General features: G+C 47.7%; 4 protein-coding genes, 4 long non-coding RNA genes, 1 other non-coding gene and 1 pseudogene across 15 annotated transcripts; 6 read left to right on the top strand and 4 right to left on the bottom strand.

Annotated features, from left to right (window-relative positions):
* Positions 1 to 15,832: 15,832 nt before the first annotated feature.
* Positions 15,833 to 32,569, top strand: PSMD9 (proteasome 26S subunit, non-ATPase 9). Of its 2 annotated transcripts, XR_011249947.1 has the most exons (7): positions 15,905 to 16,103; positions 20,133 to 20,235; positions 23,100 to 23,305; positions 25,450 to 25,551; positions 30,815 to 30,903; positions 31,232 to 31,389; positions 31,477 to 32,569. XR_011249947.1 is itself a non-coding variant. In XM_069557797.1 (6 exons), exons 1-6 carry the CDS (start codon positions 15,966 to 15,968, stop codon positions 31,257 to 31,259), a joined length of 666 nt encoding a protein of 221 aa, XP_069413898.1. In that variant the 5' UTR covers positions 15,833 to 15,965; the 3' UTR covers positions 31,260 to 32,569. The 2 variants fall into 2 exon arrangements, 1 of the variants encoding a protein (XP_069413898.1); XM_069557797.1 differs by having other exon boundaries at positions 15,833 to 16,103; positions 31,232 to 32,569.
* An 877-nt stretch (positions 32,570 to 33,446) lies between these two features.
* CFAP251 (cilia and flagella associated protein 251) lies at positions 33,447 to 105,614 on the top strand. Of its 3 annotated transcripts, XM_069557795.1 has the most exons (22): positions 33,447 to 33,517; positions 34,374 to 34,933; positions 35,952 to 36,350; positions 43,905 to 44,042; positions 46,467 to 46,576; positions 53,015 to 53,126; positions 53,355 to 53,435; positions 59,748 to 59,825; positions 61,177 to 61,227; positions 63,768 to 63,982; positions 66,641 to 66,835; positions 67,962 to 68,212; positions 68,757 to 68,908; positions 70,005 to 70,178; positions 71,615 to 71,799; positions 79,928 to 80,042; positions 81,015 to 81,178; positions 86,397 to 86,487; positions 86,707 to 86,850; positions 102,725 to 102,953; positions 103,998 to 104,099; positions 105,321 to 105,614. In XM_069557795.1, the coding sequence occupies exons 2-22, from the start codon at positions 34,394 to 34,396 to the stop codon at positions 105,455 to 105,457; spliced, it is 3,663 nt and encodes a 1,220-aa protein (XP_069413896.1). In that variant the 5' UTR covers positions 33,447 to 33,517; positions 34,374 to 34,393; the 3' UTR covers positions 105,458 to 105,614. The 3 variants fall into 3 exon arrangements, with proteins under 3 accessions (XP_069413896.1, XP_069413895.1, XP_069413897.1); XM_069557794.1 differs by lacking the exon at positions 33,447 to 33,517 and having other exon boundaries at positions 34,308 to 34,933; XM_069557796.1 differs by lacking the exons at positions 33,447 to 33,517; positions 86,397 to 86,487; positions 86,707 to 86,850; ... (1 more) ...; positions 103,998 to 104,099; positions 105,321 to 105,614 and adding an exon at positions 82,431 to 82,492 and having other exon boundaries at positions 34,308 to 34,933.
* A 14,234-nt stretch (positions 105,615 to 119,848) lies between these two features.
* BCL7A (BAF chromatin remodeling complex subunit BCL7A) lies at positions 119,849 to 151,106 on the top strand. Of its 3 annotated transcripts, none has more exons than XM_069557792.1 (7): positions 119,849 to 120,067; positions 120,501 to 120,596; positions 128,078 to 128,159; positions 133,000 to 133,096; positions 138,190 to 138,357; positions 144,931 to 145,052; positions 148,097 to 151,106. In XM_069557792.1, exons 2-7 carry the CDS (start codon positions 120,505 to 120,507, stop codon positions 148,166 to 148,168), a joined length of 633 nt encoding a protein of 210 aa, XP_069413893.1. In that variant the 5' UTR covers positions 119,849 to 120,067; positions 120,501 to 120,504; the 3' UTR covers positions 148,169 to 151,106. The 3 variants fall into 3 exon arrangements, with proteins under 3 accessions (XP_069413893.1, XP_069413894.1, XP_069413892.1); XM_069557793.1 differs by having other exon boundaries at positions 119,905 to 120,067; positions 144,931 to 145,115; XM_069557791.1 differs by lacking the exon at positions 119,849 to 120,067 and having other exon boundaries at positions 120,214 to 120,596.
* On the top strand, positions 135,052 to 135,124 carry TRNAG-CCC (transfer RNA glycine (anticodon CCC)). The gene has a single exon. It is a non-coding gene; the product is annotated as a tRNA-Gly (tRNA).
* Positions 136,695 to 136,875, top strand: LOC138422986 (U2 spliceosomal RNA; annotated as a pseudogene).
* Positions 142,283 to 145,828, bottom strand: LOC138422619 (uncharacterized). The gene is made up of 2 exons (XR_011249946.1): positions 144,842 to 145,828; positions 142,283 to 142,763 (listed from the first exon to the last, which is right to left on the bottom strand). It is a non-coding gene; the product is annotated as an uncharacterized lncRNA (long non-coding RNA).
* A 6,137-nt stretch (positions 151,107 to 157,243) lies between the features above and the next one.
* Positions 157,244 to 158,086, bottom strand: LOC138422617 (uncharacterized). The gene is made up of 2 exons (XR_011249945.1): positions 158,039 to 158,086; positions 157,244 to 157,582 (listed from the first exon to the last, which is right to left on the bottom strand). It is a non-coding gene; the product is annotated as an uncharacterized lncRNA (long non-coding RNA).
* Positions 158,087 to 166,351: 8,265 nt separating this feature from the next.
* Positions 166,352 to 224,275, top strand: MLXIP (MLX interacting protein). Of its 2 annotated transcripts, none has more exons than XM_069557790.1 (17): positions 166,352 to 166,876; positions 207,823 to 207,929; positions 208,487 to 208,572; positions 210,050 to 210,139; positions 210,664 to 210,705; positions 211,011 to 211,182; positions 211,840 to 211,929; positions 212,473 to 212,564; positions 213,549 to 214,215; positions 214,664 to 214,785; positions 214,887 to 215,103; positions 216,613 to 216,740; positions 217,233 to 217,334; positions 217,442 to 217,569; positions 217,707 to 217,830; positions 218,875 to 219,004; positions 219,551 to 224,275. In XM_069557790.1, exons 1-17 carry the CDS (start codon positions 166,464 to 166,466, stop codon positions 219,670 to 219,672), a joined length of 2,832 nt encoding a protein of 943 aa, XP_069413891.1. In that variant the 5' UTR covers positions 166,352 to 166,463; the 3' UTR covers positions 219,673 to 224,275. The 2 variants fall into 2 exon arrangements, with proteins under 2 accessions (XP_069413891.1, XP_069413890.1); XM_069557789.1 differs by having other exon boundaries at positions 217,230 to 217,334.
* Positions 167,174 to 169,539, bottom strand: LOC138422615 (uncharacterized). The gene is made up of 2 exons (XR_011249943.1): positions 168,984 to 169,539; positions 167,174 to 168,647 (listed from the first exon to the last, which is right to left on the bottom strand). It is a non-coding gene; the product is annotated as an uncharacterized lncRNA (long non-coding RNA).
* LOC138422616 (uncharacterized) lies at positions 192,046 to 193,311 on the bottom strand. Its single transcript, XR_011249944.1, has 2 exons — positions 193,207 to 193,311; positions 192,046 to 192,758 (listed from the first exon to the last, which is right to left on the bottom strand). It is a non-coding gene; the product is annotated as an uncharacterized lncRNA (long non-coding RNA).
* Positions 224,276 to 226,208: the final 1,933 nt, after the last annotated feature.

The following is a 226,208-nucleotide window of genomic DNA, read 5'->3' as shown; positions in this document are numbered from 1 at the left end:
TGGGATGTGGGCTCTAGACCACAGGCTCAGTAGCTGTGCAAGGGCTTTAGTTGCCCCACAGCCCGTGGGATCTTCCTGGCCTAAGGATCGAACCTGTGTCTCCTGCACCGGCAGGCAGATTCTCTACCACTGAACCATGAGGGAAACCCCTGATTTGAAATATATATTTTTTCTTTTAACATAGTTGAGCCAGCCATTATCCTAAAGATTTGATAATCATCTATTTAAAATCTTGGCCTTTTTTTCTTTTTTCCCAGTTTTTTTTTGGCTGCACCACGAGGGCTGTGGAATCTTAGTTCCCCAACCAGGGATTGAACCTGAGCCCTCTGCATTGGAAGCACAGAATCCTAACCAATAGATGGCCAGGGAAGTCCCTTAAGCCTGCTGTTTGTAGGAAGGCTTGCTTGCAAGGTTGAGCCTTGGTTGACATTGAGGAACTTGTATTTCAGGAAGGTTCCCACCATCCCCAGAAATGGTAAGAGTCACTCACTGGGCCTAAACCATGCAAATAATATGGCTTATGCCAAACACCTGCTTCTCTCCTGGGAGCCTGGGATTTTGGTACCCACTGTGCAGTGGGTGCCTTTGAGACCAGCCTCCAATAGAAACATTGGAGTTTTAGGCTCAGGCACGCTTCCCTAGTAGACACTTCATCTCTCGCTGGAGGAAGTAAGGGCATCCAGTGAGACCTCACTGGGGAGAAGACCCTTAGTAGCTGGCCCCTGGTTTCCTCTGGACCTCACCTATATGCCTGCTTCCTGGACTGAGTTTGCGCCTTTTGTTGTAATATGCCTTTGTATTAAAAAAAAAATACTTATTTATTTGGCTGCAGCAGGTCTTAGTTGAGGCACACAGAATCTTCCATCTTCACTGTGGCATGCAGAATCTTTAGTTGCAGCATTTAAACATTCACTTGTGGCCTGTGGGATCTAGTTCCCTGACCAGGGATGGAACCAGGGCCCCTCCATTAGAAGTGTGGAGTCCTAGCCACTGGACCACCAGGGAAGTCCCTGTAATATGTCTTAGTCATAAGCATGACTATATGGTGGGTCCTGTGATTCCTCCTAGTACATAATCAAACTTGGTGTTGGTATTGGGACCCCTCCCTGACTAGGTAGGATTCAGCCTATGGATCCAGACTCACTGAAAGGTGGTGGAAACATTGTTTGGGGAAAGCAAGGATGGAGTGGCAAGGAATGTCCTTCCTAAGATGTGCATATGAGTTTCCTAGCTGTGTAAGCACTGGCTATCTTCTTCTTCAGGACCATGACCTAGGTGGCCTTGGTCCTGAGCTCCTTGTTGAAGACCTGGCTGAACACTCAGAACCTGCCCAGGGGCCTTGGGGTGGCCTGCATGGCCTCCTGGAACAGTTGACCAGCCTTTAAAGCCTGGGTGGCTGTGGAGTTACCTGTGGTGTGAGACAGTAGCTTATCTGCAGGCAAATATGTTATGAGAAGTAAAAATTACTTCTGGGATTCAACAGTAATAGATGGAGTCCCAGGAGAGTTGACTAGCTGCATCCCTGTGGTCTGTTGAGACTGCAATGGCTTGAAATGAGGTGGGGAAGCCCAGTGTGCTTTTATTTACTTATTTATTTAAAAAATAAAAATTTGGGGGTCTTACTGTGCTGCATGCAAGATCTTAGTTCCCTCACCAGGGATCAAACTCAGGTCTCCCACAGTGGAAAGGCAGATTATTAACCACTGGAAGTTCTGTTGCCTCTGGTGTTTTGTTCTCTCCTCTAGATGAGAGGAAGAAGAGGTCAAACATTCCCAAAAGAGAGCTTCAGGTGGCCCCCAAATGTTGAAAGTTTGCATTATTGTTTTCACTAAGTGGAAAGAAAATGTTAAATCTTTTCCCAGAATAGAGAAAAGCTTTAGATAAACTAGAGGGAGGAAAAGGGCAGGGGAGAGGCTCTAGCTGTTGCTGCCATAGCCTCCCTCTTCCCTCCCCACTGTAAGGGCTGAATTTACTGCTAAGAGCTTAAATAAATTTGCAATGAAAATAAAGGGGGAGGAATTTTTATTTAGGTGCACCCTCAGGTTAGGTATTTTAAAATTTTTATTATCTATTTATGTTTGGCTGTGCTGAGTCTTTGTTGCTGTGAGGGGCCCTTCTCTAGTTGTGGTGCGCGGCTTCTCACTGTGGTGACTTCTCTTGTTTTGGAGCATGAGCTCTAGGTGAATGAGCTTCAGTAGTTGCAGCACGTGGGCTCAGTAGTTGTGACATAAGGGCCTTTTTGCCCTGAGGCATGTGGGATCTTCCCGGACCAGGGATCAAACCTGTGTCCCCTGCATTGGCAGACAGATTTTTAACCGCTGGACCACCAGGGAAGACTAGGGAGAGGAATTTTTTATTAAAATTATTTATTTGACTGTTCTGGGTCTTATTTGCAGCACTCAAGATCTTTAGTCTTTATTGCGCCATGCAGGAACTTTAGTTGTCACAGTACAGTCTTATGCACTGGACCATCAGGGATGTGCCAAATGAGGAGGAATTTTTTAAGGTTTTTTTTTTTGTGTGTGTGTGTATTTTATAGCTATTACATATGAATATATGATTAAAGCAGATACAAAGTGTTATATGATTGTAATTTCATAAATACGAGAGGGATGATCACAATTAGGGAGAGCTGCAAGGAAAAAAACCATTGCTAGGACAAAACTTTCTTGCATTTCACCATATGGGCAGCTTGGAATTTGAGTTGAGTATCGAAAACAGAACAGTTCATACTATGAGTCCTTGCCTATTGGGTCCTTCTGGGAAAAAAAAAAACAACCCAAAAAACAATGTGGGACTTCCCTGGTGATCCAGTGGCTAAGACTAGGAGCACTCAATGCAGGGGGCCTGGGTTTGATTTCTGATCAGGAAGCTAGATCACACATGCTGCAAATAAGACCCAGTGCATCCAAAAAAATAAATATATATTTTTAACGGAGACAGTGTGAAAAAGAGGCAGTCTCTAAATGAAGAGGCACTTTTGAGGTTTGGAAACACAGTCTTTGGTTGCTAATGAGCTCCTGTGAAATCATATGCCTGATCTTTAGACATAATGTGCCATGACTTGCATATCTTTGTGGGACTCGGCTTGTATTCTAAGACCAACATGACAAAAAGGGTATGGGAAAGCCTTGGTTGTCTTTTGAACTTGGGATGTGGCTGTCTGGCTTGGCTGCAGCAGAAGAGATGCTGATACTCCCCCTTCCTACCCCCAACTTTATTGAGGAATAATTGACAAATTACTGATAAGAGAAACTCATCGGGTCTAAACTGGACAATGTGATTTATGCAGATCACCTGTGTGCTTCTGAGAGTCTGGAATTTTGGCACATCATACCATGCAGAGGTTTCACAAGATATCCAAAGATGTCCATGGCAAAAAAAGGGAGGGGGGAAAAAAGGCATAAGATGATATCCACACGAATCCCTACCCTCATTTAGTTAGTCCCTACCCTTGTCTTGGAGAAGGAAATGGCACCCCACTCCAGTACTCTTGCCTGGAAAATCCCATGGACAGAGAAGCCTGGTGGACTACAGTTCATAGGATCGCAAAGAGTTGGACATGACTGACTGACTTCACTTTCACTTTCACCCTTGTCTTAGTTCATCTACCATGGTGGAAAATATTGTAAACAACCTAAATGTCCTTGTATTGGTTAAATACAAGGAAACACTAAGTAACTATAAAAACAGATCAAGAGGGATTTCTCCAGCAATCCGGTGGTTAAGGTTCCATGCTTCTACTGCAAGGGATACAGATTCGATCTCTGGTTAGGGGAACTAAAATCCCACATGCTGGCAGTTTCCCACAGTGCAAAACATGCCAATGATTGTCAGCCATTGAATGGACTTTATTAATTTATTTTTTCAAGTTTAATTGGAGTACGTTGGCTTACAATGTTGTGTTAGTTTCAGGTGTACAGCAAAGTTAATCCGTTCTGAATTGGATAAAGAGAACCTGAATTTAAATAAAGAGAACCAGTTCAACAATTTCCATTTGGAATCTTCTTTTGGGATCACCCCAGGCTATTGTGACCAAAAAGTTCATTTCCTTCTCTTCAGGTCTAATTGCCATTCTGATTCTACAGCAAATAACATTTGCATGATTTACATGATTTTAGGAATTGTAAATATGGCTTTTTGAGAATCATAGTTCCTGAAATGTACTTTATAAAGACTGGCATTCACCATTTTCAGCATACAGTTCTGTGAGTTTTGAAAACATATGCAGTCACGTAACTATAACCACAATCAAGATCTAGAACAATTTCATTACCCAAAACAGACCCACCAACCCATTCACCACTGTGTACCTTTGTAGTTAAACCCTCCCCCACCCAGTCGCTGACAGCCAGGGATCTATTTTCTGTTATGTGGACAGATTGTGGGTTTTGCCTTTTCCAGCATTTTGTGTAAATGAATCAGACAGTAAGCAGCCTTGTGAGTCTGGCTTCTTGCATTCAACATAATGCATTTGAGAGTCTTCCATGTTGGTGCCTCTACATGGACTGTGTGTCTTTTTGTTGCTGAGCAGAGTTTTCTAGCACTGGTTTCGCAGAGTTTTGCTGTTGTTGTTTTTGTTTGTTTTTTGTTTTGGCCCTGCCTCATTGTGATTTTGATTTGCGTTTCCCTAGTGGCTAATGACCCACTCCAGTGTTCTTGCCTGGAGAATCCCAGGGACAGGGGAGCCTGGTGGGCTGCCGTCTATGGGATCGCACAGAGTCAGACATGACTGAAGCGACTTAGCAGCAGCAGCAGCAGCATCAGTGGCTAATGAGGAGAAGGCAATGGCACCCCACTCCAGTACTCTTGCCTGGAAAATCCCATGGACAGAGGAGCCTGGTAGGCTGCAGTCCATGGGGTCACTAAGAGTTGGACACGACTGAGGAACTTCACTTTCACTTTTCACTTTCATGCATTGGAGAAGGAAATGGCAACCCACTCCAGTGTTCTTGCTTGGGGAATCCCAGGGACGGGGGAGCCTGCTGGGCTGCCGTCTATGGGGTCGCACAGAGTCGGACATGACTGAAGTGACTTAGCAGTAGCAGCAGCAGTAGCTAATGATGTTGAAATTTTTCTGTGCTTATTGTTTTTTTTTTTTGTGTGTGTGCTTATTGTTGATTTCATACATTCTTTGGAGAAATATCTCATATCCTTTTCCTACTTTTTCATTGTATTATTTGTCTTTTTATTACTGAGTTGTTGTTGTTCAGTTGCTCGGTTGTGTCTGACTTTTTGCAACCCCAAGGACTGCAGCATGCCAGGCTTTCCTGTCCTTCACCATCTCCCAGAGCTTACTCAAACTCATGTCCATTCAGTCGGTGATGCCATCCGACCATCTCGTCCTCTGTCACTTAGTTGCAACAGTTCCTTATGTGGTCCCTTATCAGGAATCAAGTCCCTTATCAAATATATGATTTACAAATATCATAAATTTACAAATATCATTTTTCCCACTCTGTGGGTTGTGTTTTCACTTGATGAAATGACAGGCAGCACAGATTTTTAAAAATTTGATGATGTCTGACTTACTATTTTTTTCTTTGGTCACCTGTGGTTTTGGTATTGTATGTAAGAAGGGGACCTGATTTCTTAACTTAAAATACCTTCACCTGAAAGAGTGTGATCTGTCTCAAGTTGTCACCTTTGGAGGCAGAGCACTTTTTCGAAATAATTATAATAGCAGCAACAACAAAAACTTAGATTTTCTGGTCATTTTGTTTTATGAGCCAGACACTGTGCTAAACACCCTAGATGCTGTGGTCTTTTTTCTTTTTTTAAATAAAATTTTATTGGAGTGTAGTTGCTTTTATGCCCTTTAATTATTAAATCCTCTAACAACCCTAGGAGGTAGGTACTGTCATCCCCATTTTACAGATTGGAAAATGGAGGCTTAGAGAGGTGTCCAATGAACACAGCTAAAAAGTGACAGAACTGAGAATTGAGCCCAAGCCTGACTCTCTCAGGCTTCCCTGGTAGATTAGCGGTAAAGAATCTGCCTGCAATGCAGGAGACTCAGGTTCAATACCTGGGTCAGGAAAATTCCCTGGAGAAGGAAATGGCAACCCACTCCAGTATTCTTGCCTGAAAAGTCCCATGGACAGAGGAACCTGGTGAGCTACAGTCCATGAGGTCATATGAGTCAGACATGATTTAGCAGCTAAACTGCCACAACCACCTGACTCTCTCCAAAGTCTATATGCTAGCCACTTCCTGCCATGCTGTCATTGTTTTTGGAAAATGCTTTGGAAATGACCCCTGAGCCCATTTTCAAGCAGCAGAAGGAAACCAGCCTCCTGGACCCTGGAGAAGCTTCCTCTTCCTTTGGCCTGTGGCTAAGCGGGAAGGGCTGGCTTGGCAGGGGTGAAGGAGGGGAAAAGAGGGGGAAGGTAGGAGTGCTGCGAGTCTGCAGGGGGCTTTCATGGATAGGCTAGAGAGGAGCAAAGCCTTTGTGTAGGCAGAGGTGGGGGCTTCTGCTGAGCAACCTTGGGCAAGTCACTTTGTCTCTCTGAGCCTCATCTGAAAAGTGGGAATTATAGTAGCACCTCCCTCATAGGGTTGTTATGAGAATCATCTGAGCTAATCACATAGAGTGCTTTGCTTGATGCCTGGCATGGCTCAATTAATGGCTACTGATATAGTTAATTAATAGTTACCAATTATGCTTATAAGGAATGTGTGTGCTTAGTCGCTCAGTCATGTCTGACTGTTTGTAACCCCATGGACTGTAGCCCGCCAGGCTCCTCTGTAGGGGGGTTTCTCAGGCAAGAATACTGGAGTTGGGTGCCATGTCCTTCTCCAGGGGATCTTCCCAACTCAGGGGTGGAACCTGTGTCTCTTGTGTCTCCTGAGTTGGCAGGTGGATTCTTTACCACTAGCTGTACCCCAGAAGCCTATGAGGAATGTGGGAGGGTCACAAATGTCAGATTAGGGGGTTTGGGCTTTATCTTTGAGGCAATGGGGGAGCTTTTGAAGGTTTTGTAGCAGAGTTGCAACATTGTCAAGACTTTAAAGGCTTCACTGCTCAAGGTCAACTTGGGGAAAAGCTGCGGATAACTGCTGTGCTTGGCCTATTTATGATTCTTTATTGTATCTGGGGGCTTCCCTGGTGGCTCAGTGGTAAAGATTCTGCCTGCCAGTGAAGGAGATGCAAGAGACCTGGGTTTGATTCCCTGGGTTGGGAAGATCCCCTGGAGAAAAAAATGGCAACCCACTGCAGTATTCTTGCCTGGGAAATCCCATGGACAGAGGAGGCTGGAGGGCTATGGTCCATGGGGTCAAGAAAGAGTTGGACATGACTTCGTGACTAAACAGCAACATTATATCTGGGGAATGTAAATAAACTAAAAGACTTTAGTTTCATTTGAAAATTGGACTGCCAAAACAGTCAAACAGCCCTGTGTTCTGTTTTCTGGGATTTACAACTGTAGGCCTCCAAACAGAATTAAATGAGGATTCAGGGGCAAAAGCCTGTGGATAGAACCCCCCCCATCCCCTGCCAGGCTCCACAGACTCCCCAACAAGGGCTGAAATAACAGTTGGAGAACAGAGGGCATGTGGGCTGGCCAGTGTGCCCAGCTATTATCAGGGCTGGTGCAGCTGGGCAGGGCCAGCTGGGTGGGGCTGGTCTCTATCTCTTGGGGCACAGGGCCCACATGCTTGAACTTTGGGGTGATGGGCAGCTGTAGCACCAGGCATCAGTGATGGCCTGGAGGGTCCAGAGAGTTCCGAGTGGGGCCTTCTCTCCAGCTGCAGTGCACGGCTTCCAATTGTCGTGGCTTCTCTTGTTGCAGGACATGGCCTTCAGTAGTAGTTCCAGCAGATGGGCTCAGTAGCTGTGGCTCGTGTGTTTAGTTTCTACGAGGCTTGTGGAATCTTCCTGGACCAGGGATGGAACCCCGGTCCTCTGTACTGGCAGGTGGATTTTTATCCACTGTACCATCAGGGAAGTCCTGGATACTTCCATGATCTTGGGCCACTTCCAGCTCAGTGGAAGTGAGTCTCAGTGTCCCAAACCATGGGTGCCCAGGATCTGAGGTGCCCAGGACAGAACACTGTCCTCTGTTCTCGGCTTTGAAGCGTTGAGTGCTGTCCTGGATTTTGTTGGTTTGGCCTGTCCAGCATCCATTCCTCCTCTAGCCACAGCATCTCACTCTTCCTTTGGGGAACCATCCCTTTCTCCCTTTCTGCCCATGTGGTTTGGGAACAAGTCGGGGGCTACCCAGGTGTAAAGCACCTGCCTGCCAATGCAGGAGACGTAAGAAACACAGGTTCAATCCCTGGGTGGGGAAGATCCCTTTGGAGGAGGGCATGGCAATCCACTCCAGTATTCTGGCCTGGAGAATCCCATGGACAGAGGAACCTGGGGGGCTATAGTCCATAGGGTTGTGAAGAGCTGGACACAACTGAAGCAACTGAGCATGCATGAGCCAGGACTGGCCAGTGAGAATCTCTTTGATTGGTTCAGGTTTGGGTGTCTGACCAGAGCCGGCCAGTGTGGGTTTGCTCTGGGACTTTTGCTTGAGAAAGAGGCTCTCTCTGGGGTCTGAGTTTGCTGAGCCAATGGAACACTACTGCGGTGCCCATGTCTGACTCCACGGAGGGAAAACGTGCCTGTGTGTGGAGCCGGCATGGAGAAAGCAGTGATGAGAGGAGACAGATTCCTGATATCTGAGTGACCTGTTCTAGACATACTTCTGGGTAAGTGAAGAATTTTTCCTCCTTTGCTTAAGCTCCTTTGAGTTGGGTTTCTGGCATTTACAACCACTAATCCTGACACAAAGAGAATAATAGCAACAACAATAACTGTCTATGAGCACTTATTCAATATCAAGCACCAAAGTTGGTTGGCAGCTGTCTGTTCAGCAACTGGCATTGATATTGATTAGCTTTGCTGGCATTGGAGTTCCCTGGTGGTTTGGTAGTTAAGAATCCACCTGCCAAATGCAGAGGTCTGATCCCTGGTCTGAGAAGATCCCACATATCACGGGGCATCTAAGCCCGTGTTCCACAACTACTGAGCCTGCAGTCTAGAGCCCGTGCTCCCCAACAAGAGAAGCCACCACAATGAGAAGCCTGTACCCCACAACTAGAAAGTAGCCCTTGTTCACCAGCATCTAGAGAAAGCCCACATATAGCAACAAAGACCCAGCACAGCCAAAAAAAAACCTATAGATGTAGATTTGCTGGCACAAAATAATAAAGTCAACAGACTTATGGCAATTTTGATTGTTACTTTAAAATTCCCTATGGACCCTGTGGTGGGTATGGAAGGTCCTTTCAAGGAAGGACTTGGGGGGATGGGGGAAGTGGCTAGCTGTCAGCTCCTATGGGATCTCCTGCCATTGCACAGACTTTGCCCCAGGCTGCCTCTGCCCAGAGCAGCCTCCATGTGGTAGCTGAACACGGCAGGAGTAAAGGTGGCCATTTCAGCCCAGTGGGGGACAGTTCTGACCAGCAAGTCTGTCTCCAGAGTCCCTGTTTGGGACTGATCAAGTCCTCCACCAGTGACTTCTCCTTCTCCCAAGTCTGGCTTCTCCACATTCATTTCACTGGTGTGAATCCTTAAAAACATCTTGTACCCCACGCTCTGTCTCAGTCTCTCCTCTGAAGAACCTATTCTGTGACCAGCCTTACTACCTGCACCTGGAGTGGGCAGGACTCTTGCCTCTCTCCACTGGGTGTGCCACTCCCAAGCACTGGGCCTGTTTATCCTCTCAGCTCACTGTTAGTTCTCCCATTTTATGGATGAGGAAACTGAGACTCAGAAAGTTGAAGACTTGCCTAAGTGATCAATTGTCCACTGGATTAGAAAATGCTGAACCAGAAGGTAGAACCAGATCACCTGTATATCATTATGTTTGCTACTGTCAAAACCAATCCCTTTATTTCAAGGTGTCAAGAAGTTTAGCAACCATTGGAGGAACATGTATGTGAAGGCTGTGATCCAAACTTAATGATTTTTAAAGTCAAAAGGAGGTTCTGGCCAGCATTTTCTATAAAGATCCAGGTGATACATATTTCAGGCTTTGAGGGCCATATGGCCTCTGCTAAAACTATCCAACTCTGCAATTGTATCTCGAAAGCAGTGAGAGGCAGTATGTAAATGAATTGGCATCATGGTGTGCCAATAAAACTTTATTTACAAAAACTATTTGCAAAAACAGGCAATGAGCAGAAAGAGACAAGCACCCATATTTGGACTGAGAGTTAATATAGTTCGCGTGCTCCAGCCCTAGAAAATCAATAAAACAATTAACCTTTAGTTTGTAGCAGTGTTGAATTCTGTGATAAAAGGACTCCTTATGGCCAGTTACAAACTGCTAACAGAAGGTAGTTTGAACTTGAAGTTGAGAATCATATGTGCAGTAATATATCACACAGAAAAATAGACAAAAGTCTAGGTAGTAATAAAATGTAATAAAATTGGGAATCGCCTGGTGGTTCAGTGGTTAAGGCTTTGTGATGTTACTGCTGAGGGCCCTGGTTCAGTCCCTGGTTGGGGAACTAAAATCTCATAAGCTGTGTGGCAAGAAAAAAAAGATGAAAATGTAGTAAAATAAGAAATTAGGAAGTGATGAGATTTGAACATTTTTAACCTTTGTTTTCATGAGAGTTTAGTTGTAAGTGTATATTAAACTTTTTTCTGCTTTTTAATGTAATTTTTAATGTACATAATTTAATTTTAAGTACTCTGCTGTCTTAAAAAAAATCTCCCAAACTTCCTGAAGAATTCACAATGGGCTCTCCTGAGCCAGTAGGAACTGCTGTGCGAGGTGTAGGAAGCAGGAGGCCCCCATGGCCAAGGAAAGGGCAGAGGCCATCAGTGGCCCTGGAGGAGGAGAAGCTGTTATAACATCAAGGCCCAGGGCACATCAAAGAGGTTTTCTATCCCCTTCTCTGGCCAAACAACTATGATGTCAGTCACTCCATTATTTGCATAAACTGAGGGTGAAGTTACTCAAGATCAGTCACTGATCCCTTCCAGACTGAACCTGTGACCCCATCATCCAGAGTCCCTAAACTTTTGAACATCTGCCGTCCTTCAGTTCTGAAAGCTGACTTTCATTCTTCACAAGGATAACAGAAGAGTTAGCTTTGCCCTTCGATTTGCTGTGTTGCCTTCAGTATATTGCTTAACCTCTCTGAACCGCCTTTATCTATATCTGAATATTAGGGAGAGCTGTGGTGAGTCTCTGGTACCTACAGGGATAGGAGTGATTATGTGTCCAGTGCTTGGCATTTAATATAAAAGCCTTACGAAGTAGGTGTTATTTTTGTACCCATTTTACAGTTAAGGAAACTGAGGCTTAGAGAAGCTAAGTGGTTCATACTAGTAAGTGGTAGAGTTGGGATTTATTCTGTCTACTCCAAGTCCAAATTTCTCATTTATTTTTTTCTCGTGTGTCTCCCTGCATCTGGAGATCTCCAAGATTTTTATAGTGATAGGAGTCTGAGAAATCATTAGTTCTGAAACTTGAAACCCAAATGCCCTAGAAGCCAGGAGAGTGACAGAGACGAGAGAAGAGCCAGGTGGGACTGTGGAGTCATAGGGCTCATGCCTTGGCAACAAGGACAATGATTATTCAGCTCCAGCCATTTATCCCTGGCGGGAATGTGGGCCCAGTTTTGCCAGGTTTTGTTCAATAGCAGCTGAAAATGTGAATTCTTATGTGAAATCCATTGATTTAAAAATTGTTTTGTTTTGGGGAACTCCCTGGCAGTCCAGTGGTTAGAACTCCATGCTTTCACTGCCGAGGGCCTGGGTTCAATCCCTGGTCTGGGAACTAAGATCCCATAAGCCTCGCGGTACAGCCAAAAAACAAAAATGAAAAAACCAAAACACCTTGGAGTTCAGCCTGTTTAGGGTAATTGGCTTCCGGTTCCCAGTAGGCCAGGGCAGATGGAAAATATGGAAGATTTGCAGAGTCCTGGAGGCTAGCAGTATGATTGTGACCACCCAGGTATTGTAGGTAGCTCTTAGGTCTTTATCTCAATTCCATCTCTCCTGGCCTCCTCCTGAAATGAAAATGAGAAAGACATGGATGTCTGGAAGAGGCAAACAATGTAAGTTCCCCTAGATCTTGGCAGCTTTGTAAAGCAAAGGCTCTCTTATTTGCCTATGGCCACCGCAGGTAAGCTTAATCTGTAGAACAATTGGAATGGGGAAGGAGCAGATTATTCTCCCTGTTGGTTCCCTTAGAATCCTTCATTCAACACTCACTTGGACTTCCCTGCCAGACCAGTGGTTAAGGCTCCAAGCTTGCAATAAAGGGGTGCGGGTTTGATCCCTGGGCAGGAAACTAAGATCCCACATACTATGCAGTGCGGGTGGCCCCCAAGTCCCCCCTCAAACAAACAAAACCCCCCAAATGAACAAAAACCCCACTCAGTCAAACAACTGAGGCTAAGCCTCAGTCCACATCCTCTGAGTCCTAAGTACGTGGGACACACAGGTAAACATACATTAAGGATAGCAGGTGGAAATGCACTGAACAGTCCAGCTCTGAGGTAGGTTAGAGAATGAATTTCAGGAGAGGTGATATTTGAGCTAGATGGATCTCTCAAACCAGCCTGGCCTGAGACAATGTCTTAGAGAAGGAATCTGCAGGTGCTAAGACCCAGTGCTAAGAAAGACTGAGCAATAAATAAATGGGCCAGAAACTATCAATTTAGAGTGGCTGGAAATAATTTTGTCTCTATGTGTTGGAGGGGTCAAAAGGCAAGCAGGGATCAGAAGGGTCTTGAAAGATAAGAGAAGGTGCTGGAAAGCCATTAAAAGCTTTTAAGCATCAGAGTGACAGTGTTGTTCTTTGGGTTGGTTATTCTGGCTGCTGTGCAGAGAATGGATGAAAGGGACAGTGAGAAGCTGAGACAAATTCAGAGCCCTCAGAAATCTGGGGTGATGGCATGAGAGCAGAGGTGGAGGTGATGGAATGGCTTTAAGAGCTATGAAGGCAATAGAAGGGACAGGATCTACGTCATTATAGTAATAACATTGACAATAACAACATAATATAGGGACTTAAACAATAGCTCTGGTTTCTGACGGTAAAGGCGAGAATCTTTTCCCCTCCCTTTTTTTGGGAAAAATTTCAAACCTCAGAAAAGTTGCAAGATAGTTTCCGTGAACACCCAATATACCCTCACCGAGATTTACCTACTGTCACATTTTGCCCCTCTTTTTCTCTGTGTCTCTGTTTTTATACATACAGAGATGTATACATATGTGTTTGTATGCATAGCTTTTTTTCCTGAACCACTTGCAAATTTGTTTCAGAAACCAAGATACTGAACCTCTAAACACTTCAACATTCATCTCTTTTGAATAAGGAGGTTTTTCTGACACATTCACAATATCGTTAACTTCCTGAGGAAATTTAATATCCAGATACTATAATGGAGACAGAGTCGGACATGACTGAAGCGACATAGCAGCAGCAGCAGCAGCAGAAGGAAATGGCAACCCACTCCAGTGTTCTTGCCTGGGACATCTCATAGACAGAGTAGCCTGGTGGGCAACATACAGTCCATGGGGTTGCAAAGAGTCAGACATGACTGAGCACACACATACACACACACACACACACATATATACCTTAATATAAAGTCCATATTCAAATTTCACCAATTGTCCCAGAAATGTCTTCTAAAGCTTCTGTATTTTTAATTTTATTTTTAAAAATTCAAAGATTATGTGTTGCAGTTATTGTGTCTCTTTTGTCTTTTCTTTTGTTTCCTTTTTTTTTTCTTGCATCAATGTTAGAAATGTTTATTTAAAAGTGGTAATTCAGGTGAGAGTTCCCTGGTGGATGAGGGGTTTAGGATTTGGCACTTTCATTGCCGTCTGGTGCACAAAAAAGAAAAATGGTGATTAGGTAATTGAACAAAATGTAGGAGGCCTAATGTAATTGGTTCTACTTTTTTCTATGTAGAGATTATTTTAGCAACTTTTTATTTTGAAATAATTTCAAAGTTACAGAAACATTGCAACAAAATTACAAAGAATGTTCCTGTGTGTTTCACCCAGAGTCACCAATTATTTATACTTTGTCACATTTTTTTCATTTTCTTATCTACAAATATATATACAGATTTTTTTCTGAACCATTTGAAAATAAGTTGCTTCTCGTGCCCCTAAATACTACAGGGTGTATTTTCTAAGGACATTGTCTTATATAGCCCAATGCAAGTATCAAAATCAGGAAATTGAACTATATTTGGTATTAATATAGTTATATTAATATATACTACTAGATATATTAATATATGCTAATATAATAACTAAATTTGGTACTATATTACCCATATTCAAATTTCCCCAACTGTGCCAAGGATGTTTTATAGTCTTCTTTTTTTTTTTCTAGAGAACCAAGATCTAATTAGGGTTCACATATTGCATTTAATTGTTTGTCTCTTTAGTCTTTAAATATATTTATTTATTTGGCATTGCCAGGTCTTAGTTGCAGCATGTGAACTCTTAGTTACAGCATGTGGCATCTAGTTCCCTGACCAAGGATTGAACCTGGGGTCCCTGCACTGGGAGTGTGGAGTCTTAGCCACTGGACCCCCAGGAAGTCCCTTTAGTCTTTAATCTAGGTGATTGCCTAGCTTCTGTGTGGATATTTCACAATAATGACATATTTGAAGAGTTCAGCCAAGTTGTTTTGAAGAATGTCCCTCAATTTGGGTTTGTCTGTTTGTTTTTCATGACTAGATTCAGAGCAAACATGTTTGACTACTAGGTAGGTGATGGTGTGTCTTTTTCAGTGCAAAATGTCAGTGGGAACATGTTAAGAGGTTGTGTCATCTTTTGGTTAAGCTGGGTTCAAATTGGGGCTGCTTATTTTGCTAGCTGGGCAAGTGAGTCATTGATTTTTCTCACCTGTCAAATGAGAGTAATAATAATCCTGGTTTATGAGTTTGTTGAATTTTTTAAAACAATTTATTTGGCTGCGCCGAGTTTCAAATCTTTGGAGCATGCGGGATCTTTTTTTAAGTTGCCACATGTAAACTCTTGGTTGAGGCATGTGGGATCTAGTTCCTTGACCAGGGATTGAACCCTGGCCCCCTGCATTGGAAGCCCACAGTCTTAGCCACTGGACCACCAGGGGAGTCCCAAATTTGTTGAATTAATACACATAGGGCCCTTAGAACAGTGCAATGCGTTGTATTTGATAAATTATTAGTATTGATATTATTGTTGTCATCAATACTATTTTTACTGATATTTATAGAGACCTTAATATGAGACACACTGAGTCCAGTGCTCACTTCTTTGCCCTTCCAGCACCTAGGACAGTGTATGACACAAAGGAGGCATTCAATAAATACTTGTTTGCATTTTGCAAACAGGTCAACACTATGTCATATGAATATCATATGTCATATGAATGTCAACACTATGAGATAGATTGCTATCAATAGCCAACCAAGTCACGGATGAGGAAATGGAGGCTCAGTGAAGTGATTTATCTAGGCCACTACTGGCAGTAAGAGGCAAGAGCTGGGATTTCAACCCAAGCTTATAGGCTTTGTAAAACCAGGAATCTGAGTATTTTGTAAACCCTCAAGGACTGTGTAGATGCAGAGCTGAAATGGAGCGCCACGCACAGTGCGCTGCCCCATGCATACAGGAGGCGCTCAATACATAGCTGAATGAATGAGAAAAGAAAGCGAGTCAACTAGAGAGAGTTCATCATGCCCTGGTCTGGGCCAGCGCTTGGGTGGGACTGGGAATCCATCCGTCCTCATACCTCCCGCCAAGAGTTACCACAGGACCAAGTGTTCCAGCAGGGTGTGGTTTCTGGTGACCACGCCCCACAGACAAAACCACACCTTTTACTTTTCCGGGCTCCCGCGAACAGCCGAGGTGTTTTGGCCCGCGCGCGGAGCCGTAGCTACAGTTTCCTCGGGCGTCCGCGGCCGGGAAACCGGCAGTTCCAGGTCCCGGGTAGACGTGCACAATGTCGGAGAAGGCAGGGAGTCAGAGTGGGGGCTCCTCGGAGGCCAGTGGTGTAACTGTCAGCGACATTCAGGAACTGATACGGCGCAAGGAGGAGATCGAGGCCCAGATCAAAGCCAATTATGAAGTGCTGGAGAGCGTGAGTGTGGGAACTGGGCTCCCGGGCGGGCTGGGAGGCCCCGCAACGCATTCCTGACGCGGCCCCAGGCCGGGCAATGAGGCAAGTAACGTGAATAACTAGGAAGGATTCGAATCGATGTTCTAGCAAGCGTTTATGGAGCCCTCACTGGGAGCTGTGTTAAACGCTTCACATTGGTTAACGCATTTAATCCTCCCAATAATCTTTTGAGGTGAGTTCTATTATTTCACCCATTTTAGGGATGGAGAAAGAGACATTACTTAAACCTGCCTGAAGTCGCAGTTCAGTTCAGTCGCTCAGTCGTGTCCGCCTCTTTCAGGGCTAATAAATTTGCAGAGGCAGGGTGATAATCATCTCTGGCATCGGTCGTACAGTTACCAGATGTCCTGTAACCACTTTACCTTAGAGCTTCTTAAACTTTAATGTGTACGCGAATCACCTGGCTATCTTGTTAAAATTCAGATTCTGATGATGCACGGGTGTGTGGGAACAGCTACTGCATTTCTGCAAATTCCCAGCGATGCTGATGCCACTGGTGTAAGAACATAACAGGAAAGGTTTATTATCCTTACGGTATAAGGAGGAAACTGGGGCCAAGAGTGGGGCAAACCCTTGCCTAGGGTCCTGTACGTCGGAAGTGGCTGTGACGGGATTAGTTCTCAGGCCTCTCTGGCTCCAAAACGGATACAGTTTTTCTTAAGCCACCTAGCGTAAAACCACAAATCAATTTGCCGAGGAAGAGTAAATGAATTACATTCTATACAGGGTGGATGAAGTGCAATGTAGGTGATGCTTATAAGATGAAGTATCATGTGGAGGCCAGGGTACCCTTTTACTGGGTGCTGACTGTGTGCCTGAATTGAGCTGGTTTATGTGTATGCTATATCCTGGAATCCTCTTAACTGCTCTGTGAAGTTGGTATGTTACTCTGGGGCTCAGAAAGGGGAAGTCACAAGATGAGATTTAGATCTTATGCCTAGGGAATCCAGAATCTGTGCTTTCAAGTGGTTTCTCACACCTGAGTTATTTTTCTACTGCAGACAGGATGCTGTGTCTGTATACCTCCTGTACTGTTACTCCCTTGTTATTTTCCTTTAAGTTAACCCATATTTTTTTACTTAATCTTATTTTTAAAGGAAATTTTGTAACTTCACAGCATATGAAAACATAAGAATCTCTTTCCTTAAATATGAACTAATGAAAGTGATCCCCCCCAAAAGGTGATCTATCCATGTATCTGTCACCTGATGAATGGATAATGAAATGTGGTCTGTCCATACAATGGGATATTACTTAAATAAAAAACAGTGAAGTGCTACATATGCTACAAAAGATCATGAACTTTGAAAGCTAAGTGAAAGAAATTCATCACAAAAGACCACACATTTTATGATTCCATTTATATGAAAGATCTAGAATAGGCAAATTCATGGACAGAAGGTAGATTCGTGGTTGCCAGGGGCTGAGGGGAGGGGGAGATGGAAGTGGCTGCTAGTGGGTCAGAGTTTCTTTTTGGACGGTGGTGAAAGTGTTTTTAAATTGATTGTGGTGATGATTTCATAATTCTATGAATATTCTAAAAACCACTGAATGGTACATTTATTTATTTGGCTGCACCACGCAGCATGATCTTAGTTACTTGACCAATGATGGAAACTGTGCTCCCTGTAGTGGAAGCACAGAATTCTTAACCACAATGGCACCCCACTCCAGTACTCTTGCCTGGAAAATCTCATGGACAGAGGAGCCTGGTAGGCTGCAGTCCATGGGGTCGCTAAGAGTCTGACACGACCGAGTGACTTCACTTTCACTTTTCACTTTCATGCATTGGAGAAGGAAATGGCAACCCACTCCAGTGTTCTTGCTTGGAGAATCCCAGGGGCGGGGGAGCCTGATGGGCTGCCGTCTGTAGGGTCGCACAGAGTCGGACACAACTGAAGCGATTTAGCAGCAGCAGCAGACTGCCAGGGAAATTCAGAATTATACACTTTAAATGGGTGAATTGCATAGTGTATGAATTATATCTGAATAAAGCTGTTTTTAAAAATGGAGAGGCCCAGATATAACAAGTGATCTGGAGATAATATGGAGACCAACACGACTTTTTCCTTGACTACTGGAGGATTGATGATATTTGGAAAGGGAATAAGTATTTTAGATTCAGGGTTATTAAATGCCTTGTATATGAATTGCCAGTGGCCCAGGTCCCAACGTTGGAAACCAGTCTCTGATGCAGTATTGCCTTACTGCAATCAGGAAGGCCAGTCAACTCTTAATCATTGTGACCATACAGGAGGCAGATACAGATATTTAGCCCCTGGCACATTTATACCGTATCTATAGAGAGTCCTGGGTTAAGGGAGTATATGAGACCCCCTTCCCCATGAACAGAAAACAGTAAGTGTAACCCACAGGCTTTCAGAAGGAAAGGGAGAGAAGTGAATGGAATCCCTCCCCTTGGAACCTGTGTATGCTCAGCAGTTAGTCTCTGTGCTGATCATTACAGCCCTCATTTATTACTTTCTGTGTGTATTAGTTTCCTGGGGTCACCATAACAAATGATCACAAACTTGGTGGCTTAAAACAGCAGAAGTTTATCCTCTCTCAGTTTTGGAGACCAGCAGTGTGAAATCAAGGAGTTGGTAGGTTTGATTCCTTCTGGAGCTCTGAGGGAGAAGCCATTCCCTGCCTCTCTCCTAAATTCTGGTGGCTCCTGGCCATCCTTGGCTGGTGGCAGTGTCTCTCTAATCCCTGCCTCTGTCTTCGTGGCCTACTTTCTGCATCTCTCTGTCCCATTTCTCCTTCTCCTTTCTTTTATCAGGATACCCATCGTTGGATATAGGGGCCACCCGAAATCCAGGAAGATCTCTTCTTGTGATCCTTTACTTAATTATATCTGCAAAGATCATTTTTCCAAATAAGGTCACGTTCACAGGTTCTCAGGGTTAGGACTGGGACATATCTTTTTGGGGGCTGCTCTTCACCACTGTGAATGTGTGTGGCACCGTGCTAAGCACCCTACGTAGGTCAATTAGTTAATTCTCAGAACAGGTGTGAAGTGAGGCGAGTGTCATTTTTCCCATTTTATAATTGAGGAAGCTGAGGCCCAGAGAGGTGAACATATTAACCAAGGATACCCAGCTTGTATGTGGCAGAATTGAACTTGAAATCAAAGTCTGCAAAAACCCAGCTGTATGTCATATAATATGATTCATTGCTGTTGTGCACCATGCTCTGATTTAGGTAGGAAAAGACTTTAAAAATATGAAAATGGCAATTCCTTGGTGATGCAGTGGTTAGAACTCTGCTTTCACTGCTGAGGGCGTAGGTTTAGCTCCTGATCAGGGACTAAGATCCCACAAGCCATGCAGCACAGCTGAAAGAAACAAACCATTATAACAGATGTATTATTTTCAATAGGGAGTACATTGCCATGGTCAAAATTCAATGTTTACAATAGGATATAAGTTGGAAAGTCTCTCTCCCTTCCCTGTCCCCAGCCACCCCTTTCCTCTACCCCAGATGGCAACTGGTAATATCAGTGTATCCTTCCAGGGATGAAAGGCCTGTTTGAAGGTCCCTTCAGATCTCTCTTTATTTTCAGAAGAACCAAAGTCCTGCCTCAGCTGGGTGCTCTTGGGGGTTTTTACCCTCCTCTAACCTCCAAGGTCACCAGCCAGGTGTCAGCTGCCCATAGGAGGGAGGGTCTGGAGGAGTTGAGGTAGCAATTGACCTTGAGGGTGATGCTCAAAGGAGTCATTAGTTTTATCTGTACTGCTCTAATGTCAGAAAAGAGAGTGGGTCCACTCATTACTGGTGTTGTTAAAAGTCAGCTAAACAATGGTGCCCACCTGCGAGGGCAGTGGCGGGAGGGCGTGGGAGAGGGCCCGGTCTGTGCGAAGTGATCCATACATGGCCGCTGTGGTCACTGGCACCTTTGTCACGACTGCAGAGGGGCAGAGTCAGGGGAAGGAGAGCTTGAGGACTTCATACCTGTAAAATCTTCCTGACCTTGTATCTTCCCTCCAGCAAAAAGGCATCGGGATGAACGAGCCACTGGTGGACTGCGAGGGCTACCCCCGGGCAGATGTGGACCTGTACCAAGTCCGAACTGCAAGGCACAACATTATCTGTGAGTGACCCTGGCTGGGGATGTTCCCCACCTTGCAGCAGGAGGTGTACAGGGCACAAAGAAGTCACCAGTATTCCATATGCCTGCTTCCCTCTCCTCTCCCTTGATGAGATCATCTCCTTGTCCCCATGGAGAGACTGAGAACTATGGGAATGGGATAGACTCTAGGGGTCTATATTTATGGTCTCATTTTTTTTTTAAATCCCCTTTTTAAAAGTTTGTTTTATTTTTTGGCCTCACCATGTGGCATGTGGGATCTTAGCTCCCTGACTAGGGATCAAACCCATGCTCCCTGCATTGGAAGCATGGAGTCTTAACCACTGGACCTCCAGAGAAGTCCTGTGGTTTCATTTTTCATTTTGCTTTTAGGAACCTTGCTTCATTGTGGAAACTTTTATTGTAGTAACAACAGAAACCCAAGGCAGCTATGGCTTACAATCCCAATCAAATCAGTTACATGTGAGGAAGTATGTTTTGCTGTTAATGATAGTGACCCGACTATGGACATTCAAGCAGAAAATAGCTCAGTCCCTCAGTAAAGACATTTGGAGGTCGGCCGTGCAGGGCTAGTCTTCAGAAACCCAGGCTCTGCCATCCTTAGGAAATCTTGTCCATCTTCAGGGTCACCATATCCATGTGGCAGGCGGGAAGAAAGGGGAGGAAGAAGGTAGGAAGGACACAAGCTCCTGTGCCAGCTGGTACACCTCCTGTTAAGGATCTGTCCTGCAAGTCCCATGCCCACGTCCTGCATCAGTTTCTGCTTTCCTCGTATAGGCTCCCCTGCCTGCAAGAAATGTACCCACAGTGGGCATGTTGCTATCTTAAGTAAAATGTCTTATGTATATAAGTGTATATAGTGTATCCCTGGAGAAGGAAATAGCAACCCACTCCAGTATTCTTGCCTGAGAGATCCCATGGACAGAGGAGGCTGGCAGGTTACAGTCCATGGGGTTGCAAAGAGTTGAGCATGACTTAGCACCTAAACAACAGTATAGTATGTATGTATGTGTTTATTATCAAGGAACAGAGAGAGTGAATAGAGGTTGGGTAGTTTATTCGACCTCTGTTTCTGCTGTAACAAATCGTCACAGACTTAGTGGTTTAAAATGTCACAAATTGTGACTTCCCTAGTGGTCCAGTGGTTAAAACTTTGCCCTTCCAGTGCAGGGGGTGTGGGTTTGATTCCTGGTCAGGGAACTAAAATTTCACACGTCTGTGGCCAAAAAAAAAAACCAAAACATAAAACAGAAGCAATATTGTAACAAATTCAGTCAAGACTTTAAAAATGGCCCACATAAAAAAAAAAAAAAAAACCCTAAAAAAAAAGTCACAAATGTATTATCTTACATTTCTGGAAGTGAGATGTCCACGTGGGTCTCACTATGCTAAAATCAAGGTGTCAACAGAGCTGTGTTCCCTCCAGATAATTCATTTCTTTGTCTTTTCCAGCCTCTAACAGCTGCCCACCTTCCTTGACTTGTAGCCTTTCCATCTTCAAAGCCACTGGTCACTTCTCTCCGGTTTCTGAGGCTGTCAACACGTCTTTCTCTCATTCTCCTGTCTCCCTCTTTCACTGATAAAGACGCCTGTGATCACCCTGGGCTACCCCTTGAATAATCCAGGATAGCCTCCCATCTCAGGGCCCTTAACTTAATCCCACCTGTACAGCCTCCCTTGCCATGTCAAGTAGCAGATTCACAGGGTCTGGATTTAGGATGTGAACATCCTTCCTTGGGGCCACTTTTCATGCTGCCACAGCTAGGCACCCAATGATTTCTACAGCAAGGGCATATCACATAGAAGGGAGCTGATCATCTGCATTACTCCTCCCACTTTATTAGCTTTTGGGCTGCACTGTGCCTTTGTTGCCGCACTCGGGCTTTCTCTAAGGCTCCTCTTCGCCGCAGCGCGCTGGCTTCTCGCTGCAGTGGCTTCTCTTGTTGCTGAGCATGGGCTCTCGGGGCTGGGCTTCAGTAGTTGTGGCAGACGGGCTCAATTGCCCCATGTCATGTGGAATCTTCCCAGACCAGGCATCAAACCCGTGTCCCCGGCATTGGCAGGCGGGTTCTTAACCACTGGCGCACCAGGGAAGTCCTACTTTATCCCCTTGATGACTTCTGTTTTACCTGTGTGAATCTTGACTCTGTCTGCAGCATACTTTGGTATAAGTTGTCTTTAGGTAAAAAAAAAAAAAGTTACCCAGACCCCAGCCTCTCTGCTGGGCTGGCCTGCAGAGACAGCTTACTCGACTTACTTTGTTCCCGACATTTTGAGTTAACTGGCAATACTGAAAAAAATCAGAGGATTTCATCCCCAAACTCCTGGTTTCCAGCTGTTTTCACTGTTGCCTCTCCCATGCTGAGCACCACCAGTCGTGTGTTGCTAGATGGGGCATCTTCTGGAAGCATTAAGAGAAAAGTGAGGTCCTCCTTGGCTCCAGCCTGCTTCACTTGGTCGCTTGCTCATGGCGCTGCCCCTTGTGTACGCTTGAGCTTGTGGCCATGGATTCAGCTGGACGAGTCCCTCCTCCTGCTCACCTGTCAGGCCTCCACTGAACTGGTGCTACCTTTGGCAGGCCTTCCTTGATCTTCTAGACGAGCCAGGTCAGGGCCCATGGGCGGGTCAGCCCGCATCGTGGTCATCAGGTGTCATTGGAATCACTCATCCCTTGGCTGCTCTTCTTGCAGGACTGTAAGCTTCATGAGGACAGCCCCTCTGTCTTGTTTGTAGATGAGTCCTCAGTGTCTGGCTCAACCTCTGGGATAAAATAAGCACTCATTAAATATTTAGTGAATGAATGTAGGGGACATGTCTCATGTCCTCTGCTGTCTTTTCTTGGCCCCTGATACGATGCTCTCCTTCAGGCCTGCAGAATGACCACAAGGCGGTGATGAAGCAGGTGGAAGACGCCCTACACCAGCTGCATGCTCGCGACAAGGAGAAGCAGGCCCGGGACCTGGCCGAAGCCCACAGGGAGGCCCTGAGCCGCGACCAGAGCCAGGGCCTCAGCCCTGCCCAGGCCTTCGCCAAAGTGAACAGTGTCAGCCCCGGCTCCCCCGCCAGCATCGCAGTAAGCCAGGGCTGACTCCCTGAGCTCACAGCCTGAGGGTGCCTTGAGGTGGACTTGAGGCTGGGGCACTGTGGACAGACAGACCCACACTGTCTCCAGGGCAGCAGACACCAGGGAGGGCCAGCAGGAGTTAGGCCTTGCTGCCCACTCAAGGAGCCATGAGGGAAACCCTGGGCCACAAGGTGGAAGGCGATAGATGTCCCAAGAGGGAAGGAGGCTCTCTTCCTGGGCCTGATTTTCACTGGGCGTTGAGTAACAGGCAGGAGAGTGACAATAGCTGCCACTTACTGAGCCCTTGCTTTGCAACAGGTGTCCTGCCAAGTGAGCTCGCCTGGTGTGTTTTGACAAGTTTTAACAGCTTTAATTGGGATATAGGTCATATGCCGTAACTTTTATCCATTTAAGGTACATATATGATTGAGTGGCTTTTGGTGTATTAACAATTAGGAGTCAGATTTTAGAATATTTTCATTGTTCTGAAAAGAAACCAATTAGGCATTACACCTCAACCCCCGATCTCCCTTAACCCCTGGCTCCCACCAGTCTGCTTTCTGTTTCTATGAATTTGCCTGCTTTGGACATTGCATATATGAGTGAATGGAATCATACAATATGTGGTCCTCTGTGTCTGGCTTCTCCCTTTTAGTATCATGTTTTCAAGGTCTGTCCGTGTTGGAGCATGTATGTCAACTTCATTCCTTTTTCATTTTCTAAAGTTTTTTACTGGAGAATAGTTGATTTATGGTGTTGTGTTAGTTTCAGGTATATAGCAAAGTGAAGAAGTTATACATATACATATATCCACTCCTTTTTGGATTCTTTTCCCATTCAGTCCATTACAGAGTACTGAGTAGAGTTTCCTGTGCTATACAGCAGATTCTTATTAGTTATCTATTTTATACATAGTTGTATATAATCTCCCAATTTATCTCTCTCCCATGTTCATTCCTTTTTCTGAGTATAGTATGGTGTCTGGATAGATCACACTTTGTTTATGCATTCATCAGTTCGTTTCCATTTTCTGGCTATTATGAATAATGCCTCTGTGAACATGACATACAGATTTTTATATAGAGCTGCAATTTATGTTGAATCCCACAGCCACCCTCTAGAGTAGGTACCATTTCATCCATGGGGAAAAGCCTCGAACCCCTGAAGTACTTTTTGCCAGGACACATAGCTTCTAGAAGGCAGAATTGGGTCCTGCCAGTCATCTTTAGTGATCGTAAGACTGTGGGTTACATGTTTTATCCACCACTGTGCACACGACACAGAGAAGGCAATGGCACCCCACTCCAGTGTTCTTGCCTGGAAAATCCCATGGACGGCGGAGCCTGGTGGGCTGCCCTCTGTGGGGTCGCACAGAGTCGGACACGACTGAAGCGACTTAGCAGCAGCAGCAGCAGCAGTGCACACAACATCTGGTACAGAGTTGTCGTTGACCCGTGACGAGTATTTGTGGAAGGGATGGAGGAACTGTGATCTGTGTTCTGAGGGTCACTCTTGTCCTGGGTCAGCGTTGTGCCCCTGGCTGCTAGAATGAGGCCTTCTAGGGCAAATGTGTCTCAATGCTGACTCCTGAACAAAGTAAGCCAGATTGGCCTGCCACTCCTTGCCCCTGCACCTGGGTCAGGGCCAGGACCAGGACCAGAGAGCTTTGCCCCGTGTTCCTCAAGGCCTGCACCACTGCCAGCTTTCACCAGGCACTGGGCAGACCTGACCGGCCACCTTTTGCTCACTTTGTGCCTGGAGGAACCCCTGGAGGAGCTGGCCCAGTTGTGTGCTGCCCCTCCCTGCCCGATGTATCTAAATCCTAACCTCTTTGCTTTGTGCCTGCCATTCTTCTCTGTGGAAAACATGCTCATTAAAAAAAAAAAATCAGTATAATTGCTTTACAGCATTGTGTTTCTGTTGTACAGTGAAGTGAATCAGCCATACATATACATATATCCCCTCCCTCGTAAGCCTCCCTCCCACCCCAACTCCCATCCCACCCCTCTCGGCCACCACAGACCGCCGAGCTGAGCTCCCTGTGCCATACAGCAGATTCCCACTGAACATGCGTGCATTAAGTTAGGACTGTCTGAGAGGGTGAAGCACACTGAAGCTCTCTCCTGACTTCCTGTTTTCTCTTCTCTCTTTAGGGTCTGCAAGTGGATGATGAGATTCTGGAGTTTGGCTCTGTGAACACCCAGAACTTCCAGTCACTGCAGAACATCGGCAGTGTGGTCCAGCACAGTGAGGGGGTGAGCTGGAGGGCATGTGGAGTCTGACCAGTGACCCCGGAACTGCCAGGGCAGGAGCTGTGGCCGGGGTGTGGGCCAGCTGCCCTCGGGGGGCTGTTACCCAAGCACAGTCCTTCCCGCACAGGGCCTTTTGGCTGTTCCCTCCGCCTAGAATGCTTATCCCCCTGATTTCTGGCAGGCATTGGGCCCAGAAGCATTTGGCTGGTGTCGGTGCCCTGCTAGAGGTCAGGCCCTCATTTCCACACTGACTGACACCTTCATTCGGTCTGTACTTAGATGGAAGTTTATAATTTTGTTTTTTATCAAACTCATTAGTTTTGCACTTTATGGCTTGTATTTCCTTCAAGAAAGTCTTCTAGTGCTTTTATTGGTTTGTTTTTAGCTTTTCTTTAATCCATCTGGCGTGTATCTTTTATTATTATTTTTTATAACAGTTTGACTGAGGTACAATTTACATACCTTCCAGGTCACCCATTTAAAGTGCATAATTTACTCATTTTTAGTCTGTTGGTAGAGTTGGGCATACATCACCACAATCAGTTTTATTTATTTTTAAAATTTTTATTTATTTATTATTTTTTACAATCACCTCAGAAAAAAGCCTCATTCCCACTAGCAGTCACTCCCATTTTCCCCATACCTACCAACCCCTGGCAGCCACTAAACTACTCTTTGTCTCTACTGCTGCTAAGTCACTTCAGTCGTGTCCGACTCTGTGTGACCCCATAGACGGCAACCCACCAGGCTCCCCCGTCCCTGGGATTCTCCAGGCAAGAACACTGGAGTGGGTTGCCATTTCCTTCTCCAATGCATGAAAGTGAAAAGTGAAAGTGAAGTCGCTCAGTCGTGTCTGACTCTTCGCGACCCCATGGACTGCAGCCCACCAGGCTCCTCCCTCCATGGGATTTTCCAGGCAAGAGTACTGGTGTGGGTTGCCTGCCATTGCCTTCTCCACAGTCTTGCTTATTCTGGATATTTCATGTAAATAGGATCATATAGTATGTGATTTATACTGTATATATATATACACACATATATACTGTGATATATCCTGTATATATACTAAGTGATATATATGTATCATTTAGTGTAGTGTTTTCAATATTCATCCATGTTGTAGCATATGTCAATACTTCATTCCGTTTTATGACCAAATAGTATCCCATTGTATGGATAGGCCATACTTTATCCATTCATTAGTTGACGAATATTCAGGTTGTTTCCACTTTTGGGATATTATTATAGACTAATGCTTCTGTGAACATTCTATAGAAGTTTGTGTGTGCACATATGTTTTCATTTCTGTTGGATTCATAGTTCATCTGAAATTAATTTTTGTGAATGGTGTGAAGCAGGGTCTCAGACATATTTTTTTCCCCAAATGGATAGTAGTTGTTCCAGTATTGTGTATTGAAAAGTTAGTACTTTACCCACTCTTTTATATTGCCACATCTGTTATATGATTTTTATATGTGGGATTCTTTGTTTCTTTGGTCTGTTTGTTCGGCACCTTTCTGGGGTTTCCTAGAACAAATCCATTTGTCCTGCTCTGCTTCTCTTTAACCCTTTGCCAGAAAAGGTGTATTGGTGAGTGAAAAAAATCACCCCAAAACTTCAGCAACTTGAAGCTTCAAGCATCTATTAGCTCATACAGTATGGGGTCAGGCAGTGTCCAGGAGTCATGTAGCTGGGTGGTTTTGGTTCAGGGTCTCTCATGAGGTTGTGATCAAGATGAAAGCAGAGGTTGCCGTCATCTGAGGGCTTGACCGAGGTTAGAAAATCTGTGTCCGAGGTGCCTCACTCACGTGGCTGTTGGCAGGAGACTTCAGGTCCTCAGCATGTGGGCCTCCACAGTGCTGCTTGAGTGCCCCCGTAGCATGGCGGCTGGCTTCTCGCAGAGTGGGCAGTCCAAGTGAGAGCAGAGAGCTGAGAGCAGCGCCTTCTGACTCAGTCTCTGAAGATTCACACTATCAATTCCAGTCTTCTATTTGTTAGAAGCAAGTCCATTCCTCACTCAAAAGGAAAGGAATTAGGCTTTAACTCTAGAAGGAAAGAATTTCGAAGCATTTATTTATCACTGTGGCTTTACACCTTTGTCATCTCTTTACTGTCCCATCACCATTTTAGTGAGGTTTCTAGAGATGATGCATTGTGTTATTTTTACCAGAGTCTCTGTTTTTCACTCATTCTTCCCCACCCCACCTCCCCAGCTTGCTAGTGTGTTAGAATTTACTCATGTTTCTTGGGTACCTTGCTACATGTAACAATACTTTTAAACTTTGTAGTTGTCTGGGCTCATTGTTACTGGTTTGTGTTGTAAATATGTCTCTCTCTCTCTTTTTTTTTTTTTTTTTTACCCCCTGGAAGAGGTAATACTTACTAATGGCAAAAACAGGACGAGAAAACATAATGAAAAACTTCCCTCTCCTCCAGGTTCATTTCCTTTCCTCCAAAAGCAGCTGCTTTCCAACTGTGTTCTTCCAGGGACAGGTTCTTTGTGCATTAGCATACAGAGCTACTGGATGCTTTGATTAAGTTAAGGCCTGATGTACCCACAGCAGAATTCACCCTTTTCAGTGTGTAGTTCTGTGAGTTTTGACAACTGTATGTGTATGTAAATATCACCAAATGAAGATACGCCACAGTTCTGCAACCCAAAATGGCCTCATCCTTTTGTAGTTAACTTCTCCCCATGCCTCATGCCCAGGAAACCACGGATCTGTGCTCCACTCCTGTGGCTTTACCTTTTCCAAAATGTTGCATAAGTGAAACTGCGTAGTATAAAGCCCTTTAAGGGGCTTCCCTGGCAGTCTAGTGGTTAAGACTCTGTGCTTCCATTGCACGGGGTGCAGGTTCAGTCCCTGGTCAGGGAACTGAGACCCTGCATGCCATGTGGCACAGCTGAAAAAAAGTCCTGTAAGTCTGGCTACTTTCACCCAGCGTCCTGCATCTGCAGTTCTTCCAAGCGGGCATTTGCATCTGTAGTTCATCCCTTTTCACCACTGAGTAGTAATCCATTGCATAATGACCCCCAGACTCTTCATCCATTTTCCCAGCATGGGACATTTAGGTTGTTTCCAGTTTTTGGTGGTTACTCATAATAGCTACTGGTTTCTAATCTGTCTCTTCTAGTTAAATACAGTCTTAGGCTATTTATAGCTAAAAAAATCTGTTTTTGTTAACACTGAGGTGTAATTGACATATAACATTATATGAATACTATTTTCAGGTGTAAAACATAATAATTCAATGTTTCTATATTTTGCGAAATGATTGCCACAATAAGTCTAGTTAACATCTGTCACCATACATAGTAGTTACAAGGTTTTTTTTTGTGATGTGTACTTTTAAGATGAGCAACTTTCAAATATGCAAGAGAGTATTATTCCATATTGCACAGCGTGGTGACTAGTTAATAATACTGCATGAGTCCTTTTTGATAAAGGCAGTTATTGAACATTTTGTAGGAAATTTCATTCTAAAGAATATAAATTCCAATATATCAAACAGATAAGTTGAACTGCTGGGATGGGCTGGAGGTGGGGTGGGGGCAGTATCACACTCTCAGGGCCCTGGGTCCTCCTAGAACCAGAGCTCAGCTTGAGAATCATGGATCTGGGTTTCCATGGTCTGCTCTGTGAATTGGAAAAATAAAATCTTTTTTTAACCCCATAGCATTCTATTGTTAGACATTTAGGGAGTTTCCAATTTTATGGAAACTTGGAAATTAACACCCTTGTAGACAAATCTCTGTTTCTGTAGATAAGTTTTTAAAGGTGAGTTTCTGGATCACATGCATGTATTTTCAAAGGAAAAAAAAATCTTAAAACAATATTTCTTTTTAATAAAAATAGTGTGTATTCAACCATAAAAAAAGAATGGTGTACTGATATCCTATAACAGTAACAATCCTTGAAAGAATTTGTGCTAAGTGAAAGAAGCCAGACACAAAGGGCCACATATTTTAGAATTCCATTTATATGAAATGTTCAGAAGAGGCAAATCCATAGAGACAGAAAGTAGAGAGGTGGTTTCCAGGGGTTGGGGAGGAGGGACTAGAGAGTGGTTGCTAATGGGCACGGAGTTTCTTTTTGGGTGATGGAAATACTCTGAAATTAGGTGGTGATGGTTGGACCAATCTCTGAATTTACTAAAACCCACTGAATTGTATACTTTATTATTATTTTTAAAAATATGTATTTATTTGGCTGCATTGAGTCTTAGTTGTGGTTACCTGGGATCTTTGTTGTGGCATGCAGGATCTAGTTCCCTGACCAGGGATCGAACCCAGGCTCCCTGCATTGGGAACGAGGAGTCTTAACCATTGACTACCAGGGAAGTCTCAAAATTTCTATTATTTTTAATTAAAGGAGAGGTGATTTATTTTTTTTAATTATTTTATTTAGCTGCCTCGGGTCTTAGTTGGGGCACACGGGGACTTTGTTGAGCACAGGCTCTGTAGTGGCAGTGAGCAACCTTGGTTGCCATGCAGCATGTGGGAACTTGCTTTCCCAACCAGAGATTGAACCCATGTCCCCTGCATTGTAAGGCAGATTCTTAACCACTGGACCCCCAGGGAAGTCCCTGAAGAATATAGTTGATTTATAACACATGGGACCTTTTAGGACATATATTCATGGATTCATGCTTTGCTGGTTTTATTTTTACTAAACCTACTTATTCACTGTACTATATTTGAACAATACCTTATTGAGGGGTATTTTGGGTGTTTTCAGTTTTTGGAATTTTTAAATACTCCGGGATGAATGCTTTGTTTCTTTATCATCTTGTACTTTTGCAAAAGATATCTTGTATGTACCTTTTAAAGATTTTGTTGTTGTTGTTGGGGAGGTATGTTTCTCCAGGAGGATGGTACCAAATCTGTAGCCCCACTGGCTCCCCCCAGAGTGCCAAGTCCCCCCACATTCTTGCCAGTTGCAGAAATTATGTTTAGAATAAGCATCCTGGGACTTTTCTGGTGGTCTAGTGGCTAAGACTCTGTACTCCCAATACAGGGGGCCCAGGTTCGATCACTGGTCAGGCAACTACATCCCATATCTTGCAGCTAAGACCTGGCACAGCCAAATAAATAAATAAAAGCAAAAAAAATATTTTTTTAAAGCCTCCTTACCAATCTGGTTGGCAAAAAATGAAACAAACAACCGCCCCCGCCTCCCCCCCCACCAAGTATCTCAGCCTTCTAGCCTGAATCTCTTTGAATGCTAAGGAGGCTGAACATAAAATGAGCTTATTTTCCTTTCAGAAGCCCCTGAATGTGACAGTGATGCGCAGAGGGGAGAAACACCAGCTTAGACTCGTGCCAACACGCTGGGCAGGAAAAGGACTGCTGGGGTAAAGTATCTGTGTCCATTCATTCACACTGCAGTGTTTGCTGCTTGCTTGTTAGACATAAAGCTGTAGGCAGGAGGTGGGGTCGTCGGGGAAGGAAGGGAATTTCCAGATTACCTGTAGCAACTCATGATGAATCTTTTTGGCAGGATTGAGATTGCAGGTGTGGAGATGAAGGGAGCCCTGGTCACTCTTTGTCTTTCATTAACTGGGTGTTTGTGTTGAATGAATGAGAAAGCATGTAGGTGAAAAGCTCAGAAGGGATCACTTCTGATCTTCCTGAACGGAGCCACCAAACTTACATACTGTTTCTTTCCTTTTTTTCTTCCAGCTGCAACATTATTCCATTGCAAAGATGACTGTCCCTGAGGAATGGAAACAGTAAAGCATCTTCCTTTGCCCCAGACCTGGGTCTAGTGGGCTTTTCCTCCTCTTCTTTTCTGCCTGAAGCTCAAGGATCTCAAAGAGACTGGATGCCTGAACTTCTAGGTGGTGGAAATGCTGTGGCCTCTCAGTTTAATCTCTCGGGATTAAGGCATTGTTAAAAACTTAATTTGTGTTTCACATCTCTTGCAGGTTAGGCCATGACCCTAAATGAGACTCCTCTGGATGGTGAGGAAGTGGGCGGGAGTTATTCTGGCAGGTGCTGATGTGACTTTCTTCTTCTAGAAATCTTTTTTTTTTCCCCAAATAAACCCAGTTTTACAGTATTGATATATCATGTTATCACCCTCGGTGAATTTCCTATGAACCTCTCAAAGCAAAGCTCAGACAGGAGTTAGAGCCTCCTCAGAAAGTTGGGCAGAACAGATCAACAGTTGTGCTGCGTTTGACTAACAATATCTCTGGAACATGATTCTTCAGTGAATGAGGTTTCTAAGCACTCAAGCTGCACCATCTGCTTTTGCATTGCAGCACTGCTGCTCTGGCTACAGAAATTGCACCCTCAGCATTTGGATCTCTAGGGCCACAGCTCCCTCTAAGGGGAGCCAGGAAGCACGCCTGGTAGCTCAGTATGGTGTCAGCTTCCTTTCCATAACCCACCTGAAAGCAGAAAGGTCCTTTTCTGGAATAAAAGACCCTGCAAGTTAGCCTCTAATGATTTTTCATAATTGAACCTCCTAAGGTGTGCTGACATTACTGTTGAGAATCAGCAGGGTGTGCAGACCCGGCTTCTTGAAAATGCTGATTCCTCCTGCCTGCCTTTTATTTTCTTCCTTGAACATGGCATCATGAGTTTAAGTGATACTTAGTGACTCCCTGTTTTACTTTCCTTCTCTCGTCATCATATTACAATGCTGTGACTCCACAGTTTCTGCTAGACCACCTTCTGTTTCAGAGGGCATTGGCACATTCTGCTGAACACATACTCCAGTTCCTCAGGACTGGATTTGCTTGGCTTGGATACAGATACCAGGTTGTCCTGACAGGAGTCAGTACTGGGTGTGCTCCTATCCATGGGCTTTCATGCTCAACTGGAAAGACCTCCTATTGAGTACGTGCCCCAAACCATGTACCCTAGCCAAATTTCCACTTGGATTTCTCCGCCTTGTAGTCACAGATGTACTGTGTTTACCAGTGTTTGCTGTTCAAGTTGTTTTTTCTAATTCCATGTGTTTTCCAATCTCTTTTTATAAACCCTAGACTATAATAAACACGGTTTGTCCCATCCAGTAATCCCTTTTATTTTTTTGAGATGTGTGTATATGAAGATACCCTGGAGTAGAAAATGGCAACCCACTCCAGTATTCTTGCCTGGAAAATTCCATGGGCAGAGGATGGAGGCTACAGTCCATGGGGTTGCAGAGTTGGATAGGACTGAGCACACAGCCAGGCTTATCAACCAGCCTTGTGATAAGAGGGTGTGGTGGGGTCGGGAGAAGCATTCAGCCCTCCTAAGACAGAGTCTTCTGCCTCAATGCCTTTGGCTGTTTCCTTCATGCCTGCCTTCAGAAACCTCAGGATGGACATGCAGGCGGGCTGTCTTTTGTGAGGGGCTAGTGGAGGGTCGCTTTGAGGTGGAATCATCCTAATGGATTTTACCACTCTGGTTTGATAGAAACATTTTGTGATAAGAATCGCAAGATAATGTAACCTGTGTAATATTTAACCCCAGCCAGCTAAAATGATCTACACATGTAGTTCCCCGGGCGAGGGAGCCTTGGAGGACAGCTGTATGCTGCATCAACGAGATCGGAAAATTCAGTTTGCTTTTGACAAAGAGAATTTTATCAAACAGTTCGTACTTCTTCACTCAATTTTGTCAAGCCTTCAGAAAGTCAGAATTGCTAGGATTAGGCTATGCAGCTTCTCAGTGGATGGCGCCAAGGGAAAAAGTTGGGGACGGGAAGAGGAGGAAAGCCAATTTCAGGGCACCAAGTCGCGGCACCTCTCCCCACCGACCGCCAGAGGGCGTGCTCGACCCGCTCCCGCCTCTTTCTGGGCACGTGATCTCGGTCCAGCCTTCTCGCTTTACGGCGCGTCGCCTGCGGCGGCAACGGTTACCATGGAGACGAGGCTTGGTTGCCAACTGTAACTAGGGAGCCTGTGGAGAAAGCGGCCGCAGGTGGGAAGAGGGCTTTACACAGCGGAACGACCCCGGCCTTTGAGGACCAGGGTGGGTGCGCTCTGTGAGTCAGGAGCGGGGTCCCCGGCAAGGCGGGGGGCGCTCACCCCACCTGGGCCCGGCCTGAGGTAGCTCCAGGGAGACCTCCACCGTGCCTGGGCTTTATGCCCCCAAGGGCCCAGACACCTGCCCGCCCCCCCCACTCCACCCCTCCCCGCCCGCACCTTGCTGCTTACTTGCTGTTTTACCTTGAATAAGTCACTACACCTCTCAGCACCTCAGACTTAAGTTTGCTATGAGGAATAAACGAGAGAATACGTTAAAATGCTTTTAAACTTCCTAAACGACTGTTGCCATTTCTCAAGCACTCTGTGCTGCAGCTGTGTTAAGCATCTTACGTATGCCACCTCATCTTCACAAGACCCCCAGAATGTAGGCTTATCATTTTCATTTTGCCAGTGAGCAAATTTAGACTCTGAGGGGTAAAGTGACTTGCCCGAGGTCACAGAGCTACTGAGTGGTAGAACTGGGATTCAGTGCCAGCACAGGCTGACTGAAAAGACAACACTTTTAACCACCACCTGCTTCTTCCTTGATTAGAATTGTCGCCAATACCTGGGTTATCATTTTGCTGCCTGTGGGAATATGAGTATATTTAAAGTGAGTTAGAGGGCTTTAAAATTATTCCTAGAAAGGAACGGATCCCCGGGGGCAGGGGGAGAAGGGGTGTAGGGCATCAGTATTTTTAAAGATTCTGGACAAGCTTTCCCAGGAGTCTGGCATTCTTTTCATTTTCATGGAAAGGGACAGAGCTGGCATTGGCCATTTCATTGATATGTTTGTGGCCCAGGAAATCAAAGTGGGACAGAGAGGGCCCTGCTGATTATTATGTTCAAAATTTCTTTAGGGAAAACTCCAAAGAGAAGAATGTCAGATACAGAGGAAAACCCATTAGAAGAAACAGAAGAATATGGAGAAATAGAAATGCAAGAAGAAGATGATGAAGAAGAAGAATATCCAAATTTTGAAGGGCTAGAAAATATGCAACAGGAATTAAAAGAAGTTAACACATTAGCATGGATAGAGTCTCCAGAGGAGGAGGAGGAGGGAGAAGAAGAAGGGAGGGAGTTTGGGGAAGAGGCAGAAGCAGAGGATGGGGAGGAAGGAGAGGTGGAGATAAGAGAAGAGGAAGAGAAGGACAGGAAAGGGAAGGAGGAGGGAGAGGAAGAAGGGGAAGGGGAGGAGAGAGTGGAGGAGCATGAGGAGGAAGAGGCAGGGAAGGGAGAGGAAGTGGTGGAAGGATTGGGGAAGGAGGCTGTCAAAGACCAAGCACTGGAGGCAGATGAGGAGGCCTCAGAAGCACAGGAAGAAAGCACAGTGGAGCCCGAAGAAATCACCACGTCCATGATCAGCTTGGAGAGATTTATGCAGACTGATTCCCAGACAGTCTTGTCAGAAACATCCCTAGTAAGTAGGAATTGTCATTCGTTCATTCATTCCTAATCATTAATCGCATGCTTTTTACCCACTTACCTGCCCGGCTATGGGAATATAAAACCAAATAATACACAATCCATTCTCTTAAGGAGCTCTAAGGTAGGGAGGCAGACCCATAACCAAAGAGCATGTGTTAGAAAACTAAGTGGAGTGAGGGGACTTCCCTGGTGGTCCAGTGGCTAAGATCCTGAGCTCCCAATGCAGGGGGCCTGGGTTGGATCCCTGGTCAGGGAATTAGATGCCATATATGGCAACTGAGACCTGGCACAGTCAAATAAATATTAAAACAAACAACTAAGTGGAGTGATTGAGAGATGCATAAGAGATATGTATCTATATAAAGGCTGACAACCCAGCTTAGAGGATGATCAGGGAAATCTTCCTGGAGGAAGTGTGTACCAGAGCTGACTTAAAGGACAGTGGTTAGCTGGAGTGTGCTTATCTAAACAGAGTCAGCCTGTAAAACTCAGCTGTGGTCCAAGGAGAAGTGTGTGCATGCGTGCTCAGTTGCTTCAGTCGTGTCTGACTCTCTGGGACCCTGTGGTCCTCCGTCCGTGGACTTTCCCAGGCAAGAATACTGGAGTGGGTTGCCATGCCTTCCTCCATGGGATCTTCCCAACTTAGGGATCAAACCTAAGTCTCCTGCATCTGCTGCATTGCAGGTGGATTCTTTACCCACTAAGCCACCTGGGAAGCCCCAAGGAGAAGTGACTCTCTATGACTTTGTGGTGGTTTTGGAGGCCACTTAGAAGAATCATTTTGCTGTTGTGGGTCTGCTAGTAAGCTGAGAATAAACTTGACACACCCACGATTCCTGTTATTTGAGGACAAAACGTCCCAGGCTCTCTTTTAAAGCAGTTCATAGTTCTGATGTGAGGCTAACACTAAGACTGGCTGATTAGGAAAAGAAAGGAGACTAAATGAGGGCATGTGGCAGCGTGTACTGGATTTGGCATCACAGTCTCCTTTTTATTTCTTTTTTTTAAAGAACAGTGGTAGCGAGTCAAAGCATTCATTACAATCAGAGCTTTTAGAAACGTTTGAGCTTCCAAGAAGCCCTGGCTCACAATTAGAGTTTCTGGATTTGGATGTAACCACTTCTGGGGAACCACTGATTAGTTTCCCGGAAAGGCAGCCTTCAGGCGAGCTCGACCAGAGGCCCCAAGACGAATTGGAAGAAGAAGAAGGGAGAGACTTGGAACCAGAAAGGGGAGACTTGGAGCAGGAAAAGAGGAAAAGGAGAAAAGAAAAGAGGGTATCATGTATCAGCGAGAAAAGTGAAAAAGAATCACAGCCCAAAGCAAGGATCACCAAGGCATCGCTGGTCTCCACCGCCACTGAGGACGTTTTGTTCCAAAGCAGGGAGAGTGCCAACACGTACCCCTTGGTAAGTGTGGCGTCCTTTTATGTGTTTACTTTTTTAAACTTTTTATTTTTGTATTGGGGTATAGCTGATTAACAATGTGGTGAAAGTTTTAGGTGGACAGCGAAGGGACTCAGCCATTCAATCCATTCTCCCTCAAACCCTCCTCCCATCCAAGCTGCCAAATGGCCCCCAGTGCTTTGAGAGTATTTTGAAATAGGGGAATTTTATGCCTATGGAAAAAATGCCACCAGAAAGATCCATTTTAAGCTAATCATAGACTTGGGTCTTTTTAGAGTTCAGTTCAGAGCTCTGCTGGACGTGTGTGACAGAATGCACTGCATCTGGGTTCAATAGCAGTGCTGTTCTGCAGGCAAAGAAATTCCGCAAGCGGTTTGTCTGTTGCATAGGGTGTTATTTTCTTTCTTTCTTTTTTTTGGCCGCACCTCGAGGCATGTGGGGAGTTCCTTGACCAGGGATGGAACCCATGCCCTCTGCAGTGGAAGCACGCAGCCTTAACCAGTGGACCGCCAGGGAAGCCCAGGGTGTCGTTTTCTTGCAGGAGACTCAAAATCTCTCTCTCCCCTCTCTCTGTTTCTCTTCCTTCCCACTCTCTCTCTTTGATATTCTGATACTTCTCTTCCAGCCACCAATTCTTCTCTTTCTCCTCCTCTCCTCACCTCTTCTCCTGTAACTGGCTTGATCCTTTTAGCAGCTCCTCAAACCATGACAGTTTCCTAAAAACTAGCCACCCCAAGATGGATCAATAAGCAAAAGGTCTGGAAGAAATGAAAGCCACCAGGAAAAGCACCAGTTGGTCCAATGGAGTCTGCCTTTGCTGCCGCTGACAGCATTTCAGGGAGGTGCCATCTGCGAGGAATAAAAATATTATCATTTGCCAAGAGAAGGAAGAGGAGGTTTCTTTTCCCCCTTCTTCCTCCATCTGCTGCTTTCTGAAAATTGTTTCCTGGGATTCATCCTCCCCCCGCCTCTCCCCTGTAGATCCATGCCTTTGGAAGATTCGTAAGTGATGGAGTGTGTATATTTAATGCAGTTCCTAACAGAGTGAGCACTTGACAAGTGTTAACAACCAGATGATGAATGGGTGGTGGTGGTGGTGGTAATGGAAGGATGCCGAGGGGAAGTGCAGAGAAACTGACAGCCTCCTTTCTGTAGATGTGGCTGGCTTTGAGCAGTGGAGTTAAAGCTTCAAGCCTGCAGTTGCTTGGTCTGAAAGAAAGAATAACTTTGAGTTTTTTAGAGCCCATGAGGACATTGGTCTTATTTAGCCGACTAACCAGAAATCAGGTGATATCACTGATGAGAGCAAGCGATCTTTGTGCCAGGGCCCCCGCTCCCTGGACTTGACAAAAGCCACCACGCAGGTCTGGGCCCCTGTTAGCCTTGGGCTTGCTGTGGAACCAGACTTGCAGAGGCTGTCCCCCTTTACAAGTTTGCTTAGCTCTCTGAGGGTGCTTTCTTTTTCCTTTCCTTTTGCCTTTATTGTTTCTTCTTTTTGTTAAAATGAATAAGTGCTCTTTATTAAAAAAAAAAAATATATATATATACACACACACACACACAGAGGTTCAGTGGCTAAGACTCTCTGCTCCCAATTCAAGGGGTCTGGGTTCGATCCCTGGTCAGGAACTAGATCCTATAGGGTGCAACTGAAGATCCTAAGCTCAAAGATCTTGTGAGCCACAACTAAGACCTGGTGCAGCCAAATAAATAAATAAATAATCTGTATTTATTTTCTTAAAAAAAATTCACCTTTTATTCCTTTTTTCTTTAAAAAAGAAAAGCATACATATATATGGCAAAGATTCCTATTCTTTAACACACTCTCACCCAAAACCATTTTCCTGAGGTGATTACTGTTGCAGTTTGGTATAACCATGTATCTTTCCAGACTTTTTCTGGTACATGTACAAATATGTATCTATACACACAGTGCGCACGCACACACACACACACACACACACACACAGACACGAGTTTGTTTTTCAGTTTTTGTTTTTACCAGTGAGATATTCTGAATCTCTGTAAAATGCTTTTGCACTGAATATCTCTTAGAGGATTTTTTTGTATCAGTTCATGTGTAGCCACTTCTTCATTTTAAATTCAGCTATTTCCCTATTGATGGCCATTTATGCTGTTTCTAATTTCTTGCCCTCACCAAAGGTGCTTCTGTTGCAGGAATGGGGACCTCCTCCAGGGCTCGAAAACGGGCTCTTGTCTAACACTCGGAAATGAATTGTCCGAGGAGATGCACGTGCTGACACAGCAAGAGACTTTAGTGGGAAGGGGCACCCAGGTGGAGAGCAGGAGGGTGAGGGAACCCAGGACAACTGCTCTGCCACATGGCTCACAGTCTCAGGTCTTATGGTGATGGGATTAGTGTCCAGGTTGTCTCTGGCCAATCAGGGTCCTTCCCGGTGGCGCAGGCATTACTCAGCCAAGATGGGTGCCAGCGAGGAGGGTTGTGTTCCTTATTGGGACCTCCTGTTGTGAAATAATTCATGCAGCGGTTGCTTATGCTGCCTGGCCAGGATGGGTGGCTTCAGTCAGTGTGTCTCCCCTAACTCTTCAGTGCGTATACTTCTCTATGTGCCGCAGCATCCTCCTTTTCCTTTGGGGTCCCCTGCCTTATTCCAGAGGCCTGTCATAAGTTGAAGTGCTCATGGTAAATAGGCATAACTGTGGATACCATCTCCATCCAAAAAAACAAAGTATCGTGAGTTTATGAGAAGGAATCATACGACTATCAAATATAGTGAAATCTGGTTTTGACAATCAAGTTTTGTTTTCCAGATGACCATGTTTTAGAAGAAGATTAATATGAGAGGTGGCTGTCCCCATGATCACCCATCATAAACGTTGAAACTAGTATAAAATGCAATGAGTATGAGTCCTGTGTGATTTTGGTTAATGATAGGGCTGCTCAAGGAAGTTCTGTGACTACTGAGTGAGGTCCATCTAGTTTTCATCTTGGAAGAGTTGTTTTACCTGGAGGCAGGAGTCTAGTTAAGAATGTGTTCTTTTTATAACTAATTTGTTAAATTGGAAAATAAATTTCCAGGATGACTATAAGGCCTTTTAGAATTACTAGGTTTCTAAAAAAACCCTCTCACATGAAGAAATTGGCTTTTAAGAAGCTAGAGGGCACTTCCCTGATGGTCCAGTGGTTAAGGTTCCGCACTCCCAATGCAGGGGCCACTGGTTTGATCCCTGGTCAGGGAACTAGACCCCACAGGCTACAGTGAAGATCCTGTGTGCTGCAACTAAGACCCAGCACAGCCAACTAAATTAATTTAAAAAAAGATCCAGCTAGATATGGAATATTTACATTCCTAGAAGGTGCAGCTTGAGACAATTATGATTCCATAATTCTACCACTCACGCCCATGCAATAAAAGATCTAAATATAAATATAAGTTACAGCAAATGAGCAGATGGAATGAGGAGACAATGGAGAATGAAGTGTGTAGGAGAGAAATCGGCCACGTTGCCCACTCTGTCTGTCTTGGGAGAAATATATGGTCCATCATTTAACCTTAAGTATCATTCAAATATCAGAAAGGAAATGCATCAGATTTCATCTCTATGCTCCAATAGAATTCACTGATTTTTGGTAACTGATTACATAACCATTATTTTAAACACTCTACCACATCAGCCTTGGTTAATTTTTTAAATAGACTTAATGGGGGGTGGGGGTGGCAGTTTTAGGTTATAGGAAAATGGAGTGAAAAACAGAGAATCCCCGTGTAGTCCCTTGTGCCTTCTTCCCCCCGGTCTCCTCTGTTACTCTTGCATGAGTGCAGTACATCTGTCAGAGTGGATGAGCCAATAGGGAAGCATAAGTATCGCCTGAAGTCCATAGTGTACCTTTGGGTTCACTGTGTGCTGTGTAGTCTCTGGGCTTTGACAAATACATAATGACGCATATCTACCACTGTTGTTTCATGCAGAGCAGTTTCACTGCCCTAAAAATCTCCTGTGCCCCACCTGTTCATCTCCCCCTCTCCCTTAGCACCCCAGCCACTGGCAACCATTAATTTCTTTAAACTGTCTCATCGTTTTGCCTTTTCCAGAATGTCATGTAGTTGGACTCATACACTACATAGGCTTTTCAGATTGGCTTCTTTCACTTAGTTAGCATGCCTTTAAGTTTCCTCTGTGTCTCTTCTGGCTTACTAGCTAATTTCTTTCTAATTTTTAAAATTTTAATTTTGCTTAATTTTTTGACCATGTCTTGTGGCTTGTGGGATCCTCGTTCCCTGACCAGGGATCAAACCTGGGCCCTTGGCAACGAGAGTGGAAAGTCCTAACCATTGGACTGCCAGAGAATCCCTTCACTGCTTTCTTTTTGGGGGGATGTGAGCCATTTTTAGTCTTTACTGAATTTGTTACAGTGTTGTTTCGGTTTTGCATTTTGGTTTATTGGCCACGAGGTCTAAGCTTTGGGACCAGGGATCAAACCCACACCCACTGCATTGGAGGGTGAAGTCTTAACCACTGGACCACCGGGGAAATCCCCCCTCGTTTATTTTTTTATCACTGAATGACACTCCATTGTATGAATGTACCACAGCTTTTCTATAATTTTTGTAAGAGACATTGAAAACAAAAATATACATAAACAAACTGCTATTGAATTGAAAGCAATAGTCATATTTATAATACCTGTTATTTTTCATTTCAGGAAATTTTAACTTTGCTTTATTTTACTTGTTACTAGAAACATGGGGTTTTTAATCCTCCTAAGGGAATTTTATCTCTTTATATTAAATACTTTGTCCTTCCGGGGAGAATCGTGAATAAGGAACAAGTACTCAGGCTAAATAATTGCCTTCCTTAAGAAGTTACTTAGTGACTTTATTATAACTTATCCATTCTACATACTCTCATTCAGTAAACTGAATTTCACAACAATCAGTGCTCACTGTGTGGCTGATTACTGAACTGGGTTCTAGGTTCTGGGGAGTAGGTAAATAGGAAGTTGTTTCTATTTCCTGTTGAAGGCTTTCCTTTATTTTTAAAGGAAATATTTTTATTGAAATATACAAAGAGAAAGTGCACACACAAGTGTAGAACTCACTGAATTCTTACACAGTAAACATACCTGTGTTTACCTTGCATCTTTGCTTTTCTTTCTAAATGGAGTTATCAATCACATACCATAAAATCCACCCTCTTAACTGTTTCTTAAAAGATTATGGTAAGGGACTTCCCTGGCAGGCCAGTAGCTAAGACTCTCAATGCAGGGGGCCCAAGTTCTATTCCTAGTCGGGGAACTAGTTCCCACATGCCACAATTGATTTCTCATGCCACAGCTAAAGATACCACGTGCTGCAGCTAAGACCTGGTGCAGCCAAATAAATAAATAAATAGTTCTAATCAGATTGTATTAAAAGGCACATAATATAAAACTTATCGTCATAACCATTTTTACATGTGAAATGATTTTGTTAGGTTGGCCAAAAAGTTTGTTCTAGTTTTTCTGTAAGGAAAAACCATGTTAGGTGGTGGTGGTTTAGTCGCTAAGTCGTGTCTGGCTCTTTGTGACCCCATGGACTGTAGCCCACAGGTTCTTCTGTCCATGGGATTTTCCAGGCTAGAATACTGCAGTGGGTTGCCATTTCCTCCTCCAGGGGATCTTCCTGACCCAGGGATGGAACGTGGGTCTCCTGCATTGCAGGTGAATTGTTTACCAACTGAGCCACCAGGGAGAACCCCATAAGCTGTTATGGAAAAACCCGCCCGAACTTTTTGGCCAACCCAGTAAATACATTCAGAGAGTTGTGCAACTGGCATCATCGCCATCCCCATAACTCTCTTCATCTTGTGAAACATGCACTGTACCTGCAGCTGCCATTCCCCACCCCCTACCCAGTTCCTGCCAACACCCTTCTACTTTTCATCTCTATGAATTTGACTATTCCCAGTACCTCATACAAGTGGAACCATTCAGCTCATATTTGTCTTTCTGTGACTGGCATATTTTACTTACATTATGTCCTAAAGGCCCATCCATGTTGGAGCATGTGTCAGAATCTCTGTCCCTTTGGAGGCTGAATAATATTCACACATTGTTTATCCATTCATATATCCACGGACCCTGGGGTTGCCTCTGCCTTTTGACCATCGCAAAACATGCTGCTCTGCACACGGGTGTACACGTATCTTTTCGAGACTCTGACTGATGTTCTTTTGGGAATGTGCCCAGAAGTGTAATGGCTGGATCACACGGGGATTATTTCCAGTTTTTTTGAGGAACCTCTATATTGTTTTCCACAGCAGCTTCACCGTTTCACACTCCCACCCATGATGCATAAAGGTCCCAGTTTCTTCACATCCCTGTAAAGTGTACCCTTTAAGTTTATTTTAATTTTTAAAGTTATTTTTGTTGAAGTGCAGTTGATTTGCAATGTTAGTTTCAGGTGTACAGCAAAGTGATTCAGTTATATATAATATATATTTGTATATATATATATGTGTATGTATATATATATATCTTTTTCAGATTCTTTTCCCTTGTAGATTATTATAATATATTGAGCATAGTTCCCTGTGCTATACAGTAGGTCCTTGTTAGTTATCTGTTTTATATATAGTAGTGTGTATATTTTAATCTCAAATTCCTAGTTTATCCCTCCTTCCCAACCCACTTTCCCCATAAATTTGTTTTCTATGTCTATGAAAATTTACCCTTTTAAAATGTACAATTGGGTCTTCCCTGGTGATCCAGCAGTTAAGAATCCACCTGCCAATGCAGGGGTCACAGGTTTTAGTCCCTGGTGGAACTAGGATCCCACATGCCTCCGAGCAGCTAGGTCTTCAATGCTACAACTAGAGAGTTTGTGTGCTGCAATGAATGATCCTTCATAACCCAATGAAGATCCCTGCATGCCGCAACTTAGAACTGACGCAGCCAAAAAAAAAAAAAAAGTACAATTGTTTGGTTTCTTAGCCCATTCACAAGGTTATGCGATGTTTGCCACTATCTAATTTCAGAACATTTCTGTCACCCCAAAAAAAAACCATACACAGTAAGCAGTCACTGCCTACTTCCTCCCCCAGCGCCTGGAAACCATTGACCTACTTTCCATCTCTATGGATTTGCCTATTCTGGACATTTCCATATAGATGGGGTCATACACTATGTGGTCCTTCGCATCTGACTGCTTTCACTTAGCATCACATTCTTAGGGGTCATCCACGTAGTAGCATGTTCTTGAGGACTTCTCAAGGTGATGTTTCTCTCTTTAAAAAAATTTTTATTTGTTGGTAGTTTTATATTTTTGGCAGTTTTGGATCTGAGTTGCAGCCTGAGGGCTTAGTTGCCCTGTGCACACAGGATCTTAGTTCTTCGACCATGGATAGAACCCACATAGCCTGTGTTGAAAGGTGTGTTCTTAGCCACTGAACCCCCAGGGAAGTCCCAACGTGGTATCTCTTTATTGGTTGATGATGTGAACCCTTTTCCTCCAGGACTCGTGCTAGGATCGCTCCGCAGCCCAGCTCTGGGCTCACACACCATAGTGTCCTGCTGGTTTTACCTTTGTCTTACAGACTATGACCTGGTCATTCGGGTGGAACAGTACCCTTCCTGTTTACTACATTCGAGAAAACCAGAGAGTCCTTCTCTACACTAGTGGTCACACTGGGGTCATCTACAACGTCCTCAAGAACAACCAGCACCATCTTCAGGTTTGCAGCCTTCTCTTACTTCTGGTGAAAGAAGTTGTCATTAACTTGAATACAGCACTTTGTTTTTTATTTCTAGGACCAACCTTATTCTATCTCAGTCACGTGTTCCTTCCTCCCTTCTGAACCGTAGCGAATTCTGTTTGCAAACAACTTTTGCTGTTTGTTGTCTTTCTGATTCTAATCAGAATCAATTTACAAACAGCAGTTGACTTTAATTTTATAGTCACTAGAGTCTAAAGCATCTGTATTTTTTTACATTTCTGTAAAAATGGGGTCAGGAGAGACCATGTTGTCTCTATGGGACAGTGATGAACACAAAGGGAAGCTCTTCAGTGGGGATTCAGACCTCATTAACCCTTAGCCTCCTTTCCAGAGCTCTCAGGGCTTTGATCCTCCTACTCATGTTGAAAAGTGGGTGTTAATATCGCCATTTCACAGGAGAGGAGACTGAGGCTCAGGTCAATTTAGCTGACTGGCCCAAGGCTGCTCTAGCAGGTGGTGAAGCCGGGTCTTAGGCTCAGGTCTCCTAACTTGAAAGTATTAAGTAGGTCAGTTGTCCTCCTCCCTCGCCTCCCTCCAGCATCTGTTTTTATTCACACCCCCTAAGTGCCTCCCTAAATGCCCCACACACCTTCCATCCCCCACACTGCACTGCTTCCTCTGTTCCGGATGTTTTTTTGACCCCTTTCGTTTTCTTTTACCTGTCCAAATGTTTTTCCAGTGTCTGAATTTCTACTAGTTAACCTGATAAACAGTTCCACATCACCCCCTTTCAGTTCCCTATATTTTAATAAGGACCTTCCTCAGTCAATGCCTAGATCAGAAGCTTTACCAAGTATTTTTCCAAGAGGTCAACCAGTACTCAGCATCCTGCCAGGGATCCAAGACACGTGGGTGTAACTTCAGGAATTTGCTTCCTAGAAGTCCTGAAACATACACAGTCAGCATACTCTTCTTGGCGCTTAGTTGGATGTGCAGCGCCGAGCGCAGCAGGGGGAGAAGGGACGGTGTGATGGTAGGGATGTGGAGGAGGGGCAGATGGGCTGAGAAGCAGGGAGCGGCCAGGCCGGCGTCCAGCCTCCCCAGAGGGGGTGGCTGGGCGGGGCCTCGGCTAGTCATTTATTTCCATTTGTATTTGTCATAACCACTATGTTTCAGATGATGTCATGAACAAAACAGACCTAGATCCCCCCACCATGGAGAGGCAGACTATTGGGGACTTCCCCTGGTGGTCTGGTGGCTAAGACTCTGTGCTCCCAAAGCAGGGGGCCTGGGTTCCTTCCCTGGTCAGGGAATTAGTTCCCACATGCCACAGCTGAAGATCCTGTGTGCTGCAACTAAGAGTTCCCACGCCCCAACTAAAAGGTCCAGCATGCCGCCCTGAAGACTGGGGATCCCATGAGCTGCAGCTAAAGACCTGGCACAGGCAAATAAATAAACAATAAACTTGCCTACAAATAAAGATGATAATCGCTGGAATGGGTATGTGAAAGTGCTCTAAAAGAGAAAAATCAAGGTCTGAGAAGATTCCTCTGAACTGGTAGGCAGGGAATAGAAACGTGCTGTTTTTGCTGAGACCTGAAGGCTGAGCATGAGCCAACCAGGGGCAGTTTTGCAGGCAAGAGCATCCCCGACAGAGAGAGCTCCAGATTTTCAGGCCTTTTGTGTGGGGCCCAGAGAAGAGGCCAGTGAGCGAGGGGGTGACGTGGAAAGAGGGCAATAGGGGTGGTTTCCTGGCTGCCGTCTCTTGTTTGTGTTTCCAGAAGATTCCTGTTGTGTGGGGAGGATTATAGGAGGGTACAAGTGAAAGCAGGGGCCAGCAAGGAGGCTTTGGCTCCAGAGCTGCTCAGGGACCCGAGTGAGCAGTTTTAAGGGAGATGAGGCCAGCAGGGGAGTCCAAGGAGGTGGGACCTGAGAGGACCCAGACATTTATTCTCAACCAGGGTTCAGAGTCAGGTACATTCCTTGACCCCTAGGAAGCCACTGTTCTTGTGGGGAGTGTAGCTTATCCTGTGAGTGTTTTTTTTTGTTTTTTTTTTAATACTTTTTTTTCTTTTAATGTGGGCCATTTTTAAAGTCTTTGTTGAATTTGTTGCAATATTGCTTCTGTTTTATGTTTTCTTGGCCCTAAGGCGTGTAGGATCTTAGCTCCTTGACCAGGGATGGAACCCACACCCCCTGAATTGGAAGGTGAAGTCTTAACCCCTGGACCATCAGGAAAGTCCCTCCCACAAGCGTTTCAAGGGAAAGTCTGAAAACCTCTGGCTGTAGAGTAACACCAGGAAAGTGGGCAGGAGTTGGATGTTCAGAGGTGGAGACTGGACAGGGAGCTCACGTCTCTCTCTGGGGTCCCACCTTTCCTGCTGGCGCCAGGGCTGGGCTGCACCTTTCACGTCTCAGAGCATCTTCTCTCCACGTCTGCAGGGCCACCCCAACATCATTTCCTGCCTCTGCATCAGCGAAGACAGGCGCTGGGTCGCCACGGCCGACAAAGGGCCCGACTGCCTGATCATCATATGGGACTCTTTCACAGGGTAGGCACGCCAGAGCCGCCGCCTCCTCGTTTACGTACAGTAACGGGCCACTGTAACCCACAAAAAATGAGGCATGCTGGTCTGGGGATAGAGAAGCTGGTGCTGGGATGCAGGGCAAGGTGCAAGGGTCCCAGGAGAGCTTGTCTTCCTGCCTCAAGGCCCATGGGAGTGACATGACTTTGGTGAATTTCACATGGACAATTCTTGGCTCTTTAAGCCAGAAACCCTGTCGCTCAGATGGTAAAGAATCTGCCTGCAATGCAGGAGACCTGGGTTCGAGCCCTCGGTCAGAAAGATCCTCTGGAGAAGGGAATGGCTATCCACTCCAGTGTTCTTGCCTGGAGAATCCCATGGATAAGCTGGCGGGCTACAGTCCATGGGGCCACAAAGAGTCTGACACGACTGAGCAACTGACGCTACCAGGCACGCTGGCCTGAGGGGAGGCCAACTCATACTCACCCAGCTGGGGGGCCCAGAGAAGTTGTGTGACTTTCACCATCTGCAAAAAAAAAAAAAAAAAAAGGCTAATCATACCGTCTTTGTTTCCCTGGGCTGCTGTAAGAAATTACCTCTAGGGACTTTCCTGGTGATCCAGTGGCTAAGATTCTGTGCTCTCAATGAAGGGGGCCTGGGATTTGATTCCTGGTCAGGGAACTAGATCCCACATGCTGCAGCTAAAAGATTCGGCACAGTAAAATAAATATATATCAAAAAAATTACCCCCCAACTAGGTGGCATAAATTACAGAAATTTATTCTCTCATTGTTCGTAAGGCCAGACATCTTAAAGTCAGGGTGTCTGCAGGGAGCTCCTTGGGGCCCTGAGAGAGAATCTGTCCCATGCTCCCTTTCTGACTTCAAGTAGTCACTGGCATCCTTGGTGGCCCTTGACCTGTAGACATGTCCCTCCAGCCTCTGCTTCATGTGGCGTTTTCCCCTCCGTATCTCTCTGTAAGGTTTTTTCTCCTCTAAAGACACCAGTCATTGGGTTTAGGGTCCTCCCTAAGCCAGTGTGACCTCATCTTAACTAATTAGACCTGCAGAGACTCTGATTCCATGTAAGGTCACATTCTGAGGTTCTGGATGGAATAAATTTTGAGGGGTGCACCATCTGACCTACACTACTTACCTTACGGGATTGTGATGAAGATCCAGAGCACAATCCCTGGCCCAGGGCAGATGCTCACAGATGTGTGTCCTTTTGTAATTCCTGGTCCTAGAGATAGAGGGCAGTGTCAGGTTCACTGACAAGATTGTAAGGGCTTGACTGGGTGTGGGGGGTGGGGTGGGGAGAGGTGAGGTGGGTTAAACAGTCCAGGTGGAGAGGAAGGTTAGGAAGTTACACTAAATTTCTGGACACAGGAACTTCCCTCCTCCGGGTGGCCCGTGGCGTCCATAGCGCTGTGTTACCTAGCCGCAGTCCTTACCCCACTTGGCTGCTCAGTGGCTTTCAACACCCTTCACTCCTCTTGGCTCTGACACCATGTGCCCCTGGTTCTCCACCCAGTGCTGTCTGTTCCCTCTCAGATTCTTCTCAGTCTTATCCTCCTCTGGCCATTCCTTAGCTGTGGCATGAGGGGATGCGGGTGCTGGTGATGTTCTCCAGCTGGGCAGGAGCACACCCAGCGCTTGAAGCCAGACCATCTTACTCTCAGTGTTTCCTGTGTTTGCTGAGGGGGCACTGCTGGAGGGCGTTCCACCTGCCGGTCCCATGGGCCTCCTCTGCCAAAATGTCCAAAAGTCCTGTGCCTTTGCCTCCAAATAACCTCTGCCTCTGCCCATCCTCTCCTGCTTGGGCCACTGCAACAGCCTCCTGTCAGATCTCTCCTGCTCCCCTTGCAGTTTCACTCTTCAACCCACCCTTCATGGCACCGAACTACTTTTTCATTTAGTTATTTATTTTTGGCCACACTGCGCAGCATGTGGAACTTCTCCAACCACGAATCGAACCCTCGCCCCCTGCAGTGGAAGCATGGAATCTTAACCACTGGACCACCAGAGAAGCTCCTGAACTACTTTTACACAGGCACTTCCCTGGCATTAATTACATTCACAGTGTTAAGCAGTCATCACCACCGTTGCAGAACACTTGCATCACCCAACCAGAAAACCTGAAGGAATGAATTCCTCACTCTCCCTCCCCTAGCCTCTGGTAGCCTCTCATCTACTTTCTATGTCTGTAGATTTGCCTGTTCTGGGCATCTCATGTCAACAGAGTCATACAATATGTGGCTCTTGTGTCTGGCTTCTTTCACTTAGCATAATATTTTCCAAATTCTTCCATGTTGTAGCATGAATCAATATTCCATTCCTTTTTATATCTGTTTAGGATTCCATTGCATGAATATACATACTGTTTATCTATTCATCTGTTGATTTTTTTAAGTTACTTTCATACATTTTAATTGGAAGCTAGTCTCCTTGGGCCACCATCTCCAATCCTAGTCCTCTAGTCAATTTGGAGCATTTCGTTCCAGAATATTTGCTGTTGTATTAAATACACATGTGGCCAACAGCATTGTATGGTTTTCCTCTGCCACTTTTTTTTTTTTTAAGATCTTATTCAATTTATTTTTTGGCCATGTGACATGTGGGATCTTAGTTCCCTGACCAGGGATCCAACCCACACTCCCTGCTTTGGAAGTGCAGAGTCTTAACCACTGTATCACCAAGGCAGTCCCTCTCCACAACATTTTGAGCTTGATCTTTGAGCCAAATGCAAAATCCGATTGTGTTGCTCCCCTGCTGAGAACCCTCCAGGGACTACTCATTGCCAATTCAGCCCCTGTTGCAGGGGATTCGCACCTCACACACTAGCCACGCAAACACTTCTGCCACAAAGTGAAATTCCCGTCTGTGTGCCTAGCGGTCATCTGTAGCAATGACATGCTTTTCAGCTGCAGGTGATGACACAGCCGCCTGACACAGCTGTCCTGAGGCAGGAAGGGCGGGCCTCTCACTGGGTCTCTTCTCTCACCCTTTGCCCAGGCAGAGCTGGCCTCCTTTCAAACTGTGTTTATCCTTTGCTTTTTATTCGTTTATAGAACTGTCTCCCGCATTAGACTGGGGGTGACTCTGCAGTAATTTTTTTCTTTACCTGCAAAGTAAAGTGTGTCTCTGGTTAACAATGCAAATGATTCACCGATAATGAGTTTTATGATATTCAAATGATGACTTGGGGAACCCAGAAAGGATATTTGCTGTTAGAATTAATATTCATTTATTAAAGTGATAAACCGTACTTCTTCTTTTGAGATTATTAGTTCACGTGAATCCTAACTCTGCAAATCTAGCATGTTTTTGCAATTGCCTGTAAGGGGGGCTCTGATTAGTGTTTGGTCTCACAAATTTTGTTATTATCTCCTTTTAAGCATTGTAAACTGCATTTAGAATTGGAATATATTCAGTTTCACCTGTAAGTTCTTTAGTAGTCTGATTAACAAATAAATCCTTCATCAGTACTTAAGTAATTCTCATAAATCTAACAAACTAGACATAAATATGGCAATAAGCTAGACATAAATGTGGCAAGTCTTAAGTTCTCTCAAGTGTTCTAATATTGTTTATAAACCTAATACAATTTGAATTTAAAATCACAAGTCTAAATCAACTACAGACTGTAAATTAGAATCACAAATTAATCTGTTTGTTAACATATCAGAGACTCTGATATGTTAAATTCTCTTAAACATGAGTCAGTCCTTTAAAAAATAAATCTCTTATCACAAATGTTAATAGTACAGGTCCAGCTGACTTCATCTTCTCTACATTTAATTCTATCTCCAGAGATGAGATACATTTCCCCACAATGGACATCAGTATGGCACTCCTAACGACTTTAGAACTCCCTTCTCAAGGGAATTTTGGGGGCTGCTTCTCAGTGGCATAAAATTTCTCAAGTGGCAGAGAACCAGACAGGCCCTCAGCCAGCACGTGGACTTGGTTCCAGCCAATTGGTACACCAATGTGGCATACTGAGACCTGTTTACATTAAGGTCTCCATTATGAAAAACCAACTACAGGAACTTCTCCAGTGTCCAGTGGGCTTCTCCCAAAGCCGGGGGCCTGCGTTCAGTTCCTGATCGGGAAACTATATCTAGCATGCTGAGATTTAAGAATTCATGTGCTGCCACAACGAATGTCAAAAATCCCACGTGCTGCAGATAAGACCTGGTGCAGCCAAATAAGTAAGTAATAAAAAAGAAAAACCATGGATCCACACAGCCCTTGTACCTGGATTAAGTCTTCCTACCACCTGCTCTTCCAGTGGAGGTCAGGGCCTCTCCCACATCACAACTCACTTCCATCATTTCTTCAACTGTTTCTTTGGTTACTTTGACTCTCTCGGATATTCATGTATTGTCTAATTGTGCATATGTAAAGGCTTTGTCTGCTTCATACCGTTCTAAAGTGTTGTCAATGACATAATACAAACGTAGAAATTAAAAAAAAAGAAAGTCCCCCTTCACCCAAGCCTATATCCAGAGTCACCATGTAGTTTGCAGTTCATTCCTCAGGATTTTTTCTTTACTTGTAAATATACACACACATGCACTCACTCACACACACACACACTCAGGATGATGCTACGTATACGCTTTGCAATTTGCTTTTTTCACAAAATTTTAGTCATTTTCTCAAATCTACCTCATTCTTTTTGAAGGTGACGTATGTTTTTCTTTATATGGTTTTACCATGCTATTTGTTAAATAAACCCCATATCAATGGATATCTGTGTTGTTTCCAAAGTTTTGCTGTGAAAGCCATGCCACAATGAATGTGAATTGGCATTTATCTCTGTTTACTTTGGCTATTATTTCTCTAGGGAAAAAAACAAGTTGTAGAAGTGAAACTGGTGGCCTTTAGAATCTGTGCATTGAAGACTTTGACACATGCAGCTGAGCTGCTGTGGAGAAAGCCTATGCTTGTTTATTCTCCCTGTTCTGGAGGAGGTTGTGGCTTTCCTGCGAGCTGGGATGGTGTCCGAGGCAGTTTGTTTCATCCTTCACTCCTGGCCCAGAACTGGCCCTTGATAACCAAGGAGAGACTTGGGCTCAGACAGAGAACAAATAGCACATTTACATGCTGCCCTGAGCTTTTTAAAAAAATGAATTTATTTTTAATTGAAGGATGATTGCTTTACAGTATTGTGTTGGTTTCTGCTGTATATCAATATATGCATCAGCCATAAGTATACACATGTCCCTTTCCTCTTGAACCTCCCTCCCTCCCACCTCCTACCCCGTCCCACCCCTCTAGGTTGTCACAGGGCCCTGGTTTGAGTTCCCTGAGTCATATGTCAAATTCCCACTAGCTATCTATTTTATGTATGGCCGTGTATATGTTTCCATGTTAGTCTCTCCATTCATCCCACCATCTCCTTCCCACCCTCCGTGTCAGCAAGTCTGTTCTCTGTGTCTGCGTCTCCATTGCTGCCCTGCAAATGGGTTCACCAGTACCATCTTTCTAGATTCCATGTATATGTGTTAATATATGATATTTGTTTTTCTTTTTCCTGACTTACTTCACTCTGTATAATAGGCTCTAGGTTCATTCACCTCATTAGAACTGACTTAAAAGCATTCATTTTTATGGCTGAGGAATGTTAAGGGCCAGATTAGAGTGTTTTTGTTTTTTTTTTAATTAAGGCAAAATTCATGTATGGCTCAGTCAGTATAAGAATCTGCCTGCAACGCAGGAGATGGGGGTTTGATCCCTAAGTTGAAAAGATCCCTTGGAGAAAGGCATGGCAAGCCACTCCAGTATTCTTGCTTGGAGAATCCCATGGGCAGAGGAGCCTGGCAGACTATAAGTCCATGGGGTTGCAAAGAGTCGGACACAACTTAGTGACTAAACCACTAGCACCAAAATTCATGTAGCATAAAAGTAACCACTTTATTTTTTATTTATTTTTTGCCGCACCATGCAGCATGTGAGATCTTAGTTCCCCAGTTAGGGATTGAACCTGGGCCCCCTGCAGTGGAAGCGCAGAGTTTTAATCCCGGGGCCCCCAGGGAAGTCTCAAGAGTAACCGCTCAAAGTGAACAATTCAGTGGCATTGCGTGTAATTACAGTGGGGGGCAGCCATCGCCTCTATCTGGTTCCCAAACATTTCCTTCTCCCCGAAAAGAAACCCTGAAACCATCAGCAGTCACAACCCACTCCCCTACCCTCCATCCACAGCCCCCTGGAACAAGCATACATCTGTGATCGGTTTCCATGAACTTGCCTATTCCAGAGATTTGATGTAAATGGAACCATACAACGCGTAGCCTTTGGTGTCTGGCTCCCTTCCCTCAGCACCACGTCTTCAAGGTTCACCCGTGTTGTCGCCTGGGTCAGCGCTTCACTCCTTTTTGTGACGGAGTGGCATTCCGTAGTGTGGATAGACCACAGCTGTCCTGTTCCTGAAGTGGGTGTCCCCCGTCGTGTTTTGCAGCATTCCTGTGCACACGATATTCGACAGCTGCCCAGAAAACAATGGCATTAGGGCCATGGCCATCACCCGCGACGCTAAGTATCTGGCAACCATCTCAGATGCCGAAATCCAGGTACGGGGCCCACTGGGACAGCCAGCCTGTCAAACGTTCCCCAGTGCGGCATCTCTGGTTATCTGGATGGACGGATGACCGGATTCCCATCAGGGGCTCCCTGCCTGAGGCCAAGCTCACTGTGCATTGCTCAGTTAGCGGAAGTCACTGGGTTACCACGAGAGGTGTAGGTGATTTCAGCAGCATTCGGGAACCTTCTCTCTCTCCTTTGTCTGCTTTCACTCACAGAAAGTTTGCATCTGGAAGTGGACGTTAGCAGCAGAAACGCCAGCGTGCACTCTTGACCTCCCCAAGGAGTATGGTTTTCAGGTGAGTTCAATTTGAACCTGTAAAGATCCACCTGAAGTTACCCTGAAGCCAGGTCAAAACTCCTTTTTGTTTTGCTGGAGCTTAGTTATGGTGCATTAGAGCTTTTTAAAAACTCCTATTTGTGTTCTTGGGCTTCCCCGGTGGCTCAGTGGAAAAGATTTTGCTTCCAGTGCAGGAGACACAGGAGATGCAGGTTCAATCCCTAGGTCAGGAAGACCCCCTGGAGGAGGGCATGGCAACCCACTCCAGTATTCTTGCCTAGAGAATCCCATGGACAGAGGAGCCTGACAGGCTACAGTCCATGGGGGTTGCAAAGGGCTGGACACTGACTCGAGCAACTTATGCACGCATCCATGTCCTTAGTTTATTTTTGGTGATAATAGCTATTATTTTGGAGAAGGCAATGGCACCCCACTCCAGTGCTCTTGCCTGGAAAATCCCGTGGACGGAGGAGCCTGGTAGGCTACAGTCCATGGGGTCGCTAAGAGTCAGATACGACTGAGCGACTTCACTTTCTCTTTTCACCTTCATGCATTGGAGAAGGAAATGGCAACCCATTCCAGTGTTCTTGCTTGGAGAATCCCAGGGACGGGGGAGCCTGGTGGGCTGCTGTCTATGGGGTCGCACAGAGTCGGACACGACTGAAGCGACTTAGCAGCACTAGCAGCAGCTATTATTTTAAATCTCTTCTTATGCGCAGGTTCTGCTAAGTTCTTTGCATGCAGTATCTCACATAATCTATGCAACATGCTAGAAAGAGGTTACTGTGGAATTAATATTACTGCTATTAATTATCAAATAATTGGTCTACAGTCACCCAGCTTTTCTTATTCTAGAAGCATGCTCTGAACTGCTCTTCATATAGGGCACTTATCAGTATTCTTGATTTGCATGAGGCGACTTGCCAAGGGCACCAAGAGCGATGACTCTGCTGCTCTGTATCATCTCAGTCAACCTCGTAGCCTTTGTTCACCTGCGCTTATTCCACTGTGTGCCAGGCACTGTGGTAAGGAAGTATGTTGCTTGTGTGAACTAGAACCCAAGCAGGGGGTCTGGGTGACTGGACTCAGCCAGGCACACATCATTATCAGTTTTATATCCATTTTCTCTCTTTTCCCCCTCCGCCAACATTCTTCCTGCTCCCAGAAAAAAGTAATTTCTTACTTAAGAAAAAAATTTATTTGGCCGTGCCAGGTCTTAGTTGCAGCAAGCAGGATCTAGTTTCCTGATGAGGGATTGAACCCAGACTTCCCTGGATTGTGAGCTGGAGTCTTAACCACTGGACCACCAGGGAAGTCCCAAATTTCCTTATTTCTTAGAATTACCAGTCATACTTGGATATTTAGGACGAGATACCAAAAATATTTTGGGGATTTTGATAGACATTGCACTGAATCTGTAGATTCCTTTGGGTAGTATTGTCATCTTAACAATATTGCCTTCCAACCCAGGAGCACAATATGTTTTTCTATTTATTTATATTATCTTGAAGTTCTTTCAACAGTGTTTTTTTTTTAATTTCACCAGGTTTTTAGTTGTATTTTATTTTTAATTGGATAATTAAAGTATTGTGATAGTTTCTGCCATACATCAACCTGAATCAGCTATAGATATGTATATGTATGGCCCTCACTCTTGAACCCCCCACTGCCTCCCCATCCAACCCCTCTAGGTTGTCACAGAGCACCAGCTTCAGGGTCCCTGAGTCATACAGCAAATGCCCACTGGCTAACTATTTTACATATGGTAGTATATGTGTTTCAATGGTACTTTCTCAAATCATCCCACCTTCTCACACTCCTACTGTGTCAAAAAGTCTGTCTCAGCAGTGTTTTGTAATTTTCAGTATACAGATCTTTCACTTCCTTGGCTAAATTTATTCCTGAGTATTTTTTATGCTTATGTTTTTATGCTTTTTATGTGGAATTGTTTTCTTAATTTTTTTCTCAGAATGTTCATCGCTAGTGTCTAGAAATGCAACTGACTTTTATAATGCAGCTTTGCTAAATACACATGGCTATTTCAATTTAAATTGGTTAAAGTAAAAGCACACATTCATTTCCTTGGTCTCACTAGCCACACTTCAACCAATCGTCATTCACGTGGAGCCGGTGGCTACCCCTGTTGACAACACACGTGATAGAACATCTCCATCCCCTCAGGAAGTACTGTGGACAGCACTGCACAGACTCCCGGCCCCCTCCCTGCAAACCCTGGGTGCGTCCCACCGTCAGCCTCCTCTGGATCCAGGCCCCAGAGGGCTGAATGTGGCTGATGAGAACCACCCAACTGAGCAGATTCATCTTACTTAAAATTCAGTCACGACTTTCAAGAGGGCTCTCGGCCTGGCCTGGCTGCTCTGGTAGGCTGTCGTTTTCATTTCTAGAGACAACAGTTTCATACCTGCGCCTCCCATCTCCCACTGCCCTGCCTCCCATACTCAGCTGATGACCCCTACCCCTCCTGTTTCACTGAGAAAAATGGAAGCCGTCAGATACAAACACCAGCCTGTTCTCCCTCCCCAACCTGCCGTGTGTGTGTGTGTGTGTGTGTGTGTGTGTGTGTGTGTATGCATGCTAAGTTGCTTCAGTCATGTCCGACTCTTTGCAACCCCATGGAATGTAGCCTGCCTGACTCCTCCGTCCATGGGATTCTCTAGGCAAGAATACTGGAGTGGGCTGCCATGCCCTCCTCCAGGGGATCTTCCTGACCCAGGGATCGAACCAGTGTCTCCTGCATTGTAGGTGGATCCTTTAGCCGCCGAGCCACCTGGGAAGCCCTGTAAATCTGCCACACACCTTCGACCTTCTCTCTTCCCCCTCTGACTGCAGTGAAGGGCCAGTGCACTAGTTCCTGGCTGCCTGAGGCCCTTCTGCAGCTCTCACCTCCCCCTCTACTACGCATAAACAGGCTTTAGGACCACTGATCCTGAGAGAATGCTCTGACCCCACATCTCCTTCCAACTATGCCCCCTGTTCCTCTTTATAGGGAAACGTCTCAGAAGCGCCATCCACACTTGCTTTCTCTACTTCCTCATCTCATTTCCTTTTTATTTATTTTTTTTTTGCATGAAATATTTGACCTCTTTGTGTTTTATTGCTAAATAAGGCATACATGCAAAACCTATACATTTTAGAGAAGAAAATAAAACATACCTGTGTGCTCATCACAGGATCATGGAATAGAACGTTACCTTAACCCTGGAGGCCCCCTGTGTTCCCCTTCCTGATCTCATCCTCAGTCTTGCTCCCTGAAGTTAACTATTATCCCAAATTTTGTATTATTCATGCCTGTGCTTTCCTTTATACTTTTCTCCAGTGACCTATGTATCTCTCAATACTATCTGTTTTCATTTTACCTGTTTTTGACCTTTCAGTATTTGTGATTAGGTCTTCCCTGGTGGCTCAGTGGTAAAGAATCCACCTGCCAGTGCAGGAGCTGCAGGAGCTATGGGTTCAATGCCTGGGGTCAGGAAGATCCCCTGGAGTAGGAAATGGCAACCCGGCCCGTATTCTTGCCTGGAGAATCCCATGGACAGAGGAGCCTGGCAGGCAGTCTATGGGGCTGCAAAAAGTCAGACATGACTGAAATGACCAAGCATGCATGTGTTTGGAATCAGAATAATTGTTTGATCTGCTCAGCGTTGTTTCTGAGAATCGCTCACGTCAATCCTTGAGCTGTAATCCCTATTCATCTTCCCTGCTGTTTTGTTTTTTGCTCTTTGAGTGTTGCAGGACTTATTTATCCATCCTCTGTGGATGGACATTTCCCTCTTCCCATCTGTCCTCCACCCACCCACCGCTCTAACAGAGCTGTGCTGCTCACAGTCACTGGTATCCCCAATCAAATGGACATTGTTTTTTTTTTTTAACAGCTTCCCAATGGGTCTCCCCATTTTTAGTTTTTAATTTTTATAGATTTTATTTTAAAATCTGACAAAAAGTTTTTTTGGCTATACTGGATCTTTGTTGCTGCGTACAGGCTTTCTCTAGTTGTGAGCAGGGACTCCTCTCTAGTTGTGGTGTGCGAGCTTCTCATTGAGGTGGCTTCTCTTATTGCAGAGCACGGACTCTAGGGCTTAGTTGCTCCTTAGCATGTGGAATCTTCCCGGACCAGGATTGAACCCATGACCCCTGCATTGACAGGTGGATTCTTAACTACTGGACCATCAGGGAAGTCCCACAACTGTCAATCTTACTGCTAAATTTTTTTGAAAGTTATGTGTCTTTTCCCCCACCTCTGGCTGCTTTTAAGATGGATGTTTTTTGATGGATGGTGTATCTGTGTGTGTATGGACATGTTTTTTTTTTTTAAAAAAAACTTTATCCTTTGGGTTTTTTGAACTTGAGATGCCATGTTTCCCCAGTTTTGGAAAACTCTGGCCATTGTCTCTTCAAACATTACTTCTGCCACGTTCTTTCTTTCCTCTCCTTCTGGGACTCCAGCTATATGTAAGTTAGACCTTTTCAGCTTGTCCCATAGGTCTTTTATTCTCTTTTCTGTTCTTCTGTGTCTTTATGCTTCATTCTGGATCTTTTCTCCATAATTTATCTTCCTTTTTTACTGTTAATTGGGCTTCCCTGGTAGCTCCTTTTCGACTAATGAATTATTTATTTGGCTATATTTAATTTTCTGTTAAACCATATTTTGAGTTTTTAAAGCTATTTTTTTCCAGATCTAGAAGTTCCATTTGATTCTTTTTAAAAATAGAGTTATCTGGTAGCTAATCATCAGGGAAATGCCAATCAAAACCATGATGAGCTATCTCCTCAGACATATCAGAATGGCTATCATCAAAAAGGCCACATATAGCAAATACTGGTGAGGGTGTGGAGCAAAGGGAACCCTTGTACACTTGGGAATGTAAATTGGTGCAGCCACTGGAAAACATAGAGGTTTTTCAAAAAACTAATAATAGAACTTCCATATGACCCAGAAATTCCACTCCTGGGCATATATCTGAAAAAAATTACTGATTCACAAAGATACACGCACCCCAATGTTCAAAGTAGCATTATTTACAATTACCAAGATGTGGAAGCCACCTAAGTGTCCATCCACAGATGAATGGGTAAAGAAGATGTGGTCCATACATTCAGTGGAACACTCAGCCATAAAAATTACCTGGTGTTCTCTTTCTGTAGATCACTCATCTCCCTCCTTTTCAGTAATATGACTCTTTCACATGCCTGGTTATTTTTCATTGAATGCCTGATGTTGTACTTTAAAAAGAATAGGAATAATTTGAGGCTCAGAATGATAATAACTTCCTCCAAGGAAGACTTAGTTTTGCTTCTTTTGGGCCTTTGGCAAAGCAATCACCTCCATCTAATCAGAGACTGAGGTGACTTGAAGCTGATTTTCAGCCTTTGTGAAGCCTTGTCCATGTACTTCCTTTCACCAGGTCTTCACCCCACCCAGACCTTTGTCCTGTTCTGAAATTGACTCTCAGACATTAGCCATGGTAGCTTACATTCCTGAAGTGATGCAGCAAGCAAGGGGCAAGGAGTCGGTGATGGGGTGGAAGGGGCAGGAACGGAACCTAAAAAGCATTTCTTGAACCTGTCTCTCAAAGCTGCCTCCTGCGCACCCCTTCCTGTCAGATCGCAGCCACCCGCCTCCTGCACACGCACCATTTCAAGACTTGCACTTAAGTGTCCCCAGGGATTCCTCACTTGTTGTAGTTGTTCTGCGTTTTAGGTTTCCTTCACTTCTATAGTATCCACAGGGTTGGTTTTTGGGAAGAGAGCCAGGCAACCCATGCTATTCACCATCTTGGCAGGAATCAGAAAACCTTTCCAATATTTTGCATTCATTCCAAGTTCCCTTGTGGCCCCATTAAATTTAGAAATCAGTACGCCGCAGCTTTTGTCCAAAAGGACACAGAATAAAGGTTATTGGTGAATACTGGTTTACTTTTGCTTGTTCCGATTTATAGATGATGAATTACGGTAAATAAGACTAAATAAGAAAGGAAACTCAAGTTCATTAATTTTCACACTCAGTATTTCAGTTATATCCTATTGCTTATAAAATGCCATGTGTTTTCTGTTTTATATTCCTACTCAGTTATTTATTTTAATAAAAAATATTATTTAATTTAATTTTATTTTTTGACCACACCACCTGGCTTGTGGGATCTTAGTTCCTCCACCAGGGATTGAACCCATGCCCCCTACAGTGGAAGTATGGAGACCTAACCATTGGATCACCAGGGAAGTCCCCAAAATATTATTTATCTTAACATTCAGCTTAACCAGAGAGAAACAGAAAATTTTTTATAGTAATATATTTTAATATTTTATATTTCAGAACTACCTAATTTTTAATCCAACAAATAATAAAGAATTGGTGAGCAATAGTAAAACACAAGCAATATATTATACATGGGTAAGTAGAACTGTTTTCATTTGTTTTAAATATATGGACAAGTATCTGTTTATTCTTTGAGTACAGATGTTTTGGCAATATAACAATATAGTATCTACTTAAAAAGCAATAAACATATTAAAGTGTTTTGATTTAATTATAGCATTTATTTTAGTCCCACTGGAAATTAGCATATTAAGTCAGAAGCACATACTTTAAATTCTATTTAATTTTTTAAATTAACGAAATGAATATATTTTGAATGTATTTAAGGCCTAAGATATAGGAGTTTTCAAATCTTGGACTCTTTTCCCTTTTTTTTAATTAATTATTTTAATTGGAGGCTAATTACTTTACAATATTGTAGTGGTTTTTGCCACATATTGACATGAATCAGCCATGGGTGTACATGTGTCCCCCATCCTAAACCCCCGATTAGCAGACTGGTGATAATGTATACTGACACAGGGCAAAATCATGATATAAAAAAGACATCAAAATGTAAACATAAAATTACCATATGACCCACCAGTTTCCAGGTATATACCCAAAAGAATTGAAAACAGGCATTCAAACAGATTCTTATATACAGATGTTGACAGCAACAGCATTATACACAATACCCAAAAGGTAGGAGCAAATGTCCATCAACTAATGAATGGATAAATCCAGTGTGGTCTATCCATATGTGGAATATAACCTAGTCTTTAAAAGGAATGAAGTGCCAACACCTACTGCAACTTGGGAACATTATGGTGAATGATAGAAGCCAGACACAAAAAGCCAGATACTATATGATCCCATTCATAGGAAACTTTCAGAATACCTGAATCCATAGAGACAGAAAGAATGGTGGTTGTCAGGGAATGAAGGAGTAGGGGATGGGGGTGATTGCTTGATGATAGGGGGGTTCCTTTAGGGGTGATGGAAGTGTCCTGGAACCAAAGAGAGTAACAGTTGCACAGCATTGGTTATGTACTAAATGCCACTCAGTTGTACACTTTAAAATGGTTAATGGTTAATTTTATGTTATGTGAATTTTCCCTCAATAAAAAATGCAAAACAATTTAGTTGCTGATTTACAGTGATAACTCATTACTTCAGGTGTTAATGATAGCTTAAAACCTTATAAATGCAGAAGTCAGATCTGCATTAACAACCACTTAAAATCACAGTCATTTGTGGCATTATTTATTTATTTTCTTTCAGCATGTTTTTAGATGTTTCTGGAGACAGCACGTTCTCCTACCTGTAGAAATTGCAAAGCTCTGACCCTGTTTCGATGCATTTGTTTTGATTTTGCTGTTATGTTGCTTTTCTTTTGGAAATGTCTTTTTTTAAAGTAGTGATTATTTTTTTCTGTGCTTATCAGTATCCAGAGGGAGGCATACTTGCTCACAGTGCCCCAGTTTTAACAGAAAAAGTGAGTATGCCTGTTGTGCTTTTATATGCCTGACTTTGTAGGAAATGAGTATGTGTGTGTCAGCCTAGTATCTTTGGGGTGCTCTGTGTGTGTCTTGATATTGGGAAATAACTTGAAATTTTTACTTAGGTCCTTCACCATACTGAATGGTCGGCTTAAAATAATGGAAGGATTTTTCAAAATAATATAGAATACAAATAAATGGCAAAGAGATACATGTATATATATATATGGGTTAGTCCCTTAGCTGTTCACCTGAAATGGCCACAATATTGCTAATTGACTATACCCCAATACAAAATTAAAAGTTTGAAAAAATTATAAATTTATCTTGCAATATTGAAAATAAATGGCAAAGGAATTTTACTACCACAAGCAAATACCTAAGAAAGAGGTGGCTTTTATAATGTATGTGTGCCTGTGACAAAGGATGAAAGTTAATTTGGGGTGATGTAAGTGAAGTCACTGGACATGAGTGGATCCCTTAAGCTGCTTAGTTTTCAGAACAATTAAAAAATGATATGGAGGGACTTACCTGGTGGTCCAGTGGTTAAGAATCCACCTTCCAATGCAGGGGACGTGGGTTTGTTCCCTGGTCATGGAATTAAGATCCCACATGCCTTGGAGCAACCAAGCCCCACACCACAACTGAAGTGAGCCCATGTGCCATAACTGGAGAAGCCCCCGAGCCGCAACATAAGATCCTGCGTGCCACAGCTAAGACCCAGCGCAGCCAAACTAAATTTTAAAAACTGATGTTGGGTGTTTAGCTGTTTAAGGTCCAGTAGGAACGTGGCGAGCCAGGTGTTAACAGAAACATTTTATCCTGCCGGCTTTCCTTGAGCGATTGCACCAGGGGTGGACCTTGAGTCCCATCTCCTGCATCCGTTTCTGTTTCTGATACTCATGTAACCTGTTCTCAGGGTGCACCTTATGATGGCTTTTCTGTTTCCTTTCTTTTTTTTTTTTGATTCAGTCTATAAAACTTTACTTTTCAAGCAAGCATGCAGGAAGGAAAAATAAAGAGAGAGAGACAGTGGACACAAGGCAAGAAGATGATTCTGTCTGCAAACTCAGCTTTTTATACCTTGAAGTATCAAAAGCTAAATACAGTCGATTCTCATTATTTGCCATAGTTACGTTCTGTACGGTCTCTGCAGACCTGAGTTAGTGGATGCTGAATCGTTGCTCCTAGGAGAGTTGTAAGAACAGGTTCCTGCCAGCTTAGGGTCACCATACTTTCATTGGCTGATAGATCCATGACCTTGTTTTATGTATGTTTCTGTTTAAAGACAGAATATTTAATTTATAATGTTAGTTCCTTAACGTTAGACTCAAGGTTGACAGCACCAGGTAGAACTCATGCCGAATGAGGCTTATCTAATGCAGGTGAATTCTCTGGAAGGCATGTCACAGCCTTCTCGTACTCCAAGAGCACCATATGGTATTTTAATACCATGTTCAGGAGCCAATTTAAATACCAAAATCACCAATAAAAAGTACCCCCCCCCAAAAAAAGAGCAAACATCATGGCAGTAAAGACCAGGTTAAGGACACTTGCTTCCTGAGAGCTGAAACCAGACAGAGAATTGCCTTGCTTGACCTCAGCTGGGAATGTCAAGTGTTTTGCCACTTGGCACACGCACACATCTGCAAATGATTGTGAGGTGCCACGAGGATTGCTTTGGAGGTTACACATACGTTTCAGCACACAGGTAAATTCATGAAAATGGAATCCACAAAGAATGAGAATCGGCTGCAGTTTGAAATGATAAAAACGCCTCGTGTTGAACAGGGCTGCTTTTAGACAAGAATGTGCTGTTCGAGCTTGACCAGTTGTACTTCTACTGACCTCAAAGAGGTCCACCCTAGAATTTTCTCTGCCTAAGTAGAGAGCCAGACAGCAGACTTGCTGTATCATATGACAGATCACTGACATCCTTCGTGTGTTCATTCAGTAAACATTCGCCAAGGGTTCACTCGCTGCTCTGCGTTCTTTCTATACTTCATCTCTAGAACACTGTCAGAGAAAGATGGCCTGGTGCCGTATCCTACGTAGCATACATTTAGTAAGGGATCTTAGGGGCATTTCTATGCAAAGCACTTACTTTCCACTGATGGGAAGATGATTTATGATCAGAAGAAGACTGGGAGAATTGTTTTATGATTTTTTACAGCTGGAGCATGCTTTTGTTCATGACGGACATTAGTTTCCTTATCAGTTTCTGAAAACTCTGAAAGAGAAGTTGTGCAGGTATAAACAATGATTAACCACTCTTTCTTCTGCTTTAAGCAAACCATTTAATTAAGCCTGTATGTAGCCCTTCACTTGCTCTTAGCAAACCCTCAGAGGTTCAGAACTGCCTGGATCATGACAATCCTCAGGGAAGTGTTTTTTAAGTGTTTTTTTAACTTTGTTTTTTTTCCTACTATATTTAGGTGAAACATTATAAAACGTTGTGCTGATAAATGTTTTGTTTTATATTTACCATCAACGGTAACTTGTACATATAACGTGTAACCTGTCTTTTGAAATACAGACATTCAACAAGCTCGTGGGAAAATTTAGCCAGTCTGTCTTTCATTTGAATTTAACCCAAATACTGTCCGCGACGATGGAAGGGAAGCTGGTTGTCTGGGACATTTACCGCCCACCACCATCTGCCTCCTCCTCCATGGGCTTTCCCCATATCAAACCTTGCAAACTGGTTCATTTGCAGAAGGAGGGTATCACTGTACTCACTACAGTTGACAGGTAATTAGTGAATGAAAAAGTAGCTGTAGATGATTATAAACTTATCTAAAAACCCTTTTGGAGGTAGATACATATTTTGTATATGCAAAGATTGTTCCTGGGGAGAACTAATTTAACTGGGAGCACTGGCTGCCTCTGAGGAAAAGAACTGAGAACCAAGATTAAGGACAGGGGTGGATTTACTTCTTTTTATAGTCTCATTTGTACTAATTGGGTTGCTTTTATTTTTTTAAAAATTGCATGGGCATGCATTACTTTTAAACCCAACCCTTTTGGATTGGTGAAACAAAAAGTAACTGATTTTTTTTCTTCTACCCTAGTTAGACTTATTTTGCACCCTAAATTTTACATTCTTTCAGTGGAAGAAAATGGCATAAAGAGCTTTTTTTTTTTTCTGATGACAAAATAACATTTGCCAATCATGAAAAGATAAAATACAACAAAACTTTATAGAGTTCCTTAACTCCTTGATTTTGAGGGGCTGTGGGCATCCACAACTGACCTCAGCCTTATGCCTTAGCCTCAGACATAAAGGGGTTCACATGCCAAATACATTATTTCCTTGCTAAGTGATCTGAGACAAGGGACTTAAATGTGCCAAACCTCCATTCTTCCATCTGCAAAGTGGGCATCATAACACTGTCCCTCTCTGAGTGATTGTGTGAGGATGGTTTGCTGGATCTTAGTTTCCTGACCAGGGACTGAACCCATGTCTCCTGCAATGGAAGCACTGAGTCCTAACCACTGGGCTACAAGGGAACATCCCAAGGATTGTAAAACTCTTAGCACACTCTCTGGCACAGGGGAGCTCTAGGTACAACAGCCCTTGTCGGGGTGCTAGGGAAGTTCCCCAAAGTGCTGGAGACAGTTGCCTCATGACGAGGACCCTGCCCACGTGGTGGGAGTCACTGTGCCCTCTGCTCTCCAAAGGCCTGTTGCTCCCCTTCCCCTTTCTTTAATACGGGGTCTATATTAAAGGTCTTCCCTTTTCTTTAATAACAGTGAGGCCCTGGAGTGGCTTGCAAAGAGAAATACAAATCGTCATCTTCACCCAGTTGGTGGGAAAAGATAGCAGTAGAATCACACTTGATGAAGCAGTCAACTTTAATCATTGAGGAATAGGACCCAGGGAAGACCACGCCTGGGTTCCCCTCTCTCCATGTTAAGTAAAACACAGCCAGGGGATTTCCCCTGCAGTCCAGTGGTTAAGACTCTGCACTTCCAAGGGAGAGAACGAGGGTTCGGTCCCTGGTTAGGGAAGTAAGATCCTGCATGCTGAGTGGTGCGGCCAAAACAACAACAAAACAAACAAACAAAAAAACCCAGCCAGGACCAGGGAGCCCTTGCAGGAAAAAGTCTTAAGAAACACAGGAGGGAAAAAAAAAAAAAATGGCCTTGTTTTGCTGTTTCTGTCCAGCAGAGGGCAGTGAACGCCGTTCTAGCCAATTACTCTGCCCACTTGCCTTGCTTATTAATCAGAAACCACATTTAATCGCTTTTCATATATATATATATATATATATATATATGAGAAAATTCATCCCCCACCTCCCCCCCGTGATTAGAATTATGTCAGAGGCTTAAAAAAAAAACAAGCTCATTGGGATGGCTCTGAGGAAATAAAAACCATTCTGTCACACAGCACTGCCTTTGGCTCTGATGACTGGACAGGGTTTTACGATCCCTCTCACAGCACTTGTCTCCCTGCGTCCCATTGCCAGCCTGTGTGACTTCAGAGGGACGGTAGCCAGACTCTGTTGTCATCTGTAGTCTGTGGTGGAGAATGGAAATCACTGCCCACTGCCGTTGCACAGGACTGACCTTAGAGGGCAGGGCAGAGGAAAGCAGAGAGCATGGACTTTGTGTCCCATACACTTGGACCCCTGCACAGTCTGCCTAGCCATGTGGCCCTGATAGGGTTGCCAGGTTTAAGTGTATGCTGGGACTTCCCTGGTGGTCCAGTGGCTAAGACTCTGATCTTCCAATGCTGGGGGGTCTGGGTTCAATCCCTGGTCAGGAAACTAGATCCCACATTGCACAGTGAAGGATTTGAATGTGGAACTCAAGATCCCTCATGCTGCAACTAAGACCTGATGCAGAAAATAAATTTTATATATATATATATATATATATATATATATATATATATATGTCCCAAATACTGCATAAGGCAATTGCATTTGGGAGCATACACTATTAGGGACATACTTACCCTAGAAATTTACTCATGGTTCATCTGAAATTGAAATTTAACTGAGTATCCTGCATTTTTACTTGTTAAATCTGGCAATCCCAGACCTTAAACCTTAGTTTCCCAAACATGAACTGGGAATGACAGGAAAATCAGCCACGTGGGGCCATATTCAGTGAAAGTTTTTACAATGCCCAGAGTCCAGAGGCTGGCATATGTGTTCAATAGATGATACTCAGTATCATTATTTAACCTACAATGCAGGAGACCTGGCTTCGATCCCTGGGTCGGGAAGATCCCCTGGAGAAGGAAATGGCAACCCACTCCAGTACTCTTGCCTGGGAAATCCCATGGACAGAGGAGCCTGGCAGGCTACAGTCCATGGGGTCACAAAGAGTTGGACACATCTTAGCGACTAAACCACCACCACCACTATTTAACAAACTGACTTTATCCTCTGTTTTCAGCTATATTGTCACAGGTGACATTCGGGGCAACATCAAGTTCTATGATCACACCCTCTCCATTGTGAACTGGTACAGCCACTTCAAACTCAGCTGCATAAGATCCCTGTCCTTTTCAAAGACCCCCGCAGCCCCTCCGGCCGAAAATACAAACTATCCTCCAGACTGCACTCTAAAAAGTGACCATTTTGTTGTTAGGTGAGTTGTTAACTGTTGTTGTTGTTCAGTCATTAAGTGTCCGACTCTTTGCGACCCCATGGACCACAGGCAGCATGCCAGGCTTCCCTGTCCTTCACTATCTTTCGGAGTTTGCTCAAACCCATGTCCAATGAGTCGGTGATGCCATCCAACCATCTCATCCTGTGTCGTCCCCTTCTCCTCCTGTTCTCAGTCTTTGCCAAGCATCAGGGTCTTTTCCAGTGAGTCGGTTCTTCACATCAGGTGGCCGACATATTGGAGCTTCAGCTTCAGTATCAGTTTTTCCAGTGAATATTCAGAGTTATTTCCTTTAGGATGGACTGGTTTGATCTCCTTGGGACTCTCAAGAGTCTTCTCCAGCACACAGTTCCAAAGCATCGTTTCTTCAGTGCTCAGCTGAAGTTGTTCATGAACCCCATCATTGGAACGGTCAAAAAGCTGTGTCTTCTTTTAGTTTGTGTACCGTGGTATCCTCTTCCTGTTCCTGGGACGTGAAATACAGGGAACCTGGCCTTTTTAGTTAGGCCTTTCCCTGGGTCAGAGATGGATCTCCTTGGATGATTACGATCACTATTTAATCTTTTTTTTTTTTAAGTGAAACATCATTCTCCTATTAAGAATGTTTAGTGATAGGAAGCTGGAAATGGCTGTGATCTCAGTTACCTCTGGAGTCCTTCATTGTAGGTTGGTCTCCTTTCTCTGAGCTGAGTTTGTCCTAGCTCTGTGGTTAAAGGGATTTGATAGTGAATAGCCATAACATTTCAAGACAGAATTATCTGTGAGCCTGCTTAATTACCCTTGCCGTATTTGCAGGCACATCTGTATGTGTGCACCCAGCACCATATTTGCATACACAAATGAATATTTGCATGTGCAGATTAGCTAATTGTACAACTGACTGTCCATCTGCATACTTAATGACTCAATTTACATGTAGAAATGTGGGCTTTTTCACTTGCAAATAGAGGCTGTTGGGGTTTGGTGGCGTATTTTTGGAGATGCTGGGTTAATAATGTCACTAAATTACAGACGACAGAGGCGTTTCGTGTGCAATTAGAACCAGAATTGCTGGCGTGCCCTGTTCCCTGCAAGTGCTGATACGGGTTGGTCTCTCCTTGGCAAACAGGAATTTTATCATCGGAACATCAGATGCATCAGTGTACCACTTGACAGTAGATGGGACTAAACTTGAGAAGTTATTTGTCGAGCCCAGGGATGCCATTTGTGCCATCTCCTGCCACCCATACCAGCCCCTCATCGCCATCGGAAGTTTCTGCGGGATAATCAAAGTGTGGGATTATGAACAGAAAAAATACCTCTTCAGCAGGGTCTTTGAGAAGGGGCTTGGAGTTCAGAGTCTGACCTACAACCCTGAAGGTATTTTCATCTTATCCACCTATCTTGGGTTCTAAACCAAAAACAGACCCAAATGGCTCTGCCTTCAGCTGTAGCAGCTCCAGGAAGGTGACCTTGACCCACTCCCTGCACCAGGCCAGATGGGATGCCTGGTCCCCCTGGATGCTGCAGAACTCTGCACCGCCTGCTCTCATCCCATGGTGCCATGTTTTCCAGTTTGCTTCTTCCTCTCAGGACCTTGTCTATCCTGTTCGTTGCTGTCTCCTTGGCACCTAGGACAAGGCTTGGCACAGAGTTGATATTTCTTGAGTCAATGTAGTCCTTTTCTTTCTTTCTTTCTTTTTTAATGTAATTTATTTATTTAGCTGTGCGGTTCTTAGTTTCAGCATGCCGAATCTTTAGTTGCGGCATGTGAACTCTTAGCTGCAGCACATGTATCTAGTTCCCTAACCAGAGACTGAACCCAGGCCCCCTGCACTGGGAACTCAGAGTCTTAGCCCCAGGCCACCAGGAAAGTACCAGTGAAAGCGTTTTTCAACCCTTGTTCTCCAACTTGTGATTTCAGGAGCTCTGCTTGGAGCTGGCTTCACAGAGGGGACTGTTTACATTTTTGATGCAATGTCCTTAGAAAGTGCAATCTCAGAGCCTTTCAGATATTCCAGAAGCAGCGTGACTCACATCAGCTTCTCCCATGACTCCCAGTACATGGCGACGGCTGTGAGTATCATCAGTGAGTGCGGTCCAGTGACTTCGCAACCTCCTTTAAAGCCGCAAGAGGGAGGAGTTGGGACATGCAGGGGGGAAGGGGGGGAGCAGGGGCTTCAGGGTACGGGTTTCTTTGGGAGGCAGGCGATGAAAATGCTCTAAAACCGTGATGATGGACGCACAACTCTGTGAATATACTAAAGTCCATTGAATTGCACATCTCTGGCGGGTGAATTGTGTGTGGTGTGAATTATATCTCAATAAAGCTGTTATAAAAAGAGAAAGGGATGGGGGAAGTGGGGCAGTGGGTGGGTGGGGCCTCCGAACTCCCCGAACTCCCCGACTCTGGACTCTGCCACTCTGGCAGCTCACGTTGGTTTGTGAGTTTTTTGGAATCCTCTCTCTGCATCCTGGCTTTCATCTTTCCCTTTGATTTCTGATGAGATGACCTTCTCATTTATCTCAAGGCAAAGTCTTCTGCAGAGCATTTTGGATTCTGTCCCTTCCCTCTGTGAATAGGGCTCTTAATCCCAGTAAAGATTTTTTCGGGACCCTGACCTCTCCCTTCCCCCGGCTTCTCCTGGGAGAGGGGGTGGGGATGCGGGGAAGTAGCTGCTGACACCCTTGACTCCAACTCGCTTCCCATCAGCACTGCAACTCAGGTGTCCCGTGTCCCTTCAGGCTGTTCCCGCCTGCTCTCCGTTTAGCTCTCAGCCATCATGTATGTATTTTTTAATCATACCTTTTAAAATTTTGTGTAGCTGGATAAAGAGAAGGGAGGACAAAGGCAGAAAAGGTAGGGATTTCAGTTTCCAACAGAGAATGACATGGGGACCAGCAAGGATAGTAAGACCATAATGTTAGACAAATACCATCTCTGCCCACCGCACCACCCCTCTCCCCACCCCACTGCCTGCCACTACCTTATTTGAACTCTGATTTTTCTCATCTGCAAAAATGGGTATTATTTTACCACTTGTTCCAATAGACAGAGGTTTTCTTTTTGGATAAAATTCTCTAAAAGCAAAGTTAGCATGAAAAACACAGTGATAACTCTTAACTTACAAAATCGAAAACGAGTAACTTCAGCTCTTTCCCGCATACTCAGGATGTCAGTTTCACTGTGGCTGTTTATGTGGTGAGAGTCAAACATGGACAAAGGGTCTGGGAATACTTGGCAAGGCTTCGCTCTCACCGCAAGAGCATTCGAAGCGTCCTGTTCGGGGTTCATCTGGACAGCAACGAGCCCCGACTGCTGAGCCTCGGCAGAGACAGACTCCTGGTGAGCTCCTTTGCTTTCCTTTGCCTGGCCCTCAGGACCGTGTCTCATTCTTGTTATTTCCCTGGAGTCTGGCACAGAACCAGTATGTGTGTTTGTTGGAGAAGACGAATATGTGGGGACTTCCATGCTGGTCCAGTGGCTAAGACTCCACATTCCCAATGCCCAGGTTTGATCCATGGTCAGGGAACTGGAGCCCACGTGCCACAACTCAAGAGTTCGAGTTGGCAGGTGAAGATCTCATATGCTGCATCTAAGACCTGGCACAGCCAAATGAATAAATTAAATAAATAAATGTCTTTTAAAAAAGAAAGCGAATGTATGACGAAGTAGCAAAAACCATTCTGAGTTGGCACTTGGCTTTCATGCAGCTCTGACTCCACACAGGGACTCGTGTCCTGAGTGAGGAGGGCCCTGGGAAATGGCATGTTGGTGGAGCGGAGGTGGTCCTCCCCACAGCATGGACAGCTCAGCCACCTTTGCCTCTCAGTAGACATTTGGAAGCTAACACTCACGATTCCCGTGTCTCGGGGTCAGGGCCAGGCCGTTACCTCCATGTGACAACCCAGAGAGGATCAAGAGGTAAAGGCAGTGACCGTGGCAGATGTGATATTACATGACTGAGCCCAAAGGATTCAAAACCAGTTGATTTATCTGTGCATCCATCCTAACTTCCTTTCTTTCCTCCCCTTACTTCCTTTATTCTATCCATTCTTTTTAAAATATATATATTTAAAATTTTATTTATTTATTTGACTGCGCCAGGTCTTAGTTGCAGCACATGAGATTGTCAGTCTTCACTGTGGCATGTGGGATCTAGTCCCACAACCAGAGATGAAACCCGGGCCCCCTGCATTAGGACTTCAGGGTCTTAGCCAGAGGACCACCAGCGAAGTCCCTATTCTGTCCATTCTTCCATCCACCCATCATCTATCCATCCTTCCTTCCTTCCATCCATCCCGGTCTGTCCACCAAAACCTACCTATGGGTGAAATTCAGCAGGCTGCTAATGTTTGACTTTCAAGAGCTGAGATTTAGCTATGAATTAGTTCCTACTCACAGAAAGTTACCACGATAATGCTAAGCGAAGCAGGACGACAAAGTTAACAAGAGTTCAGGTTCTGGAGTTAGTCGGACCTAGATTTGAATTCTCACTCTACCACTCCTTGGCTGTGTGACCTTGGGAAAACCACGGAGTCTCTCTGAACATCTGTTTTCTCATCTGCAAAATGGGCATAGCAGGACTGCAGCACTGGGGAGTTGTATTAAATGGCATCATCTTGCTCATAATGGATACTCCATATTGGTAGTTTATTAGGTGTAGAAGTTCAGGCAATTCTCCTCTTAAAAGGCCTGATACTGTCTCCCCCGAGAAAAGGATTGTTGACTGACTTCATTCACCTCAGTCCTCATGTGTGTTCATCTGGGCTTCTCTGTAGATTGAGTATAACCTACTCAAGAGCTACAAAGACCACCTGGCCGTCCTGGACATTCACCGAACCGACCAGGGCAGCTATCCCACCTGTATGGTCTGGTATCCGCCACTCACCAAGGAGCTCTTCCTGCTCATTTGCAACAGTGGCTACAAAGTGAAGCTTTTTAATTCTGCCACAAAAATGTGCAGGTAAGCCAGGGAGCTTCCGGCAAAATGGTGCATAAATCAACTTCTCGGTCCCCAGGTTATTTCAAGTCCCACCTTAAGGACCTGCAAAGAGCTTGCCTACCATTACAACCCTTCTTACTTTGCAAAGTAGGAAACTGAGAGACAGATAAGGTTAGTTGTCCTTGCCCAAGTTCACATGGTTAGAAAGTGCCAGAGGCAGGGACTTCACTGGCCGTCCAGTGGTTAAGAATCCACCTTCCAATGCAGGGGGTGCGGGTTCAATCCCTGTTCGGGGGACTAAGATCCTACATCTGTGGGGCAACTAAGCCCACGCACTGCAACTACTGAGCCCCAGCGCTCTAGAGCCTGTGTGCTGCGACTAGGGGAGCCCGCATCCACAGCGGGCAGTCCGTGTGCAGCAGTGAAGAGCCGTGTAGCCAAAAGTAATTTTAATAAGTAAATAATAAGCTGCATTGGTAGCATCTAAAAAAGTTTTAAAAAGGAAGTGCCAGAGGCAGGATTCAAACCCAGATACATTGTTTCTGAGCCCAGCACTTCACAGGGATAAGGTACTCAGAGCTCAGAGATGGAGATTCAACAAAGGAATCAGACCCCGCGGCCCCAGAAAAGCTGCTCATGTGCAATGGAATCTCCTATTTTTCTCTCCTGGAAAAAAGAGGTTTCACCTGAATACTACCAGCTGTTTGATTTTACTTATTCTTGGTTCGTAAAGAAGTTATAAGTTCAACTTGATAGCATTCTTTCTTCTCTCAAGCCCACTATATGGACTATAGCCCACCCTGTGGACTGTAGGCCTCCAGACTCCTCTGTCCAAGGGATTTTCCAGGCAAGAATACTGGAATGGCTTGCCATTTCCTCCTCCAGGGGATCTTCCCGACCCAGGTGGGTTCTTTACCACTAGCGCTACCTGGGAAGCCCCCTTTGTTCTCTCAGTAAGTGTTTACTGAGCCCTCTACCTGAGCCAGGTGCTGTTCTAGGTGCTGAAGATGGGAATGAAGACAAAACAATGTTGCTGTCACCATGAGATTTGCATTTTTTTTTGAGATTTGCATTTTATTGGGGGAAGTGGAGTTCAAGTTAGAGGTTGGGCTGGAGATCCATATTTGAGGTCAGCACACTTGGTGGTTTAAAGCATGAGACAAGAGAAGATTCAGGAGGGGAAAGGTGGATAGAGGAGAGGTTAAAGGACCAAGCCCAGGGTATCCAAAGCTTAGCGTCTTAGAGCAGTGGTGCCTCCACCCCAAAATACGTCTACATCTGTGGTTGCCCTCTTGCGCTGCTTGTGAATCCAGGGTTTGCTCCTCCTGATCAGTGCATGACCCCTTCATCAGGGCCCTGCATTCATCATCCCATTTCATCTGCAACAGTCCTGCAAAAAGATCGTGCCACTGTGGATCAGACAGGTAACAAAACTTGCCCAAGGTCACGGAGCTGGTCAGGGCAGGACTTGCCCCTTGCCACCTGTGACTCTGTCCTCTCTTTGGCATCGTTGGTCCCTGATGCAACCCTCACAGAGGTGAAGATGCTGTGGCGACCCCACCTGGCAGGAGGAAGTCGGAAAACACCACAGCAGCTGGCCCCATGCTTGAGGAAGACCTTCCTTTGGAAATGTATCTCAGATAAGATAGGTCTTCAAAAGGCCAAGATCACTCAGGGTCTTTTGTTTTTAATTTCCCCTTTTAGAAGGGCCCATGGGAAAATGACTGAGACATGCCATGTCATGTGGCAGGGACAGGAGAGAAATCCAGCAGAATTTTTTTTTAAAGCTATTAAAACACCGGGAAGGAGACATTTGAAAGAAATATGTAAAAAGGAGTTTTAGGAAGATTTCAGAATCTTTGTACATCATCTTTAATGGACACAAGCTTTTTGGATAAAAACTATCTCATAGGGACTTCCCTGGTGGTCCAGTGGCTAAGACTCTGTGCTCCCAGTGCAGTGGCCCGAGTTCGATCCCTAGTCAGGGAACTAGATCCCACATGCTGCAACGAAGAGCTTGCATGCTGTAACTGAAGATTCCCCCATGCCACAATTAAGAACCAGCACAGCCAAATAAATAAACATTAAAAAAAAAAAGAATATCCCATAGATGTGCCCAGTTCTGAGAAGCTCTGAGTTGGCTGAGCAGGTGGCTGGGGGATGGTGCTGCCCAGACTTGGGAGTTCCTCCTCACAGTTAGTAATGAGAACTCAAAGCTGAGCGGTTAGGAGGTTCTGCCATTGAAGATCAATGGGAAATTGGCATCTTTCTTGTTTTAAAGAATGTTTCCACCTATTGCCTTTATTGTTGCTGTTATTTTTTATTCCAGTTTAATTGAGATATAATTGACATACAGCACTATATGAGTTTAAGGTGTACAGCATAATGATTTGACTTACGTACACCATGAAGTGCTGTTACAGGAAGTTTAGTGAACATCCATCCTCTCCTGTAGCTACAAAATTAAAGAAATAGTAAAACATTTTTTCCTTGTTATGAGAACTCTTAGGATTTATTCTCTTAAGAACTCTCATCTGTAACATGTAGTAGTCTTAACTATATTTATCATGTTATACATTACACCCCTAGTGCTTATTTTTCTTACAACTGAAAGTTCGTGGCTTTTGCCTGCCTTAATCCAACTCCCCCTCCCCCCGACCCCTGCCTTCTGATAACCACAAATCTGGTCCCTTTTTCTATGAGTTTCTTTGTTTGTTTTCGAAATCTAACTGACCTATGATACTATATTATTTCTTGTTACACAATATACTGATTCTATGCATTTATTCCTATTTCTATATATTTCAAGATGATCACAACAACATTTCATAACTGGGACTCATTTATTTTGTAACTGGAAGTTTGGACCGCTTTATTTCCCTCTCCTATTTCTTTCCTCCCCCCCAACCCTCCTCCCCTCTGGCAACCACCTGTTTGTTCTCTGTATCTATAACTCTGTTCCTGTTTTGTTATATTTGTTCACTTGTTTTTTTTTTTTTTTTAGCTTCCATATATAACTGAAATCATACAGTATTTACCTGTCTCTATCTGACTTATTTCACTAAGCGTAATACCTTCAGGTCCACCCATGTTATCACAAATGACAAGATTTATATTCCATTGGATATATGCACTACATCTTCTTATCCATTCATCTATTGATGGACATGTAGGTTTCCTCCACATCTTAGCTATTGTAAGTAATGCTGCAGTAAATATAGGGGTGTGTATATCTTTTCAAATTAATGCTTTCATTTAGAGCCATGAAATCAGGTGTTTCTGCCACTGAAGAGCAATTGGAAATTAGTATAAAGCATCTTTCTTAAAAAATAGTTTATTAAGGTAAAATTCACATGATGTAAAACCAACCATTGTAAAGTGAACAATTCAGTGGTATTTAGTCCTTTCACCACCTACCTCCATCTAGTTTTAAAACATTCTCATCATTCCAAAGTAAAACCCCTGGCATAAAGCATGTTTTAAGCTGTAGGAATAATAAAGCCCTGTAACCACAACTTAATTGGAAAGGAATTGCCTTTTGATGATAAATCCAAAAGAATTTTAAAATGCATTTAAAAATATTTGAAAGAACACGAAGAGGCAGTTCAGAGAAAAAGGCCAATAAACCTATGAACAGATGCTTACCAGTACATCAAAGATGCAAATGAAAAGAAGACCTCATTTTTCACAAATCAGATTAGCAAAGATAAAAATGATCGATAGCGTCAAGTGTTGGCAAAGTCGTAAGGCGCTGTAACAGGCTGCTAGCGGCCGGGTTGTGGGGTGTAGTGTAAATGGGGACAACCTTTTGGGAGAGCAATTTGTTACCCTCTATTAAATTACAGCCTGTCTTCTGACTTCTAGGAATGTAGCCCACAGAAGTACTCACACAGGATGCCAAGACATAAGTAAAAGGATGTCTTGTTTGAAAATATTTTTAAAAATGGAAACACTCCAAATGTCCATTAATAGGGGATTAGTTAAATGATGGCTTGTCAGTACGCTGAAACATGATGCTGCTTTTAGAAAAAGAAAAAAAAAAAAGAAAAAAGAGAAGATAGCTCCCTGCATAGTAACATGGAAATATCTGTAAGACATAAATGAAAGTAAATTGCCAAAGAAGCATGAATATATTTTCATATAAAATTATATTTATGTAACTTATATTTTTTCATCTAAAATTATAACTAAGTAGTCTAGAATATATATAAAATTGTATACAGCAAATTATTACCCATGATTATCTTGGAATAAAGGGTGTAGTCATGTAGAGTTATGGGTAGATTTTTCTACTTTCTGTCTAAATATTTGAAAATTTTCACAATGAATATGTAAAATGTTTTCCATCAGAAGAAAAAGACATTAATTTTATGAAATTGTTAGAAATTCAGCAGTACTATGTAGCAGTTACATAGCTCCTACTATGTGCTGCTGCTGCTGCTGCTGCTAAATTGCTTCAGTCGTGTCCAGCTGAGTCCCCTACTATCTCCTGAACTGTACTGAATGCTTTATATATATATTAACTTATTTAATGCTGACTGTAGTCTTATGGAGTAAATACTGTCATGATTCCTTTTTTACCAATGAGGAACCTGAGGCCCAGAGGGGTTGAATGGCTTAACTTTTTTCCTTTTGCTTATTTATAATTTAAGCTGGAATTCATACACTGTGATATCTACCATTTTCAGTGGCTTTTTACTGTATTCACAAGGTTGTGTAACCATCATCACTATTCCATTCAAGAGCATTGTCATTACCCGCTAAGAAGATATCCCAAACCCACTAGCCGTCATTCCCCATTCCCTTTCTTTCCCTCCAACTGCCTCCCTGCCCCCACCACAACTATCCATCCCTGGCAATTACTAGTCTACTTTCTGTCTCTATGGATTTTTCTGTTCTGGATACTTCATGTAAACAGAATCATATGATATGTGACTTCTGGGGTCTGGCTTCTTAGCATCATGCTTTCAAAGTTCAAACATGCTGTAGTCTGTGTCAGTGCTTCATCCCTTTTAACAGCTAAGTAATATTCCATTGTATAGACAGACCACATTTTGTCTATCCATCCAGAAGCTGTCAATTGGATTGTCTCTACTCTTCGGCTCTTACAAACATTTGTATACAGGTTTCTGTGTAGACATCTGTTTCATTTCTCTTGGATACAGACTTAGCAGTGGAATTGCTGAATCATATGGTAACTATGTTGAACCATTTGAGGAACCTCCCCGCTGTTTTCCACAGCAGCTGCACCACTTCACATTTCCTGCCAGCCATATATGAAGGTTCTAGTTTCTCAAGGGTCAGAGCTGGGATTCTTACCAGAGTCTGTGCTCTTAACCATCCTCTTCCTTACATCTACCCGTTGAATAATACTGGTTTTTATTTTGCTTGGCCATACCATATGGCATGCAGGATCCTAGTTCCCTGACCAGGGACTGAACCCGGGCCCCTGCATTAGGAGCATGGAGTCCTTACTACTGGACCACCAGGGAAGTCCTACTCAGTGATATCTGAGGAAGGTATTTAAACGTTTCTACTCAAATGATTAGATAAAGATGACTTAAAATTAGCTGATGCATTATCTATCATCTGGTTATTTTAGTATTTTTAACTCTTCACCTAATTCTCTGTGTATATGAGCCTGATCATGGATCATCCAGCCTGGCCCCTCCTGCATCCTGCAGCCCAGCGGTCACAGTCAAACTTCAGAGTTTGCCCGTGCTCACCATCTCGGTCTTACCTTCCTTCACCCTCCTCCCCCAACTCCTTTCCCCTTTACCGTTTCTGCAGGTTTCAAGCAATAGTCCACATCCCATATGTTTGAGCTGTTCCCACTGCCTGTTTTTCTGTTACTGCCCTATTTTTTTCTGCCTTTGCAAACTCAGATGTCTTCTGCTAGATGTCTTATCACTCCTTCCCCAGCGTAGGCTCCATGCCAGGTGTTTGCTTGTCACCTCACTTCTCCCCTTGTGGTGCTTCCACAGCTGTTGTCCCTGCAAGGCTGTGAGCTCAATGGCAGTAACTACCTCTCACTCATTTCTGAGTCCCGAGCCCCTGTCACGGTGCCTGGCACAGAGAGGTGCTCAAGAAAGTCGTACAAGGAGCGTCTCCTGTCCCTGCCAGATACGGGCTGGGTACAGGAGATACAGGGAGAAAACACATCCAAACAACAAGGGGCTTAAAATATAAGATGAAAAACTTGCTGGCCTTATTCAGGGGCAGACTCAGGTTTTGTGGGATGTGAAGTGTATTTAATTTGTGGGTCCTTTTTTTTTTTTAATTAAAAAAGAGATGTAAAGACTTCCCTGGTGGTCCAGTGGTTAAGAATCTGCCTTCCAATGCAGGGATGCAGGTTGGATCCCTGGTCAGGAAACTAAGATCTCACATGCTTCAGTTCAGTCACTCAGTCATGTCTGACTCTTTGCGACCCCATGAACCACAGCACGCCAGGCCTCCCTGTCCATCACCAACTCCCAGAGTTTACCCAAACTCATGTCCATTGAGTCGGTGATGCCATCCTGCCCTTAATCTTTGCCAGCATCAGGGTCTTTTCAAATGAGTCAGCTCTTCACATCAGGTGGCCAAAGTATTGGAGTTTCACCTTCAACATCAGTCCTTCCAATGAACACCCACGACTGATCTCCTTTAGGATGGACTGGTTGGATCTCCCTCCTTGCAGTCCAAGGGACTCTCAAGAGTCTTCTCCAACACCACAGTTCAAAAGCATCAATTCTTCTGCACTCAGCTTTCTTTATAGTCCAACTCTCACATCCATACATGACTACTGGAAAAACCATCGCCTTGACTAGATGGACCTTTGTTGGCAAAGTAATGTCTCTGCTTTTTAATATGCTATCTAGGTTGGTCATAACTTTCCTTCCAAGGAGTAAGCATCTTTTAATTTCATGGCTGAAATCACCATCTGCAGTGATTTTGGAGCCCCCCAAATAAAATCAGCCACTGTTTCCACTGTTTCCCCATCTATTTCCCATGAAGTGATGGGACCAGATGCCATGATCTTAGTTTTCTGAATGTTGAGCTTTAAGCCAACTTTTTCACTCTCCCCTTTCACTTCCACATGCTTGGGAGCGACTAAATACTCATTGAAACTACTGAGTCTGCATACCACAATTAGAGAGTCTGTGCGCTGCAACAAAGATTCCATTAGCTGGGACCTGATGCAGCCAGATTAACTGGTTAATATTAATTATAAACAAATATATATATAATTTTAATTTAAAAGATATATAATTAGAAATAAATTAAAAATGGCAAGGGCCCCTCCCAGGCCTCAGAAGGTGCATTTATGAGGGAGGGGTCCTGCAGCTCAGGTTTTGTCAGCTTCAGGGCAAAGCCAGGTCCAGGCTTGAGGTCACTTCTGACAGCCTAACCTCGGATCAGGTTCCTAGTTACCGTAAGAGAATCTAAATTCAGAAATCTGACTGTAAGGGTGCAATTCATTAGAGTGTGATGCACAGAGTTTTGGGGGACCCTTGAGTTGCTCTCAGACCTGCTGTCAGATGTCTGGGCACCAGACAGGGTCTCCCTCTAAGATCCTGGGCAACCCCGGGAGGATGGGGCTGTTTCCTCACATCCTGTCCATGCTCGTCTCGTCCTTGCAGCGTTTTCTGCATCCCTTGTTCGTGTACGCATTCTCGAGGCATGATGTTCCCTTCATTCAGCTGTCAAGGGGAGAGTCAGAGCCTTGGCCAAGAAGAGCATCCTTCACAAGCAAAATTTCCCTGAAACATCTAGAGCTGCTGCCCCTGATTTGCAGCCACCATTAGCAGTTGAGAGTGAGGTCTTTATGACAATGGGCTTAGTTAAGTGACAAGAAACTCAAAATTTAAAACATAGAGGGTGGACTTCCTTGATGGTCCAGTGGTTAAGACTTTGCCTTCCATTGCAGAGGATGCGGGTTCAATCCCTCCTCAAGGAGTGAAAATCCCACATGCCTCGCTGCCAAAACATAAAGCAGAAACAATAGTGTAACAAATTCAATAAAGACTTTTAAAATCATCCACATCAAAAACAAACCAAAAAAACCAAGATCTTTAAAATGTATGAGGGATCGTGAAAGGGAACAAGTCATAAAACCTGCATTCAGATTTGTGGAATTTAGAAATCGTTTCTTTTCTTTCTCTTGCAGAAAGACACTCCTCGGGCCGGTTTATGGATCTCCCATTGAGCAGATACAAATCCTCCCGGTGAAATCCACTCTGGAACTGCAGAAGCGCTATATGGTGTTTATTAACAGAGACAAGGTGCCAGTGGTTTGCCCTCTGCCCCACTAAGGTGACTGAGTGTCTGGAGTGGGAAATAGCCACAGGTATTACCAGACTTAAGAACATTGGCTTTCCCCAAGCCCAAGACTCTCATCCTGCTCCACACTGCAAACTGCCATAATTGAGTGAGGACGACTCTTAGGAGACTTCCCTTGTTTTCTCTACTCCCCAAAGTACATCAAAGGATTTTTCTTTTCCTTTCCTTTTCTTATGAAGACAAGTTAGTTACACTTAGTTGTACATTTAATGACTTAATCTAGGGACTTCCCTGGTGGTCTAGTGGCTAAGACTATGAGCTCCCAACTCAGGGGCCCTGGGTTTGATCCCCAGTGAGGGAACTTAGATCCCACTTTCCTGGCACAGCCAAATAAATAAATTGACTAAAATAAATAATTTTTTTAAAAAATCTACTAGTCCATATGGAAAAGTATAAGATCATAAAATGCCATAATTATCCTGGAAAAGCCTGGACATCTGACCATGAAGGTAGGAGGGAAGTTTCCTTTCTGTGTCCCTGGTAGAACCAGGCATCCCTCTCCCAAGGGGCCACCCTGCAGGGCGCAGTGTATGTGAAGCCCCAGCCATTTGAAATGCTTGAAATGCAGCCCTCACTGAGAAGGCAGTTCCGGACCCACAGGTCCTTCGCATAAACAGATCTGGAGCTGACACCTGACTGTGCCAAGTCTGGCCTGGGGCCTGGGTATCTTAGTCTGAATATCTAGTTACTTCTTCCTTTCTTGTCTTCCCTGGTGGCTCAGAGGTTAAAGTGTCTGCCCGCAATGCAGGAGAGCCAAGTTCAATCCCTCCCCTGGAGAAGGAAATGGCAACCCACTCCAGTATTCTATTCTTGCCTGGAGAATCCCATGGACAGAGGAGTCTGGTGGGCTACAGTCCACGGGGTTGCAAAGAGTCGAACACGACTGAGCAACTTCACTTTTCTTTTTTTTCTAGGTTGGACTTCAGATCTTACCAGTTGATGGCAATCCACATAAGACCTCTGCCCTCATATGCCACCCGAACGGGGTGGCCAGCATGGCCCTTTCCTATGACGGCTGCTATGCCTTCACAGCAGGAGGGCAGGATCGGTCAGTGGTGCAGTGGGAAATCAACTTAAGGTGCGTACTGCGGTGAGAAGCTTGGCCCCCTAAGGACGGTGAAACGTATACACCCCTTCTTTTCACTCAGCAACAGCAGACAGGTATTAAACCCCTATGACAGGACTTCCCTGGTGGTCCAGTGGCTGAGACTCCACACTCCCAATGCAGGGGGCCCGGGTTCTATCCCTGGTCAGGGAACTAGATTGATCCCACATGCTACAGCTAAGAGTTAATATGCTACAACTGAAGATCCTAAATGCTGCAACTAAAAAAAATAAAAGATCCCTTATCCCGGTACAGACAAATAAATAAATATTAGAAAAAATAAAAACAAAAACACCCTACAACATCCTGGGCACTGTGCTAGGCCTGCAGGTATAAAGACAGCCAAGACTCAGGCATGGCCTTCAGGGTGCTCCCCGAGACACTTGTTCGTATTAAGGGGCAGACAGAAGGTTACTCTTCTGTCTCAGGGACCTATGGTGTTTGCAGGCGAAGCCGTGTGATCCTACCTCGTGAACCCATGCCCATTTCCCCCAAAATACTTCTCACTGTGTCGCCTGAAAATCCACACCAGCTAGAGAGATCAAGCCCGAATCTCCAAAATGTGTGTTACAGAAATAGTAAGAGTATTATCTGAAATGTGTATTTTCAGTGTTCTCACCCTGCCCTGAGCTGCGAATTTCTGCCTAGGGTGAGGCTGAAGAGTTCCGTGATCGGGCATAGGAGAGACACAGACTTTGAGGTCAAAGACACATGGATTTGAATCTGAAGACTACTGTCTGCTGGCTGTGGGACCCTAGGTCCCAGAGATTAGCATCTCAGATCTTTAGATTCCTTGTCTGTGCAATGGAGGGGGGTGGTGGTGCAGAAGAGGACAACAATAGGGACTTTCATAGGATCCTTACGGAAAGCACACAGCACTGAGCTAAAGACAGTAAATTAATGATTTCCTTTCATCTCTTCTTCCTTATAAAGGCATTTGCTTAGGAGTGCAGGATCTTTCTTATTAAAAAAGGTTAGGAACTCCCCTGGCTGCCCAGTGGTTAGGACTGCATGCTTCCATCGCAGGGGCTGTAGGTTCAATCCCTGGCTGAGGAACGAAGATCCTACATGATGAACAGTGTGGCCAAAAAATAATATTTTTTTTTTTTTAAAAAGAAGGATTACCACTAAAGTAATTCTCTCATCTCTCCAAATTCATTGAACAGCCACAGGGCGGAGCCAGTTCCTTTCCTGACCACCTTCTCTATGCCCCTCTTCCTGGCAGGGTCCTGTGAGGAGCTGGGTAAAAACAGTCCAGAGAAAGGTACCTTCCTAAAAGAACAAACCCAATTTGTTTGTTGGGTAAAAGAATACCCCCTAGGCTTCCTTGGTGGCGCAGTGGATAAGAATCTACCAGCCAGTGCAAGGGACACAGTTTTGATCCCTGGTCCGGAAAGATTCCGCATGCCATGGAGCAACTAAGCCCCATGTGCCCCAACTGCTGAGCCCCTGCGCTGCGACTACTGAAGCCGCAGAGCTGGTGCTCCAAGAGAAGAGACGCCAACTCGCCGCAAGTAGAGAAAGCCCACGCGACGGCAACAAAGAGCCACCGCAGCCAAAGCTAAATAAAACATAAAGTGAAAGTATACCCCCACCGTCTGCCAAGTGCACATCCCTCTTCCGTGGCAGGCATCGAAGCTTCTCCCCTTCACGTGAATAGAAGCAAGACCAGCCAGGTAAATCCGCTTTGGAACCTCGAGGGGGTTTCAGATTGCAGTTGAAACTCTAACCTTCACCTCTGTTCTCACCCAGAAGGGCAGATTTGGGGGATTTAGAAGCTGAAGGTGAACTCTCCCCTTGAAAAGAACTTACTCATCACGTCTCCAGCATGAAGTGCTTAATCCTTTGACACCTATAGCCTGTTACCCGGATGGATGGGGTCAAGTGACATCCTGGTGGGAAGACAGAATCCTAGTTTTTTTTTTTCCATTTTTGTCCTCATCTCAATCATCTTGAGATCTGGAATGGCAGAGATTTAAAAAAAAAAAAAGAGCACTCGCTTTCCAGTAGCTTTCCTGAACATGGCCAGAATCCAGGCTTGCGAGAATTTCAATTTAATCTGTTGTGGGGACAAAGGATCATTATAAACTAATTAGCACTTCATCACTGCTTCTGGTGTTTTAATATGTTCAGTGCTTCACTAATGGGAAGAAATGTAAAAACCCGAAACAAGTAAACAAGTGAAATTTCCTACTAGGTCTATTCATGGCGAGTTGTAGGGTAAAATGAAGGTGATAAATCCTGTCACGCTCACATCATCTTAACCAACAAACTCCTAGGACCCTGAATTATCATTGCAGCGTCTCAGACTTCCCCAGGGAGACCCCTTCCCTTCATCTTTCCCCGAGTTGAGTCCCTGACTCGTACTCTCCCTTCCCCTATCTTGGGTGGCAGGCCACCCTTTTTCCCTCCTTGTCAGGCTTTTAAATCCCCCATTTTTGTGCTCAACCTCTCGCCCACCTGGCATCCTGCTGTCTTGCTCAGACAAGTGCCAGAAAGACCCAGATTCAAATCCCACCTCCCCTGCCACTTGCTGACCTGAGGCAAGTCCCTTCCCTTCCTTCAGCCTCAGTTTCTCCATCTGTTAAAATGGGAACATTACCACTGTGTTCAGAGCTGATTTATTTGCTTGTTTGTTTTTTATCTCTCTCTCTCTCTCTTTTTTTTTTTTGCAGTATGGGACATGCAGGATCTTAGTTCCCTTATCAGAGATCAAACAATGCAGTGGAAGTGCCAAGCCCTAATCACTGGACAGCCAGGGAATTCTCCCTCCATGATATCTTTATACAAATATAAATATATATATTCATATTGCATGCTATATGTACCCATCTGCACCTGCGTTTTGCACTTGGCAGTATATTTATTTGGCTGTACCTCAAGGCATGTGGGATCTTAGTTCCCCTACTAGGGAACTAAGTGATGGCTTCCATTGCTATCCCTGCTCCCCTTCCCCTCCCCATCTCCTCCCTCTTTCCTCTCCCCCCTCCCTTCCCCTCCCCCCTCCCTTCCCCTCCTCCTCCCTTCCCCTCCCCCTCTCCCCTAACCCCTCTCTTTCCCCTCCCCCTTTCCCCCTCCCCCTCTCCCTCCTCTCCCCTCCCCTTCCCGACACCCTCCTCTAGGGAACCTTTACTGAGCACCTGCTCTGTGTTGGTTGCCGCCTCACAGCTACTCCGGCTTTGGATCATTCCCCAAAGTACTGACTATATTCCTGGGCGCACAGTAGGAAAAGCATTCTCAGTAAATGCGCCTCCACCTTGTTCCCCAATGACCTCCTGTTTTGTGGCGAGTGTTAGAACCCAACTTAGGGAGAAATGGGAAGTTAGGACCAGTCCTGTCCTGGGATCTCAGGATCCCAGCAGCCAGGACCGCCCACCCTCGGCGTTTGCTCTCTGTTCGCCTCTGCCATAACCCGCTGTCACTCTGCCGAGGCAGGTTTCATCACTCGGTGGAAACATGGCCTCTGATGGTTCCTAGATTTCACAGCACAGCTGAGGGAAGGCTCATCCCCCAGCTCTGGTGGAACAAGCCCAGTTAGTCCCGCTGGCTCTCCCGTCAGCTGACGGTGGCAGAGCCAGGAGCATATTGCAGCTCTGACCAGTGGAGGGCTGCTCCCATAGGATCCAGAGCTCTGTGAGCCTGTTCCCTGGGGCTTTCCTGGTAGTGACAGGCTCCTCCATGTCACATCGGGCCTTTAAACTGGCCCTGCTTCAGAACCACGCGGCTAACCGTGGCCTCTCTGACCACAGTGCCTGTCGGGATTGGGCTTGAGGCTGGCCTGGGAGCCTCAGAGCAGGCACCCTCTTAGCCAGACTCCTGCCTCGATAGCTAATGTCAGAGCCAAGAGTTGGGTGAAGGTTGAGCCCAGCTGGAGACGGGCCTCAGGCCCACCTGGAGCCCAGGCCCACCTGGAGAGTACACCAGCTCCACAGACCACCAGCAGCCTGCTTGGGTGGGGCTTATGCGGGGTCCTGACTGAGAACTGAGGACTGTTTGGTGGCTGACTCCTGCAGGAACGGTGGAGGTGTTGACCCAGGTCAACAGTACTAATAACCCTGGGCCAGGCCCTGGGTCCCGTGCTTTCCATGAATTGCCTGATTTATCCTCACAGCTATCCAGTGACATAAGGACTGTTGACAACCCCGTTGTACAGGTCTGGAAACTCGCTCCAAGGGGCTCAGGGACTGCCCCAGCCATGGAGTGAGGTGGTGAGGCTGTGGATTCACATGCTATCTTCCTGATTCAATTCCACACCTCAACAAAGATTCATCATAGGAGAAAAACAAAGGGCTTCGTGTCCAATTCTTTATGTGCATTCACTTTAATTTTCACAGCTGTCTCGTGAGGCAGACCCTGTAATTATTCCCATTTTTCAGAATAGGAAACTGAGGCCCTGAGTAGTAAAGTCACTTGCCCATGATCACCCTGCTCTCTGGAGGCAGAGCCAGGGCTCACAGGCATGTCCCTTTCACTCCATATTCGGTATACTTAACCACTTCCCCACCATAGTCTCTACAAAGTGTGTCTTAATCATCCTCCAAATAAGCTAATGGTCTGATGAGCAGAAATCCAGTCAGTGGATTATTAAAATGATTTTATATTATTAGCATTTTGTATGAGACAGTCAGCCTCACATAAAAAGTAGGTTTTCTTACAACTTAAAGGGCCTATTTTTGGAAACATCTGACCCTGTGTTAGAGAGCAGAGGGTTATTTTTATCTGACCAGCGTGGGTCCCTAGTGGCCTCCTGAGTTTTTATGGAAGCAATTAGCGCTGGCCGTCCACCGGTGCCACATCCCATTCCCCTGGCTCTGGTCACACGCAGATCTAAGGTTACAGCATGGCCGCTCTGCTGGGGGCGGTCCATGGGCTCAGCACATGGGGACCCTCCTCTCCCTCCAGAGGATTTCCCCAAAGACTGCAGACAGATTGCCAGGCGCCTGTCCTGTCATCCCGAAAGAGAGTATCACCATCTTTAAGACAGGGGCCCCGAGCCACAGGGTTCCACACTTAAAATTGAATTTTCCATATGCAGCTTCATATTGGAGGGAATTTGCTTAGCAAGTTTACAGAGACCCTAGTTGTATCTGCACTGTAATACCCTTCAGAGGTCTGCAGCCTGCAGGACTTGTGGGCCATCATGTTCCCGCCTGAGTGCTCTCTAATAGAGATGTTTCTTTTATTGTTCTAGTGCCCTGGAGGCAGCGGTTTCTCTTGGGGGCGAAGACCTGACCCCGTTCTACGGTCTGGTGTCTGGTGGCAGGGAAGGAAAATTCTACAGGGTAATTGTCCTCAGAATAAACACTTCCCCGTAACATCTAGTTAAGTTTGTAAAACAAATGTGCCTGGGGTTAACCTTCTTGCTTTTTAAAATTTTTCCCAAAGCTCTTTTCCCCACTGAGCTCAAAATGTACTTTCTAGAAAATGCCCTTGAAGTCTTAATGGCTGGTTCAGACTGAAGCCAAAAATGCATGTTGTGTTTCCACTTTATTTCCACGTAGGAGCTGGAAGACTATTTTTACTATTCTCAGCTCCGTAGTCAAGGTATCGATACGATGGAGACCAGAAAGGTGTCGGAACACATCTGCCTGTCGGAGCTTCCTTTTGTCATGAGAGCAATTGGCTTTTACCCATCGGAAGGAAAGGTAGGTAGAGGGAAAACAAGCGCAGGCAGGATGTGTTATTTATAAAAAAAAACGACCTCAGGGAGCCGTCATCATAGGCCAAAGTAAAAATCTAACACCATTCTTACATAAATGGATCAGAAAGGAGGTTCTGGGCATAGCTGAGGCATTGCTTAGAAACAGACTTACCGTAAAGATACCCCTGTCAGGCGGATTCCTTGCCAGAGTTTGATGTGGTTGGTGAGAGCATGCATGCCTGCTAAGTCGCTTCAGTCGCGTCTGACTCTCTGCAACCCCATGGACTGTAGCCTGCCAGGCTTCTCTGTCCATGGGGATTCTCCAGGCAAGAATACTGGAGTGGGTTGCCATGCCCTCCTCCAGGGGATCTTACCGATCCAGGGATCCAGCTTGTGTCTCTTACCTCCTTCTGCATTGGCAGGCGGGTTCTTTACCACTAGCGCCACCTTTTTGGAATTAGACAGAAGGCCCCTCGATGCATGAGGACCAGCCTCATGGGGTTCAGGGAGGTGATGCCTGCACAGCGCTTGGCACAGCGTAGGCTGCATAGAAAGATCTCAGTAGCTGTTCACTGTTGTGATCATTTCCCTGTGTAGCTGCAGTTCACCTGGCCTGTGTGAATGGGCTGCCCTTGAGGTGGCTACTCATCCCAGGCTGGGGATGGAGCTCAGGAGATACAGCACTTCCTTTGCACCTCACAGCTCACCCCCAAATGCAAGGGGCTCCCAACAATGACCAGAGGAAGTGTTCCTCATGGAAACTGTGGCTTAAAATGCAACTGATTGGAATATCCCTGGCAGTCCAGTGGTTAAGACTCCACACTGCCACTGCAGGGGGCTTGAGTTCCATCACCCGGGGAGCTAAGATCCTGCATGCCACAAGGAACAGCCAAAAAAAAAAACAACGCAATTGACTGAGTTTTCTTTCTGACTTAAAATGCTAATACATTCTCATTGTAGAAAGTTTGGAGAAGATACACAAGTGAAATGAACATAATTCCTTGTAATTCCTCTACATGGAGACTTCAGTTATTGGTATCTTCCTGGATTGATTTATATATAATGCATGTATACATAATGTTTAAAAACAAATGGGTACCACATTGGATATATACTTTCATCCTATATTTTCACTTGGTATTGTCATACACATTTCCCATTTCATTAACAGTTCTCTGAAAACTTGATTTTTAAAGGATATAGCTTAATTTTATAACTTTGATTTAGAAAATAGAACTGTAAAGAAGAAAAGAGAAATGACTCAGAGGTAGTCATTATTAACATTTTGGTGGACTTCTATCTATTGTTTTCTGTTTGGATATAGATATATAAATTTTTAAACAAAGAATTGTTGTTGTATGGTGTATGTAGGTGTCTATCAACAAATGCATGCATGCTTAGTTACTCAGTCATGTCTGACTCTTTTCTACCCCGTGGATTGCAGCCCACCAGGCTCCTCTGTCCATGGGGATTCTCCAGGCAAGAATACCAGAGTAGGTGGCCATGCCCTCCTCCAGGGGATCTTCCCAACCCAGGGATTGAACCCAGGTCTCCCACATTGCAGGCGGGTTCTTTACCGTCTGAGCCCCCAGGGAAGCCACATGTCTCAACATTCTACAGAGTATGTGTGTACGTGTGTGTGCACCGCAGCATTCTCAGGAACTCTTGTTTTGTGAGCATGTGGTGAAAATTACTTGATAATGTGTTTTTGTACCCCTGGCTTTATGAAGATCTGATTGACATAACATTGTGTTCTTTTAAAGTATTCAGTGTAGTGATTTTATATATATATATATTATAAAATGATCACCACCACTCTCAGTTAATTAACATATCACATCCATCACCTTGCAGAGTTACAATCTTTTGTGTATGTTGAGAACTTTAAAATCTATTATTTTAGCAGCTTTCAAATATACAGCGCTGTTTTTTTTTTTTTTAATTTACTTCCCTATTTATTTGGCTTCTCTGGGTCTTAGTGGCATGTGGGATGTTTAGTTGCAGCATGTGGGATCTGGCTCCCTGACCAGGGTTGAAACCGTGTCCTCTGCATTGAAGGTGGATTCTTAACCACTCGACCACCAGGGAAGTCCTTTGTATTGTTAACTGGAGTACCTTCTAACCCCAGGACTTGTTTATACCTGGGAGTTTATATCCTTTAATCACTTTTCACCCATTTCTCCTACTCTCCACCTTCTTCCCCTGGCAACTGCCAATCTGTCTTCTGTTTCTATGAGTTTGATTTTGTTTTATTTTTTCAGATTTCACATACAATTTGAGATCATATGGTATTTGTCTTCCTCTGTTTGACATTTCACTCAGCATAATGCCCTCAAGGTCCATCCACATTGTCATAAACGGCAAGAATTCCCTCTTGTTTATGGCTGGATAATATCCCAGTAGTGTTCCATCATGCACACAGACATAGCCCATATTTTCTTTATGCATTCCCACCAACAATGCACAAGAATTCCGATTTAACTTCACATCCTTGTGAGCATTGGTTTTCTCTTTTTTTGATAAAAGCCGTTCTGACAGATACAAGGTGATAACTCGTTGTGCTTCTGATTTGCATTTTCCTAATGGTTAGTGATGTGAGCATCTTTTCATGTACTTGTTGATCATTTGAATATCTTCTTTAGAAAGATATCCCCTCGGGTCTTCTGCCTATTTTTAAAATGGGTTACTTGGTTTTTTTGCTATTGGTTGTGAGTTCCTTATGTATTTTAGGTGTCAACCCCTTATCAGATGTGTGGTTTGGAAATAGTCTCTCCCATTCCATAGGTTGCTTTTTCATTTTGTCAGTCATCTCTTCTCCTGTGCATAAGCTTTTTGGTCTGCTATAGACAACATGCTTTCTTAGGTCCATATATTCAGTTGATCTATTCCTCAGTGGATGACACATAGGTTGTGTGAAGCATTTAGGCTGTCAGAGACATGGCTATGATGAATATCTCTGCATATGGTTTCTGTACTTCTCTGATTGTTTTCCTCAGTCAAAGTCCTAGAACTAGAATTACCAGATCAGATAATATTACCAGAATTACCAGATCAGAACCTTAAGGCCCAGTTGCCAAATAGTTTTCTAGAAATGTAGCCTTTTATGGCTCACCCTCAATCACACATAACTCCTGAAACCCAGCTGAGACTTGATGTTCACCTTAGGTGTCTGAGCACAGTTTAGTGATGTGAGCTATGACCCTGGTCATTTCCCTTGGCCTCAGTGGCCTCCCCAGAGTCACCTCTTTTTAAAATTCTCCAAGTGTGACTAGAACATGGCTTTTATTCTCCACATAGAGTCTGGAGAAATGAACTTTCAGAGCCTGTAAACCTAAGTTGGGTCTTGAATGAGCACCTTAAAAATACCTGAGACTCTTTTAAGCTCCTTTAAAGTCTTTTGACCAGTGTGCGTTTTGTAAAAGTATGTGGCCAGAAATGGAAACTATCCAGAAAGTTTGTACAACCCACATAAAAGTGTTTTTTAAGAGCTGTGTTCCTAAAGCGTATTGCCTAGAACCCTATTTCTGAAGCTGGCAAATTCAATAGAATCACCTGGAGCATTTACTCAAAAATCAGAGTCCCTGGCCTCATCCCAGCTCTAGCCAATCAGAATCTCCATGGAACCTAAGGATCTGCATTTTCCTTTTCAAAAAATTTTTTTTTCTCCTCCTTCTTCTGTTTGCTTATTATTATTTTTTAAAAAACATTTATTTATGTGTTGGACTGCATAGGGTCTTAGTTGTGGCATAAGGGATCTTTATTTGCTTCATGAGAACTTTTAGTTGCAGCATGTGGGATCTAGTTCCCTGACCAGGGATCAAACCTGCAAGGCGGATTCTTTATATATATATATATATATAAATTTTAATTTATTTACTTAGTTTTGACTGTGCTGGGTCTTCGTGGCTGTGTGCAGGCTTTTATCTAGTTGCGGTGCGTACGCTTCTCTTATTGAGGAGCACGGGCCCTAGGGTACATGGGCTTCAGTATTTACCCCACGTGGGCTCAGTATTTGCAGCTCTCAAGTTCTAGAGCACTGGTGCAGTACTTGTGACATGCATGGGCTCAGATGCTCCATGGCATGTGGGATCCTCCTGGATCAGGGATCAAACCCATGTCTCCTGCATTGGCAGGTGGACTCTCTTAACTACTGGACCACCAGCGAGGTCCCTGCCACTCAGGATTCTTGATTTTAAACCCTGGGCTCAAGTAAATGTGTCCTCTGCAGTACTGTTTTGTCAAGAAGTGAATTCTGGATGTTTAACCTCTGTGACTGTCACCCACCTGCCACGCAAAGTGCTCAAGGGTGGCACAGAGTGACTGTGGTTTTTCTGCTTACTCTGGAAGTAAGAAGTGTAATCACTGAAGGCTCACTCCATTGTCCTATCTTTGGGCAAAAATAATAAAGCTTAATCACCTATCGAAATTTTTGCTGATGAGTAGTAAGCACCCAGAGGGAATTCCCGGGTGGCCTAGTTACGTTAGGACTCCTCACTTTTGCTGCTGAGAGCCCGGGCTTCTATCCGTGGTCAAGGAACTGAGTTCCCACAAGCCTCATGGTGTGCCCACCCCCCCACAAAAAAAATACCAGGAAAAAAAGGTTAGCCTGCCACAAATGTTGTAAAGTGATACTGAATATCATTTACCCACATAGAAACAAAAATAGATGAAAATGGTCACTTGTCGCTGGCTCTTGCATGAGTCCCCCACCCCGGCTGCCACAAAAGGGGTTCCGGTGCCCCAGTGTCTTCATAAATCCCCTGGACTCCAGGGTTTTTCATCCACTTAAAAAACACGTTTACTCTCTGGACATGTTCTCTGAAGGCCCCCGATCCAGATGTGTTCATTGAGGAGCACGTTTATTGCTGAAGCTCCTCGGGGAGAACTTTTTGATCTCTTGTTCTCATCAGATTTATAGCAATTTTAATAAAAAATGTTTTGGGGGCTTTGAAACTTTTAGACCCAGGCTTTACCCTGGTTCATGAAACATTTCCTACTGAGATGCAGCTGCTTTCCCTCCCCCGAGAAGTTCCATGAAGAAGTAGTCCCAGCTCATAGAATAGTGTAGCACTTGGTTACATGAAAGACTTAGAGTTTCAAACTAACCACCCCCAACCCCGCCCAAGGCTAGACATTATTTATATTTTTCTTTATGTCATTTAAACTGCCTTGGAATATGTATCTAATCAGTGTGGCAAACTGAAGCCAAATTATACAAGAATATAACCCTCCCTAAAGGATCCCTAACCCCACCCATCTTCTGCAGAACACAGCCAAAGAGGTGGGGGTGGGTTGCTCCTACAAATTTTCATTTTTCAAAAGAAAGGTCTGCAGTGTTTATGATATTGTATAAGGAGCTCAAACTTAGGTTTGGGTTCCTAAGTTAGGGTTCCTTCACAAGTCTGTATAGCTGATTTCACATACAAGAAAGTGTTTTTCTGGTTGCGTCGGCTTCTCTCTAGTTGAGGCACGTGGGCTCAGTGGTCATGCGTGCAGGCTTAGTTTGCCCAGAGGACTGCCGAGGAAGTCCCATGAGAAAGTTTTGTCTTCCATCTTTATAGGTGTATTCTTTCCTCTTCCGGGTCTTTGGAATATCTTGTTGGTCTCGGCCCGCGCTTCATGCCACGTGTGTTCCCTGGTCCCTTGTGGCTATGTTCCTATTTAGCTTTCCAAGCGTTATACATTCTTGATGTTTTCACAGTGAATTTACAGCAGTGTGACCTCTTAGGCCAATTAAGGCCAATCCTGGCAGAAAGGCATGGGCCCAACAAGAGCTCACATGGTGGATGCTCAGCAAATCTTGGTTGAATGGATAAATGAATAATTGAATGATGCTCACCAGTCATGTTTGACTGCAAAGACAAAGAGGAAGATAGAATCCCTGACTTCATGATTTGATCTCAGAGTAATTAATAAGTATTTGGTATATTCTGCAACTTTAGCCTTGTTTAGGAGAATTTGGAGACGAAATAAATAATCGCTTAGCTTTTTAAATATGCTCATTTTGGATCCAGCAATTCTACTTTGAGGAATATATCCTACAGAAAAATTCAGGCAAGGGTAACAGTGACATACAACTACTGCAATGGGTTAGTCGCTCAGTCGTGTCCGACACTGCGACCCCACGAACGGTAGCCTGTCAGGCTCCTCTATCTCTCCAGGCAAGAACACTGGAGTGGATTGCCATTCCCTTCTCCAGAGGATCTTCCTGACCCAGGGATCGAACCCAGGTCTCCTGCATTGCAGGCAGATTCTTTACCATCTGAGCTACAACTACTGCAGGATAGTTTATAATAATGAAAAATTAAAAGAACCTTAACGTCTGTTGACAGGAGATGGGATAAATCAAGCCAGACACACCTATACTTAGTAGTTACTGAACAGTGAAACTGACCTATGATTCTTTTTTTTTAAATTTATTTATTTTTGGCTGTGCTGGGTTTTCATTACTGCGTGCGGGCTTTCTCTCATTGCGGTGAGCAGGGGCTGCTCTCTAGTTGCGATGAGCAGGCGTCTCCCTTTAGCGGCTTCTCTTGTTGCAGAGCACAGGCTCAGGAGTTGTGGTGCACGGTTTCTTCCCAGAGCAAGGATGGAACCCCGGTCCCCTGTATTGGCAGGCAGATTCTTAACCACTGGACCGCCAGGGAAGCCGACCTGTGATTCTTAACTCAGAAAGAATGTGCTGGTTTTGTTACTGAAGGACAAAAGGCAAGTTGCAAAACAGTATGTAAAGCAGGGCCTCCCTTCATTAACAATAACACGTAGATCTCGTATACACCTAGAAAAACTGAAAGAACTTGTTCCAGACGCTTAGCGACACTGACTTCTGAGGCATGGAACTCATAAGGGCTTCTAAACCTTAATTTCTGTGCATCACTTTCTGTCAGCTGGGGCCTCCAGTACCAGCTGGAATCTGGCCCTGGTCCATCAGAGTTTGGGGCTGCCCTGGGGACTCTTGCTCTCCTGGGCTCGCAGCCCCTCCCTCATGTGTGTGTGCAGACTCCAGGTCATGCCAGACCCGACACTCAGCTCCTTCCTCCGTTTCCACAAAAGCAGAAAGCCCAATCCGTGCAAGACAACTTTCCTGAAAAACTGGGAATCGCCAGAAAGTTTCAAGCGTAACCACATTTCACAGCAGTTTCTCTAAAACTGCTTTTTAGTACTTCCCTGGCACTCCAGTGGTTAAGACTCTGTGCTTCCAATGCGGGTGGGTGGGGGGTGGGATGGGGGTGGTGCAAGAGTTCAATCCTTGGTCAGGGAACTAAGATCCCACATGCTGAGTGGAGCAGCCAAAAAGTAAAAAATAAACCATGCCCCCCTCCAAAACCCCTGCTAATTAGACCTTCTTCCCAGTCCTGATGACCACTTCCGGGGGGCTTCCTAGCTACCCTCTTCCCTCCCCGAGCAGCACCCTTCCTCTCCCTCTGCTGGCCATACCAGCTCAACTCTTGGCTTGTATTTCCAAATCTGCAGCATAAGCCCATATCCAGGGTCTAAAAACGACCAAACTTCCCATTTAGTTGCATCCACCCTCCTTAATAGATGGTTTGGTTGTAAATTGCCAGGGAGAGGGGAGCATCTTACATACATTTCTGAAGAATTTAATTTTTCTTAACTACAGGCAGTAGCTTGTATTGCTTTTGTATTCAGAACAAAACCCAGAAAGATAAACGAACAAATCCTCCCAAAGCCTTGTGCACTAATCTTTGTGGCTAAACCACGGTCCCAGCTGGGATGGAGGGAGCATAGCCAAGTGGTACAGTGGCCCCTCTACAGGGAGGAGAAATCTGAGCGAGGGGTCATGGGTAGTTTCTGTTCTGACGAAGACCCCAGGGGACTTTGGAAATGCGCCCTTTGAAGAGAGGTCCTTGGTGTGCTGGGTTTGCTCTGAGACATAAATACCAGGAGGCGTTTCCATCCTGAAGGCGAGAGGAACGATGCACCATCATTCCTCACCCCGCAGCAATAATCAGTGTTGTGGAGAGGCCTTCCTGGTCCACTGAGAACCCCACCCCAGGGAGCGCTGCGCCTCCCCACAGAGATCAGGACAGGACTTCTGTCTGCCGCACTCACAGCATCTAAAGAAAGAAATCCTGAAGTGCTGTGCGGCTACTGAAAGAGAACACAGCTGGTCGTAGTGTAACAACACCAACAGCGGCAGCAGCCGACCAGCTCTTCTCGCTTGAGCGCTCGCTGGGCACCAAGCACCACGCCAGCCTCCCTGGCGTCCAGTCCTCACAGCAAGGAACGCTTTCATCATCTCCGTTCACCAACAGGGAAAGTAAGGCCTCGGGGGAGGAGGAAGCCCGCACAGCCACTGAGCTACTGAGGGCAGGGCCGGGGTCTGCACCACAGCAGGCTGGCCTCAGACCCCACATTCTGTTTTGACATGTGCCTCTTACTGCAAATGAGGAAGAAATCCTGTAAGTCAGGACATCGACCATTGGTTATTGCTGCAGGATGAGGAATGACAGCGCACTTTACTTCCATCCTTTGCATCTCCAGTGTTTGAATTTTTTTACGAACATGTTGTCATCTTGACTGGTTTAAGGATGATAAAAGAATAGATCATAGTCATAGTGAAAAATATATTTTCAAAACTACTGATGTTATTTGCCTTGTTACTTGTCTTTGCCGTTGCTTCACCTCTGTATTATTTTTCTTCCTTTTATTTTTCTTTTTAAAAAAATGTTTATTTATTTATTTGGTTGCATCAGGTCTTAGTTGTGGCCCGTGTACTCAGTAGTTGGAGCACAGGCTTAGTTGTCCCAAGGCATGTGGGATCTTAGTTCCCCAAGCCACATCCAATGCAGGGATCAAACCCACATCCCCTACATTGGAAGGTGGATTCTTACTGGACCACCAGGGAGGTCCCTCCTTTTATCATTATTACTATTTTTCACCATGCCGCGTGGCTTGCATGATCTCCTCTGACCATGCAGTGAAAACACAGACTCCTAACCACTAGACCACCAGGGAACTCTGTATTTTTCCCCCTTTTAAACAACTTTATTGAGCTATAAATCACATAATCACAGATCACATAATTTGCCCTTTTAAAGTATGCAAGTCAACGGCTTTTAGTATGTTCACAGAGTCACGCAACCATCACCACTTTAGGTTCCTCTCAGGTGGGCAACTTCAGGACAAGACCCCCACAGGCCCTAGGAATGGGCCTAGGTTATCCAGGGAGGGGATCCTGGGGTTCAGCATTCTCAGAGTGGTGCCTAGAATGGAGGGGCATAGAATATAGGTGGGTAACTCCCCGTGAACATGCTACCTTACCCAGCAAAAGGGATTTCACTCATATGATTGTATCAAGGGTCTGGAGATTAGGAGATTATCCTGGATCACCCAGTGGGCCCAGTGTAACTACAAGGGTCTTTATAAGAGAGAGGCAGGGGACTTTTCTGGGGGTCCAATGGCCAAGACTCCACACGCCCAATGCAGGGGGCCAGGGTTTGATCCCTGGTGGGGGAACTAGATCTTGCATGATATAACTAAGGCCCAGAGCAGCCAAATAAATAAGAGGGGGGCAGGAGGGCCAGAGATTAAGGAGGAGCCACGATGAGAGAAGAAGAGCTTCAGAAGGGTGACGGGCTTGCAGGCTTTGAAGGTGGGAGGGGGCCACAAGCCTAGAAATGCAGGCTGTCTCCACAAGCTGGAAAAGGAAAGAAGGAAGAAGGGATGCTGCCCTACCAACAACACCTTGGTTCTGGCCCTTCAAGCCCATTTCAGACTTGTGGCCTTGAGAACTGTGAGGTCAGTCTGTGTGCTTCAAGCTGCTAGGTGTGTAATCGTTTGTTATAGCAGCAATAGGAGACACACAGAGGGTGCTTTGGAAGTGTTTCGTGGGCACCCTTCCCTTGCTTCCTGCCTCCTCACACTTGTTTCCCAGCCTAGAGTGCCTTCCCCTCCTCTCCCACTGCCTGGATCCTCAGTGGCCTACCTCTTCTGAGGCAGTCTTCCCAAGTCCCCCTTACTGAACACTCCTCCAGCCCTGGATGTCAACCTCCTGCATTCAGGCACTGAGATCTTTTAGAGCCGTGGAGTCCGACCATGTTAAAATCACTTGGGGGCACTTAAAAAGTACTGATACCTGGGCTCAGCCTCCAATCTGTTGAACTTCAGGGTGGAGCCTGGGCCTGGATAGTTTTGAAAAGCCCCCAGGAGTGGGCACAGGGCCAAGCAGCCAGTGATGGAGCCTCCCTGTTAGTTCAATCTAGCTGGAGTGAGTGTGTGTGTGTGTGTGTGTGTGTGTGTGTGTGTGTGTGTGTGTAGTCTCCCAAGTGTTTCTTCACAGGACCCAGACCAGTGCCTGGCACTTCATAGGTGCTTAACCTTTGCTGACTGATTGGCTAACTGTACAATCCTAGAATGCAGGGCCGCCTAGTAATAATTAAACGACTAGTCTTTCATTTGCCAGTGCCAATCCAAATGCTCAGTAACTTCTAGTAAATTGAACTAAATTAACTAGGGCAGTTAGTGGTTATTCTAAATAGGCCTTTTGTGAGGTTTTTTATTTATTTTTATTTTTTTGGTCGCACCATGCGGCATGTGAGGTCTTAGTTCCCTGACCAGGGATTGAACCTGCTTCCCCTGCAGTGGAAGCTCAGAGTCTTAACCACTGGACCACCAGGGAAGTCCCAGGCCTTTTGTAAGTTTTAACAGAACTTTTTACATTGTGCCCACAGTGTTTCATTCATTCATTCAGTAAACATTTCTCTGGGCCTTCTGAATGAGGAAGCTGCTGTGGAAATAGAGATGAATGCCGTTGCTACAGCTTAATGGAGGAGACAGATGTAGACCCGAAGAATTAGACCATGCATCACAGCTGCCACCCATCATTACCCTCAGTGAAAGTCACAAGAGCTGGTGCTGCTTCTTTTTGGCACAAGTATCACCTCCGCCAAGCACTGCGGTGTAAGAACCGATTCTCAAAGCTGTGGCCCCCAACACCAGCAGCACAGTCCTCACAGGGGGATTTGTAAGCAAAGCAGATTCTCAGCCCCCATCCCAGACCTGCAGAATCAGAAACCCTGGGGATGTGACCAACAGTCCGTGTTTTAACAGGGCCTCCTAGTCATCTTGATGCCTGATATAGTTTGAGTTCCCCTGCCCTAAAGCCATAACTTCTCAACCTTGGCCACACATTCATATCCCCTGGGGAGCTTTGTTAAGCTATGACTGCTCATACTCCACCCCTGACCAATTAAATCAGGATCTCTGGGAATGGGGCCTGGGCCTCAGAATGTTTAAAGCTCCCGGGTGAATCAAATGAACCCCTGCCTTAGCAGATGACGGCCCAGCATGAGAATGCCAATAAAAGACCAAGTTGAAGCCAGCCAGAGCATTTTGGGTGGCCTTGGGGGCTCCCGCTCCTCCCCTCCGCTGCCCCCCCCCCCATCGGGGCCCTGGGAAGGCTGTGGTGTTTCACTCTAGCTCCAGGGTTCCTCTCCCAAGCGTGAACCTTGTTCAGACACGTAGCAGAACCTGCCTCTTCAACTAACACTTGCAAACTAGGCTTGGGAAAGAAAGTCGTGATGCCAAAGCTGCCAGCTCTCTGCTTGTTGAGCAGTGAGTTTTGATCAGTCATTTAAGGAAAGAGGGTAAGAGGTGAATCACCTACAGAGTGATTTGTGCCAAGCATGTTCCCTGAAATCTTTGGAATGCTCTGGGTATGAATAACTCCAGGCACTTTGGGATTTCTTTCTGTCATCTTTGAGTTACTGTCCTATTTCTGAATTGAATTTAAATCACATGTTGTGTTTATAATGTACACATATCATTTACATTATAGTTTCTATGTTTATAAATGATATAATTGTGTGCATTGTAATCAGCAAGGGTGTAGAAAGTACCATAATCACAAGAACTCTAAATGGCTGTTGAGTGCTGACTGTGTCTTAAGCATTATGTCTACACTTAGATACGCTGTCACAGTAAGCTGCAGATCAGCTCTATTGCAAATTGTTCACCATATTACCAGCCTTTTCAAAAAGGGAAACTGAGGATAAGAAACATCACGTTACTCACCCAAAGTCACGTGGGAAATGGCAGCACCAGGGTTCGAATAGAGATCTGTCATCAAAGATTGTAGTTTTAGCCGCAGTCTCCTCTGGCTCATAGTAAGTGGTAGCACATGCATATGCTCATACTATTAAAATCATATGGCGCAGGGAATTCCCTGGTGGTCCAGTGGCTAAAAAGTCACCCAGCCATGCAGGGGACTCCTTATCGATCCCTGGTCGGGGAACTAAGATCCAATGGCCTGTGAGGCAAGTAAGCCTGTGCTCTGCAGTTACTGAGCCTGCATGCTCTGGAGCCCACGTGCCACAGCTGGAGAGCCCATATGCCTAAATTACTGAAGCCCGTGCTCACTTTGGAGACCCTGGGGCAGAGCTAGAGAGAACCCCACACACTGAAATGAAAGATAAGATCCCGCATGCTGCAACTAACACCCAAGGCAGCCAAATAAATAAATAGTAAAAAAAAATCTGTATGGTACAATCTGTAAATAATATGCTACCATATAGTTTTACTTATACAGAAAATTATACATAGTTTAACATCAGTTACACATAATATAACTCAATAAATGCTATACATGAAAATGTTACCAGTTAGAGCTGCTGACATAGTAATGATTAAGGTTCATTTGTATCCATAACCAATGATGTTATGTCTAAAGACCATTCCTGGGAGTGTTGCATTGAGAATATGTGGCTTCTTTGAAAATATTAGGTGATAACTAAGATACAGTGTAAAAAGCAGGATACAAAAAGAATATATACACAAACCAGATTTGCAAAAAAATAGACACATGTATTTTGTATGCATGGGAAAAAGTGTAAAGAAAGTGCCCCAGATCCTTCATAGTAATTATGATCAAGATGGGTGGACTGCAAGAGGTTTGTATTTTCTTCTTGATACTTGGGACAAGACCAAGACACTGGGATGCTCCAGACTGGCTGATATTTGACATTGCTTCCAACTGGTGCTTCTTTCAGTTTTTGCTCTACATTTATTTAGTGGACAGAAAGAAACTGGTTATCTACCAGTAAATATTGTGTACAAATACAGATTATCTTCCAAATTCATTCCTACAAACCAAGTTAGAGTTACATTCTGGGGGAAATCATTATTTCTCACTTTTCTATGGCTCTTATTCTCTCTCTCTCGTCTTTCTCTATAAAATTCAAAACCCCTCAATGTGGAGGAAGACATATTCACCAATGAAGTCATTTGGTCCTTGGTTTTTCTTCACAGAAGTTGTAAAGTTACTAATTCCATCTATTTACTTGTTATAGGTCTGTTCAGATTTTCCAGTTTTTCTTGAGTCAGTTTTGGTCATTTGTATCTTCCTAGGAATTTGTTCATTTTTCCTAAGTTGTCTGATTTATTGGCATATAGTTGCTCATACTCCTTTTAATTTCTGTAAGATTGGTGTCAATACTTGCATTCCCTCTTTCATTCATGATTTTAAAAATTGGGGTCTTTTTTCGTGGTCAGTCTCACTTAATATTTGTCAACTGTGTTGATATTTTCAATGAATGATGGCTTCCTAGGTCTTCATTTTAAAAATTATATCACATAAGTCGTGTGTATGTTACAAAATATCTTTGTGTGTATAAAAGACTGCAGGATAAACACGGAAAAGAAAGAAAGGAAAAAAGAACTACAATGCAGTTGTCATAAGTGATCAGTCCTGTCTTTGAGTTTCACACTGAATTATTTGCTTATTTATATAAACGAATGTCTAAATTATTCAGGATTCTGTGAGCTTCCCTGATGGCTCAACAGGTAAAGAATCCACCTGCAATGCAGGAGACACGTATGAGACATGGGTTTGATCCCTGGGTCAGGAAGATCCCCTCGAAGAGGAAATGGCAACCCACTCCAGTATCCTTGCTTGAAAAGTCCATGGACAGAGGAACCTGACAGGCTTCAGTCCATGGGGTCACAAAGAGTGGGACACAGCTGAGCACATGGCACAAAACAGCTTCTTCACAAAGCAGTTCAGTTCAGTTCAGTTCAGTTCAGTCGCTCAGTCGTGTCCGACTCTTTGCGACCCCATGAATCGCAGCACGCCAGGCTTCCCTGTCCATCACCAACTCCTGGAGTTCACTCAGACTCATGTCCATCGAGTCCGTGATGCCATCCAGGCATCTCATCCTCTGTCGTCCCCTTCTCCTCCTGCCCCCAATCCCTCCCAGCATCAGAGTCTTTTCCAATGAGTCAGCTCTTCTCATGAGGTGGCCAAAGTACTGGAGTTTCAGCTTTAGCATCATTCCTTCCAAAGAAATCCCAGGGCTGATCTCCTTCAGAATGGACTGGTTGGATCTCCTTGCAGTCCAAGGGACTCTCAAGAGTCTTCTCCAACACCACTGTTCAAAAGCATCAGTTCTTCGGCACTCAGCCTTCTTCACAGTCCAAGCGGGGACATAGCAAATACAGTGCAAGATTTGATGTTGTTCAGCCGCTCAGTCATGTCTGACTCTTTGCAGCTGCAAGGACTGCAACACGCCATGTTTCTCTGTTCTTCACCATTTCCTGGGGCCAGTTGGTGACGCCATCTAATCATCTCGTCCTCAGTCATCCCCTTCTCCTCCTGCCTTCAGTCTTTCCCAGAATCAGGGTCTTTTCCAATGAATCGGTTCTTCATATCAGGTAGCCAAAGTATTGAAGCTTCAGCTTCAGCATCAGTCCTTCCAGTGTATATTCAGGGTTGATTTCCTTTAGGAGTGACTGGTTTGATCTCCTTGCAGTCCAAGGGACGCTCAAGAGTCTTCTCCAATACCTCAGTTCAAAGGCATCGATTCTTTGGTGCTCAGCCATTTTTTATTGTCCAGCTCTCACATCAGTACATGACTACTGGAAAAACCATAGCTTTGACTATACAGACCTTTGATACTTAGGTGAAAAGTGATAAAATGAAACACTGTTCATGCCAGTGCTAATAGTATTGGCCAGTTGGACAGTGGATCAGAGCTGCTGTAAAAAGTACCAAAAACTGGGTGGCTTCACACAATGGGAATTTATTCTCTCGTGGAAATCCAAAATCAGGGTGTCAAGCAGGGTTAGGCTCTCTGTGAAACACATAGGGGATAAACCGTCCCTGCCTCTTCTAGTTTCTGTGGTTACCAGCAGTCCTTGTCTTTCCTTGGCTTAAGCTGTTATCATTCCAACCTCTGCCTCCACCATCATATGTCCATCTTGGCCCTGAGTGTCTCTCTCCTCTTTTAATGAGAATGTGACTGAGCCAAGCTTATTCTGCTTGCCACACGACAGGCCAATACATTGGGAGATGAGTTGTTGGAACATGGAATAACGATTTTAATCGTAAAGCTAGCAGACCAAGAAGATGGCAGACTAGCATCTCAAAAAATCATCTCCCCTCAGTCCCAGTTCGAGCTCCTTTTATACACAAGATGGGAGGGGCACACTGTGGCGCCAACCAATCGCTGAGCAGGACCACTAATTGTTTCTCGTTGACAGTTGCTCGCTAATGGTTGCTTGCTTGAGGAGGGGCCCACTGTGGCACCGACCAATGGCTGAGTAGGCCCACTACCAGCTTGCACCTGCCCCACTGCTATACAAGGACACCGGTCATATTGGATTAAAGGCCCACTTTATTCCAGTATTGACCTCATCATACTAGTTACATCTGCCATGACCCTGTTTCTAAATAAAGTCACATTCTGAGAGATGGGGAGTTAGGACTTCAACCTGTCTTTCTTGGGTTGGGGTGGCGGGAGAATACAGTCAACCCATAGCAGACATGTTCTAAGCTAACTACGAACATTTGTTACGCTCCAATTCTTAGAAATCCATCTGCTTACTGTGGTCCATTTTTCCCCCCCAAACCTCTTTTCTAGATTGAAGATATGTTTAACGAAATCAGATTTAGTGAGTATGTGGACACTGGAAAGCTCATCGACAAAATCAACTTACCAGATTTCTTCAAAGTCTACCTCAATCATAGGCCACCTTTCGGTAACACCATGAGCGGCATCCAGCAGAGCTTTGACATTCTTGGTTTCACCAATTCGAAGGGAGAGAAGGCTATTCGAAGAGAGGATTTTCTGAATCTGCTTCAAACTAAAGGTAAATGCACAAATAGGTAGATCTCGTAACACCCTTGGGCACATCCCACTGGAGAGAACTGAGCTGGGACACCCGCATCTTTGATTTGACAGAGCTTCAGCCGTGAGGATGCTGCTTACTGACTCACATGGCTGGTAAACAAGGGATAAAGGGAAGGATAGCAGGGACCTGAAGGATGGAGTATGTTTTCCAACTTCCAGGGAGTGTGCCATTCAGGGCCCTAGATGCCTTCCTCTCACCTTGGGCTTCCCAGGTGGTGCTAGGGGTAAAGAACCTGCCTGCCAATGCAGAAGACAGAAGAGACATGGGTCCAGTCCCTGGGTTGGGAAGGTCCCCTGGAGGAGGGAATGGCAACCGACTCCAGTATTCTTGCCTGGAGAATCTCATAGACAGAGGAGCCTGGCAGGTTACAGTCATGGGGTCGCAAACAGTCGGACGTGACTGAAGCAATTTAGCACAGCACTCATAAAGCAGGAATACAAGTGTCAGCCATCAACCTCACGATGAGGTACCATGAGATTGGGTTACATTTGTGAGATAAAACCACACCAAAGTAAAAAAAAAAAAATCGTTTTTAGGGACTTCCTGGGCAGTCCAGTGGTTGAGACTTCGAACTTCCAATGTGGAGGGCACGAGTTCAGTCCCTGGTCAGAGAAATAAGACGCCACGTGCTGTGTGGCACAGCCAAAAGACCAAAAAAAATTTTTTTTTTCCTTTTTCTCTGGGTGATCATTTCATCTCAGCAAAACTGGTGTTTCTAGCATGAGGGAAACTGAAATGAAGCCAAGTGCAGTCTTTATCAGAAAGCTGTTCCCCATCTGCACAAGCCCCAACACAGTCCCCCAGGTTGGAGCCCCACTTTTAGCGCCGTATAAGGAAGTCTATGTGACCGTAACACGGGACTTCCTAGGTGGCTTTTGTATCTTAAGAAAAAGAAACCCGTGGAATAATTCTCTGGAAGACTTTAGAAAGATGATGCTAAGCTCTGATATGAAGCTCAGTCCCACAAACTGAACTGCCTCCTTTTCGCTTTGCGATGCCCAGGTGAGCACATGACGGAAGAGGAGATGACGGACTGCTTTGCCACACTGTTTGGACTGAATCCCGAGGGCTGGAAATCCGAGCCTGCAGCCTCCTCTGTCAAAGGTACTACTAGCGAGTGGGCTCTGTCTGGGCACGTAACCAGGGCACGCTAATTTGTTGTCGACTTGAGTGCATTTATGTCTCCTGACTGGTGCCAGCCACTCTCCTTCATACCGCGCACACAACAAAGCAGGTCTGTGGGGAACCCAACATGAATAAGTTATGAAAGGACCAGGAAGCGGTGGTCACGGTGAAGAGATGAAAGCCTTTGTTCGCGGGCTCTGACATCCCCCGTGTCTTCTGGCCTTGTTTTTCCCTTTATTCCCCCGACGCAGTCCTCGTCTTTCCAACCAGGGTAGGCGAACACTGGCCACTAATTGAGAATACGATTTGGAAGTCGTTTCAGGGGAGGTATAGTCAGGAGAGCCTTGGAGGACAAGAGGGTCAGGGACCGGGGGCAGGCAGGAGCCCGAACCCAAGTTGCCAGAACTTGAATGTCTTTAGAAATCCTCCTAGGGACTTCCCTAGTGGACCAGTGGTTAGGACTTGGTACTTCCACTGCAGGGCTCACAGGTTCAATCCCTGGTCGGGGAACTAAGATCCCACACGCGTGCGGTGTGGCCAAAAAAAAGATCATCTTCTTCTTCTTTCCTATATGAGAATTTCCCACCTCCTTCTCTTAGTCCATTGGCCCGAGTGTGCTGGAACATGTCTGTGGACAACCCCCGAGGGCTGCCCCGCTGCACCCCCCCAAGAAGTCAGGAGCAAAGACCCCTCACTGGGCTTCCTTCTTCTTCTCCTTTTGTTGTCTTTTCCCAATTTCAAATTGAACAGGGTTCCTAACTCAGACAGTTCTAGACTCCAGTGTCTGATCTGTCATTTCCAACCTGCAAGCTCCTCCACCCCATTCCTTGCGTACTTGGTATCTCAGAATGTAATTTTCACACACACACACACACACACACACACACACACGCACACACGCACATACATGGATACAGTATTCCTAAGTGTCTCAAAACAGTAAAATCAATGATGCCATATAGTTGAGGTTTTCCAATAACGTGTGCAGAGATTTGGGTAAGAGTGCGCCAAACCCAAACCACAGAGGAGGGATTTTGACCGATTTCCACCCCAGGACTTCTCAAGGAGCCAGAGCCAAATCCCTGCACAGAGTGCCTCTCACTTCTCTTTCGTATCAGTTCCTCATATTTTTTGGAAAATGCTTCTGAGTTAGAAACCTAATCATTATGAAGGTATTTGCTTTCTTCTCTTGTTTGTTAGGTTCCGAAATTTGCTTAGAAGAAGAACTTCCAGACGAAATCACTGCAGAAATATTCACGACTGAAATTCTTGGCTTAACCGTTTCCCAAGATTCTAGACAAGATCCTAGGATCATTGAAGCCGAGCAGAGTTTCTGAAGCACAAAGGACTTTGTGTGTGTGTGTGTGTGTGTGTGTGTGTGTGTGTGTGTGTTCCCCCCCCGCCAAGAGGTACCACTATTCTGGCATTTCCCTACCCCTGCTCTAATCTTCAGAACGTTTGGACATTAAAAGCATATTTCTGTTAAGCAGCAGATTTCACAGAATTGGACATTCCACTCTGTCCAAAATAGAAAAGTGGGTGGAAACAAGAAAAACACTGGGGGTTGGATGGACGTGGTGGCTGGAAACCCCGACTGCCATCCCCATGCCTGATCCCGTGCTGCCTGGAGCAGGGTTGCCAGGATGAGGAGGTGGTGTGGTCCCCGGGGGCAGAGAGGGCCTCGGCCAGCAGCTGTCCTTCCTCGTGACATGTGTGGCCTGATTCCCATCCTCTCGAGTGGCACCTGGACCCTTAGCCTAACATGGCCAGATCCAGATCATCCCAGTCTGCTGTTAGACTGGGGTGGGCGGTGTTGGGGGCTCAGTGCTGCTGAGAGCCCTGGCTTGTGGCTTCTTATCAGTAAACCCCCTGAGCAGTTGTGTGCAGCCGTTATGAAGAGCATCATCGGCCAAGCTTAACCCTGGTAGCAGCTGCCAGAGAGAATGCAGAAAAAGCCCTGCTCCCCGCCCCCCAGAGCCCTGTGGGTGCGCACCTGGACTAGAAACCACACAGCCAGCCTCCCCGGGGCAGAGCTCGGCCCGTGTCAGCCACCCTCTCCCGTGACACACACATCAGCACGGGCCCATCTGCTTGGCTCACAGCCTTAAACTCCGCTGGGCTGCAGAGCACCTAGCAGGCAAAAACAGATCCCCAGCTCAGGGGTTGTTTCAGGAGAGTGACTAAGGCTGCAGCGCTGTTTTGACCTTGAAAAGACGGTACCCCCGCCTATAAACAGATGAAAGTTATGGTCCGATTTCATCCTCGGTTATGAAGCCTCTCTCAGGCCAGTGGGCCAAAGGTTATCCTTCACATGTATTCAGTCCAACACCCCCACCCACCCGAACCAGCGCCTTTCCCAGAGAAACCAGCCTTTGAGATGACGTTGCTGACCTCTGTAAAGGTCCTTCCTCCCCAGGGGCAGAGCTCCATGTGAGAGAAACAGGACGGCTTCAGCATCCTTCTCCTGGCACAGAGCCCCCTGTGTGGCGGCCACTCGGAAACCTGGCTCCTGGTGAGTCCTCGGAACACCCGGAACACAGGACAGAGCCAGCTCCCTAGCCAGGCTGTGTCACCGTGACCTTGGGACAGCCGGCATGGGCCATGGTCCAGCAGGCACCCCACTGGTCAGATTTTACCTTCAGGGCTTGCAAGCTGGTTTACATTGCATTCTTTTTGAAAAACCCCAAAATAAAAACAAGCTTTATGAATCAACTTTGCAGCCGCTGAGGGCTTAGGAGAGATAGATTATCAAGCTGGTTAAAAGGTTCCTGGGGACGCTTTAGGGAACAGAAAACTCTCCAATGACTTGTTTCCTTCCAAAAAAAAATAGCTCAGAGTTGGATGTCCTCTGGACACCCACAGGGAGCTTCTCTCATTGGATCTGGCTCCTCTTTTTTGGTTCTTATTAAGACATATATATTGGAGTCATTGTGTGGAACAAAATAGGCCTGTGACCAGTTGGACCTACTGTGACTGGGCCAGTAGCAGTAACCACCTTCAGGCCCAGGCTAAGCCTCAGTCCCTCTGTGCTGAGTCGGTATGTGGAGGGGAAGGTCCTGGTGGCGGCCAGGAAGGGTTAGGGAGAGGGTCAGGCATCCCAGGTGACACTAGTGGTAAAGAATCTGCTCGCCAGTGCAAGAGACGTGGGTTCAATCCCTGCATCGGGAAGATCCCCTGGAGTTGGAAATGGAAACCAGCTCCAATATTCTTTCCTGGGAAATCCCATGGACAGAGGCGCCTGGTGGGCTATACTCCATGGGGTCACAAAGAGTTAGACACGACTGAGCACACACACATAGGGTAAGGGTTAGGGTCAGGGCGGCTGTCCACCCAGGAAGGCCCAAGTAGCCAGGGGCAGCAGTATCCGTGTCAACAGCCTGGCCAGAGGAGCTCCTGCTGGTGCTTTTCTTGGGGTGTCTCTCAGCCTGTGTGACCAGGAAGAAGAGCAGCTCAGGTGTACCTTCTGGCCCCTAGAGGGCATCTGCACCTCCATCCCCCTCAGGCCCACCAGCTGGCTGCACAGGCAGTGGAGAAGCGGGCCCCAGTGCCCCAGGCCAGGGGAGGAAGCGGGGCCGCCTTCCTGCCAAAGTGAGCAGAAAGCCCAGACTCTCCCAGCCGGGTGGCTGGCACAGCAGGGACACCAGAAAAGGAGGAAGGAGCGATGGCGAACAGTTTCACTGGGCTTGTACCTCAAGACGTGGGGACACACGCTGGACACCAGAAAGCACCATGTGACGCTCTGAAAGCACCATGTGATGCACTTTTGAAAAGATAATAGCATATCACATGGGCCTCTGGCTACTGGCCTCTGCATCCTGGCCTGTTGCTTCCAGAGTTCTGGAGGTGGAAAAGGCATAGTCGTCCAGGAACCACTCAGAGCCCCCACCCCCCAGTCTCTCCTCCAGAACCCCCGGCCCCTCCGGTGCGGGGTGAGCATTCTGTTTACCCAGCACTGGCCCCACAGGCCAGGCTGGGCTGAGTCCTGCCTCTGCCACTGAGTAGCACCCTGTGTGCCCTCGGGTGTGGCTAATCTCTTAAACCTCAGTTTCCTCCTGGAACAATTCCTGGGGTGGTGGTGAGGATTAAAAGAGATATTGCAAATAAAGTGTTCCTGGCATAAGGTAGTGCTCAAAATAGGATGGCAGCTATTATTACTGCCGGCAGAAACTGTGCCTGAGACTCGGGAAGATGTCTGATAAGAATTAATCTCTTCCAGCTCCAGGGTCTTAGCACCAGTTAACACTTGCTCAAATAAGGGTCTCTGCAAGCTTTGACAAAGGGCCCTCAATAAATATTTGCAGAGCGATTGAATGAATGAGCGTGAAGCTTCAGTGCTCTTTTAATAGCTGACTTAGTTTCTGAATCAAAGTGAATCCGGCCCCCACAGGCCATCCGCATCAGGGTCAGCAGACTCTCTGGAAAGGGCCAGAGAGTAAACAGTGGGGATCTGTGGACCCGATGGGCTGTCGGACACCTCAGCTCGGCCGCTGGAACACAAATGCAGCCACACAGAACTTTGGTCCAGAGAAGAATGAGCGTGGCCCCATTCTAATCAAACTTTACTTATGGATGCTGAAATTAATGTGGATTTCATGAGAACTTCCACATATCATGAAATCATCTTCTTTTGATATTTTTTTCCAACCACTTAAAAATGTGAAAACTGGGACTTCCCTGGTGGTCCAGTGGTTAAGACTCTGAGCTTTCACTGCAGCAAGGTTGTGGTTCCATCCCTGATTGGGGCACTAAGATCCCACTTGCCTGGTGGCCCAAACAAACAAACAAACCAAAAATAAACAAATAACTGTTGAAACTATTCTTAGCTTGCAGACCACACAGACACGGCAGCCCAGATCCATCCCACAGGCTGGAGTTTGCTACACCTCATTGGCCAGGATGAATCCAACAGATTTTTACAAATATGATGAATCTATACAAAACACCTGACTAGTACTCATCAAAAATGCCCAGGTCATGGCACTTCCCATGGTGGTCCAGTGGGTAAGAATCTGCCTTCTGACACAGGGGATGCGGGTTTGATCCCCGGTTGGGGAACTAAGATGCCTTGTGTCGTGGGGAAGCTAAGCCTGCACATCCCAACTAGAGAGTCTACGTGCTACAACAAAGACGCAGCACAGCCAAAAGAGAAAGCCCAGGTCATGACGAACATGAAAAGACTCAGAAACTGTCACAGGTCAAAGGAGCCTAAAGGGAGACGATGACGAAAAGTGAAGCAGGATCCTGGTTTTCTGGATCAGAAAAAAAAAAAAGGACATTAGGAAGAACTGGTGAAACCCAGAGGAAGTCTGTGCTTTAGTTGATATTGTTTGCTCCAAACTTAATTTCTTAGTTTCAATAAACGTATCTTGGTTGCCTTAAATGTGCACACAAGGAAAGCTGGGCCAGCAGACTCGTGGAACCCTCTGACACACCAAGGCCAGACTCATTCAGTGAGCCAAAGGTTTGTATGGTCAGACCCTAGAAAGAGACATAAGCTCAAGGCGAGGTACACAGAAGTCTAGAACCATCTCTCCCTTTCCTTCAGTACCACTGTGGCGTGGTCCTTCCTCCCAAGTCTCAATAGGGATGTTTTCATGTGGGCAGGAGGGAGGGAGGGAGGGAGGGAGGCCGCATATTCAAGAGGATGATCCGGCCATTCGCACTCCTTTGCTTTCAGATATAGGATAGGCTGCCCCTCAGAGGATCCCAGGAAAGACCGCAGAGAAGTCACAGGTGGAGCCGCCCTGAAGCTGGTGTGTTATCTCACGTGACAGTAGACACATGTGCAAAAGTTCACAGTGGATGTCAGCGCCATAAACCTTAAGCCCTCAGTCAGCATCAATTCATCCTTCGTAGTTTTCCCCCAGGAATCTCAACATTTTAAAAAGACACAATTTTCTCCATGATCTCGTCCGTTCTTGCAGTCAGGTCTAACTCCACGTTCCCCCGAGTCACTGGTGGTATCCCAAAGGCATACAGTGAAGCTTCACCAGATGCTGGCCACTTACCTCTCCCTCAGTGTGCTGTGGATCCCCTCCACCTTTTCACTGTTCTAGGAAAGAGGACAGAATAGCAGAAACTGGTGCCAGATCCTCTAACAGCGACCTCAGTTTAACTGTGTGTGCCCTGCAGCATGCTAAGCCCAGAGATAAAGTGTGGCAGGAAGCACTGGCTCTTCCCCTTTGGAAGGTTACATCATAGTGAGGGAAACAGATATGTCAATAATAATTACAATGTTTTGTGATATGACATAGAGGCATCCAGAGCAGACAGGGTGGGAAGGAGGAGGAGCAGGAGGAGGCGACCAGGGAGAGGCGGAGAAGTTACATAAATGTGGCCCTCGCTCTAAGCCTATCTGAGTGGTGCCTGGGGGAAGTGGCAGGAGAGCATCTCAGGGAAGACAGTGGTCACATGGATGGCCTTGTGTGCCAAAGCAAGGAGGTTAAACTTGATGTTAAAGGGAAGGGAGAGAAGGAGATCAAACTTGCATCTCCGGGGCCTACGGTCAGGTGATGGGGAAGAGGGGTTGTCTGGGGAAAAGGACCACAGCAAGGAGACTATTACAGTACTCAGGGGAGAAGTGAAGGACTGCAATGAGAGAAAAGGCACTCAGGACAAGTAAGTATAAAGAAAAAGTTAAATGTTATCAAAGATAGTATCAATCATGACCCTTGGTTTGCAGCAATAGAAATTGGCTCTGGTTAGCTTCAGTGGAAAGTGACGTTATTTGAGGACCATAGGCTCCGTGGAGAGACTGGAGAAGCCAGCTCAGTAAATGGCCAGGAAGCAACCACAGCCAGGATGCCAGTGGCGCCACTGGGAGCTCAGTGCCTCCAATACCTCAGGCTCTCCAGTGGCCATTTCTGCTGTAAGGCATTTCTCCACTGCCCCATATGCCCTCAAAATTCCAAATCAAAACCACAATGAGATACCCTTTTACCTCCACAAGACTAAAATGAAAAAGAAATGGAAACACAATAACAAGTGTTGGTGAGGATGTGGAGAAACTGGAACCCTCCTATACTGCTGGTGGGAATGTGAAATGGTGCTTTGGAAAACAGGCTGGCAGTTTCTCAACATGTTAAACATAGAGTTACTGTATGACCCAGCAATTCCCCTCTGGTGAATTGGTATGTAGCTGGGAGAAATGAAAATACACATCTGCACAAAAACTTGTATACTAATATCATCACAGCATTATTCATAATAGCCAAAAAGTAGAAACAACCCAATGTCCATCAGTGAATGTGGCAAATCCACATAATGGAATATTACTTGGCCATAAAAAGAATGAAGTATTAATACATGCTACCACATGGATGTAAAATATGCTGAGAAAAAGAAGTCAGACCCAAAATGACACATATTATATGATTCCACTTACATGAAATGTCCAGTGGAGGCAAATCCATAGAAATAGGAAATAAACTCTCAGTCAGCTAAGGCGAGGGATAGAAAGAATGATGGCGAATGGGTAGAGGGTTTCTTTTTTGGATGACAAGAATGCTCTAAAATTGATTGTGGTGGTGGTTTCACAACTCTGTGACTATACTAAAAAAAACTTTAAAGGGTGAATTTTATGGTATGTTAATTACGTCTCAATAAAGCTATTATATAAAAAAAAATCAACAGGCAACCCACTTGAAAAATGGGCAGAAGACCTGAATAGATATTTTTCTAAAGAAGACATACAGATGGTCAACGGGCACATAAAAAGATGCTCGACCTCACCGATTATCAGGGAAATGCAAATCAAAACCACAAAGAGCTATATCACCTCACACCTGTCAGAATGGCTATCACCAAAAAGACCATAAGTAACAAATGTTGGTGCAGGTGGGGAGAAAAGGGAACCAATGTCTACACTGTACCCCTGAAACTTACATAATACTGTAATAAATCAACTATACGTCAGTAAAAAAAAAAAATCAATTGACTAGACCATCCGCCTACTAGATCAAGGTTAGGTCCCATGCCCAGGACCTAGAACTCCCAGGTGGAAGAGTGAAATGGCCCCCACCCCCCAGCTTCTGTAGTAGGGGGCAGCCTCCATCCCTAAAGGTTCACCCAGAACTAGGAAAGGTTTTCAGAGGCAGCCAAAATGACGCACGTGTGGGAGCAAGGGAGAAGACGTTTGGGCAGCCGTCTGGATTCCTGACTTAAGAGCTCACCAAGCGCATCGGTAGACGGATTCCAACTCCGCTCCGGGTCACTGGGTCATGACCAGATGTTCCGTGTTTAATCATTCATTGTTAGAAGAGCGACTGTGTTACACCATCTCACCTTTGAACACATCCGTCTTCTGAAGCACTTTATACCTACTATCTGTTTGAATATGGCCTCAAGTGGCCTAACTTTTAGTCTGGCAGCTTGCCAATCTATTAGTATTTGAGCTGGGAACCATTTTTAGAGTGGTAGTTATAGGCAAGAAAAAGTAGGCATAGAAGCAATTTGGACTATTTGGTTTATTAAAAATTTTTTTTAAATATTTATTTATTTATTCGGCTGCTCCGGGTCTTAGCTGTGGCATGCAGGATATTTAGTTGCAGCATGTAAATTCTTAGTTGTGGCATGTGGGATCTAGTTCCCTGACCAGTGATCGAATCTAGGCCCCCTGTTGGAAGTGCAGAGTCTGAGCCACTGGACCATTAGGGAAGTGCCGCTGCCCCGCAAAGTTTTACTGGCCCAATCTCTGAAATTTATCATCAGGCCCACATTGTCGGGGAGACCTTCCCTGCAATGAACTGGGACCACATAGGGCTCCACCAATGGCGTGCTGGTGAATGTTTGCCAATCCTCTCTCGGTAGGGAGGGACAGGAGGGTCCCGAGAGCACTCACAGGGGGCTGACTTACAACTGTCCACATTCTGATGCCTATGGAGTGGGGAGCACAGTCCAGAGGCACAGGAGAGAGGGGCTCTGGCTGGAACTCTGCAGACTGACTGCGGGATGGGAGTATCCTTTTCTGCACAAGGAGGGAGGCTTCCAACTCCGCAGCTCATCCGTTCTGTCTGTCTCTGAGGAAGGGGCTGTGTTTCATCCTGTGGTTAGAGTGTTCCCTTCAAAGTTCCCCCCTTGGCTGGGCCTTGCTAATGATGTTCCCCAAACACCATAGCTCCTCTGTTTATGAAAACAGTACTCGGTTGCAAGTTGCTAGGCGAGGACCAAGTCTACCCAGAAACGCCAGGGCTGGGTCTGCATCTTCCTCACAGTCACATGTCTCCATCTGTGTTCTTATCCTTCCTCCACCCCAAACTCCCACCCCTTGGTGAATGAGCCTTCATCTCAGGGGGAGGAGTGAAGTAAGAGTTGAATTTACCAGTCCTAGGAAGAGTAGTTTGACTTCAGTCCCCAGCATGGGGCGTACCGATGCGAAGATCACAGAGGGTGGTATTTAACAAATACTTTTCGGTATTTGGGGAAGATCCCCTGGAGGAGGGCTACAGCAGCTCACTCCAGTATTCTTGCCTGGAGAATCCCATGGACAGAGGAGCCTGGCAGGCTACAGTCCATAGGGTTGCAAAGAGTCGGACAAGACTGAGGTGACTTAGCATGCATTTTGGTATCTAGCACTTACAATGTGCCAAGCACTGGTCTAAATTCTTGACAAATACTGTTTATTTGTTTTTTGGTATGTTTTCCAATTGAAGTGTAGTTGACTAACAGTGTCATGTTAGGTGTACACCCCACATGATTCAGTTACATGTGTGTATGGTATATGTGTGTGTATATTCTTTTTCAGATTCTTTTTTCCTTATAGATTATTACAAAATATTGAGTGTAGTGCTCTGTGCTATACAGTAGGTACTCATTGGTTATCTACTTTATATACATAGCAGTGTGTATATGTTGGGCTTCCCAGGTGACGCAGTGGTAAAGAATCCACTTGCCAGTTCTGCAGACTGACTGCGGGATGGTAGTATCCTTTTCCACAGGTTCGATCCCTGGGTTAGGAAGATCCCATGTAGTAGGAGATGGCAACCCACCTCAATATTCTTGCCTGGAAAATTTCATAGACAGAGGAGCCTGGCAGGCTACAGTCCATGGGGTCACAAAGAGTCGGACACAAGTGAGCAGGCATGAACGCACGTGTATATGTTAATCATAAACTCCTAGTTTATCCCACCCTCCTTCCTTGACAAATACTGTTTTTAATTCACATAACTCTATGAGGCAAGTCTTATTTTCATCCCCATTTTACACATGAGGCACAGAAAGGTCAAAACACAAGTCACGGCTAAATAACTCACTTCTGGAACCTAACAGTCACTCTTTCAATGTGTCTGAAATAATCACAAACATTCAGTGAGAGCTTGACTTCCAGCCCTGATACTCAGTTATTCAGACACATACTCAAGCTGAAAGCAACTAAAAATGCTAGAAAACATATTTTAAAAACATCCTAAAAGCCACCACATGCTGACAAGATAGTAAGGACTAGGCGAAACTCCAGGAAAAAAAGAATCCTGAAAACTAATCCAGCAAGAAGGCCACTTGAAGCCTGTAGATATTTGCCAAGCGTAGCATATTTGAACTTTAGTGTGAATGGTTTTTTGAGGCAAGAGATCAGAAATCGAAGTCCAGGATCCACATAGTGGGGAGATGAGACCTTGCCCACAATCACGCAGGCTTATTAGAAGGCCCTCGATAATGGGCTTCACCAGTGGTGTGTGGCAGATGTTTATCACCAGCTCTTGGCTTGCTGGGGAAGGGTCCTGATACATTATTTTGTTGTTCAGTCGTGTCTGACACTTTGCAACCCAATGGACTGCAGCATGCCAGGCCTCCCTGTCCTTCACTGTCTCCTGGAGTTCGCTCAAATCATGTCCATTGAGTCAGTGATGCCATCCAACCATCTCATCTTCTGTCTCCACCTTCTGCTCCTGCCCTCAATCTTTCCCAGCTTCAGAGTTTTTCCCAGTGAGTCGGCTCTTCACATCAGGTGAACCGAAGTATTGGAGCTTCAGCTTCAGCATCAGTCCTTCCAGTGTATATTCAGGGTTGATTTCCTTTAGGATGGACTGGTTTGATCTCCTTGCAGTCCAAGGGACTCTCAAGAATCTTCTTTAACACCACAGTTCAAAAGAATCAATTCTTTGGTGCTCAGCTTTCTTTATGGCCCAACTCTCATATCCATACATGACTACTGGAAAAACCATAGCTTTGACTAGATGGACCTTTGTTGGCAAAGTAATGTCTCTGCTTTTTAACATACAGTCTAGGTGGGTCATAACTTTTCTTCCAAGGAGCAAGCAGCTTTTAATTTCATGGCTGCAGTCACCATTTACAGTGATTTTGGAGCCCAAGAAAATAAAGTCTGTCACTGTATCCATTCTTTCCCCATCTATTTGCCATGAAGAGATGGGACCAGATGCCATGATCTTCGTTTTTTGAATGCTGAATTTTAAGCCAGCTTTTTCACCCTCCTCTTTCACTTTCATCAAGAGGCTCTTCAGTTCCTCTTCGCTTTCTGCCATAAGGATGGTGTTATCTGCATATCTGAGGTTATTGATATTTCTCACAGCAGTCTTGATTCCAGCTTGTGCTTCATCCAGCCCAGCGTTTCTCATGATGTACTCTGCATATAAGTTAAATAAGCAGGGTGACAATATACAGCTTTGACGTACTCCTTTCCCAATTTAGAACCAGTCCATTGTTCCATGTCTGGTTCTGTTGCTTCTTGATCTGCATACAGATTTCTCAGGAGGCAGGTCAGATGGTCTGATATTCCAATCTCTTGAAGAATTTTCAACAAGTTTGTTGTGATCCACACAGTCAAAGGCCTTGGCATAGTCAATAAAGCAGAAGTAGATGTTTTTCTGGAACTCTCTAACTTTTTTGATGATCCAGAGGATGTTGGCAATTTGATCTCTGATTCCTCTGCCTTTTCTAACTCCAGCTTGAACATCTGGAAGTTCACAGTTCACTTACTGTTGAAGCCTAGCTTGGGGAATTTTCAGCATTACTTTGCTAGTGTGTGAGATTAATGCAGTTGTGTGGTAGTTTGAACATTCTTTGGCATTGCCTTTCTTTGGGATTGGAATGAAAATTGACCTTTTCTGATCCTGTGGCCACTGCTGAGTTTTCCAAATTTGCTGGTATATTGAGCGCAGCACTTTCACAGCATCATCTTTTAGGATTTGAAATAGCTCAGCTGGAATTCCATCACCTCCACTAGCTTTGTTCATAGGGATGCTTCCTAAGGCCCACTTGACATTCCAGGATGTCTGGCTCTAGGTGAGTGATCACACCATCCTGATTATCTGGGTCATAAAGATCTTTTTTGTATAGTTCTTCTGTGTATTCTTGCCACATTAATATCTTCTGCTTCTGTTAGGTCCATACCATTTCTGTCCTTTGAGCCCACTTTGCATGAAATGTTCCCTCAGTATCTCTAATTTTCTTGAAGAGATCTCTAGTCTTCCCCATTCTGTCGTTTTCCTCTATTTCTTTGCATTGATCGCTGAGGAAGGCTTTCTTATCTCTCCTTGCTATTCTTTGGAACTCTGCATTCAAATGGGTATATCTTTCCTTTTCTCCTTTGCCTTTCGCTTGTCTTCTTTTCACAGCTATTTGTGAGGCCTCCTCAGACAACCATTTTGCCTTTTTGCATTTCTTTTTCTTGGGGATAGTCTTGATCCCTGTCTCCTGTACAGTGTCACAAACCTCCATCCATAGTTCTTCAGGCAGTCTGTCTATCAGATCTAATCCCGTGAATCTATTTCTCACTTCCATTGTATAATTGTAAGGGATTTGACTTAGGTCGTACCTGAATGGTCTAGTGGTTTTCCCTACGTTCTTCAATTTAAGTCTGAATTTGGCAATGAGGAGTTTATGATCTGAGCCACGATCAGCTCCCAGTCTTGTTTTGGCTGACTGTACAGAGCTTCTCCATCTTTGGTTGCAAAGAATATAATCAATCTGATTTTGGTGTTGACCATCTGGTAATGTCCATGTGTAGAGAATTCTCTTGTGTTGTTGGAAGAGGGTGTTTGCTATGACCAGTGCATTCTCTTGGCAAAACTCTCTTAGTCTTTGCCCTGCTTCATTCTGTACTCCAAGGCCAAATTTGTCTGTTACCTCAGGTATTTCTTGACTTCATACTTTTGCATTTCAGTCCCCTATAATGAAAAGGACATCTTTTTTGGGTGTTACTTCTAGAAGGTCTTGTAGGTCTTCATAGAACCATTCAACTTTTGCTTCTTCAGCAGTACGGGCTGGGGTATAGACTTGGATTACTGTGATATTGAATGGTTTGCTTTGGAAATGAACAGAGATCATTCTGTCGTTTTTGAGATTGCATCCAAGCACTGCATTTCAGACTCTTTTGTTGACTCTGATGCCATCATAGTCAACGCTGTCTATAGCACTTGCCAATTTCTGTAAACGTGATTTCAAACTATTTACAGAGTTGGGATATGTAGGCCTGTCAGCACTGACCCCACCCTGGGTACAATAAGCAAATCAGTCTCATCACTTAGGCAACCTGTATTAGTATCACCTGGGGGTCCAGGGACCCACCAGCCCTGAATTTGGATGTCAAATATTTATTTATTTGGCCACACGAGGTCTTAGTTGAGACACACGCAATCTTCAATCTTTGTTGCAGCATGGGGGATCTTTTTTGTTAGTTGCAGCATGCTAACTCTTACTTGCGGCATGTGGGATCTAGTTCCTTTGGAGGCTTAGCCACTGGACCACCAGGGAAGCCCCCTGACCTTGGACGTTGGTCATTATGCACTAGCAGTGCCCTCAGGAGCCTGGCAGAAGCAAATATAAAGTATCTGGAGACAAAGGTAGCTTCATTCTAGGCCTCCAATTATCCCTATAAATAAATTTGGAAATACAGTGTCCAGCAAGGTCAAAGAAAATCAGGCAGATCACAAGGAAATAGGACACCATGAGTAAGAACTAGCAGAAACAGACTCTCAGAAACTTCAAATATCAATGGTCAGACACAGACTATTAAACAACTGTGCATTGTTGAAAGGAAGAAGTGTAAAAATATCTGCAGGAGACAGGAAACTATAAAAAGTGCCACACTAGATTTATAAAGAACATTTGTAGAGAGCTTTGTAGTTTAGTCGGAGATGAAAAACATACATGCCTTCAGGGGCCATGTGGTAACACAAATGAGTACAGTGACTAGGTGACACATGGGTGACCTGGGAGCTGTATCCAAAGGGTACAGGGCTCCTCAGCTCCAGCTGATTGTTGCCATGTGGACAGGGTGCCCAGTTTGCAGATCTGACATGTCTATAGAAGTTGGATATTTGGATTTCTTTTTATTGTGGTCAAATACACATAACATAAAATGGACCACTGTGGAACCTCCTTGGCAGTCCAGTGGTTACGACTCAGTGCTTTCACTGCCAGGGGCCTAGGTTTGATCCTTGGTTGGGGAATTAAGATTCTGCAAGCTGAGTGGCACAGAAAAAAAAACACCTTACCAAACACTGTAACAATTTAAAGTTCAGTGGCATAAAGCGCATTCAGTCACCATCATCTTCTTTCAGAACCTTTTTTCATCAGCCCTCCATCCCCAGAAAGGAAACTCCATACGCATTTGAAGTCACTTCCCATTCCCCACTCCCCAGTCCCTGGCAACCACAAATCTGGTTTCTGTCTCTATGGATTTGCCAAGCTTAGATAACTCATGTAAGTGGAATCATACAATATCTGTCCTTTTGTGACTGGCTTCTTTCACTTAGGATGTTTTCAAAGTTCATCCACGCTGTGGCATGTATCAGTACTTTATTCCTTTTTAATGACTGAATAATATCCCACTGTATTAAATATGCACATTTGTCCATTCATTCAGTATTTGGATTTTAAAATATATCTTCTACTTTGGACTCAAATGTATGTATTTAAATGTTATGTGTAACTTTAAGGATGTATCTGCTGGTCAGGTAAGTCAAAGCATCAGTGATATGGACCTGTGTTTTATGACCTGCTGTGACATGCTTTCCCATGTAGTCCTCACGTTAGGAACGTGGGGTTCAGGATGGTAAAAGGACATGCCTAGGAAAAGGCCTTCAGTGGAGCTTCCACTCCATAGCACCAGAAAATTTTCTCCCCCACACCAAAGCCTTGGGGCAAAGGGCTTGGTTTAAGAATGAGTGGTAGTCACACATCCAGCTCACAGCTTGTTGGGCTAGTTGATCTCCAAGGCACTGGGTTTACTGACAGGGGTCATTCTCTTTCCGGAACATCCATCTGGGCGTGAACCCGCTCTGTTCAATACCAGTTTAGCTGCAGCAGAACACAAGGATGGCTTATCCTGGTAACTGTAGATTGGTGCAGAGCTGTCTTGAGGCACCGCGGGGAAGACACCATTCCAGAAGTCCTCCTCGCAGCCGGCCAGGCTTCTTTACCTGCCAGGGTCATTTCAGCAGCTGGGCTGAGCCTGGAACTTACATCAGGTGTGGCTTAAGCTCAAATCTGGTTTAGGACAGAAACTCCAGCGTGGGCCCGCTTCCCTTATTTATGGTGAGGGCAACTTATCACTAGAGGCAATGTCTAAAAGCCCCTCTTGAAATGCTGATAAATAATCATCGAGCTTTTCCTGCGCCGAAAGCTATTTAAGAAGCAAGGTCGAATGTTTCTTGTAGTCACCCCAAGCTCCTTTCCTCCTACCCTAGTTTTCCAAAAGGACGAAAGACAGGGAAGCGACGTCCTAGCTCGCGTATTTAAACCCGGCATAAGGCCAGCAGAGGTCCGCGTTTCTCAACTCTTTCCAAGAGCACCTCGCGTCCCGAATCGGCGCCTTCAACTCTGAGAAGTCGGGAGCCCCACAGGAAACTTGCACTACTGCAGCCGCTGCCACACACCGGGGGCCGCGGACGGGCGGCCGCGTCGGCTCCCCAGGAATGCGTCCCCTCCACGGCCGGCCGGCCAGCCGGCCCGCTCTCCACGGGGAACCCCTCGGCACCTGCGGCCTCCAAGTAAGTGTCCGCGCGCACCTCCGCCCGCCAGCCCGCTTCCCCTACGACCCCGCGTGCCTGGAGCCGGGGGTAGCCAGGAGCCCTCGCCACCTCCCCCGGGGAGCGGGGGTCGCAGGCGCCTCCCCCGGGTGGGCGGAGAGGCTGCCGGCGCTGCTCCGCGGCGGCGGCGCCCGGAGGCCGCACTGGCGGCGGCCGCGGCGGCGCTGCTCCCCCTGCTTGGTGCAGCTGCCGCCCGGCGCTTGCGCACTGGGCCCTGGGCGCGCGGCGGCACCAGGCTTTGTGTGTGTGTGTGTGTATGTGTGCGAGTGTGTGTGTGTGTGTGTGTCCGTGTGTGAGTGAGTGAGCGGGCGGGCGGGCGGGCGCGAGTGTGGCCGCCGCGGAGCGCGAGCAGGACCCGGCGGGCGCGCTCCCCCAGCCTCTCTCTCCCCGCCAGAACCATGTCGGGCAGGTCGGTTCGAGCCGAGACCAGGAGCCGGGCCAAAGATGATATCAAGAGGGTCATGGCGGCTATCGAGAAAGTGCGCAAATGGTAAGCGGAGGCGCCGGCTCGTTCGCTCGCCGGCTCGGCGCCGCGGCCGCCCCGAACCCCGAAACCAGATACAAAAAGCCGGCGGGGCGCAGCGCCCCGGGCCGCCCGCGGGCCCGGGAGTTGGAGAGGGCGGGCGGCGCGCGAGCCGGGTCACCTGCGCGCGGCGGGGGCCGCGGCCGCTGCCCAGGTGCGCTCGCGCCTGTCGCCCACCTGGCGCGGCGGCGGCAGCCTGGAGGCGACAGGCGCCCCGGGCCGGGCGGTGGAGCAGCGGGCAGTCCCCGGCGCGGCGCTTGGCTCCCGGGAGGGGGGCTCGGGGCCGGCCCCAGAAGCCATTTCGTTTTGTGCAAGTCACATGAAAGCGGCTTCCCGCGCGCCGGGGCCGCGATGCCGGCGGCGGAGGGGAGAGCGCGAGCTCCATTGTGCAAGCACCGAGCGGGCCGCCGCCGTCTCCGTCTCCTCCCCGCGCGCCCCGGGCGGCGCAGCGCCGGCCCCCGCGCCCTTGCCCGCGCCGGGCCTCCCTCTCTCCCTCCCTCCCCGGCTGGCTCGCTCGCTCGCTCCCCGCCTCCCAGGCTCGGCGCCCTCGAGTCTGCGGAGTTTGTAGAGCGCGAGCCGTTTAAATTTAGCGCTTTGGGCTGCCTGGAGCGAGGGCTCTTGGCGACGAAGAAAGATGGGGGCGAGCGCGAGGAGGAAACGCTGGCTGCGGCCGCGGGGCCCGGGGCTCCTGGCGCCCCGCACCCCCCTTCCCGCCCAGCTCTGCCGGGACCCAGGCTCGGGGGCTCGGGCGAGCGAACGTTTGGGGCCAGACCCCGGTCCTGGGCCGCGTGTGCTGCTCCAAACCCGGTGGTTCGTGTTTGTTTTGCGGAGAGAGCTGTTGTTTTTGTTCTCTGCGCGGGGGGCGAGGGGGACTCGAGTGTCGGGCCGTGCGGGTTTTCTCCGGCTCACGTTAGATTCCGTCCGGCGTGGCCTGGTTGTAATTAATACGACTGAACGTTTCCCCGGCCTCGTCCGGGTCTGTCTCGGAATCGGCCCGAGGGCCAGGCCCGAGACGCCAGCCGATCGTCAGGTTGGGGCAGACTTGTTGAAAACTCCCGGCTCCCGGATTTCAACTTTATTATTTTTTTCCCACGGCCTCACCAGGGTCAGGGAGGGAGAAGAGCCGCCGCGACGTTCGAGTGTCAGTGCCCGCGGGCTCATTCTGACCCTTTATTTAAAGCCTGAAAACCCGGCAAGGCCCCGTGGCGGGCTCTGTTTATGTTTAGGGGTGTCATTTCTCAAGTAACGCCTGGGTCTCTCAGAACCACTGGGGGCGAGCCTCCAGTCTAGCCGTGTCACAAGTTAACTGTCCTTTCTGAGTCAAACCCAACAAAAAAGGCAAGAGGAAAATCAATAAAGTCCACGTGCTCCCGGGCCTCCTATGGAAAGGGCTGTCTGCAGATGGCCGGATGCCCAGCCGAGGGCTGGGTTTGGCTCCAATGGGACAAAGAATTTTCAGAACCGTGAGAAGGGGAGGCCTTCCAAAGTTGAGATCCAAGTCTTCCCTGCCGTGGGAGCTCCCCTGACGCGCAGGGCGCCGAGTGCCGGGACTGGAGCCATTTAAAAATGGCAGAAACAGCTGCAGGCCAAAACACACACAGGAAAACAAGCCCACCACCCCCTCTCCAGCGGGATTCTCAGAGGCAAGCTGGAGTTGTCCCCTGCCTGAGCGCCTAGGCAAAGAAAGAGCTGTTGTCTGGGCCTGAGTCCCTTATGTTACCAGCCTAGAGGTGAGAAAGGGGTGGGGGCACGCTGCCTTTCTGTGCTTTGGGAGGCCTGGTGGGGCCTCCTGCCCCAGGTTCCCAGCCTGGCAGAGGCTCCTGCACCCTGACAGCTGCTCCTGGAGGGCCCACCCGCCAGCTGCTCTGCTGGGAGGGCAGATGGAGCTGTGGGCTTTTCCACCCTGGGGGCCCCAGAGCAGCCAGCCTGGAAGCCTTCAGTGCTGCTGAGCAGGCTCTGGTTTGGGGAGGAGGGGAGGAGAACATGTCTCCCTCCCTTTTTGTGTTTTGGGAAACTAGGAGTCAAGTACATTAAAGACCTCAGACTTTGGGATCTTATGACTGGACTTCCAGTTCACTTCCTTGCTGTGACTTTGGGCTAACCACATAACTTCTCTAACCATAACAGCAAAGGGTCCCTGTGTGCCTTCTCCCCTCCTGGAATAATACCATGTCTCCAAAAGCACTTAATCCTTCACACGGGGAGGGGTGTGTGTGTGTGAATCTCTCAGCCATCTCCGACTCTTTGCGACCCCATGGACTATAGCCTTCCAGGCTCCTCTGTCCATGGAATTCTCCAGGCAAGAATGCTGGAGTGGGGAGCCATTTCCCTGGTCATTAAATGCTGCCTTTATTGTCAAGTAGAAGCTTGGTTTTGCTGATTTTTTTCCCCCTCCCGCCCGTTCTAAGCAAAAGGGACTTTACCAATTTCATAGGTTTCCCCAGTACCAAGAAGCCAAATCCTACCCTCACTCTGCCTTTAGAATGTGTCTTCCAGTCAGCCCTTGTGGTTTGGGGTTGTTTATTAACTCTGTGGCCACCAACCGTGTCTGGGACGTCCTACTGGCTGGGACACTGGGTTGCCAGATTTAGCAAATAAAATTACAGACACCCAGTTAAATTTGAATTTCAGATAAACAACAAAATAATATTTTTAAGTAGTTTTTTTTTTTTTTTTTTAAGTGTAAGTGTGTCCCATGCACTGTTTGGGACATACTTATACTAAAAAATATTATTCATTGTTTATCTGAAATTAACTCAACATCCCGTTTCTCTCTTTTTTAAAAAAATTCAGAATGGAGGTGCCTAGCATACCACAGCCTGTAAGCCTAGGGTGGTGTTTCTCCTCAGTTCCAGTGACCCCTAAAAATCCCCCTTCTGCCAAGCCCTACCCTTCCCCTCCTCTGGAAAAAGCCCTGTGCTGCCCTGTACATAGCTACCGGCTATTTCTCCTCTCCTTTCTGTCTGATACCCCAGCGAGGCCAGCTGGTGGAGTGCAAGGCAGCCAGATCATGGCTGAAGGAAGAACAAAATGGTGGGCTCGTTTGGGGGGAAACTGGGGCAGGGTTAGGAGGCCCGGTGTGGTGGAGAAGGAGGGAAGTGGGAGTCACTGGGCAAGTGGTAAAACGCTTGAGCCTTGAAGTAGGCTTAGGCCCAGGGACCCCCTGGGACCGCGGTCTGAAGGGTCCCTCAGTGACTCGTGGAGCTGCAGAGAGGCTTGTTCCCTGAAACCTCCCACAGTCCCTGGGGGAGGAGGGTTTGACTGTGCCTAGACCCTCGCCTCAGTACCTGCAGGGGCACCTCCTGCCAGGCACAGGGCAGGTCAAGCGGGCGTGGGCCTAGTTAGGATGAAGCCAGCCATAGCCAGACCTTCTCTGGCATCAAGGACTAGCCCCGGGAAGTGGAGAGGAAGTGACGGCTTCAGAGCTGTCTTTGCGGGGGTCAGGTCTCCCTGGCTGGCCAGCATTCGGAGCTGACCCTGAGGCAACATTAGGAATTGGCCTTGGCCTGGAGGATCTAGGGAGAAGGGTGCTCGTAGTTAACACAGGAGCTTGTGCTGGGGTAGGGCGTTTGGGGCTCTCTTCCTCCAGCTGACTTCCTTTGTTCAGGAACCCAGCCTGGTGGGGAAGAGACAGGCACTTCAGCCTGGCTGGTTACAGGAGGGCTGTGGGCGTGCCCATCAAGGCCAGGTCGGGCTGCAGCCTGGAGGTTGTGAATCCAGACCTGTGCCTAGAGGTGGTGAGACTCAGGGGTCTGAGAGACCCAACGGCCCCATCTTGAGAGAGGCACTGCTCCTTGGGGCGTGCAGGTCCCTCATGGCCATATTGTGTTTTTAAGAATGGCCAGCAATCTGGATTTGAATGTGGGGTTTGACTTGTTTGTTGGTTTTATTTTTCCAAGTCTGCCAATGGATTCCAATTTTTTAAAGTGCCATATATATAGGCCAGACAAAATGTGCCTCTTGGCCGCTTGTCTGCCACCACAAATGTAAGGTGATAAGTACAACTTAATACACTCCTTGGGGGTTGAGGGGGCTGCGAGTTCTAGGGTGATGGCTTTGGAGGTGGTGGTAGGAACGCTTCACTGCTCCTCTAGGTCTGTGTGTCGTATCCTAAGGCACTGCCGAGCCGCTGGCTTGATGACACACCCAACACTCCCTGGACTTGTCTACAAAGTACTGGGTTCTCACTCAACATCTTGCCCCTGAACTCCAGGGCCTGTCTCTCCCTGGGTGGCTGCTGGCTGGACTGCAGACTATGATCAGAATCTCAGTGCTCTTCCCTCTGACCCCTGGCCCCTCAGTGCCTACACCTAGAAATGGAACTGAAGAACAGTTTCTAATGCCTGGAGCGAGTTGGGAACTGGGGCCACCCGGCTGTGTTCCGCTCAGAACCTGTGGGGTCCATAACCTCCCTGCACCTGCAGCTTGCCACATTCATCTCGGCTCACGTGTGGCCTGCGAAGCCTAGGTCTGGCACCCTTTATACCCTGAGAGGTGTCCTGTGTATTGCAAGTCAGTTACTTTTTTTTCTGTTTTAAACACAATCAAGCCTTGGATCTGCTGACCTACCGGGGCCTGGGCAGAGGAAACCAGCTTGTGAGGAGTGAGTGCCTGTGGCTCTTTGGGTGGGATTGGAGCCGTTTGTGCCTCTTTTTCCAGCTTCTGTGGCTGATGAGCTCTGTGGAGTCATTTCTTAGTTTTTTTTCACGGGAGACAGAATACCAGGGGTACAGCCCACGTCCAGCCGCGGTTCTGCTGTAGCACTAGCTGCGTGACCATGAACTAGTGGTATAACTTCTCTGGGCCTCCCGTTTCCTCATCTGTGAAGCAGGATGACAATAGTTCCCCTCTCATAGGCCTGTGTAAATAAAGCATTTGGCATGAAGTAAGCCCTCAGCACACAATGGCTATTGTGATGGCCGCTTTGTCTCCGAGGTTGTTTCTTGGAATGTCTCTGTCCCTTCCAGGCACCTTCTGATTATTCAGAATGGAGATGGGCACAGACTGGGGTTGTGGGTCATCCATCCTGCCTCCAGGAGGTAGGGGATAGGTGGATAGTGACTTAGGTACCTTATTTAATTCTCTCAAGGCTAAAAGGGACAGGGATGGGGGCAGGGGAGCTAGTCCAGAAAGCAGCGTGGCAGGGAGGTGTGAACACTGGTGAGAACGACTCCAGCTCCCCCACCTCAGTTTCTTTATCAAACAGGAAAGGTGACTGTTTACTGTCACCAGAGATTATGGGAAAATTAAAGCAAGTGCGTATAGTGCTTATCACACAGAAGGCACTAGAAACGGTCACAGTAGAATTATTGTTGCTGTCGTTTAGTCGCCCAGTTGTGTCTAACTCTGCGACCTCATGGACTGCAGCAGGCCAGGCCTCCCCGTCCCTCACCGTCTCCCAAAGTTTGCCCAAGTTCACGTCCATTGCATCGGTGAGGTCATCCAGCCATCTCATCCTTTGACGCCCTCTTCTCCCTCTGCCCTCAGTCTTTCCCAGCATCAGGGCCATTTCCACTGAGTCGGCTGTTTGCATCAGATGACCAAACCGAAATACTGGAGCTTCAGCTTCAGAATCAGTCCTTCCAATGAGTATTCAGAGTTGATCTCCCCTAAGATTGACTGGTGTGATCTCCTTGCAGTCCAAGGGACTTTCAGAAGTCTTCTGCATAGTAGAATATATGTTGAGAAAAGCCAGGCCCCAGGCAGTCCACTGGTTAGGACTCAGTGCTTCCACTGCAGGGGGTTATGGTTTGATTCCTGGTTGGGGAACTAAAAAAAAAAAGCCAGGCCTTAGCTTCTTCCAGCAGAGGACTTTGGGAACCATGCGGGCACAGTTTGGGGCATGGAAGTGTCCGTGGTTTTGGTTAGCTGGGCCCCCAGAAGTCCCGGGGGTGGGTTGGTGCCAGCTGGTGGGAATGTGTCCCTTTAGCTCGTGAGGTTTGCTTTCCCATGGAGGGGAGGACCCAAGGCCGAGGTCTTGGCGGAGAGGCTGGACGAGGGGTCTGCGGCCGCTCGTAATTCTCAGCTCTGGTGCACCCGCTGAGGCCTCCTGGCTGCCACGCTACCTGCAGCAGGTGTGTCTGGCCCCGACATCATCTCATGGGGCCCTTGAGTCAGCTGGTTTCCTTAGCATGACCTCCCACGTCTCTGAGACGGCAGAGTCCGGTGGACTCCAGAGCCCCAGCAACCTGGTTGGAATCCCAGCCTTTCTTCTGGGGGAACCTTCCCTGAGCCTCTGTTTCCTCAGGCACATGGTGTCTGGTTGTCATACCAGTGCTAGGGGCACGAAGCTACAGGACCTGACTTACAGGCTGCGAGAGGTCAGGACCGAACTTGGGAGGCTGGGGTGATGACTAGAGGAGGAAGATGATGCTTGGAGCAGAGAGGTGGGAGGAGAGACTGGTCATTATCAGCATTACCTTTGGTGAAAACTAGTCACCCGCTTTCCTTCCCACGGCTTGTGGTTTACTTCTCGCTGTCAGCTTGCCTTTGACAGCCGTGCCCCAGGCGTTAAGGATGCAGCTGAGGGTGGGTCAGGGGCAGCGGTGTAGGCGGTCCTGAACTCAAGCCCATCTCTGAGTGTAGGGTCTCGGAGCAACCTCCCACCTGGCTCCTGCCCTCCGCCCGGCCTGTGCTTCCTGTCGCCACCCCTGATTATCAGCGTCTGGGGGCCGAGGCCGCTGAGCATCCAGGTTTGCCCCCGTGCTCTGTTCCCCTTGGCTGATCTAACTGGCACTTGCCCGGAAGAGCCTGGGATGGTTACTCATGCTGTCTGCTCTTGCCTCCCTTCCCAGGACCTCAGAGGACTTGCCAAGAGGGTGGGGCGAGCCCCTGGATGCCCTTGGTGAAGACCCTCCCACCCCTACCTTACCCCCACTGGAGGAAATGCCCTGTTGGTCTGACGGTCTCTCTGCTGCCCAGAGGGCTTGGGTGGCCCAGTTCCCTGGTTCCATGGGGGTGAAAGCTGGAGGAACCTGGGGCCCGATTCCCTTCATCCAGAGGAATCATCCCAGTGGCAGTGACCTGTCCCCACTCCCGTCTTACCAAGCACTTCTACCCAAATACAAGAAAGCTGTCCACATGCTTTGTCTCCCGTAATTCTTGTGGCCACCTGGAGAGGTTGACAACCCCATGTGGTCCAAAAGATGGGGAAACTGAGGCTCTGGTGAAGTGATTTGCCCTGGGCGGCGGGGGGCGGGGTGGGGAGATCCCAGCCAGTGCTGGGATTCAAACCCGTGTCTGTGTGATCCAGAGACGTTCTCTCAGCCCCACCTGGGGCAGTCACTGTGTCATAGCTGCTCCAAGGGCGTGTGGCCCACACCGCCCCCCCACCAGCGTGAGCAGGGGTCCACCCCGGAAGCCCCCTGGCCCACGCCCCCCCACCACCAGCGTGAGCAGGGGTCCACCCCAGAAGCCCCTGGTAACAGGTTCTTCCTTGTCCTCTGCAGGGAGAAGAAGTGGGTAACTGTGGGCGACACATCCCTGCGAATCTACAAGTGGGTCCCCGTGACGGAGCCAAAGGTTGACGATGTGAGTATGGGGGCTGGTCCCCTGGAGTGGGGCTGCCCATCCACGCTTCCCACTATGGCGACGGGACTGGCTGTCCACTGCCACCTTCCATGTGGGGACCCGGGGGCAGAGCACTTGGAAAGCAGAAGGATCCAGCTTGGGGCTGGAGAGGCTGCTGGATCTACCCCTCACCCTAGTCTACCCTTCCCCCATAGTCCAGCCCTAGTTTGATGACACCACCCTTATGGCAGAAAGTGAAGAGGAGCTAAAAAGCCTCTTGATGAAAGTGAAAGAGGAGAGTGAAAAAGTTGGCTTAAAGCTCACTATTCAGAAAACGAAGATCATGGCATCTGGTCCCATCACTTCATGGGAAATAGATGGGGAAACAGTGGAAACAGTGTCAGACTTTATTTTTTGGGCTCCAAAATCACTGCAGATGGTGACTGCAGCCGTGAAATAAAAAGACGCTTACTCCTTGGAAGAAAAGTTATGACCAACCTAGATAGCATATTGAAAAGCAGAGACATTACTTTGCCAACAAAGGTCCATCTAGTCAAGGCTATGGTTTTTCCTGTGGTCATGTATGGATGTGAGAGTTGGACTGTGAAGAAAGCTGAGCGCCGAAGAATTGATGCTTTTGAAGTGTGGTGTTGGAGAAGACTCTTGAGAGTCCCTTGGACTGCAAGGAGATCCAACCAGTCCATTCTGAAGGAGATCAACCCTGGGATTTCTTTGGAAGGAATGATGATAAAGCTGAAAGTCCAGTACTTTGGTCACCTCATGCGAAGAGTTGACTCATTGGAAAAGACTCTGATGCTGGGAGGGATTGTGGGCAGGAGGAGAAGGGGACGACAGAGGATGAAATGGCTGGATGGCATCACTGACTCGATGGACGTGAGTCTGAGTGAACTCCAGGAGTTGGTGATGGACAGGGAGGCCTGGCGTGCTGCGATTCATGGGGTCGCAAAGAGTCGGACACGACTGAGCGACTGAACTGACTGAACTGAGGCGGGGAGTGTCCCCTGCAAGTCGCCTCTTCCGACAAGAGCCCCGCGATTTGCTCCACACTTTAGTGCCAAAGTGTCCCCTCTCTTAGACTGAGCACCATGGTTTTGGGGTGGGCATGGTGGTACCTGCAGACAGGCAGGCCCTCTGCCGTCATTGTAGGGCCATTCCTGGCCCCTGACCATCTGTCAGACATTACTTTGTGGAGTTGAGCTCTGTATCCGCCCTGTACAAGGGAAGACATGAGCTCAGAGAGGTAAAGCCATTTCCCCAGAGTCACACAGCAACTGTCAGATCTGTCTGACTTCAAAGCACATATTCTCTACTCTTGGAGAGCCTTCTGGGGGTTGGAGCTGCTGGTGAAGAGTGACCCCAGAGAGTGGCGCAGAGAAGCCTGGGCTGTTGTTAAAGGGAGGGTTCCAGGTGGAGCAGTGACTATGACCACTAGGGGGAGCCCTGGTGTCTGTGCCTAATCTTCAATTCAGTCCAATTGCTCAGTTGTGCACTCTTGGCGACCCCATGGACTGCAGCATGCCAAGCTTCCCTGTCCATCACCAACTCCCAAAGCCTACTCGAATTTCATCCAACCATCTCATCCTCTGTCATCCCCTTTTCCCACCTTCATTCTTTCCCAGCATCAGGGTCTTTTCCAATGAGTCGGTTCTTTGCATCAGGTGGCCAAAGTATTATAGTTTCAGCTTCAGCACCAGTCCTTCCAATGAATATTCAGGACTGATTTCCTTTAGGATTGACTGCTTGGATCTCCTTACAGTCCAAGGGACTCTCAAGAATCTTCTCCAACGCTGCAGTTCAAAAGCATCAATTCTTTGGCGCTCAGCTTTCTTTATGGTCCAGCTCTCACATCCATACATGACTGCTGGAAAAACCATAGCTCTGACTAGATAGACCTTTGTTGCCAAAATAATGTCTCTGCTTTTTAATATGCTGTCCTAATCTTAGGGATTGGTGGCTGGCAGCTGCCCCATGTCACAGATAGTTTTGCAGCTCTGTGGCTCCCAGGCTGGTTACCTTCAAAGACCCCCAGGTCAGCTACTACCATTTCCAGTCAAAATCCAAAACGGTTCTACCAACAAGCCTCCCCGTGAGCTGTACCTTCTGCCTGGAGTGCCATGCCTACTTGTGCAAGGGTGGTTCACACTGACCTACGTGCTTCCAGTCGTGACAGTATGCATGATTGGTAGGTTACTAGGGGCCATAAGTAGGGGCAGGGAATTCCCTGGCGGTCCAGTGGTTAGGACTCAGTGCTTCCGCTACTGAGGACACAGGTTCAATCCTTTGGTCGGGACACTAAGATCCCACATGCCACGTGGCTTGGCCAAAAAACAACAAAACAGGCAGGGCAAAGCCTCCCTCCGCCATTTCCAGTGACCTACCCCACAAGTCTGGGGTCTCCAGGCAGGGCTGAGGCGCCGTTCTTGACCTTTTGATCACGTGTTAGCCCCTAGGTGAGTCGACACTGGGCTGAGATGGCGGTGGCGTGTTGTCCCCTCTGGTCCTGGCCTGGTTCATAGAGCCACCAGGGCTGCTTTACCCCAGAGGCACCAACACAGACCATCACGGCCTTTGGTGCAGACCATTCCAGAGGGAGAGCAGAGTGCGGCCAGCCTCCTGGAAGGCAGCTTCTGGCTTCTGCCCATGTCTGCGCCTTGCACATCATTAGGTGTTGTATAAACGCCGGTTGCATTTGAGAAGATGTGGTCTCTGCTCTCAAGGAATTTATAATCTCGTTGGGGGAAGATAATTATAGAATAGCATGAAACAGACATCAGGGAAGCGCCAAATGGATTGTGATCAAGGAGAAAACGTAATCGATGGGGTATCGGGAAGGACAGGGCAGTGCAGGGCTGGAGAGACCTCTAGCTGTGGAGTTGGACAGGCTAGCCTCAATTAACCTGTGATTCCAGACAGGTGACCCCACCTTGCTGGGTCTTTAGTCCCCTCTTTTGTGCACTGGAGCATTACTATCTGGCTCCTGGGGTTTTCTGCAACAGAGCAAAGGCAGTATATCATATGGGAAGAACTTAGCTCAGCGTGGCTGTGCAGACGGCGCTTAGATGCTAATTCGCTGTCATTTCTGAGCTGAGATGTACAATATTCCTGCCCGCTCCCTTTCAGGCAATGGGTCCCACGCCTAGCTGAGCACTTGATCCCCTGGGAGTCTCGACAAAATGCAGGTTCCCAGGTGCCACTCCAGACAGCTGAATCTGCATCTCTGATGGTGGTGGCCGGGAATCTGCATTGGAAAAGGACAGCTTTTCATGTTTTTAAATGCCCATTAATAGCATGGTTACATCATTTTTTTTCTTCAGAATTTTCTTGAAATTTTTATTCTCTTAAATAGGTAAAACATGTTACAAAATTCAAATGTTACTTATAAACCCTTAAAAAAAAACTATGACAATTTACCTGCATAAAATTCACACTTTTAAATTGTGCCAGCCAGTGTTGGTATGTTCACGGTGCTGCAACCATCATCACCATAATTCCAGAATGTTTTCATTACCCCATAAAGAATAAAGGAAACTCATACTCTCCTGAAGATCCTGGAGTCAACTATCTGTTTCTGTACATTTTCATATTCTTTAAATGTTACTTTATTTTTTAATAGCCTTATCTTTTTTAAAAAATATATTGTTTATATATTTGGCTGTATTGGGTCTTAGTTGCAGCATGTGGGATCTAGTTCATTAACCAGGGCTTGAACCCTGGCCCACCAACCTGGGAGCTCAGAATCCCAGCCACTGGACCACCAGGGAAGTCCCCAGTATTATCTTTTTGTAAATCTGCATCCCATCCCGATGAGTACCTCTGACCCCACGCAGCTCTCTTCCTTGGAGACAACCAGTGTTCATTGATCCTTCCAGGGAGCGTGTGCACGCACACACACACACACATGTTCCTTTATGCTCTTCCTTAACTGCCAGCGGCAGCATCCTGTTCACGTGTTCTGCGTCTTTTATACATCTCGGGGATACCAAAGTGTTTTAATATGTGGATATCTCTGCGGATCTTTCTGCGTTTGTACAGAAGAGCTTCCATGGCGTCTGTAATTGGTGTATACCCTTGCATTGAATGAATGTACTGTACTTTGTTTAACAAGTCTTTTTCCAATGGATGCAGTTAGGTTGTTTCCAACACACTCCCACATGGAACTTCCCTGGTGGTCCAGGGGCTAAGACTCCATGCTTCCAATGCAAGGGACCCAGGTTCAGTCCCTGGTCAGGGAACTAGATCCCACATGCTCAAACTAAAGATCCTGCATGCCATAACTAAGACCTGGTGCAGCCAAATAAATAAGTTAAAAAAAAATGGAACCACATGTAAGAGCATCCCCTTTACCCCTGCTTCCTCCCTGGGCTTTCCCTCCTCACCTGGTCTCCAGAGTCAGGTCAGAAGTCAGCTGACTGTTTTTAAGGACGGCAGTGTCTGGGGCCTGAAGATAGTTGAAATGCATGAGCTGGCTTTTCCATCCCTCACCTGGCATTCCTGTACCAGCTTCGGGCTGAGTAACCACAGCCTTTTCACCAGGGGAAATTCCCACCAGCCAGGGTGTTTGCAGGCCTGTGGGGTACCCCCTACAAGCAAGGTGGCGTTACCCCCAGCATCGCCAGCCCACCCCCAGAAACTTCCCCTGCACAGGGCTCCTTGATCCCAAAGCAAGGAGACCCCCTCATGGGACATGTTCAAAGCCAGGCCAGTGGAGCCCTCCAGAGACTTGGGGGCTCCAAGATGAGTCCTCGGAATAAAATACTCATCCCATTCCCCAGGGTCTTACTTGTGCGTGCACGAATGCACAATTCAGTGACTCGGTTTCTGCATCACTTTTCTCCTCCAGAAAAACAAGAACAAGAAGAAGGGCAAAGACGAGAAGTGTGGCTCAGAGGTGACCACCCCGGAGAACAGCTCCTCCCCGGGAATGATGGACATGCATGGTGAGCTTCCCGCGGCCGCCGGCCGGCCCGTCTCCTGCCCGGAGTGCTCGGCTGTGTTTTTGTTTTGCCAGCAGGTTTGTTCACATTCCAGGCCAGGGGCAGGACCGGGAGGCCTCTGTGCCAAGGAGGAGGCTCATCGGAGGAGAAGAAGCTGCTTTTCCCAGAGCAACGAGCCAAGAATCACAAAATGAGTCAGAGTGGGTCTTCCTGGTGGTCCAAGAACACCACGCTCCTGGTGTAGGGGGCCCAGGTTCAATCCCGGGTCAGGGAGCTCGATCCCACATGCCACAACTAAGACCTGGTGCAGCTAAATAAGTAAATATTTTAAAAAACTGAGCCAGAAACATTAAATAAGACCTCCTTCTCACCCAGTGACACAAACCTCACAGGAGATGTTCTGTGAGTCCCATGTGCCCAGGAAGTTTTTTGGAGTAACTATCTCTTTTTCTCCTGGGCCTGGTGTATCATATAAATGACTCTTGTTTCCCATTTCCTATTTTGCTTGGGCTACTGGGAAGCTCTCACTGGATTTCTGACTTCACATGAATCATTCTGGGACCTTGGACCTGCCTTTCTACACTGATGGCTTAATTTCCTTTGCTGTCATATTTCAAAAGTTGTAACCAGTGTCCCATTGATCAGATCCAGGCTGGAGACATGCTTTGGTCCAGCGGTCCCCAGCGTTTTTGGCACCAGGGACTGGTTTCGTGGAAGACAGTTTTTCCACAGACCAGGGGGAAGTCAAGCAATGGGGAGTGGTTGTAAATATAGAATGAAGCTTTGTTCATTCGTCTGCCCCTCCTCCCCTGCTGTGCGCCCACAGACGGGTATCCGTTCATGGCCCGGGGGTTGGGGACCCATGCTTTAACCAGTCTGTAAGTGTTTTGACACTGCTGGTATTTTTTTTTTCTTTTAACCTTTTTATCTGAGAGGAAAGGCACAAATCATAAGTGTATGGCTCCATGAAATGTTCACAGACTACATACCCTTTTGTAACTGGCCCAAATCAAGACAGAAGGTTGGGACTTCCCTGGTGGCCCAGTGGCTAAGACTCTGTGCGCCCAGTGTAAGGGACCCAGGTTCAATCCCCAGTCAGGGAACTAGATCCCATATGCTACAACTATAAGATCTAAGGAGATCTGAGTGCCATAACAAAAACCAAGCACAGCTAAATAAATACGAATTTTTTTTTTTTTTTTAAAAAGAAGGTTCCCGGCAATCCACAGGGTGTCCGTTCCTGGCTGTCCCCACCCCATCAAGGCGAACCACCACCTGACCTCTAACGGCAGAGATTTGAACTGGAAGTGGCTAAAAAATTGAGTTTCTGCTATTTATAAACTACCAGAGATCTGCTTTTCTCCCTTCCTCTGAGGAGTCGGATCTGCCTGCCCTTGGGCGTGTGGATCCTTGAGGCCACAGCCCGCTGGAGCAGAAGCAGCCGTCCCTGCGGGGAGCGCCAGCCCCACGAGGCCCACCAGGCTTACCTCCTGTTTTGTCCTGTGCCTGCCCGCCTGGTCTCAGAGCTCCCAGCGCTTGCCATTCTCCGTCTCGATCCCAGTTTCTCTGTCTTTTGTCCTTCTGACCACCCGCGTTTTCTTTTTGCACAACGTAGTGGTATTAGATAAATCAACAAATAAGTCAGAAGGGAACATTGGCTGGATCTAGTTCCTAACCTTCCGGGCTCAGGGCTGTCTTAACTGGGGGAAGGGAAGCCAGCAGACTTCCCCGTTTGCACAAACTGACTAGTCTGGAAAACAGTCACAAGAGCAAGGATTCCTGCTGGTTGCCAAACTGGCTTCAGAAAAAAGCACAGGGGGGTGTTTGCTGACGGTTAATGTGACAAGAAAGTCACACACACACACACACACACACACACAACACACACCCATACCTCAGCTGGCCATACAGTCATAATCAAGATGCATTTCATTTTCAAAAACAGCTTTTGGGGAACTTCCCTGGTGGTCCAGTGGCTAAGACTCTGCACTCCCAAAGCAGGAGGCCCAGGTTCGATCCCTGGTCAGGGAACTAGATCTCATATGACACAAGTAAGACCCGGCACAGCCAAATAAATATGAAAAAACAAAGAAATAGGTATTTGAGTTGGGGCCCCTGACTCCCTGGGGCTGGTCAGCATCCCTACTCTCTGGGTACCGAGGAGAGCCCTGGCCTGGCTTGGTTTCATTTCATTCATAGAATTACAGGTGAGAACCTTTAGAGCAGAGAGCTGGATTCTAATGTGTCTCTGCTAGGATCGCCCCTAGATGATCATGAGCTAGTTATTGAACATGTAGCCTTGGGTTTTTCTGTTTTTAACCTGTCACACAGGGATGGTAATACCTATTTCACAAGGTCGTTATGAGTATTAAATAAGAGAGTCCCTCAAAGGCCTGGGTGTGTCAGTAGCTAACATTGAAGAAGCCATCACATTGTGCCAGGCAAGCATCTTGCTAAGCCCATTTGAGGCATCACCTCATTCAGTCCTGGTAGTGAGCCCCTGTTGTACAGAAACCAAGGCTGAAGAAGTTGAAGGAACTTGCCTAGAGTTAGGAAGCTCATCACTGTCAGTGCTGGGATCTGAGGTCCTTTGGAGAATTCAAGTTTATGTCCACTAGCCCAGACTTAACTCCCCAGGAAAATCCAGAATGCCGAGCAACCCAGGTCCCTGATTCAGGAACCATGCTCACTTTCCAGTTTAGCACCTGTGCAGCCAAGAAAGACCCAAGTCTGACCACAGGTCGTGGAAGTCTGAAAGCTCAGGGAAAGTTGTGGGCCTGGTTAGAATTATCTGGAATGCTCCAGGCAGATGGATGGACCTGGGAGGAAGTGAGGGGACAGAGCTTCTGCATCCAGCTGTTTATATGTCTCCAGGATCCACCTGGGGTCAGCCCGAGCATCAGGGTCATGCCGTTACCAGGTTACCAGGCTAGGTTCAGGGCAGCTGACTCGTTAAACATGAGTGCTTACTGTCCTTAATCAGCATGACCCCATGCAAGCACCCACAGGTTGTGCCTTTGAGTTCTGTGTTTCTCGCACACACTCCTGTATATATATCTTGGCGTAGAGAGGAACTTTAGATTTTTCTCGAAAGATAAACCAGGGGGAGTTTACATCTTTTTCTTTTTTTTTAAGTCCCAGAATTCACAAGAGGGTGCCTTTGTGTAATGAGTGCCCCAGAGTACACTTAAAATAAGGTGCAATTTACCGAGTCAGGGCTGCAGGGCTGCCTGGGGCGGCCTCGCCAGGTGGAAGCAGAGGAAAGGCTCGGGGTTGGGGGCTGGGCAGGCCAGCATGAGCAAGGGCTCTGCTGCTGAGACTCAGTTTCCCCACCTAGGAGGTTTCTGAGATTAAACAAGGTGGCTGTAGATGCCCTGGCCTGGTGCCCAGCATGTAGTCGGTGCCCCAGACGTGTTGATGTGCTTGCTTCTCCTCTCTCCTCTCCCTCTCTCTTTCTCTGTGTGTCTGTTTCTCTCTCTCTCATTTTTACAAAAATGGCTTTGGTCCCAGGTGCACAGCATGGCCCAGAAAAGCAGGGTAAAGCTGTAGTAATATTTTTGAAATGATCGTGTGGGTATCTGTAGGTTAAAATGACTCTCTGATTGCTTCTCGGCCTGTTGGCTAAAACGAAGTGTGGTATCTGTTCTTATCAGGTAACTATCTCTATCCGAGGACAGTGTAGTGCATGGATCTTTGGAGGAAGGCACTGGGCTAGCAGCTTGCGCTGTCCGCTGCACACATCAGCTTGGCACTGCAGTACCTCCAGGAACGGTGCTCCCCCTTGGGGAGTAACTCAGTGTGAAAAGACAGATTGTAGGGAATTCCCTAGCAGACCAGTGACTAGGACTCTGAGCTTTCACTGCCGAGGGCCCAGGTTCAAACCCTGGTCAGGGAACTAAGATCCCACAAGCTATGTGGTGCAGCAAAATGAAGAAAGAAAAGAAAGGAAAATGACTCTTTGTGCCCAAGAGAGGGGTCCAGGGCGAGCAGGTATGTACCCCCAGGACCCCCAGCTCCACCCCTAGTGCCCTTTTTGCCCAGTGAACTTTCTTCCCCTTTTCCTTTTTAATATGAAAAAAAATATCATAATAGAGAACAGTAGAGAGAATTGTTTGGTGAACTTCATGCCCACCCACCTAGATTTTCATAATATGATGCCGCATTTGCCTCACCTATTTTTTAAATGTGTTAGGTTTTTTTTTTAATTGAAATACAATTTTCAGATTCAAAATTGCACAGCTCTTGAGTATAAAATTCAGGGAATTGTGACAATTGCATGCAGCCTGTGCTAGATTTTAAAGTACGTTTCCCCCACACCATGATACTTAAGTCTGTACCTAAACACTTCAGCATGTGTCAGTGATAAATGACATTTCTATCTACCCACTGTACCATTATCACTCCTAACAAAATTAATTCCTTACTTTGAAACTCCAGACTGTATTCAATTCCCCAGTTGTCCCCAAATGTCTCTCAGAACTGGTGCATTCAAAACAGGATCCGGATAAATCCCACACGTCATGTTTAGTTGTTAGGTCTCTTAAATTTCTTTAATCTGTAATACGACAGTGATCTTTCCCGTTTCTCTTTTTTTAAAAATACTGATTGATTGATTTGGCTGTATCAGTGGCATCATTCAGGATCTTTCAGTACAGCAGGGGGGCTTAGTTGCTCCGAGCCATGTGGGGACTTCTCCAATCAGGGATTGAACCCGATCCCCTACATTGCAAGGCAAATTCTTAACCACTGGACCCCCAGGGAAGTACCCTCTTTTTTTTTTTTTAATGGCATTGACTTGGTGAGCCTGGGACCCTTGTCCTGTAAAATATCCACTTTCTATTGTGAACTTGTTTCTCTTTCTGTCTCCCCCTTTAATTTTGTATCAAGTGCAGTTGGTCCAGGGCTGGATCAGATCCCCTGAAACAGTTTGGCGATGCTGCCTCCTGGGACCACGCCCCAGCCTCTGCATAGCTTCAGAGCCAGGCCCACGAGATACCTGGTTTCTTCACCTGGAACGAGACTCTCATGACCCCCCACCCCTCTTTTCTCAGCAGCTGTAGCATTTCACACTGTGATTCTGTTCCCTCGCCATGCAGATGATAACAGCAACCAGAGCTCCATCGCAGACGCCTCCCCCATCAAACAGGAGAACAGCAGCAACTCCAGCCCTGCTCCCGAGCCCAACTCAGCTGCGCCCGGCGATGGCACCGACACCAAGGTGGACGAGGCCCAGGCCGATGGGAAGGAGCTCCCTGGGGCCGAAGGTACGTGCCCTCAAGGGTGGGACTCAAGAGAGACCTCTCTGTAGCCAGCTTTCAGCCAGGAAGCTGGAAGGGACTTTAAGGAGGTCCTGCCAAGTGCTGGCCCCCAGAAGGTAACGGTAGAGAAAGGTAATGCCTAGAGCTCATATTCTTGTTGTTTTAGAAGCTGTCTTGTCTGACTCTTTTCGACCCCATGGGCTGTAGCCCACTAGGCTCCTCTGTCCATGGGATTTCCCAGTCAAGAATACTGGAGTGGGTTGCCACTTCCTTCTCCAAGGGATCTTCCCAACTCAGGGATTGAACCTGCATTGGCAGGCAGATTCTTTACCACTGAGCCACTAGGGAAGCCCTATACATTTGAATAGGTTTGTTTATTTTGAGATTTCTGGGTTCTCTATGTTTATTTCTTTATTTTGGGGGCCATGCTGCATGGCTTGTGGAATCTTAGTTCCCCAACCGGAGGGTCAAACCCATCCCCCCTGCGTCAGAAACATGGAGTCTTAACCACTGGACCACCAGGGAAGTCCCTAGGTTCTCTTTAAATGAAAAATTTCCAATATACAGAAAAAAATGAAAGAATAGTGTACTACTTTCCTGTATACCCACCAGTTGAATTCATCAATTGTTGATATTTAAAATTTGGGGTCTTTTGTTTTTTTGTTGGAGGCTGTTGTTGTTTGAAGGTTTTTTTTGTTTTGTTTTTGCTTTGCCTAAAAATATTTTTTTCTGGGGCCATTTGACGTAAAGTTGTAGACTTTATGACATCTTATCTCTAAACACTTCACTGTGCCTCTTTTAAAAATAAGGACATTCCCTTACATAATCACAGTGACCATTATTGCACCTCAGAAAATGAACAATACTTCCCGATTGTCTAATACCGAGGTGTGTTTTGGAGCGTGTTGATGGATGGTGCATGGGCCGTGAGAGAAGGGGCTTGAGAGTGACTCCCGGTGCCTGGAGAAACAGCCTTGCCGTCATCTGTGATGGAAGAGAGGTGGAGGGGCAGGGCCGGTGGGTCTAGGGTGCCGGCAGATGCCCGAGCACAGTCTGGGGTTGCAGGAAGAGGCTCGGGGTGATGTGATCTTACCCGGTAGGGCAAGGCTGTTGGCTTTTCGGTGCTTGGGGAGGGTGTGCATCTCCTGGGGAGAAGGCCATCCTGTGCTGGAGAGCTCCTTCACATCTGGTTCCAGTCTCTTCCACACACTTCACTCGTTAGCCCCGTGAGAGGCTCCCTACTTATCCCGAGTGACAGGCAGGGCCCAGTCCCACTCCAGACTCCCAAGAGCTCATGGGCAAGGCAGGCATTGAAGCTGAGAATTACAGTCCACAGAGGTGGCAGGCAGACTAGATCCAGCGTGTGCAGGGGTGGCCCCAAAGCCCAGTGCTGTTTTTATTTTTAATTGGAACTTGATGGCAAAATTTAAAAATTGAGCAATCTCACTTAAAATAAGATCGATCTCCAGCTTCTCTTGAAAAGAGAAGCCTGCATTCCCATAGAGCTGCAACCAGCTAGAGCAGAGATGTGGCTGCCTCTCCAGGGAGGGCCCAGAGGGCCTACATACTCCAGTTACCACACTCCTCACCACTCCCTATCGTCTCCCCACCACCGAGGCCAAAGGCAATTGTGTTTTACCCTGTGATCACTGCTTGTTTTTCTTGTTATTGATTTAAAAAGAAAGTTAATATGTTTCTTGAACCTTTTTTTCTACTAAGAGTAGAGAGTCTGGGGGGAAATGCGCATGTCTTTGAGGAAGAAGAGACTATTCCTTTAGATTTTCTGTGCAAAGGTTATCTGAGTCTGAATTAAATAGCCCACCTGACTCATTCTGGCACTGCCTGGAACATAAGGGGTCTTGACTTTGTGGTCAGATACAATAGGGAAATGGAGACTGGGGCCCTCTGGGAAGCCTCCCTGGAAGAGGTGCTGTCTGACTTGGGCTTAAAGGATGAGCAGAGATAGGAGGGAACCAAGCAATCCAGGCAGAAGGGACCACAGGGCAGTACCTGGGGAGGTCAGGGGAATGTGCCCATGTGCCAGGAGGATCTGAATTAGGAAGCAGATTAAGGTGCCCTAACAGACCACCACTGCTGGGTCTGTTGTGGGGCCTTCTAGAGGTAGTCTGTACCTAGAAGCATCTATGTGAGATGATTACCTCCCGTTTTAGAACACTCTCACTTAACAGTCACCATGGAGATAGTTCCACGTTAAGACATACGGGTCTTTCTTATTCTCTTTACCAGCTTATCATTCAGAGCTGTGACTGTACCATGATGTATTTAAATAGTCTCCGTGTTGATGGGTTATTTGAGTTGTTTCTCCTGCACCGATGGTGCTGAAAGGCATCTTGTACTCATGTCCCTTGGCACCTTTGCTCAGATGTGAATGAGTCTGGAGGATGTGGCCGTGGAGGGGGCTATGGGGGCAAAGGGCAGTGGGCATTTACAGTGTAGTGGTCTCCCCCTTTTCCACCCGTGCCATGGGCGGAATGGCTTCCCCCGGAGCAGGGCCTTTCTGCCTGGGCTCTGTAGATTTGTGGGGCCGGGTGATTCTTTGCTGTGGGGGTGTCCTGTGCATGGTGGAGTACTGAGAAACATCCCAGTCACTAGATGCCAGTAGCATCCTCCCCCATTTTAGTGACACCAAAAATGTTTCCAGGTGGGGCAGATGTCCCCTAGGGGAATGGGGGAAAACACCACCACCCGTTGAGAACTCCATCCCAGCGACTTTGGTGCAGCCTTCTCCCGTGTACAGCACTCTCCTCCTCACGGGGCCGCTGCCCGGACCTGGGGAGAGGTGCTGGGACGGGGCCATGAATGCAGGACGGGCTGGTCACATCTGGGCCAACCCGTGCTGGCTGTGTGGCCTCAGGCCGGCAGCATGACCTCCTGTGCACCTTCCTGTTTCCTCAAGACAAATTAAAGTTGCCTGTCGCGTCAGGTCACTGGGAAAGGAGGCTTCAGGTCCCTGGGAAAGGAGGTGGAGCTTGCGGGGTGGGCGGGGCAGAGGGAGGGCGGAGCGATGAGGGGCAGGGCCGGTGTGGCCATATCCCGGCTTTCTGGGCCTGCCCTCGGTTTTCCTGTGTTTCGGGTGTGCGTCTCCTTTCCCAGCGCTCAGCTGCGGGAATTCTGTCGGGTCCACGCTTTCATGGCTGTTGTGTTAGGACCCTGAAACTCCTACCCGCTGCCTCAGGTCCATGGGAACCACATGGGCGTCCCTTCCCGGCCAGGCCAGTCCTCTGGGCCGGCACAGTTGCCCAGCTTTGCCCAGGGGACACACCTACACACTGTCAGGGGCCTTCCCCAGGTGGGGGTCCACTTCCTGCAGGACAGAGCAGGTTGGTCGCCAGCTGTTGACCTTGCTTTGAACTTGTTTACTGCTAAGTGAGTTCAGGGAATGACATAATGTCCAAAGTCCCTGGACTAAATTTAGGCCCTTGGAAAATAATTTCCCCTGGGTGAGTTCCAGTGCCTTGGGCTGAGAGAACCAGGGCGCAGCAGCGGGGCCTGCCTGGAATGCTCGGCCAGCTCCAAGGCCAGTTCCCGCTGTGCTCTTGGGCCAAGCAAGGGGTCAGCGTGACTCCGTGGACCCACACTGTGGGTGACTCGCCACCTTCATGATTTCTAAGCCTGCGTCTGGGCCCCCACCTCCCTCTCCTCTCTGCAAAGCCCACCACGTAGGGCAGAAAGGGCTCTGTCGCGACTTCCCTCCTGGTCCAGTGGCTAAAACTCTGTGCTCCCAGTGCAGGGGGCTGGGGTTTGATCCCTGCTCAGAGAACTAGATCCCACATGCCACAGCTAAGACCTACACCAGCCAAAAAAATAAGTGCTTCTTTTTTTAAAAAAAGAGGTCCGTAGTCAAGAGAGAAGGAGGATAATAGTAACTGCAAAGGTTTGTTAAAGCAAACTTATAATGTGAACTAGAATATAAGGTTAACATGGATTTTTCTTTTATTTAAATTGAGGTGAAATTCCCATAGCATGCAAGGCACCATTTTAAAGCGAGCAATTCAGTACCATTTAGCACATTCATCATGTTGTACAGTCACCACCTCTGTCTAGTTCCAAACAGTTCTCGTCACTCTAACAGGAAACCCTGTGCCCTTCAGCTGTCATTTCCCATTCCTCTATCCCTGGCCTCCACCAGTCTGTGTTTTCTGTCTCTGTGGATTTGTCTTTCCTGGTCCTTTCACAGAAATGGAGTCATGCACCCTGTGTCTTTTGTTGACTGACGTCTGTCACTCAGCATCATGGTGTCACGGTTCATGCACATAGTAGCCTGGGTCAGTGCTTCGTTCCTTTTCGTGGCTGAATAATACTCTGCTGTGTGGGTGGACACATTGTGCTTATCTGCGTATCTGTTAATGGACATCTGGGCCACCGTGAGTGATGCTCCTGTGATTATTTGTCTGCAAACATGAGTTTGAAGGCTTGTTTTCAGTTCCTGTGGGGCTATAGCTAGAAGTAGAATCGCTGGGTCATATAGGAATTGTGTGTTTTTGAGGAACTGCTGTTAACATGGTCTTTAAAGGTAAAACTGGAAATACCGAAGAAATGTCAGGTTTATGGGGAGTTTGGTTCCCTGCCCTCGATGATCCCTCATCTACTCCCACATGGGATTATTTTGCCGCTTGGGTCCTTTTTCCATCTTCCCATTTAATCTTCACAGCAGCTCAACAGGACAGCTGTTGTTGTCAACCTCAACTTTATGGAGGGTGGGAGAGTCTGACACAGGGAGCCCGGCTTCATAGGAACAAGCGGCAGAGGCAGCATTAGAAACCAGGTCTGGGACTTCCCTGCTGGTCTGGTGGCTAAGACTCCATGCTCCCAGTGCTGGGTGCCCCGGGTTCGATTCCTGGTCAGGGAACTAGACCCTGCATGCCGCTACTAAAGATCTTGTGCACTGCAACCCTGACCTGGCGCAGCCAAATAAAATATATAAATATTAAATAATTTTTAAAACCCTGTCTGTGGCTGGACCCTGTGTCCCCCCCCACCCAGACACCAGGTGGTAGGAAGAGCCCAGGGGTCCCAGTGTGGGGGACCCCATGACCCTCCTGATGGCGTTAGGAGAACCCAGCTCAGACTGTGGCAGGGTGTCGGGTCTCCTGGTACTGCCCTGGGCACTCAGGGCTGCTGGTTTGGGGGGAGCAGCCGGTTTGGGGGAGCAGAGTCTGTGTTAACGGCACCTTTGCTGGGACGGATATACTAGGGCTCAGCCTCTGTGGAAGGAGGGCTGCAGCTCCTTCCTTCCGCCCTGCTCCCCATCCCTCTGTGCTCTGCCGGGCTCAAGCTCTGGAATATTGCCTGCTTCTCCCTGCCCCTTCCTCTTAATTGCTTGCTTGCTTTAAAAATTAAGCCTGGGGACTTTCCTGGTGGTTCAGTGGTTAAGACTCTGCGTTTCCAATGCAAGGGGTAAAGGTTCAATCCCCAGTCGGGGAGCTAAGATCCCACGGGCTGCACAGCATGGCCAAAAAAAAGAGAGAGAAAGAGAAAACTTAGACCTGGGAAATTTTTTCCCTCTGTTGTGCTTCTATCTCAGAAACCCCAGAACGTAAAACATTCTTGAATATTTTAGTGTTTCTTTCTTTTTTTTTTTTTTTTACAAATCAGGGTGACATATGTTGTTGGTATCTTGAATGCAAGCAGAGCAGGGCCCTGGGCGGGATGCGGCTGCTCCTTCCGTGCGCTCTGTGCCTAAGATAAGCTTCAGGTGCAACGGCTGCTCCCTCTTTCCAAAGCCGCACCACCTCCCACAGCCTGCTAACCTGCACCTTCCTTCTGCTAACGGAACATGGTAGGGGGAGCAGGGAGACCGGTGCATGAGACAGAGCCCAAGTGACCAGCAAGACAGGGGTTCATTAAATGTAAGTGACGGCCTGACGGAATGCTGTGCAGCCATCTTGTAGGCACTCGTATTTATAGAATTTTTAAAGACGTGCAGAATTCTTCCCAAATATTGTGAGATCCCTATTTGGGGAGAATGCAGAACTAGAAGTGCATGTAGGGAGAAACATCTGGAAAAATAGGGCTAGATCCCCTAAAATGTTAGTGGCATGGCAGCCGTGGGTGACATGAGGTAGTTGCTGATTTCATCCCCCTCCCTGTATTTTTTGGTTCTTAAAATAGCAATCAGAAAAATATGCATATTACTAAGAGAAATGTGTACAAAGGGGCAGTTCCCTCTGTGAATCCCAACCCCCCCCCCCACTCCCTAATGGAAGGAGGGAGGGGCCTGCAGCCATGATGGTTGGAGCACGCTGTGTCCATTAGAGGGCACCAGATGCACGCAGCATAAAGCCTGTAGTATCCTTTACCTGGCTTCTCCTGGCACTTGGCAGGTAATAGATATGCAAGGGAAAGGGTCAGAGTCCCCAGTGCCAGAGTGTGGCCTGGCTGCTTAAAATGACATCCTTAAAAAATAAGAGGCTTCCCAAGCCCCCCAGCTCCTTGCAGTCCTGACAGACCGCCTGGCCTCCCAACTTACCCAGTTCCAGGTATTTTTAGTAAGTGGTTCATCTGGCTCCGTATCGCCCGTGTCTGAAAACAGCTTCTGTCGTCTTGCCTTTCCCTCAGATGCTTCCGACGAGCAGAATTCACAGTCTTCAATGGAAAACTCGATGAACAGTTCAGAGCAAGTCGATCGGCAGCCATCTGGAGATGCGGGCCTGGCTGCAGAGACATCCACAATCTCTCAGGTACCTCGATCGAGGTCTCAGAGGGGCAGCCAGCTCGGCCAGGAGCCTGCTGGGGTGTCGGGGGTACGTTGAAAGGTGTCTTCTTGTTTTTGTTTTCTCGTTTGCTCTCTAGATGATTGGAACTGTCTGGTATTCACTGAGCAGGACCCATGAACGTCCTGTAGCTGGTCTGGTCACTGGTCCCACAGTAGAGGAGACACACAGCACCCCCTTGGGGTCAGTCCTGTATCCCAGCCTTAGCTTCATCACTTTGTTTATTCGGGTCCACAAAAGCACTGCCCAGTCTCAGTGACCCAAAGTCAACTTCCCTTAGAGCTGGGGAGACAGGTCTTCAGACTCTACATGCTAGACGAACCATCCTTTGGAGTCTTGCACCTGACCTCGCTCCCCACTACTTGGTCCCTTTCCAGGTTATCACTGTTTGCCGGAATCTAGTCTGAATCAGACAGTGCAGATGCAGGTGGCCTTGCTGACGGAAGCAAACATCCCTGGTTCGAATCCCAGCCCCTCCACTTGACACACACACGAGCCTCAGTGTCTCTTACTGGCACAGTAAGATCACAGGACTGTCCTGGGGCCAGAACATGGATGAGAGGAGAGAATATGGGCAGCACTCAACACAGAGCTGGGCACAGCAGCGGCCCCGGCGTTGCCTTGGCTTCTGTTGTGATTTTTTTTTTTACTGTCCATCCTCTGTGCTCATCAAAGAGGTCTGAGGACTCAGGGGTATCAAAACTGCAGCTAATAAGACTACTTCCACTGGAGTATTTTCACACCTGGGGAGAAACCAAAAACAAGTAGCCGCAGAGAAAGGGGACTAGCTTGATCTGTAGGGAGCCTTCAACCAGGCCTTCCTCAAAGGGAAGAGACTCTCAGACCCTTACATCCTGGCACCCTTGGCTCCGCAACCCCCTGCCAGCCTACCCAAGACTCCTCCAGGGGCCCAAAGACAGGACAGTGTTGATGAAAGAAGTGTTTGCCGTGGCAGAAAACCGGCCAAAACCTGAGTGTCTCAAAAGGATTTAATAAATCCGGAGTGGCAGATGCACAGCCCGGTATGCAGCTGTTAAAGCACGTTGACCAGGTACAGGTAGAGAATGAAGAAACATTCTCACAGCGTGAGCCGCAGTGCCAGGCCTCCAGCGGAGCGTGAGCCCATTTGATTACAATACAGATCCAACCCTCAGATAGAATTGGCAAAAGCCAGGATGGCAGCTGGCGTCTCCTGGCCTCTCAAGATGCTGAGCCATACCCCGGGAGTGTCTGGTGCTCTCCACTGGCATCTGGAAAGTCCAGGGGTCTTCCATTCTGACACACCCCCACCTCCACTCCCATGTTCAGGGACCCACACCTGAAATGGGGACCCTTCCGCAGTTTTCACACTCACATAGACGTGCCGCTTGTCTCCAGAGCTGCTCAGTTTGTGAGTAAGACAGAGGGTGTGTGCCCTGAAGCAGAGAGCTTGACATTGATGTTCAGCCTTGCCTATTTAAAAACGAAGAAATGTTCCCTATCCTCTTTTTCAGCCACTCCCTCCTGCTCCCTCTCTTTCGTGGGACATTTGTCCGCTTTCCAGAGTCCGCTGCCAAGCTCACATACTGTCCCCACCCCATGCAAATGCTCTGTGGACGCTTGGCCTGAATGGTATCCCCCTTCCTCAGAAGGCACAGTGACCCACCTGCTCCTGTTACGTTGAGACCGAGCTTTTATCACTTTCACGAGGAAAAGGCAGGGGAGAGACAGGGGCAGTTCTTTCTGCCTTCCTGTCATATCCACTCTCAGAAAACTCACTCACCTCATCCATCAAGGCCCGGGGGTCTCTGTTTAGCACCTCTTGGGCCTCCACTGTGTACTGGGCAGTAAGCTGGGTCCTAGGGGGATGGTGTGAGCCAACTGACATGGTCCCTGTCCTCAAGGAGTCAGGGAGGATGGGTTCAGGGAGGCGGAGACACAGCCAGGAGCCGGCAGATGCAAGTGGATTGCAGTTCGAGCTGTAGGAGAGCGGGAGCAGGGTGATGCAAAGAAGCCCTCCTGGATGGTGCGGGCGGGGAGGGGTGAGATGAGAGCGGGAGAGAAAAGGGCACACAGGCCAGGAGACAGAGGCCAGCCTGAGGAATGGCAGGTGAAGCCAGGGAGGCTGGAGCCAGGCGGACAGGAAAGGGGGAGGAAGGAGGGGAGGGAGAGGGGCCTTCTCGGCCTGATGAGGAGTTGGGATTTTGTTCCGAGATCAGTGTTATGCTCTGTATGATCTCTGTTTTGAAACTATCTCTTGAGCTCTGCTGAAGGCTGGGTGGGGCAGCTGTGGAGCAGGCTGCTGCTCCAGCCATACAAGGAACGGAGGCTCAGGTGTGGATGGGGTGGCTGGCAAGGGCAGCCGTGGGTGGGCTGAGGGTCTCTAGAGATGGAGTTAGGCGTGGCGAGAAGGGAGCACTCCAGGGTGCTGTCCAGCTGTATCCTAGGCAGGTGGCAGGGCCATCGCCAGCCGTGGGAGTGCTGGTTAGGATGGGCGACCTTAGGAGCTGGACTCGGGGGATGGGTTAGTTTGGAGCTGGCTGGGATGATAGAGCGAGAAAGTCGAGGGAGAAGTAGGTGAGTGAGTGTCGAAGTGTGTGTGTGTGTGTGCACGCGCACACACGCGCGCACACTGGAATTTCTTGGGAATTTGGTGGCACTACAGACCTTCCCCCAGAATAACCAACATGTATGCATTCCATAAACGTCTGTGCTGAGTCCTGGATGAGCTGTTGTCAATACAACCAGGTTGGTCTAACCTTTGATCTTGGAGAGTAAACTTAAAACTGCATACATAATTACCCTGCAGTTAGCAATTGGAAGACGCAGGTGACTTGGTGGACATAGGAGTAGCTTGGGTGTGTGGCTCCCGGTAGGTCCGTGAACCCTTTCAAGTCCATGCCAGGGCCACAGGGTCAGAACCTCAGATGCCCACCTTCGACTTGTAACTTCCCAGCTGACCCAAGTTGCTCTCCCGGGGTGTCAACCTGCATTTCTCTTTTCTTCCTCTTCCCCCACCTCCCAACCCCAAGGATCTGGAAGGAGTGCCACCCTCCAAAAAGATGAAACTGGAGGCTTCGCAACAGAACTCCGAGGAGATGTAGACGCCGAGTTCAGTCCTCTGATCCACGTCTCACGGGAGATCCATCAGCAGGCTTAGTTGTTGAACAACCTCGCCCGAGCAGATCCCTGTCGGGTGCAAAGGGAACTACTAACTTAACAAGTTTACCAAGTGCAAATCCAAGAAAACCTAGAACGGCGTAACTTCTCAGACACTGAAGAACTTTCTGCTGTGAAGCAAAACACTCGAATCTTGAAGTGACTTTCCTGGGGAAGGCGAGGTCGACAGCTCAGGAGCGTCTGGACACTGTCTCTGAAGCCAAGATTACATTTGTGTTGCTGCTGTATTTTTTTTTTCCCTCCCCACTCCTCTATTTAATGATATAAGCTATTTGAGGGTGGTACTGATCAGGAATTCGCTTTTCATCGGGGCTTTTCACTGTTCAACCGATATTCCTTCTGCTTTCTTTTTTCGTGCCTTGTGCCCTTGAGGTGACCTCTGGCATGTTTTCCTGGTTGTTTTGCGTCTCCCCTTACAAGTGCCCTCTTGGTTCAGTTCAGGCAGCCGTTGCTCCGGTCCTCGAGTCTTTCTCCTCCCTGCCCCAGGACTTCAGCTGGAGTGGACCAGGCAGGGAGAAGGAGAGCTTGAGGCCGCAGAAGAGCAGGACCTCCCCGGCCATCTGGTTTTCTAGGTGCAGCTGGGAGGCTGCAGAATACACCCTGAGCCCTGGTTGGGGACAATGCTAGCCTCCAGGGTCCGAGGAGTCTCAGATGTCTGGGCATTGTTCCCAGGCTTGCTTGAGGCATCTGAACTGGTGTTTCCAAGCCCACAGCTGCCCAGAGGGACATACAGAGCCCTTGGATTGTCCTGGCACTTCCCCCCTCAGCCCCTCCCCACCATGTGGCAACCTCCCACACCTCCGAAGATGGACTGGCTCCTGTGGCTGATGGCAGGATGGTCTCCTTAAGACGATAAAGGGCCGGAGGAGGCTGGGAGCAGATGGCAGGAATAGCTGGTGCTGAACTTTCTCTCATAGGACGTTGCTTGGATTTCAAATCCACAGTCACCTGCTACCCTAGTCTACCTCCCCAGCTCCACCTGGCCCCACCCGCGGGGGAGGTGAGGTTGCAGTCGGCCGAAATGCAGAGTCCACCGGCTTTCTGCACACTGTTCTGACTCCTGGAGCCAACAGTTGGATCGCGTCTCTTTCCCAGGATGCTCCGAGGGTCCCCACAGGGGAGCAGGCCTTAAGGGTTGGAACTTGAGGCCAGAAATGAGGCCCCCGAGAAACTGGAGAGCTTTGCACTCCTCCAGAAAGGGGGCCCTGGGGTCCCTCCCCCGCCTGCATCCCCCGCCTGCATCCCCCGCCTGCACTGGGACAGCTTCCTGTCACTAAAACGGAGAAGCACCTCTTCTCCCCACGCCCCCCACCTTGGATGAACTGCCTCACTCTTTGGTTCTGAGGCCTGGTTTGCTCTTAATTCCTATACGGACTCCTCAGACCCTTAACCCTTCTCCTGAGCTTTCTTTACTGCACTGGAGTTCCAACTCCCTTTGAGTTGTGTGAGGGGGGAGGGGGAGGGTTCCGGGTTTTGTTGGTGTTTTTTTTTCTGTTTGTTTGTTCGTTTTGTTTCTGTTTCGGCCAATTGGTGCATATATTCAAGTACCACCTTTCACGTGTGGATCTCTCTCCTGACCACCATGGGGAGTGTCTGCCAGACTCCATTTTCTAAGCGTTTCTGAGGGTGAGGCTCTTCTTTGTTTTTGAAGGGAGCCAATCTATTTCCTGCACTTCAAGAAGAATCAAAATGTTCCTGAATTTCAAATACCTCATGCAAACATGTCTCCTGAAGCAAGGGAAGGGGAAACACACACACACACAAACTTTGAAAATGGTCATGTTGAAGTTAGAGATGCCGAAAGGTTTCTGTCTTAAAAAATCCTTATCAATTTTGCCCCTCAGGCAGGCAGTTCTGCGGAGAACTGTGTTCTGTGTTACCTCTCAGCGTATCTCAAGGCGGCTTTACCTCCAGATCCTATAGAGTTAGAATTAACTTCCTTTATTTGCAGCAAAACTCCGTTTGGATGAAAGATGAATCTGGATATCTGTTCCCTCCTCTTTATTTTTTTTGGGAAATGAGAGGTGACAAGCAAGACAGCCGAAGACGAATCACAACACAGGCATCCGTGGAAACAGCAGGGTCCCCTCGACAGGCAAGGGGGGCGGACATGGTTGAGGGTGAACAAAGGAGGACGCCCGGGATACGAGGCTGTCATTAGTTTTTCTCTGAAGTGCCTGAAGGTAGGAAACGGGCCAGGGGTCCGGGCCGACTGGGCCCCGCCACGGCCATGCCAGGCAGAGCGGCCAGCGGCCCTGCGCCCCCATCCACGCCGGCCAGGAAGGCCTTCCACGCGGGATGGTGAGACTGCAAAAACCCACATGTGCTTCCTTCCCCAATGTGGCCCGCTCCTCGGGGCCGCCGCCCTTGCCCACACCGTCCTGCGCCCCTCGCCCCCTCTCCCACCACGGAATCTAAGACCTTTCAGCCGGCCGAGCCAGAGGCGGGGGTCCTAAGTGAATGCCTTCCGCCAACACCAGGCCCCGCAGCCTAAAGGGCTCCCAGGGCAAACTTAACTCCCCGCGAAACTTGAAGTTGGGGATGCTGCGGTTACACATTCCACAAAGTGCTGGCACTTAACACCCATAACCTGAAGGCGGAAGACTGACTCACAGGTGGTGACCTCCCATTACCAACGATGTCATGGTTTGGAATGTTCCATTATCAGCCAAGGACCTGCTTAGAGATATAAAGACCTTTTTATTCACCGTTACCTAATTGTTTTTTTTTTCTTACGATTTTTTTTTTTGGTGTGTTGTACAGCAGTATAATTTTTCACTTATTTATTCCATCAGTAGATATGGTTTGTACAATGTACAATGGTTCCATTTCAGAAAATAAAAATTCAAATCATGAACACCATGTGATTTTGGAGCGTCATGGTAAAGAGTAAAATCCTGTGAGATTTTACTCACAGAGTGGGCTGCTCTGGTGTCTCCAGCGTGGCCCTGACTTTGTATACAACTTGAACACCGGGACTGTGGCCTCTCACATGCTGCGGGCGGGTGTTGTTGGGAGGCTGAGTTGGTAGCCAATTAGAACCCTGGTATAAATTGCAGCCAGGCCATCTGCCCCCATCTTGCGTCCTGGCAGTGTCCCTGGTTTCAGGAGGCTCTGGCCCATGGCAGGGGCTCAGGGGTCGATTATTTGGTGACTTGAAGCTCTGTCTTGACTTGCCTTAACAGCTAGTGACTCATGGTCAGGCTGGATCCAGAACCGCCCCAGGGCCTCTCCCCCCACAACTCAGGCTCTTTCTCGCTCTCCAGCTCGGCCTCCCTCCCCCAGTGGACTTTTTCCTTTCTTCTCTGTCCAGTCTCTCTTTCTCCTCTCGCACCTGAAACCTGGCCCTAGGTGAACCACCAGCTAGGGGCGAAAGGGGTGGGACGATTGTTCTAGCTGTCCTGTGCAAAGTCACCCGTGTTGACCGACCTGGAGGCAAACGTTCTCCTTTTTTGTTTTGTCTGACTTTCCTCCCCACCCTGTTCCTTTTTAAGGTGTTCCAGTGTTTTTACCAGGATTGGTTGCTCAGTGAAATAAACTCCTGATATGGAAAGTTCATCCTGACAAAACATAAATCATAGGGACCTTGTTTGCTTAACCAAAGAAAAAAAAGTGCCTTAGCAGGCACACTTTCACTCTCTCTGGTATTCCTGAGTTCTGTTCCCTGGGTCTCCAACTCTGGCTGAAGGTCCCTTCCTTCCAGACTCATCTTCATCTCTGGATCTCTCCCCTTCCCTCTGCCATTCTTGTCTCCAGGCCCCTGGGTCTCTTGTCTCAGACATTCTGCTTTATCTTCTCTGTCTCAGCTTCCCTGTCTCTGTGGAGCTTTCTGACTTCCTCTCACCTCTCTTCATCAAGGAGCAGTCATGCCCAAGGGCTGGAAATTTGGACTTTACAGGCATCACTTGAACACCATCTGTGTCCTGAACCCTGGGCAGCATTGACTCCAGTTTGACCCTTTCTCTCTAAGCAGATAAGCTGGTATGCTAGGATGCTGGGGACAGTTTGGAATTGGGAGAGGTGCATTTTGATGGCAGGGGTCAGGGAGGCTCCTAGGATGGTGGAGGAGCCCAGGCATAGGCCTAAGGAGTCCATTTTGCCTTGTGGATGTTAACAAGTGGCTGGAGGTTTCTGAGCCAGGGCCCTGCTGGACTGAGGGCGGTGTTGCTAGTGAATGGCGTGGACTGGAAAAAGCTAGACAGGAGGTGGGGGCAGGGCAACTATGGAACTAGACTGTAGGTGAAGCAGGAGGCGAGGAGTTGGCAAGAAGGCCCGTGTGCCCCAGGTGATGTGAAGGCAACAGGCACTGCAGCCAGGTGAGGTGGGAACAAGTTTGCGGAGGGGAAGGCAGGCAGACAAAGCTCTGGTCCAGGTCCAAGTCTGAACCGCAACAAATGTCACAGAAGTCCGCGGTTGGGCTGAGGAGGGATTTGAATTCCTAACGCCCAAGTTTATCCCTCACCTGCCCCTTGAGGAATGCCTATTTTCCTCCAGAGGCTCATAGGGGACACTGGCTGCCTTTGCCAGTTGCATTCCCCTCTTCTTCCAGTAGGGGTCCCCCTCACCCACTCTCAGCCCCAAGGGTGGCTGGGCTATCTGGGTCCCTCTCCCTGGCAACAGCAATTGGCTCAAGGATGATCACGTGGCCCAATGAAAGTCAGCCCTGGAATTTTTGTGGGACCTGTTGGGAAACACTTCCCCTACAGTGTTGGCTGGAGTTAAGTGGAGCTGTTGGGGCCACCTTCACTCCAAGGCAGGGAGAAGCCTGCCTGAGAATGAAGCTGAGACAGGAGAGAGTTGAAAGATGGTGAGTGTGAGCTTCCTGAGAGCACCACTTGGACCCAAAGTGTTAGTCACTCAGTTGTGTCCAACTCTCTGTAACCTAATGGACTGTCGCCCACCAGGCTTCTCTGGAATTCCTCCTGGAATTCTCCAGGCCAGAATACTGGAGTAGGTTGCCATTTCCTTCTCCAGGGGATCTTCCCAACCCAGGGCTTGAACCCAGGTCTCCCTCATTGCAGGCAGACTCTTTACCGACCGAACCTCCAGGGAAGTCAGCAGCTGGCCCTGAAACCAGCCCTCCTGAACTTTTCAAGTTCTTGAGCCAGTAAATGCCTGTGATCGTTTAGGTTAGCTTTCCCTTGGTCTTTCCCCACCTGAGCCCCCACCCCTCCATCCAAGGGCTTGGAGGGTCTCCTGGACAAATCCAGAATGAGGGATGGTTGTTGAGATGGTTGTTGCTCTGACCCTGACTGTTTTTCTCTTGGAAGGACCGTCTCTTTCCTCCAGACTTTATTTTTTCAATGCTCCCATGTGACAGGAACTTGGAAGTTTCACAGCTGAGCACAAGGAAATAGAGGCTAACATAGACCTGATTTGGACTTTGGAAGCAGGCTTTTCTAGAATCCTCAGAGCTCCAGCACTTCAGAGCTGGGTGACCTCAAGTAAGTATCTTAACCTCTCTGGGCCCCAGCATCCTCATCTGTAAAATGGAAAGAATAATGGTGCTTCCTCAGATTGTTGTGAGGATTAATATATGTAAATTACCAAATACACGTAAAGTGCTCCAGACAAGCCCTGAACATGAACGTGTTAGTTGCTCAGTGGTGTCTGACTCTGGCCTCATGAACTGTAGCCCGCCAGGCTTCTCTGTCCATGGAGTTCTTTAGGCCAGAATACAGGAGTGGGTTGCCATTCCCTTCTCCAGGGTATCTTCCTGACCAAGGGATCAAACCCAGGTCTCCCATGTTGAAGGCAGATTCTTTACTGTCTGAGCCACCAGGGAAGCCCATGGCACATAGTAAATCTCAATAAATATCGACTGCTGTTGCTGCTGCTCTTATTGTAGTTACCATCCTCCTGCACGTCTAGACCCCAGAGCTCCAGCTGCTAGACCATGAAGCTCCAGGAAAGGCAGAATCGCCCACCCCCAGCTGCTTTCAGCTTGTCCTCTGAGTTACACTTTGCTCCCTGAAGACTCGCCTCTCCCCTAAACGAGACTAACACTGGAGTTACCCCCAGCTCGCCCCAGATGATCTAGAGCCCGAGTGGTGCCTTGTGGAATGACTAGAACCCCACCAGGAAACAGGCAAAGGGAAGACATTCCTGGTCAACGCAAGGGCTTGAGTAAAGGGCTGGAGGTGTGACGACGCATCCCCACTGTGAGCGTTGGCGGCCCTGTATGTCAGGCCCAAGAGGGACCTTCAGGCTGAGGAACAGCTCACTGGAGGCTCATTTTTCCAGCATCTCTCCTTCATCATTGCTCTACCTCTACAGGCCCTGGGGGAAAAGGCCTCTAGGAGGCAAGCACCAGGAGGTGGTACCAGGCCTTTTGTTCCTGTCTCCCTCTAGGGTACCCCTGGGACAGACACTTGTGCCCATGGATGCCCTGGGTGACCTGGAGTCAGTGGCTTTCTCTCTTTAGACTTGACCAGAGATAACAATCTGCTTTGCATCAAAGAATCTCAAGAGACTCTTAAACTCCGCTTTTCTCCCTCAGGGCTCTCTCAAAGTATGAGCTCATTTGACCTCTTTGTCACCCTAAATGGTAGTTAGAGCAGGATCAGCTGCCCCATCATACAGATGAGAAACTGTGGCCAGGGAAGTGACTGAACAGGGTCCCGCAGGTACTCAGTGAAGAAGGCTGTGGAACCTAGCCTGTCTGCCACTAGACCCGGGGTCAGCAGATCCAGCCTGCCAGCTGTTATTGTAAATAAAGTTTTATTGGCACACAGCTATGCTCATTCACTTACATATTATCCCTGACTGCTTTCACAATTGAGAGAAGGCAATGGCACCCCACTCCACTACTCTTGCCTGGAAAATCCCATAGATGGAGGAGCCTGGTGGGCTGCAGTCCATGGGAGTGCTAAGAGTCAGACACGACTGAGTGACTTCACTTTCACTTTTCACTTTTCACTTTCACGCATTGGAGAAGGAAATGGCAACCCACTCCAGTGTTCTTGCCTGGAGAATCCCAGGGACAGGGGAGCCTGGTGGGCTGTCGTCTATGGGGTCACACAGAGTCAGACACGACTGAAGCAACTTAGCAGCAGCAGCTTTCACAATACAACAGCAGAATTGAGTAGGGGACTGACTTGCAAAGTCAGAACTATTTACCACCTGGCCAACTGCTGCACTTGACCACACTTTCCTGTTGAAACTGTGTGGTTGAAAGAATATGATAAAAAATAATGACTAATGGTAATAACAACAATAATAATAATTACCTACTATGTGCCACGGGCTTCCCAGGCAGCACTAGTGTTAAAGAACTTGACTACGGAATGCAGGTAGATGTAAGAGATGTGGGTTCAATCCCTGGGTCAGGAAGATCCCCTGGAGGAGGGCACGGCAAGCCACTCCAGTATTCTCACCTGGAGAATCCAATGGACAGAGGAGCCTAGTGGGCTACAGTTCTTAGGGTCACAAAGAGTCAGACAGTACTGAAGCGACTTTGCACACATGCTCAATGTGCCAGATACCATGCAAGACTTACCTGAATTTTTCATTGATATGAAAGGGTGTTGCTCAATGAATTTTCACTGAGTACACCTGCAAGACCAGCACCTGCATCAAGAAACAGAGTATTACTTATTCTCTGGACGCCCCCCCGCCCACCCCTTGCAGTCACTACCCTCTGAAGGGTAATTACTATCCTGATGTCTCTCTGCACAGATGTTTTCTAAATGTAGCATTTTCTGAACTTTCTATTCATAGAATCGTACAGAATGTGCTCTTTTGTGTCTGGCTTCTTTCACTCAGTAAGATGTTTGTGAGATTTATCCATATTGCATGTCATTGGCATCACGACACGCTTCTGCTGGTGGGCGTTTGGTCTGTTTCCAGTCTCCATGGAGTATTATGAATATGCAAGATATTGGACCTCATTTCACCCTGGCTCCAATGAAAGGGGGACCAATTAGCCCCGCTGTACAGATGTGAAGACTGAGGTTAGATACTGTGGTGCCCACGAGGTAGCACAGCAGGTAGGAAGAGTCATGAGCGCAGGTGTCCCTGCCGTCCTGACTCTCTGACTTCCTCATTAGTTTCTGGCTTGACATACCACTGTGACTAACGACTGTTATGGCCCCATTTATACGAAGTAATTTCTAGAAAAAGCAAAAGTATGGAGACAAGGTAGAGACTGAGTTGTCTAGGGCTGGGAGCAAAAGATTGACCATAAGGAGGTCGGAGGGAATGATTTGAAGCAACCTGATTGTGGGGATAATTATACAACTGTGTGTGAACTTATTTGACTAGTTGTTTAGTTGCTAAAGTTGCAAAGTCACTTCAGCCATGTCCAACTCTTTTGCAACACTGTGAACTGTAGCCCACCAGGCTCCTCTGTCCATGGGATTTCCCAGGCACTTGCTCAGTGGTAAAGAATTTGCCTACCAATGCAGGAGATGTGGGTTCCATCCCTGGGTCCGGAAGATCCCCTGGAGAAGGAAATGGCAATCCATCCAGTATTCTTGCCTGGGAAATTGCATGGACACAGGAGCCTGGTCGGCTGCAGTCCATGGGGCCACAAAGAGTCAGACAGGACTGAGCAACTAAACAAGAACAACAGTAAACTTACTAAAATTCATTGAATTGCAAACTTAAAATTGGTGAATTTTATGAGAAGTAGGTTGCACCTCAATAAAGCTTAAAAAAACCCAAACCCACAGGCATCTATTTCTCCACCCTCTATCCACACACACCCCCATCCCCACTCCACCTCCCCCGTGCCTGAATTTCCCTTAGAGGTGTGAAGCTGGCTATGCAGACTGCCCAGAGCTGTTGAGCCATGGAACTCTGGCAGCTCCCCACCAGCCTGCCTCTCCCTGCAAAGACACGGGGGTCTCCTTGGCCAGAGGTGACATCTGAAGCAATCACAATCCTGTTTGGCTTTACTATATCCGACCTGCCGCCTGCCAGGGGCCAAAGAGCCACGCGCAGCGGATGCACCAGCCCCAAACTGTTTCTCCAAGTAGTCCCCAGAGATGGTCGCTGCCTTTCAGTTTCTGCACTTGTTTATTTTCAAAGGGACGTTGCCAGACCGCTAGGCCACCCCTGCCCTTTCATGGTTTGTTTTATGCAAAAGATTTCAGGAAGAAAGAGGAGGTAAAGCGACCTGAAACCAATTACTCTGCTGGCAAAGAACAGCCACAGGCCCCAGCTGTTAGGTTTGAGGGATGTGTGTGAGGCTGAGATGCCCCTTTGGTACCCCGCCACCCCAAGAACAGGAATCCTGAGAGTGTTAATAATCATTGCAGAGGATTTTCTGGCAGTTCAGGGGTTAGGGCTCTTCGTTTCCACTGCAGTGGGCACAGGTTCAATCCTTGGTCAGGGAACTAAGATCCCGCATGCCGTGCAGCCATAAAAAAAAAAAAAAAAAAGAAAGAAAAGGAAAAAATAATAATCATTGCAAATATTCAAGAATAAGAAAGAAAAGAAAAAAATAATAATCATTGCAAATATTCAAAGTGGACATTGGAATAGTTAGACATCTGTGTGCAAAAAGGAATGACCCTCAGCCCCTACCTCACATCTTATAACAAAATTCACTTCAAATGACTCACAGACCAAAATGTCACTCTAAAGATTCTAGGAAAACACAGGAGAAGATCTTTGTGACCTTGCGTTAGGCAATGATTTTTTAAACGTGACATCATAGCACTAACTATAGGAAAAATAATTGGTAAATTGGATTTCATGAATATTTAAAAGTCAGGCTCTGCTAAAGACACTGTTAAAAGAATGAAAAAAAAAAAAAAAGGATGGGCAGACGATCTTTGCAAAACACTTACCTGATAAAGGACTTCTATCTAGAATATATGAAGAACTCTCAAAATTCAGTGATAAAGCAGTCCCACCCCCACCCCCGCCAAAAAAGAACTAGCCAAATATTTGCATAGAAGTTTCATCAAAGAAAATATATGGAAGGCAAATGAGCACATGAAAGATGCTGAACATCATTAATTACTAGGGAAATGCAAATTAAAACCACAGTAAGATACCATTGCATTCCCACTAGAATAGATGAAAAGGCCAGAATACCAAGTGCTAGTGAAGATGCAGAGCAACACAGCCCTCCTCCACTGCAGGTGGGAAGGCAAAACAAATACAGTCATTTGGAAAATAGTTTGGCAGGTCTTTATATGGTTAAGCCTGAACTTGCCCTATAGTGGCCTTATCTGTAATCACCAAAAGCTGGAAACAACTAAATTGGCCCTAAATTGTGGTAGTCATAAGATGAGCACAGCAATGAAAGAGGAATGAACTATAGACACCCTCGGCAATAAGGAAGCCTCTCAGATGCGTCATGCTAAGCGAAAGAAGCCAGACCCAAGGCTGTTCACTGAATGATTCCATTTATTAATATGTGACATTCTGGCAAGGGCAAAACAATAGGAACACGAAGCAGATCAGTGGTTGCCAGGGGCTGGGGCGGAAAGAGGGATTGATTGCAAGGGGTTGAGAAGGAATCTGTGTTGTGAGAGAGTGCTGGGACTATTCCACATCTTTTTTTTTAGTTTGGCTGAGCAGCATGTGGGATCTTAGTTCCCCAACCAGGGATTGAACGGGTGCCCCCTGCATTGGAAGCATGGAATCTTAACCCCTGGACTGCCAGGGAAGTCCCACCACATTTGCTTGTGGTGGTGATTACATGATGGAGTATGTTCGTCCAAAATCGTGAAACAATACACTAAAAAGAGAGAACTTTAGGTAAGTTATTCCCCAACACAACAAAGCAAAAATAATAATAATAGCCAACCATGCATCACATACTATGTGCGAGGCACTCTTGAAGCACTTTCCATATAGTAACTCAGGCAGCCCTCCCGACAACCCAGAGAAGCAAGTATTGATTATCCCCAGGTTGTGAGCGTTTTGTGGCCGGAGATCTCTCACCTTCTTAATTTTCTCCCCTTCCTCAGTTAGATCCCTAGGGCCTTCCTCCTTTTCTAACCTTCACTTTATCCTGTGACTGTCTTTCTCCCATATCTACACAGAAAAGATTTCCACCTCACCGGTTCCACGAGAGACACACGACCACTAACGAGGTTTAGCGGAGCAGAGACTTCAAACTCGAATGTCTGCTGGAACCAGGCAGGTCATGGAATTAACAGAGCACACTGCGAACAGTAGGGGGTGGTGGGGACTGCGGAAAACTGGAGAGCCAGGCTGGGTCTAAAGGGCATTGTCCCTCCTCAGCTCCAGCTTCTCCCATATGGAACTAGTAAGAGCCCAGTATTGCTAGACCTTCTGATAGTTCAGGAAGATTCTAACACCCTCGCGTTTATATGAAATGTCATAATTTTTTCAATGTTAGCAAGTAAGTAAAAAAAAAACCCAAAACTTGTTTAGATATTAGTTTTTACTGTGGTAAAGGCATGTTCATCCTTTTTACCCCAAGTACAAGACACAGAAGCAGAAAAGCTGTATTTAGTGAAATAAGGCAACATCTGAAGCCTCAAACCACCATATACAAAGTAGACAAGAGAGCTCTTCCCGGGTGGCCCAGTGGCTAAGAATTCCTTGGGAGGCAGGGGCGAGGTAGGGGCTGGGCAGGAAGAATCCGCCTGCCAATGCAGGGGACACAGGCTTGATCTCTGGTCCAGGAAGATCCCGCTGCCATGGATCGAGTGAGCCAGTGCACAAGAGAAGCCGCTGCAAGCAGAAGTCCAGGTAGCCCCTGCTCCCCACAACTAGAGGAAGGCTGCACACAGCTTCAAACACCCAGTGCAAACAAAAATAAAATAAATCCATTTTTTAATTAAAAAAAAAGTATGATCAGACCTGTAGGCAGGTATTTTAATAAGAAAAGAAAATGGGGTTTGGTTTAAAAAGTCTATATATGAGATCGTTGGACCTCTACACCCCTGAATTCTGCACACACCCCCATCCTGCATAATCTCTACGGACTGCCCCTTTCTCCCTTCTGCTGCAAACAGGAGATTTAGCAGTTGGAGAAATTAAATCAGAAACTGGACCAGAGAAGCTCCAGAATCAGAGGCAGTAGGCATGGAGGCATGCAGGGAGTGAGAGGCTGGCAGAGAGTTTTTTATAAGCTATTTAACATGGTTTAACTTGCAAAATTTTATATTTTATGTTTATAAAAATCTTCAAAAATCATAATTTCAAAATTCAGTTTTAAGTTTGATTTCATTTGTTGGCTCTAAGCTGTTTCTTGTGCATCATATCTTTCTTTTCTGCACTGTGCTAAGTTGCTTCAGTCATGCCCGACTCTTTGGGACCCTATGGACTGTATAGCCCACCAGGCTCCTCTGTCTATGGGATTCTCTAGGCATGAATACTGGAGTGGGTTGCCACACCCTCCTCCAGGGGAGCTTCCTGACCTAGGGATCAAACAGCATCTCTTATGTCTCTTGCATTGGCAGGTGGGTTCTTTACCACTAGCACCACCTGGAAGCCCATCTTTCTCTTACTTGAATTTAATTTTTCTTTTGCTGGAGAATAACCTCTAGTAATTCTTTCAAACATAGCCTACGCTGGAAAAGGACATTTAACCTGTATCCTCCAAGATTTGAGGTATAATTTACACAAAGTGAAACTCACCCTTTTTAGGTATACATCTATGCTGGTGCTGCTTCCAGGTTGCTTCAGTCGTGTCCGACTCTGTACATCTATATTGATTTTTTAAAATAAATAAATATTTATTTATTTTTGGCTGTGCTGGGTCTTCGTTGCTTTTTGGTCTTTCTGTAGTTGCGGTGCCCAGGCTTCTCATTGCCATGGCTTGTCTTATTGCAAAGCATGGGCTCTTGGGCGTGAGGACTTCAGTAGTTGTGGTTCAGTTCAGTTGAGTTGCTTAGTCGTGTCCAATTCTTTGTGACCCCATGGACTGCAGCACACCAGGCTTCCCTGTCCATCACTAACTCCTGGAGCTTGCTCAAACTCATGTCCATCAAGTCGGTGATGCCATCCAACCATCTCATCCTTTGTCATCCCCTTCTCTTCCCACCTTCAGTCATTCCCAGCATCAGGGTCTATTTCAATGAGTCAGTTCTTCGAATCAGGTGGCCAAAGTATTGGAGTTTCAGCTTCAGCATCAGTCCTTCCAATGAATATATTCAGGACTAATTTCCTTTAGGATTGACTGATTGGATATTCTTGCAGTGCAAGGGACTCTCAAGAGTCTTCTCCAACACCACAGTTTAAAAGCATCAATTCTTCGGCACTCAGTTTTCTTTATGGTCCAACTCTTACATCCATATATGACTACTGGAGAGACCATAGCTTTGACCAGATGGACCTTTGTTGGCAAAGTAATGTCTCTGCTTTTTAATATGCTGTCTAGGTTGGTCATAGCTTTTCTTCCAAGGAGTAAGCGACTTTTAATTTCATGGCTGCAGTCACCATCTGCAATGATTTTGGAGCCCCCAAAAATAAAGTCTGTCACTGTTTACATTCTTTCCCCATCTATTTGCCAAGAAGTGATGGGACTGGATGCCATGATCTTAGTTTTTTGAATGTTGAGTTTTAAGCCAGCTTTTTCACTCTCCTCTTTCACTTTCATCAAGAGGCCCTTTAGTTCTTCGCTTTCTGCCATGAGGGTGGTGTCATCTGTAGTTGGGGTACTCGGGCTTAATTGCCTCATGGTATATGGGATCTTCCTGAGCCCAGGATCAAACCAGTGTCCGCTTGCTCAGCAAAGGCAGATTCTTACCACTGGACCACCAGGGAAGCCTTCTATGGATTTTGAGAAACTTACACAGTCATGTAACCACCACCCATAATCAAGAGAGATTTTCATCACTCCAGATAGTTCCCCTGTTCCTCTTTGTAGTTAGTCCCTGACCCTCTAACTCTTGGCAAGCTCTAATCTGGTTTCTGTTCCTATCATCTTGCCTTTTCCCAGATGTCATATAAATCAAATCAAACAATATATGGCTTTTAAAGTCCAACTTCTCTGACTCAGCATAATGCTTCCAAAAGCCATCTATAGTATTGCATTTTGGGAAACCTTTGAAATCCAGAGCTATAGTCATCAGTGGTGACCAGTGTGTGTGTCTGTTTTCAGTTGGTGTGTGTGTGTGTGTGTTGGTGCTCATTTGGTCACCAGTGCTGTTCACTACATATTTCTGACTGGCTGGTTTCTGGTCTTATGATCGTGTTGTACTTCCTAATTCCCTTGTGCTTGGGTGGGGCCATGTGATTAGTTCTGGCCGGTGAGTTGCGAGTACACATCCCTTCTGGGCAGCATTTGCCATAGTGGCTGCTCTGTGGCTCGAGTCTGGGAGCAACTCTGACCAGCAGAGCACACTGTCAGCCTGTAATGGATGTGTAGTCAATAGACAGGTAGCTTTCAGTAGAAGCACACCTTTGTGGTTTTAAGCCTTTGCGATTTGGGGTGTGGTTTATCACAGCACCGTTAGCCTGTTTGACCCATATGGAATGTTTGCTTCTTTAGCACTGGGAAATTTTCTTTTACTGCTGCTTTAATTATTTCCTCTCTCCAATTGTTCCTCTCTCTTTTCCTTTCTTCTTCTTCCTTTCTGGAACTATCAGGCAGGTGCTGGAACTTTCGCTGGAAGAATCCTCCATGTCACTTAATTTCCCTTTGTCCTTTTGGCAGTCTTTGGGAATAAATTCTCAGATTAGTCCTTCAGTTTACAACTGTGTTTTCCAGACAGTCATTTTGCTATTCAACTTGACTTTTCTACGAAATCATAATTTTATATTCATATTTTTTCCCCAGGACCTCTGTTTGCTTCTTTTGCATCTTGGTTGTTGCTCAATGTGTTCAGAATCTTCTGTATTCTTTCCAGGGCTATTTATTTTTTAAAGTCTTATGTTTGTTCTGTTAACGTTTCCCTTTGACTTTTTAGTTCTCAGGTAGCTTTCTTCCAGACTGCTGACTTTCCTTAATTGTTTGCTGAGCTTTGCTGGTCTGTAGCATTTCGTATTTGAGTATTTTTTTTTTTTTTTTTTGGCTGTGCTGCAAGGCTTGTGGGATCTTGTTTCCCTTACTGGGGATTGAATCCGAGACCTCGGCAATGAAAGTGTGGAGACCTGACCACTGACTGCCAGGGAATTCCCTGTATTTGGGAATTCTTATCTGCCTGTTTGCTGATTTGATTACCATGGAATGCTGCTTCTTATTTTTGGTTGAAGATGGTTATCCTATGAGGTTCTGGTAGAAGATGGTTATCCTATGAGATTGTGTGTTCTTGTGGCTTGTTGGGTGTGGAAGCTCTTTGTCCTTCCTGGAGTTGCTGGCTCCCCTGGGACACTGCCCTGCGTGTCCCCCCGTGCGCTTGCTGTTGCTGTCCACTACTCAGTAGGAGGGAGGAGGCAGTCGTCAGCCTAGATGCTTGGCAAATATTTCCACATTTTCCCAAAAACTGCCCTTGAGACTTTTTTCTAGCCAATGATTGGGAGCTTGGAGCAACCTGCAGCTCTCACTCTTGGTGGTCCTCTGCTTTTAACTGCATTTTAAACTGCTTTTCCTCAAGTTTTGCTTCTTTTCTAATGTGATCTTTAGGAAATTATGGGAAGGATTAAACAAAGCATGTTTGTATAGCAAGTAAGGCCTATAGGTTGCCAGTTTTCAACTTCAGCCTTAAGACTGTACTTCCTCTCAGGAAATTGATGGGGTTTGTTTTTTGTTTGTTTGCTTTTGTTTTTTAAAGTATATATCCTTGGGACCTCCCTGGCGATCCAGTGGTTAAGACTCTGCTTCCACTGAAGGGAGCATGGGTTCAGTCCCTGGTCAGGGAACAGTTAATAAGATCCTGCACGCCACATGGCAGGGCCTTAAAAAAAAATTTTTTTTTTTTTAAAGTAGAGACTTCCCTGGCAGTCCAGTGGTTAAGACTTCATTTTCCAGTGCCGGGGATGTAGGGTTTAAACCCTGGTTGGGGAGCTAAGATCTCACATGCCTCATGGCCAAAAAATCAGAACATAAACAACAGAAGCAATACTGTAACACATTCGATCAAGACTTTTAAAAGATGGTCAACATAAAAAAAACTATATATAAAAAATATATATATATCCTTTCACATAGATACCTTTTGTGTTAAGAAACCAAAGAGTAATAAAGAGTACACTGCAGAGAAAAAAAGTATACAAGCAATAATTGTCTCTTTTGGGAATTAGAAAATAGTTGCCCCACCCAGAGATAACCAGTGTTAACATTATGGTGCACTTCTGACATATATACATAAATATATGAATTTTTAAAAATTGACACCAAACTACTGATAACTTTTTTTTTGGCTGTGCCAATGTGGCTTGTAGGTTCCTAGTTCCCCAACCAGGAATTGAACTCTTGGGGTGAAAGTTTGGAGTCCTCCCCACCACTGAACCACCAGAGAATTCCACTAATAAATTTTTAAAAATTTATTTATGTTTAATTGGAGGATAATTGCTTTACAATATTGTGTTGGTTTCCGCCAAACATCAACATGAATCATCCATAGGTATATGTCCCCTCCCTCTTAAACTTCCCTCCCACCTCCCACCCCTTGATAACTTTTTAAAAATTGTCTTTCCACCCAACAACATATGATATCTTCCAATGTCAATAAATATACATTTGCATCATTTAAAATGTAGTCTTTCATTATATTAGGGACTATAGTATATTCAATGTATGCCCTCTCGTTAGACATCACGTTGTTTACAATGTCCACTCTTTACAAATGACGCAGAAAAGACTTTAGGATAAAATTATAGAAGTGGAATTGCCATATCAAAAGAGGCTGGGCATTTAAGTGTTTAGGATGTTTCCAACCAGAGTTGGGAGTGGTAGTTTGGGCAAGGGAGGAGACTTCAAACTCACACCAGCTGCCGGTCAGTCTGGCCTTTCCCTCCTTGAAGACATCCAGGGATGGAGTTTACACAGTTGCTTTGATAAGAGCCATTTGTCCCTTTCACTCCCAACATGCTCCCTCATCAGGAGGAAGGTGTGGTAACAAGCTGAGACCCCACCCAAATCTGGAAATGAAACTGGCTTCAAAGCAGAGCACAGGAGCAGCTGTAGAGGACCCTGGAGGCCCTACAGAGACTAGGATGGGAGCGCCTGCCCTAGGGGCCCCACTGGCCCTCTAGTTGCCCTGCCCTCCCTACATGGCCCCTGCCAGCTGGCTTTGAGCCCCTTGACAGCTTTCTATACATGTCAACTATCATGTTGGGCCATATGAAATCGTTGTTTCTATAGTCAAAAGTGGTTGAGTACTGGCAAATTCTAGATGCCTTTGGTCTGGCTGGTTCAGTCCCTTCAGTCTGTAGTCTTGTTTATTTAGTGCTCATTCTTTGCTTGGCACTGTGCAAAGCACTTTATAGTCATTTTTTAATTGTCACAACTTTCTGAGGCATAGGAATCCCCATTTGACAGAGAAGAAAATTATGGCTCAGAATTTCCCCTTTTGGAAGGGTGTAGGGGCTGATTTGCCTTCCAAGTTTAAGATCTTAACAATAATGACAGTATTTTGAGTTGTAGTTAAAGGAGCTGGTGGCTGGCTCTGCCACTGACAGATTGCGATGTCCTGGGAAAGTGCCTTAAGTAAAGCGCTAGTTTTTACCTCTGCGGAGGTGAGAAGTGTTAGTGATCTTGCTTTCGCGTTAGAAAATCCCTTTGGTATTCAGCGACTCTGTCTTCTCATCAATAAAATGGGGACGAAACCCTCAGGGCCCAGCAATATCTCTGAAGAGCCATTAGGACACAGCTCCGGGCCCTGCAGGAGAAAGCGGGGCCTGGGAGGGGGAAGGAGCGCCACCCCCACCCACCACGTGGAGCGCCCGTCCGGCCGCGGCGAGGCGGCAGAGCCATTCCCCGGAGTGTGAGGCGGGATCTGCACGACCTGCTTGGCCAACACCTCTCCTAGGCCAAGACACTGGCAAGTGACACCACCTGGCCACCATGTCCCGCAGCACCCCGAAGGGAAAGGGATGGTGAGGGGCGGGGCCTGGAGGCGTGGCCTCCGGCTCTTCCTCCCCCTCTTTTTTTTGTCCGCCCAGCTACGGAAAGGACCCCTGCGCCTTTAAGAGGCCGACGCGGGCTCCCGATTGGCCGAGACGCGCCAGTGACGTCACCCCGGGGCCGGCGCCGAGGCGGCCCTGTCGGCCCGCGCCCTCCCCCTCCCGCCCCGCCGCGCGCTCGCGGACAGTCGGCGCGCGGGCCGGCCCGGGCCGGCGCCCCGTCTAGCTCTCTCCCTAGCGTCTCCCGGCGCCCCGGGGGATGCCCCCGGCCGGGCCTCCCCGATGGCCGCCGACGTCTTCATGTGCTCCCAGAGCCGGCCCCGCAGTCGGGGCCGCGCCGTGCTGCTGAAGCCCCAGGTGCCCGAGGACGACGACGACTCTGACACGGATGAACCGTCCCCGCCGCCCGCCTCCGGCGCAGCCACCCCGGCCAGGGGCCAGGCGAGCGCCGCGCTACCGCCGCCCAAGGCCGGGTCGGGCCGCGAGGAGCCTCCGCGCCGCCAGCAGATCATTCACAGCGGCCACTTCATGGTGTCGTCGCCGCACCGGGAGCACCCGCCCAAGAAGGGCTACGATTTCGACACGGTCAACAAGCAGACGTGCCAGACCTACAGCTTCGGCAAGACCAGCTCCTGCCACCTGTCCATCGACGCCTCGCTCACCAAGCTCTTCGAGTGCATGACCCTGGCCTACAGGTAGGAACCCGGCCGGCCCCACCTCTTGAGCGGGGCTCCTTTGACAAAACAAGCGTGGAGGGCTGCCGCCGGGGGACCTCTTAGCTTCAGGCATTCCCTTTGGGTCTTCCCCCATCCGGCGGGTTTATGGGTCTGGGGTCCCGAGTGGAAACGAGAGGGGTGGAGGTCCTGGCCTCTTCCCTGTCTGCAAGGGCTTAAGTTCTTCCGGCTTCACGTTCCCCAGCTAGGCACCCCCGCGCCCAATGTCCCGAGGCCACTGATTTCAGACTAGAAAAAGGTGTAAATACAGGCTGTACCTCCTGTTACTCGACTTTATCCACCCTTCCCCCCAAAGCTTTGTGTGTTTCCGGCAATAGGGAATAGTGGTTGGGACCACCTGTCCAGCCAGGGTGGTTAAGCGCTGGTTTACTGATTGTGTAAAATCTGCGAGCCCGTTTCCTCTTTTATAAAGAGAGGGTGACAGTATTACCTGCCTCCGTTGGCTGCTGTGGGGATGGAATGAGATAGGTAAAGTGCTTATTTCAGTGCCTGGCACATATTTAGTTGCTCCCTAAGTGTGAGCTAGTTTTCTTATCGTGAGGGAGGCTGGGTTCCCTCACGCCCTCTTGATTGGGAAGCCCTCCCCCTACCCACACTTGGGAGGGGCCCTGAGTGCCTCCTAGGAAGACCTGAAGCCCTAGCCCTTGGTGGTGGAGGCTGTCCCCCTGGCAAGTTGGAGGCTCCTTGGGCTGGCCCTGAAACATTATTTGGAGATGTTTAGGGCAGGCATCCCACACGCCATCCTCACCTATGGCTCCGGCTCTAGGCGGAGATCTCTTTTTCTCCCCAAGTCACAGAAATGCCTGGGTTTAACCTCACGGCTTAAAATGCCCTTCCACTCTCCCTTTCTCGGTGTTTGTCAGGTATTTGCTTCAGATAACTTCTGCCTCGGGAACAGAACTTCTTTGGAGGAGCTGCAGTGCGGAGCAGCCCAGCCCTGCACAAAGCTCACGATAGGATCTCGGCAGAGTGGAGATTACTGCATTAGTAACTGGACTGGCTGGGGCTGTCTTAGGTGTCTGCTGCAGGCAGCGCAGACAGAGTTTCCTTGGAGACTCCAGAAACAGTATCACGAGGAATACGAACGTTTCCCTCCACCCCCCACCCTTTTTTTTGGAAAGCAGTGAGCCCCCAATATACCCAAGTTGTACATTTACCTGAAGCTGAAATGCTAGATATACATAGCTCCCAATGGCATTTTCCCCCTCTGGAATAAATGATTAGTCAACTTGTTCCTTTGTTATGTTCCTGAAATGCACCCCCACTCTGCCCGCCCCCATTTCCTCTCTTGAAGGCTCCCTGACGGTTTGTTTGCCACATGGCTGCAGTACGTTACCCAGAGCTCTCCTCCCACCCCCTTTGCGTGGCACGTTGGTTAGGCTCTGCTCTGATTCTCTGGTCTTGCCAGTTTGAGCTGGCTCCAAGCCTGTGAAGATTTTTTTTTTTAACCCAAATGGTATTAAGGTCTCAGCCCTCTGCCCGCTTTTAGCCGTGCTTCATGCATGCGTGCTTGCTCACTCGTGTCTGACTCTTGGCGACCCCATGGACTGTAACCCGCCAGGATCCTCTGTCCATGGGATTTTCCAGGCAAGAATATGGGAGCGGGTTGCCATTTCCTCCTGCAGGGTTAGCCCTGCTGACTCGGTCTCAAATTTTGAGCACTTCGTTGGAATCAAACTCAACTCGACTGTAGCATACGGTGCAGTGAGAAAGAGAGGGCTTTCAAACAAACCTGGAGGTGAAAGATAGGAATGTGTTCTGTTAAGCAAACTTAATCCTCGCCTTTATTTTAATATCAACTTCTCCACATACAAAGAGAGAATGGGCGATGGAGTGGCAGGAGGCATGGGCCGAAGTGTTCACCTAAGTTCTGCTAAAGGGTAAATAAACCAGTCTGCCCTCTGCCCTCAGTTTGAATAACCTGAAGGCGTATTATTAAATGACACCAAAGAATTTTAGTAATGGTATTTTTTTTTTCCACTTCTTTCTAAAATATTTTGGCAGCCAGCCGTTGCTCATTTAGCTTTCTTGGTTGCAGAATGCACGCTTAGTTTGGTTTGAGGCTTACCTTGTTCTTTGAGACCTCCAGCCCTGCTGGTTCTCCGTCCGGCTTTGCTGTCATTCCCTGTGCTGAGTCTCCTGCCACTGCGGGTCCCCCAGTGGGCATCCGCCTAGTAATTTCTCATGAAGATGCTCTTCGTGTCCCTCTCTGCTTGAGGCTAATCTGGGTGGCCCCAGAATTCAGTTGGCAGCGTGGAACACAGGTACAGATTGACAGGAGAAGGACTCAAAACCAGTTATCTGAGCCGCAGCCTCTGGCCCAGAAAGCAGCATGAGAACAAACGTTTCTGACCTCAGCTATCCTGTGAAGACTGCTCACTGGCTTTCAGAGAAGACGGGTTGCGATATTGGGGGCAGGGAGGAACGAAAACAACCCCAGAGGTGGCCTCACTCAGGGCCACGTTGCATCTTCAGCCCCGTTTTCCAGGCCCCCCTCTCCTGGCTGCTGGGCCGCCTCCTCTTCTGTCTGTTTCTGGCCTGGGCTCTTTCTGACTTCAGCTTCCTGTTGGTCCCCCGGCCTCTTCGTTCTAGCCACCTAACTCTCCCTGGTACACTCTGTGCCTTTTTTTTTTTTTTTTTTCTGGGTTTGGTTTCCTGTTAACTGCTGCCTCCCAGCTGTTTCCAGATGAGGTTCAGCAGCTCTTTGGGGGAGGAACTAAGGGCAGGGGAAGTCGTGGTTGTTTTTTCCCCAGTCGTGTGAAGTGGACTAGGGACTTTGATATGATCTGTCCCTGAACTTGCAAAGTTGTGAACTGCTGAAGGGTCTTTGGCAAGACTGACCTTGGCTGGGGAAAGTGTGGGGTGCCCCGTGGTCCACCTGGACAGGTAACATTGTGGACAGATTCCAGCTTCCTGTAGCTGGCCGTAAAATCCACGTCCTTCCCACACCATGATGCTGAGAAAAGCCCCCTGTAGTGAAATGTCTTGATTTGGTCCTATGGTGTGAGGTCAGTTTTGGGGATGTTTGAAGAGGAAGAAGTTGCCTCTCCCCAAGGCAGAGCTTAGAAATTCATGGCTTGCCTTCTCTAAAGCTTCCTGTCCACCACTGGGGACGTGCGGAGAGTACGGTGTCCCTGCAGGATGGAAGTGAGGATTAACTGAGATAATGTCTATAAATGGGTCTGCCTACCTTCTCAGTTGTGTCCGATTCTTTGTGGCCCCATGGACTGTAGCCTGCCAGGGTCCTTGGTCTATGGGATTTTCCCGGCAAGAGTACTGGAGTGGGTTGCCATTTCCTCCTCCATGGGATCTTCCTGGCCCAGGGACTGAACCCACGTCTCTTGTGTCTCCTACATTGCAGGCGGATTTTTACCGCTGAGCCATTGGGGAAACCCCACGAATGGGTCTAGTACCTGGCAAATAAGAAGCAACAGGAGGTTTAATGGGCTGAATCCCTTCTGCATCATCAGTCAGCTGACATTTTTTAGGAGCCCAAGTTTCTCATCCATAAACTAAGAGAAATAACATATCTCACCGGGGTCTTTAATGTGGCTTTTAAATGCCTGCTTGACAGATGCTAAATGGATGCATTCTTGGCTTGTCCATCCTCTCTGAAGCCCCACAGTGGAGCTATGTCCTCTAGAAGATAGTTCATGGTTCTTCCCCTCTTAACATTGTGAGGAATGTCACACATGTAAGTCACCCACGCAGACTCTGAACACATCTAGTAGATAGCTTTCTGGGCTTGGTTTTGGTTTCACTTCTCTACCTTTTTATGTAACTTTATTAGGGACCTTTGGGGTGAATATCTGTGGGGTGAGGGGAGAGACAATTCTTTTACGTATTTAGAGATAAACAGTTGCTTTCTGGACAGTAGATTTCTTTCTTTTTTAAAAATTATTTTTCTTTCTTTTTAAAAATTTATTTTGGCTACACGGGCTCTTAGTTGCAACATATGGACTCTTAGTTGCTAGATCATGTGGGATCTAATTCCCTGACCAGGGATCTAACCTGGGCCCCCTGCATTGGGAGTGTGGCGTATTAGCTGCTGGACCCCCAGGGAAGTCCCTGGACAGTGGATCTCTGCTCCAGTAGATAATCGAGGAAACCTTTAAATTTGGATCTGTAAGATACAAGTTTCTAAATTGTAGCCCTGCATATGTATGTATCAGTTCAGCTCAGTTGTGTCTAACTCTTTGCAGCTCCATGGACTGCAGTACACCAGGCCATCACCAACTCCCAGAGTTTGCTCAAACTCATGTCCATCGAGTCAGTGATGCCATCCAACCGTCTCATCCTCTGTCGTCCCCTTCTCCTTGTGCTTTCAATCTTTCCCAGCATCAGGGTCTTTTCCAATAAGTCAGTTCTTTACATCAGGTGGCCAAAGTGTTGGAGCTTCAGCATCAGTCCTTCCAATGAATATTCAGTACTAATTTCCTTTAGGATTGACTATACATACGTATAGTTACCCACTGTTCCTGACAGCCAAGGATTCAAGGTTTAAAGCAACTGTCCTCTAAATATTAAGTTTTCCAAGGAAGAACTTTCTAGTCTTGGGCGTGGTAACTAGTTGTAAATGAGGACCATTCACACAGATGACTAAACTGGTTTTACTCTTCCGCAGCCATGCCTAAGAGAAGCAGTTTCTCTCCTCTTGGGCTCTCTTTGGCCTTGAATCATTATATAGTGTCTATTAAAGGGCCGTGCTAGGTTGGAGTGAGGACTCCAGAGATGAGAAAGAATAGTCTCTGTCCTCCAGGAGCTCACAGACTTGGAGTGGAGGACAGATAAACAGGCAGTTGTAGAATAGTTAGCAGGGGCTGTGATAAACAACATGAACCAGGTCTAACAGCAGTAGTGAGGACGGTCCCGAAGCCAGAAGAGTGTGTGTCTGTTTGCATAATTGGGATCAGTGTGGACAGTTTCCCTTGTCATCGGGGTTTCATACATATCTCCCCTTCCCTGTGTTACCTGTCAGAAATTACGATTCACCTTCCCAGGAAGTCCAAGAATTCCTTTTACCTGTCTCTTCTCATTAGTAGTCAGGACAAATTTCCTGTTTATGTAAAGGCTGGCTGGCTGATTGCCATCCTGATGGAAGGGCAAAGAAGGGTGATCAGATTGGGAAGAGCCTGGGGAAAGGGGGTGGAAGCAAGGATGGAGGGAAGTCATTGCTAGAGGGAAGCAAATGCACACTAACTGAGCAGCTACTGTGTCCTAGAGTCTCTAGGTTATCCTAAGTCACAGTAGCCCTCTCAGGCAGGTGCTGGTGAAATTGGTATTTTTCAAACCAAAAAAAAAAGGCACAAAATTAATTTACCTTGTTGCCGGGAGGTGAGGCAGCTTATCCAGGGTGGTGTCTCTGGAGCTGAAAAGTCTCCTCCTCCTCTGCTCACAGAAGCGTGCAGCTCTGTAAGAGAGAAGGTAGACATGCTAGTTCCTATAAGATTGGAAGAGGGGGGCCAAGATGGGGAAAACAAGTGCCTTTAGGCCACCCCATGCCCTTCCTCGTGCTGCCCTTCCCCACTGGTGAAATCCTGCCCTTCCCTCAAGTCTTAGCTCAAGTGCCCATGGCCCAGTGGTCCCTCTCAAAGGGAGTGAACCCCTTGATGCCAGGCAAATCCACTACGTTATTGATTGTGCCTCATATCTTTATTTACATAGACATGATTCTCCTGCTCTCTTCACCTTTGACTTTCTCATGGAGTTTCACAGTGTCTGGAATATACTAGGCAGTTAAGATAAATATATGGAATTGAACAGGGAAACTCAGGGGCCTAGTGGCCAACATCATAAACTCTCCTCTGATGGACCTTGTTTCTCTTCAGCTGCTCAAAGAGAAACCCCCTCCGTGCAACTCTTGTCTAGGGGTGCTGGTGTGGAGTGGGACAACGGCGTGGTGTTTGTATGGGGGGGCCCGCACAACCTGAGATGGGAGGCAGATGGGTGGTGCCCCAGGATACCCACGTGCTCATTCCTGGGACCTGAGAATACGGTAGGTCACATGGCAGAGAGGAAGCAGGGTTGCTAATCAGCTGCCTCTAAAACGGGGAGATTATTTTGGATTGCCTGGGTGGGCCCCGTGTAGTCACAGGAGTCCTTAAAAGAAGAGGAAAGCAGAAGAGAGAACTAGCAGGAGAAGGAGCTGGCCTGAAGTCGCTGACTTTGAAGATGGAGGAAGGGGCCATGGGCTAAGGAACACAGGCAGCCTCTAGGAGCTAGAAAAGGCGAGGAACCAGATTCCCCCCTGGAGTCCTGGAAGCCAGCGCTGCGGATATCTTGCTTTTAGCCCCAATTCTCCAGAACTGTGAGACAGTACCTTTGCGTTGTTCTAAGCCACTAATTTTGTGGCCATTTGTTACAGCAGCAGTTTGAAACTAATACAGACTGGTTTCAATAATTGTTTGTTTTTAATTAATTAATTTTATTTTTGGCTGCACTGGATCTTCGTTACTTTGCATGGGCCTTCTCTAGTCTTCATGGGCTTCTCATTGCAGAGGCTTCTCTTGTTGCGGAGCACGGGCTCTAGGTGAGCGGGCTTCAGTAGTTGTGGCCCACAGACCTCGTTGTTCCGCAGCACGTGAAATCTTCCCGGAGCAGGGATTGAACCCATGTCCCCTGCATTGGCAGGTGAGTTCCTAACCACTCTGCCACCTGGGGATGTCCTCAACAGTTTCTCCAGTTTAAGCCCATAACCCAGGTCTAAAAGTCTTTCTTCAGGCTCCTTCCCTGCAGAAGAGCTGAGCATTCCACTCTGCCGTTGTGTCAAACTGTGCAAAGTGTATTAGTAAAGTGACTGCTTCAGGCGATCTAATGATAGGAGGGCCCTCATTATAAAAGGAAGTCTGTAAAGTGGTCTTATTCTGTTGCCCCAGCACAGTTCCTAGAATAAGGGTATTGTAGAAAGTTAACAGCACGTGTCTTTAAGGATTCATATACGGCTGATGAAAAATTCAGAGTGTGAGCTCCTATTGCCCATAATTGAGTTACTTCTTGGGTCTTATATGTGCAGTTCAGACAGCAGATATCTTAGGTGATATTTTCTATCTTGTTGGAATTCTGTCTGTGGTTAGAATTCTGGGCCAGAGGGCTTGAGTTTTAGGCAGAGCCCTTTTGGCCACCGGAATCAGGGCCCCTCTCAAGCTGGCCCTTGCAATGGGGGTTTACTGCAGGGATTCGGAAGTGTTCATGAACCTCCAGGATTCCCAGGACTGCCAGACCTCTGGATTCTGGAGGGGTCCAGGGTTGTGGTGGGCCCTCAGCAGGAAGAGCTTGCCCTTTCCTTAGGCTCACCCCCTTAAGTGACTCAGCTCCTCTCTCAGACCCTGCTTTGCTTTGGGATCTTACTTGTGCTGCTGCCAGCTGGCGCTCTCACCTGCCTCTGCTGTCCTCTGCTTCAAAGCCCCTGCCTGTGGGGGTTTCTGCGTCTGCCTGACAGGAGCTCGCGGGTGGCTGAGTTCCGCACACAGACCTGCTCAGAGCTTCCTGTTACCATCAGTGCTCTATGCCAGGTGTCTATTGAATTAGCCCATCGTCTCCAGCTTAAGCGTTGGAGAGGGAGGCCAGCAGGCCCCGCCCTCTCTGATCAGAATCTCAGGGACCCCAGAGCATGTGTCTAGCCCCAGAGCGTCCAGTGATGCCCTTTCCTTTCAAAAGTATTAATCAGGTCTCTGATGGGTGCCAGGCCCTGTTCTCGCCCTTGGGGATGCAGCAGTAAACAAGACATGGTGTGCGCATTCTTTTTGTTGTTGGAGTTTTATTGAGATGTAGGTGGCGCACAGCTATGTGAGTGTTTGAGGCGTCTGGCACAATGACCTGACTTACAGGTACTGTAAAGTCATGGAGTCTATAGTCAGTTGAGGGAATCAGTAAGCAAATCAGATTTATATTGCTCCTGCCGCAAAGAACATCAACCACACCAGAAGATGGAAAGTGATAGCGGGTGGGGGAGGGTAGGCAGACACTGTATCTCAGCGGGTTGGAGAAGTCTTCCGAGGGGCTGACATTTCAGATTGAGCTGAAACCTGAGTGGTGAGTGGGAGCCAGCCGAGGGCAGTCATTCCAGGCGGTGGACGAGCCCGAGGCAGAGGCCCAAGGTGGAAGGATCAGGCACATTCCGGGGCTGGGAAGCCCAGGGTGGCCAGCAGGTTGAGGGCAGGGCAAGTGTCGGGGAGGAGAGGGGAAGATGGGTTTGGTTGGGAGGTGGGAGGTTAGGATATTCCGTTCATTGCTTTGGGGAGCCAGCTTGTTGAGTCTGCGCAATGGGGACCAGGGGACAGGAGGGCTGGGGGAACTGATACCAGAATGGTGGCCGGGAGGTGGTGAGACGTGCATGGATGCAGGGCGCGTTTGGGCTTGCCAGTGGAAGGGATGTGGGGGTGTAAGCAAAGAATCAGCAGTGGCCCTGAGGGTTTTGGTCTCAGCTGTGGGGGCTGCGACTGAAACGAGGAAGCCAGGGAGCCCGTCAGCTGTGTGACTAATGAGAGCTGTGTCGAGGACCTGCGCTGTGCGCCTGACTTGGCTACATGGGCTATGGTTGGGGCAGCTCCCTAAGAAGGGGCTGCAAGGGGCTGTTGTCCTCATTGTCACCAGAGTACCGAGATTCTTTCTTCTGTCCTGGCTGCGCCATCTCATCTCCCTAACCTCTCTTGTGCCTCATAAGGGACCAGTTGGCCATAGGAGGTTTTGGCATTTTGAGCTTATATTTGAGATGGCAGTGGTTTTTGTTTTCTGTGAAATAGATACTCTCATATCCCGAACGGTATTTTTACTCCCTTGGGTTTGGTTGTGGTAGAAGAGTACTACCTGGTCTCGAATGCCCTACGAGGAAACATCTCCAAATTGAGCATCCCTAGTGTGTTTGGGGTTGGACTGCACCATCAGAAAAGCCTTCTAGAAGGAGGCAGGGCAGAAAGGGTTATTTGGTAGCTCTAGAAGGACGTCCAAGATCTGGAGGAATAATTCCAGAAACAGAATTCCTTGTCGATAGTTTTTGAGTCTCAGAAGTGATAGTGTGAAAATTGAAAAGAAAAGAAAACAAAGAAGAATCCAGCTGAAGAACAGTGAAGAGTGAGGCCAGGAAGTAAAAGCTCAGAAAGGGATGTCAGGGAGAACCAGGCTGCTGGTGGGAACGGCACTGGAGAGGGGACCCGCGGGGCCTCAGTTCGCTCTTCTTCACTGTTGAGGACTACTGTGTGCGTAGGAGGGCCTCTTCTGAAAGCTAGTTGCCACTCCTTCCTTCTGTGGCTTGTGGGCACAGGCCATCCGGGAAGACGATGGCCTCTTATGCTCCATCACCACGGGACAGACAGTCATCAAACAAAAAACAGCTGCTTCGGTAGAAAGTAGGAGAATTAAACTAGTTTCCAGATATTTCCCCAATATTCTGGCTTTTAAAAAACAACCTAAAGAACCGCGTCTTGTGCTCAGGTGGTCACTGGCCCGTTTGCAAATGGACTGCCTCATCTTCTGGGACCAGCCCAGAGAGCTAGACACTATGCTTTCTAGGGAAAGTGAATTTATAAATCCGTCTTATTTATTAGAATGAAACCCTTTCAATGAGTTCTTAAAACAGTGCGTGATTATATTAGCTTGCTGTTTGAAACAGCGATTTTCTGGCTGAGTAGCGGGGCCTTTTACCCAGGCTCCTCTGTTCTTTAAATAATTATTATTTTGTTGTTGTTGTTCTTCACATTATTAAACAGATCTTTCTCTGCCTTGGAATAGGACTTTCTTCCACTTGTGCAGACGAGTTTATGTTATCATTGGTGTTAACAACTTTATCAAGATGGGACTCATGTACCTTAAGATGTGGTCGTTGTACGTGTGCCGGTCATTGATTTCCTTTCCTGTTGTGTAGCCATAATTGGAATCCAGCTTTAGAACATTCCGTCACCCCACTAAGACCCCTCATGCTCTCTTATGTTTAATCCCAGGTCCTGCCTTCGCCCCAGACAACCGTTAATCTGCTTTCTGTGTCTGTAATCTGCTTGTCTGTGCCTTTTCTGGACATTTCATGTAAATGGAATCATACTGGATGTGGCCTTTTGTGTCTGGCTTTTTTCACTTGGCATGAGGTTGGCGAGGCTCATCTGTGCTTATGGTGCACGTCCTTATTTTGTTCCTTTTGATTCCTGGACAGTGTTCCGTTGTGTCATCGCACCACATTTTGTTTATCCAGTCATTGACAGGCATGTTTTTGGGGGAAGCCTGGTAGCTTCGTTACTTGGATGTTGATGTTCCATTTTCTGTAGTAAAGTTCTCTTACAGATTCAGCTAGGGACTTCCTTACAAGGTGGAACTAGGAACTACAGTGAACGTGGTGGGAAGATGATGGATCAAATACCACTAGACGTGGTGCCGCTGGTTGGTAGCATGTCACTTAGCCCTGAAAGTCAGGATGTCTTTAATTGTAAAGGAAGGAAAAAAGTGAGAGGGGACGTGGGGTTAGACTAGAATGACCAATCTTTTTCTTATTACCAATCTTATTTTTCTTCCGTGGACCTTGTGTATTTGAGAGGTACAGCCTTAGGTGTAAATTGTATTGAGCAATAAAAAGGAACAAGCTTCTGGTATGTGTCAGAAACATTACGTCGAGTGATGCAAGTCTTACTCAAGAGATTAGATATTGAGTCCCTTTATGTGAAGTTCTAGAAAAGGCAGAGCTAATCTGTGGTGGAAAAAAAATCAGCTCAGTACTTGCCTGTGAGGGAGGTTGAAAGGGGATACTGGGGAAAAGTAGGAATCTTCCAGGACGATGGTCATGTCTTATAGTATTGTGACTATACTAGAAACCAGTGAACACTTTTCAAAGGTGAATTTTTTGGTGTGTAAATCATGTCTCAATAAAGCTGTTACATTAAAAAAAACACATCATTAGGACTGACCCGGATGCATTCTTCTTTTTGTAGCTGAATAGTATTCCATTGAGAGCCTGTTATACAAAGTGAAGTAAGTCAGAAAAGAAGGACGGATACTGGACATTAACGCGTGGATATGGAACCTAGAAAGATGGCACTGATGAACCTATTTGCAGGGCAGCATTGGACACAGACTTAGAGCACAGACCTGTGGGCGCAGCGGGGGGAGGAGTGGTGGCGCGAATTGAGAGAGTGGTGCGGAAGCACGCACGCTACCGTTTGTGACGCCGGGAGCTCCGCCCGGTGCTCTGTGACAACCCTAGAGGGGTGGCTGGGGAGGGAGATGGGGGGTCCAGAATGGAGGGGACATGTGTACACTTGTGGCTGACCCATGCTGATGTGTGGCAGAGGCCAGCACAATATTGTAAAGCAGTTACTCTCCAATAAAAAACACCACCGACAGAAAACCCAAACCATTCAGGTTTTCAACATTATCTTTAGGGGGTCTTATTTGAGATCTTAAATGCTAAATATGTCAGTGTCTAGGAGTTCCAAGAGTCTCTGTCTTCCATCTCTTCTGTGTACAGTAAATGAGAGACTGCTTGGGAAGGTGACCTACCCTGAGCATTTCCCCTAGATTAAAATCGACTCAGGAATTCGGCTCTCCAGGTTACCTCAAAGCTCCACAAATCACCCTAAGGTTATCCTGTTAAGGCCTTTTTTCCTTTTAACATTGTCTGGGTCAGGGGGTCATAAAGTCAAATGCCCACAAGGGTCAGGAGATAAAAGTGAGGGTCATCGGTAAGGCGAAGAGGACGTTTGCCGTCTTTCATTTTCTGGCTTCTGATGGAGTCATGGTTACAGACAAGCACTTACTTATTATGAGAACCCTGCAACCGTAAACTGCAGTTGACCAGGCCTGCCTGATGGAAGAGCAGCGGGGCGGCGGGGGTGGTGTCTGTGGTGAATTGGTGGGTACCTGCTGGCTCTACAGGGGGGCAGCCATCACCCAGCTCCAGGTGACTCTAGCTATTTGGGAAATTGAGCTCAGTGTTACAAGGTCTGGCATATTTGAAAACTGGAAGAAATCTGAATTTGTATGTGAACTCTACATTTCCATTTCTACCTTGGGTCTGAGTTCAAGTATTAGGAATTCTAGGGAAATGAGTTTAATCTCGGTTGCATCTGTTTATCTGTTGGCCTTTCTTTTTTATTTTTTAATGTATTCTCAAAATCTGTTTTGGCTGCACCGCATGGTATGTGGGATCTTAGTTCTTCAACCAGGGATTGAACCCACCCCCCTTGCATTGAAAGTGCGGAGTCTTAACCATCGGACTGCCCGGGAAGTCCCACGGTTGGATCTCATTTAGAACTGAGTCTTGGCCTAAGGGAGGAAGGAGTGTGTGGTGCTCTTTGCCACAAGGGCAGCCCTGGCACAGGGCATATCTTGTGAGGTGTTCTTACCCTTAGGTGTGCCTTCATGAAATGTTTCTGTTCATACAGTCAGAACCATCATCTTCTGAAAACAAAATCCAAGACTGTCCTGGTAAACCCCAGATGTGTGTGTGCTCCTGGTAGACAGTTACTTGTAGAGTTATGAGGAACCAGGGCAGTTATTTTAAATGATCATGATTTGGGGGTGGAGAGTTGACTTCATTTCACTTCTCCATGTGAAGTTCTTGGACAGTGGGTTACTCATCATTTTACATTCCATTTCTAACTGTTATCCCTTAACTTCACCACCAGACCTGCCTGAGGCAGGGCTGTTTTCATAGGGTGATTCCAGGGTGGAGGAAAGGGATAATCATTTCACTTAACTCCAGACAGTTGATTTGGTTGTCGCTGAAACAAAATTATAGCTTGAAGTTAGACAGAAGAGGCCTCTCACTTGGCCCTTGTTCAAAGTTTCTAACCTGCGCATTGGACGTTGTGTTACAGGCCTCTGGCTGTGCTTTGCAGTTAACTACCTGTGTGTGTGTGTGTGTGTGTGTGTGAGGTAGTTAAAGGAAGGGACGTGCTTGCTTTGAACCCTTCCCCCAGCGCGCGCGCGCGCGCGCACACACACACACACACACACACAGTGTTCTCGCACAGCCACCTTCCACACGATCTGAGGCTTTCCACCTCTTGAAGTCTCTGTCCGTATTTGATCTGATCTACAGAGGTGTTGGCAAGTAGCTTTATGGTTCTTAAAGGCCAAGACTTTGCTCCTGAGCCAGATTGAAATAGAGTTTGTACTTCTCAGAGCGACGGCAAGCATGCTTACTGAGAAGTTGGGGGTATTACTCTTCTAAGCTTAGGACCTTACTTTTTGGATTTTGACTGTATTTCTGGGCCCCCTTCCAGGGAAAAAAATCCCCAAACTCAATACCCACAGATAACCACCATCGTATCCCTGGTGTTTATTCTCTCAGACCTTGTGGGGTTTTTATTTTTCGGGCAGAGTAAGTGTGTTTTGTTTTTGTATCTAATAGATCATGAATGCCTTTCCCAAATACTCATCTGCAGTATTTTTCTAGTGGCTGAGTAGTACTTCATTGTGTGGACGTACCGACACTTACGAAATCCCTCTCTGGTGGACCTTGAGACCATTTCACTTGATTTTTGTGTTCCTGAGCCCCTCTTCCATTTCTCTTATCCCTACTTTCTCTGAAAACATCCTTCTGCCTCCTCCTCCTTCCTCACAGGAAGAACTCTCTCCTTGAGAACCTCTCAGCAGGACCCTTGAAGAAAAGGGTCAGGGTTCCCCGGCCTGGCCTGTCCCCCGCCCCTGCCCACTCGGCTGAGGTGTGTGTGGAGGTTGGAGGTGAGCAGGTTACAGCCCAAGAGCAGCCTTTGCTCTGCGCCTCAGGCCGGAGAGAGGAAGGCTGGCTGCACTGCCAGCCTGCAGAGGGGCAGGGGACACAGGAGGGTGTCTGACACACCCCGCAGCGTGCCTGCCTGCGAGCTCGCACGTCTCCACCCTGAGGCCAAAGCTCCTCACTCCTGCCAGCAGGAGGATGCCTCCCCTCGGCCTTCTGTTGTTCCAGAGGCAGGGAGAGAGCATTGAGCTTCAGGAAAGCTGGTGGTTCCAGCTGTGGGCCCGCCCAGCTGGGGCACGCTCACCTGAGCCCGGAGCCACGTGGATGCATGTCCCTGCGAGTCACAGAACAGATGCCGGTGTGACTTGGTACATGGAAAGAAGAGCTCACTCAACTCTCTGGAAAAGTTTAAGTACTTTCCATCCCATCAAGTCCAGAGGTGCTGATCTCTGGCTCTCTGGCAGCCTTACTCGTCAGCCTGATCCACTGCGGGGTTTCTGTGGTTCTGTCTGTCTGCCCACCCACACTGGTGGCAAGAGTGTGTGGCGGGGGGTCTGATATAAGGCAGAGGACTTGGGTGATGTTTTAAATGCTGGATGAGGTTGTTACAACTCCCTAGGCCCAGCAGCAAGGCTCGCCTGCCCTTGGGGCATCCAGCTTCACTGGCTGCCTCCTAGCCCAGAGCTCCTCACTGTGACCCCCATCTCCTAGCCCAGCAGAGCCTCCCCTCGCCTCCCGGCTCTCTCCCAGCCTGGCTCCCTAGTGACTGGACCAGTTTTCAATTCCTCTTAGTTTTGAATTTCATGATTTTTTTTTTCCCCCACAAGAAACCTTGGCAGAAGACTTTGTTCCCTGGGAAAAAAGCTCTCAGAAAAGCAGAGAACCGCGCTATCAGCTCAGCCCCTGCCTTGTCCTTGACGATGTCCCAGCACAGTACCTGCGAGCCGGCAGGCAGGTGGTGCTGAGGAAACTTACCTGGTGGGCATGGCCTTCAGATGCTTCCCACAGCGGCCAGTCAGAGACCTGCTGATTACAGTCGAGCTGGCCAGCCTGTATGTAGCCAGCTGCTTTTTTGCCCGATAAGTTTGTTTGCTTATCTCTGTTTTCCTGCCAGTTGCTGGCTCCCTGGAGCCATGGGTGTGTTTGTCGTTGTTTGAAGTGATTGGTGAAGTATGGATTAAGTGAGCAGGGCTAGGCGGGGTGTGAGAAATAGGGGGTGTCATCCTCTGGTCTCTCTCACCCCCTGGCTCTTACCTGCAGAGAGAATCTTCTCTGGTTTCCGCCCTAGAGGGCGGCAGCCTTCAGGCTTCTGGAAAGCTGGGAGCAGCCACCTCGGCTCAGTGGCCCTAGCTGAGGTCTTGAGTGTGCTAATGCTCTGAGTGCTAAGTCGCTTCAGTCGTGTCCGACTCTTTGCGACCCCGTGGACTGTAGCCTGCCAGGCTCCTCTGTCCATGGGGTTCTCCAGGCAAGAATACAGGAGTGGGTTGCCATCTCCTTCTCCAGGGGATCTTCCCTACCCAGGGATCGAACTCGTGTCTCTTACATCTCCTGCACTGGCAGGCAGGTTCTTTACTGCTAGTGCCACTTGGGAAGCCAGAGTCCTTGCAGCAGTGTCCATCTAAGGGCAAGTGAGTTTCCTTGGCTAAGGCAAACCAAGAGAGAAATAACAGCATAGTCCAGACTGAACACAAAAGCGATCCCGAGCAAGCTGCCCCGCTAATGGCCTGGAACAGTGACCCAGCAGCACTGTAAACAAGCTTGACGCTTCAGCCCTTGTTCTCTGTTGGCCAGGGTCCCTGGAAGCGCATCAGTATGTGAGACTCAGCTATGTCCCGGGAGCAGTAGGAGCCCCACGACTACAGAACTGCCAGCCTGGGTGATGTGTCATCGCTGAATGGCAGCTGGCCTGCCTCTGTTGCGTCACACGCTGTTAGTGTCTGAGAGTAACTTTCTTCCCTCTTTTTAGCCTGGTGTCTCCAAGTCCTGGGGACCAGAGATGGAAATGAGGAGGGGCGTGCAGGGTTTGTTGGGCTGTTGCAATCTGTCGACAAAGCCATCATTGTCTGGGATAAAGCACCAGTTGGTTCACTTTGAATTGCTCCGTCGCTCCAGTGCTCAGTAACGGCTGTTTTTCTTCCACCTCAGCAGCGTTCCCTGGGGGAGGTGAAAGATGGACTGCCTGATCCAGAGGGGAGAAACTGCTCTCCCTTGCCCTGCCTGCGCAGCAGCATCTCAGGTGATCAGTTAAGCACCCAGAGCAGACAGTCTGCTCCTGGTCAGCCGGCATCCCAGGCTGCTGCTGGACCCTGGCTGGAATTCGGCTGTCTTGGCCTCTTGGAGGAAGGGAGCTTTTAAGAACCAGGCTGCTGCTCGTGGCCTCAACCTCCCGTGGCGCTCGCCTGTCCCGGCAAGGTGCCCTCCCCACAGCCTTGCTGCCGAGCTGACCTCCCCTGTGACCTTTTAGCCTACCATCTCTCCCCGTTGTGTATGATGCCTCAAGCTGCGGGGTCAATCTGGAGAGCGAATCTTTCCTCTGGCTGGCTGAGCCAGCCAGATGCTGTCCCTTGAGCCTGGGGCAGACACCCAGAGTTTCGGTCCTTTCTGGTACCTCTGCCCCTCGTCAGTTCCACGTTTGTGTGGTCAGATTGGTCCAATCCGGCTGTCTTTGTGGGAATCCCAGCAGCTGGGGTGAGGCTGCCAGGGACTCCTGAGGGAGTGAGGGAGCTCACACCGGAAAGCCTAGGCCTCCATTTGCTTCCAGTGCCAGGAATTTCATTTCCCTGCATCTGGATAGCTCTCCAAGTCCAGTGTGGTCACGAAATGACGTTTGAAGAGCTTAGGAGAAACGCAGAGTATGAGAAACATTTTTTTTTAATGACCCTGACCCCAGACAGACAAGTTCAAGTGCTTGTTTTCTCAAAGATGGAGCTGCAAAGGCCAGAGAGTCTATGAGGTGGACAAAGCTGGATGGACGGGAGGGGGTGATGTAAAATGCCCTTGTCCACATTGTTAGTTCTCCCTTAGATACAGTCTTGGGAACCACCTCCATGAGGGGTTTGGGGAGCACAGAAGAACCTATCAATGGAGCTGAATTGCTTCTTTAGTTCAGTCCTTTGAATTTTGTGGTATTAAAGTTGGGTGGGTAGCTATTAAAATATGTTTGCAAAAATGACTCATTTGTTTGCCCTTCTCTTAAGGAGTAGAGCTTCCTTTGATACAAGCCAGTTTTCCAGATCACCGTTGTTTATTTCATTAATCATCTCTTTTATAAAATCAGCCCTTCTTAATGAGAAGTGGAAATCCCTCTCAAATGGGTAATAATCTTCAATGCTTTCTTTTAAAAAAAATGTATATATATTTATTTATTTGGCTGTGCTGGATCTTAGTTTTGGCACACAGGATCTTCAATCTTCGTTGCAGTGTGCGGGGTTTTTAGTTGCCACATGAGAACTCTTAATTGTGGTGTGGGATCTGGTTCCCGGACCAGGGATCGAACCCAGGCCCCCTGCATTGGGAGCATAGAGTCTTAGCCACTGGACCACCACGGAGGTCCCTGCACTGCTTCCTTGAATGTACTGAGTCTAATGTAATGTTTGATTATTTAGAAACCTATTTCTGAATGTTACTTCCTGTGTAGTCCTAGCACCGTAGTGGCTTCTTGATGAAGTTGTACCGAGGCAGTATGTTCAATTCTCTGCTCAACCATCTCAGTCTCTCAAGTGAGCCGAGTTTTCAAATCTTCAATGACCCGTCTCCTCCGGGCTGTTGGCTGCCACCCGTTCTGCAGTGAGTTTGCCATTTCCGTTCCCTTTTTGTCCGGGGCCTCCCATTTTCCATTGGTTTGCATAACTTGTTAAATTGAGTGTAAAATGAGAGTAATTAACTTAGTGAGGGCTTAGAGACTCTCCTCTGAGTCAAGTGCACAGACCTTTACTATCTGTCTTGAATTATTTTCACTTTCTTCAGTGGACCTAAATTAAGCTCCAGCTAGTTGTGAGATAATGCTATACTTACAAACTTCTTTTACAGAGTGATTTTAAGCCATTATTATTCAGTTACATCACTGAAATTTGTTGAATGGGTTAACTTGTATGTATGAAAGAAATTATCTGCAGATCTTAAGAATATTAAGCTCTTAAGAAAATGTCAGTGTGTTCTCATTTCTGAAATGTGGCAAATTAAAAAAAAAAAACACAACTCCAAATCAACATGATAAACCAAGTCCCCTGGCTAGTTAAGTATTTCTTTCTAATAATTATGAGAAGGAAATTCACTTTTTCCCCTTTTCAAAGTGGAAATAGTTGTTTTTTTTTTTAAGTGGAAATAGTTTTATGAAGGTTCCTTTCCAGCTCTCCTCCTTGTTGTATAGAAATGCATACTCATTGTCAAATGGAGTATTCAGGCATTTCAGGAAGACAGAATTAGAAGAACAGAATCCTCTGAAACATTCTTCTTGGGTTTATTTATTTTGTCACAGTGCCCTTTTTACTTTTTTTCTGTGCCTGCATAGGTAAAAATAGACCTATACCATCATTAAAGAGCCAAAGTTTTTACTTTTGATAAAGGCCAATGGATGTTGTTTTTAAATGGTTCATGCTTGTTAGTGTTCTATTTAATAAATCTTGCCAAACCCAGGACCTCTAATATTTTTTTCCTAGGTTTTCTTCCGGAAGTTTTATAGCTTTAGCTCTTGCTTTTAGGATTGCGCTCCATTTTGAGTCAGTTTTACATATGGTGTGAGGTAAGGGTTAAGATTCAGTTTAAGAAGTACTTTGATGAGTGTTCTTATTTCTACCTCTTCTCATTCTGCTTCTTTAGTTGTTTTCGTAAGATGCACCCCTAAAAGTAAAACTGTAAGATCAAAGATTCACACTGAAGTCTTTGATATATGTTGCCAGACTGGTTTTCAGAAGTTGTATCAATTAGAAAAGGACAACCCACAGGCAGCTCAAACCTGTGCTCACCCTGACAACCAGGAAGGGTGGGTGGGATGGGAGGGAGGGTCCAGAGCGGGGAGCCTGTACCTACGGCTGGTTCATGTTGATGTATGGCGGAAATCAACACAGTATTGTAGAGCAATTATCCTCCAATTAAAAATAAATTTTAAAAAAAGAAAAGACAACCTCTATAATGGGAGAAAGAAAGTGTTAGTTGCTCAGTTGTGTCTGACTCTTTGTGATCCCATGGACTGTATGTAGCCTACCAGGCTTCTCTGTCCATGGGATTCTCCAGGCCAGAATACTGGCGTGGGTAGCCATTCCCCTCTCCAGGGATCATCCTGAACCAGGAATCAAATCTGGGTCTACTGCACTGCAGGCAGGTTCTTTACCATCTGAGCCGCCAGGGAAGCCCATAACGGGAGAAAGTATTTGCAAATTATGTATCCAGTAAGGACTCTGCATCTGGAGTAGGTAAAGAACTCTGCAACTCAAAAATAAAAAGACAAATAGCCCAGTTAAAAACAGGCAAAGGAGTTGAATAGTTACTTTTCTAAAAATATTATAGATATATGGGCTTCCCTGGTGTAGACAGTAAAAAAAATCTGCCTGCAGTGTGGGAGAACTGGGTTCGATCCCTGGGTCAGGAAGATACCCTGGAGAAGAAAATAGCAACCCACTCCAGTATTCTTGCCTGGAAAATTCCATGGACAGAGGAGCCTGGTGGGCTGTAGTCCATGGGGTTGCAAAGAGTCAGACACAACTGAGCAGCTAGCACTTTCACAGTACGCGTGTGAAAAGGTGTTCAACACCACTGATCATTAGAGAAATGAGTCAAGCCCGCATTGCAGTCCTGCTTTGCACCCACTAGATTGATAAGTGTTGGCGAGCATGCAGACAGATTGGCACCTTCCTGTAGTGCTGGTGGAAATGTAAAATAGTGTAGCTGTTGTAGAAAGCAGCATAGTAGTTCCTAAAAATACTTAAACATAGAGGTGACATTTGCCCCAGCAATTGCACTCATAGGTATGCATCTGAGAGAAAGGAAAGCACTGCACAGACATTCTTAGCAGCAGTGTTCCTGGTAGCCAAAAGGTAGAAACAGTTCAAATGCCCATCAGCTAATGAATAAATAAACAAAATGTTATCTGTCCGTTCAGTGGAATATTAGTCAGCCACAAAGTGGAATAATATACTTGCTCCAACATGGATAAGCCTTGCAGACATGCTAAGTGGAAGAAGCCAGTCACAAAAACCCACACATTGTATGATTCCAGTTATGTGGACCCTGCAGGATGAGCACATGTAGAGAAGGAGAAAGTGGATTAGCAGTTGTTCAGGATCGGGAGGTGATGACTAAGGGGTACAGAATGTTGTTTTGAGGTCGTGAAGATGTTCTACATTCGATTGTGGTGATAGTTGCACAATTCTGTGAGCACACTAAAACCATTGAATTGTATACTTCAAATAAGTGAATTGTATGTGAATTACGTCACAATAAAGCTGTCACCCGCCTCCCCCAAAAAAGGTTGTACTGACTAGTATTCCCACTAGCAGTATGTAAGAGCCCATTTGCCTATATCCGCCCCAGCTCTGGGTTGTTCATTACTGTAATTTTAAATTCTGAATCAGCTCTGTTGAGGTTTAATATGTAAACAACAAAATACATGCTTTTAGATGTGCAGTTATATGTGTGTGCTCCATCAGTTGCTCAGTCGTGTCTTGTTTGTGACCCCATGGACTGAAGCCTACCAGGCTCCTCTGTCTGTGGAATTTTCCAGGCAAGGATACTGGAGTAGGTTGCTTTTTCCTTCTCCAGGGAATCTTCCCAACCCCAGGGATCAAACCCAAGTCATTCTAAATCAGCTCAATTGAGGTTTAATATGTAAACAATAAAATTCACCCTTTTAGATGTGCAGCTGTATAATTTTGACAAATATACATATATGTGTATACGTGTATTATCACTGCAGCCCAGATACAGGACACTTCCACCACCCGAGAAGGTTCCCCGGGACCCTCCCCAGGCATTCTACCCCATCTCTGTCTCTCCCACTGTAGCTTAAGTTTGTCCAGTGTTTTGTGTAAATGGAATCATACAGGATATACTCTTTTACCTGACTTCTTTTGTTCAGCATATATTTAACTCGTCTGTCATACATGTTGCTCCATGTATCAGTATTATTACCTGGATAGACCACAACCTGTCTTATCCGTTCACCTGTTGGTAGACATTTGGCTTGTCTTCCTTTCATTGTTTTCAGCTTTATCACGAATAAAGCTGCTACGAATGTTTATGTACAAGCCTTGGTGTGGACGTATATTTTTATTTCTCTTGGGGAATGTTTGGTGATGTGTAAAGTATATATTTAACTTCATAAAAAACTGTCAAACGGTTTTCAAAAATGGCTATACCTTTACAGAAATATTAGGTACCATTATTACTGTGCATTCAAAGCTCTGTTAATCTGAGCCAAAAAATGGCGTCTCTTTGATCTGTAGTGTATCATTTGTTCTCTGAATTTGACCATTTATTTTATATTTGTGAGCTTCCTTTTAATTCTTTGGATTTTTTTTTTTTCAGTTGGGATGTGGGTCTTTTCTTCTCCATTTTTTTTAATCTTTCTATTATAGAAAATGATAACAGAAAAGTTGAAGTAATGGTGCAGCCATCATGTTTATAATCACTGCCCATACAGTTCACATTTGTTAACTTTTGCTACACTTGCTTAATGTGTCTGTATCTCTTACTTTCAAAACCCCTAATAGTACAAGAGATTTCTTTCTGAAACTTCCCTTTCTTAAACCCTACCCTCTCTTTCCTTCCTCTCTCTTTCCCCTCTTTCTCATTTTTAAGTTTTTTTTTTTTTTAACTGTGGACCATTTTTGAAGTCTTTATTGAACTTGTTACAACACTGCTTCTGTTTCACGTTTTGGTGTTTTGGCTCTGAGGCATGTGAGATCTAGTTTCCCGACCAGGGGTTGAACCCGCGCCCCTTGCATTGGAAGGCAAAGTCCTAACCCTTGGACCCCCAGGGACGTACCCTCATTCTGCTTTATTTAAATAACTGGTATGAGAAGCTAGCTCTTCCTCCTGCCCTGTCGTCTTTTTGGACTACAGATTCAGAAAATTACACTGAACCCGAGTGTGAGACGGAGACACGCTGACTTGCCACGGCTCTCTTCTTCTCCCAAGAGTATAACCACTGTAGCGGACCCGAGCCCACCAGAGAAGGGGAGGCAGCAGTGAGGTGAACTTAAGGCTCCAAACAGTCAACACTCTTAACTCCCGTCATCCAAGCTAAGAACAGAGGAGGCAGGGCGCCAGAAGCCACAACTGCTGATATTTTGAGGAAGACCTCTTTACTCCTGCTGGAAACCCTTTTCTCTACAGCCCCTCTCCCTGGTTAAGTCCCGCCCGTCTTGGAGACTCGGCTCAGGCATCCTGCTTGAGGAAGCCATCCTGAACCCACCACTGGGCGCCCTGCTGTTTCCAATCCCTGCACACATGCCCTCTCTCCCTCGAAGCAAGACATTTCTGACTTTCTCATTAGCTTGTGAGGTCCGAGGGCCGGAGCCTGGCTTTTGCGCCCAGTCCTCCACGCAGAGTCTGACAGTCGTACGCAGGCTCTTGGCAAGTGTTGCTGGGAGGCTTCACTTCCTGGCCGGCAGACGATCTCTCCCTACAGTTATGGCTGCGTTTGCTTCCGTGGTCGTGAAAGCACGGTGGACTTGCAGGCTCTTCTTTATCAAAACACGTATTTCTCTGAGCCTTATGAAAGGCTGAGGAATGAAAACTGTGGCCTTTCCCTTTTTATTTGTTCCAGCAGCTGCCTTCTCATCATTTTAGGGCAGTCGTTTCTCACTTGGTACCTTTCATTATTCTTTATTCTTTTAGATTCTTAGAATTACGGGCTTTGAACCGAAAGAGGCTTAGCCATCAGCTGCACAACCTAAAGGGCTTCCAGGTGGCTCAGTGGTAAAGAATCCACCTGCCAATGCAAGAGATGAGAGTTCAATCTCTGGGTTGGGAAGATTCCCGGGAGAGGGAAATGGCAACCCACTCCAGTATTCTTGCCAGGAAAACCCCATGGACAGAGGAGCCTGGTGGGCTGTAGTCCATGGGGTCACAAAAGAGCCGGACAGAACTGAGCGGCTAAACAACAGCAACGACACGACTTAAACTGTGAACCCAGCTGGCCTGTCCACTTTCTCCTGGTGCACCTGCAGCGCTTAGAACTGCACCCTCAGCATTCCTGCCTGGGTTTTCCCTCTCTCCCTCCCGCTGTCTCCCAGGTTTCCCCTCGCTGGCCTGCCTGCGTGGTGCTTGATACAGGGCCTTTCTGTGAAGGGTGCCTGAGAGCTGAGGAAAGGGGTGAGTGATGGGTCCCTGGCAGCGTTTTCTTGCTCGGGAGGCTGGGTGCACGGGGAATGGCAGGCTTCAGTTCCTGTTGAGCTCTTAGGCTTTTCTCCTATGTAGATACTTGTCTGGGCTGGGAGAGTGAAATGGTGCTAATAAAAAAAGAGACGGTTGTGTTTGTGCTGCCAGTACTGGTGGGATTCAATTTGTCTGTTCATTGAAGAACCGCATATCTAATCTCTAAGTGGTAGTTCCCTTTGGCTCTCAAGGACCTTTGCTCATCACCCACCCCTAACAGTCATTCTCTCCTTGTCCCTTGAGTCGAGTCACTGGGAAGCTTGGCTGAGGCGGCCAAGAGTCCTTCAACTGTGCTTTCTCACAGCCTAGGGTCAGAACTGTTCTGAACGTCGTGGGAAATGTCAGCCGGATGCGTTCATCCGTTTTATCAAGAACCTCCTGTGTTCCACACCCTGTCAGTCCATTCTGAATACCTTCTTCACTTCTTTCTCGCCGCAGCTCTGTGACACAAGACTGTTTGTCTTTTCCCCGAAGAAAGCGAAGTTACGGAAGGCCAGCTGTCTGCCTGAGGCCACATGGCTGGCAGGCAGGGACACGGATGGGCGAGTCGCAGGTGGTTAGGAAAGCGTCCTTCTGAGTAAAAGCTTCTGCTGTACTTTGGAGTCGGCCCTTATCGTGAGGCACGTGGTGTTTCCACCCATGAAGGTGGCCCGGCCTGAGACTCTGTTGATGGATTTTTCTGTCATCAGGACAGCACAGTGGACAGGATCAGATTTCCTCAGTAAAACCTGGAATTTCGACATGAGAGGCATCAGATGTTATCCTTCTTTCTTACGCCAAGAAAGCGTAGCCAGCCCTTGCGATAATAGAAAGACTCTGAAACTTAATGGTTAAAAAGTCCCTGTGGGCTTTCTTGGCAGCTCAGTGGTGAAGCATCTGCCTGCCAGTGCAGGGGACACGGGTTCGATCCCTGGTACGAGAAGATCCCACGTGCCGCAGAGCAACTAAGCCCGTGTGCCATATCTACTGAACTCACATGCCTACTGAAGCCCACATGGCCAGAGCCCGCACTCTGCAGCAGAAGCCACTGCATTGAAGAGTAGCCCCCCCTCACTTGCTGCAGCTAGAGAAAGCCCACCCTGTGTGCAACAACAAAGACCCCAGCCCAGCCAAAAATAAATAAAATTATTATTTTTTAAAAAATCCCTGTAAATGGCTGGCTTCAGGTTTTGTTCACATACCTCTTCCCTGCAAATGCACACTGGTCCCCAAAGATCTGTAGGATAAATAGCACAAAATCTTGCCATTTGGTTCAGTCTGTCATTGCCCCACAAACTCCTGCCCAGCCCATTTGTTGCTTTTGTGTGTGATTGTGGAGCATAGTCCTCAGCATAGCAGGGACTTCAATTTTGAGAAAATAAAATGTTCCATCAATTTGTGGGTGGACTTTACCCTCAGCCCTGCCGTTTGTTGGATTATTTGTGCCTCAGATATTCCCATTTTATTTTCGTCTGCTCTCCCAGGAGGCCTTGAAGCAGGGGGAAATGAAAGAGATAAGTCACCCTGACCTTGATTTTTATAGCACTGTAGTAGCTAAAGGTGTGTTTACCCTCTCAGGGAGCCATAAAAAAAACACTTTTCTTTTTAAGCATTTGCAACAGCAGTTAAGATGGCAAGTAGCTCTGCAGCTGGGCTTATAACACAAAGATCAGAGGTTAAAATTGGGATATGGTAATAAATCAAAACCTCTTTTCATCTTTCACCCCTGTGTTTTAAGTTTGGTTTTATGAGTAACAAATTGTTGCTTCTGACCTAGAGGGCGTGGTGCAAATGAGTGTATGAGAAAGGGAAAATGGAGGCATTTTGAAGGTGAGAAACTGTGTGTGTGGAGACAGTGTCAGCAGATGTCAGCGTCTTCTCAGCTGGCCAGGGTGGAGACGGATGGCGTTTCTGAAGCAGAGACCAAGCAGAGATTATCTAGCTTGCCTTCGATTTAGGGTGTTAGTCTCCACCTCTCCTGCTCATCCTCATAGCCTCTGCCACTTAGAAGGTTAATGAGTTGATTAAAAAGCATGCCTGGGAGGAGGATGAGAAGAGGGAGAGACGTAGGGTGACAACCGATCCTTAGCAGCAGACGAGAGGGAAAGTCTCTGTATAGGCAAAAGTAAAACAGATTTTATTTTGAAATGTCTCTTATGGGAAGAGTGCTGTGCAGAGTTCTTCATCTGGATGCTTTTTAAAGGGGCCATCCCCAGTGGCTCAGACAGTAAAGAGTCTGCCCACAATGCAGGAGGCCCGCATTCAATCCCTGGGTTGGGAAGATCCCCCGGAGAAGGGAATGGCTACCCACTCCAGTTTTCTTGCCTGGGAAATCCCGTGGACAGAGGAGCCTGGCAGATTACAGTCCATGGGACAAAGAGTCGGACACGACTGAGTGACCAACACTTTGAGTTTTCGTGCCTTTTATAATCCCTCTCCTCGACAATAGGTCAGAGGTCTGTGGTTGTGGGGTTGCTGTAGACCTTGTCATCCCTCCTTTGCTTAATGGTGGCTGGTGTTACCCCATCGCCTCCTACTGTGGGTGCCTCTCAGTTGTGTTCTTAGGGCCAGCCTCTGGGGAGGGGTACCGTTCAGACGCTATGAACTGGGAAGGACGTTGGGAAAAGCTAGTTCAGATCTCCCCCATCGAGAAAAGGGAAACTGAGGCCGGGGTGAAGGAATGACCTGTGGGGCAGAGATGGTGTCCCTTTGCCGTTTAATATCAGAACTGGGACCCTGGGGCTGGAGCAGGCCTCCTGGTTTCGTCTTCTCCAGTTTGCAGTAAACCCTTCCCTTTCATCTAGGCGTCTTCTCCAAAGTGAAGCAAGCCTGGAAAAAGTAGCAGTCAGTTAATTCATGAAGCCCTGTGGCCTGATTTTAAAGGGTGAGGGGAGGAGATGGGAGGTGGAATGGGGAGAGGGGGACATAAACCGAGACCAAACAGACAGTAACACATCCTGTGAGAGCCTGGACTTGAGGCCAAGGAGGACTTCAGTGTGGAAGGGGGCAGGTATTGAGACGGGGAGTGCTGCTGGAAGGGTGGGGAGGTGTGGGTTGAGTGAAGGCAGGAATGGGGCTGGCAGGAGGTGGGGGGAAAGTAGAGAAAATTAGAGATACCGAGGGAACATTTCATGCAAATATGGGCACAATAAAGGACAGAAATGATACGGACCTAACAGAAGCAGAAGATACTAAGAAGAGGTGGCAAGAATACACAGAAGAACAGTACAAAAAAGATCTTAAAGACCCAGATAACCATGATGATGTGATCACTCACCTAGAGCCAGATATCCTGGAATGTGAAGTCAAGTGGGCCTTAGGAAGCATCACTGTGAACAAAGCTAGTGGAGGTGATGGAATTCCAGTTGAGCTATTTCAGATCCTAAAAAAATGATGGTGCTAAAGTGCTGCACTGAACATGCCAGCAAATTTGGAAAACTCAGCAGTGGCCACAGGACTGGAAAAGGTCAGTTTTCATTGCAATCCCAAAGAAAGGCAACGCCAGAGAATGTTCAGACTACCACACAATTGCACTCATCTCACACGCTAGTAAAGTAATGCTCAAAATTCTCCAAGCTAGGCTTCAACAGTATATGAACCAAGAACTTTCAGATGTTCAGGCTGAATTCAGAAAAGGCAGAGGAACCAGAGATCAAATTGCCAACATCTGTTGGATCGTAGAAAAAACAAGAGAGTTCCAGAAAAACTTCTGCTTCATTGACAACGCTAAAGCCTTTGACTGTGTAGATCACAAAAAACTGGAAAATTCTTAAAGCGGTGGGAATACCAGACCACCTGACCTGCCTCCTGAGAAGTCTGTATCCTCAAGAAGCAACGGTTAGAACTGAACATGACAATGGACTGGTTCCAAATCGGTAAAGGAGTGCGTCAAGGCTGTGTATTGTCACCCTGCTTATTTAACTTACATGCAGAGTACATCATGAGAAACGCTGGGCTGGAAGAAGCCCAAGATGGAATCAAGATTGCTGGGAGAGATATCAATACCTTCAGATATGTAGATAACACCACCTTTACGGCAGAAAGCGAAGAGGAACTAAAGAGCCCCTTGATGAAAGTGAAAGAGGAGGGTGAAGAAGCTGGCTTAAAACTCAACATTCAAAAAACTAAGATCATGGCATCCAGTCCCGTCTCTTCATGGCAAATAGATGGGGAAACAATAGAAACAGTGACAGAATTTATTTTCTTGGGCTCCAAAATCACTGCAGATGGTGACTGCAGCCATGAAGTTAAAAGATGCCTGCTCCTTGGAAGAAAAGTTATGACCAACCTAGATAGCATATTCAAAAGCAGAGACATTACTTTGCCAACAAAGGTCCGTCTGGTCAAAGCTATGGTCTTTCCAGTAGTCGTGTATGGATGTGAGAGTTGGACTATAAAGAAAGCAGAGCGCCTAAGAATTGATGCGTTTGAACTGTGGTGTTGGAGAAGACTCTTGAGAGTCCCTTGGACTGTGAGGAGATCCAACCAGTCCATCCTAAAGGAGATCAGTCCTGAATATTCATTGGAAGGACTGATGCTGAAGCTGAAACTCCAATACTTTGGCCACCTGATGCGAAGAGCTGACTCATTGGAAAAGACCCTGATGCTGGGAAAGATTGAAGGCGGGAGGAGAAGAGGATGACAGAGGATGAGATGGCTGGATGGCATCACCGACTCAATGGACATGAGTTTGGGTAGACTCCGGGAGTTGGTGATGGACAGGGAGGCCTGGCATGCTGCAGTCCATGGGGTTGCAAAGAGTCAGACTCGACTGAGTGACTGGACTGAACTGAACTGAACTGGGAGGTGGGAAGACCATTTTCCCTCTGGTGGGGGAAGTACTAGTGAGCAAAACAGACGAGCAAAGTACTAGTGAGCAAAACCCGCCTCGTGGAAAACGCAGTTGGTTGTGAAGACACACCGTCAGTCCACACACACACACACACACACACACACACACACACAGAGGCTGTCGCAGGTTATGGTCGGTACAGGGGTAGCCAACAAAGTCATTTACACTGAGAAGTCGTTTACTCCAGGAGGGAGACAAGGAGGTGAATAAGGTTCTTGTTTAACCCAGATGTGTAGCTGTGGGGACCTGGACCTGGGTGAATATGTAGCCATTCTCTCTAGCAAGCGGGGCAACCCCTGAAGGAGTCTCACTGGGGGAGAAATGTGAACAGACATGTGTTGTCCTGGTCCAGGTTGTTCTGGCCTCTTGGGTGGGAGGGAGGCAGGCAGGGCGGAGCCCAGAGAGGAAGACTGGGGGACCTTGGCGGGGGCCCTGTGTCAACCCTGCCTCCCCGATCTCCGTCCCCTAGCCTTTGCCGTGCACCACTGAGGGCCCCCTGCACAGCACACATGTGGTCTTCCGCCTGTCTGTCAGCTCCACGAGGCTAGGGACTTGGTGCCGTCTGCTCCTCTGTCCTTGCACCTAGAACCGCCCTAAATAACAGATCTGGGTGAGTGGATCAGGATTGGGTCCTGAAGAAAGTGATGTTTCCCCTGGATGAATCTGCCCACAGTAGGAGTGCTGTATCCATCTCTTGCCATCAACCCGTTGCTGGTGTTAAGCACCATTTTACACACCCGTTATGCTGTGATAGGTGCAACATAGAATTAACTACTGGCTCCAGCTTCGGGCCCCAGAAAGGTTAGAACTTGATAGATGTTCCCAGAGCAACTTTAGTTAACTTACTGTTCTGTCACTGTGACCCTAGTCACATTGCCAAAGGTTTGGAGTTTTGAATGCAGTACAGAACAGAGTCCATCTTTTTTTTTGTTAATAGTCAACGTTGCCTTTTAAAAATGTAGCGAATGCTTTTTAAAGCCTATTTATAGGTCTTGGCTACCTGAAGCGTGTCACCTTATCCTTTGAAATGCATCAGACAGCTTCAGATTTCTGTGCCTGTTAAGTAGGTTACGTAGCTGGCGGTACCTCAAAGATGGCTAATGATGGTGATAATAACAAATTCTTTTCTTGCCAGCCTTCATAGGAACTCAGAAACATTTGTAAGTACGACCTGTTCCCATGCCATCTCCACCAGCCAGTTTCTCGTCTCCAGGTGTGTACTCCGGCTGGAGACCTGTGCTGATTTACGTCCTCTGTATGCCAGGTGTCTGCAGTGCGGTGGAGTTTCTCCGTTCTCCACACAAAAATCTTAACCTTGGTGAATACTTGAACCTGCTAATTACCTTTTCCTATAGGCTAATGAAAGTGCTAGGGAAATACCGTGTTCTTTGAGGGTGGTTAGTTATTCCTGGTACTGAATATAATTGAAACCCCTTACCTGTACCTGTGGGTTGGCCACTTTGATTGGGGTGAGGGTGGCAGTTGCCGGATCAGCGAGGTGGGGCTGTGCTGGAGACAATAAAATGTGAATAGTGCTTGTGTTTGGGTGTGTAACCATGCGACTTTGTTTTGTTTTGCTGGCTTCACCTTCTAAACTTCCTTTTGACATTAAGTGTTATGGTTAGAAATGAAAGGGACATGTGTGAAGAAAATTAAAGAGGGCAGCTTCAGATTTCTCTTTTTAAATAGGTTAAGTTGTTCAAATAAGTAGAGAAACATACTCCATTCTAAGGTGGAGGTGACCCAGCTGAAATGGTTAGTGCTATCCACAGTAGTGTATTTGTTAAGGGCAACTCCAATCAAAATGCCAGAATAGTTTTCTTTTGAGATTTGACACCACGACCGTAAAGTTGGAACATGGAGGAATAAACAGGCAAGGATTCAAAAAAAAAAAAAAATGATGGGGACTAACTCTACTTAGTAAAGTGTATCACAAACTTCTAATTATTATATCACTGTAGTACTAAGACAGGTGGACATGAATCAGTGATAGGAGGCCCCCCAGAACAGACCTTAGTGTATATTATAATCTAATATATGTTAATGGAAGTGTCATCAACTAGTGAGGGAAGATGAGATAATCAGATAACCAGTCGGAGTTTATTTCAGTGAGCTGTGTAAAGAGCTGCTGCTGCTGCTGCTGCTGCTGCTGCTGCTGCTTAATTGCTTCAGTCGTCCGACTCTGTGCGACCCCATAGACGGCAGCCCACCAGGCTCCCCCGTCCCTGGGATTCTCTAGGCAAGAACACTGGAGTGGGTTGCCATTTCCTTCTCCAATGCAGGAAAGTGAAAAGTGAAAGTGAAGTCGCTCAGTCGTGTCTGACTCAGCGACCCCATGGATTGCAGCCCACCAAGCTCCTCTGTCCATGGGATTTTCCAGGCAAGAGTACTGGAGTGGGGTGCAATTGCCTTCTCCGTGTGTAAAGAGCGAAATGAATTAAATATAAAAATGGAAACCGTTTTAAGACATAGGCACAAAACACCGAAAGCACTGGGGCGCTCAGAAGTGGCCCTAGTGTTACGTATGAGAGTGTGGGGTATGATGATGACGGCAGTTTACTCCAGGGGAAAGGTCGGGTAACTGAGTGGACAGGTGGGACCATTGGCTGACGCAGGGTCCCAGGATCTTCAGGACACCAGAGCAACTTCCAGACGGAGGGAATAACGGTACAAAACGGGAAGCTGTGAAAGACCACACAGATAGGTGTTTCCACCGTCTCGGGGTAGAAAAGCCCTTTTAATTATGACACAAAAGGTGGAAACATAAAAGACAGGACTTCAAATTTCTGATTGTATTAATGAACAATTTCAACTGAAAACAATAACAACCCAAAGCTCATCATGTATGCAAAAGTTAAGTAGAATGAGAAAGCAAAACAAAGCACACTGAAATAGTCGAGGCGAAGAGAGTCAAGACAGACACACTAACTCTACCGTGTATGCTGGAGACATTTCTGCCAAATTCAGAGCTCTCACACGACAGGAAAGGAACAGAAGACGTGCAGACAGTTACCATGAAAAACCCAGAGACCAGTAAACATGAAAAGATACTAATAAGTGGGAACTAAAAAATTAGTGATCTGAATTTTTTGGTAAGATTAGCAAACAATAATAACTAATATGAGCAAGGGTCTGGGAAGTAGGCAGTGTTCACTGCTATTAAGAGTGTAAATTAGTATAACCCTTGAAAGTCTTTGACTAAAACAAAGTTATAAATGTACACATACCCTCTGATTCAGGTTTCCAATTTCTAGAAATTTATCTCACAGAAACAGTCATGCCATTGCACAGAAATATAAGTAGCAATATGGTCCTCTCAGCACTGTTATAATAGTGAAAAACAGAAGCAGTGTATGTCCACTAATGTAAACAAATGCCTATTTATGGAAAAGTGGTTAGATTGTTTTAAATGTATACAATGGAATATTCTGTAACCAATAAATCTGTACCCAACTATAATAAGATGTTCATGACCTGTAAGTGAAAAATAGGCTATAAAACAAGATAATCCCATATATTTAAACATTTTTTCATAGATTTTAATCTGAATGTATGCATATACATAATCAAATAAACATACATGACAAGGACTTCGGGCCAACTGCAAAGTGAGAGAGAACAGTCCACAAGACTTCCCCCACTTCTAACACAACTGCAAGTTCCCAAACCATCCTTGGGTCCTGTAATTGCTAGAAAGACACACAGAACTCACTGAACGCTGCAAGACTCATGGTTACAGTTTATCACAGGGACAAGACTCAGATTAAATCAGCCAAGGGAAGCCACGGGTAGGGCAGGGCCTGAGAGGGTCCTCATGCGGTGCTTCTGTCCGCCCTCCCACTGGACCGCGTTGCCGCCCTCCCACCAATGTGTGACACTGCCCGCCCGGGACACGCACCTGAGCCTTTGGTCCTCAGAGTTTCTCCTGGGCTGGGTCACTGCCCGTGTGACTGACCTCTAGTCTCCAGCCCCTCCTGGAAACTGCCGATACTTCTTAGTCATCACTTTCTCTGGAGATTGGAACCGATACCCCTGCTCCCTGCTCCACGCCCCCATCCTCATCACATAGTGAGATTGTCCTGAGCCCCAGGCAAACTCAGATACAACTGTCAGGCAGGACATTCCAGCGGCCTGGAGGTCACCCTCTACCCCCACGAGCTGAGGGCAAGGGCTAGACTCTTCTTTGGATAAGGTTATTTCTCAGTACACAATGTTATCACCAAAATTTAAACAAGGGTGATTTCTAGGTGGTGGAATTGCAGTTGACTTTGTTCTCATTCTTGGTACTGTTCTGTGTTGTTTGAATTTCCTTTCAGTATGAATATATAATTTATTTAAAAGTTAAATAAGACTAAAAAAGGCTTAAGAAGAGGTTAAAATGAAAAGTCAGTCTCTGGGTAAGGTGGGGATAGACAGGCATGCACGTGCGCTCAGTCGTGGCCCACTCTTTGCGACCCCATGGTCTGTAGCCAGCCAGGCTCCTCTGTCCATGGGGTTTCCCAGGCAAGAACACTGGAGTGGGTGGCCATTTCCTTCTCCAGGGGATCTTCCTGACCCAGGGACTGAACCTGTGTCTCCTGCATTGGCAGGCAGATTCTTTACAGCTGTGCCGCTTACTCACAGACATGCTATAAAAAGAAGTAAAGACCCAAACCTAGGGGAAGCATTTGCAGAGAAGTATCACAGAGTGTTAATATCATTAATATTACAGTATTACTGATATAAAATAGCAAGAAAAAAACAACTAACATTTCAACGCATGTTGAAAACTGAGTTAAGATTTGTTGTCTAGGTAATAACAGTGTCCCAAAGCTGGCTTCCTGGTTTTGAGGTCGTGCTCCAGCTGCAGAAGATACCACCACTGGGGAAGGTGGGTGAAGAGTACAGGGGATGCTTTATAGCTTTTTTTTTTTTTAAACTTTCTGTGAGTCTATGTAATTATTTCAAAATAGTGTTTTTTAAAAGACAAAAGGCACAGATAGCTCATCAAAGAGACATATAGCTAATACACAGATTTTTAAAAGCGTTTTACTAACAGGTGATACAGTTGAAGTCAGGCACCACTTTTTCCTGTTGTTAAGTCCAGTCCCATCCTCAGTCCAGAGGAGTCGGGAACACCCTGGGTTCTGGGTTCAAGTTTATAGCCCTGGCAAATAGACATAAGGTTATGGTTTTAACTGGTACCCTGCCTAGCATCACTGCTCCTGCCTAAAAGGCCAGTTGTGGCTTGAGGCGGACAGGAAACACCAGGCTTTAACACCCAGAAACGCACCTAAGACTGAAGTTCAGTGTTCAGCAACATGCCCCAGACTTGGGCATCACTTACTCCACGCCAGCCGGGTCCTTTCACGCCCCCTGTGGTCCCAGGCTCCCCTAAAGAGAAGGGGACATCGGCATCCATTTACCAAAGGCGGGACTCTGACAGCTCATGCCAGCAGTCCAGAAAGGGAAACCACTCTTTCCTCATTTGCTTGGGAATAGTGTAAGCATGGTGGCGTCTGTGCCCAGGTGGGTGGCCGGGACACAGAGGGAGCGCTCAGGCAAGGACACGAGCCACTGTCCTTCACGTTCAGGGCCAGGGGAGTCACTGCTGCGGCCAGCCCGATTTTACCCGTCTCAGCTCCATCAAGGTGCTCTAGGTTTTGATTGTCATGGGAATGATCACTCCTGGCTAAGTACACAAAACACAACCACAGTCCTCACAAACGTGCTCATACATGTGAGCAGACACAACACCTAGTCGCAGTGGCACACCTGCACATGCAGGTGCGCTTACACACACACACCATACACACCACGCACACCACACCCACACCCACGTGCCACACACTCGTGTGTGCACCACACACGTATACACCACACACATACCCCCCGAGACACACCTGCTCACCGCACACCACCATGAAGACGCGCGCACACACACACACACACACATTCACCTTGTCAGTAGGACAGACCTGGAGTGAAGCCCTCAGAAGCCCATATGCCTGCCCTGCTGCCACCGCCCTCTGAGCCTGCTTCACCAGTAGGACTTTCTTTGAGTGTTCAAAAAAACAGATGCCAAGTGCCTCAGGAGGGGGATAAGTTTGGGCTGCAGGAGATAGGACCCACGCCTGGGCGTGGGAGCAGGCCCTGAAAACCTCGCAGGCGCTCCCTGGGCGGCGGCTCTGCTTGGGCAGGTGGCCCAGGGCGGAGGGCCCATGGCTCCAGGGCGATTCCCCTGAACACGGCGCCCTCCGCCTGCCGTGCCTCACGCAGGGCCGCTCCCCACGCCTCGGCTCCTCAATGAACCTTTGTCCGTCTGGAGCCTGTTAGTTTTGGCTCCTGGCAGCCTGTGGAACCAGGCCCAGATCCAGGAAAAGCCAGTGGAGACTGCTCTTTTGAAGAAAAAGAGTCGGAGTCCTGGAAGAGAGGCCAGTCTAGCGTCACTCACTCATTCGCTCATGTAAGAAACTGCTTATTCACCATTATCCTCATATTTGGATCTGGGGCACAAAACCGACTTGTGCACAAGTTTCATATCTGCTCATGTGATGAATTGCCTTCCCTAATTAACTGGAAGCCCTGTAAGGCTTTGGACTGTACCTGGTCTTGTTCCCTTGTTTATTTTGAAGAAAAAAATATATATATGTATAAAATACATTCCTATGTTATATTTGAGCAGTAGAAAACAACAGTAAACAGTGAAAACTAACTCACCGACTGAGGCTCCTGAATTCTTGGTTCAGCTCTCCAAAGGGAATCACTGTTTCCTGTTACCTGTTTTCTTGTGTGTCTTCCCTGAGACTGACTGGTCATTTTCTTCCCTCCTTTCCTGTGTGTGTGTCTGTGTGCACGTCTCTCTGTTGAAAATACAAATGGTGGCCATATGGTGTATCTTGGCACCTTTTTTTTTTCTTTCCCACTTAATACATCTTCCAGATCTTGCTGTTAGTTAGGTACTTAGTGTTAGTCACTCAGTCATGTCTGACTCTGCAACCCCATGGTCTGTAACCCACCAGGCTCCTCTGTCCATGGAATTCTCCAGTTAAGAAGAGTGGAGTTGGTTGCCATTTCCTCCTCCAGGGGATCTTCCCAACCCAGGGATCAAACCTGGGGCTCCTGCATTGCAGGCAGATTCTTTACTGTCTGAGCCATCAGCACATGTAAATGTATGTTGTTCTCAGCCTTTTCCTCCCACCGACAGGGCTGTAGTTTAATGTCTTCTATTTATGTCTTTGTGTCCATGTGCAGATGGGTCTGGAGTAGTCTCCTCCTAACAGTGGGATCCGAAGTTGGGGGGATGCGCCTTTGAAATGTTGATACACAGTTGCCCACTTGGCCCTCCAACAAAGGTCACAGTTGTTTTTGCCCTTCATCACATCCCGGCCCTGGTGCCAGTGTAACGATCACTCTCGCTTACCAGAATTCTGAGCTGACTGGGAAATCAAAGTGGAGTCAGTTCACAGCAGCACTGTTCACAGTGGCCAGAACATGAAACAACCCAAACGTCCGTCAGCAGATGAAGGAGTAAACAAACTGTGGTCTCTCCATCCAGTGGCATGTGATTCAGCCATGAGCAGGAAGGAAGCACTGACACATGCTGCAGTGTGGGTGAGCCTTGAAACTGTTGCGCAAGGTGAGAGAAGCCAGATAGGCAAGGCCGCATATTTTATCGTTGGGTTTATGTGAAATGTCCAGCAGAAACAAATCCATAGAAACAGAAAGCAGATCACAGTTGCCAGAGGCCCGGGGAGGAAGTAGTAGGGAGTGACTGCTCCTGGGTACTTCCTTTTGGGGTGATGAAAACAGCACTGAAACTAAATAGCAGTGAAGGTTGCATGGCATTATGAGCAGGCTTCATGCCAGTGAACTATGCATTTTAAAATGGTCGAAGTGGTAACTTTTGTGTTACATATATTATCAGTTCAGTTCAGTTCAGTCGCTCAGTCCTGTCCAACTCTTTGTGACTCCGTGAATCATAGCACGCCAGGCCTCCCTGTCCATCACCAACTCCAGGAGTTTACCCAGACTCAACGTCCATCGAGTCGGTGATGCCATTCAGCCATGTCACCCTCTGTTGTCACCTTCTCCTCCTGCCCCCAATCCCTCCCAGCATCAGAGTCTTTTCCAATGAGTCAACTCTTCGCGTGAGGTGGCCAAAGTACTGGAGTTTCAGCTTCAGCATCAGTCCTTCCAATGACCACCAGATATTGGCCAAATTATTCCCTGTGTCGTTGGTCAAGCTGCGAATGTGACTTGTAAGGGAACCCCAGACTGTCTTTCTAAGCAGCCCCAGGCATCTGAGAACTAGGAGAGGCCTCCCCCACCCCAGGCTTGCTCTCTAGGCGCGGAATGGGAGGGACAGGGCCCTCAGCAGACAGCTTGTCCCCAAGAAGAAAGAAGGGCCTGTAACCCCCATGCCAGTCCCTTCTACAATCTTTAGCATATCAGCTCACCCTCCCTGAGAAGGAGACAGAGCTAGGAATGTGTTTTTGTGTTGTTTTTTTTTAATAAAAAATTATTGAAGTACAGTTGACTGACAGTGTTACATTTAATTTCTGCTGTATAGCAGAGCAACTCAGTTACACACACATATACACATATATATGTATTCTTTTTCATATTCTTTTCCATTATGGTTTATCTCAGAATACTGAATATAGTTCCCTGTGCTGTACGGTGGGATCTTGTTTATCCATCCTGTCTATACTAGTTTGCGTCTGTTAATCCCAGACTCCCAGTCCTGCTCTCCTCTACCCCGCTTCCTCCGTGGCAACCACACATCTGTTCTCTGAGTCTGTTTCTCTTTCATGGGTATGTTCGTTTGTATTGTGTTTCAGATTCCACATATAAGTGATACCATGTGGCATCCGTCTTTCTGACTTAAAACTTCCCTTAGTGTGGTGATCTCTGCACCCACGTTGCTGAAAATGACATTTTAACGGCTGAGTAATATTCCATTGTGTATATGCACGGCGTCTCCTTTCCGTTCATCTCTTGATGGACATCTGGGTTGTCTCTGTGTCTTGGCTCTTATAAATAGCGCTGCTGTGAACACTGGCGTGCATGTATCTTTCAAATGATAGTTCTGTCGGTGTATGCCCAGGAGTGGGATTGCCCCATCATGCGGCAACTCTACTTTTAGTTTGTTTTTTGAGGAACCTCCATACTGTTTTACATAGGGACTGTGCCGATTTACATTCCCACCAACGATGTACGCAGGTTCCCTTTTCTCCACATCCTCTCCAGCATTTATTATTTGCAGACTTTTTAATGATGGCCATTCTGACTGGGGTGGGGTGACACCTTATTGTAGTTTTGAGTCGCATTTCTCTAATAGTTAATGACGATGAGCATCTTTTCATGTGCCTAGTGGCCATCTGTATGTCTTTTTTTGAGCAATATGTTTAGATCCTCTGCCCATTTTTTGATTAGGTTGTTTGGGTTGTGTTGTTGTTGTTGTTAAATTGTAGGAGCTGTTTGTGTATTTTGGAAGTTACGCCCTTATCCGTTACATCACGTGCAGATATTTTCTCCCAGTCCTTAAGTTGTCTTTTTGACTTGTTTATGGTTTCCTTTACTGTGCAAAAGCTTGTAAGTTTGATTAGGCCCATTTATTTATTTTTGCTTTTATTTCTATTGCCTTGGGAGACTGACCTCAGAAAACATTGGTACGATTTTTGTCAGAGAATGTTCTGCCTCTGTGCTCTTTTAGGAATTTTATGATGTCTTGTATTTAAGTCTTTAAGCCATTTTTGAATTAATTTTTGTGTGTGGTGCGAGGGAGTGTTATATTTTCATTGATTTATATGCGACTGACTTTCCCAGCACCACTTGCTGAAGAGGCTGTCTTTTCCCCCTTGTGTATTCTTGCCTCCTTTGATGAAGATAAATTGCCCATGGGTGCATGGGTTTATTTCTGGGCTCTGTTCTGTTCCATTGATCCATATGTCTCTTTTTGTGCCAATACCATGCTGTTTTGATTACTGTAGCTTTGAAGTATTATCTGAAGTCTGGGAGGGTTATGCTTCCTGCTTTGTTCTTATTCCTCAAGGTTGCTTTGGCAGAACTGGGTCCTTTATGGTTCCATTTAAATTTTTAAGATTATTCCAGTTCTGTGAAAAATGTCATGGGTGTTTTGATAGGTATTGCTTTAAGTCTGTAGATTACTTTGGGTAGTGTAGGCCTGGGAACATTTTGCCAGTGGGATTCCAGGAAGCGTGAGGAATGGTGAAAAAGTAATACCTTACAAGCAAATATGGTTGCATGACCAAACGAATGGACTCCACCACTGCCTGGGCCCCACAGCAGTAGACCTTGGAGCCTGTGCCTCCTTTCTTTTGCCGAGAATGCTCTGACCAGGAGTTCAGAGCTCATCTTCCCTGGAACCAGCAGAACCCTAAATCCCCGCCTCAGTTTCATCCTTCCCCGTTCTTAATGCCAGCTCCTGTCTGTGCAAGGCTTGCATTTTAATTTTCATTCCAAAGCAGCCTCTTGCCAGACTGCCAGAGAATTCAGTTTGCCATTCCCCTCAGCAGCAGTTTCGAGAGAGAGTTTGTTGTGCTGTAGACTTCTTGCCCTGTGTCATGAACCTGTCTTCTAAGAAGGACGGCCATGGTAGGGGGTGTGTGAAGACTTTTCTTTATGGAGAAGTTTAGCTTTCATTTAGTCATTCCATATTTAATCACACCTCCCACATGCCAGGCACTGTGCTCGGATGAGTCAGACCCAGACCCTGGCCTTCCCGGAGTCAGACTGGGAGAGTAAGGGCTGAATCCAGGGTCCCTGTTCTAACCAGGAAGCCCTGGTGTTGGTGTGGGGGGTGATGTTTAAGAAGGCAGGGTTGGGAGGTAAGGCCAGAGGAGGTCTTTTGTTTATTGAGGGCGAAGCCAGTAGTCTCGGAAATATTTTTTTCTTTTTTTTTCTTTTTTACATTTTAAAATTTTAGTTGTTTGCGCCAGGCATTAGTCATGGCACGTGGGATCTTTGATCTTCATTGTGGGCATGTGGGATCTAGTTCCCTGACCAGGGATCGAACCTGGGCCCCCTGTATTGGGGGAACAAAGTCTTAGCCGCTGGACTACCAGAGAAGACCTCAGAAATTTTAATAATGTGTTTCTGGTTACACTTTAAAGAAGGAATATGGCAGAACCTTGAGTTAGGCGAAGAAGCATCCCAGCCAACCGTGTCTGGAAGCCAAGTTAAGCTGGGGTGGGGTTGGGGGGAGCAGAAGTCTGACCGTAGGTGCTTTCTGGGAATCCTGCTCTAGGGATCCCTGCCAAGGAGCTGCCTGTTAGAACTCCTTAGAGCAGCCTGTCTTGTACGTCCCGTAGGAAACTAGACTTGGGGTGCCTCCACAGAAAGGGTCCCTGTCCTTGTCTGTGGGTGTCTGCGTGGGGAATGTCTCCTGTCCTCATCAAAGGTTAACAGTGACACCACATCAAAGGCGGGAGCAGCCCTTCCGGTAAGGAGACATCTAGATGTGTGTCCCGCGTTTTTCTAGCACTTTGTGTGCAGTCAGGTTGCCGTGTGTGGGCGAGTGTCCCATCAGCCATCGCCTCTGCTGGCACCCTCTCCAGCTCTCAGGGCGGTTTAGGTTTTAGTTTTGGTTTCAGACTGGCTTGTTCGTGTCAGCTGAGCGCCGCCTGTCGGCTGTTGCGGTATTACAGAAGCCTGGGGTGATGGGTGGTAGCCGTTGGACATAAGCAGTGAACATCCCCATGGTCGGAAGAGGCAGGCATCCCGCACTTTAGGGGGAAGAAGATGAGAACCCGAAAGTTACTTTATCAGAGCGGGTTTCTAGCCTCCAGGGTCTGGCCTCTCTCTGACTCTTCCCACCCGTTTCATGGTAAGTAATTGAAGATGTTGGTGTCATCCAACCTCTCTAAGGCGCTCTTACGCTCTCATCATCCACCAAGATTTGCCAAGAGCTTCTGATGAAGAAACCAGGTGCCCAGGTTTGGGGAGCGTTTATTACTTAGGCGCTCTCTTTGAAGACCCCAGCTGTTGTGACTGCTGGCACATCTCTGCTTGTCACATGGCCTCTCTGAATGGCTTTGGAGAACAGGGCAGGGCTGTGGCCTGCAGTGATGTAGAACTCACAAAACCCCCTTTGGTATGGACCAGAAAGAAGGCCTTGCCCATCTCAGCCATCTGGAGAGGGGAAGCCCTATGCCAGCGGCTCAGAGGTGGCTTCTGGCACAGCCCGTGGAAAACTAAACCATCTGAGCAGTCTGTACCTCCAGGGAGCGTCCCTTGCCTGCCACCAGCTTTGTTGGCAAAGGCCATTTAACTCAGTCAGTGAAGGATTATTGCGCGAGGCCCTGCGCTGTGCCGAGTTCTGTGCTGGGTGGTTAGGGTGGGGATACTAGAAGGGCCCTCCCCTGAGAAGCTGCAGTCTGGCGGCCAGAGGTGTGGAGACACATTGCCGTACGGGGAGTGGATATGTGTGTCCTTGAGGTGTGAACAGCGCTCAGAGATCCTGAAGAGGCTGGCAGCAGCCTGGGAGAGGCCAGTGCCGGCTCGGAGGAGTTGGTATTTGAGCATCACTTGGAAGGATGAGCAGCTGGCCAGGAGCGGAGGGAGCTCCGTGAAGAATGGGAACTGCCAGTGCAGGGGCCTGGAGGCAGGAGAGGGCCCTGCGGGTTCTAGGGCCGGTGGGGCATCTGTGTGCCTGGATTGTCAGTGCCTCCTGGGGACTGGTGGTCGAGACCAGGTTCAAGGAGCCTGGCTTTTCCTTCAGTGGTCAGATTTCTTTTTTCCTCCCCCCAACTTTGTTGAAATAAAATTGATGTGTAACATTAAGTTTAAGGTGTACAGCATGGTGATTTGATACACGTATAAGGCAAAATCCACAGACTTTTCGCTTTTAATTATGGAAAAACTTGAAGATATGCAAAAGTCGACTAAACGGGGTAGTGAAAGCGACTGTATATCCTATTGAGCCGAGCCTGTGGCTTGTATGGATTAATCCAGAATTTTGAGGCCTGGAGTGATGGGGTGGCACATTTCATTGTCAGAGAAACCACTGAGTGTCCCCATCCTCATTTTACCTTTCAGTGGGAAGTTGGTGTCTCCAAAGTGGAAGAATTTCAAGGGCCTGAAGCTCCAGTGGAGAGACAAGATCCGGCTCAACAACGCCATCTGGCGGGCCTGGTACATGCAGTGTAAGTGCTGCGTGGCTAGACCCACGACCCTGCAGGTTTTGCCCCCCTCGAGAGGCCTGTGCACCTTGGGGCCTGGAGCCGGGCCTTGGAACCCTGTGTGTCAAACAGAAGTCTCTCTCAGGCAATCTGTGGAGATAGGAGAACCAAGCCAAATCCAAGTGTCTACAGGAGGCTCAGTGTTGTGAGGCAGAGGGGAAGGGATGGGCGTACAGCTGAGAGGTGACATTCGGGACAGTCAGTCCCCGTTTTCAGCGGGCCTGAGAAGGTGCAGGCTCGGGCCATGGCCTGTGTCCGGCTGGCATGGGTGCTGGGGGGTCTGGTGATTCCTGCAGGAGACCAGCGCTCTGGGGTTCCCCTAGGCTTAGGCTGGTGTTTCCTCTTGATCGGGCATACTTCCCTTTCTCTCTCCCGCATCACCGAGAGAGTCTTTTCCTTTGACCTGGACCCTTTATTTCCCCAAATCTCATTTTCCAAGAGGAGAACACTTCAGGATCCCCCGAGGGGCGGGGTGCAGACAGCGGGGCTCCTCAGTGAGTGTCTCACCCCTCCCCGCCCAGACTTGGAGAAGCGCAAGAACCCCGTGTGCCACTTTGTCACTCCGCTGGACGGCTCTGTGGAAGTGGACGAGCACCGCCGGCCAGAGGTACTTGGCAGATGATGGGCCCTCACTCGGGAGAAAGCGGTGACTCACGAGGGCGGGGCGAGGGCTGGATCCCCACAGAGGTAGGCAGCGGGGCAGAGCACTCAGGGTGCTGCGTCCTGGTGGCTGTTACACCGTGAGATGCGACGGCCGTGTGGGGGCACGTGACCCCCGATACCGCGCAGAGGCTCCCCCTTCTCAGGCCAGGCTGATCCAAGGACTTGGGGCTTCCTCCAAACAAGACTTACCCTCTGCTTTCCTTTAATCTCGGTGCTTCTCTGGAAGTCAGCTGGGGAGGCGGTGGGGGGACAAGGCAGACATCTTTAACCACTGAAGAATGACCTCCAGATCTTTACATAAACTGAGAGGGAAAGATGGTGAAGACATAGTAAATGAAAAGAAGCAAGTTGCCCAACAGTGTTTTAGTATCTTCAGGTTAATTTTTTGAAGCGAGTATCTGTGTGATTATACATGTGTAGGAAATGTGTTAAAGGATATACAGAACCCTGACCTGTGGGATTATGTGAGGAGGGAAGACTCCACTTTCACTTTCTACTCTTCTGTATTGCTTTAGTTTCGTCCAAGCTTGTCTTACTGTTACGATGAAAAGGGGAGACCTTGGAAAGTAACCTAACACAAGACAGCTTGGAGCCAAGGGACACGATCTGGTATCAGACCGTAGTAAAGAATCTCATCACTTTTTAGGTCTGATAGATGGACGGGGAGGCCTGGCATGCTGCGATTAATGGGGTCGCAAAGAGTCGGACGCGACTGAGCGACTGAACTGAACTGAATAGTATTGTATTATTCACTGTGGAGATTCTTCACTGTCTAAGACACGTAGTGAAGTACTTTAGGTGAAATTATATGACATTTATGATAGGATGTCTGGGACTTGCTTTAATATTCTGCAGCCATCAAAAGAAACAAATGTGAAAGTGAGGTGGTCTCTCTGAGGCTGTCATGATTCCTGGTCACCAGAATTCAGAGATAACTATGAAAGGGGCTGCATGGTGGGGAGGTTGAACTGGACCTTGGAGGTCACTTTCTGCTGGAACCTTCTGTGACTGGCTGTTTGTTTTCACCCTTTGGAAATGTGGCGGAGCCTCAGGGCATTTGAGAGCCAGCCCAAGTCTCTGGCAATTCCTCCAGCTCCGGGATCTCTGTGCTTCTCCCCTGCCTAGCACTTTATCTGAGCCTTACTCCAGTCCAACCTCTGGACCCTGGGCCCCCAAAGTCCCCTAGGTTATCTTGGGGGGGTACGATAACGTAGTGGAAGCTCACCTTCACTCAGAGGCTGAGCATGGCCCAGAAGAGGCCAACACACTCTGTAGATGAAGCCGCAGGCAACCAGCTGGCGACTCAGAGCTGGATTGCCCAGGCCTGACGTCTGGAGCCAGACGCTTGTTTGCTAGCAGGGTGAGCTCTGTGAATAAAACCCAATACCGCCTCATCCCTCTGCCCCACGTCTCTCCCACAGGCCATCACCACGGAAGGGAAGTACTGGAAAAGCCGCATAGAGATCGTGATCCGGGAGTATCACAAGTGGAGAACCTACTTCAAGAAAAGGGTATCTGGAGACTTCCGTGGTGGTCCAGTGGCTAAGACGCAGTGCTCCCCAGGCAGGGAACCCGGGTTCGATCCTTGGTCAGAGAACTATATAGATCCTACATCCCACAACTGAGACTCTGTGCAGCCGAAAAGGGCTTCCAGCCCATATTTACTCAGTACACTGACCCCTGAGGCTCTGGCTCAGAGCCTACCACCCACTGCCCACTGCCCCCCACCATTGCCCCTGCAGCCCCTCGTTCTAGCCTAGCCCAAGTGGTGACCTGCTTAGGTTGTGTGACCTTGTTCTCAGTCTGTCCAGCTTGGAGCTGGGGCTGTTTATTCCACAAACGCTGGTCAGGAATCTCTGAGCCCAGCTTCAGCCTGGGGATGGCAGTGGCAGGATCCTTCTCGCCACCTTCCTCCCAGAGAGAGAAGGCCTAGATGCTTCTGAAAGTGATCTTCTTCCGGGGAGGAGAGGCTGAGGGCCTTGTCCCCCCTCTGGGCCTTGGGGGACCACCTTGTCCCTCTCCCCTTTTTCTGCAGCTCCAGCAGCACAAGGATGAGGACCTTTCCAGCCTGGCCCAGGTGAGCGAGTGTGGGGGCCACGAGGACCCTCATGGGACCTGCCCCTTCACAAGAAACAGCAGTGACGTGGCTGGCCCAGCACCGCAGTAGAAGGTGGTGGGGACATGGACTCTCCCTGGGGCCAGAAGAGGGACATAAAGGAAAGAAGCCAGTTCTCTGCAGGTCCCCGTACCCTGGCCTCGTCTCTTACCTGGCAGCCCTTGCTGCTCTGAGAAACTGGGCCACGTGTCTCCCCACTGTGACTTGACTGAGAACTCGCGAGTCACCGGTGCCCGTTTGGCTTTTCCTTCCCCCGTTGGTGGTAGGACGATGACATGCTTTACTGGCACAAGCACCGGGATGGCTGGAAGACGCCAGTCCCCATGGAGGAGGACACGCTGCTGGACACGGACATGCTCATGTCGGAGTTCAGCGACACCCTCTTCTCCACACTCTCCTCCCACCCGCCCGTGGCCTGGCCCAACCCCCGTGAAATAGGTAACCCGCCCCCAGACCCTTGACTGAAAAGGGTGCCATCTCCACCCCAGGAGGAGTCCCCAGGGCAGGCTCTGTTTTGGGGCCATCCCTGAGCCTCTGTCGCTTGTTTGGGGGGAGCTCTGAGGAGAAGGCATGGCCGACCTCCTTGCTGTATGGGGTCCCCATTGGGCCCATGGTGCTGCTGCCAGGGAACAGTGGGGGGTTTGGTCTGAATGAGCTTCACATTTCTGATCCTGTCCCCTCACCTGAGGACATGGGCCTAGGGCTAGTGACAGGGCTGAGACTCACTCTCGAGAAAATCATTTGCACTCCAGTCATTTGGCCTCTCACCTGGGAGCTTGCAGCCAGCCAGTTAACCCTCCAGGAGGAGCCCATGGACTGAAGTCAGCACTGAGGGGTCTCTGCAGAGCTGTTCACAGCAGAGCGTCTGATACTCAGTTTACCTTTCCCCTGCAAACTCACTTTCTTCCCCACCCTCTGAGGGTGGAGAATGCCCATGAACCCCCCGGAGAAATCCTAGCCAGTGGCCTACCTTCCTCCTGTTCCCAGGAGAATGCAAGTAGGGCCCGGAAGATCCAACCTGGGCCCCTGATACATTCCCACAGCATGGACTGAGAAGGCCAGACAATCCCTCTGTCTCCTTTTTTATTCTAACAGCACACCTGGGAAATGCAGACATGATTCAACCTGGGCTGATTCCTTTGCAGCCCAACCTGGACTTCATGGACACCTTTGAGCCCTTCCAGGGTGAGGACTTGGGGCAGAGAAAGAGCTTGCGTCTCCCTTTGCCCAGGACAGAGTGGACCGGGCTTCCCTTTTATAGAGGGGAACTGTTAGAATGGGCCAGGGATCGGTCTTAGAATTCGTCCAAAGGTTGCTTTGTTTTGGGTGGTAGCTGCAAGGCCTGCAGTGCTTCTCACCCTGTGGGTCCCAGAGCCCCAGGTTTGGCCTTGACTGTAAGCAGTTCTCCCTCTAGGCAGCAGGGGGCGCTGGCAACACAGCTGCCGCCTTGCGGTTCCCTGCAGTTAGAAATGATCCTCGAGCTCCCGCCATCATTAAACGCAGGTGCCACCAAGGCCTGGTGGTGTTTCAGAGCCCACCCTGGTTGCCAGCATGTACAGCTCCAATCAGAGGGCCTGTTTCAGCAGAGTGACCTCAGTGGGGGTGGAGGGGTGCCCTCTGCCATGGCATTCCTCTGGGTAAAGGGGGGTTCAGTGCCCAGTTTGTTTGGATCTTAATTCAGTGAAATGACAGACACAGAGCTCACAGGCCCCCGATGTTGTCTTTCAGACCTTTTCTCTTCCAGCCGCTCCATTTTTGGCTCCATGCTGCCTGCACCCGCCTCAACGCCTGCCCCAGATCCCAACAGCCCACCTGCTCAGGTAGAGAGAACTTGGCGAAAGGGAAAGGGCACCGGGCTCCCAGTCATCAGACCTCTGCAGCAAAGTGCGCTGGACTCACATATGATGTGTAGAGAAGTTATTCTAGCCCTCCTAGAGAGCATCCATAGGTGTCCACAAGGTGGGAGACGCTCTCAGTAAATGTATGCTCCCCACTAAGGCCCCAGATAACCTGTGTGTGGTGAGCTTTGTCTTGACCAGTTAAGAAAGGACCAGTGAAATTATCTTTCAATTAAAAATAAATAAATTTTTTTTAAAAAAAGAAAGGACCAGTGAGATAGCAAAGAAAAATATGGTTGCTAAGAAGTTCCTTGTATTTCTTTTCCTTTTTGCTATGCGCTCAGCACAAGTTGGCTACCAGGAGCTGGGGCCGCTGAGCTGAAGGAGGCACGGCTTGCTGCCCTTAAGAGGCTCTCAGTTAGTATCTAGTTAGTGTGCCGTGGCCCCTGCTTCTCCCATCTGGCTCGGGGAAGAGCTTATTCTATAGTGACCGAGACCAGAACAATTGATTCCTTATAGCGTTTCCCTTTTAGGAAGACGTGACCTTCTTAGAAGTTGATACGAGACAGTGTCCTGGGGGAGCCTCCTGAGCAGCTGTGAGCCAGGCTGCCCCTGCTCTGTAACAGAAGATAGCAGGGACTTTGGGGGGACCCCGCCGGACTCCAGAAACAGGATATCCCCAGGCTGTGAGCCAAGTGTGTGCAGACAGTCACTGTGTCTGAGCCCTGTGTTATCACAAGTCCCCAAAGGAAACAAGACCCCTGCCGGCACCTGGGAAGACCCAGCTCCATCTCCCCCAGATTAGGAGTCCCGGGCCTGGGGGACGTTGCCTCTGTCCCTTCTGCCCGGGGCTGTGTCCCAGACGCACGGTGTACGTGTTGGGCTCCGTGGCGTGTCGTGCTGGAGGGTGGTGGCGAGCTGTGTGACTTCAGCATTCGTTGCTCACTTCTTCTCTTCCTTCCTCAGGAGAGCATCCTGCAAACCACCGCTCTCCCTACCGCTCTCCCCACTGCAAGCCTCCCCGACAGCTTCATCGCACCCCCCGCAGCCTCTGCCCTGGACCCCACGAGTGGGCAGGGCTGTGAACACCCGCCCCAGCCTGGGGACCCCTTCATCCAGCCCGCAGACCTGGGTCCCTCAGCACCGCCCCTGAGCGGCCCCCAGCCTTTCCTGCCCGTGTTTACTGTGCCTTTGCTCTCGCCCAGCCCCGCCCCGCCACCTCCTTCCCCCGTCTTGCCATTAGGGCCCCCTCCCGCCACTGCCCTGAACCCCCCAACTCCCTCCGCCTTCCTGCAGCCCCAGAAGTTTGCCGAAGTTGGCAAGTCGCCCTCCGTCATCACCCACACGGCCTCCGCCACCCTCACCCATGACGCCTCTGCCACCACCTTCAGCCAGAGCCAGGGCCTCATTATCACCACGCGCTATCCACCCCCCTCCGGCTCCCCCTATGGCCTGGCGCTGTCTCCTGTCACCCGGCCACCAACCGTCGGGCCTCCCCAACCCCGTATGACTTTTGTGCATCCCAAGCCCGTCTCCTTGCCTGGGGGGAGGCACAAGCAGCCCCCCAAAATAGTGCCTGCTCCCAAACCCGAGCCAGTGTCCGTGGTGTTGAAGAACGCTTGCCTCACCCCAGGTGAGTTAGGTGGGGGGAAGGCAAGTGTGACCCACCCCCCCCCCTCCCCAGGACATTTCCTGTCCCCAAGGCTGGCAAACTTGTGACACACACACGTCGTGATCTTGGAAGCAGAAGGGTTGTGAAAGATGATGTGTGTAGATCGAGTCTGTTTTCTATTCTGTGGTGTTCTTCCAGTCTCAACCCAGTGTGGGAAAAAACATGGCCCTGGTCATCTCTTGCCTGGGTCTGTAATCTGTCCCCACCAAGGAGAAGTTGTAAAAATCTAGCATGGTCTCTCCATGCCCTACAGTGAGGGGGCGACGTCTCAGTGGCAGCAGAGGGCTCGTGTGCTGCTCCTGAGGCCCCCCCCCAGCCCCCATGCAGCCTGGCTGGCCCAGGTTCATTACCCGTGTCAGGAGCAGGTGCACAGCTGGGCCTCCGCCCTCACCTCCCCTTGTTCCGGCAGCTGCCTTCCCAGGCCAGCCGCAGGCAGTGATCATGACGTCAGGCCCTCTGAAGAGAGAAGGGATGCTGGCTTCCACCGTGTCCCAGTCCAGCGTGGTCCTCACGCCTGCTGCCCTCACCAGGGTGAGTGGCCGGGACAGGCCTTCAACATCTTATGACCTCAGGTGGCCCTCACCTGGCCTAGCTGTGCTCAGGGGTAGCCTCCCTCCTCTGTGTCCCATTAGGCTCCTGGAGTCACAGAGTTCCCCAGCGGCATCCTGGTGACGGACCTCGGCCCCGGCCCTGGTAGCCAGCATGCCCCCGTGTCCCGGCTCTTCCCTACCAGCACGGTGCCCGACTCCCTGGTGAAGGGTGAGCAGGGCCCCCTGCACGGGGGCATTGCCCAGGTCCCTGCCGTGGGTGCCAGTGACTCAGCTCTCCGCTTGGACCGCTTGGGACCACGTGAGTGGAGTAGGGGCCCTGCTCCTGGACCAGGGAGGCTGCTAAGGGTACCCGGGTGGAGCCTGGGCTGCCAGGCCGGGCGGTGAGGGATCCGAAGCTGCTGGTGGCCTAGGCTAAGCGCAGGATCAATGAGAGAGAGCCGCCGGCACCTTGTGGTGCCGGCAGCTCTTGTGCGCACGGGGACACCGCTCAGCCTCCTTCAGAAGGGCTTCGCACTGTTGGGGTCATCCCTGTTGGTCCGGGGGTCGAGACCGTGCTGCCACTGCAGAGAGTGCAGGTTTGATCCCTGGTCGGAGAACTAAGATCCCACATGCCATGCCAAAAAAGATTTTTAAAAATAAAAAAAAAGAGATCGCTCTGAGCTGCCAGTCCTGATCCACAAAAGGGACTGAGCGGTCCTCATTGGCAGTTTTCAGAAACCGCAAACCTGTGGTTGCTGTGGCCGCGGGCGCCCCCAGCCTGTCTGGGTTGGGCTGGTTGTCCCTGGCCTGTGTGCTGGCAGCATACCTCAGGAGCCCCCTTCCTTCCTCCCTGGCTTGGACTTCGCTTGGTGAGACGGCCGGGGTAGGACTGATGTTGCCCAGTGAGGTCTGAGAGGTCTGGGAAATGATGTTCCCAAGACTCTGCTGCTGGTGGGGGTGGGCGGGGGGCGTTGGGGAGGGGTGGAGCCAGATGCCACCTCGGGGAGGGAGACCAGAGTGTCTTCCTGTCTTAGAGAAGACCAGGGTGGCGGCTCCCAGAGCCCTCTGCAGAAGCATCTTTCTGAAGTGGAGAGAACATGGTGAGCAGGGAGCTAGCTCTCTGCTTTCAGGGGTCAGACAGGGACTCATCCGAGGACAGGTTTTAAAGAATGTGAGGATCCTTGTCTGAGAAAATACAGACACGGACTGGCTATGGGTTGGGCCCTGAAACGCCACGTGGGGGCTCAGGAAAACATCGCCTTGTCCACTGAGGCGGATCCCCAGAGGTCAGAGCCATGCTGGAGGCTTGAGAGCAGGGTAGGGAGGAGAGCAGTGTCAAGAGGACAGAGCCTCAGGCATCCGCGCGTCAGTGCTGTGAGCAGGGCTGGGAGGGGTTTCCTGGGGGCAGCTCCTGAGCCGGGGCCACAGGCTTCCTCCACTGAGTTATTTGTGGGTACAAGAGCTCATTTGTTTTCCTAATTAAAAGATTTCTGGGGTGGGTAAAATTGAAAGCAGTATAAGAAAACACACACGTAGAGTTCAAAGAACAGATAGCTTAAGAACTTGCCACCCAGGGTGAGCACCAGAGCCTTGCAGACGCAGAGGGGCCCCTGGTGCCCTGGGAGGTGGGCTTCTCTCCTCTCCCAGACCTGTGACCGCTGCACCTGGCAGGACCGCCTCGCTGCACCCGCCCTGAGATGCTTTCAAGGATTCGCCTAGTTTTTGCTCTGGGCTACCCTGGGAGGTTGAGAATGTGTTTCCCTTTGTGGTTGAGTCCCCAGGTGGCTGGCACAGCCTGGTCTCTAAGGGGAATCTCTGCTCTTCCCAGGTCGGGACTGCCCGAACTCAGGACAGGCCTCTCCATGCGCGTCCGAGCAGAGCCCTAGTCCTCAGTCCCCCCAGAACAACTGCTCAGGGAAATTGCCTGCAGATCCCAAAAACGTGGCTGTTTTAAAGGTACCTCTTGGGTCTTGATTCCCTCGGAAGGCTGGGAAGCAGGGAGGAGCATACCCAGGGGCCATGGGGACAGCTATGTCCCTACTGGAGACATGCTGGGAAGGCCCATGGACCTGACAGGTGTCCCACACCTGAAATGGGGACATTCACTGCTTTGCCTTTGAGCATGTTGGCTCCTCCCCGCCCCACCTGCCCCTAGCCCTGTGGTGACAGTGGCCCCAAGCTCTGTGGAGCAGGGGTGGCAGCTGTCACAACCGGGTCTGAGGTGTGGGGGTAGCCGGGAAGGGCCGGATCTGCAGCGCCAGGCCCTCGCTGTGCTCTGTTCTGTAGGGATGGTTCTCTAGCCCCATCTTGTCCCCTCTTGTCTCCTCCTGGAGCCTCTGAGCTCCCTGTCACCCCCTCCTTCCACATCCCTCTCTATAGAGAATCTGAGCAGCGGGTGGGGATGGGGAGGGGCCCCTGTGGCGCAGTGACGGGCCAGTTCCCCAGCAGAACCGGCAGATGAAGCACATCTCAGCTGAGCAGAAGAGGCGCTTCAACATCAAGATGGGCTTTGACACCCTGAACAGCTTAATCTCCAACAACACCAAGCTGGTGAGTGGCTGTGGGGGTTGGGGAGAGGGCGGGCAGGACGGGGACCGACAGGCCCGGCACGTGGGGGCGCCTGGTGTGCTGCACGCCCTGACCCGGCCCCCTCGCAGACCAGCCACGCCATCACGCTGCAGAAGACCGTGGAGTACATCACCAAGCTGCAGCAGGAGCGCAGTCAGATGCAGGAGGAGGCCCGGCGGCTGCGAGAGGAGATCGAGGAGCTCAACGCCACCATCCTGTGAGGCTGGGAGGAGGCGGGGGCTGGTAGAGGCAGCTTCTGTCCTCCACCACCTCCTCTCCTCCCCTCGCTCTCTTGGGCCTGCCTGCTGGACCCCCACCCCCGCCAAGCTCCCCTGACTGCTGCTGTCGTTTCAGCTCCTGCCAGCAGCTGCTCCCTGCCACGGGCGTCCCCGTCACCCGGCGCCAGTTTGATCACATGCGAGACATGTTTGACGAATATGTGAAAAGCCGGACTCTGCAGAATTGGAAGTTCTGGATCGTATCTTTGAGTTTTTTCTGCTCGTTCCCCCCGCATGCCCACAACCCGTGACCTGAAACAGCAGACACTGACCCTTCAGTTCCTTTAGAAAGAGGCTCTCTAAATGGTTGTCATTGAGTTTGTCAAGACAGGTAATGCTAGTTTCTGTCTCAAGAGAGACAGGGCCCTGGCCAGGCCTGTAGTGTTGGAGGGGGCTGTCCTTGGTGAGTGTACTGGCTGAGGGCTTCCCGGGGACACGGAACAGGCCTGCTCTGCACTGCCGAGTCCTTGAGAAGGGAAGAGGAGGCTGGAGCCGCTGGTGGGAGCCAGGAGGTGGGATCTGCTCTGGCACGTCCCAGCATCAGCTCTGTCTTGCCACCTGAAACGGGGGCTCACAGAACTACTGGGTGACAGAGCCTGGATTTGAAGCTGGTTCCCTCCAGGCTGTTCTCTGGGTTTGTACCACATGCCCTTGACAGCTGTTAACGAGGTAGGGATGCCTGAATGCTGGGCTCTGTCCCTGGGGCCCAGGCCTCCCAGTGCTTGGCCTTCCAGATGGCAGCAGGGCCCTTACAGGGAGCGGCTCTGGCCCTGTCAGTCTCCACCCAGCCTCCGCTGTGCCCGGGTGCACGCACAGTGGGCACACATGCAGGGTTGGCCGCCGCACCCCCGCCCATAGGAATGACAGGCTGAGGAAGGGTTCACAGGGAGGAGGGCTGCGAGGGTGGGGGAATCCACGTGTGCGCTCCTGGGCGGGCTCTACAGGAAGAGACGACCGACGCCAGCTCCAGCCCCCCTTTGCTCTGGTCCCTGAGTGGAGCTGGGACAAGTCAGAACCTCTGTGGTCAGTGGCAGGTTCCTCGGCATCAGGCTGAGAGTGGGGACCGAGGTCACAGCCTGAGCGCAGGAACGGTTAGGGCCATCTCTCCCCACCCCTCCATCCCCCTCCCCAGCTGTGCACAACACCTTGCCAGTCCCGAGGGGTGTCGGTCACCAGCACGCCTGTGACTGGACTCCGCGCTCTCTGTGCTTGCTTATGGTTTCTTTAACCTGAGCACCGTGCAGTTCAGCGTCATCATCAAGCCGCTGTTCGAGTCTTTCAAGGGCGTGGTGTCCACCAGCAGCCTGGACGAGCTGCACCGGACGGCGCTGTCCTGGCTGGACGAGCACTGCTCCCTGCCCATCCTCAGGCCAAGTAAGTGGGGGCTGCATGGGGGTGTTAGCCATGGAAGCGGCTGCAGAAAACCCAGGCTCCGCCGTAGTTGGTCTTCACGCACCTGGGGCAGGAGGGTGAGGCCCTGCAGGGTGAGGGGGTGCAGCGCCTTGCCTCGGCCTTCTGCCGTCTCCGTGTGTCCGGCTGATGATCAGATCCAGCTTGTGTTTTTTGAGCACTTACTCTTCCCCTGGCCTTGTATCAGTTTGTTTTCAGATACACTTTCATGTTCAGTTCTAATAAGGATCAAAGCTGTGTATTCAGGTCACAGGGACAAGCAGGAACGGCTTAGGGTGTGCTCCACTCTCCTGCAGGGTGGCAGATAGGATTGGGCATCATCTTAAAGGCAGAGGTGTGTGTCCAGACCTCAGCAGAGAGGCTCCCCTGGGGTTCACGCCTCTCCTGCTTTGGGGGGCCCCAAAGGATCGCCCCTTGGGGTGTACACGTGTAACTGCGTGTTCTGTCTCTCGGGGGCTCGGAGCTGGTTCCCCCAGGCCGCACCTGCAGGCTCCCCCTTCTGTCTTGCAGCCGTGCTGAACACCCTCCGGCACCTGAGCACTACCACGTCCATCCTGACAGACCCTTCCCAGCTCCCCGAGCAGGCAGCAGAGGCTGTCACCAGAATCAGCCAGAGAGCCGGGGAGTCCTAGCAGCGCTTAGTGGACACGTGGCCGCATGGGATGCCGAGGAGACCCTTCCCTGCCCGCGGAGAGGAGGCCGCACCCCTCACCTCTCCCACTTCAGGGCCTCCTAGCCTCCTCCTGTGGCCCCAGCCGCTCCGAATGCTGCGCTCAGGTCTGAAGCAGGTTTGGGTCCTGCCAACAGCAATAGCCCAGCTCTGGGAACCCCTTGCTGTGAACTCTGACTCAGTGACCTCAGTCACCGACCTCCCCTCGCCTCAGAGAAGCCCAGATGAAGGGAAACGAGGGAACGCTGCCCCTCCCTGTCCTGTCCTGCTGGGGGGGTGTCAGGGGGATGGGGGAGGGGGCATGGCACCAGTGCAGGGAGCCAACGGGCAGGAGGAGGCCTCACCCACTCCCCCAAGTTAGGACGCGTGAGGGTCCTTCCCAGTTGCTGTCGGACGCGCCCTCCTGTCGCGTCTCTGGCACCCCTGGGCTGTTGGAAGGCCTCCTTCCTCCCCTGACTCTGACCTAATAGAGTGGATGTCAGCTCGGGCTTCGCAGGGCCGGGAGACCCTACAGCACGTGTGTGTAAAGCAGTGGGTGTGTGTGCCCCAGAGGATAATAGAAGCACCAGTGACGCGGAGCTGCTTCAGTCCTGGAGATCCCCCGGGCGGTGCTACGGTCTGTTTCACAAGTGGATTTGGTTCCACTTGGCGTTGCGGCAGTCATGATGGCACCAACCCGGGAATCGTGGCGGGGACTCAGCCAGGCCCTGCCCCCTCACACCCTGCCTGCTTCTAAGCCAGGAACAGCCGTGCTTGATGGACACCGCTAGCTCTGTGGGTGCGGCGTGTGAAACACCAGGCTCCACGGTGCTGCCATCGACCGGGTCCCCTGACCTGGATTGTCCAGCCGGGAGCCCCAGCCCATCCATCCCAGTTCCTGGACCAAAGACGCCAGCACCCCCAGCATCTGCCCTGTCTTGCGTTTGGAGGCAGAAATTGACCAGTCGACACAGAGCTCCGAGGTGGCTGCCTCGGAGCTGTCTCCAGGTGGCTCCGGATCAGACAGTCAGGAGTTGAACTCCGCTTTGGTCCATGCAGAGGACTGTGGGGGCAGCAGGCTGTTTCCGAAGGTGGGAGTTACACCTGGAAGGGTTCGGAGGAGGGGGCCCCGGGCCAGTCCTCCTTGCGCCATGTCTGCGGGAGCAGTTCCAGGCAGAAGGATGCTCTCTAACACTCAGGAAGCCCAGCCAGGGCTACCTCCTCATTTAAAGAATGTGCTTTTCACGTCCTGCTGTGAAGTTCAGAGGCCGGCAGGCTTCCCCTTCAACCTCTGTCCTCCCTGCCTGAGATGGAGACCTGCCCGAGCAAGGGCCAGGCCAGGAGTCCTGCGGGCTCGGCAGAGCTGCGGCGGGGCTGCTGCGGGCCGCCCGCTGAAGTTCGGATCCTTTAGGAGGCTCCCACTGGCTCCTGCAGGCCTGTGGAAGGTGCCCCAGGGGCAGCCCCACCTCAGCCTCCGCTGATGGAGGATGGAGGGGGATCCTCCCCGGGTGGCCAGCCGTGCCACTGCCTCCATCCCCTCATCTGTGCGCCGGCCCTGTCAGGAGCGCCCCAGCGGCCCCCTCTGCCTCCCCAGAAAACGTGTTTACAGGCCTTCGGATGGCTCTCCTGAGGGGCAGGCACAAGACAGGCTGGGCCAGCCCTGCGTGTCCCCTGGGAGGTGGGATGAGAGCCCAGCCTCCCCCCGGGTGGACACGAGGTCTCCCTCCAAGGGGGAAGAGCACTGCGAGGCTCGAAAGGAAAACAAAGGAAAATCAGAGACGTTCCCAGCTGCGAGGGGCTGCAGAGGGTCCTGCGCTCAGCCGCACCCCGTTCCTGTGCCTTTGTCCACTGCGTGGGCGGCCGTGGAGCTCGGCCCAGCCACGACCTCTCTGAGATCAATAGCTTTCTCCCCACCCCATGTTGGGAGTCTTTTTTTTTTTTTAGCTCCATGGGATATAAAATTGGCCTCTTGCTTCTTTGGCCTACCTCTCCTGCCCTTTGGCTGATTTAATGTTCACGATTCTGTTTTTTTAAATATTTAAAGCTGTTAGGTTGTATGAGGCATTGAAGGGCGCGCGTGTGTGTGTCTGTGTGTCTGTGTGTGGGTGCGCGCACGTGCGGGTGTGTGTATGCGATGTGTCCCAGCAGACGGTTAACTCGATGCATGTTTTGAGATATTTACTTATCCGTTTTTCTTGGTGCTCACCAGTATCACGGCTATAGGGCCACAAAGCTGAATTTCTTAACACAGACACAATTGTTTCTTGCTCCGGAAGTTTTCTTGTTTGGGAGTCTTGCCCACCGAGTCTGGCCGGACGGGGCGGGGGTGGCCCTAGCTTTGACCTTTGTCCTGGGGTCCCCAGCTGGGGTGCGGGGACCCCCAGGGCTGCTCTGCCAGCTGCCTCCAGTGAATGCTCTGATTTGTTTACACTCCCTTTCACCCCACCTCCTATCTCTTCTCCTGTAAAAGAGACTTAAAAACGATGATTTTGGAGGATACAAAAATCAATCTGAAAGGGAAAAAAAAACGCCTGCCTGGCATACAGTCTCTGAAAGTGTTTCTGTGAAATCTTACTGTGCCATCAGCTCCCTTCCTACCGCTGGTTGCCCTTTGACGACGAGTGGGAAACGCAGGGAAAGAGTGGGGCTTTCTGAGGTCGGCCTGCCTGTCCCTGCTTCCGTCTCAGGCAGGTTACGCATCAACCGGTCACCCCACGTGCACACCGAGGAGGTCCCCAAACCGGCAGGCAGGCGCTTTCTGGGGTCTTCAGGGCACAAGGGAGAGTCCTGTCATCAGGAGTCAGTGCTGATATGAGCACTGGGTCTCTTTGGGGAGGGGGTGGTGGGGTGCCACGGGCGACCCCGTACACTCAGCTCCCCCCACTCTGTCCTAGCGACCCGACCCCGCCTTCCCAACCAGACAGGTCCGCTCTCTAGGTTCTTTCACTCCGGCTAGTAGAAAGAGAAACTTCGATTCCGGGGGACGTGGCACCACAGGGTGGGGCCGACTCCTTTGAGGAGGGCCTCAGGTGAAGGGGTGCAGTGATCTTACAGGCACCCCCCCTCGCCAGGAGGGTGTGGTCCCAGACAGCGCTCCTGTGTCCTCTCAGCCTGGGCCTCCCCTCTGCGCGCCTCGAAGAATTCTGAGTGGCAGGCTCACTGTTATTGTCAAGGTGGTCACCGGTTTTCACGGTGCAGCTAAACGAGGGCTTGTCAGGGTGGAGCTGGGGTGGTGGGGGGTTCCAGGGGGCCCCATCTGCATGGGGCCTCCCTCACACTTGCGCAGTGTGGACCTGGCCCAGCTCTGGCTGACCTGCCCCACTTGGGTTTTTATCTCGTCTGGTGGGCAGGCTTAGAACACTGCTCGCTGGAGCAGCTTTGCAAAGTGCCTCCCAGGTAGTGAGCTTGCCCAGAAAGGGAACCGAGGAGCCCCGATGTGGGTGCACGAGCAGCAATGGTCTGTGGGTTTTTGCTCTGTGCTCCAGCGCCTCGTATCTTAAAAGGGGATTTTCACCTCATCTGAACATGAGGTGACAGGAGAGGGGAGCAAGGGTGGAGGGTGGCGGAGCTTGAACCTTCAACATGTCATACATGTCGGTGGTTGCCATGGCCTTAACCCGTCTAGCAGACAGGTTTGGGGGTTGGAGGGGCTCCAGGAACAGAGAGAAGCCTTACGACCCCCTGGGTGCCTCCACACAGATCACCTGCCGGATTTTCTTTTCCTTCTAAGGGACTTGGCCTTCCCCGCTCACCATGCGGCAGGGGGAGCTGCTATTTTCTGTTGAGACTTATGAAAAATCAGCCTTTGAGAAAGAAAAGGGAACTTTTCCTGTTGATTGTTGGCTTTGTGTGTGTGTGTGTGTACGTGTATGTGCTTGCACAAGCCTGTGTGTGTGTGTTTACTCAATGGAATTCTATTTTTGTGAAACTTCTTAACGATTATGTAGCAAAATTGACCTCCATCCCCCAGTCAAACTTTTGGTTCCAGAATCAACTCTGGGCATCACTCTTTTGAAGAATTCTCTCCTGGGTTTCTAAAATAGAGATGGGCCTCCCTCAAGGGCCGAGGTCGGGGAAAGGGTCAGGAGAAACTGAAGTCTGGTGGCGTGTCCATTGAGGCAACATCCTGAAGCTGCAAGTAGGCAGGGCTCTGCTGGGGAGCCGCGAAGCCCAGGCTGTGTTTCTCATGAGGGAGGCGGGCCGCGGCGCCCAGGGCCGCTTTATCTGAACCTGTTCACACCACTTGTTTCGCTTGTGTAATGCCACAGCTGAAACAGCACCTTTTCCTTTCTCGGGTTTCAGCTCACGGTGTAAATGGTTCATCGTTGTTTTTTCCCTGTTGTGCTCACCGGTGACTGTGTCAGGGCTCCCCACCCAGGAGACAAGTCACCCCTCATGGGCAGAAAAAGCAAAACCCAAGAAGAGTATTGTTCACGGCAGGCTCCCTCAGGCCTGCGCCGCCCTGAGCTCGGTCGTTCATGCTCCACTGTTGAGAAGCACGGTTCCACCAGCTGTATCCAACACTACAATGCAGTTCCCAAACTATATTTGCATCCAAGACAATAAACAGCCGTATTTTTGGAAAAGCCTGTGGCGTGTGTTCTTTGCTAACCCGGTCGGAGCAGTGGAGGAGGTGATAAAATGAGATAGGGGCAGAGGGGTGCCTGCGCCTGGCTCGCTCATGCTGGCCTTCCCAGGTGTTGAACAAAGTGCCTGTTTCCTTACATGGCGCTTGGGCAAACGGCAGCCACCCTGGAGTCTTTACAGGGTGGTCGTCAGGGTCACGTGAAATCGCGAATGTCCAGCTCCCAGAAAGCGCAGATTGCCACCAGCATGGCCAGCCCTAGACTAGCACCCAGCGGGGTCTATGTCAGGATGATGCCCCAGGGGGCAGGGGCCTCCCTGCTGGCTGTCGACCCAATACCATCCACGGAAGATGCTGGAAAGTTGACCAGCAGAGATGTCCCTTTGTTGTGCTGAGAACTTTGATGATTTCTGCTTAATCTAAAAGCCCTTCTTTTTGCCCTCCCATCTTCCTCTGCCCACGCCCACCGCCCCCCCAACCCCCCTGGTTCCTTGTGCCTGGGCAGCATGACTCTTAAGGTGAGCTGTGCTGGCCTCTTGGGCTGCCGGCCCCTCTCCAGAGCCGCTGTCTTGTTTCACTGAACAACTGTTCAGATCCGTATCTCTTGACTAAAATGCAGTGGGTTGATACGCAGGCTCTTGTCTGATCAAACCCCCACGCCTTCCCCAAGGAAAAACACCTTCATGACACAAAGCAAGATCTGGGCCCTTGAGAATCAGGGGCCCCTGACGAATCGGTGAGTGGTTCATGGACTCCTAGGGGCGAAAAGGAACTTGGTTTCCACTGAGATAATCAGTGGGTTCTTCTAGTTTTTTGAGTCTGGCCACATGTTATGTCTGGAATTTCAAAAGATACTTGGGGCATAATTAGGAGAAGAAGGGAGGGTTTGGATGTGGGGAAAGGGGGAACAGATTGTCTCGAGGGAAGAGGCCAGGACGCTGGAGCCTGCTTGCCTCGGCATCAGGCAATGGGCCACCTCTGGACAGTTCTCGAGTCAGTGGCGTGGTTTTCCTCATTTCATAGAGGAAGACATCAGTCGTTTCTGAGATGGCGAGGCCACGTGGGTCAGAGCCAGAAGGCTGGAGTTTTCACTTTGCATCCTCTAAAAATGTCTGTATTTTATCTTCCATCTGCCGAATCCAGAGGCTTATCTGTGCCATCCCCTCTCCCACACCGAGTTCTGTCTCACGTGTCCTCTAGAAGTCTTCCAGACACACCATCTACTTCTCTTCAGCCCCACTGTCATCATCCCTCAAGTCCAAGTTGCCTTCGTTCCTCAAGGTCACACGATGATGTCCCTTCTCCCTTCTCTGTCCTGTAGCCTCGGCCTTACAGTCCATGGGAGCTTGAGGCAGTCCAGGTCCAGTCACGGCTTCCCTTCAAGGGCTTCCAGGGAAAGGTCAGTCTGCCCCTCTCCTTTGAGCCTGTCCTTCCTCTGCTTCTTTCCAATCTCATTTTTGCTCTTTTCTGTGCCTTGAGCAAGCCTGCTTGGTTTGGTTTGGTTTCTCTCTTCAGGTTTTCCCAAAGCCTCCTCCCTCTGCCCAAGACTTTGCCCATCTCCGCCCCTCTTCTTGAATAGCTCCTGTTCTTTCTTCCAGTTTATTACTTATTTTATTTTGGCTGTGCTGAGTCTTTGTTGTGGCATACAACCTTCCCCAGTTGTAGCATGCAGGCTTGGTTGAGGCATGTGGGATCTTAGTTCCCCGACCAGGGCTCAAACCCAGGTTTCCTGGACTGGGAGCTCAGAGCCTTAACCCCTGGACCACCAGGGAAGTCCCTCTTTCTTCCCAATATAATCCTTAAATGTCAGTTCTTCAGAAACCAGCCCTAATGTTCCTGCCCCACCCCCCAGCACACAGGTGCACTGTGCTTTCACATGTGAACAGACGTGAGCTTTCACACGTGTGTACACCCACACATGCACACACCAAGTC

The sequence above is a fragment of the Ovis canadensis genome, chromosome 17 (genome assembly GCF_042477335.2).
Source record: "Ovis canadensis isolate MfBH-ARS-UI-01 breed Bighorn chromosome 17, ARS-UI_OviCan_v2, whole genome shotgun sequence".
Classification (NCBI taxonomy): Eukaryota; Metazoa; Chordata; class Mammalia; order Artiodactyla; family Bovidae; genus Ovis; species Ovis canadensis.
The sequence above is the reverse complement of the archived record's forward strand: the minus strand, read 5'-3'. Positions and strand labels throughout refer to the sequence as shown.

Excerpts from the sequence above, each read along its gene's own strand:
- CFAP251 (XM_069557794.1), top strand. The coding sequence starts at position 34,355 with ATGTTCAAAATTTCTTTAGGGAAAACTCCAAAGAGAAGAATGTCAGAT. Across the intron at positions 61,228-63,767 it reads CCCCAGTTTTAACAGAAAAA|ACATTCAACAAGCTCGTGGG; the intron begins GTGAGTATGCCT and ends TTTGAAATACAG. Across the intron at positions 80,043-81,014 it reads TGTTTATTAACAGAGACAAG|GTTGGACTTCAGATCTTACC; the intron begins GTGCCAGTGGTT and ends TTTTTTTTCTAG.
- MLXIP (XM_069557789.1), top strand. The coding sequence starts at position 166,464 with ATGGCCGCCGACGTCTTCATGTGCTCCCAGAGCCGGCCCCGCAGTCGG. Across the intron at positions 207,930-208,486 it reads GCGGGCCTGGTACATGCAGT|ACTTGGAGAAGCGCAAGAAC; the intron begins GTAAGTGCTGCG and ends CTCCCCGCCCAG. Across the intron at positions 215,104-216,612 it reads CTTGGACCGCTTGGGACCAC|GTCGGGACTGCCCGAACTCA; the intron begins GTGAGTGGAGTA and ends TGCTCTTCCCAG.
- BCL7A (XM_069557793.1), top strand. The coding sequence starts at position 120,505 with ATGTCGGGCAGGTCGGTTCGAGCCGAGACCAGGAGCCGGGCCAAAGAT. Across the intron at positions 133,097-138,189 it reads GGGAATGATGGACATGCATG|ATGATAACAGCAACCAGAGC; the intron begins GTGAGCTTCCCG and ends CTCGCCATGCAG. Across the intron at positions 145,116-148,096 it reads AGCCTGCTGGGGTGTCGGGG|GATCTGGAAGGAGTGCCACC; the intron begins GTACGTTGAAAG and ends CCCAACCCCAAG.
- PSMD9 (XM_069557797.1), top strand. The coding sequence starts at position 15,966 with ATGTCGGAGAAGGCAGGGAGTCAGAGTGGGGGCTCCTCGGAGGCCAGT. Across the intron at positions 16,104-20,132 it reads ATTATGAAGTGCTGGAGAGC|CAAAAAGGCATCGGGATGAA; the intron begins GTGAGTGTGGGA and ends TCTTCCCTCCAG. Across the intron at positions 30,904-31,231 it reads GCAGGAAAAGGACTGCTGGG|CTGCAACATTATTCCATTGC; the intron begins GTAAAGTATCTG and ends TTTTTCTTCCAG.